This window comes from Marmota flaviventris, chromosome 10 (genome assembly GCF_047511675.1).
Source record: "Marmota flaviventris isolate mMarFla1 chromosome 10, mMarFla1.hap1, whole genome shotgun sequence".
Lineage (NCBI taxonomy): Eukaryota > Metazoa > Chordata > Mammalia > Rodentia > Sciuridae > Marmota > Marmota flaviventris.
In genome coordinates this window covers 89,139,807-89,406,271 of record NC_092507.1, presented here as the reverse complement: position 1 = coordinate 89,406,271, position 266,465 = coordinate 89,139,807, and the positions used below count along the sequence as shown (strand labels likewise).

General features: G+C 34.5%; 1 protein-coding gene across 3 annotated transcripts; it reads left to right on the top strand.

Annotated features, from left to right (window-relative positions):
- Window positions 1-31,697: 31,697 nt before the first annotated feature.
- Window positions 31,698-235,647, top strand: Olfm3 (olfactomedin 3). 3 transcript variants are annotated; one of them, XM_027943143.2, is made up of 7 exons: window positions 189,883-190,011; window positions 192,992-193,038; window positions 202,518-202,653; window positions 208,901-209,056; window positions 213,685-213,904; window positions 232,921-233,027; window positions 234,034-235,647. In XM_027943143.2, exons 1-7 carry the CDS (start codon window positions 189,883-189,885, stop codon window positions 234,709-234,711), a joined length of 1,473 nt encoding a protein of 490 aa, XP_027798944.1. In that variant the 3' UTR covers window positions 234,712-235,647. The 3 variants fall into 3 exon arrangements, with proteins under 3 accessions (XP_027798947.1, XP_071474863.1, XP_027798944.1); XM_027943146.3 differs by lacking the exons at window positions 189,883-190,011; window positions 192,992-193,038 and adding an exon at window positions 31,698-31,862 and having other exon boundaries at window positions 202,507-202,653; XM_071618762.1 differs by lacking the exons at window positions 189,883-190,011; window positions 192,992-193,038; window positions 202,518-202,653 and adding an exon at window positions 31,698-31,862.
- The last annotated feature ends 30,818 nt before the right edge of the window (window positions 235,648-266,465 follow it).

Below are 266,465 nucleotides of genomic sequence, written 5' to 3'. Positions count from 1 at the left end.
TTCCCTGATTTATGAAACTTTGCTGAGTGATTGATCTTCACATTTTATATATTTTGGACTAATTAAAGATAACAAAATATCATTTGGATTAGAGTAACAATTCCCGAGGACCATTGCCTGATTGAAATAACAGTTCTGCCACTTATAAGCTCTGTCTCATTGGGCAAGTTATTTAACTTTCTAATGCCTCAGTTTCTTTACACATAAAATGCAGAAAATTATAGAAAAGCATCTCCTTCCTAACAGGCTTATTTCAAAAATTCAATAACTAGTATTTGTAAAACACTTAGAAAATTTAACACTTATGAAAGTGTTAAAATATTTACATTCTAAAGTTTAAGTTTTGTAATCAATAATCTTTGAACATACATTAATTTGATTTTGTTTAGTTAGTAAATAAAATTTATCATATAATCTAATAATCTGCTTTAAAGTGATGTCTTATCATAGACTGCCAGATGTCAATGAATATAGAGACTAACCTGTTTAATAATACTCTTTTAAATGTTGAAGGGTAAATAAAAGAAAACATTGTTCTTTTTGCTCTTTGGTGACTTTAGTACTAGAGAAGTACATATTGCTAACTAACACTTTTCAAAAGTAACAGAAAAAAACTAAACATTTATTTTTGTTTCAAGACTTGTAGATCACAAAATGAAGTCTTAAACTGTGGGTTCATTTATTTGACATGAAGTTGAGGAGACATCACATAACTTTAAGAATTGTAGAATTTTCAAAATAGCTGAATAGAGGTATCCAGAACTCATCCCCTTCTCTACAACAAAAGAACCAAAACAACCGAGGTATAACTGCATTTTGAGGTGGCCATGGGAGAATACTGGAAGTAAGCAAGAGAGACTGGAAACTTAGGATTCAGAGACCTGGGACAATGACTTAATAAGAAAAACAAAATTTCCTGACAAATGTCACACTTGGTCCTCAGCCAGAGAAGAGGGAGCTGCCCCTTTGCAAGAGGTGGGTTAGTCAGCTTCCTATTACTGTGAAAAAATACCCTAAACAACCAACTAACTCAAAAAGAGAAAAGATTTATATTGTCTCATGATTTTATCTAGGCCCAGTCACATCAGGTCTTTGATGAAACACTGCAACATGGCAGGAATACATGACACAAGAAAGGGTTAGATTAATAATTCTTTCAAGGATAAGCCCCAATGACCTAACTTTCTTTCTCTAAGCCCTACCTCCTAAAGCTTACACCATCCCCAATGGTGCAACAGGTTAGTGACCTAGTTTTTAAATAAATAGGGGAGGAGGTATAGAGGAGAAGGTGAGTTTTGGACACCTTTATTTAGAATCCAAGCCATATCAGGTGTTAAGGGTAGAAGAAAGAATCTGAGCAAACTCTATCAGCATGGATGTTGGAAACCCTGGCTACTATAAAGATTCACAGTCCTCACAGGATTACAGCCCACTTAGATTAGTAGCCCCAAATCCTCATAGTAGTCTTATTATAGAAAAGGATCACACATCATCTCCTAATGAAGCCCCAAGGTACGACAGCCAGAAGACATCTTGAGAAATCAGCTATTGTCTGAATTTGCACTATTCTATGAGTCAGAAACTTCTTTCTATTCCCATCTATGAGAACTCACTGCTCTGGATGACAAAGGAGCTGGTTTGCAAAACTGGCCCAGCAGAGTGACTCTGACACAAACCTGGTTGCTCTGTGCTGCAGTGGGGGAATGGGTGTTCTGACATGAGGAAAGCATAAGACACCATCTTCCAAAACTGTGAGACCAGGGGTGCATCTAGTCACATGTGGATTTGTAGTGGTAAGTGAAAGTTCTGAGAAAGATGCCCACATGGTCCTCACCACCCCTCCCTGTCACTGAGCATAAATGCCTGATACTAGGAAAGTCAGGAAATATTCTGTTTCTGCTCCACCCATGGGGACATATGAGGTGGTCTTGTGCAATGTTGTGGCTCCAACTGTCACCCCATCCCTAGGGTACATGGGCAAGGGTGGCACAGCAGACTCCAACCAGTTCTGGTTATGTCCTGCTCTCACTCACTAATGGGTGCACAATTTACTGATAGAATTGAAGTGAAATAAGTCCCAGCCATTGTCCTGACCTCATGCATGCAAAGGTTAACGGGGGCTAAGGTCCTGTCCTGGGCAGGCACTCCCATAGTAGCAGTAGAGAAGAATACCACAGCTAAGCACTTCCCATTAATGACCATGGCCACAACTTTTTTGAGCACACTGTTTTCAAGACTAAGTGTGAGTGCCAAAGAAGGGGTGCTATGTTTCTTGCCATCACCTTTATTTGTAAAGCATTTGTACCTGTACCACTGACTGAAGGAAAATTATTTCATACCCCTCAAAACTACCGGGGTTGCCAGAGTCAGAGACCCTTGCAAGTAAAAGCAAAACATTCATAGTACCTGAGGAAACCCCCATCACCTGACAGAGTCACCACTTCCATTGCAGAAGTAGTCACACAATGAGCACCCACCATACACCTAGCTGTCTACATCACACCTATCTGGAATACTAGTGTCCCCATCCTTGCACAGCCCTCAGAGTCAGGGGGTCATCTTGGACTCTGAAATGGTGTTTGATGCAACCCAATTCAATATGCACAGCCAGAGACAGTACAGGGAGATGATAATATGATACACAGCTATAATAAACCCACACTACAGGACACATTTTCAAGAGAAAGTCACTTAATAAAGAGTCCACTCTACATTGATGATATATCTGATCTATCAAATGTGCAAATCTTAACAGAAACACAAGAAACTTTTTTAAAGGTGGGGGAAACAAGATGATAATATGATCCCTGTAAAAGATGATAACACTCTACCAACAGGTTTCGAAAAATGAAAACAGGTAAAATGCCTGATGCTATAGTGTGGATATGAGGTGTCCCCCCAAAATTCATGCTTTGGAAACATAGTCACTAATACAGCAAAGTTCAAGGGTGGAGTTTTAGGCAATGATGAGAGCTGGAACCTCATCAGTGGAATAATCCTTTTGAAAGATTAATCATTTTAATGGAGTTCTGAGTGGTAACTGTGGGTAGCTGAAAGAAGTAGGCCACTGGAAGTGTGTCCTTGGTAATTGTACCTCATTTGTCACTCATTTACTCACTCTCTTTCCTTGCAGATTTTAAAATTCTGCCACAAAATAAGTAGCTTTTCTCTGCCAGGCCCTTCCATAATGATATTCTGCATCTTTGCAGGCCCAGGGCAATGGAATCAGCTGATCATGGACTGAGACCTATGAAACTGTGAGCTTAAAATAAACTTTTGGGGTGTTTTGTTCTCAGAGACTGAAAGTTGAATAATACACCTGATGAAACATTTAAAGAGCTGAGAGCAATGTTGTACACCTGTAATCTTAGTAACTTGGGAGGCTGAGGCAGGAGTATCACAAGTTCGAAGCCAGCCTCAACAACTTAGCAAGTCCTTAAGCAACTTAGTGAGATGCTGTCTTAAAATAAAGATAAAATGAGCTGGTTATGTAGCTTAGAGGTTAAGCATCCCTGGGTTCAATCCCTGGTACCATAAATAAATAAATAAACAAATAAATAAATACATAAATGAAATAACTAGGAAAAAAGTTTAATAACATCCAAGAGAATTCAGATAAATAATTAAATGAAATTAAGAAGACACACAGGTGTGAATGAGAAATTTAGTAAAGATAAAAACAGTCTAAAAAAGAATTAGAAGCCTTAGATATAAAGACCTTAATTAATCAAAGGATTCAATTTAATGTCTCAACAGCAGATTAGATAAAGTGGAAGAACTTCACAAATTTTTTGAAGTATTTCATTCAGAAAAAGAAAGGAGGAAGGAAGAATGAGAATATTCAAGATCTGTGGGATACATTCAATGAATAAGTATCAACATCTTTGGAATATCTAAAGAGATAAACATAAAGTGTATATAAAAAACCTATTTGATGAAATAATAGCAGAAAATTTCCTTAATTTTAGGAAAAACAACAACATCCACATACAGAAGACTTACAGAATGCAAAATAGACATGACAAGGAAAGATCCGCACTATAACACATTATAGTCACACTGTCAAAAGTATAGGAAAATAAATCTGCAAGAGAAAAGTACCAAGCTATATAGGGTAGACCCATTAGATTAACAGCAGATTTCTTTGCAGAAATAGTATGGGCCATGAGAGAAAAGAATGATGTATTCCAACTCTGAAAGAAAGTAACTGCCAACACAGAAGGCTGTCTTTTATAAGCAAAGGAAAAATAAAAATTTTTAATATAAGCAAAATATGAGGGAATTCATGAATAGCAGACCAGTCTTACAAAAGATGTTGAAGAAAGACTTATATCTGGAAATGAAAGAAAGATGACTATCATTTTGATAGCACATAAAAGTAAAAATCAGAATAATACACTAGACACACAAGAGAAATATAAAAGAATCAAATATCAATACAATAAACCATCAAACCACAAAAATGAATATAAGAGGAAGAGCAAATAATATTCAAAACAGCTTGATGAAAATCAACAAAATGACAGAAATAAGCTCTTACCTTTCAATAATATTCTTGAATGCAAATGGACTATATTTGCCAATTAAATATATTAACCGACGAACTGAATAAGAAGAAAAAAAAGTCCCAACAATAATCTGTCTATAAGAAACTCAATCCACAATTAAAGACACACAGCGCCTGAAAATGAAAGAATGGAAAATTATATTCTAAGCAAATGAAAATCTGAAGGGAGCAGGAATAGCTGTACTTATATCTAACAGAATAGACTTAAGACAAAAACTGAAAGGTTACCATACAATGATCAAGGCATTGAGTCAATAAGAGGATATAATGATATAAATCAAGATGCACTTAATGTCTCAGTACCAAGGTTTATAAGACTAACACTCTTAGACTAAACATGATAGTTTTCAAAACAATGTAAGGGCAGGACTTCAACACCTCACTCTCATTAATGAATAGCTCATCTAGACAAAAAAAATCAAGCAAACATCAGAGTTTAACTATACTATAGAACAAGTGCACTTAACAGACCAGAACAAATCATTCCATCTAACAGCCTCAGATTATACATTCTGCTCATCAGTGCGTGTAACTTTATCTAGGATAGACCATACTCAGGCCGCAAAACAAGTCTTAACAAATTCATGAAAACTGACATCATAACCTGAATCTTTTCTGATGACAGTGGAATAAAAATAAAAGTCAACTGCAAAATAAACATCAAAACTATACAAATACATGGAGACTAACTAACACACTTTTGGACATAGACGAGGTTATAAAGGAAGTCAGAAGGGAAATTTTTAAAATTTCTAAAATCTAATGAAAATGGAAATATCACACATCAAAAAATGTAAGAAGAACTAAAAGGAAAACTAAGAAGGAATTTATAGCACTTTTTCCATATATCAAAAAAATAGAAAATTTTCAAATAAATGGCATAACATTGCCTCTCAAGGAAACAAAAAAAAGCAACAAACCAAACTCAAAAGTAGTAGAAGGAAACACTAAAGACCTTTCCTGTGGGGACAGGTGTATGGAGTACTGCATACGTGGCATACGTTAAAGGTATCTGAGTGGCAGACCATTCCCTACTTCCCGCCTCCGTGCTAGGCGTGAGTGGCAAACCGCTTATCCCATAGGCACAGCCTTGGGCATGAGGCAATGTGTTGCAGTCCCTGTGCTTACTCCACGGCCCACTCCTTGATTGGTGGCTGCAAGGACAGTTAGCAGAAATTTCATTGGTGGCTGTCTGTAATCAGCTTAGCTACTGCCCAAGTATATACACATGGTAACTGCTCAATAAAATCAGACCTGCTTCCTGCCTGGTCTCCAGAGGTCTTGATTAGCAACTCCGCAGTTACACTCTCCTCTACCCTGTTCTGTGGACCTCCTTGCTGGATGAGAGAGAGCCCACACATTTATCAAAAGTAAACAAAATAGAAACTAATCTAACAATACAAAAGATCAATAAAACAGAGTTAGTTCTTGGAAAAGATAAACAAAATCAGCACACATTTAGCTAGACCTATTTCTGCCTACACGCTTCCTCTGACTGTCCCATTCTGTCAGAAAGCTTTTATATATGCTTTATAATGTTTAGAGCTTTTTATCACCTGTAAGATAACTCCCAGATTTCTTAATGTGCAATATGTAGTCTTTCATACATTGATCTTGTCCTATTTCAGACTCCACTCTTTTCACCCCTCTCTGCTGGCATAACATTTTGTGAAAAAAAAAATCAGGTTTACTTTTCATTTCAAAAACACTGTTAGCATGTCTGGTATTTTTTTTTTTTTTTTTTTTACTTTTTCATTACTTACTTCTCACCATGATTTGTGCTCCCTCTATTTTTTCTACTGATTTGGTTTCAGGAAGGTTCTACTTATTTCAAAAACACAGGTTTTATAATCTTTCAGTTTGTATCTGTCACTCATTTGACATATGTATATTATGTTTCTTCCATTTGGATGTGGCTTTCAACAATTTTTGCAGCTTTTTGATATTCACTGCAATATCATATGTTACAATAAAATTGTGTTAGCTTGTATATTGAACACGACCATTATAATTTAATTTAAATTCAAAATCACAACTGCATTGAATTTGATCATATCTTCAAATTAAATTAAATTATAATAGGACATTGGTGGTTCTCTATTGTTTCTGAAATTTTACAGAAGCACCAGTTTACTTTTTAATTATGGCAAAGAAATACTAAGGTAATGACACTGAATTATTTATTTAATTTGAGAAATATGAATACATGATGTATTCTGGATTTTGTTAATATAAAGAAAATACAATGAAATTTTAAAAATAACCCTTAAGGTAATAACAACAAAAAATGTGATTAGGTGTACGTGTGTTTGTGTGTTTCTCAACATTGAATCCAGGGGTGCACAGAGTTATATCCCAATCCTTTTTAAATTTTCTTTTAAGAAACAGGGTCTTGCTAAATTGCCCATGGTGGCCCTTGATTTTGTCATCTTCCTGCCTCAGCTTCCTAAATTAGTAGGATTACCTGCATATGCCACTGCACCTGGGAACAAAAACTCAGTCTTAAAGAAAAAAAAAACAGCATAACATTTTATTGTGATAAATTTGTATACACTGAAAAATTATGTGTGTAGTCTGTTGATAAAGGATAATAAATCTGAATATAAAATCTGTAAGATGCTGACTGTACTATTTGAAGTTAATTAAAAGTTTCATTTTAATGTCCCTGAAGTTATGGAAAATAATTTAAAAGTTATATAGCTTTAGATAGCAAATTATATTAATTTATGTAGGAAAACAAAATCATCCATAACATTTCAATTCTTCTTGATCTTCTAATAGTAATAGTCCATACAACTTTTTTATTTTGTTTTCTCTCTTTAATTTAGGGATGGGTGCTTTTTGTTTTTTAAGTAGCCTCGTGGATAATTTGATTTTTTATTTATTCAACATTTTTATTCAATTACTGTATATTTAAATTTCTCTAAGTGTTCTAAGTTTGCCCAGGGACAGCCTATTTGTAGTCTCCCTATATCATTTGGACATGATTCAATTAATCTTTAAAAAGTTTCTTCCTACTACATGGGACATTCTTGTCTCCCTCCTTTTGTTCTTTGCTGATGTCCTATAACCCAAGATTACTTCAAGAAACCCAAATTAAGTGGATATATATATATATATATATATATATATATATATATATATATCCTATTTTGAAAATAATGTTAAAAGAAAAAAAAACTGTGTGAGAGACTTGAATTTTCATTGCTCTGTTAAGTTTTCAGGTGGATAAATGAGAAGATTCAATGCTAATCCATCATTAGGTTTCTGAAAGAAACCTGGAATAGGTATGAAATCATGAAGCCACTGAGAATCCAAAGTCTAGAGTGTTTAGACGTAAGGGTCAAGATAAAAGAATATTCCAAGAGCCATCTGTAGTAGTCAGCTTTTTATTGATTTGACAAAATAGCTGATAAATCAAGTTAGAGGAGGAAAGATTTATATTATTATTATTATTATTATTATTATTATTATTATTATTATTATTATTATTTTCAGAGGTTTCAGTCCATGGCCACTTGGCTGTGTGGATTATGAGGGCTGTGGTGAGGCAGCACATCATGTCAGGAAGGATGTAATAGAACAGAGCTTCTCACCTCATGGAAGTTGGGAAGGAGGGAGAGGGAAGGGAGTGAGTTGAAGTAATGGGGAGAGGGAAGGAGAAAAGAAAGAGAGAGAATGCAAGAGTCCAGGAGTCCAGGAACAAAATTTACCTTTCAAAGTCACGCTCCCAGTCGTCCCCCTCTTCTAACCAGGCCCCATCTCTTACATTTCCACCACCTCCTTAAAAGACACAGCTGATTCACAAGTAAATCAATTAATTGCTTTAACAAAACATAACATGCTTTACAGGAACACCGTAAAATCCAGACACTCAACAATATTACATTCAAAATGTCCCTCATCTAATAAAAACTACAAGCCATGTGAAGAAGCAGGAAAATGTGACTCATTAACTAGGGAAAAATTATTCAATATAAACAGAGTGAAAATGGCAAAGAAGATGGAATAAGTAGTCAAGGACTTAAAAGAGATGCATTTTCACATATCCAAATACTTAAAAGCATAAGCAATTAAGAGGGCCATACAGACATAAAAAGGGAATATCCAGAGCCAAAAAAAAAATAGTATGTTTGAAATAATCACTAGGTAAGCTTATGAACACAGCACCACAGTGTCCTGCAGAATGATGTCAAGAAGTCTGATGTGCACGGTTGGAGGCAAAAAAACAAAGAGGAAAGAGACAGGAGAGGGCAACACAGATAAGAAAGAACACAAATTTCGTATCAGAATGAAATTTAGAGAAAGTAAAAATATTTTTAAGTGCTGACAGGAAGAAAAAAGAATTGTCAATGTATACGCTATGTCCAGCAAAACATGAAATGTGAAGGTAAATATTCACTTTTAGAAAAGCAGAAGTCTAGAGAATTTTGAGCCAGCAAGCTAGACCACATAGAATGCTAAAGGACATTGAGCAGACTGAATGAAATTTGAGATAATGGTACATATAAGGATGGAAAGTTCTCAATTTCAGATTTCTTAACATGATAAGTTTGGTTCAAGCAAGAATTAATAATAATAGAATTTTTCTAGGAAACACAAACTTGCACAGCTCCTTCATGTCCTTTCTTAATAGTGCTCACCATTATGGTGTGGTAAAGTATCTGCTTAAATATCCATAAGTAACTTTAGGGCATGTTTTTACATGTTCTATAAATAACCTAAGCATCTTAAAATTTATAAACTTTCTGAGAGGTCACCCATTCTTTATTACGGTTCTGAATTGCATTGACTGGGTGGTGATAGTGGTGGTGGTGGTGTTCATCGAAAACCACTCTGGCATTACAGAAATAAATTCCTCTTGTTCACTATGTACTATGCGTTCTATATATTGTTGGATTTTATAATGATTTAGGAGTTTTCTCCTCTACATTGTAAGGAAGACTGTGTAAGATGGGTGCTCTTCTTTACTTAACTGGTGCTGTTCCTATTCTTAAGGTAAGAAATCACTGGAGAAGGCACTTCAGTGTGAAATTTCTTTTGTGTTAATGTTATTAAGACTTTCTATTGTTTTAATAGATAAGAGGTTAATCATGTTTTTTCTTTCTTGTCTCCATACTGGAAAACTTTTGTTTTTGATGACATTGTCTATTTCATTTATTTTTTTAAAGTTTTTCATTCTATCTTCAAAGCAGCATTTTTTACCACTGAAGACACTGTTGTTCTAGTTTTTCTCTTTCCAATATTTAAATTTTGTGCTTTTTTTTTTTTACTTTTGCATGATTGGTCTTACAAGAATTTATAAACGTATTAACTGTTTGAAAGAATATATGGAGCTTCTGGATGTTCTCTCTTAAGATATCCATACTCCATGACATTTCTGCTCATGTTTTATTTTACTTTCCCTGCATTTGACTTGCCATTTTTTTTCTAGCTTCTGAGGATAGAAATTGAGACCACTGGGGGTTTTATAAACATTTTATTTATTTATTTTGTTTTATTAGTTGTTGGTAGACCTTTATTTTTATTTATTTATATGTGATACTGAGAATCAAACCCAGAGTTTGATTCAAACACATGCCAGGCAAGTGTGCTACTGCTGAGCCACTTATTTTTCCAATATGTTCATTTCATTCGTGAAAATGTTTTGCTTGTGTGCCTAAATTTGATATACAGCTCCATTATTATTAAGTTCCAAGTATTCTCTAATCTCCATTGTTATACTCTTTTGATTCATGGGTTATTTAGAAGTAAACTGGAAGTAAATTTCCAAGAAGTGAGGAATCTACGTATTAATTTATAGCTCATTTCTCTAAGGTCAGAAAATAAACTCTGAATTTTTAAGTTCTTTATGATTCAGAATATAATCAATTTTGGTAAAATTACACATAGATTTGAAAATAATATGGCTTTCATTGTTGAAAACAGTTTCTAAATGTGTCATATCAGTTTTTAAATGATGCTCTTTAGATTCTCAGAAAACTATTTTTGTCATTTTCTTTTGTCATCAACTTATAAAGTCACAATAAATGTTCTCAGTCTGATCATGATTTCATCTATGATTTTTCTTTGTCATCTGTTGCTTTATATGTTTAAAGCTATTTCATTGGATAATATGTAGTGAAATTGATTTATTTCCCTTTTAAATAGACTAATGAATGAGTAAAAAAAATCCTGTGGATTTTTACTGGTGTGTCTTAAATTCAGCTATGTCTCATACCAGTGTAGCTACATGAGTCTTCTTATAGCTAGTGTTATAAGGAGCCTTTTATATAGATTTACCAGGGTAATTTGACTTGAATAGTCTCTTAGCATTTTAAAGATGTCATTTAACTTTCATGTGGCTTCTAACTTTAGTGTTTAGAAATCCTGTTTCTCCTCTGAGATTAATTTATCCTCTTTGGCCAACTTTAAGATCCTTCTTCTTATCCTTGGCAGTCTGTAATTTTACTGTCATTTAGATTCACTAAAGTTCTTGAGTCTATTGTCTTTTAGGTATATATATTCTTTGTTATTATTGTTTGAATAATGGCATTATTATTGGTCACATTTGTTTATTTTCTACTCCTCAATGTTATAATGTTCTAGTAATATATATGTTAGAGCCTCCAAATACATGAATTGTTTACAGAGTCACAGATAACTTATGATCTCATTGGTTTTTCTAATCTTTTTATTCTTGTTTTCTACCAAAGAATGTATATTTCCCATTGAACTACATTTAAATTTACTAGCCTAATTTCTGCTGCTTTCAGTCTGTTCTTAATCTCTATAATGATATCCTAATTTTAGGCATCATAACTTTGATTTTTGAGAATGCCCATTTGATTTTTTATAGATTTTATTTTATTGTTGAAATTTTGTATCATTTATTTTGTCCATCTTCTTTCTGTTTTCTATTTTGTTTAGTTTATTTGTAATAAAAGTTATTTAAAGTTATCTACTTTTTCTAATATTAATCAGATACATCTGTTTATTATCTACTTTTTTGTTGTTGTTGTTGTTTTTCCTTTGGGCATGCCTAATCATTTTGACCAAATGCTGGGCATTATATATATGAACTAGAGGTCCCTAATAGATTTGTCTTCCATCAGATAGTCACACTCCTGCTAAGCTTATGAATTGATGAGTTGGTTGCATCTTAGTCAAAATAGAGACAGAGTTGAGTTAAATCCAGATTGCAGCTTTGTTAGACTTTGGAACAGCCCTACTTCTTCCATTTTTAGATGTTCTTAGAAAGTCCTTCATTCTTTCAACTGGAATTTTCACTAGGTCCCTGAATACCAATATATCAGGATATCTTTCCTTCTTGAAACCCATTAGACTGCAAGAAATTCCAGTTTGTTTTTCATAAGTCTTTAGTTTATCTGATTATCTGACCACCTTGCAGAGCTTTGGAATTGGGCAAATGTCTAGCAGGGGAAATTAGGTATTTGTTGATTCTACTGAAATCTACTTTGTCCCTCAAACTTCCTCTGACTGCCAAAAGCTCTTCTGATTTTTCTGGTAGAAATATATCAGTCCCATCTCAGATTCTTAGCTCTCACAATTGACAAATGTATCCAAGGAGAAAGAGCTGTAGGTCATCAATTAGCCTTAAAAACAACTCTCAGGTAAGTTCATCAAAACTTTCTAAATTGTGTCAGTGGGTATGTTTGTGTGCTATGAATAATTTCATCCTACAAAAAATCTGTTTAACATGAAGAGAAAATCACTAACCCCACTACACCCAAGCAAAATTTTAATGCATTGAGTACTCTTCCCAATATATCTATAAATCACTAGGTGTAAGTTACAAGTGGAATCAGGTGAAGGGTGTTTTTCACTCTTCTTCTAGCACTTCTTTAAACCCTTGCTCTCTTGGCTCAATTTTTATCTTCTATTATTAGATGCCCATGATCATGCTTGCTGTTTCCTCTAGTCAACTTTTCCCAAAAAACATTAAAAATACAATATACAAAAACTGAATTCTCACTACCAATGTCTCATTAATAAAGTGCTTTATTGCTGTACTTCTGTACAGTGTAATAGATATTTTACCAATGATTCAGGTATCATAGAGTAAAATTATAACACTTAATTTCTTCTTCATGAACTTATATATTTATATGCTTGTTTTAAAATGTTCTGTAACACAGTATTTAATATTAAATTATTTGAGTCTATTCACCTTCATCCCATAAATATTCCTCTATGTCCATAGTTTCCTAGATCTTGTCCTTATGGCATGTTTCTGAACTCCTCTTTATTCTACCTGAAGAAAATTATTTTTTCATCATCCTTTATCCTAAATTTTTCTTTCCCTATCCCTATCTCTGACCACTGCACTCATTCTGAGTCACTAGGTAAAAAACCATAAAATTCCTCCTACTGTTTTATATATAACCTGGACCCTATGTTTCTTAATCAAAATGACTAATAATAACCCAAACAAAAGAATAATTTGTTCTTCTGATATTTTCTTGAATAATTGTTCACATGGAAGCCGATGTTTGAAACAGCATTTATTGAGAAAACAAATAATATACAATTAGAGAAAATAATTAATATATAATTGTGAAGCTCTGCTTGAGATCTAATCGATGTTGGTGATATTTATAAGGGAAAAACAATTTTTTCCAATAATGGTTTTACTCATCAAATACAGTGATATTATTTTTTAATAGTCAATGCTCCTTGAATGGCAAAAGCTGAATAATGAGAAGTTTGCATATACTTCTTTTATTTGAGCACTTGGAATGGTGGTACTATTTAAATTTAGAATGCTGTGCTATGTTCTGATTCTGTCACTCATTGGCTATGTCATGAGTAGGAAAAAATACTACTTTTTGAATTTATCATTCTTCAAATGTAACATAAGGATTAAATCCACCTACCCTGAAGGGTTGTTATGAAGTATAAATGTAAAATGATTTAATCATTCATCTTTCACTTAGTGTGTACTTTGAGTACAAGTCTGAATGTAGGGAAAATAAATGTAAAGAAAGCTATAGTTCCATGTCTGCAAGTGTTCAGTGCCTAATGAGGAAAACAGAGGTGTAGACACATGATCACAATTTAATGTGATAAATGCCATGGCAGGAACAAGCTTAATATGTAATAGAAATACAGAAAAAAGCCTGCCAGAATGCCTAGAGGGGAAAAGAGAGAAGGGAATTGAGATGTGAAACTAAACAGAAGTCAGAAAAGAAATGTAAGGTAGAAGGTGCTATTTGTAGCAATGCCTGGTGTGCATAGAACATGGCATTTTGGAAGTGAATTAATACAACTAGAGTATTTTCATTCAACAATTAGGAGAGTGGATTCTAGAAAGTGTGGGTCCAAATGTTCAAACCTTTATGTGCCATGCTAAGGGATTTATATTTTTGTCATCAAGTGAATGGGGAAGCTCTAAAGGATTTTTGGAAGGATCAGATTTGCATTTTGAAAGGATCTTCAGATTCTTATTAAATACTCAGTCATGATTATATAAGTGATAATCTCTTTGCTGAACCTGAATTCATGGATTTGTAAAAGATTAAAGGTAATTAGTAAAAGGACTGATGGCACAGCCTCATTAGCCTAAAAATTTACAAGTCAGAGTTCTGTCATGTCTGACTAAATACTAACGGACTAGACATTAAGCTCTATGAACCATTAAAAGTCAATGAATTTTCATGCTTTTCCTATGGCAACCTACATGATCTACGCCAGACTTCAGAGCATTTTATCTTCTTTTAGTATTTCCAAAATACCAAGCTGTGAGTGTCTTCATGAAAATCTTTATCAAGAGGCTAACACAGGTTGGTAGAGGTCCTAAATGTTGGATAGATTAAAGTGAATACATAAAAAGTTTTGAAGTGGGCTCATGTATTTATTTTTCTGCAATCTGCCTAAATTTGTTTATCTGTTTTAAGTTGATGACTTGGTTTCCAAAGCCCAAATCAAAGTCCTTACTAAATCTAGACTTTTCTTTTCCTTAGATAAAATTGTATTGACCTTACAAGTTTGCTTTGCACACAACAATGATGATCATTATCTGGTCTCTGGGATCTACAAGATTTTATCAAAGTTCATCAGTGGTTTGTTCCTGTATTTTTTAAACATTAAGTTAAAAATGAAATTCTGAGTGATACTGGCCAAGTTACATTGTTATAGTATGTGTGTGTGTGTGTGTGTGTGTGTGTGTGTGTGAATATGTAACAACAAATCCTACCATTATGTACAACTATAGTGAAATTTTTTTAAAGTACAATAAAAGAAATACCCAAATAATTTTAATTCTATAACCTCAAAAGTTTTAAAAAGTCTACCTCTAGAAAGAAAAAAAAACGTGTTTTTTTTTGTCTTTTTTAATTTAGTGATAAAAAAAAGTATTGTAATAATCTTCAATTAATACTTAAAGGTAATAGCAAAAGAATTTAAGGATCTTGAAATGCCTAACATTAAGATTCCTATAACTGAGAGCATTTAGATTATTTTGGAGGAGTAATTTCTCTATTAAGAAAGAATGTCTCTAATCACAGATCTGATTGCCTGGTTCCAGATGAATTTTACTTGCTAAAATTAACATTTACAAATGAAATAGTAACAGCTCAACAGCTCCCCCTCCTTCCCAGGGGTGCTTTACCACTGACATATATTCCCAGGACTTTTTTAAAAAATTTATTCATTTATCTTATTTTTATTGCTTGTTATTTATTTATTTATTTAGAGATAAGTTTTGAGTTGCTTAGGGCCTTGCTAATTTGCTAAGGCTGGACCTGGATTTGGGATTGTTCTGCCTCAGCCTCCTGAGTTATTGGGATTACAGGTACATGCCACTGTGCCCAGCAAATTTTTGAATACTTTTGACATATGTCAAATGTGAGAATACCAACCATTACCGTCCACTTCAAATTACCCTTTTATTTATTTATTGAAAGGACACATTTTTAACATTCATGAATATATGTTTGTTTTTCTTGTTTCTTTTGCCATTTGCTTTTGGTTAATCAATTCAGATTTCCAGAATTCCTTGTTGTAATTGTTATTGCAGTTTTATGAACTTCTGGTTCACAGTGTATGACAATCAAAGATGGAAAATAATTTCAAAGCAAATGGCAAAGGATATTAGAAAATATTAAAGAAATTATGGGTATTGCCTTAAAAATGCATTTCAAGATATTCTGCCATTATATAACAGTATTTGGTGAAAGTACAGAAACTTCTTTTTTAAAAAAAAAATGTGTTTCAATGTTATTTATTTTTAGTAAAAGTAATGCATTAAGTTATTGTTCCAAGTGACCAAAGTTTGTTCCATTTCCTAACTCAAAACTCAACTGAGATTATAAACCCTAAGGTCTGAATACAATTTACAGATACTACTAAATTAGTAAATTGAGTACATAAAAGGAAAAGATAAGTTTAAACCTCTCTATAGAAATATTTGTTTTATTATTAACAGAATGTATCACCTTGCCCTTGTCTGGGGACCCCAAATATAAATTTGTGGCTCTGAATACGAAAATCTAATCTCAAAATCTAAAAGCAGCACTTTTAGATAACATGGAGAACACTGAAAACAAAAACTTTTGTAATTTTCCAGTATAAGTGATACCAAAAAGAAAAATTCTTTAGGTTGTTTTTGCCTTTAGAATATCAATATGCCCTCTCTTGAGAAAATATTTCAAATTACTAAAATGTGAACATTCACAAATGTTATGTTCAAATGTAAGAAAGTTCAGCAAACTGTTAAGTTTTCCTCAAAATGTCTGGGAATGTATATTCTAAAACTCATTTCAGTGTCTAATTTTTTAAAATTAAAAATTAGTTCATAAACTGCAAGTCACTCACTATTTAGATCAAGCCTTATAAATTTAAAAGGCAACATCTTAATTATCTTGTTAAATAATATTAATGCAGATCTCTCAGCAACCTTATAAAATTATCTTCGCCTTTTATTGTTTTAGCTAACCTATTTTACAATTCTGAAGAGAGATATTAACTTTTAGAAAATTGATAGCTAGGCAAATAATAGAAAGGGAAAGTCTGTCCAGTAAAGTTTCGATTGATTTGATTTCCCCAATGACAGAGCCTAGTTTGGGATTGCAGGGCAGCTCAGTGGTAGAGTGCTTGCATAGCTTGCACAAAGCCCTGGGAAAAGGAAAGAAAGGGAAAGGGAAGAGAAGGGAGTAGGAGGTAGGAGAGGAGGAAGGAAGAAGGAAGGGAGAGAAAGAGAGAGAAGTAGATAGGTAGGTAGATGAGAAGAAGGAAGACAGAGAAAGGAAGGAAGGAAAGGAGGAAGATGTAGTTTTGTATCTATAAATTAATGTGAGGACTTCTAATGGCCTAGAAATATGTCCACTTTGTGAATTTTTCTCCAAATCAATAATAATACCTCCTTGGTGTCCTTGTTAGTTAATGAATCAAATAAAATCTTGGACAAATATTATTTTGTATTTCTATATGACATGATTTTGAAAATTTTAAAAAAATCTTTGAACAGCCTATATTCCATGAAAATAGATTTTAAAAATAAGGTGATTTTTTTTTTTAGATAAGTAGCATAATTTGGGGGTAGGGGATTGAACTGGGAATTTGATCCAAGGGCACTTTACCACCAAGTCATATCCCCAGCACTGCTTATTTACTTATTTATTTATTTTAAATTTTGAGATACGGTCTTGCTAAGTAGCTGAGGCTGATCTAGAACTTTCGATCCTCCCTGTCCTTAGCCTGTGGAGGCAGTGGGATTACAGGTGTATGCCACCATCCCGGGCAAGAAGAAAATCAAATGTTTTTAAGAATTGAGTCATTTTAACATTTTCTCAATAGCACTTAAAACTTCTTATTCATATCCTATTTATCTTTTAAAGGCAAAATCAAATCTTTTCAAAATCAATTTGAAAAAAAATATATTATTCTGAATTCAGGCCCCTTATAATTCAACAATTTTTTGAATAATTGTTCTTGAACAGCTGTAGACATATTTTTCTTTGTATATTATTTAATTTTTTTATATATTAATGCTTGTTTTCATACCACTTATGAACCACTGGGGGCTTTGTATTATCTACAACATATGGTTTTCCTACTGAGTAGAAATTAAAATAAGTAAGAATCTGATTCACAAATTTAATTAGAGCCTGTGATATCTCAAAAAGCATCCAGGTATTTTCATATAAAAAAAAAATTAAATCAGGATTTCTAATAACTAATCAAAGAAGTACTCAGAACTTAAATAATTGTACAATACTTTTTTCCTCTTCCCAACAAGTTTATGTGGAGTGGAGCTAAAGAGGTGCCCAGAGGCACCTTCCTGTCCTGCTTTCCTTTAGGTCAGTTTAGACTTTCTAAAATTCACTTTGGCCTTGTTCCCATTCTGGTCCTCAAAATCTTGCAAGATCCCTTTGGCTTCTGAGTTTGACTGTGAGCTTTATATCTCAAATTCTTCAGTTTTCTTCTCCCTAGGAGAATTTAAATTTTCCTTAAAGAATTCAAGTACTAAGTAATAAGATTTTGTTATATAAGATTGAACTTCAGAGGGTCACAAAATATTGTAATACCTGCAATTTTCTCTCCCATCCAAAGCCCAGTTTCATCTTCTTGAGGGCAAGAGCACCTGTATTAAAAATGTGGGCATTAAGGTTGTTGGTAATGCCAGTTTCAGGAGATAAGCATTTAACATTTTTACAAGTGGAGTGTATATGAGGATAATGAGATTTTTATCATATGTTTAAATTGGATAATTATAATAAAACCCTCTCCTTGTATTTATTAAAAACATTTTTCAGGGCTGAGGTTGTGGCTCAGTGGTAGAACACTTGCCTAGCATGCATGAGGCACTGTGTTGGATCCTTAGTACCACATAAAAACAATAAACAAAGATTTTTTTAAAAAGAGGGTGATTCTTAAAAAAAAACAAAAAAGAAAAAAAAAACTATTCTGTTAGAAGTCAGAGTAGGGGATAGAGAGGATAAAAAGAAAGAATGTGGGCTGGGGGGATATAGCTCAGTTGGTAGAGTGCTTCCCTTGCATGCACAAGGTCCTGGGTTCAATCTCCAGCAACACAAAACCAACAAATAAATAAATAAAAGAGGAAAAGTGCTGTCTTTCAATGTTGTCATGTCTTTATTCTCTCACTATACTTTTTAAAAAATCATATGTTTAAACATTTAAAAAGTTGAATGTTTATTTACAGATTTTTTATTATCAAGGAATTAGCTCAATACAGTTAGTTCTACGTGCACAAATTTTCTAATAATATGGTTCATTTAAATAACATCAGTCCCCTAATCATATTGCTCAAATTTCAGCTTCCATGTTGTAATAGGTCTAAGAAATTGTGTAAATCACTTTTAAAAAATATTTTTTAGTTGTAGACAGACACAATAACTTTATTTTACTTATTTATTTTTATGCAGTGCTGAGGATCAAACCCAGTGCCTCACACATCCTAGGCAAGTGCTCTACCAACTGAGCTACCACCCTAGCCCTAAAGCACATTTTTATCTGAATCTTCAATCTACAAATCACTGTGTAGATAATAGATGTGTGCTCTGATCTCTGACCCATGACATTCCTTCTTTCAAAATCTTTCAATGGTCAATTATGGAGCAACTGTTGTGTTGCCTGCTTTTCTTCCAGTGAGAAACTTAACAAAATGGCTACTCAAATGGGGGAGCTCACCAACAAAGAAGAGAGTGAAACAAAGAAATGAAAGTGATAATTGTTAGGATAGCTGGCACAAATATCCAGAAGAGAGGACGCTCTGAGTTTAAGCAAAGGATTATTGACAGAGAAAATCTGTCAGGTTGCCCTTCTGCCAGGTGCAGCAGCTTGCTGGAGAAACTTCTTAAGTCTATAGTCAAGTGCCATGGAGTAGTTAAAAAAGAACCTGTCTGGTTCTGTGATTGTTACTTGACATCTTTGCTGTGGTTTGGGTCCTTAGGTACTCTTTCAGGGTGGGCCTGAGGAGAAGGTCATGCCTGGGTGGGCAGGTTCTGATTTTCAAAATGGAGTTATTTTGGCCTAGGGACCTAACAATAATGCTGGAAGTGAAATTTAAATCCAGAGTATAGGAAGTGAGGGAAGAGACAGCTCGACCCGAAATGTGGACACTGCCTCTGCTCAAGAGACTCCAAGAGAGCAGCCAGAGGAACTTAATGAAGGTGAACTTGTAGACATAAACTAAGGAAGTCCTTGTGATGGCAGGGAAAGAGGTTGCTGAGAATTGACAGGATTACGAAAGGGGCAAAGTATATAAGAAAAAGAAAACTGGCACATTAAAAATATTCTGAAAGATATTTCAGGATACTGAAAGTTGTAAAGTCTAAGAGAAATTTTGGTCAGTGTTTGAAAGATAGAATGGAGTATAATAGTCCTCTTAGGCATAAAAGAGATGCTCATTTTCTATTATATTTTAACACACAAAAAAAAAAGTCAAGCAAGGCTCCAAATAACTCCGTGGGAGTGTGCTGGGGATCAGACCTAGGGTACACATACTAGGCAAGCACTCTGGCTCTGAGGTGCACCCCCAGACCTCAAGTTCTTTTGATGAGTTCTTTACAAACATAAATCAGTCAAATTCTCATCACTTATATTTTTAATTACAGGGAACTGGAAACATTAGATTCATTATTCTATTTCTCTATTCATATATAGACAGAAGTAAGATAGTTTTCATGTTTTGACAAAAGTGTTTAAGGTGACAGAATAATTATAATTTTCCCTACTGATTATTAGGTTGCTTTGAACAGGTGAAGCTTGGCTATCATTTTTTACCCTTATTTGTTTCTCTGTAAAGTAAGAATTGCCTATTCTCATCCCCTATTCAATGCAAACAACTTTGCACTATTTGTTCACCAACTTCCAATGTCTGATTCCATATTATTTAATTTAAAGGACTTTCATTGTTGTAGCATGTTTAAAATCCTCAATTAGTTTTCACCATGTGCTTCCTGAAAGAGCCAGGAAAGTAACAACAGATGTTTTTCTTAATTCTCATTCTCATTTGCTTTCTTTGTTAAAATATATGTTACCCACCTACGGTGGGAGAGAATTTTTTTTCTTCCTGTCCCTTTTCTTAATCTTCTTCGTGATGAGGATTGCCATAGCTCCCCACACTCAAGTTATCTCTTTCCCATTGTTGTCTAAGGCTAATCAGAGTGATAGAACTTTTAAAGCAGAACCAGCAGTGATAGGAAAAGAAACAGAAAAGAAAAAAATACTCTGGTGAGATCGTAGAAAGATTTTCAAAAGAGAGAGAGAGTCAGGTACTGTTAAAGAAAACATTATTCAATGATACTTAGTAAACTAAGGCAAGAAAAATTTTATTCAGCACTATCATGATTGCTATAGGGACCACTGAAATGGAATTTTACACTGGGAGAGAGAGATTGGGCTCAACTCCAAATATATTATGAACAAGTGAGAATTTACAGCTCGAAGGAGAGGAACAGTCATTGTCTGGAAAATTATTGAGAGGAAACATTAGAGGCAAGAAAATATTCTGAAATATTCTTGCTAAGACAGGTGAGAGATGGGACATTGTCTGAGGAATGGTGGAGGAGGAACAACCTGATCAGATACCAAGACTGATCAGATATCAAGGGCCTTGCTAAAGTGATTTTTCATAGGGCTCTTTGCTAAAATCACATTTTTCAAGGAAGTGAACAGATGGGTCTAGGAAGAGGTTCAAAAGTCTGACTGATTTTGGTCAAGAAGAGAACTTCAGTACCTAATAAAGACTGAATTTCAAAACATTTTCTATTCTGTTAATCCCTTCCCATGCAGAGCTTCCAAATATTCCTCACCTCAACATGTGTGATGAAGTATTTGGCACTGTTTCTTTTTTCTAAAATATAGAGCTTTTTTACATATTACTTTTTTTGTGAAAAGACAATTCATTATTACCTGTGTAATATTTTCTTTCCCTATAGAATTTCAAAGGACAAGTCTCTCAAGGGGAATAGAACAAATTTTTTCTCAGTCTTTGTATCCTTAGAAAATGTATAGTAAAATAAGACTTCAAAGGAGCTTTGTGTGTGTGTGTGTGTGCACACGTTTGAGTTTAAAATGTAATAAAGTCAGCAGAAGTCTTATTCTGATATGCTAAAAATATTTTATTTTCTTAAACCTTCCATTTCAAGTCCCCAATATTTCTGTAGTTATCCCGTGAATCCCAAATATTTATGTATAATATGTATAGTTCTCTATCCTGAGCCCTTTGAAAACAAACTAAGATTACATGAAAGTCTCTGAGCTCAATTTCATGATAACACAATTCTGTTTGGTACACTTAAGCATAATTAGTCCTTAAAATATTTATAATATGCATTAGAAATCTAACATGAGCTTTAACTGGATACATTGAATTCTTTAACCAGAATTCACTTACATTTTTTCAGTTGTTGGTGTACATGATCAACAAATGGTTAGCTCATCAGAAAGAGGGATTCCAAGTCAGAGGACTTAGGTGCAGCTAAGGAATCTGCTCTTTTAAAAACCATGTTTTGTATAATTCTGTTGATGGTACAGTCAAGACTAAACTTTAAGAGATATTGAAAGAAAGAAAGCTGTCATCATTTCATTTAAATGAGAATCAAACACAATCTAATGAGAATGGAAAAGTATACTTAATGGGGTCAGATTGGTTGACTTCAATATTGACTCCTTCATTTACTAAATGTGTGACTTTGAAAAAGTCAAAACTTTTTCTAGTGCCTCAGATACTTCATTCACCAAATGGAAAATAAAATAGAATCTCTTGCCATGGGTTTTTGTGAGGATCATACAAGATAATCCTTCTAAAGATTTTAGCACTGTGCCTGATATATACAAGATATGCTTAAAAGTTTATTTGAATGGGGTTTCCTATTCTTTTTTCTCTGTATATCATCCTTGTTGCATTTCCCGAGGCTCTAATCTCATGTGAACATGCATTTAAAACATCCTTAAAGATGGGTGCTGTGGAGCTCACTTGTACTCCCAGCTACCTTTGAAGTTGAGTCAGGACAATCACTAGAACCCAGGTGTGGGGATCTCCCTGGGCAACCTAGAAGGAATCCAAGACTCTGTCTCAACAAACAAACAAGCAAAGAATTCCAGGGACTCGGGGAAGCTAAGGCAGGAGGATAGCAAGTCAGCAGCTAGCCGTGGCAATTTAGCAAGACTCTGTTTCAAAATAAAAAACAAAAAGTGCTGGGGCTGTGGCTCAGTGGTAGAACATCCTGGCTTCAACCCCAGTTCCTCAAATAGAAAAAAAACAGCACATTTAAAGAAGCTGTCCTTGTATCATTTCAAATTATTCTCAGAGTTCATTTCAAATTATTCTCCATTTTTTAGATTTATTCTGTTTGAATTTTATAAGGCAAAATGTTTGCTTATTGCTTTCTTCCAACATAATCTTTTAAATAAACAGCTCTGGTTTGCTATGATATAGGAAAATTGCTCTTACCATTGCAGATCCCCGAATATCCTAGCCACTGTCATCTCTCCCTCTGTTCTGTCACAGTTGTGTTATGACATCAGAAGATTATCTTCTCACTATACTCAGGGCTAAAAGTATGTGTGTATGTGTGTGTGTGTGTGTGTGTGTGTGTGTTTCCTTGAGCTGAGCTATGTAACTCTATTAAATATTTCCATTATTACAAAAACCCATAAATGTACCAGCACACCCTACAGACAGATGTATAGACTGCATATTGCTTCTCAGTTGACCCTTTGTGCTTACATCTTTAAAACATCTGAGTATAAACCAAATAAGAGAAATAGGCATGAGGCAGATCTTAAAAGGAAGAGGGAGGTTTAAAATACTCATGATGAATCATATCTCCTAATCACAAAAATCAGATAATTCATTCATCTTCTCATGGAGGTAAGTGGGTAAGGGGAGGGTAAGAGAAAGGATAAACATGGTTTGTAGAGGAGTCTTTACAGACAGAAATGCAAAGAGATGGGAGTGAGGGGGATGATTAATGTTCACTAGTAAATGAGCAACAAGTATACTGGTAGAGCTCATCAGTTGATGAAATATGGACATGAAATGCAAATGTGGATATAATGTAACTCCCAGACAAAGAAGGCCTTGCCTGTATTGCAGGTTCAGTGACTGGGCTGAGAGGATGCCTGGTCTTCCCACTGCAGCCTGAAAACAGGTCTTCAGAGAGCAGAGAGAAGGAAGGATGCACTTTGCCTCAGGTACTTATTTATATCTGGTGGCTTATCACTGTGCTATTAGCATAATACCCTCCTTCAGCAATCTTGGATGATCTGAGATTCACAATTAAAATATTTTTCTAAAATGGAAAACTGACAAATACAATGTTTGAAAATTTTAAGTACTTGTAAGTTAGAAAATTGCTATATAATTGCCTTGATGGTAGTTGCAAATATTTTATACAGTTTTTAAGATCTACCCTAAGGCCTAAGTCATTAGCCTTTATTTGGTTTATACAACTTTTAATGTTTATTTCTCCACACATTTATTTTTAATTTTATTTTTATTTATTAATTTATTTATTCTGGTACTGTAGATTGAACCCAAGGGCAATTTACTACTGGCCTAGATGCCCAGCCCTTTTTATTTTTTCAGATAGTGTCTTGCTAAGTTGCTAAGGGTTTGCTAAATTGCTGAGGTTGGCTTCAGATGTGATCCTCCTGCCTCAGCCTCTTCAGTCTCTCAGATTACAGACTTGTGCCACCCGAGTTTTAAATGCTATACATATTTTGTTTTTGTGTGTGCATTAATTTAAACATACACACACAATCATACACACACACACACACACAGCAGTAGACAGAATAATATACCCAGTGCTAGCTTTCTAATATATTACAATTGAGGAGTATATAGATGTCTAATATATATAAAAGAAATAAAAAGTTATTAATCATGATAAAATCCCCATCCCCCCACCCCATTCCTTGGGGCACCTACAATCATGAATAGTTTTTTTAATAAAATACTTAATTATATTTTTATATTTATTAGTATTTAAATATTGGTAGTGTTTTTGCATGTTTTATTTTCATAAATTACATCATACTTGACATGTTTTTCAATGATATTTTTATCCTCTCTATTGTCAATATATTTTATTCAATTTCATTTATTTTAGAAATGAATTCCCACCCCCACCCCCACACACATACACACTTATTGTGATTCTGAGAATTAAATCCAGGACTTTGCATGTGGTATGCTAGTGCTCTGCCACTGAGCTGCACCCTCAACTCTGTTATTTTATTTCTTCCTTTTCTATTGAGAAGCATTTAGATAGTTTCCTGATTTTCCTATTTTATGCATAGGGTAACTGAGTGGTTCTTCTTACATACATGTGTGACAGATGCTGTATACTACCTAAAGAAAAAAAGATCTAAATCACAGGCTATGTATACTACTTTTAACTTTAGTTATATTTCCAATTTATTTATGGATTTTCCCATTTATGATACACAAGCACCACATTTTTGCAGATCTCAGTCAATATTTTCAAAACTTTGAATTTTTTCTTAAATTAGAGATATAAAATTCTTTCTCTTTCTTTCTTTGGTATTGAACCCAGTGATGCATTACCACTGAGCTGTATCCTCAGTCCTTTTAATATATATTTTTTTTAACTGAGACAGGGTCTCAATAAATTGATGATGCTGGCCTCAAATGTGGGACCTTTCTTCCACTTACCACCTACAGAATCACTGAGATTGCAGGAATGTGTCACCTTGCAAGCACATTTTCTTTTCTTTTCTTTTTTCTCTTTTTTTTTTTTTTTTTTTTGATGCGGAATCAAACCCAGAGCCTCCTGCTTGGTAGGCAAGTGCTCCACTGCTGAACCATACTCTCAGCCCTGAATTTCATCTTTGTTTTAATTTTCATTTATCTGTTATTAGTGAGGTTGAATATCTTTTTTAAATCAAAGTATGTAGTAAAATGAACTGCTTCTACTACTTCAATTTAATAAAAACTATCTAGATTTTAAATAATGTAAGTGGAAAATTATAATCAGAAGGTAGGATGCTTTTGGCTGTATAAATTGACTGTGCCAAGTCATACACTACAGAATTTGTCTGTATGTATATGTACTCCACATGCTTTTCCACAGATTTTTACATTTCAAATTCAAACCTAGATATTGCTGACTCTATGTCCTTCAATTAATTCAAATTCAACCTAATTAAAACCAACAAATATTTTGCCTGCTTTCTCAAAAGAAAAAATAAATAAATAAAACCACACAACAGATTTGCTTTATGATTTTACTATTTTTATTACAGATCCATCCCTTTGTTTCCAAGACTTACATCTCAGTTATGCTATAATAAGCCACTAACTAATCAGGTACAAACTTCAGCCAAGTTATTCTTAAAATAGATATAGAAAGAAATATCTATGTTGAAAATGAAAATTTAAAAAAATATATAATTACTTCTGCGAGAGGTCTAGGTATACAAGTAATTTCATACCATCTTTCAGTAATGTCAAGAATGGAGATAATCAGGATCTGGTCATAAAAGTTCCCATGAAGACTGTTCTATCCCAACATCAACACAAACTAGGATAGGGACAGGGTATTAGGGATCCTACATTGGCAGCAAAACCTTGAATCCCAATTTGTGCTTCTCTAGCCCTGTGAGGCTGTCAGGAACTCATGTTCTTTACTCTCTGAGTAGTTTCTTCTGAAGATAGCAAATGCTCTAAGTGGAAAAGTGGCCTTAAATGTTAGGGATTTACTTCCCATATCTTTTTATTTCTTTTCCATATGTTATTATGATGTCAATAGGATAAATAGTAGATCAGTGGTGTTCCAGTGTATTAAAGAAGTTGTATTTATATTTATTCTGATTTTTCCAGTCATTGTCAGTGAGAGGCCAGGTCCAAATGATCTAGTCTTGCATACTAGAGGCATAAGTCCTGTGTTTTATTATTTTTAAATATAAAATTATTTCTTATGTAAAGTATTCCCCTTATGCCTTTGAAATCGTATGTAATGTAAAGCCCACCTTCAAAACGCAAGCCCAATAGATTAGTAATTGTAGGGATACCATATGGATTTTTAAATGAGTATTTAAAATAATCCCTTTGTTATATAATTTCAATATGGCTGCCATCGATCTCTTCCCTCCTTGTTTTCACATGCCATGCTTTACATTGAGAAATGAAGCCTAAATATCTAACCCCTAAATCTGAGCTGGTTTTAGTTCCTTGCTTCAACAAAAGTGCAGTACCTATGAATCCTGGGATTTCTCCGTAGAAGTTATTAGCCCCTGGGATATTGTGTAGAACCTTCTCAATTGATTCTGAGAACTGGCATCAACTGCAGCCATGGAAGTGAACCACCTTGGATATGCAGTCAAGTTTAATGACATCTGACACCAATTGTAATTCTTAAAAAAGAATTGTCACAGAACTATGACAGTTAATAATTTTTTTTAGCTACTAAATTTTGGTAAAGGTCAGTTTAGCAACAACTGATAATCAATATGTCCTCAAAGGCTTTATCATCAAGTGAAGAAGACACAAAACTATAGTCTAATGACCAAGTGTTGTGAAATTATACACAAGGAATTATAAAACATACTAAGAGACAACTTGAGAGAAGATACTAGGGACCTAGTAAAGGCTTTCTACATGAGTTGGTATTTAAAGTAAAACTTACAGGCAGAGTAAAAATTATCCAGGTAAAAGAAAACCAGAATAGCATTAAGGAAACTAAAAGTATTAAAGTTATGATGTATTCAAATTATTGGGAAACAATGGCTAAAAATGACACTGCATTGGCAGTTAGGGGCTGTATCATGAAAAGTTCTTCATAAGCCAGCTTAAGGGGTCCACAGTTGACAGTGTAAATGATAGGGAGCTACTCTAATCTGAGAGGCAGCATTGCCCAAATGGTCTTTAAATAAATCATCTATAAACTGCAATTGAAGAGAGAAGAAAAGAAAAATCGGGGTTAAGGCAAGGGAAGGAAACCATTGTAATAATTCAGAGGATAAAGAAGGAGACCCTCACTTAATTATAGATGGAGAAATGAGATGGATTTAGTGATATTTTAGAGAAAATTAAAATTAGATTTGTGATGTATTGAATTTAAGGTCAAAGAAGAAGAAGAAATCAGGTGTGACTTCCATGCTTTTTACTTCATAATAGGGAAAAAAAAAATCATGTCCAAACTCATATAACATGGGAAAGATATTGATTTGAAATATTGAATTTGAAATATCTATACAAAATTAAGTAGTGACATCTAGCAAAATCTTGAATATGTAAATATCCTGCATGAATTAATTAAACTTGGAAAAGTCACTCAGTTGTTCACTTTTTCATTAAACGGTTATGAAGTGACTGTCTGTTGTCAGGCCCTATTCTAAATTCTTAAATTAGAATAGGACACCAAGCAGACAAAGACTGTTGGTAGAATATATTCCAATAAGGGAGAAAATAGAAAATTAATAGCATATAAACTGATAGTAAACAGATAAAAATGGCCTGTGAATTTAGACAAAGTAGGTAGGAGAGGTAGGGGATCTAGATGGAAATGTTTTAAAAGCTATCAGGGAAGAGAAGTTATTCTCAAGAAACGGTAAAAGAGCCAAAGGCAAAAAATAAAAGTGTGGCAGTACTCTGACAGGTCACGGACATTAGGAAATAAATTAATGGCAATTTTCATTTATATAATGAATGGTGAAAAATGCCTAAGGGATTATATTACCTGATGGATAATTCTTAATTTTATTTTAAAATAACAAAGTCTTTTAATGTTTGGTAAAAGATGAAACCAAAATAGTAACAGCATGCATTTTTTAACATAATGCAACATCTCTGAAATGCTGAGGCTCTGCAAAATATATGAAAGAAGTATATCATAAAATCTTTTACCAAAAGAAGATGAAAACATATAAAACAGTCAACTAACACTAGAATCCACTACATAATTGAAAACTTACATTTGTAATATTGGACATTTTTAATGCATTTTTTGTTGTAAGTGTCATGTATACACACAATTTCACAAATGTTTGTTTTTACACAATTTTGTGTATTAGCTAAAGTTTTTGTAATGCTACGTAAGTTTCAGAGCAAAGGGAAATTTTGTGCCCATTGTAGCCACAAAAGGCTTACTAAACACAGAAATATCAATTTTCTTGTATGTGCATTGAAAAATTCAAGATTTCTAAACCTATGTCATATGCCACATTTTATAATTTGTTTTAAATTAGCTACAGTCATCAACCTGAAATGACAGGGAAAACAAAAGTAGATATACTATAAGTGCATCTTTCCCATAAAATGGAAACTCCTGACTAGCTAATGTAAGATAGGAGATACAAAGAGCTTCATGGATTTTCTTCCTTGCAAGGAGAAATGCTTTCTAGATTGCTGTGCACAGATACATTGTATAATATGACCTGCACTGTCATCAAATTGACTATAAGAAAACATAAGAGGGCTTGAATCCAAAACAAATGACTAAAAGGAATAGTTAGAATTATATTTAAGAAAAAACAAAGCAATTTTATGACTTTGTTTTCAAAGGCAAAGGGAGTAGCAGGGTATTGCTGAATTTGTGTTGTTTAGTTTACAGCTTTTATTTTTCAGAGCCATGTTTAATACAGCTTTGATTTATTACTGAGCTTGATTGTTCTCTACAAATGACTCAGCTTTTCTTATGGCAAGTATGTTGTAAGTAAGCTAAGATCATCTGTTTTCATTTGTATCATAATTACAATACATTACTTACTTTAGATCTCTAAATATTATTGTCCTCTTCTATCACATGTTTCCTGGCAAAGTTTCATAAAATTTGTCTTCTTATTATCTCCTGTTACAAATGATATTCCAGTGCCATAAATGTAGAAAAATAGAGTTAAAGGGAAAAATGTGTGCCCACATAGAAGTCTTGTTGCAAATACCATGTATGAATGACATCAGAATATTTTATTTCCAGAAAAAGACATTATTACTATGGCAAGAATAAATACCTGTTGAATTTGAAGTGATAAAATTGATATGATTATGTTTTTGTATTACTATTTTGTATGTCTGTTAAATATAACTTTTTATACTCAAGTTTGTTGTACTGCTTAATAACTGAGAGGTATAAATGTAAGAAAACATGGTAGAAGATACTTTGGAAATAGAAAAAAAAATCATGTGTAAATGCAAAGAAAATAAAAAAGTCATATTTAAAGAACAGGCAATAAAAATGCACATTTATATTATTCAGCTGCCACAATACTGTAAATTCATTTTCTAACTGTGCAGTCATGTGGAAGATTTTAAAGTGGTGCAAAATAAAACTTCCAAGAATTTTTTCAGTATGAATAACTGAAAAAATAGGGTGTTTTTTTGTACATAGATAAATTAAAAAAGATATAAAAAGATATATAAAGAAGAGATGTAAAAAGAGTAAATAAAACAGAGCTTCAAATATGCCCCAAGAAGTTATCCCAAAGATTGTCAGGCATAACTCTGCAATTTTACGTAAAACCTTCCATGAAAACTTTTTTTCTATTTCTGCTAGAAAATAATGGGAAATTCTAAATATGGTTATGGTTGCTAGGGTTATCATTAAATGAATGGCACCATAAGTAATTCCACCTTCTTTCTATTGTTCTGCAATTTACTTATTATGCATAATCCACCTTTTCAAAAGGAATTTTCAGATTTAATGTACTTCATGTCTTCTATGGTTTGTAGAAAAAAAAAAACAACTCAAGTAATCATTCACATATGAATAAATATTTGTAGTTTGGGGATAAACATAGATGTAATATGAGGTAAATCTTTGGGGATTCTAACTTCAAAAGTATTTCAATCCTAACTGTGTTTCTTGCTTTTTTAAAAATGGATTATTTTCTGTGAAAGGTTGGTGGAAATTTTGTATACTGTGTGAGCAATTTCTCTTCATTTTTATGTGAAAGTAAAGGGAAGCTCTGTCTATCTATAGTTCTGGTTTGCATATCTTAATTCTCAGGGAGCATCATTTCTAGAAAAATCAACAAAAGCTAAGAGAACTAAAGTTACATTGCATGCCAGTGGTGTTTCAGGGTGGTGGCCAATCCACACCACCTTTTGATCTTAGAACACCTTGGGGCTTCAAAGAAATGATGTTTGAATATAGTTAAATGATGCAAAGTGAGTGAGAGAGTTAGTTTGCCAATTGACATTTCTTACCTCTTGTGAGGCAGCTATTCTTTTTTTTTTTTTTTAAGCTCTAAAAAAAAAGAAAGAAAAACACTTTCAATCAATCGGTCATCACTGTTTTTTTTTTTTTTTTTTTTTTCCACATAAAATCATGTCAAGAGGGAATTTTTATTTCTAGGTCTGGATGTGTATGGGGGGGGGCATACTTCAGTTTGGGAAGACACTAATGGAATATGCCACTTCCATTAAAAGAAAAATAACCCCTTTTCATTTATTTCTGCATATGTTTTCAGATTTAAAAAGAAAGCCCTAATTCGATAAATACACAATATCTAACTAAAACTATTTCAACAAGGTATTCATAAATGGGATCATACACATCTATAAATGATGTAAACCACTACACACATCTATAATAGTTTTTAAAACGTGGGCTTTGACTAGAAAATATACATTGGCAGTCTGCACCGCAAACTTTTGTTTAAAGCACTAGATAGAATATCAAGTCCTCTGTCAATGACAACAGAAGGTTCCAGTGAACTATTTGTTTCATAACCCTGTCTCTAGCTGACTCTACTTCTCTGCAGCTCAAGTTGCCAGCAAATGCTGAACTGGAGCATGAGAGTCAATCTTTGTTTGGTTAACAAATTCCCCGAAAAATATCCCCCCCAAACCCCCAGGAGCAGTAGTGATGTCATATCCGTTGTCCAGGTCTCCACACCTCCCTCAGCAGTTACTCCCTTTATCTTTTTCTTGGGTCAAAACTTTTGAGGTGGGCTGGCTCTCTAGCAGCAGCGGGGGAGAGGATAGACTGGGACGCGCCAGTTGGAGGAGCTTCAGCACCTCGGCCAGCGCCCACTGCAGCCCAACCCACCCACTTGAGCTCCCCGACTCCCTGCTCTGAGAATGCCTGCGGAATGATCGCCCCCCAGGGCGGCTGCCGCTGCTGCCGCTACTGCTACCGCTGCTGCTGTTCCTGCTACTGCTGCTGCCACCGCCTCTGCCTCCACTCCGCTCTGACTGGCAGGCAGAAAGTGCAACTGACGGGGGAAAGGTCTCTGCAGTGAGTGGAGTGGCTACATAAAAGAGAGTAAAGAGGGGGCAAAAACCCAGATCAGAATGCAGGCGACGTCCAACCTTCTCAACCTCCTGCTGCTGTATTTGCTTGCTGGATTAGATCCTTCCAAGGTATGGACAATATTTTGACTCTTGTTTGAAATAAATGTGCAATATGTAATAAACCGACCAAAATGCAAATAAATATGCCAAAACCAGCACAGGAGACAGCTTTCAGCTACCTTGTGGTGTCTGGCGCATCCCCACTGCTTGGAAGATAACAAGGTGAACTACCGGAGGAATAGCTCCTCAAGGTAGAGTCCTGGTGTGAGTGGGGGGAGGGACCAGGAGCGAATATAATGTGTATGGGCAGCGGGCAATGCGGCTCTCGGGGGAATTTAGCTTATTCCGTGTCCAACTGCTTGATGTTCTCTCCTGAAGTCGGACGGGTAATGCAAAGGAGTTTGCAATTGAAACAATGCCATTTATAAACATTAGGAGATGGTGAACCGTTTCTTTGTTGAAAGCAGGGAAACGTTTTCCAGCTGATGCTGGTCAATAATACTCCCATCGCAGACGTGCTGCGGTTTGTGTCCAAAACATTTGGGATGCTGCTTGTAACACACACGGCAAAACGGCAGAGATATACTCTCTGCCATGGCTAAGAGGCGTCAGTGAAAGGGGCTTGTGTTTGCTTCTTTCTTTTCATTAAGGAAATTAGGAAACACTGAGGAAGTTCTGATTTATCAGTGAAACAGGAAGTGAGAACCTTATCAAACTAAGGAGGGCAATAAGAAGGATGAGTCCTCTCCTAGCTGTTGAACTCTGAAAATAATCCAGTACTGGCAATTAAAGTGATCACTAAGCTCCTTTGCTAGAAAGTCAGGAAAATATGGAAAAATATTTTCAGATATATGTGAGAAAAGTCAAGTGTGGTAATTTCAAGGCTTTCAGCATTCTAAGAAAATCATAATTATCTGGAATAAGTTGGAAGCATCTGGGGAAAAGAATGAGAGAGCCAATTATTTTTATTATTTTACTTATTTAACGGTGTAAAAGCAATTTGACAATCTTGGGGAAAGGATGCTATTTATAAAAACTATCTAAAGCTGTATTTTGGAATATTGTAAAGTTGTTTTTGAAGCTTTACATCATCTGTGTAGTGTTAGAGAAATTCTTTCCTTTCATAACCGAATAGAACTAAGATTTTGCCAACCAAAATATAATACTGTGGTCATTCTATTTCTAGGCCTAACATAGTATATAGTGAAAACTTAGTATCATGTCATATGTACTCACAATTATTTCTGTGCAGTTTCATATTTAGAGATATCTGATGAAAATAAAATCATTTTATTTCAAAGCTAAGGTTGTACTACACTTTCATTGTGAAAGCTTCACATGGAGCGTGATTTCTATCTTAATAATCTTAATGGCATGTTTTGTATACTAAGATGTGGTTCTAAGGCATTCTACTCGGATGTTATAGTGTTGATTCTGTTTTCATACTTTTAAATCATTTCTTTTTGCCTCTGCATGTGTAGTGGCATATTTCACTGCCAATCTTGAATGATTTTTGGTTAAAACTTTTGAACACATTCCATAATATAGCTTGCTTGAAACATTATTGATAATTTTTTAAAAAATCAAAATTAATTACTGAGTTCACACAGAAAAATCACTTAAAATAAATATTGTCATTCTTTGAAAATTCAAATCTGTGGAAGACTAACAGAGCAATGGAAGTGCATCAGAGGGAAAGAGGAAGGGAGGGGAGAGATTAGTAGTGGACACTGAAATCTGCATTTGTAAATGTGTCAATATTAATCCCACTATATTACTACAATGCACTAAAAATGTACCTATGTAGAACTTCATTAACAATTGAATGTATGATCTTATTTTTCTGATATCTTGAGTGCATACATATCTTCATTGCTTGCCTTCAATGCTTCCAAGATTATGTGTATGTATGTGTGTATATATATATATATATATATATATATATATACACACACACACACACATATAATCTTTTGTAAATATGGAGAATTTCCCAAATAGACAACCCATTCTTCATAAATATGATCTTTTTGAGTTTTGATGAGTTTATTTCTGCATATTAAGTGATATAAAACTTTCTAATTTGGTCAGACTGAGTGTGAATGTTTGGCACAACTGACCTAAGAAATCCAGGGAAGGAAAGTAATACATTAACTTTTCAAACTGTCCTTCTAAGCTTCTAGATACTTCAACATAGTATACAAAGAACAAAAGATGATATATTGTTGAATACCACATATCACATTATTGGGAATATTAAAATGTAAATAACAATATTTAATTTTATTGGTATCAAAATTTTGAGGGTTTGTAGATAAAATATTCCTTTTCAAAGGATGAAAATGCTATTTTTGTATTTTATCAAACCATATTTGGTTACCAAACTATATTGTCCTCCTCAAAAATGAATTACAAATTGCATCATTGTGTTCCCAAACTAATTTTCACTTTGGTTATTAACTACATATTTTCTCAGATTTTATTTACTATTGCTCCTAAGGGCTTGGAATTTTAAAAATTCAAATTTATTTATTTAACAAGTTGGAATTCATACAAAAATTATGTCAGGTTAAATTTAAAAACCCAACAACATAGTACCACGGAAAACCACATTTGTGATGCAAATAAGCAATAGTTTAAGCAATAACACTTAAAAAAGCAGAAATTCTAACAGCTGCTTTTTTACATACTCATATGTTAAGACTATTATTTATTATCACAGAATTTCAAAAATATATTCATTTTTCTTTAAATATAATTCTTATTTTTATGATTGTTATAAATATATGTATAATCACTCATGGGTAATCACAAACTGATAAAATAGGACAGCTCTTAAAATTGAGCAGTTTGTTTTTTTAAAGTATAGGATTCCATACATATCAAATATTCAAAATCTTACTAAGTACCTTTTGTATTTAATATACTGAAAAAATAGTTTGCTAAGAACAATACCAACTTTATCTATGGAAGACCACATAATATTTGCATTTATAATGATTTTTTTTTCCTGTGGTTGAAGTTTATAGATCTTATATGACAGTTTTGTTAAGTGCTTAAGTATCGCCATCTTATGGTTAGCTTGAAAGTCAATTTTATTTTTAAATTCCAAAGAAATGACAAAGCATCTATATTCACGATGAACTTACTTTCAGTGTGTACATACTTCCTTTTATGTCATTTAGTACATCAGAAAATTAGCAAGATTAATATTTTCTTCCAGCAAAGGAAAGCAATTCACTGCTAATTAATTATTTGTATTTTTGTGTAGACATATTATTGATTTTTCTCTTAGGAAAATTATTTCAATTATGTTTTCTTAATTAAAGTCTGATTAACAAGTTTCCAGTTCCTTGTAGAAAAACTCATGGGTATATCACTTTGCCTATTTTAAGAGCTGTCAATTTCCTTTGTAATGAGTGTTTGAGTTATAGGCAATATGCCAAATCACCATTCAATAAGTAAAATTTTATAAACTGAAAACTTGCAGGAATTTGTTTATTGTTCGGTTTCATAGGGAAAAGGCTATTGCAGGGCAGGAAATTCCTGATGGTGGCTGCTAGATGGCATCTCTGTGCTTTTAAACTGAAGGCATTGAGTTCAGTAATGACCTTGATAGTAGGAGAGTGGACTCCTTTTTTCTTTTACAAGATTTTTAGCAGGCTGTTATTTGAACATTGTAACTAAACAGTAATTCCTGAGAATCAGCCATGAATTTCTCTGCTTTGCAGAGCTGAACTATGAAAAAAGGAGGATGTAAACAGGGCTGTACAGCTTTCAATTAGAACACATACTCTGGAGTCAGACACATGGGGAACAGTTAAAAAAAGGTGGTGACATGGGTATATCCACATATCATAGTGACTGTGGGACTTTAAAATAGTCGTAATCGTGTGCTAAAAATATTGCAAAATGCCTTACCAGGGGAATTATGCTATACTGAGGAAGCATTCACTATCTTCTCACCTAGAAATATATTAAACTTCTCACCATGATACTCACACACTAAAGGCATAAAATATAACAATGATTCAGCAATAATGTCCAATACCAAGCTGCTTTTTCTATCCAAAACAACCTAGGCAATTATAACTCTTGCCTTAAATAAGAAAGTTGCTAAAAAATCATATAAATATGATGGGGACTAGGATAACATTAATAATTGTGTTGTTAAATGTTTTGTAATGCAATACACCATAATTGTCTGTATTTTTTGGTATTGCTTAAGACAATAATAAAATATTTAAGTTGCCTAGAGGTTGCTTTCATACATGAATCTTGTTAAAGTTCCTTCTCTCACAATTTTTAAATGAAATTGAAAAAAAAAACACAAAAAAATAGCAAGATACATATTGAGATGACTCTAATTTCTTTTGAAATCCACCTTAAAACTCTATTTTCCCCTGAGTCTTCTGTGTGCTTAAGCCATTCTCTACAGGATAGGATCAAACCAAATTAGAACAGAGAATATGGATCAGTGGCATTTAGCAAGACCTATAATTATGCACTGGTGGACCCTAATATGATAAAAACTGGAGAGATCAAGGTAGTCCTTCTATGTTTTGAAAAAGCAGAAAGCTTCCTACTCTCATTTTATCTCACCCTCATTAATCTAATTAAACTTTTATTTTGGAAAAAGTATATAGTTTTTCTCACTCTTTCTCCAGGCAGGTTGAAAAGGTTAAAATGGTGAAGCTTTCCTTCTTTTATCTTCTTATTCTCTGTATCTATGAAGTTGACTATTGTGTTGATTAGTGCGTTGCTGACACACCAGGTAACATGCAGGGTCTCTCATTTCTAATCCCTACTTTGCAAGTGATGACATATACATTTATATGACTTTGGGGAATCTGTGATCTCAGGGCTCCATCCATAAAATCAGCAGTCTGGATAATCTAAAAACTTCCTTATTAACCCTAGAATGACTCTGTTTAATAATTAATAATATTTGATCCATTAACCAGAAACAATGAGTTCTTTTGTGAGGTTTACTTAGTAAGATCATAGGTAAGAGACTTGTTGATGAACCTCCTAAATATCATGAGGTTTTATTTTTTTATGTTTGGCATTCAGATCCTGAAATTTCCTACTTCCTACCACCCTTCTTGTTTCCTTTATCCACATGCTTGATACCCATTCACCTATCAAACTTTGCTCTCTGAAAAAATTATTTATCAATCTAGTACTGAAAGCCAACATTTTCTACGTCAGTTATAAGTCTGTTACTGAAAAGTTCTCCAGTGAAAAGTAAAGCAAAAAGCTATTTCCCATATTGAAAAATTTGCTGGGTATTATTCTGAAGAGATATGGGAGGTATTAAGAAGGGATACTTATAAAAAGCAGTACATATTCTTTCGTGGACTCTTCCTAAGCAACCACATTCTTTCATATGTATTTTAGAATTAAAATTATTAGAAAATCTTTCATTTTTGTACTTGGTACAAAATGAGACTGGGTAAAGCTGTAGCCTAGAGAGTAACTGAACCCAGGGGTGCTTAACAGCTTAACATTCTCAGCCCTTTTTATATTTTATTTAGAGACAGGGTCTTGCTAAGTTGCTTAGGGCCTCCCTCACTAAGGAGTTGAGGCTGAATTTGAACTTGTGATCCTCCTGCCTTTGCCTCCCAAGCCACAAGAATTACAGGCGTGCACCACTATGCCGTACCTGAATGATTAATTAACCATAATTTTATTTAAAAATAAAACTCAATTGGCTGTAGAGAATTTAATAAAGAAGAAATGAAATCAAAATGTTGTCTCAGTTGGTAAAGTGAGATTAAAAGGAGACACTGGTGTTATCTGTGCAAGTATATACATGTAAATAAAACTGTTTCCTTGTGGCATTAAAGTATTAAGGTAATATTGAAAGTATTTAAACACTCAATGTCCTGGTTTAAATCTAAAGTATGATGTTCCAATAATAGTCCTTAAACATTTTAGTCTAAAATTGGTCCTCAATTTGCTCAATCTGTGCCACTTACCAATTAAAACTGCAAAATATTTTTTTATGAAGTTACACCATCCTGACATTATTTTTTTAAAAAAAATTTTTTAATTACATTCATGAACTAGTAAAAAAGCAGAGGCTTTCAAATTGGCTTTAAGTACAACAGCACAACTTTTCAATAGTCAACCTGTCTGAAGCTCTATTTTCATAACTAAGGAATTGTATAATGGGAATGGAACTATACAATTATTGATGATATTAATATATGTGAAAATTTGTATTTTAAACCATAAAGCTATATTATATATTAAAGATACATGACAGTGAAAGGTGCTTCGTTCTTGCTCTTACCTCTTCTCAACTTTGTTCTTGCTCTTACCTCATCTCAACTTTCAGAAAAGTGAATGCCAAATAAACTTATCAGCACAGCCTCTCAGAACTAGCCTATAATTTATCCAAAGCTCTAGTTTAAATTTTTTACCTTAAAATTTATGCCATACTTATATCGAATAGGGCACTTCTTACAAATCTCTTAAGAAATAATGCAAGACCCAAAGAATGGTTCCATAATATCAAAGTTAAATCACACCAAGAAAAAAGAGTTTTTAGACTAATCATAGACAATCATATTTTTAACAAAATAATCTACCAAGGGATAAAACTGCTTTTCTGCCCAATGTGCAAATTATGGGCTTTTTGTGTCTTTCAAAGTATACCAATTATAAAGTAGTTTAAATTCTTGTGGGGATTCAAATATAATCTTTAAGAAAGAATGTAAGAAAATGGATTTTCTCAAGTAACTCAAAATGTTCAAGGCAAAGAAGCATGGAGAAAGAACACATTGTAGGTTGTAGTTTTTTTTTTTTTTTTTTTTTTTTTTTTTTTTTTTTTACTCTTTATTTCTTGAAATGCTCTCCCTCATCCCTTTGTTTATACCTTTCTTCTCTCAATAGAGACTTCTAAAAGCCCTTGACATGGTCTTGATCCTCATATGTATTACCCACAGTAATACCACTTCTGCTGAAGTTGGTAATCTAATAGCAAATTCACCTGAGTAACTTAAGAGTTGAATATTATCTCAATTCAACCCTTATAGATAATATGAAGGGTAGAAAAACATGCTATGAACTATGTAATATCTCAGGTAGACTCTACTCATGAGCGACTAATATGCTAAAAATGTATAAGTTCAAATATACTTGTACACCAAACCATAATGAAGTTTCATTTATCTCTGTTACTTGCTGTAAGAGGTTAGATAATTTGGGGTATCTGAGAGAAAGAAATAACTTAAGATCAACTCTGCCATGTAACTTTAACTACACTAATAATTATATTCAAAAGGTTTTTGAAGTAATCTTGAAAATTAGTTTCCTAAGAATATTTATCTTTTTATGGCACTAAAAACAATGTATGATAAAACATATACTACATAGCTATGCCTTCTGTCATTTCCATACCAAACCTTCAGAAGAATAAAAATAAGTTCAGAGAGAAGAACACAGATGCTGTTGTATTCATGATTTTACCTCTCCCTGGAAAGCTCTCTCTTTTGCCCATATGTTAAATTTTTTACCTATATTTTAAGATAAAATTCAAGTATCACTTCTTCTATAAAGTTTTCCCTGACACTTCTTTCACTTCAAGAAAAGCTAACCCTGATAAACTAAAACTCTAGTAAGAAAAGAATTGGGTATTACTTATCTTTGAATCTATAGCTATTGATACTTTCCAATCACTCTTTTTTGAAAAGAAAAAAGGAAATTTATTATACACTTACTACTTTCTTTTTTAATTGGTGTTTATTTTGTTTTATCTTCCCTGCTAAATCATAAAATATTTATTGCATTGTCTCTCTCTCATGCTAACTTCTAAGGACAGGCTTTGTGTCTTGGTCATTATCTTGTTCTTTTTTATATAACAACTAGTGCAAGATTTTATTCAGATAAGATATTTAATAAATATTAGATGAAAAACAAATAAAGAAAAAAACAAATAGGTCAATGAACACCTAAAAATCTTTCAATCCTTGGATAAATTGCATATGATGATAATCTCAGTTTTTAATTCAGTCTTACAAACAGACTAGATTTTAAGTACAGAGAAATTAGGATGACTTTAATAACCTGATTTTCAAGGGCTTAAAACTTTTATATCAAGTTATTTATCTTGACTAATGTGAAAAAAAGTCTCTTTTTTAAGTTTTGTATTAATTTCCTGCTCCACATTACCATCCTTAGTGCTAAGTTTGATTTGTGGTAGTGCTCTGACCTTGAACAACCTAAAATACTCAAGTGAACAACTTGATGTTTCATAAGGTTCACTGGCAAGTTAGTCTATTCTTCTATTTCTTAGCTATTATATCCACTTATTACAAAGGTTTGTGTACTTATATAAATTTATAAGTCTAAACAGTGTAAATATGCAAGAATAAATTTTAATACCTTTATTTTATGTAATGCCTTGGCTTCATTGGGTAAGTCAGTATACTATCTGTACCTTTCCATCTCTCTTTAACAACTGAGTTATTTCTTTAAGGATCTAAAGTGTTTTATTGAAAGTCTTCCCTTACTCCATATTCTTATACTAGTGCCACATAAAGACAGACATTATTGCTTCAATATTTCTATGACATTACAATTTGTGCATAACATCACCATATACAAGAATTTGAATGACTAAAAACAAATATAAGTGTAGTGAAGGTACATTTGCCTAAATTATAACTTCTAAACGTTATCAGATTTAAAAGTTTTATAATTCACTTGGTGGGTTAAAGTTCTGAAAAGAAATGTCAGTAATAACATTGTTTAAACAGTACAAGCAAACAGCTATCTAGATAACCCCAAGGAGTGGGCATAAATTGAATAGACAATCCTTTTAAATTTTCCAACTAAGTTGAAGATGATTAAGAAGCATTATCCCATGATGGTTTAAATAGCATTACTAGGGGGACCAATTCCAGATGGCAGGATTTCTTCAAATAGAGAATAAGGATCGGAAATGTTGATTCACTGGCACCAAAATGTCACCAGTGAAATATTGCCTTACAAAAGAAACCATCACTTCTGGGAATGATCTATGTCCATGCCTGTGTAGGGAACTGCTTACACTGGAATTAGTATCAGTAGTGAGTATTTTTCACATAGTATATTTAGTGGGTACTGATTACATCTTTCTACATATCGTTGTAGTTAAAAAAAATATTTTCTGGCACCAGACTCACTGAATAGTTTATTGTATTTGTTATTTACAGTGCTACATGTATATTCTGCTCTTTACAATTTGAATGCTAGACAAAGAATAAAATAACTCTACTTTGCCATGTACCTTAAAGCACTCACTGAAGGGATAAGCAGGAAAACATGTGTAGAGAGTTACAGAGCTCATATTGTAATATAATGGATCAAAACTGGGCAGAAGATATTTGAGAGGAAGGAATCAAGTGAATGGAATGAATTGACACTTTATTGATGGTTCCTTCCATTCGTGTAAGAGCACAGTGACTTCCCTGCCAAAGAAGAAAAGATTCCAAGTCCAAATATTTTTCTTCTAAAACAAAAATAAGACTCTACAAAGTGGAACAATTATAAATTAATTTATGTGTAGCTTGAAGGTTAAAAATCAAATATAGTTAAAAGAAAGAGGAGTTGAAGGGAGGTATTTGTTTATACATTGGGGGTGGTTTGAAACTCTTAAACATGGAATATATGCTTGCTTATATGTAACATTTCAATGACGTTTATTACCCTCTACCAACACCACACACACACACACACACATGCACACACACAATGATTGGATTAATTAATCTGAGACCTGTAAGTAACTATCAGCACTCACTTTTGAAAGAAAGTCTTTATAGTTCAACTATACTTTCTTAGTACAATGTAATAGAGGGAGAAAAAGGCAAGAAAACATTATTAAGCTCCTTTTCCTTTCCTTTTTTTTCATCTTAATTTGCAGAGAGAGAAGCAATAGAAACTTGATTGCATTTTGTATATTTGTACATAATCATATTGGAAAAGACACCGGTTTTTCCTCTCTCAAGAGAGTCAACCTAAATAATATTAATTTAGCATATAAAATGAAGATATTAGAATAAAGAAACCATATCAAGTCAGAGAATATCATACAGTAAGTAGGAAATTGGAAACCTCATGTTATTGCAGAGAGAATATTAAATTAAGAGTTAGGAAGGTTGGAACTTAGTGTCAGATCTGCAGCTATCTAATAGTATGGCTTTGGGTAACTTACTAAAGTTGGTGTTTTTTGTTTTCTCATGTACAAAGTGAGCATTTTAAGCCACCAAATGCTCTTTTATTTTGGTGAATCTTCCTAAAATGGTGTCCATTTATTTCTCAAAACGTAGTTCATCATCCTTTCCCTCCATTTTCTTCTGCTCATGGCTTCCAAATTATTTAAATTGAAGGTAAAAATCTAGGCCTATTTTATTTTGCTGAAAATCAAAGTTAATGTCATGTATAAAATACTTGCAATTTGATTACATATGTATGCTTACACACATATACACCCAAATCTCAAGGATTATACTACATTTAACATTTTTATGTATTCCTTTTTTAGCTTTTGCAAATTTAATTGAAAGATAAGCTAGTAAGTGGAATCATGTTTTTACTGTTTCTATTTTACAAACATTAAAACAAAAGAGATTGATAGAGTTACAAGAGAATAGATCATCTATTTCAATTCTGAAAGAAAAAAACAAGAAATCATCTTAATAACATAACTGATGAATGCTTAACTAGCTTCTTTCTACATGTTTCTGATATTAGGAAGTAGGAATAATCAAAGTATTTAATTTGTTTTTAGTCAGAAATAATTGTTTAAAGTTTTTTTAAATGAAGCTATTTTCTACTACTATAATTATTCTCTTGGCTAAATATAATTCTTAAAAATTATGAATTTAGTTGAAAAAATATTCTCCCAAATTATCTACATTCTAATTCCCAAAACCCATGCATATATTACCTTAGACAGACAAAGATGTGCCTAAATTAAGGATCTTGAGATAAGAAGATCATGATGGATTTTCTTAATGGATTTAAAGTAATCAAAATGGTTCTCATAAGAAGACTGGAGGCTTTGAATCAGAAAATGATGAGGGGATGACAGAGGGAGGGATGGGAGAAATACACTGTCAAAATAAAGAAAAGGGCCACAAAAGCTGATGAATTCAGGCTGCCTTTAAAAACTGGAGAGCCAATAAAATGAATTCTTCCAAAGAACCCTCAGAAAGGAATGTAGCTCTGCAGACACATTGATTTTAAGATCATGAGATTATCTCCTGACTTTTTTAATGCCAGAGCTATAAAATAATAAATTTGTGTTGTTTTAAATGATTAAGTTTGTTGTAGATTTGTGATAAAAGCAATAGAAAATGAATACATAGATCTATATGTATTATCAATAATTAGTAACTATACTAGTGATTGTGTTAGCTTTCTATTACTGTAAAAAGTTACTTGAGATAATAAAGTTATAAAGAGGAAAGGTTTATTTTGACTCATAGTTTGGAAGTTGCAATCCATGATCTTTTGGTCTTGTTGTTCTTGGGCCTATGGAAAGGAAGCACATCATGGCAGGAACACCTGACAAGCACAGCTGCTCACCTCATGGCCAAGATATGAAAAAAAAAGAAGAGACTAGCACCCATGATTGACTTTAAGGACACATTGGCAGTAACCTTTCACTAGAGTCACTCCGAGAGGTTTTCCACCACCCCTCAATCGCATCAAGCAGTGGTTCAAACCTTTAACACATTTGCCTTTGGGAAACAGCCAAGATTCAAACTGTAGAAATAAATGATGTATAAAAGCAAAATGTAATCTTGCAAATAATGCTGATAGTATATACTTATGATAAGATTAAGAAGACCATAGATGTGAAATTACAGTGTAGGCTAAAAAAATTTTTGAAGGCTAGATAATATAGAAATGAAAATTCTGCTTCTTGAATAAAACCTGAAGTAGATCACAAATAAATGCAATTGAACTACAGAACAAGTTTTTGTTTTCCCTAGTTGATATTTATATCATGCAATTTATTTTTTTGCTTTTGTCTGCCCATAGAATCTCATTTATAACCTAAGAATTAACTGATTGAAATTTCATTTTTTTTGCTACTATAGGACTTTTGAAAGCACCTGATTTACATTATTTACATTGGTTTTGAAATCTACCTTCTTTGGCAATGAAAAGACAAATAAATAAATAGTTGGCCTATTATTCAGTACAATGACTAATGCTTATTCTTCTCCTCTTTCTTCATTTCCAGCATTCAAAATTTGATTTACCAAAGGCATTTGACAAGTCTTAAGATGAAAGTAATTTTGTTTAGAGAACTAGTACATGTGTTAGGCACAATTGAGCACCCTATGACTATGCAGTGGTATTCCACAATACTAAAGCAGGTGCCCTTTTTAATACAAAGTTCAAGGGGAAAAAATGTGCTGTTGAGTTTGCTTATTTAACCTCAAATAATACAATTTTGGTTTTTGGCATTAAGAAAACATGTAAAGTGAAGAAAGCAATTAGTTTAGAAATGAATGCTTCTCGATGATTTGAATTATCACATAGGGTAGCATAGAACATTGATATTCATATTGTCATAATTTTTTAAACAAACACTCATGACTGTTACTCGTATAGGAATTAGAAATAAAATAATTTTTGAAAAGCAAAGTTTCTACCCTAAAAAAAGTCCTTCATATTTTCTCCTGGAGGATCCATTTAAGTTTCTTGGTAATTATAGTACTAATATAGCACTACTACTTGCCGCAGTCTGGCTGCAGCAAAATAACCGGCGGGGGAGGGGGGGAGGAGCAACTTGTATAGATTGATACAGCAGGTGTGGGAGCCTTTTATTGTAGGATAGGAGGGGTACATATACATTCCACACAGCTTATCTTAATTAACATAAACTAGATACAGCAGTCAACCAATAAGGAATCTCCACACTTAATGGCTCATACTTCACAAACCACTCCCTCTGGCAAAATACCAGGCGCCATCCTGACTTGTTTACAGACCCTAACAACTACAAATATGTCTTATGGCAGAGATTTGTATCACATATGGTAGAGGATGGAAGGTGGGTATTTATATCAAAATGGGGTACAAGAAAAAATATCCTGGAGGAAGAATAATTAGTTAATCAATGAAGGGAGGAAATTGTATTTTATTAAAATACAGCAGTATGAATGAAGTCACAGAGATGTAAAACAGCACACAAAGTACAAAAGAGTTTCTTATGTGACTTGAGTTGTATCATTTCAAATTATGTAAGGAGCAGAATAAGTTGATGAAGATAGAAAACAAACAGAAGCACTGATGGCATTAAAAATGGGAAAGAAATTATTACCCAAAGAGTACAAGACTTGACCTATTTTATCAGGTTAAAAGTATTTCTTTCTTTTCTTTAGTTATCTTAACAAAAACACCAAAATAATAAATCAAATAAACAAGACATAATTTAGTTGTTATCATTCCAAGTCTATAGAGAAACAAAAACAATATATAAATGTGTGCCTATAAATGAGAGAGACTGAGAGTCAGAGAAAGAGATAGAGACAGAGTCAAAGGGGATTTATTAAAAAGAACTGGTTTGTGTGATTATGGAGGCCAACAAGGTACAAGATCTGCAGCTGGCCACACGTGGACTGGGGAGAGTTAATGGTGCAGTTCTATACAAAGTCCTGCAGGTTTGAAACCCAGGAAAAGATAATGTTTCAGTTCAAGTTTGAAAGTAGGAAAACACATGATCCATTTCAAAAGCAGATAGAAAGTTAAAAATTCTCTCTTCCTTGGCTTTTTTTTTTAAATTCTATTCAGGTTTTTGAAAGATTGGATGAATTCCTTCCACATTAGGAAGGACAAACTGCTCTACTCAGTCACCAATTCAAATATTCATCTCATCTAGAAACACCCTGAGAGACACACTCAGATTAAGGTTTCACCAAATATCTGGGCACTACATATCTCAGTCAAGTGAACACATAAAAATCATTATATACATAATATAAAACACCATAGTAACATAAAATTTATCTATATAGCTATATAAAAAGTGCCTCTTTATTATCTATTTTCTATCTAATTTGTTCATATATACCTGGCAGGCTAAGTTTATAACCATCTATTTATTTTAATCAGCAAAACAAAATTACCTATTCACCTCAAGATCCCTATGATTCCATCATGATTACTTATGTCTGCCTTGTACATGATACTTGTAACTGAAAATTATTTGCATTGTGTTTCACACAAACACTGCCATGTATGAAAATTATTATATGACTTGATTATTAAAAGTATTTTAAATCCTTTTGTACCAAGTCTATTTTCAGGGTGGCTTACCCTAAATAAAGAATCTTCTATTATATTTTATCTGGTTACAAGATGTTTCTGCCTTGGTGAAACTGGCCTTCAACTTTGCATTGCCTAAAATTTTAATCAGGTGATATGTTGGTTTCAGATCCTTTTGACCAATATTTTTCATGATTTCAAGTTTATCTATCTTGGTCTAAGAGAAATTTATTTCTTTTGCCTTTCTTCTATCCTTTCTTCCTTCATTATTTACTTTTTTCTTCTATTCCTTTTAAAATACAACAAAATTCCACTGTCATGTTGAAATTTAACTCAAAAGTTCAAAGCATGTAAAATAAGTTTACATGTTATAGAAATCACAGCAAAATGACTTGGGTAAGCCTTCAGTAAAAGCTTGGAGCCAATGGTCAATACCATAACTGCATTGCAGGGACTTAACAGTCAAAATGTTTCAGTGTATTTTTAGGATATATGCCATGTATCTGGCACTATCTAAGACATAGCAGTAAAGAAGACACAAATTCCTGCCCTGATAAAGATTAAAGAGTAGTTAAAAACAAATGATAAGATAAGTGGAAGATCTTAATACCTTACATGGGAGTAAATAAGACAGAGAAAAATGAGAGACAGTGACCTGTTGTGTGATAGGGACAAATGATCAGAATAGCCCCCCCCCAGTAAATGTGATACTTGAGCAAAGACATGAAGAAGTTGATGGAGTATCATATAACTATATGGGAGAAAAAAATCCAAGAGGGAAATTTTTTATTTCTTAATAAAGCAAGAGCAGGGCTGGGGCTATAGCTCAGTAGCATAGTGCTTGCCTAGCATGTGTGAGGTACTGGGTTTGATCCTGGGCACCAGATACAAATAAAATAAAGGCATTCTGTTCTCTACAACTACAAAAAAAATTCTTTAAAATAAATAAATAAAGCAAGAGCAATGTGGCATCTTTAGGAAGAGACCTGGGAGCTAGTGAACATCAATTAGAATGAACAAGAAGGAGGCTAATAGTGATTTAGAAGAGGCCAAATCAAGTCAATCCTGTAGGTAATTTTAAGGCTTCGAGTGAAATGGGAAGGTACTATGGGATTTTGAGCAGAGCTATAATATGATTTGTGTCTTAAAAGGAGCATCTTTGTTTCTGTGTATAGAGTTTAATTTTGGTGATAAGAGAAGAATTAGAGAGACCAGCTGGTGGTATAAAATAACCAGGTTAATGTTAATGTTAGCTAACAAAATTTGGCTATGAATCAGAAGTTGGAAATGAAAGAGAGTCACTATGGAGCATCCTTAGCTTTCTAGCTTGAATGGACAGGAAGGAAATATGTTTCTTGAGAACAGAAATATTAACATAGGAGATAGGAGTTTGGTTTTGGACATGTAAGTTTGAAATATTTTAGACATCCAAGTGGAATTATAGTGGAGGAACTTGTTATTTATAGTTCAAGGGATAAGTCTGGACTGACTATATCAGTTTGAAAATCATCAACATACGGACAATAGTTAAACCCGTTGGACTAGAAGGACCACCAAGAGAAGGAGCCAAAAACTATGCTACAAATATTTAGAGGTAAAAAGCTAGAGAGAAACATGTCATAGACACCAAGAAATCCATAAGGTAGGAGGAAAACTAGAAGAAGTTATGGTCCTGACAATAATATTAACAAAATGTCTTGAGGAGAATTAGTCATTAAAACTATTAATTTTTCACATGTTCCATAAGGGGTCAAGAAAAATGAAAATTTATCAGTATCTTTAAAAATGGAAATCGGTGGTGACATTATTATGTGGTTTAAATAGTCTAATGGTATAAAATAATAGGTTTTTAAAATAAAGTATGCAAGAGAAGCAATTGGAGAAAATAGCTAAGAACAAAACTTGGGAAGAGTTTTGCTGTGAGGAGAAGTGTTATATATCCAGAGAAAAATAAAGTATGAGACACACTTGTTTTGTGGACATCTTAAGTGGGATAAATAAGGACATGTTATAATGCCAATGGAATGAATGTGAGAGATCCGTTTTAAATAGGAATGTAGAGACTTCCTCTATGAGGACAGGAGAGGAAACAAAATATACTAAAGAAATGATGTTGGCACTTTTGATCAAGTCAGTCCTGTAGAGAAGAATGAGAGACAGTGACCCGTTGTGTGATAGGGACAAATGATCAGAATAGAGTGTGAGCAGGGAGTGTGAGCAATAGGAAGTTATATTTTTCTCCTTTTCTCAGTAAAACAAGCAGCATGTGCAGCAGCTGAGAGTGAGAATGGGCTATCATTAAAGATAATAAAAGAATAACGTGCCAAGCCTTGAAATTAGGAGCAAGAAGATGGACAGCTTCTCCACTGCCTGGCTCACTAACAGAGGAATATGCCAAAGTGCTTCAGCGTCCTTTGGGGCAGCTGTATACTCAGGGGAGAACCAGGTTGCCACAAAAAGTAAAAAGGTAAAAGAAATATTCAGAGAGCTGAGTAGACATGAGAAAATGTCACTAATGATTGATTGTTGAATTTCTTACATGTTGCAGTCTGCATTAAATCAATATCAAAACTTTCATGTATATTGAAAGACAAGCCTTAGATTTCCCCAGGAACTAGTTATTTTTTCACTGATCCTATGAAAAGCTACAGCCAGCCCAATTCTCTCCTGATGTGGAGAATGTACAAAGCCATAAACTAGTTGGAAGGCATCCAACAGAGATTTTCACAGAAGGTGGAAAGATGTCTCACTTTTTCCTTCTTCCTCTGGGTCACATTTATCCTAGAAGGCCACACTCAGGGAAGCCCCATCCACTGAGTCTTTAAGGGTATATTATGTAAGTAGGAAAGAAGGACATAGCTGACAACCTTACTGATTCAACCCCACCTTGAAAGTTCCCACTGAAAAATTTTAAAGCAATTTTAAATTTTAAAGTGCTGTAGATTGATGTGGGGGGTGTTCCAAATATCAATAATCCCACAAGGAGAATTTACTGTCTCCACCCCATCAAATAGATGAGAGAATTGGGCTCACTTTCATTTCTCCCGTAAATCCTGAGACCAAAACTACAATTCAACTTCAATGTATTATATTAACGGAAATAAATTTGAGGTTCATTATATTTAGCAATTTATTTCTGTTCTAGCATATGCCAAAGGAGAGATGGCTCACATATGGCTCTTAATCTATTATACAATGTCTTTCTAATCATCCAACAAACATAAAAGAAGAAAAATGTTAAGTTTAGTTTTCTATAACTAAAGCAAAGGGAAAAAAAAGATCCATGTGGCAATCTCCAGGAAGGTTAAATAACATTTTGAAGTTCTGGTTCCACTGACTAGCATTTAGTAATTCCTAAGTAAATAGTAACTTTATGTTTCAGTAAGTTAGGATTCAAAAGATATTGCTTTTGATATATGTGCTGCCAAATCTGTAACTGGCATTAGTATTTCAGTTCATTTTATATAAGGTTATGTGTCTCAGTACATGTAATGTGAAAAGAACAAAGTAAAGGCATATTTTTTGTTTAAAACCTTTTTCCATTTCTAGCCCCTTCTAATAACGTTTTAATATTTTTAGATTAGCTTTTGAAAAAGTAGTGTCAAAGTGTTTATATTTAAGGATGAAAAGAGAAAAATAACTCCCAAAGACCCTTTTAATCAGAAAAAAATATCTGTGGGAATAAATCAAGAGCATAAAAATAATTAAGAGAAAAAAATAGATAACCAATGATTTCCCAAGAGAGTTGACCATGAGGAGTAAAAGGAGACAGATTTAAATGTTCTTTCTTTACTCACAAATGCTCTCTGATCTCTTAAACATTGTTTCTCATTTGCATAAGGTAGGAGAGAGCTGAACTCACAGATGAACTCTCAGGTCCTTACCAGTTCCAAAATATATTTCAATTTGACAAATCTCTGCTCAGCATATGTCCAATTCAACTCTTCCACAAGCTATAGTTTTAGTTTGTTTCGACTTTCTATGCTTTTTCTGTACTCAGAGCCCATTTGGTATTTATCCAGAATCATAGCAAGTGTTTGAGAAAAACAGACATACAACAGATCTTCATTTCAGTGGACTTTGGTCCAGTTGCTAAGCCAAGTAGAATAACTCAAAGAACTCACAGTAATTAATTAAAAATAGCCAGAATACCATATAATCAGTTTCTAGATTATCTAAGAATTTTCCTTACTGATAACAAGGGAATATGTTAAGAATGAGTAAAGGATTGATTGCAATGGCTAAATTAATATGATGTAATTACAAGTTCTTTTAGACTATTCTTTTTTGGTGAAGAATGTTTACTCTATCTCTTGTTCAATTGTTAAAACTCATAATTTGTATAATTACCATTCAGATGTCCAGAAAGTAATATGTTAGTTTTACAATTACCCATTTTTTTATGGAAAACATTGTTAAGAGCAACTTATCCAGGGAGGGATTTGAGTGTATCAATGTGTCAAATAAGATGTCCATGAGCCAAAGGGATACAAACTACAAGGTCCCCCTGCCTTCCACCCTGTGTTATTCTTTCTAAAGTTTTCTTTACTATCATGCTGAGTAAATTTATCAGTGGCTATATCATTTTCAGAAACTTAATATGAAGGAAAGAATGGAAAAGTTATCTTTCTTGAAGTCTCTGATATGGTAAAGTCTTCATTTGTTTTTAAATATAGGGAATACAGTATGTATAAAGAGTATAACATGGTTCAAACCTTATACTATGAAGTTGAATTTTATTTCATGTCTACTTAAGTGTAGAATCTCGATAAATTATTAACTTCTACAAGCCTTAGTATACTTACATATAAATTATGGGAAACATGAAAACTATCTCATAAGATTTCTATGAAAAGTATATGAGATGATATTTTTTGGCAGAGTCTGGAACACAGCAAGACAGAGACAATTACAAACACTAATACTAATTATAGCCCAATCACTAGCTCTATTACTGGTATTAGCATGTTTCTGTGTGTAATCGTCTTTTTGTAGGTTACCAATTATGTAAGCCCTCTCCAGTTGGTGGAAAAGGCGTGGGTACAACTAAAATGCAGCATATTTGTCTCGTCCTGGGCATCTGTCTAGTGACCAGATGGTCACCACAGTCCACCTGGATACATGTGACACTCCTGCAAATAATGCCAGGTCAGAGTTCCTTAAGTGGCACTTCAACAAAAAATGGAGTAATTTAAAATTATCTAATTATATATTAACTACATTTATGCTAAAAGACTAATAAAAAAGAGAAACACTAAGCACTAATTACAAATTGATTGTGTTGTGTCTTAGCATTTTGGGGATGTCTATGCAATAATGTTATGTTATTTTTCTCTTCTCTCCTTTTTAATTTTTCAAAGAGCTGAAAATGTCTCACTGGAATTTAATGTTTATTTAACTACAGCTATGTTCCTATTAACTTGTAGCAAATCTTTAAAAACTTGCTTTTTCCCCCTTCCTGTACTTTCCTTCTAACTTTGCTTCTTTTTATGTTTTTTCTCATTTTTACAAATTATTTTTTCAACTCCATGTGTATGTATATGTAGGACTCCTTCTCTCTATGTCCCCTAAATATTCTTTCCTGAAGTATCCTCTGTGGGATGAGCTACATTCTGCTGCCCTCCTTTTACTTTGCTGTCTTTTCCTGATAGCTTAGATCTGTATAAAAACAACAATTTCTGATGAAATCATCATATTATTTATCATGTTGTAAGGATTAATAATAGGTCATCACTTAATATTAATTCTATGGCAGTGGTCATTTACATTTGTAAATCGTGTTTTCCTGGCTTGAACAAGATCATTTTTATCTTCAAGAAAATATTGATATTTTAACAAGAGGACTGGCTGTGAGTCCAAAAACCACCAGAAAATACTATTTCACAAATTCTGCAGATTCCTCAACCAACAGCATAAAATTACATATTTCAATAACTGAAAAAATCTTTGTTTTCATGTTTTTACTATTAATATTTTAATATTGACAGGATGTCACTTGTATTTCCACAAAAGTAAAGGTTCAAATGTACAAATAATAACCTTAACTTAATTTGTATAATGAAAAGCATGTGTGTGATTCAGTTAGATAATTACTTTCTATCCTTGGGACTATGTAGGTGTGTTGCTGTGTATCATATTACATGTTAATCTAAATGTTATCCGACAATATCACACCACTGACCCCAAACAGCCACTGTCTGCCTGGGAGAAACCTGGACGTAGAGTTAATTTCAGATAATGAAAATAATTTGTTTCCTGTTCAGCAGAGAGAATTAAATGGTTTAATTACGCCTGGAAAGCACATCCCTCCAAAGAGAATGACTTCATTTTAACTTCCTGTTGGTTGAGTGAAAATCATAATCACCTCATAAGGCAAGTTCATGATAAATGGTGATTGAACAAGAGCTTTTCTGACATGGTCAACAGCAGCATTAACCACACACATAATAGCAAAAACAAGAAGTTCTGTTGAATCTCCTCTGTTGTAAAAGGTAGGATTAAGGACCAAGAATAACAGCAGCAATATTATTTTGCTTTTCCTGTTTAACTTATCCCTTCTTGAAGAGAACATGGTCCAAAAGCATATCAGGAACAGTCTTTCTTCAGGAGGACTTCTACTGTACAAGTCAAACAGTAGATACATGAAGAGTCAAACAGTGCAGTCTTTGCAAATTATCTGTCAAGTGACTGGTCCAGAGCACAAGCGTGAGTAGTGTAAGGTTATGTAGCATGAATCTATCAAGAATCAGATTAAAGCAGGGCCTTGCATCAAGAGCCCTAATAGCAGCAGAATATAATGAATGGCCAGGACATTATAGGCTCTTATTATGGGAATAAGAGGGAATTTATAACATCTCTGCAGAGACACAAAATTATGAAAGGAGAACCATGGTTGCCATGGCCAAAAGTAAAGAAAAGTGAGAGAATGTGGGTACAGTTGAGGAATCTGAACCCTCGAGGCTCTACCTTGGTAACTATATAATTATCAAGCTGAGAGATGATACCAGGCTAGATATTGATCGTCCACTTATGGCTCCAAAAATAGTTAGCCATGACTAAGGTGATTTAAAGAAATGCATTTTGTGTGGAAATACTCAAAGCTCTAGAAAACCCAGTCACCCACTTTGAAATAATTCATTTATGTTTCATTTATTCCATAAACCACGAATGAATAAAATGCTAGTCATTGGCAAAGAAACATAAAATACAGACTAAGAGGTAGGTAGAACTATCTGAATAATAATGGTTAATTTTGTCAAATATTTTTGAGGCCTACCATGTTCCTGTCAATAAGTGTTTTGTTAGTGAAAAAGAACTTCTATAAGATATAGAAGTAATAAGAACTGACTCTGGGAAAGTAAAAAAAAAAAAAAAAAAAAAAAACATTTGCCACGTAAACTAGATCTTGAAACTGAACAGAAAGGAATTAGGCAAGTGGACAAAACCCCTTAGATTTTAGTGATCTTGTACAAGTGGATAGTCCAGCCTATATGATTTCAAAATGCCTGGGGAAAGAATAGAACAAATAAAGTTTATTTTCCATCTGCTCTTCTTATCAAAAACTTCAATATCAGAAGATTTCCTCAGAAATCTGTAGCATTATAGCCAGGCTCCATGGCACACACCTGTAATCCCAGAGGCTCAGGAGGCTGAGGCAGAAGGATCAAGAGTTCAAGGCCAGCTTCAGCAATTTAGTGGGGCCCTATGCAACATAGCAAGACTCTGTCTCTAAATAAAATATAAAAGGGCTGGGGATATGAATCGGTTGTTAAGCACTTTTGGATTCAATCCCCAGTACCCCCCCCAAAAAAAAATAAAAAAGAAAAGAAAGGAAGGAAGATGTGAAGAAATATGTAGCATTTCATATAAAATTCTTCACATTGTGACTGCATCTCTCTTACTAAGCTTCCTGTTTGCACTGAAGCTCTATTAAAAGATACAGCATTTTCAAACATCTATTCTATGCCTTTGGAGTACTATTTTGCCTTCTGCTATTTATTTTGCCGAGAAGGCCAATCTTTTTACTCTTTAATTCTCAAAGCTTCATGATCTTTCATGGTTTCACTCAGCCCTTTCTTCCTTCCCCAAGCATAATTAACTTTTCCTTCCATGGCCCCTTTGTCTGTTACTTAACATGTCAACTTGATTGAACTCAAGAACACTCAGAGCATTGGTATATTGGTATAACATTTTTTCTGGATATGTCTGAAAGGGTGTTTTGGGAAGACATTTTTATTTGTATCAATAGACTGAATAAGAAAGATCTACTCTCACCAGTGTGGGTGGGAATCATCAGATCCATTGAGGGCTTAGGTAGAACAGAGTGCAAGAAGGGCAAATTCACCATCTCTTCTTAAAAAGGACTATCTGTCTTCTCCAGCCCTTATCTATTGGACATTAGAGCTCCTGTCCAATTCAATTTTTTTCATACTTTAGGACTTAAAACAATACCCCTTAGTTTCTAAGGACTTCAGTTTCAGACTGAATTGTATCACTGGCTTTTCTTGTTCTCCAACTTGCAGACCGCACATTGTGGGACTTACTGGTCTCCAAAATTATGTGAGCCAATTCCCACAGTAAATCTTCTCTCATGCATCAATATTTATATATCTCTGTTTCTTCTATCTATCTATCATCTATCTGCCTCCTATTGGCTCTGTTTCTCTGGAGAATCTTAACTAGTAAGTCCCATAGCACTTTGTTTTTATTTCTGCTAAAACAGTTAAACAGCCTAATCTTTTAGAGCTGTTTGCACACATGTCTGATTCCCTCAAGAACTCAAGACCAGAAATTCAATCCTCTTTATTTTGGCAACTTCCCCAAAGGAGACACAAAATAGCTCCTACTCAATAAGTGATTACTGAAGGAATCGAGACCAATGGATGTGTAAACTCACTTTTTGTGGTACATACCTCAATTTTAATACATCATGCAGCTTTCTCTTCAAGTGAGAAGAATCTAAACTTTGAGCATAGAAATGGTTTTACAAAACATGTTAATAAACTTGAATGAATGTATGCCTTAAAAGAATAAATTTTTAAAATCCTTGTTTCATATAGTTGCAAACATTTTCTATTAAGGACCCAACTGGGAAAAAAAAACACTGGAATTCTAGCTGGAAGTCCACAATATTGTTTAGGACAATTATCCTCACTGAGCTCTTTGGACTTTCAGGTCTTCATCAGAAAATTGAAGAGGTTGGACACACTCAATCACTTCCAGTTTGCTTTTCAGGCTAATATCCTAAAGCCTAATCTCAAATTAGTCAGTGAAAGAAAGCAGGCATTTGAGCCAGACAATATAATCCACTGGAAAATACTATTGATCAAGTAGAAAAAGAGATGCATTTTTAATGTTGAGATCAATGCTCTAATTTTTCGTTTTTTGCCACTGAAAGGTATGAAAAATAGCAGAGCCTACAGCATTATCATAAAGACATTAAGTATTCACAAAGGTACAATTTCTAACATAAAGTGAGAATTTTAATATCCTTCTGGAAATATCACAAGGCTGTTCTCTATTGGGATGGACACTCGATCTGCCCGGGAAGCAGTAGGTGCCACAGCATCATTACTTTCTCAAAGAAAGTTGAAAGCAGTAAAGCTAAATGTCAGGAACTTGAAATAACCTGAACAGTAAACTCTTAAAAATACTGGTTAAAAAAATACTGGTTATGCCACAGTTATAGATTAGCAAAGGGAGAAAAATCTAATTAAAAAAAATAATAAACTATTAACTCAAAAATTGATGTTTAAAAGGTTATCTTAAAGTCAAGCTTATACATATATTTATATTTAAGAATATAATAGTTCTATATTGCATGTAAATATATATGATTTATGTATATTATGTATATATAAAACATATACATACATCTTAAGATACTTAAGGCAAAATTAAAGTATGACTCTATTGGCACATAAAATACTTGATGGAAAGATATCCCTTTATTTCTCCTTGGAATATACCCCAAACTTCTACCAACTTAGAACTTCTATCAACATGATGATAATATGTAAAACAAAATAATCTGACCAAATTGAGATTTTTCTGTCAGCTACAGTTCTTGAACTATGGTTAGTGCCGCAGTCTGGCTGGGCACAATCAGGAGCCACTTGTCAAAAGAAACTAACTTTATTTTTAGAACCACACAGGCCAAACAAAACAGCCTCTCAGGAAAAACCCTCAGAGCCCCAACTGCCACCACCAGCTTCCCACAAGCCTCTCTCTCCAACACAAGACTCTCTCCACCTCTCCCAATCCTCCTGCTCTTGAGGCCGATTGCCTGGGTCACGTGGGCGGAGCCAAAATAGTCCCCCAGTGAGCAGCTCTGTGGTCTGAAAGGGCAGGGAAACAGCCCAATGAGCATCACGGCAGAGGAGCCAATCAGCTAGATGTTGCTCGGCAGCTGTGAGCCAATCATCAGCCGGCAGCTGGAAGTTTGCTGGGGCCCCTTCGGCTGTGGCTCTCAACAGTTAGGATATGCTATAGAATGGTCTAGCTGGGATTTAAATCATAGCTTTCATATTGAAAATAATACTTAATGCTCCAATTAAGTCACTTATTCGTTTCAATTGAACATGTTTTCTGAACATTATTTTGGAATTTGTGTGTCACTGTAAGCCATTAAAAATGGATTCTGACCTTCCAAGATCTGTTGACCCATGGGGCTATTCTCCAATTTGCAGAAAGAAAATAATTTTACCAAAAGACTTGAAAATGGAGTTCTAGCATTCTGAAATCTTTACAAATATATTCCGTGTAAATTGCAGTTTCACATTGGATAGAAAATAGTTTCAATGAAAAAGGTATGAAATGTTAAAGTAAGAGTTATTTCAAATCCCTTCTTTTCCCTAAAACCACATCCAAGCAATTACCAAATCCTATATCTGCAACATTAATCTGACTTAAATCTGCACTTCCTCTGCATTTTTTTCTTATTGTTGTTGCTTGCTACTGCTCTGGCATGGAAACTCATTTCTCACCAGGCCAGAATAATTAATGCCTACTTGTCTCCTGTACTATATTTTCAAAGTACGGATAGTCTTCAATTCCAAACAGTTCCTCTTAGGATCTTTTGAGTTCACAATAGTATGAAAGTAATATGCATTCAGTTAAAGCCATGCTTTAAACTTTGAATTGTGGTCCTTTTCTGGGACTAGCAAGATGATACTCCCTAGTGACAGCAGGGAGTGACAGAAAGCCACAGCTCCCAGTCAGATATGCAATAACTGGCCGAGCAATCTCTATGGTGTGCTGTGTTGCTAAGCTATGATGTTTGCTAGGTTCAGGTATATAAGGGTATTTTCAACTTAACAGTGGGTTTTTAGGGATGTAATTCCATCCTAAGCCAAGTAGCATTTGTACAGTGTCACCACTGCTATAAGCATACTCTTTCCAACAATGACTAAAGACGCAATCATTTCAGAATCAGAAGTCTTCAGAACATTTTCATTATCTCAGAACAAAATCTAAACTCCTTTATATGGCTTATAAAACCTTCATAAACTGTCTGTACATTGTTCATCTCTCATCACTCAGCCTCCCCACGCTTTAAAGCCAACAATGTTTTAGAATATAAAACACGAATTCTTCGTCTTGTACCTTATATCACATGCACATTACTCCTAATGATGGGAATATCCTTCTCCCTATTATTTGGCCTTCTCAATTCCCACCCATGCTTCAGCTCAAACTGTTCCTCTTGTGTGAAGTTTATTCCAGCGGAAAACTTGGGGGGAGGGTATTCTTTCTTCTTTTGTATTTGGAAAAATCATTGCAAAAGCTAGTTTTATTATTATATTTCTAATTATACTTGTATTTTTTTCCTGCTAGAATGTAAGAATCCTAAAGATGAGTATTAGAGCTCTGTCTTCATTATTTATGTCCACAGAGCGAAAAAGAATGCCTAACAGGAAGAAAGTGCTTATTAAATATTTGCTCACGAAGAAAGGAAGACAGGGAGAAAAGAAGAGGGAAATGTGAAAACAAAGGAGGGTATGATGGACAGGAGAGAGAAAAAAAGCAAAGCAATTCTTTAGCAGAGAGTAGTGTTTAGACAAACCACTCTGTCTAAAACCACTTCTCTCTAGCCCCATCTCATATATTTTTTCATAGTGATATCTTCAATAAATAGTAATAAAAATCTTAAAATTAAAAATTATATATTATTAACAAAATGGCAATGCAGTCTCCAGAGTGCATGAGGGGACATAAAAGGACCTCATGTGACAATTATTGTTGCCAAATGCCCCACTGACTTGCTGGTGGAGATAAGAAGTTTTCATTTGTATTTATATATTTTTATTTATATATGACAGCAGAATGCATTGTAATTCTTATTACACATATAGAACACAATTTTTCATATCTCTGGTTATATAAAAATGTATGCACACCATTCATGTTGACAACCATGTACTTAGGGTAATAATGTCCATCACATTCCACCATCATTTCTAACCCCATGCCACCTCCCTTCCTTTCTGTCCCCTCTTCCCTATCTAGAGTTCATCTATTCCTCTCATGCTCCCCCTCCCTACCCCACTATTAATCAGCCTCCTTATATAAGAGAAAACATTTGTTTTGGGGGGGGATTGGATAACTTCAATTAGCATTATCTTCTCTAACTCCATCCATTTACCTGCAAATGCCATGATGTTATTCTCATTTATTGCTGAGTAATATTCCATTATGTATATATGCCACATTTTTTTATCCATTCATCTATTGAAGGGCATTTAAGTTGGTTCCACAGTTTAGCTATTGTGAATTGTGCTGCTATAAACATTGATGTAGCAGTGTCCTGATAGTATGCTGTTTTTAAGTCCTTTGGGTATACACCGAGGAGAGGGATAGCTGGATCAAATGGTGGTTCCATTCCCAGTTTTCCAATGAATCTTCATACTGCTTTCCATACTGGCTGCACCAATTTGCAGTCCCACCAGCAGTGTATGAGTATACCTTTTTCCCCACATCCTCACCAATATTTATTGTAGTTTGTCTTCATAATAGCTGCCATTCTGACTGGAGTAAGATGAAATGGTAGAATGGTTTTGATTTGCATTTCTCTAATTGTTAGAGATGATGAACACTTTTTCATATATTTGTTGATTGATCTTATATCATCTTCTGAGAAGTGTCTGTTTAGTTCCTTGGCTCATTTATTGATTGGGTTATTTGGTTTTTTTGTACTTAGCTTTTTGAATTCTTGGAAATGAGGAAAACTACTCCATTTACAATAGCCTCAAAAAAAAAAGAATAAAATACTTGGGAATCAACTTAACAAAAGAAGTGAAAGATTTATATAATGAAAATCACAAAACTCTAAAGAAAGAAATCAAGGAAGACCTTAGAAGATAGAAAGATCTACCTTGCTCTTGGATAGGCAGAATTAATATTATAAAAATGACCATACTACCAAAAGCACTCTAAATATTTAATGCAATTCTGATCAAAATCATAATGACATTTCTCATATAACTAGAAAAAGCAGTCATGAAAATCATCTGGAACAATAAGAGACCCAGAATAGCTAAAGCAATCCTTAGCAGAATGAGTGAAGCAGGTGGCATCACTATACCAGACCTAAAACTATACTACAGAGCAATAGTAACAAAAACAGCCTGGTATTGCCACCATAAAAGACTGGTAGACCTATGGTACAGAATAGAGGACACAGAAAATAACCCACATAACCACATTTATCTTATATTAGACAAGATGCCAAAAACATCCATTGGAGAAAAGATAGCTTCTTCAAAAAATAGTGCTGGGAAAACTGGAAATCCATATGCAACAAAATGAAGTTAAACCCTATCTCCCACCATGCACAAAACTCAACTCAAAATAGATCAAGGACCTAGGAATTAAACCAGAGACCCTGTGTCTAATAGAAGAAAAAGTAGGCCTTAATCTCCATCATGTGGGATTAGGCCCCAAATTCCTTAATAAGACTTTTTTGGAATAGGAATTAAAATCAAGAATCAATAAATGAGATGGATTCAAACTACAAAGCTTCTTCTCAGCAAAAGGAACAATCTGTGTGGTGAATAGAGCGCCTACATCTTGGGAGCAAATCTTTACCCCTCACACATCAGATAGAGCACTAATCTCTAGGGTATATATAGAACTAAAAAACCTTCATTTATATTTAAATCTCCATTCAGAAATACCTCTTCTTTCACTCCAGCTCCAGTACCTTCTCAGCCTTGACTCACTTTCACCATCATTCTGATATTGACTTCCCTTTTGCCAATATCTGTAGAGACATTTCATAGTAATGGAACAAAGAGAAAGCAGTCCAAAAAAGGAAAAATATCAGTAAGAAGGCATATCCAGAAAAGATTTGTATTCAAGGATGGTATCACAGATGCTAACCCTATAAGTAACAAATCCCAACTAGTAAGTCAGAATTGGCTGAATATTATTGAGGTCTAAATTACACAGTAAGGAAATAGATAAATAAATAATCAGTGAAGTGAATAGAGAGCCTACAGTTTGAGAATAAATTTTTACTACACACACATCAGATAGAGCACAATCACTAGGGTATATAAAGAACTCAAAAATCTTAACACCAAAAAATAAAATAAAATAACCCAATCAATAAATGGGCCAAGGAACTGAATAGACACTTCTCAAAAGAAGATATAAAATCAATAAACAAATATATGAAAAATGTTCAACATCTCTAGCAATTAAAGAAAGGCAAATCAAAATTACTCTAAGATTTTATCTCATTCCAGTCAGAATGGGAGCTATCAATAATACAAACAAAAATAAGTGTTGGTGAGGATGTGGGGAAAAAGGTACACTCATACATTGCTGGTGGGATTGCAAATTGGTGCAGCTAATATTGAAAGCAGACAAGATGCCAAAAACATGCACTGGAGACAAGAGAGCTTTCAAGTATGGAGAATTCTTGGAAAGCTGGGTATGGAACCACCATTTGACCCAGCTACCCCACTCTTTAGTCTATACCCAAAGGACTTAAAAATAGCATACTACAAGGACACAGCTACATCAATGTTTATAGCAGCACAATTCAAAATAGCTAAACTGTGGAAGCAATCTAGATATCCTTCAGTAGATGGATGGATAAAGAAAATGTAATATCTATACACAATGGAATATTATTCAGCACTAAAAGAGAATAACATCATGGCATTTGCAGGTAAATGGATGAAGTTGGAGAATATAATGCCAAGTGAAATTAGCCAATCCCCCCAAAAACAAATGCTGAATGTTTTCTCTGATTTAAGGATGCTGATTCATAATGTGGATGGGGGGTCATACCATGGGGAGGATTAGATGAACTCTAGATAGGGCCAAGGGAATGGAGAGGAAGGGAAGGGGCAGGGGAATAGGAAAGACGGTGGAATGAGGTAGACATCATGACCCTAAGTACACGTATGAAGACAAGAATGGTGTGACTCTACTTTGTGTACAACCAGAGATATGAATAATTGCACATATATTACACATATATTCATATGTGTAATATATTCTGAATTGTAATACATTCTGCTATCATGTATAACAAATTAAAATTTTTTTTAAAAAAGGAAATGGATCATTCAAATGAAGTAGGGGGAGCCTATGTACCTGTGCCTAATCATTCTATAAACCTTTATCAAGTTCCTCCTTGTATAAGTCATTATGCATTGGACCTTTATGAGAATAAAAAGAAACATAAATCATGGTTTAGCTAGTTCACAGTCCAGCTAAGCAAATAATCTGGCTGTGCAAAGGCGGGTCCCTCTTGCCTGATAATGCTATTGCCAAGAGAACAATTGAAAGGCTCAGAGAATTTATAAGCTTTGAAGTTGACACAAAAGAAGCAACAAAACTACAAGGAGGGCTCAGAAGAGCCTTGGCAAGCAGGAGGGTTCCCATGCTGAGCTTCTGGTCTGTGTGCTTCCTGATTTCACTTAATGGTCTTATTACCTTTATTAAAATTCTACTAATCAAGAAAGGCTTGATAAATCATTATCCTTCAAAAAGTACAGTCATCTCTGATAATGTTAAGGTTCTCTTGTTTTTTCATCACATATTGGTGGAGTTGACTCAATCATTTGACATTCTTCACTGTAGGCTGAAGTCACTGAGAAATTGAGCCCATTTGATGTAGCGAGAGTAGCTAATTTGTGAAGACTATAAGAACTTAATAGTGGGGTAAGAGTTAGTCTTACTTTTGCCTTTTCCATGTAAGTGGTCTCAAGACAGCAGGAGTTTATAGAATTCCTGTGGGATATATGTGGAGCTGTGGAAGGAATTCTAAAACTGCCCCCCCTTAAAAAATATAAGAGAGGAAATCCTCTTTTATCTCATTAGTTTTCTTCTACCTAATGACACCTACTCCTAAGATCCAGAATTGAAGTTAGTGATACACATTACCTATGCTACAGATTAATATAATTCGCTGGGTAATATTATTTATATGAAAACTGACTTGGACATATCTTAAAACATAATTCTTTATGATGTGGAGTTCTTCTCTGTAAGACTAAAGTAATTGCAAATAGAATACTATACACTTATTCAAACCCGATAAACTGTGAACTCATAGGGATAAGTTTCTATTATATGGAAAATTGCACAAAGCCATAGTCCATCCTTTCCTGTACACAAGCTCATCATGACAAGTAGGATGATGACTCATGTGTTTTCTTTTTTTTAACTTTGTCATTTGATTGAAACGAAGGTCTCTTGGAACTACTAATAAATGAACAAAATAAGGGGTTGAGGTGTAGCTCAGAACTAGATATGCTTAGCATTAGTGAGGCCCAGGGTTCTGTTCCCAGTACTACCACCAACATAAATGAACAAATAAACCAACTACCTAGTGGAGAAGTTAAGGGCTCTCCCAATATGCTCATTTCAAAATCAACTTTAGAGGCAACCAAACTTTAGAGAAAAGAATCTGTGGTCAAAGGTAAGAGAATAAGAATAGAACCTGGGAGCTGAAGAATGGATGCTACAAGCACCCACCCAAGCTCTTTTAAAGGAAAAAGAGTTAGAAATATATCATTCCTGTTACTCAGGATCTGTCAGGATAAAGAAACAGTCTAAGGTAGAGAGGGGCCTTGGACCTCCATCAGTGTACCTGCTACAACATATTCCCAGACCACTCTTCCTGCTGATAAGTTATCCCATTCCTAGGCATGTCCCTAAAGTACCTGGTGTGCACTCTTGTCTTCCCATTTTCCTTTCACCACTGACTAGAATGTAAATGAGAAGACACAATCTTGAGCAGGCATTTCAGATCCCAACAGAAAGTGATGCTGAAGTTGTCAGCAGAGCCCTCTGTCACTAGAACTAGACAACTGATTTTTTTGGCTGCTCTAAAAGGGAGAAATAATCAACATTCTGGCTTATATAATTGTTTTAAAAAATTTCTTTTTTTTTTTTTGTTACAGCCGCTTAAATCATATTCCAGCAAAGGAAAATAGAAAGCAAATAATGCTTTAGCAATAATGGTTTCAGGGTATTTCCTTTTTTGTTTGTTGTTGGGACCAGGGATTGAACCTAGGGGCCTTTAACCACTGAGCCACATCCCCAGTCCTTTTTATTTTCTGTTTTGAGACAGGGCCTTGCTAAGTTGTTTAGGGCTTCCCTATGTTGCTGAGACTGGCTTTGAACTTGCAATCTTCCTGCTTCAGCTTACTGAGTCACTGGAATTACAGGCATACACCACCACACCCATCTATCTCAGGGTATTTGTAAAAATGAAATGAGAAACTGTTAGAATTTTAAATAAAGAAGACATTTGGGAATAGACAGGTAAACAACTCAGAGACATAAAATATTCAAAATAAGAAGGAGTTTGAATGAGGTGATTGTTGAAGTCCGGGGTGTGCATTAGATCCCAAAAGAGGTGGTATGGAGGACAAAAAGATGAAGGAAGTTATACAGGCTGGAGGAATTCCGAATGTGAACAGCAGCTGGTGGAGGTTAATGAGCACACACAGCAAAGAAAACACAGCCAGAGAGCTAGAGAAATAAAAAGCCACCCTATATTTGCCCATATTTCCACAGTACAAATTCAAAACATTTCACTTTGGAAAACTTTTATTTTACTTATTTTTACATGTGAAGTGTCAGGTGTACGAACTGTATTAAACTCAAACAAAGTTAATAAAAAAGAAAGGCATTAGGAGTATCGGTGGATTCCTCAAATTTCATAAACTCACCTTCCACAACTAAGCTCCCCTGTCAGTACATTAACTGGAAATAGGAGAACGCCAAGCCAACATCTTAATAAAGACCTCCAGATGCTTTAAGTACAAAACAGAATGTCAGGCCTACTCTGTTCCCTCGCTCTAATTGGTTTTCTGTCAGCTTGTACATTTCCCCACACTAATCAGCACATCACATGAAAGATATTTCTCCAACAAGCTAAGCCTTTACCTTCTGGAAAGTGTATATCTATCAGTAACAGTACTGAAAGGGTACAAATGACAAATTCAAACAAGGAATTTTAATGAAGAATTCATTTATCAAAGTAGGAGAAGGTAAAGTAAAATCAACAAGGAGGAAGCAGTACAGTAACATGGGACTAGAAGGAGAGAGAGCAGTTATTACCCCCAAGGCTACAGGGAGAACAAGAGTTGACTGCTCCCTTCTCTGAGGCAGCTACCTATGGGAGAGGCTCACCCAAAGCACACCGGGACTTTCAGTAAAGGTTCAGGGAAAAAGTCAAGGGAATAAATACATGAACTTCATTTTCCTCCTGCCTTCGATGTTGTGTTATTTGAACTGATGATAAATTAAATTGAACCTATGAACAATATCTTAGCTTTTCCCCAGAATGAGACATTTATGGTTCTTGGTTTGAAATCCAATGACTCTCAACGCTGTGTAAAGACACAGGACATCTGGGCTTGTATGTGTCTGCCAGATGGTGTGGGATGCTCAAAGATCTGGATAGCTAATTTTACACAATAACTGCTTCTAATAGGAGTTTTATATTGAAACCTCTGACACACTTTTACCAGCAGTGGCATCGCCAAGTCTGACTATAATAAATGTGCATGATTGGATAGCTAATTCTCCAGAAATGTCAATTTCTTCCTTCCTTTGAAATCTTTACCTTTTTTCACCAGTCTGTTTTTTAAATATTTACCCACTTTTGAATTTTTTCTGCCCCATAGAAAGAGGCATCTCCCAATACCCTGGGTGTGTACATACTCTTCTGCATTCATTCAGGGAAACTGTAGATACTTTTGGCCACAAATAACAAAAGCACTGTTTCCTGAGGACTGAGGGAATTCCAACTCTATTTTCCTTGGGTCCTTTAATGATCTTTCAACAGCTGCTGCTCTCTCCTAAGAGTGGCTGTCGGTGCGGTTTTCTCAACCTTTAAACTTCATCCCAATTTAAAGAGGCTTTGAATTATCTTCCCACTTTAAATCAGAACACAGATTGGAGCATCTTGTACTGTCTAATGCGCTGTCTCAGAAATGCCTCTTTATACTTGACTACAGGGCACGCCCCTCACATAAATGAGAAGGAACACTGCAGATTGCCAGTCCCCTCACAGTTTTGCCTTTCATCCTTTTCAGTTTCTACTTTTTTCCTTTGGTTTCTGCCAGCTTCTTTAAAATAAAAATGCATTTCGCCTATCATCAGCATGCTGATGTTCCTATACTAAGCTGCGCTTCCTTTCCACTCGTAAGAGTTAAATCAATGCTTAAAGAAAGAAAACGCTTGCAAGGAATGAAGAGCAGAATTTTCAGGTCCCTTTCTTTATGATTATGAAGTGAAAATACCAACAGCTACCATTGTTTAAGCAATGATTTCATTTTTTTTTTTCTAAAAAGTAAGGCCAGAACATCACTATTGCTTCATATTGGTGAAGGGCCATTCAAAATTTTGCATCAACAGAAATATGAGGATTTTATTGATGAATGTTTCAAAACACATTTAAATTTTAATTAATGAAGTTTCTACTTTAAGTCCTTCATTTATAAATTCATGAAAATACATTCTATTTTTAATTAACATGTTTCCCACTTACAATTCTTCAAAAGTGTTGGTTTTTATTATTATTTATTGAAAATACATGCATCCCAGGATCTATACTAGATACTGGAAACATAAATATGAATTAGAAGAGTTAATGACCTCCAGAACATGGATATCCTTGTTGTAATAAATTCATTTGTAAATTAATATTTACAACATATTTAATAATTGTTAGGCTGACAGTATAGAAGAATACTCATATGAAACCCTTCCTTTCCTCTATTTCAACAGAGAAAAGAGTTAGAGAGATGACAGGGTAGACTTCCAACTGCATATGAGGAATTTATAGAAAGGACAAATTAAAATCCCTCTCATTTTCTGACCCTCTTATCAAAGTCAAGGATACAAGAAAGATAAAAGAATTTCCCGTAGAATAAAAAGAAACTTGTTTACAGATCTGGACCTCTCCCTTAACTCAAGCACATGAAAGCAGTCTGAGAGAGAATATTGAACATAAAAAAGAATTAAAAGGCAAAGCTGGTGTAGAGATTTCTTCTGAGAGAAGTAAGCCAGGCTTTGTGCCTCTGCCTCCTCTCCAGATGCCTGTGATCCTCCCTTCTAATACTATCCCTACTAGAGAGGGCTTCAAGAGGATCACATATAAAACTGAGAGGTGGATTCTCTGCAGTCAGACCCAGAAAACTGGTTGCAAACCTAGTTGAACTCAACCATGGATTGTGGTTGACTTCACCTGACAAAGTTCTAGAGGGCAAGAAACAAGCTAACTGCTTGCTTTGAAAACAGGTCAAGGAGAATAAATATGGAATTTATCTGTTCGGGAGTTCATAAGGAAAAGATACATGAGAATTTTCCATACATTATGTGTCAATAGGGAAGAAATGCATTATAGGTTTTTGAGTCCTGCCAGAAGCAGAGACCAGAAGCACAAAGAGACTTCAATAGAAAGAGCCTGATGGCTTACCAACAGCAGCCCAGGGATGAGAAAGGAGCTCCACTCTGCACACGGTTATCTAATATAGTGTTCAACTGTAAAAAAGGGAGGGAGTACCCCAGGGAACTTAGGAAGATCCCCCAAACGTTTTACAATAGATATTAAGCTTAAATCAAGGGTGAGTCCACTTAGGGTACCCAATATAGCTAGGAGGCCAGTATCATTAAGAAAAGGACTTCTATGGGTGTTTTCCTCTATTTCTAACTTCATTTTACTTGCTGAACTTAAACCTTTAAAAATCATTTCTTTTTCAGAAGATATGTTGTCTAATTTTAAGAGGAAGGATTGCTTATAGCTCCACTCTTTTCACTAACAAAGGAGTTCTGGCATATGGTACACTATTAGGTCCTAGGCATTAAGCATAGTATGCAAACGTAATAGATTGCCAAATGGAGTATCCACTTTAAGTATGTTACTGTAACCTACAAAAGATAGCTCATCTGGTTTCCTGTATTTAAATTTTCAACTTAAAAATCAGATGTAAAATTATATGTAATTATAAAGTAGGTTCTCTTTTAGCTTCCTCATACAAGAATATATTATTAAGTGCTTGAGGAGTCATGAATCTTATGCAACTACAATTCAGAGAAAATTTTATTGCCCTCACCATCTCTCTTAGCCAGTTCTATTGATGAGCTTTCTTATGGTAAGCTGTCATATGCGCGAGGAAGTCTCCTGGAGTCATTGAATGTTCTGTGTGTATTATGCAAATAAACCTTAACCTACTGTCCTAAAAATTTGAATCAGAATTTTCTTTCTATTCAACGTATTCTTAAACTTCTGACTCAAGTTAACATATCGTGTCTTCTCCAAATACTCAAAATATTAGAAATATCATCATGTTTTATATATATATCCTTATAAATACTATATACGTAGCATTTATATATATGATATACATCATTATAAGTGATGATATATATCTTTATAAATGCTATATTTATAAGTAGATAAGAGATAGGCCACCCTAAGAGTCAATATATTCCCCATTTCTATAAGATAAGAATTCAAGCAAACACTGGTTGGACAGGACTATGGCTATTATGCTGAGATTTCTGAAGCTGGACAAGCAGGGACCTACAATTCCAGTAAACTCTAATCTTTTGTATTCGCCTAAGGTGATAATGAAAGATCTTGACTGAAAATATCACGTGGCTTAACAATGTAGAGTGTTGGTCAGACATATATAAATATCAAAGGAAAATCATGGAGGCAATAGGGCAATACTAACCTGGGGAAAGGGTACACTGTTTGGCCAGCCCAGGCAGACTATTTTATTTAACCACATCTTCTGTAATACCAAGTAGCTTATATTATTGATAATTGTTAATAAAACAGAAATATTTTGTTGGTTTTTCAATGAGTTCTTGTAGGTAAATGGATGGAGTAATGTATTTGTTTTTCATTGCTCTGACAAAAAAGACCTGAAAAGAACAACTTAGAGGAGGAAAAACTTATTTGGGGCTCATGATTTTGGAAGTCCAGATTATGGTCAGCTGACTGTTACTCTGGCCTAAGGTGAGTCAGAACAATATGGAAGAAGGATGTTGCAGAGGAAAGCTGTTCAGGCCATGAAACTGGGAAGCAGGGGCAGTGGAAGCCAGGGATAGGATATAATCTCCAAAAGCACATGCCTAATGACTCACTTCCTCTAGCCACGTGTCTGTCCTGCCTACAATTACTACCTAGTAGTCCATTCAAATTATTAATATATCAAATGGATTAATCTACTGATGAGGTTACAGCTCTCATTATCCAATCATTTCACCTCTGAACATTCGTGCATTGCCTAATACATGAGCATTTTGGAGACACCTCATATCCAAACCATTACAAATAGAGTAAAATTGTAAACCTTTGACCCAGATCAGCCTTCCTATAAATTGTGCTTGCAGCCTTGCTTTGGACTCTTGGTACTTGACACTTACTGCCCAGTCCCTCAAAAAAAAAAAAAAAAAAAAAAAAAAAAAAAAACAGACATAATGACTGAATTCTGCTCCTTTCTACATTGTCCCAGGGCCCAAAAGTCAGCATTTCCACCCAATTACTTTCCCCTTTTGCACATTTCATGGCTATCGTGAGCTATCTCTCCAAAGTTATTAAAGTTATATTTCCAAGTACCAATCATTGTTTTTGTTAGCACTCTAGGTTCACAAATATATCAGTTTGGGGTGTTTTTCCCATCCGTATTCCTCCCATAAACAATGTTTATTGTAATTTTAGTACACATTTTTGCAGAATACAGGGTTTTTCAAGAATCCAAGTATCATGTTGCAACAGAAACACTTGTACCCTATGTAGAGAAACTTAAGGAGACAGACACTGTTAAGTAAATTATATAATGACATCTTCTTGAACTGACCCCCTTTTCTAATAATTATGAGTCAGTTCAATGCAAATATCCAATCTATTGGTTCTATTCCTTTGGGAAATTACAAATTTGCATTTTATTATGTATGTCAATCTCTTGTGCATGTGTTTGACATATATCAGAAACCTATAGTTCAATCAAGTCCAGTCACTAACAAACTCTGAAGTTCAAGGAATTAACAGAAAGGAATGTCACTTGTGAGGTGTCGACTTAGCATCTGTTACTCTTATTGAAGACTAAGCCTTCTTTCTATCATGTACTCTTTTAAAATATGTATATACTCTGTATTTAATCTGGTAGAAACAAATCTAGGACATACCCCAACTCTGGATAAATCATTAGCCTCTCTATGATTAACTTTCTGCATTAAGAAATGATGATACTTATGTACCTATTGCATAGGGTTGCTGTGAATATGTCATAAGCTTCACTAAGTACTTGTCATGTAGAAGTTCTTAATGAAGTGTACACATCAGTTGGGCCAGGCATTTCTATGTTTATGTCTCCAAATTCAATAGAGTTTTGCAAAGTACATAAAAATGAGAGGCAGACAGTATTAGTATTCTAGAAATTTGTGTTTTGGGTGGAATCTATTATCTATCTGGTTTAGCCTTATATTTCCCTTAAAGAGAAATTATTCTGAAGAGGAAAGCAGCATAACTGATAGGCCTGCATTTTTATTTCATGTGCCATTCTTAGGGAATCCAGAACACCGCTTGGAGCTGTCTTCTCAGAAGAATGCTTTATAACTATTTTATCTACAATTGTATTCTAATACTAGGACTGGGTCCAGGGTTTGGGGAGCATGGAAAGACACTGGTTAGAAGCTACAAAATTTCAGTTAGGAGGAATAAGTTCTGGAGATTAACTTTCAGCACAGTGACTATAATTAATAATGTCTTATATATTTGAGAATTGCTAATGCAATAGATTTTAAATGTTTTCACTACAAAAAAAGGTAAGTATGTGAAGTGATGGATATGTCAGTTACCTATATTTAATCTCTTCACAATGTATATATACATGAAAAAAATCGTATAGTATACCATATATATCTATATAAGCTTTTATTCCTCAATTAAAAATAAATGTTATTTTTTAAAAGTCATTTAAAGAAAGCTATGACTATTCTATCCAAGAAGGAAAATCACTTTCTTTGAGAATCCACTTTCTTGGTTTCATTTCATTTTAGTTAAGCAATTCTTCTTGTGTTTTCTATGTATCTGTCCCTTGTCACCTACTTGGAAGTAGCAAACACAGCCATATTTTTAAACAATGATGAAGACAAGCTTCTAAGTCCTGAACTAAACCTTAAAGATGTAGCAAACCTTTATTCTCTGCTGGTGTCTAACTCTGCAATGTAGCATTACAGAAAGAATTCCAAGGGGTTGGGGTTGTGGCTCAGTGGTTGAGCGCTTGCCTAGCATGCATGAGGCACTGGGTTTGATCCTCAGCACCACATAAAAATAATAAATAAATAAATAAAGGTATTGTATACATCTACAACTAAAAAAATTTTAAAAAAGAATTCTGAGTTGGTAGAATAATGTGGATTTTAATATTAACAAATTGTATGAATTTGAGAAAACTAGTAGAGATTTCTAAGTCTGTTTTCTGCAAAAAGCACGGTATCACTAGCTTCAATCATACCTACATCTCACAGTATAGAAAAGAACCAGAGAAATGAGAATTGGCTGAAAATTTTATGATGCAGTACAAAAAAAAATTTCTATAACCACTCAAAAATTGTAATGATTTTGAATGAGAAATTTAATAATAATGTCCAAGCTAAACAAACAACTAAAAATTCAGCAGACACAATTAATATGTAGAATGAACGTTTTTTAGTAAGCAAAGCATATAGTTTACTTTTCCAGCCATAATTTTTAAAGTTACAGTGTTTCAGGGGTTGACAATGATAAGCTCAGAAATTAGAGGCAGAATAGGTCATCTGAACCATTCACTTGTCCATGTCATCTCCTAAATGTGGTAGCATTTCCACGATTCATTCATTTAGCTACATAAATCATTGCACAGTCCTGATGTTGCTGTATCCCTTCCTGCTGTGCACTCACATTTTGCTCTGGTTGTCACTTAAATGCAAGCATTATGTTACCATCCTCCCCATCCTCTGGGGTATTTCCTGAATTAAACACACTTAGGAAGAAAGTAACATCTAAAGTTTCTCTAATTTCCATTCTCACTTCCTACCATTCCTTGATATATGATGCTTGGAACTGGTGATTTGTCAATTTTAATAGTCTCTAACCTTTTAAGAACCCACAATGTTATCCTTTCACTTCCTAATTATTCAGCTTCTTCCCAGAGAGAACTAATTTATGTTGCACAGTCTATAATTTTCTTAAATTTCAAGGAAGAAAGAGAAAGCATGTGTAACTTATTAGCTGTTATTTTATTTCTGTAACCATTCCTCAGTGCAATAGCAGATCACACATGTTATGATTTTAGCCATGTTTGGCTGAAATTGGCTAATTGTTAGCCAATTACTAACAATTAGATTTTAGATTATGTCTAAACAACACATTGTGCAGTATTATTTATTTTTAATCTGAATTCCTCTGTGTGACGTGTTATGAAGGTAAGGATACTTTTGATTGTATTCAGATTGCTGAAAAGCTTTTATGAAGTGCATTTGCTGTTTCATAATTTGCATGCCTTTTGTTCTTTTCTTTTTCTCTGGCACTCTGATGGAGTGCATGATATGAACTTTCAGTTTAACTGTTCCTTAAACATCTTTTATTTTTCAGCCATCAAATCACCAAATAAAAAGATATGGCTCACTACATTTTGAGTGGAAACTCAGAGACCATCCCCAAGTCAGAGACAACACTTGAAAATGATCTTGTTTTTATCAGGCAACAATTAATTCTGGAACCACTCTTTTGAATGCATACATGCACATTTTATATTATCTGGAGTACATGGATCCCCGCTGGAAACATGTACTTTGACAACAAGGCTCCCCAAACACAGAATGTGCATTCTATCGGATTTAATCAGGCTGCCTAACACAACTGACTATTTACAAAGACAGTGCACAGACATGAAAGGACATAATTGAGTCTAGAAGCTTATATAACTTTGTTATCATGAAAGACTTTGTTGAATTCCAAAATGTGATGTTATCAGAAAGAGAAGAATTGATGGGGAGTGCTCAAAAATTCCTCTTCCCAGAAGTTAGAGATGCAAGAAAAGTTTCACTTATCTGACAGTATTTTTCTTACAGAGGACTATTTGTTAGTCTGAAGTGCTTTCTGAAGAATACTGCCTCTGAGAATTTACTCATTCTGTTCAATTAGGAACCACATATTTCAATATGTTTTCAAGAGCCAGTGAAAATTTTATAATTTGCTTTATTTTATCTTCCTTAGATTCTAGACTCACCCACTCAAAAGAATTATGTGCTTCCTTCTAAATGATTTTGGGACATTTGGTTTCTATCTCTAGTAGGGCACTTATGGTTTGGATAAGAAATACCTGTGTCTTTTCCATGTTTATGCACCTATGTGTCTCAATAGTGTAAGCTCTTGGAAAGAGCAACTGTTTTTGCCATCTTTGTACCCCCAATACTGGTTAAGTTTCATAAATTTGCAATATTTATAAAAAAATAATCCAAATGTAAAAATTCTATTTAACTAGTTAGCTGGATAGCTACTTAGTTATACTTACTGATCCTACTCTGAGCTATAAGCCAATATTTACAAGAGTTATTTGACATCTCTTTTTGTTTCCAAAACACCTCAAATTTAATATGCACAAATGTAAATTAATGGGTTTCCAGTCCCTAACATGTATTTGGGCTAATTTGTTCTCTACTCATGAATCTTATCATTCATACAGTTGTGCAAACCAGAAACTTCAAAGTCAGTCTTTCAACATTCACCTTTACCATCTCCCTTCCCATTTTATTTCTATCTTTCAATTTTGCTTTCTAAATATGTTGAAGCTTTTCAGTTTCTTTCCATTTCCCTCACTCCACCCTAATCTAAAACACCAGCACCACAAGTGTTTTCAAGCATAGTGAATTAAGGTGATAACTAAAGCCAAGTAAAACATGAATAGACTTTCAGAGTTTTAGGTGATAAAGAAAACTGAAATAGAATGGGAGGTTAAACTATCCCAGAAGCTCCACCCATTAAGAGTAACCTATAAAGATATGAGACTGGTCTCTAAGATCATTTGTTTATTAATATCTCTCCCCCAAAATATCTTTAGACTAATAGTGATGTGACTGGCTTTATATAGCCTATCAATAAACAATGAACACCAAATGTGGTATGGACAATTGTTTATAGTGGGGCAGAGATGCCCTTGAGCATCATGGCAGGAGAGGTTTTGTGATACTAAAAGAAATATCATACTTGAGCATTCCTGAGTTTTTCTCTAAAAAGTTTTTATTGATAGTCATCAAGTTATCTTATTTGTGATCTGATCTGAGCATTTCCTTTATTAGTCAGAGGTCCCAGGATGGATAGTCTGTGTCTTAGAGGAGCTCATTCTCCAGGGAAGACCAGAGAGGAATAAAGTATAGCTATTTCATTCCCTGAAAAGATTATGTGTGAACAAGGAGTTAAGATAGTCGAAGACATGCAAAAAACAAAACAAAACAAAACAAAAAAAGAAAATGTCTTCTCTCTTCCCTCCATTTCTTATAAATGGTATCTGGAGAAATGTACAATTGCAGTCACATATTCTTTTCACTATATGAACAAAGTAGACATTTGAAGAACTACTAAAGGTCATTTAAACTATCAGAGTTTTTCACTAATATTATTTAGTCTAGATGGAATAAATAAAGTACTGCATGCTGAGTCAAAAATTTCAAAGTCGAATTTATATTTTATATTCAATGGATTTATTAACAAAAAAAGGTAAAGGTTTGGCAAAAGTAAGAAAGGGAATAATAATGTTAGAATATTTGAAGGCAAATAGATGTTTCCTAAGAAAAGCAACTGGGAGTAGAGTATTATAATCAAGTAAATAAAATAGAAAAAGGCATGGTGTTTTAAAACAGCTGGTGTTTGAGGATTGAGAGGAAAGTGTAGAATAGTTGGAACTAAAGGCAAATGGTTCTAAGGATCAGAGTGAGTGATGAGGATGAGATTGAACTAACTCAGTAAATCAGGACCAGATTGTGAAGGGCTTTATATGGCATATTAGAGAGTTTTAATTTCATCTTGTAATCAAAGAGCTAAACGAGGATTTTAAGCAGATTTTGTTTTTAGTAAGATTACTATGGTAGCACCGTGATGTTTAGACTAGAATGGAAGAAGACTAGTAACAGAAAAGAAAGGAAATTCTCAGAAAATTCTGAAAAAAATATTTTTAAAAAGAGTGATTTCGTTGAATTGAGACGTGCAGATGGGAGAAAGACTCATGAACCATAATTGACAGAATCTGATGACTGACAAGGTGTGAACTGAAAAATATAAAAGATTAGTAGCTCTGTGAGTTTTTAGTCTGATGATGGCAGGGCTGGAGATGTTGCTCAGTGGGAGACTGCTTGCCTAGTTTGACAGTGGATGGTAATGCCATTAACTTTTGTTAAAGAATAGAAGGATAGGAATAGACTTTTGATGTGCTGACAATAGGAAACCATGAAAATTCAAATTGGTAGCTCAGCATTTGAGTAACCTGAATTGTGCTAAAGAAGCAATTATAGGTAAGTATGCATTGAGCTTAAGACTGAAAATATTGACTTGAGAGGTATCAGCACATTGAAGGAAGCAGAAAGCATAGATAAATGGTATTATCAAATTTGTGAACTTTCAGCAGGTAGAGAGAAGACTTTGGCAAAAGAAACTGAACATTAAGGGTCAAAGAGTGAGAAAAAAACACTCAGATGAGAGTATTTTCTGGGAAACTAAGAGTGAAAAAAATTGTTGGAGTTGAGGATGGACCATAGTAGTCAAAACAATGCATGAAAATCAAATAGTGCTGAAAACTGGTTATCAAATATGACAATCATGAGTTTATTTGAAACTTGAAATTGTTTCCATAATGCAACAGAGCTGAGTTCAATAAAGAATCGATGTACAGTTGGTGTGATAATTCATTAGACTTACATGTACAAGGAATTAAGAGATAGTATTATAGTTTACATAATAAATAACCCATAGTAGTAGGTTTTGGATAAGAGAGATTATATTTTCTAAATAGGTTAACCTCTGTCTCTCAATTCTAGAACAGCTGAGGCGGCATCATAATGATACTTGGCAAACCTAGGGATGACTGAATCCTGCCTTAATCCAACCACTTCTTTCCTCTTTGGGTTCCAAATGGAGATACAGATACCACAGGAGAAAAGCAATTTGACATTTTCATCTTAAACCTCAGAATTTTAGCATGCAAAATGGACCATATGTAGAATTTATATAATAATTTGTCTATGAAACAGTTTCATAATTAAACAGGTGATAAGTTGGTCAGCCTTAGCCACCTCCAGCATTGAAACTGAGCATGATATTCAAAAGAGTTACACATCCCGCAGTACAGTGTATTCTGTCCCAGAGCCATGCTCTGGGAGGAGAGTGACTTCCAGAAAGGAACAATTTTGAAAACAGTCATACATAGCTCCCTGGGGACAAGTGAACAGGTCATGTTATTAACACAGTAGCTAAAAACTGGTTTTTTTTGTTTTTTTTTAAATTTATCTATAAAACAGAACTCTGATTTTATTTCTTACATATTTTACACACTCTGCAAATAGGGGATTTTAGCCATTATATATGGCAAACAGCTGAAATGAAAAGAGCTCAATATACACACCTAGAGGTTCCCCAATGTCTTTGTCTACTTGGGCTGACATAACAAAATGCCATAGACTGGGTGACTTAAACAATAGAAATTAACTTCTCTCAGTCCTGAAGGCTGGAAGTCTGAGATCCTGATATGGTCCTGGTCAAGTTCCAGTGAGGTTTCTTTTCTTGGTTTTCAGACATGCATTCCTGTGTTCTTAAGTAGTGCAGAGTAAGTTCTCTGGTCTCTCTTCTTATGAGAGCAATGACCCATCATGTTGACCTCACCCCAATCTCATGTTAAATGTATCCCAGATGCCTCATTTCCAAATCGAGGGTTAGAGCTTCAGCATGTGATTTGGGGGATGACACAAGATGTTCAAACCGTAACACATTTCACCAGTCACTTATTGCATACAAGTATTACATGAAAATACCAATGTTTATTCATATAAATATAGACAACTTATTTTCAAATACAAATATTATTCTCCCTGCTCTAAAGTTCCTTATTTTGTCAGAACTTCCTGCTTCTGTCATAGCTATGTTAAATTTTCACACCATATTCTCATATCCATGAAGACAGTATGGTGAAGACTTCTACTACACACCATTGTGAGTGCTACCTTTATCCATCTAAAGACTCGGCATCAGGTGAAAGTGCCATCCTATTTTGCCAGGAAGTCCCTTATCTATGATAGTTCTGGTTCAAAGGAACAGATCCAAACTCTAATCAGGCTCAAAGCCTCATCTATAAAAACAGACTTCACAATTCCATTTTGTTATATGTGGCCATTGAAGTATCTTCAAAACTACTCTAGAAGGAAAATATCAAATGAAAAATAGCCTTCATTCAGACTGATCTAATCTCATGAACTTGCCTCAGTTGATTTCAAATCCAGAGGTCAAGAAACACCAGTTGACTTTTGCTCTTTGGCTTTCAAACAGGAACACATTATCAAATGGTCCCTATATAATATAAAAATTTATGTTCTAGACCAATACAGATAGTTATTGATTCACAAAGGTTTAACTGGCTTTACAATGGTGGAATAAATCTGTTTGTAGAAACTGTACTTCAAATCGTGATCTTTTCCTACGCTAGCCATAGGCATCATGATAGCCTCATGGAGCTGGGCAGCAGTGGGCTACAGCTCCCAGTCAGCCATGCAATCACAAGGGTGAGTGACCAATTCTTACATTGTGCTGTGTTGCTAAGCTATGATGTTCTATAGGTTAGGTGTGTTATTTATGATGAGTTTATCAGGACACAACCCCATCCTAATGAACATCTGTACATTTCCTCCATGCTTCTGATTGCTTCTTCGATAACCTTACTCTTAGGTTTTACAGATTTAAAACAACATTAGACCTTTTCTTCTGCATGTGTTCTGCTGTTGAATCAGGGACAAGCTCCTACTATATGCCTTCCCATACTCACTACATACATTGGGTTTCTCTGAAGAATGACTTTTCTGATGTCGAATAAAGTGTGAGCCACTGCTTTCCCACACTCATTACACTCACAGGGTTTCTCTTTGGCAAGACTTCTTTCATGTAGGATAAGGGATGTGCACTGACTAAAGGCCTTTCCACGTGTTTTGTATGTAGATGGCTTCTCTCCAGTGAGAATTCTTTCATGCTGGGCAAGATGTGTACTCTGGCTGAAGGCCTTCCCACACTGATCACATTCATAGGGTCTATCATCAGTATGAATTCTCTGATGTTCAATGAGACATGACTGGCGGCTAAAAACTTTGCTACATTTATTGCACTTGAAAGGGTTCTTTTCAGAATGAATGTTCTGATGTATTTTAAGGTTTACAGTTCCAGAAAACATCTTTCTATATTTCTTACACTCAAAGAGTTTCTTTCTCCTTTTATGAACTTTCTGATGTTGAATAAGGGATGAATGCTGATTACAGACCTTCTCACGTTTATTGCATCTATACAACTGCTCTCCTTTATGAACCCTAAGATGCAGAATAATGTTTCAAAGTCACCGAAAGACCTTTTCACATTATCACATTGTAGGGTTTCCCTTCATTACCAATGAAGCAGAAAGGGTGAAATCCTACTAAAGGATTTCCAACATTGTCTGCATGAAAAAGCATTCTTTAAATGGTGATTTCTCTGTGGCAGACACTGACTTAAGGCTTTCTCACTTTCATGGGTTCTCTATTTAATATGAATTCTTTTATATATAACAAAGGCTTGTTTTTGAAGTCTCTCCCACATTTATTGGATTTATATATTTTCTTTCTACTTTGAATAATTTTTATGAATGAAGAGGAATGGCATCCAACTGAAGGCTTTCCCACATTTTCTGCACCAGTAGACACTCTGGACAATATGAATGCTGTGATGTATACTGAGAGGTGGGCATGAACTCAAGGCCCTCCCCCTGTTAAACATTTCCTTTTCATTATGAATTTTCCAATGTATAAAAAGGGTTATATTTTTTTATTGAAACTTTCCCCAGATTTATCACATTCATGGTTTTTCTTTCCATTGTGAACTCTGACGAAGAAGGACAGATGATATCTGTTGGAAAGCTTTGCTACAATCACTGCATTCATAAGACCTCTCACCAGTATGCGACTTCTGATGAAGTTTGAGAGAGAAGCTTCCACTAACGGTTTAAGAAGTAATTACATTTTAAAGATTTCTGACACCCTGGAGAAGCCAAGTGCCCGCATCCGCGTGCCTAGGCCCTGCCTGATGTGTTTCCCAACCCCCATCCCCTCCGACTTGCTGCCCTGTACACAAGGCTCCAGGGCCATGGCTTCCCTCTGGCCTCACTCACCAACAGACTCCGTCTACAACTCCCAGCAGCATCCACTGGTGAGACTGTTGGGGGGGCCTCGCCCTCAATGTGGAGCTGGTGAGGCTCGGTTGCATGGGTCCCCACCTGCCCTGTGTGGAGCGCACCAGAGAGGTGGGGAGATGTGCTTCCAGCTTATCGAGTACTTTAAATCTGGACTACCTAGATCACCATTCCTCCTCTTCCATTGCATTAAAATAAAAGTATGAGCTTTCTTATTGAGAAAAGGGAATCTATTTTTTTTTCTGGTACCAGGGATTGAACCCAGGGGTACTTAACCACTGAGCCACATCCCCATCCTGTTTTATTTTTTGTTTTGAGACAGGGTCTAAGTTACTTAGGGCCTCGCTTAGTTGCTGAGGCTGGCTTTGACCTTATGATCCTCCAGTCTCAGCCTCCTGAGCTTCTCGAATTATAGTCCTGCACCACCCTACCCGTCAAGAAAAAGAATCTACTAATTAAAATTTTGATGCAGGGTCATTTAACTTTTCATTTAGTTCATCTTTACGTTTAGGAGTCACATCTTGCTTTACATGTCTAGAGTTGCTGCTTTTAAGTAAAGGCATTATTGACACCCAAGATAAGATAAGAGCTCTTCTTAGGGAAACTATAAAATTACCAAGAGATGTTTAAATTAAATTAAAACATTTTTTAGGTTATATACTCATTAAAATAGAAAATAATGTGTCCTATCTCCAGAAATGGAATGAAATTCACTTTGATTCCACAATAATATATTCATATATATCCATCTGTACTATAAAATCTTGAACCTTCACTCTTGTTATTTCTAAAATAAATATTACAGGTAGAAGAAATTATACATTCCTACTTCTAAATTTGAAGTAAATCTTACAATGAAAGTCATCAAGTTAATTTATTTAATTCTGTAGCATAAGATATAAAATCAATTTACCTTTTGGCAATAATTCTATTCAAATGGATGAGCAATTTGGTCAGTTCTTAATTATCGAAGAAATAGCCAGATCAGTAAAATAATTTTAAATGGAGAGTCTAAAGGTCATTTAAAATTTATGTTACACTATATATTTTAATACATATACTCAAATATGAGTGTATTCTAGGAATAAAGTTCATTTTAAATAAAATACTAACATTATAATTCATGAAGATCAAAGTTGGAAAAATCCAGAAAACCAAATCATTTCCCGTACTTTCTTGTCTGTCAACCTCCCCTCAAATCTTTCCCTTAAAGACTCTGCCCTTTAATCCAGACTCTCCCCTTTAATCTGTTATTTGTATCTTTGTTTGTGACTCTTTTATATTTTTTAATTTATTTTTAAGTGATGTATAAAAACATTACATATTAATGGGGTAACTTGTAATATATAAGTACATGACTAAAAACTTAATGTTTAAATCAGGCTAGGCATTTTCTCCTCAAACATTTATGCTTTGATCTAGTGGAAATATTCAAAATCCTCTCTTCTAGCTCTTTGAAATGTGCAGTGCACCATTGCAACCCATAGACACTCTGTTGTGCAATTGCAGACCATACTGTCTAACTACCTTAGTACACATGATCAACTTTTCCTCTTCCTGTCTTCCTTTATTTCTTATCTTTTCTACCAAGAAAGTAGAATAGGGATAAATGTGTTGGACACATGGGTCACAGTACCTGCTGGATCCAGCAATCTGCTCTACTTGCTCATAGAAGTCTGTGCAGTTAAAAAAAAAATTAGAGTTTTTTTCCCCAGTGTTAGTCACATATTGGACTGAATTGAATATTTAATCTATAGAATGAAGTGGGATGGTCAGAAAAAAAAAAAAAAGGTCTGACCATGTAGGATCAATAGTAACTAGATAAGTCAACAAGTCAGTTTTTTTCTACAATTTACAGTGTAAAATGGTTTGTTTATTTCATAGCAAGAAGTGGCAAGACAGGCATACAAAGAGAAGCAGAGATATCATGAGAACATCTGTCTAGAGCCAGGGTCTTCAAACTTTTTCTGTAAAAACTCAGAGAATGAAGATTTTAAGCCTTCTAGGGTATGCATTATTACAACTCCTCACTTCTGCTATTATAGCTAAAACCCAGGCATGAACACGTAAACAGATGAGCGTGGCTGTCTTCCAATAAATATTTTATTTACAAAAACAATCAGTGGGCTGTCCAGGCATGATGGCACATGCCTGTAATCCCAGCTACTCTGGAGGTTGAGGCAGGAAGATAGCAATTTCAAGGCTACATTGGGTAACTTAGAACATGTCTCAAAATAAGATTTTAAAAAGTGCTGGGGATGTAGTCCAGTGGTAGAATGCCACTAGTTTTAATCCCCAAATATGAAAAAAAAGCAGTTTGCCAATTTCTGTCCTAGATTACTATATTCAGTAGAAATGTAACATTAAAGTGAGTCACATAAGTGATTTGCTATTTTCTACTAGCCACATAAAAGTTAAAAATAATTAGTATTCTTTGACTATATTTTATATAATCCAGTATTTCCAATGTACTATCATTTCCAAAGGTCATTAATAACAAATTATTGAGAAGTTTTCACATTCTTTTAAAATACAAAGTCTTGGAAACCTGGTGTTTCCAAGTGTGCATCCTACACTTACAACACCTCTCAATTAAGACATAATGCATTTCAAGAGCTGAATAGCCACCACTGAGTAGGGGTTATCACATTGAATTCTGAAAATCTAGACCATAAACAGTATTATGAAAGTAGCCAGTGTCCTTAGGATTTTTAGTTGTAATGCTTTTCTAAAGATAGGAAGTTCTAATTATTAGAGCTCCAAAAATCTAACCTAAAGTATGAATAAATAAATGCATACATAAACAATGGTATGAATGCTAACTGGTAATAGAGGGATTGTACATAGGTCTATATATCTTATTTGGCTTAGTGTTTTCAGTATTCTCAGACAAAGAGTTTTGGGAAAAGAGGCTTTAATTTCATGTTGTTATAATCCTATGATTTTCCTACACTCTTTTTCTTCTTGTTTCAATAGATGTGCTCAAAAACAATTTATTAAATAATATTGAACATAATAGTCATTATAATCACCATCTAATCCTAAGGAAATTTTAAAATAACTTTAAAATAAGTCACCTGAACATTTTTGTCAATATGTTTATTATCTATTCACTAAAAGCAATTTTTTTATAAAAAAGTCAAAACCTAATATTGAACTAACTGTTGTGAACATTATGGAACTAAAACAAGGAAGGACTTTATAAATTAGTCAAAAAAACCTGATACACATACAAGTGAGTCCATAAAGGAGGAAGAAATCATTTCATCATTGTCTTCTTTGGAGAGGCAATCTTTCTTGAGCCAATTCCTGAAAGTAGGGAAGGTGTTTCTTAGAGATAGATTGTTTATGTTGGTAAACAGCAAACCAGGAAACTATTCAAATAATGACTCATAATGAAGACTACTGGAAAGAAAATAAGAAAAAAAATATCAACAAGCTAAATTTGGTTCATTTGAGTCATTTTTGGTCCTCTGAAGAAATCCAAATATTTGCCAATTTTAGTTTTATTTAAAAGAAATAATCCCAAGTAGTACTTCTCAATTTATAATGTGCCTTCTAAGGAGAGAAAAATGGAAAACCATTGTCCCCACAAAATTTAAGTACCCTTCGCAGCAAAGGCAATCCTTCACTGTTTGGGACACGGAAAAGTTGAGTTTGAATCATTTTTGTTGATTCAATCCCAAAACATGTCCCTATTTTCAGGATTGAAAGAGCTTATAACTTATAATTCTGAATGAAACATTTATGGATGCAGAGTATTTCAAAATCTATCAAGAATAGAGCATGTTTGCTGAAGAAATGATACCTCTGAAATCTTGAATCTGGCTGACCTTTCCTTTTTTGGCTTCTTGAAGATAAATGACTACAGAATAACTAAGTGTTGAGAGGGAGAAGGGACGAAGAAGCAGCTAAGAAACTTCAGAATTCTGAAGCATTTCCAGGCAGTAGATAATTTTCTTTTATTGAAAGAACACTTGGCAATGTATGATCATTCTGATGATTAGTCAAAAAATAAATTAAAAAAAAACTAATCATGAATGATACATTAAGTGAGTCCAGGTTATTATGAAGTCTAAGCTGCATACACCTGGAATATTGGATATAACAGAGACCATTGTGTTTCCTTTAAAATATTTTTCCAAAAGGTAGGTTAATTACCTTGTTTTTCCTTATATCCTGTTGCATGAAAAAACATAAGTGAAAGAAAAGTTATAAATCCTCATAGAATATTCATAATTACAAATTCAAAATTTGTTAACTTATTTGATCTTCCAAAACATATACTTGAATTGATTGTTATTTATGAGGTAAAATTATTTTACAAGCAAATTTTAATTAAAAATTAAGGTGCTAAAAATTGTTCAAATCAAAATAGTTTCTACTTAGACTGTCATAGCAATAGAAATCATTTCTAAAGACTTAATTGTATGCTAAAATGTCCCCATAGCATGTCATATCACTTAACCTTAAGTAGATCCTGCAAGTTAGATTTTCTTTCTTTCTTGTCTGGTCAAATAAAGAAACTGGGACATTGAGGGTATACATAATTTGCCCAAATTTGAAATAAATGGAAGATCTGGATTTATTTGTTTTGTTAAATCAATGAGTATTTTTTAAGTTACTTTTTTTGTGGGGCTAAGGGATTGAACCCAGGGCCTTGTGCATGCAAGCCAAGCACTCTACCATCTGAGCTACAGCCCCAACCCCAGAACTTTTGCACTTTTCTAAGGGTTACAACAGTGAATGAAGGAAAACATGCTCTTGTTCTTATAGAGGATGGTAGTCAATTTTTACAAATTCAAATAAATTTATGCCTAGCATATGTTGGTAAGTGGGGTAATCCATGCATGTGCAGGGATAAAGGAGGAAGGATTCAGTTGGTCTTCTATTTATACTCTGGCCTCTCTTAAAATGACTCATGAGCAGAAATGTGAAGGAAATAAGAAAGTGTGTGTCCCAAGGTGCACAAGAGTGAAAGGGATTGGTGATGAAGCTTGCTGGCATGTTCAGGGAATACTTAAAGATGCTAGCATGCTTGAAGAAGATTAGAGAATGATCAGTGATTATATTAGGACGTTCTCTAGAACAAAATCCATAAATACTAGAAATATATTTGACGTGAAATCAGTAAAATTTGCAACCCTCAGAAGAATGCATCTGTTGCATCCAACAGAAGAGTGACTTGATCAAAACTCTTGTTCTAAAAAGATTACCCTTTCTACTTCATAGGGAATAGAATATGATGGGAATGTAGGGGTCAAAATAGAAATATACATTAATGTAGATTTTTGTAGGTAGATAGCAGTCCAACTGTGGGAAGCATTCTGATTTCAAAAGCACCACCAATCTCATTTTCTGACCTATCACAGGATGAGACAATTTGGGAATACTTCAGCATACAAATATGGTTTGTTTAGGAAAAAAATTATTCCTGTTTCATGAAACTAATACTCCATTCAATTACAAGAGCATAAACTTTTATTTAAAAGGACTTGGGCCAGCTGCAGTGGCACACACCTGTAATACCAGCTCAAGAGGCTGTGGCAAGAGAATCAAAGCCAGCCTCAGCAAAAGTGAGATGCTAAGCAACTCAGTAAGACCATTTCTCTAAATTAAATACAAAATAGGGCTGGGGATATGGCTCAGTGGTCGAGTGCCCCTGAGTTCAATCCCCAGTAACTCCCCCCGCAAAAAAAAACAGTACTTGGTAATGTCAATTGTTAATTTAAGTCTTGCTGTTCTTTCTCCCCTTCTCCTGATATCTCCCTGAGTTCTGCAGTCCTTCTGAACCTTTTACGCACTATGTATTTAAAACCATGGGCAAAGGTAATACAAAAAAATGTGTGTGCAAAAATCTTTTGAATACCCTATATGAGAATTAAGTAGACTCTTCTGGGGAATGAGTATAAGCAACTGAGAAATGTCTGTCTGTCTGCCTTCCTTGGCCTAAGGAATGAGCATGCAACATTTAAATGTCAAGATGAGGAAGAACAAGAAAGAGGCTGAGGAAGCATGGGCAGTGGAGTAGCAAAGGAACAAGAGTAGTGGCTTGGAAACCACACAATGGAAGTATTTTAGGATGGAATTCTGGAAGTTTACCATGAATCTCATGACTCTGATATAATTTTGAAAGTGTTATTACATATTGTAAAATGAAATACAAAGTACGAGAAATAATTCAACTATAAAACATAGAAGTTTTTTAAAATATGAAATATGGGGACAGGAAAGATGGTGGAATGAGATGGACATCATTATGCTAGGTACATGTAAGACTGCACATATGGTGTGACTCTACATCGTGTATAACCATAGAAATGTAAAGTTGTGCCACAATTGTGTACAATGAATCAAACTGCATTCTGCTTTCTTATATACCTAATTAAAATAAATAAATTAATTTTAAAAAAGAATGATTAGAATTCACTTTTCCCCTCTCTTCTTTCCTGCATGATTGGTATTAAAACACTAGGCTTTTTTTTCTTATCTGTTGTGTTTTGTGTGTGTGTGTGTGTGTATGTGTGTATTTTCTCACATGACTGCTGAGATGAAAGACAGATTTTCTGTAAACTAAGGTAACTAGGTGAAATCAGTATTCATACAGAAGTGGGAAAAAAGAAACAACTCTTGTGACAGTTTTCTTTGTAGCCAACTTGATGCAACCAAGAGGGGAAATGTGTGTACACAGATGCATTTCAATGAACTTTATTTAAACAAAGAAGTAGAAAATTCTAAAGTGAATTGGAACAGTGAAAATTAAATAGAACCACAAATAATGTGAAGAATCAACAATTAGCACAGAACTAAGAAATAGTTGACAAAAATAAATCTACCGAAGCAAATTTGACTCAAGCCCTAAGTTGGGTAGCTAAAACAAAACCAAGTAACTCACAAATGTCTTAACACAAGTCTGGTCTACTCCATTAGGCCTTCCCTGATAATTGCTTTAGAAAAAAAAAGGTTGAAGAGAGAATGGGAAGGACTCAGTTTTTAAAAATCTTTGTGTTCGTTACCACTATTTAAGCAGCAAACATAATTTCATAGGTAAGGAAACAATGCCAAAAGGTTGTAAGTGATTTATTATCAGTCTCAGAGACAGCAGAGAGAACTGGCAATGAGATCCATGCAAGTTGTTCAGCAAACTGTGCCAGATAACTACAGTTTGGTAAATTGTTATGTTAACAATTAAATCTGTAATGTTTTATAAAGCAACTAATTTAATAGAATTACTCTTGTGAGGATTTGCACTTTGTGTTACCTCCCAAGAGATATTTTTGGAAAGCACAGAAAGCAACTTATGAGACTGGAGTTCTCCATACACTTACCAAGCTTAATTGATGCTTGAAGTAGTTACTGCTTTAGAACAAGAATGATTAGCTGGGTCTTTAATACTGTAAGTGTAGGGCTTCCTTCCTCTATTTACTTGGGAAGTTATTTTGTTATTTAGATACTAAGCCTAATTAAGTACCTAGAAGAACTTTATTTGGAGTTATAGAGCCTATAATTCAGGATATGGCCATAAGCAAAAATTGGGGAATCTTCTTTATTATATCTTAAGTAATTTAACAACAACAAAAAAAGAAGTCAGTGCTAGTTTATTCCATTCTTACTTTTTTTGCTATCCTGGTATTTCATTGAAATGTTTTAATGTCAAAAAATTGAATACTCCATATTTGAATAACTTTGGTCATACTTTTTACGCTTTAGCTATTGTTTAGTTTTCATATGAATTTTTAGACTTATTGTGATAACTCCAGTGTCTCTACAATATCCCAATGTACACATGGAGACTTTGGCTTTACTGTCTTCTCTTCCCCTAAATCATACTAATTGATAGCATAGAGCCCTTACTTGTACTGAGTACTGTTCTAAGACCTACGAAAAGAAACCTAGTTAATCCTCTAGACAATACTGAGTTAGCAACTATTATTATCTGCATGCTATGGAAAGAAGCACAGAGAGTTAAATAACTCACCCCAAATCATACACTTATGAAGTGACAACACTGAGATTTGAACCAAGGCACTACATCATCTCATTTGGAGCAATTACCACAAAACTGTAAGTGTTTTTATACCTAGACCATTCATTTTAAAAATTAATTCTATATTTTATTTCATCTTTACTTTTACTTTTAAAAACAATTTTAATTCTAAGTTGCTGTTTACTTTTTTGTTTGTCTTTTTCCCTAAAAATCTACAAATGAGAAAACACAATTTAAACTTTGTATATTCTCAGCAATTATGACTATAGTGAATGTTATAGTGATAGTAAAGATGTAACATATATTAGAAAAAGGAAATTGAATTATTTTGACATTCAAGTTAGTTTTTCCTTGGTATAATTTAAATAAAATAATAAAATTTTATCTTTAATAAGCAAAAATTTCTAAGATAATAAAATGAATGACGTAAACATTCTTAAAGTAATTCATAGAAATTATCATTTTCCAACTTTGAGAATATGCTTGAAACTGAGTTTGAAATATTTTGGGATGGTGTACCAGGAAATTAGTAAATTATGTCAAGGATAAATGACGCCAAACAATTGTCTGATTGCTAAATGGACAATGGGCCATGATTATCTCATTAAATCTGTTATTTTACATTAAGAAAAGCACTTAATTTTATCTTTGAAAGGTTATTTTTTGTTTTTCATTTCACTAAGTTCAATGAATCAGATTAATTGCAATTTTTATTTCAGTGTATACAACATACTTCCACATTGTATATGCAAACATTCTAAGTATACCTTTATTTTGTGTACATCATACTACAATATAACACAGCAGAATATTTTGACTTATTTCTCTGCTAAAGTTCCACTTTGCCTACCAAATCAAGTTTGCAGGTTCAGCAGACCCTCACAGAGAATGAGGCCTTTATCTTTTATCTCTGCCATCTCAGTTTTTAATGACAGTGCCTGACACAACTTAACAGTAAATATTTAATATAATATTTGTTGAATGAATACCTAAAATAGCTGAATGAATAAGCATATATAATTAATTGACTAAAGGAGTATCACTTATAAATTTTGTAGCTTTGCCTTTCAAATCATAGTTACCTATAAGTTGAGCGAACCTATCAAGTAATTCCAAAAGAAAAATTTAAATTACCTATTCATTTCTTTGCTTTATTTTTTTAAAGATACGAAATCAAATACAGTCCTAACATTACTGATTTGCTTAACAACTTTGCAAACTGTATTGTTCACATTATAGCCCTTTGGGGTTTTCAAAATATTCGTAAATCTGCCAATCTCCTTTATAGTTACCACATTTGCCAAATCTGCTCTCTACAACACATACATTTATTCCAAGGAGGAATCACATCTTCACATCTCATTTATTTTATTTTGAAAGACAACTGGATGCTCAAAATAACAATACAAAATGAATTAACTTGTAAGTTCCATGAAACAAAATCTTTAGTAATTAAGAAAAATAAATATGGAGGTAGAATGTCTTCAAGCCAGCTTAATAGCTTAGGAACCATGGACAAGTTATCTAATTTTGCTGCCTCACAATCTTCTCAACTGTATAATGGAAATGAAACAGTGCTTCTTTTTTTGAAGGATTTGCAAGAATCAAATAAATCATGCCACACATGTGATTATTATTTGTGCTGTGGTTATCTTTTTATTTGCAGAAAAAATTAATTCCTTGCTTTTCACCTGATAAACACTTGATAATTATTTAGTCAGATTGAATTCCTGCTGCTTAATTGTAAAATATTTCTAAGTAGTCTGCAAAGTTTAAGAAAGGTGCTGGCCAAGGCACCACATTGAGATTGGATGATAATAGCCTCAGGCATTTTCTGAAAGAAGGATAGTATCAGTGTTGTCACTCCCAGAGACAACATGTTAAGCACATTATTCCATTTTTAATAATATTCAGGATCTTGCTGTGTCTCTGGATCCACAGGAAGAACACTAATTCATTATAATCATTTTTAATTTTCCTTTAGACTCTTCATTTTTTATTTTTACTTTTTGTTGCTGCAATATTTATTGCTTTTGTTTTATAAGTAACTTCATCATTAGATAATTGATAAATGATAACATATTTAAATGTATGGCTTTTTTTGTCTTCTTTTTATTGTTGGTTGTTCAAAACATTACATAGTTCTTGATATATCATCTTTCACACTTTGCTTCAAGTGGGTTATGAACTCCCATTTTTAGCCCATATACAAATTGCAGAATCACATCAATTACACATCCATTGATTTACATATTGCAATACTAGTGACTGTCGTGTTCTGCTACCTTTCCTATCTTCTACTATCCCCCCTCCTCTCCCCTCCCCTCCCCTCTTCTCTCTCTACCCCCTCTACTGACCTTCATTTCTCCCCCTTGTATTATTTTTCCCTTTCCCCTCATTTCCTCTTGTATGTTCTTTTGTATAACCCTGAGGGTCTCCTTCCATTTCCATGCAATTTCCCTTTTCTCTCCCTTTCCCTCCCACCTCTCATCTCTGTTTAATGTTAATCTTCTTCTCATGCTCTTCGTCCCTACTCTGTTCTTAGTTACTCTCCTTATATCAAAGAAGACATTTGGCATTTGTTTTTTAGGGATTGGCTAGCTTCACTTAGCATAATCTGCTCTAGTGCCATCCATTTCCCTGCAAATTCTATGATTTTGTCATTTTTTAATGCAGAGTAATACTCCATTGTGTATAAATGCCACATTTTTTTAATCCATTCGTCTATTGAAGGGCATCTGGGTTGGTTCCACAGTCTTGCTATTGTGAATTGTGCTGCTATGAACATCGATGTAGCAGTGTCCCTGTAGCATGCTCTTTTTAGGTCTTTAGGGAATAGACCAAGAAGGGGAATAGCTGGGTCAAATGGTGGCTCCATTCCTAGCTTTCCAAGAAATCTCCATACTGCTTTCCAAATTGGCTGCATAAATGTATGGCTTTATACATTGTATCAGTTTTGACTTGTGTATTATTACAACACTAACATAAGAAGTGTATCTCTCATGCTCCAAAATTTCCTAGAGCCCCTTAATAATCCTTTCATCCCATTCTTCCCTAACCCTCTTCTGCAGAAACCATTGATCAGTTCCCTGAAATTATAGCTGTATTTTCTATAATTTTATATAAATGAAGTAATAAAATGTGTACCCTTTTTGTTTTAAATTTTAATCAGCACATTATTATTTTGATATCATTCAAACTTTATTAGATCCTATAATACAACTGAACTTGTATACTTGTGTGTCTTGTAACTTTTCATATGAACATTGGATCCAAAGTTTCCAATGCCAGCTTTCAGCTGTCAATCTGTCAGCTATGAGATCTTAGTCAAGCCATTTCATTGCTCTGAATCTACATGTTAATTGCAAAATTAAAATAATCATATTTATCATATGGTAATAATGCATTGATAATGCATATAAATATCTTTGCATGATGACCAAAACAGTAACAATTGAGTAGCATGTATTTTAATTTGGGATCAATAGCACATGCTCCAGGTGGAGTTAATGGTAGGTTGAGGTGTCTCAGGATGAGAGAAAACTGAATAGATTCACATGTAGAATCAAAATAAATTTATACCAAATTCTTTTAGGATAATGATATTTTATGCATGGATTTTTATGTACATGTTTCAATCCATGATAGGTTGATCCAAATGTATGATTTTGAGAGATTGTTTTCCTGTATATTAATAACAATTATATCAAATTCACATGCAATAATAAAATATAAAATAGAAGTAGCCATTGACTATTTAAATCCACATCAATAATCTACCTGTTACCTTATAAATAAGAGTAGTGGAATCATAACTTTCAATGAAATATTGAGCTGTGGTTACTTTGCCACAAATAGTAGGCAATACTGAAATAAGCAAACATTTTATTTTAATCAGAAATTTAGAATAGTAATAATAGATAAAGAATTTTATTTATTTTATATATATATGTTTATATTTATATTTACACATTTATATATTTTTTATTAATTTAACCAGACATGGTGTTTTAAAATTGATCAATACACAATAATAGCAGTAATATTAAGAATATAAATAGCATTTATATTCTTGCACAAATGAATATTGAAAGGTTTTAAATATAGACATATGATAGATGAACTAGAAATAGATAGGCAAACACATCCATGCATTTTTTTAGTTAGGAAGATATTGCAGATAAGACCGGTAAATAGTATATTTGTGAGTTAATTTAGAATAATAGGTAATACCATATCTAGAATAGCAACTTTCTGATTCAGACTGATTTAATGTTTTAGAATCATCATTTTGCTCTCCAGCTCAGGGTCACACCTCCTGTTGGGTTTGTAGACTCTTTAAGGAATTTAAAGATACCTGAAGATATAGCTCTGCTTCAACTGATATTTGCTTATGTCAGTAAGTGTTCAAATGAAGAAGCAGAACCAACAGGAGGAACATAAGGATTTATTGCAAAGAATTGTCTTACAAAATTGTGAGGATAGTTAGTCAAGTCTGAAATTTTTCAGGGCAGGCTGAAACTCGCAGCCCAGGCATCATTTCTGTTTTTAAGGTCCTTCAACCAATGGATTCACATTCATTCAGATTAGCTTGGATGGTTTCCTTTACTTGAAGTCAATTGATTATGAACTTTAAAGGTATCTTCAAAATACATTCACAACACAACCTAGATTCATGTTTGATCATGCAACTTGGGGCAGTAACCTAGCCAAGTTGACACATTTAAAAAATCATCCCCATGCCCCAGTGCTTTTTGAGAGGCCATGGGGGCTAGAAAGCTGAGGATTTTTCCAGTTTGCTGCAATTCTAAGTTCAGTCATTCATAGATCATTTCACTTTAAGGTACTATAAAAACAGTGAGAGTTGTGAGTGGTTGCTTGCAGCAGTCACTGTGATTAACCAAAAAGGAAATTGTGATCTAATTGCTGAAAGGCTAAAAGTTCATTCTTGATTATTTCCCACTCTGTTTTTATAAGAACAAAGCAAGAACAGAGTTTTTTTTTTTTTTTTTTTTTTTTTTTTTTTTTTTTTTTTTTTTTTTTTGTAATGCAATGCTATTATTCAAAGATCACTCTCCAGTAATTTATTCATTAACTGTGGAGGGAAAATAATTTAAAAGTCCTTATATTGTACCACATGCATCAAAGAACAGTTCACCCTATGGCTACCAATTATGACAGGCAATTGTCTAGTAGTAATTGAAAATATCATAGCAGGCCCATAAAATAATGGAACTGTAAAAAACTGTTTCATATAGTTAGGATGTGGATTACTGCTACAGGAATAGAAATGTAGATGCATCTTAGGGACATATAAAAACAGTAACAAAAAATATAGAAAAACCATTTTTCTGATGTAAATATATAAATTACATTTGGAGAAGACAGTAATGTCACCTTAGAAGTCAAGATACAAGACTTCAATTACAGAATTAAATATCTTAAGGTTTTTGTTTAGCTTTTTTCATATAAACTCTCCATTAAATAAACCTAATTATGATAGCACCTCAATGTACCACTAATTCTCTGCCCATGTTTTCTGCTCTGGGGTCGGAAGACATGTAGGGTATCACTTATTATGCCTCAGGAGTGATACTGAAAGAATATTCTAATTTTATATATGTGGACAGAGGGATTGACACTTTCTCTAGACTCAAATAATCTATCACTCTCAAATGATTAAGATGAACTTTGGTCTTATAAATGTATAGCTAGGAAGCTGTCATTGGATCTTAATACTTGGGTTCAAAGTCCCTGTGATATACAGTATGTTTGCATCTCTCTGCACCTTGTTTCTGCGTCTATAAAATCAGGATAAAATATTTTCTGAAAAGACTATTGTGAATAACAGATGACACAGCAAATATGGGTATACTTTGTAGATTTCAAAGTGTTTCATGTAGTATTGGTATCATTTAAGGGTAAAGGAGAACACCATTGTTCTTCAACTCTGAGAACTCCGGAAATACAATAGCAAGTGAGGTATCAGTGTGCCACTGTTGAAGCTAATGGTGTGTTCCTTTTCAGCAAATGTTGCTTCTGTTTTAACTTCAATATTTCTTTATTTTTTAGTAGACTATGACTTCAGAAATAAACATTTTTTAAAAGTTTTTGGAATACTCCTATAATTTTAATTTTTCATTGCTTCTGAGTTTTCTGATTTATTATCTCACCATTAGGCCATTACAAATATAAATGTAATAACAGAATAACTTAAAGTCATAGTGGCCTCAACAACTTTATTCATGGGCACAAATGAGTTCACATGAATGAGTTTACATTTATGACTTGTTATCCCCAAAGACTATGACTAGCAACAATCAGCTCTAGTTTTAAAATTCTTTCCCTTCTGAGAGACGAGTAGAATATAAGAGAGGGGCCAGAGGAGGGGTGAGAAAGGGGAAATACTTGGGAGTGATATTGCCAAATGATATTGTTATATATTTATGTATAAACATGCACCAACATTATATATATGTATATTATATATATATAATTATACATAACCAACATTATGTATAATTATAATGCACCAATAAAAAAAACATGGAAAAAATTCTCTCCTTTCTGGCATGTTGCCAGGAATTCCCAATGAGAATCTTAAATTCAGCAATTGCACCTGGAAAACCAACTGCTTCATTACTCTGTACTGGTCACATGCTGGGCCACTCTTCCCCTCTATCTCACTGCTGCTTTTTACTCTCCTTGCGTGATGCTGTGGTTAGGGGTCTGCCTACACATCCACAGCCAATATTCTGCCAATGATTCTGCCATTGGTGTGACTGATTTTAATTTCTTTGCTTGGAAATAGAACCATGTCAAACTCTTAGAGACCAGAGTTCTCAATCTGCTAGTGATTTCATATGGCACAGTTTTCCATGAAGTGGAATGGGAAACATATCACTTCCTTCTATTACAATGTTCACATGGAAAAACTCCTTGAACCTCAAGGAACATAATGAGACAGCAACTCTTTGCATTTACCTATCCCTAGTCGTTACTGGAGTTCAGGGAATGTCAAGGATCTTAATCCTTGTGCCACCTGACTCTACCCACCAAACATATCTACACTTGCCTCCAACTTAACTGGGACTGCTGTTGCATGAAACTCGATAGATGATGGATAAATAGCTAATTGGGGAAATGGTGAGAGACAGAGAGAAAGAGAAAGAGAAGGAGAGAGAGAGAGAGAAATATTTTTAAAAATTAGACCCAGATTTTTTCAATGGTCAAAAACAGAGAGATATGAGAAGAAGCTGAGTGTAGTGTAGTGCCAAAAATATAATGTTCTCCTATAACTTCTTATTCAGAAATATTAGAGAAATGTATGCATTTACCTATCACAAATATACTCACTATCTTTACTATAGTCTTTTGGTCCATATAAATTTCCACACCCATGAGTAGATGTCATCAAGTCTAAAATCAAAATGAAATTAAAATGTGAAGCAGATTATATATTTTTACAGATTTGATTGTTTGATTCTTATTAATTTTGTCATAATCTTATAGATTATAAATTAATTTCTTTTATGATTACGTTAGATGAAAATGATATAACAGTGAAGATAAGCACTGTACAGAGGCTATGACAACATATGATTGTCATAAAATTTTATCATCTAAAATAGCCTAAAAGTAATGTAAGTGCACCCTTTTGCTACAATACATAAACAGCAATACCAAGACTTCCATCTCAGCCTTGCTTGAAAACTTGCTCCAGTGGGGACCTTCTTCTTCTTGAGGAAATCCATCTTTTCTTAATAGTGTACTTGATGTATCTTCTTCTCAATGGTCCTGATTGTGAAAAAGAACACTGTTTCTACTCTTTTTTTTTTCTTCACATGATAGTCTTTCAAATACTTGGAGACTGATAACCTATACCTACTGAGTTTTTTCTTCTTCCTCAGTTGTTCCACAAAGCTTCACCAGTGTCATCATATTTAAGACAAGACACTCACGTTTGCCAATATGCCTTTCAAAATGTGTGATTTAACGTTTATGGCTCCACTATTGTGAGTCCTTGAGGACACAGACTCTGTGTTCAGCTCCTAATCTTAACATGTCTGACTGCTTATGAGCAATGACACATTTGTGGGATAAACACATGAATGAAAAATTCGCTTTCCAAATGTCCTTCTAATATAGACATTTAGCCATTTGTTTCTCCACAAAATATCATTTAGTCATTAATTTTAGTTTCTAAAAAAGTCTCTAAACAGACAAAAAAACAAATGAAGTTAGTTTCTTGGTATTAAAAATTATGAGATTTAGTACATAAGCTGCAATCTTTCTCTTTACCTGTACATAGTACTAGTTGGTATTTGTGTTAGTTGGGAAATTACTTACTTTGTAAAGAAGGTGTGTTTTTTTTTTCCCCTTTAGCACTGTAGGATTATTTAAAAATGAAGCTAATCTTGGTACTGTAATTTATAAAAGAAACTGAAATTAGGACTATGGAACAACAAGAATAGGAAGAACTACCCCCTCTCCAGTCTCTGGACAAAGACTCCGGATGGGTAGAAAATTACTCCTGGATAAAAAATAGAGACAAACCATCTGGAATTTTCCTGCAAACATGTTGATTCTCAGCATGGGAGGATAATTTGAGTGAATACTTGACAGAGACACTCCAATTCCTTCAGCCTCGGGGGAATATGTTATAAATATCATGAAAGAGGCAATTGTAAGAAACCAAGAGAGTGGGCCTTTTAAGAGATTCCCTGTAATATGTGCTAAGCAGAAATACAAAATAGATTGAATGAGAAAACTCAGCAGCAACTCCTGTGACCTTTAGCACAAGTGGGACAAAGCTACCCTCTGTGACAAAATCAGCTTGGGCTAAGATGTACCCACTCTTAAGGAACATTGGTGTTGATGATCTTGATGGGAAGAGGAATAGTTGAGTCACCACCTTGTGGCCAGATAAAGTCTGAGTCACTACACAGGTCATCAGGAGACAAAGTGAAGAGAAGCAAAAATGGATAAAGTGGAGGACATGATAATGGTCACCTATGGACTCATCCACTTTAGGGGGAATAGGAAAACATGGTGGATGCCCAATGATTCACTTGAGTAGAGACTCAGAACCAAAGGACTGTTTTAGTTTATGTGGTTGTTTTTAGTTTATGTTGGTGTTTATGCCAGAACTGCTTAATGGTAAGAATTACATAAGTATCAGTGAACAGAGAGAGAATTCAGTGAAATAAAAAACCTAACAAGAGTCCTACTTGTTTAAAAATCATGTCTGATAAAAGTATGCTATCCAAATAGTGAAAAAATAAAATATGATTTACTAAAGAGTGTTGGAGTAACTTAACAATTTTTTAATGAAACAGAAATTCAATTTCTTGCTACATCTCATGAAAGAAAATAAAACAAAAAAAAATCCTCTATTTTATTCACTCATAACAATAAATATTTAGTTAACAATTGCCATGTGCCAAGTAGTGTTTAAGATGCTCAGGGGACAACAGTAAATAGAACTCATGCAATCCTGTCCTTGAGGAGTTTACAATCTAATGGAGAGAAGCAGCCAATAAATAAATAAACAAGTGAAATCTATAATATGTAAGACATTAGTAAATGCTAGCAGAAACATAATGCAATTAAGTAGGACCAGATATTTCTTGGGTACAGGGAGATCAGAAGAATGTCTGATAAGAAAATATTTGAAACATGATAGAGATATAAAACTGAATCTGGTTTATCTCAATAGAGCATTTATTATGGTTTGGATATGAAGTGTCCCTAAGAGACTTTTGTACCAAATGTAGTTATGTTCAGAGGTGGAACGTTTAGGAAATGAATGGACCATGAGAGCTCTATTTTGTCAATGGACTAATAATTTCAATGGACGATGGGGAGGTGATGGAAACTGTACGTATGGGACTAGTTGAAGGAAGTAGATCACTGAGGCATGCTTTAGAAGGGTATTTCTTGTGCTTTGCTCCTTCTTTCCTGTTTCTCTGTGCTTCCCAGCTGCCATAAGCTGAAATGCATTACTCTACCATGCCCCTCCATCATGATGATCTGCCTTACCTTGGGTGCAAAGCAATGGCGTCAACCATCCATGGACTGAAATCTCTGAAAGTGTGAGCTAAAATAAATTTTCCTCCGCTAAGTTGTTTTCCTCAAATATTTGTAACAGTAATGAAAATCTGAGTAATGCAGCCTTTTAAACACAGAAAAAGAGAAAGAGCAAAAGTCCCAAGATGGGAGTGTTTCTGTATTTTTATGAACAGGAAAGAAGCTATTTTACTTGGAATGGCCAGATTCAGGGTCCAAACAGTAAGTAATCCAGTCAGTATGTATAATGTGTGTGGGGGAAAGTATATAGTTCTTGCAGACCCTTTAAGGACTCTGGGGAATATTCTGAGTGGGATGGCTAAGTACAGAAGTTTGTGCTGAAAAGGAGTGGCCAGTAAGGAAGAAAAAAAAACACAATAGTGGCTTATAAGTGAAATATAAGTCAAACAAATCTAATGAGAGGAGACACTTAAATATACAAATACAGTCAGAGGAAAAATTGGTAAAACAGAAGGACACCTTTATTAATCTTGGGAAAATCATATCTTTCTTGCCTTTGGAATAATATAATCAATCATGACTTAGTTTTTGCAAGAATGGTAAACGTCTCTTCTAGAGAGGCTATTAAGATAAAATGTGCAAAGTGGTTTCATCAAATATAAGAAGAGTCATAAATAATAATATAGAATTTTCTAATTCAAATAAAATATTTTGAGACCCCGTAACAGATGAGTAACACAACAAGAAATAGTGTGACTTGAGTTAAAATGTATTTGTTGGAAATCTACTCATGATTTCTAGGTGATATGGATGAAAAGACAACACAGAAAGCTCTTGTTCCCGTATGAATTTCAGGGATTTTAGTTCAGGAGGGCCTCTCCATGTCCACTCTGTGACATGGAAAACAGAAACATGCAAGCAGAAAAAAAAATCACTAATTATCAATTATATAAGAACAACTAATTTAAAAAAAAAAAGAAAATATGGTAAAGTAATTTAAAACATTATGGTAAGTGGAAATGACTTTTTCTTCTGAAAAATCAACAATTTTAAAAATGATCACAACTATTTCAGACATGAAAATACAAGTGAGAAATAGGTTGTGAATCCATGTATGAAATAGGTATGTGAGATTATAAATATGGTTTCCAGAATCAGATTTGATAAATTTGAATCCTCTACTGCTTGCTACCTGAGTGATACTGAAAAAGAACCTAACCTCTCTGTTCTTCCTTTTCCTATTTGTCCATTGTATTAATAACAGCACCTGTGACATTGTTTTGTGGTATTTATGAAAACATTTAAAGAGTGTGCATTTTATGGACTCTCAATAAATATTACCAATCATTATCTAATATAAAATTGAAACAACACAAATCTTCCATTATGGGACTAAGCTGAATAAAAATGATAAAATACTCTATTAAAATTGTACATAATGAAAAAATAAGGAAATTTCTACCCATTCATTCATTTATCCATCCACCCATCCATCCATCCATTTTTTCACATTTGAATAGATGTTATATGACAATTACTGTTAAAATAAGCTTTACTGAAATAAAAGAAACATGATTTTTTTCCTTTAATTCTCCCACTTTACAGAATGAGACATGATTGTTTACAATAAAACTAAGCAAAGAGAAATAATTCCCAATGCAGAAATCTGATAGAAATTTGGGTTTTGTCACCCAAATCCAAGTGGCATAAGAGAAGGGGGAAAAAATAAGAGGCAGATGAGGGGAACAGGTCAGGAGAGAAGAGTCTAGAAGGTAGCATCAGGTCTATGTTTTATATTGTACCAATGAGATACAAACAAAAAATCAAAGTTAAGGACATTTACCATGTAGTCCCACTACCATATGAAAATTTACAAAAATGTCTACTGGATAGTTGTATAAGTCCCCCTTTCCCCAGTCTTCCAGGCATATGATATGGGAAGAGACTCGGTTTTAATTAACAACTTGGCTCAAGAGGACTCCCTGAGGATTACCAATCCCAATAACTTCTCTGGCATTCTGCAAATTACCTAGCATGTTTAGTATTTAATTTCCCATTGTAGCTCAAATCTGTAGCACTTTATGTTGTATCTCCATTACTGCATTCCCCACTCTGGGCCACACAGAGAACAGATTCCTACTACCTTCAGTTACCCTAGACAACACAAAACAGAACTGTGTTGATTCCCCGCAGGGGTAGGTAAAAGTAACAGAGTAGGTACTTTGTATCACACAAAACAAAAAATACAACATTAGACAATTAGCTATTATCATCTAAATTCTTATTCTCCTCCAAATCCTCATCTGGGGGAGATTTATCGTTTTTCATGTTCTTCCTTTGGATCTGAGGTAGACCCCTGCCCCCCCCCACCATGTTCTTAACTTGAAGGAGAGAGGATGAGTCTCTGAGCATATATTCAAGAATGTAATCGCATTTGAATTATTTGGGGAGATAAATAGAGATTACTTTGAAGAAAAATAATGTGGTTATGCTATGGAGTAAAGATCCAGAAACAAATGAAAACATAGATGATTTTGTAGGCCATACTTGATCCAAACAGCTTACTAAAACATGATTCCTATTTCTTTTATGGAAAAAAATAGAATGTAAGTATATTCAGAATTTTTAAATATAGGTTCTATATAGAAAAAGACTTAGAAAACAAAGCACCTTAAAGCACTGGATTATTTTATTTCTATATTATTTCCACACTGAATTGAAATGTTTGGGAATTTCTCTTATACCATACTTCATTGTAGCCCTCAAGATGTAAGTAGATTTAAGAGCTGAAATCATCTGTTGTGGAGTTGGTTTTACAAGCAAATTTTTACATGTTTTGTGCTACACGGGTTGTAAAGCAGTAGTCTGCCACTGATCAATGTATTTTGCATGTAAAAGAGAAATTTTATGAGGAAAACATCTTCTGGTAATCTGTAGTTATTATTTGTGGAAAAAGAACAAGAAACCTAATTTAAGAGCAAAGTGAAGGGTGGAAAAAAAAACTTTGTTAGCCATTTTCAGCATTCTAAGCATTTTAACACACTGAGTACTCATCACAGTGTGTGTTGATTATTATTTCCATTTTACTTAAGGAAAAAAAACACTTACATTTCAAAAATCTTGAGTAATTTTCTTAAGAAACCTCAAAAGCAGATTGTCCCAAGGTGACCTAATTGAAAGCACAAATCTTTTTTCTGCTTAATTTTTGTTTCATTTGTTCTGCAAATATTTGTTGAATGCCATTATATCTTCATGCACAGTGTGAAGCAGTATGATATCACAGTGAAGAAAACAGATCTAGCAAAGGCTCATCAAACTTACTTGCTGGGTGCGGTGGCACACGCCTGTAATCCCAGCAGCTCAGGAGACTGAGGCAGGAGAATCTCGAGTTCAAAGCCAGCCTTAGCAACAGTGAGGCACTGAGAAACTTGGTGAGACCTTGTCTCTAAAATACAAAATATGGCTTGGGATGTGTCTCGGTGGTTGAATGTCACTGAGTTCAGTCCTTGGTTAAAAAAAAAAAAAAAAAAAAAACTTACCATCTACACTTTCTACTGAAGAACTCTCATGACATTCTGCCTCACCTACATGATTTATTCGTCTGTCAAAATCAGACAAAATTGGTCTTCAGTTAGAAATTAGTATTTTGGTTATCCTTGTGTTGTGGGGGATATGAAAATAAAGTGAAGATGTCTTGAGGGAGACTTTGTGAGTTCTGGCAGTGTTCTTTTTGGCCAGAGTACTGGTAGCAAGCATACTCAGTTGGGAAGATATATCAGAGGCATATATTTGCAAACTGTACAGTCTTCTCTACATGTATTTAGCTTCATCTAAAGTATTTCCAGAAAGTCTCAAAGTGATTGGTGGTCGTTTTCGCCCCACATTTATAACCACAAAAATGTTATAGTTATGTTTTTAAGTTATAGGGTAACAGTCTAAAATATATCTGTCAGTTTTCATTATATAACCAAAATATCTGATAAGATCAACTTCCAGAAGAAAATATTTATTTTGGCTCATGGTTTCAAAAGTTTAGTTCATGGTCAGCCAACCTCATTATTCTGGGCCATAACCAAGGCAGATCATCATGACAGAAGGGTGTTATGGGTTTAGATACGTGGTGTCCACTAAAATCTCATGTGTGAGAGAACACAAGAAAGTATAGAAGTGAAGTGATTGGGTCACCAGAGTGTTCACCTCATCAGTGCATTAATCCACTTATATGGATTAAGTGGGTGGTAACTGTAGGCAAGTAGGGTATAGGAATTAGGTCGTCGCTAGAGGTGTGCTTTTGGAGTTTATGTTTTGTCCCTCATGAGCAGAACTCTCTGTTTCCTCACTGTCAGGTCCTAAGCAGCTTCCCTCTGCCACACCCTTCCTTCATGACATTCTGCCTCACCTCAAGCATAGAACAATAGAATTGGCCATCTGTGGACTGAGACCACTGAAACTATGAGCACCAAATAAACTTTTCTTTCTCTAAATAGTTCTTGTTAGGTCTTTTGGTACTGTAATGTAAAATCTGCCTAAAACAGGTGTGGTATAGCTAAACTTCTCTGTGCATGGCAGTTACAAAGCAGAGAGAAAAAGGGGATGGGCACTGGGAAGATGAACCCTTCCAGGGCATGCCCCAGTGACCCAACTCCCTTTAATCACAACCCACCTTCCTGCAGTTACCACTCAGTCAGTCCATTCAAACTAGGATGAGCTGATTATTTTACACCTCTTTAAATCCAATTATTTCACCTCTGAGCATTGCCTTCCTTAACATAATAGCTTTTGGAGGACACCTCACATCCATATCATAACATTTCATTTCATACCTGGCCCCCAAACCTCCTGTCCATCTTGCACTGCAAAATGAACTCCAAGAATCTCCATTGTCTTAACAGTCCCAGCATTGCCCAAAACTCCAAGTCTAATGTCTCATCTGAGATTCAAGGCAAACTCTTGGCTATGATCTCCCATAAGGATCAAAATCAAGTTACGTAGTAAATACTCCCCTTCCAAAATGGAGGAATAGGGGTATAGAAATAAGGAATGGGACCCAAACAAGGCAATTGTACACCCCAATTGTACAAAGAGGTCACATAACTTTGTGTACAGCATCCAGAACACCTGGCTAAAGGGCAAAGGCATTCCCTCTTCTTTGTTCTTGCTAGTTGAAGTGCACATGGCCTCCCTTTTAGCCTGGCTCTCTATGAAGCTCTTAGCTTTTCTCAGCAGAAAGTTTATGTTACTGGCATCTCTTAATTCCTTCTGTCTACATTCTAGCTTTGGCTCTTCTAAGTGTAGCACATATCACCCTCTTAGGTGTAGCACACAGGGACCGGCCTCCCAAGCCTAATTTTGAAAATTTGATGGAAACTTCCATGATCCCCTCTCTAACATCCCGCATTCCTACAATACCACATGGATGATGCCAAGGTCTGCCATCAGCCCACCCAATAGCTGGGATCCCTAAGAACATTGTTGTAAGTGGCTTCTGAAGGCCTGGGCAGCTGATCATGTAAAGGCAACTTCTTAGGTCTTCCTATGAAATCAGAGTGCCCCCAAAATCTCAAAGGAATTGTTTCTTTAATGCCCTTGAACCTGTAATGGGTATGGTCTTGCAAATTCCTGAAATGCCCTCAAGCCATCTTTTCCATTGTGTTTGTGCAAAGTACTTAGTATCTCCTTTTGTAACCGAACTTTGTATTTTTAAAATCCTTCAATTGTTTGCTCCTGATTCCTACAGTAAACTTGCATAAAAATCACCATCAAAATTTATGTCAAAGCTTGAATGCTATGCTGTCTTGAAATTTCTTCCTCCAGACTAATTAGTTCATCACCTTCAAGTTCAGTTTCACACAAAGTCTTCAAACCCAGGCAAAATGTAGACAAGTTTTTTGCAAGAATGTAATATCAATGGCCTCTATTTCAATTTCTAATAGAGACTCCCATTCCCCTCTGAAACCTCAGAAGCATAGTCTTTAATGTCTGAATTCCTCTAGGAATTCCAGTTTCTGAGTTCCCACCAGGTTTTCATTGCTGTGACTAAAATACCTGAGAAGAATAACTTATCAGAGAAAAGTTTATTTTGGCTCATGGCTGAGGCAGGAAGATTGCAAGTTCAAAGCCAGCCTCAGCAAAAGCAAGGATCACTAAGCAACTCAGTGAGACTCTGTCTCTAAATAAAATACAAAATAGGGCTGGGGATGTGGCTCAGTGGTCAAGTACCCTAACCACCTGTCTGCTTTCTACACTAGAAAGTTCATTTCTATGTTTTTTAGAAGTAAATGCTTTAAAATTTTTATGGTTTCATTATGAGGTGTCTCCTGAAAGATCTTATGTTATTGAAGTAATGTTTGGAGGTGAAATGATTAGATTTGAGAGTTAATATTAGATTATCAATCCCTGATTTAAAGGAAAAAAAAAAACAAGAACTCTCTACTTTTTGCTTCTGGATATATGGTTGTAGCCAAAATGTGAGGTGAGAAGGAGGCAATTTCATAAAAAGAGTTCTGGCTTTGTTTCAAGGAGTCTCATTTTAAAGAAATAGGTCATGAAAAGAAGAAGATATCTCTATATAATTTTATCCATTAGCATGCAAAATTGTTGAAATTTATGAATACCATGACTGCCTTAGGGTTGTATGGGATATTCTCATTTTGCCTTGTTTTCTACCCAAACAAAGCAAACCAATTTTAATTTTCTTTAAAAAAATTAATCTACCTATATTGAATATGTTTGTAACAGAGTATAATTTCCAGAAATGGTCAAGCCCAATATCTCTCCTATCCTATGTATTTCTCTTATAAAGGAACATTAATATTCCTCCACCAAGAGGTGGGGTCTATGCTTCCTTCTTGGAATGTGGGTGGAAATTTTAACTGCCTTGACTAACAGAATGTAGTAAAAAGAATATTTTCTTACTCTAAGGCTAAATTATAAAAAGCAATAGAGCATCTATCTGTTTCTCTTTTTCCTCAAAGACACCTGCCTTTGGAATGAATATATCACTATACTATAAGAAAGCATAAAGCACATGAAAAGAACACCTAAGTTTGTTCTAACAAATAGTTCCAGCTAGGCTCCCAGTAAAAAAATCCAAATCAACCTCCACATGAATGCAGAAGTCATCAGACAATGACATCACCTACTTTTTGAGTCTTCTAGCTGAGATACACAACATCTTTGGAGAGGATGGAAAATCTCTCCTCCCTGTATATTGTCACAATTTCTGCCTTCTGGGCAACAGAAGTCACTAAATTCTAGGAAAATCTATTATACAACCAAAGTAACTGAATCAATGTATTTAAATATTTGCTATTAGGTCTAATCAACAAATACACATGTACTCACTATATCTGCAAACTATACATAATTTATTATATTTGTATAGGGCTTGCAATAGTCACATTCATTTTGTCATTTAAATCAATATCAAACAGTAAATAAAAACTCTAGCTCTGGAGTCTGATTACCAAACTTTGGATTCCAATTTTCCATGACATTGTTATGTGACATTAGAAGAATTAATAAACCTCTATGTGTTTGTTTCCTCACCTATCTAATAGAATTGCAAGATTACCAACATCAGATAATCATAAGGGAGCTACACATGTAAAGTTCTCACAATCTGTCTGGAACATGGTGTTTATTTTCTAAGTCACTACATGTTAGCTGCAATGGTAATGCTTGCAGTCAAACTGGTTCCTCTGTTTCCAGATTATTTTTTTTTAAATTCATACTCCTGAGTCTCACAGCAGTCTTACTAAATCAGAATGTCTGAAGCTGGGCCCAGCAATCTCCAATTTAACCACAATTTCAGGTGGTTTTCATCAACAGCAAAGTTTGAAAACCACAGTAACTTGTCAACAAAGGAAATATCAAATTTCCATAGGATAAAATTAAAAATTGTGTTTTTTTTTCTTTTTTTAAAGATTTACAGGAGAAAAATATCACTTTCTCTTTTTTCATATTCATCATAAGAAAAATAATCTAGAGCCAGTCAGGTTGTGCTTTAAGATTCCCCAAAGTGCTTTAATACGTTCATGACCTATGAAAAACAACTATTCCCTTATTATGGGTCACTCTTAGTTGACTATGTGAGGACAAGAGGATGAGCTTGTTCCTAGGTGATGGGCTGCCTTGTTGCTTTGTGGAAGGGATGAATTGCCACAAGTTTTTTTTATTCTGTTTATCTTGATGCCTCAAAAGCTACAGAAAGATTCCTGTGTTTGCTTCCGTGAGACAATCCCAGTGGACTGTCAGGAGAGGCTACTGATGAGCTTCTGCACAAGTTATATTCGGGGCACAAGTCAAAACACCTGTGGATTCTGAAGAGCATAAGCAGCCTCCAATCTTTTTCCACTTCTCATTAAAAACTGGGTATCTGCTCAATATGTGCATGGACACCTTTATCTCACTTCTCTGTAGTCTAACTTTGACTCTACTGTGTATTCTATTTCTTCTTGCTAGTGTAGCAATACCATTACCACGTGGACAACAGAGGCAAAGGGAGGGAGACAGGACAGGGGCACCCTCTGAGGAATGCTTAATGTAAGATCAATCCTAGCAGTTCCTCAGCGGCTCTGCCATCCACCAGCAGATGCCCCAAATGACAGGGCAAAGTATCATTAGCAGTTTCTGAACTGTAAGGACAATGAGAAAGGAGAAAGAGAACATATAGGAGGGTAGATTTCTCTCCACTGGGAGGACTGATTTGTATGAATATCCTAAGCAATGGAGAAAAAATAAAGAATATTTTTGGCCTTGTGCATTTTTATAAGAGCATAATGTCTTTATATAGGATAAAAATGTGAGTTTGGTGTAGGTCATGAGAGCTTCTTATTGAAATACAGATTTTTTTTATCAACATTATCTCAATAATGTTTGGAAACAGAAACTTTTTGAAAACAATCTGAAATTGCATGACCTCTACATGTTTCCACATTCTATTTAAAATCCTGTTTTGCATGGCAGTTATTGGAATTAATATATATCATCATCAATTACAAAAAGTAATTGCAAAACAAAATATCAACGTGTCTAAAACCTTCTGAGCTATTACAATGTGCTCATTCTCATTGATATAATAAATGATTCCTTTAGGTCCTATTATTTTGATAATTCCTTTCAAAGCTAAAACAGAATTGATTGTCTCATATAAAAATGCAGGAACTTTGGCTCCTGGCTCAGCCACTTACTAATTGTACCCCACTGGGACAATTACTCAAAGTTTCTTAGCTTTCATTTTTTCATCGGTAAAGTAAGGCTTGAGCTGGCAGTCTCCTTTTAAGAGGCTCTGAATCTCTGTTGAATTGTATTGACCGCACTCTTCTTTAAAGCCCAGCTGCAATCTGCACATCCTTGTTAATGTAGCATCTACCCTACGTTCTGCTTCTCGTCTACATTACACACTGTACAGATGGACGACCAGGCAAACAGGAGACACTGGTGTATGAAATAATGAACTGATAAATGAGAAAATCATGTGCAAAACACCTATAAAAATATATTCTATTATTACTTTTTATAGAAAAGAAAGTGAAAATTCCCAAAGGTTAAATAACTTGTCTAGGACCCAAAACTAGAGGATGGAAAGGCCAGGATTTAAACCTCAGTTGTACATCTTCTTACTCTGCCATGCAGACTTCAGTATGATGTAGTTTCCCTTCAGAACACTCACAGAGCATTCTGTGCTTTGCCTGTGGCCAGGGTTATAATTCTTTCTTGCACTGTGAGACACCAGTACTTACCTTATCCATTAACTAAATTGTAGATTCCTTGAGGACAGGCTCCCACATTACTGACCTTTGTATTTGAATTCATAATGCCTCATTTAATAAATATTTGTAGAATTGAGAAATTTAGCTTTCTAAAGAGATGCCAACAGTGCCCCCGGGGTAGTTTAACTGCATCTCTCTCTGTGACAAGAAAAAAATTAAGTGGCTTTCAGTAGCAAGTTGGTCTCTTCTACAGCAAATTCAAAGTTCCTTCATTTTCTTATATCCAACAAAGAATTTTATTTGGCTCCTGAGCAAATACCAGCTTTTCTTCTTCATAGTCTATTTTATACTGTGTCATGATTTTCATCAAAGTGTTAGAAATAATGAAATAATTTTTTACAAATGTATCACATGGTGAAGATCTTTTCTGTATTTATATACATTTTTAAAACACTCTTCAAATAAGATCTTACAAGATTTAGAACCAGCCAAGGAAGAGAATATTATTGGGATTACTTGCCTTGCAAAAAACTTGGGAAAATGTTCTATTCTTGATGACTTTCAATTTTTGGATATTTAAAATAAATTTTATTTATTTCGTGTGGTAGAATGTTTGATCTGAACTATTATGACCTCTGCACATAGTATTTTAAATTTGATTTGATGGAACCCTAAATGGCTTCCTAAGTTATTTTTAATTCATGTGAATTACCTGAATCGGAGGTCCATTAACTTTTATTACACTGTCTCAAGAGCTGACTGGGTGGCAAAGTGCCAAGTTCTTGGAGCCTGAGGGGTAGAAATAAATGAGGGATAGCCAAAGTGGAGAGAAAAGAAATAAAGGTATTCTTCTACCAAGAGCTGAGCCCATTTACCCTTCTGCTTTCAAATGAATAAAAACATAATTCGGCTAGTTTTTTTGACACTAAATAACCAGGATCCAAGAAAGTTTAGTGTAATACAACACACACACACACACACACACACACACACACACACGGGTTTCCCAAAATGCCTCTGTCTTTAGCCTATGGTTTTGTTAGAACTTGGCATCATTCTAGAGGGTCCTGATTTTATCCATCCAAATGTAGCAAATAAATGAAAAGATGGTTATACTGGGAGCACTTATGACATTTTACGGTGCCAGAATGATTGAATATCTGCTTAGTTAAGAAGTTTTACCTGTGCAGTTGCTGCTGCTTAGGAATCCATCACTAATGAGTTCAAGCCCATATATCATAGCTAGAAAGCATGTGACAGTTTGAGTACAATCCAAGTCCTGGCATTTCAGGGTTGTACTCTAATTTCCATCAGAATTTCCCAGGGTGTGCACACTCTTTATATAGACGATGAAGCTCGCAAGTGAAGCCATTAGAACAATAGGATGTAGTAAATTTGCAAAGCTGTACAGCAACAACAGCAAAGGTCCATACCAACCAGGATTTAATCTTAGGTCGGTCATTTCCTAACCTTGTTTTAGCAAATTTAATGTTTCTTAGCCTGAGTTTCATCATCTAAATACTGTGTAGTTCTAGCTCAGTGAAAGAGTACTTGGCTACCTTGAGTTCAATTCTAAGCACCATGGGGAAAAAAGTGTAAAAAATACTTACCTTATTGGGTTTTTAGAAGAATTAAATTAGAATTTGTTGTATATAATGCCAAGCACATAATATTCTTTTTAAAACAGAATAGTAGCTACTATCTCTATAGTTGTTGTAGATCAATCCAAGCCAAGAACTAATTAATCTCTTATCATACCCTTAGAGTCCCTGTGCCAGAAGGGAAAACTATAAAATACTACAACTCAATATATTTTCTCGGTTGTCTGTATTGTAAAGGGACAAAATGTTAATGAATTTAAGTAAAAGAAAACATAGATCTTGGGCAAGTGTTACTGGTAAGATTTTCCAATAAAACATTCTCCAAGAAGAGAGAAGACACCAGGAGATAGTAAGAGTCAGGATATGTTCCTCTCCACAGATTTACCAAGTTCAATCTGTGCTAAGTCATGCACAATGAACCTCTAAAATCACACAAAAGAAGCCATTATAGCAAACATAATGAACCTGACTTTTGTTTGTTTGTTTTTCCCCACCTCATGATTACATTTCAGAAGGCATGCACCTGTAAGTATTTTGAAAGCATTTATTTCCCATGACAATGGCCAAAGATATATTATCCTGGTCTAACAATACAAATGTTCCCATATGAACTAAAGATTTCATGTGATCTCCAAAGTCAGCCTCTAATTTGGTGTGGCATTTTCTTTAGTTTTCATTCATTCATTCAAAAAATATTTATTAAATGTGTTCTGTGAAGCAGGCACTGTGAAACACAAGAGTGAGATAGAGGCTCCCTTTATGGGGTTTATACACTCACATCTTATTCTCTTTTAATGTTGGCTTACTACTAATTTTTATTAACATATTTTTCTAATTACTAAGGACATGTAAAATTCCATATAAAATTCAAAAGGTAAAGCATAGAGGAAGACTTCTTCTATCATCTTTTTTCTCTTGGAAACTACCAAAATCAATTATCTGATGTGTTTTTCCACTATACACATAGCATTTTCTACATATAGATATAGATAGAGTTATATATATATATATATATATATATATATATATATATATACACACACACATATATACACATAATTATATAAGTACTATATAATTATATACAATTTATTTTGCAAATGTTTTGTAATAAATTTATCAATATTTAGCTTAATGGATCATAGTACTTATTCAATTTATTTCCTTTTTAAGATGTTTTCAGCCACTGGGCATGGTAGCATACACCTATAATCCCAGCAGCTCAGGAGGCTGAGGCAAGAAGATCACAGATTCAAAGATAGCCTCAGCAACTTATCAAGGTCCTGAGAAAATTAACAAGATCCTATCTCAATATAAGAAATAAAAAAGGGCTGGGGATATAGCTCAGTGATTAAGGTCCCCTGGGTTCAAACCACAGCACCAAGAGACAACAACAACAAAAAATAGTTTTTAGGCTTTGAATTAAATTTGAATTGAATGTTCATCTACTGATATTAAGTTATAGTCACATTAGATAAATAAGTTCTGGTGTGCTATTGCACAGCAGGGTGATTACACATAATGATAATATACTCCATATGTCAAGAGTTCTAGAAGAATTTCAAATATATTCACCACACACCACAAATGATAAATATTTGAGAAGATTAATATGATTATCCTCATTTAAACATATATAACATATACATGTATGCAAACATCACATCATAACTATTAAATATGTATAGTTTTTATGTGTTGGTTGATAAAATAAATTTTAAAAGGATAAAATAAAGAAAATGGGATTAGGAAAAGATCTTAGGCTTTAGAAAAGCCAAATAGCTCTTATAAACTCATGAAAGAAAAATTTCCACAGAGATGCTGCTAGCTTTAACCTGATTATTCTTTTACTGGACACTCATTATTCTCCAAATCTTAAAAGAGGGACTGACTTCATCAGACAGGCTTCTTAAAGAAAAATTTGAGTGACATGAAAAGTCTTCCCCCATATTGCCAAAAAAAAAAAAATGTTTGAATGGATTATTTTTCAAAGAAGCATAAAAAAATCATTCTAGATTAATAGGAAGTTGGTTCTTTTCTGTTTCATTCAAAAACTTTGAAAGACAAGCCAGAATCATTTTAGAAAAAAAAAATCCCATTTTATATCAAGCCATTTCAGGCCGTTTTTGCTTCTTTTTTCACAATTCCCCTGTAGTCCTTTATAACATAGGGTTATAGAAGACAGTCATTTTCAGTCCCTTTTCTCTATTTTTATAAAAAGTGAAAGTTGTTATATGGAAAAAATAAAAGTACTCTTCCTTAGAAATAAGCCTAAAATTTTTTTAAAAAAGCTTTTCAGCTAAGTTTGGCTCTCAGATGCTCTTCAGTCTCAGGATATACTGAGCCATTCATTTACCAAATAAACAAAAGTGATTCATTATTTTCGCAACTCTCTTATTACTACTGTTGTTTTTCATCAGGCAATGCTACTATTAAAGTACTTTCTTTTAAAGATGCATCAAGAGTAAACTATTCAATCCAAAGTAAGAATACTTGGTACAGTTTCTATTTTATATGGAATGTAGACAACTGGTTTCATAGTCTATCCTTTTAGAATTATACACTCATAAAGACATCAGAAAAAATCACTATTAATTCTTACACATCAGGAAGTGAAGAAACTCAGGGAAGTAACCAGAGAGGTGTCGCCTCCAATGTGCCAGTTATTTTCCTAGGTGCTTTGTATTCTTTAATCCATTTATATATGATAACCAACTTGACATCAGAGACATTTGCTCCAGATTGCTTGCCCAAAGTCATGAGGCAGGTTAATCACAGGCTGTGACTTTTGCTGAAAGATTGTATCTCAGCACATGGTTTTTCCTGCTATACCAGGCTGCCCTGTACCATGGGCGTATCAAAGCCTTACATGAATACTGAGGCAGCCTAAATGCAGAAAATCTGTTTGGGGTATTCAATCATATTGTCAAAGCTAAGGGATTCAAGGTACGAAAAACATGATTTTTGTCTTTGATTAAACTACCCTACTTGATATAGTATTAGATATCATCCTTAATTTAGTACCACCTCTATTGCCGTAGGAAGAAGATTGATGACCACATGGTTCAATATGGTTGAATGTGGCTTACTTGGTTTAAGCCTATATTAATAGTCCAGTCTAATTAAGATAACCTAAGGCTCTAAATGTTAAACTCTTCATTACGAGCAAGAACACAGCAGAGTTAGGACAGCTCACTTTAAAAAATCCCAGGATTAAATCCAGTCTCAGTCACATTCTTTGGCCACTTTTCCCCCTTACTTCTCTAAATTCTAATGCAGAAATATTATCCTAAAATTTTATTAATATATTCATCAAGCATGTACTAACCTAGATACTGAAAGGATAACAGAGAAAGGAGTACTTTAAAATCTGTCAGGAGATCACTGTACTGAACCTTATGTAATATGGGAATATATGAGAATGAACCTGATTTTGAGGTGGAAGATATGATAAGACTTCCAAAGCTGGTGATATGTAACTTTAAAGACTCCAATTTAATATAGATCAATATCTGTTCATATCTTACCAGGTAAATATTAATATTTAAGTAAAAATGAAAATAAATATTGAGGCCCTTCACATCATGACTACATTCCATCTATCTAATATTATCTGCCACCATCTCCTCTCTTGCATGCTATAGCCATATACTACCATTTTACATTCCTTTCCAAGCAAGTCCAGGATTTATGTTGTCCCATAACCTAGTCTTATTCCCTGTTTCCTCTCTCTTCCTTATCAGAAATGCATCTACTCATCCATTGAAGCACAAATTGCATGTGTCATATCCATTTCGTATCTCCTAACTTCATTCTATCCCAAGATGTTTATTCCTTCTCCTGTGATCAGCAGCACTCTGTATACATCCATGGTACAGTGCCTCTCATGTTGCAGTAGAGAAATTGACTTCCAATTGCTTGAGTTTCTTATTCAACTTTGAATTTCCTATTCCTTGCCTCATTATTTGACCTATACCAGGAACTAGATTAGATTTATTAAATTTAGAATAACTGACTCCTATCTTGAGGAGCTTTGATCTGATTGAAGATACTACATTTACAGGGCTTTAATGCTGAAACAAATAAAGAGTTTAAAATATACCATCATAGGAAGATTATTTAGATGCTTGAGAAGTATCGCATTGGGTGTGGCTTGGAAGGTGCAAGAGAATATATTTTCCTGGACTTACTGTGAAGGACAGTGTTACATAGAATGTAAAAGAAGACACATAAGAATTAATAATGAAAGTAAGTATATTTTGTAAAGATATGCAATATTGCATCATGCAAATTAAATCTGATAAAATACAGTTAATTTTCCAGAACACAAACTTCACTAATGATATATTAAACATGAATAACACAGCTTAGATTCAAAGTAAGCTTCATATCATTCTTGCTTCAATATTTCCTTGTTAGTACTGATTTAATGTTAAAAAAAAGTAATCTACTTGATTCCACAGAATCAATAATAGAAATGAAAGCTATAGAAATTGTGAATTCTTCTCTGGTATTGAGAGCAGACTTTTTACTTTTGTCTAAATCTACTGAAAAGGCTACAAAGGCACTCTGTATCAAACATTTTGCAAAACTTCTGTATAAAAATTTTTGTAAAAAGTGCAAAATTAATAGGGTCATATCCTTTTATGTTTTTCTTCAACAAATTTGGTTGATTTTCTAAACCAAATATTCATAATAAAAATTTTAGCCAAATTTGTGGACCCAAGACTTATGATTTATCTCTAACAGCATTTTTTACAAATAGAAGTAATTTTCAGTTCTGAACAAGTCTTTACTGCACCTGGGGCTATATTCAGGCCTAACAGGTATTGTTAACATTCTAGAGATTATATGGGAAGATTTGATTCTCAATAAATTAAACACAACTATTATTTTTCAAAATTTCTGTTATTGCAGTTTTATTTTGAGATAAAGAAAAGAAAGAACAAATTTGAGTATTTTTTAAAATATGCATGAAAAGTCTAATAAATAAAATATTTCAGAATAAAACCACAAAGTAACACAATCCCAAATTACATTAAAGGGAAACTACTGTAACTGTAGCTGCATAAGTGCTATTCTTATCTATAGAAACCAAATTAGGAAATCAAAGAAACTGTCAAGAGGATTCTGAGTAGGGAGGATCCGGAAAATTAAATAAAAAGTTTATCTTTCTGATAATTTAATCAACATTTCTTTTCACTTTTTATCCTTAGTAATACACACACACACACACACACACACACACACTTCATTATTTCATTTGTTAGATTTACATAGGATTTTCCCCCCAAGCTTTGCTAATTACATGAAACTTTAAACAGATTTTATCCAAGCTTTAATTACTTCACTGACAAGATGAGGCTAAGAATATATTTGAGACAACACTATTTCCTGGCTTTTCAGAATTCAGAAAATATGGGTGTGTTTTCAAATTCCCCCGCAGAATTTGATGCAAAAATGCAAAGTACAAATAAGTAATTGAGTTCAGATTATAAATATACAAATTTTAAAGGACATGGCCACAGGAGAATTGTAAAATATTTATACATTCTACCAAACTTCCAAAGGAATATTCATACAGGAAGGAGCATTTCCTTGTGTAAATTTTAAAATTAGCATTCATTCGGGCAATCAGGTTAAAGTCAGTCAGTCTACAGAAATATGTCTAAGAAATAAAGGGCATTGCCTGATACTTAAGACCACCTGGTACCAGAAAATGCGTGTATAGAATCCTCTGAGGTTCCTGCTTAAGCCAAAGGGCCCTGTAGTCAGATTGCCTGGATGATATTCAGGGTTCACAACTTCATTAATATGGGGCTGGTTACCTTCTGAGCTGCAGTTTTATTGTCTCTAAGAAATTATATCTGTAGTGTTCACAGACTTCATAGGATTTCTGTGAGGACTAAAAGAATTATATTGAATATCAGCTACTTAGGACAGTGCTTCCCTCATCATAAGATAAAATAAGTTAGCTATTATTATTTAATTGTATTTTATTATTTAATTTTACAAGTTACTCTTCTCATTTACAAGTATTGGTTTTAAAAACTTGTTTATATATCCATAGAACAGTTGACATCGCTGAGGAGCGACTATTCCAGTTAGGCAGGGTGAGGGCTTTCATTTCATTAAAGGAATTTTCATAAATCTTCCTCTATAGAAGAAAAATATAAGAATTCATTGAAGTTATTTCTAAACGTTTTCTTCCATAGAAGGATGATGAAAAAAGAAGGTAAAGGCAAAGAGAGAAAAATCCTTACAAAAGGAAAGGCTGCCCTGTCAGTTCTGCCTCACCAGCCCTGCTTAGCGCTACCCTTGAAGGTCAATCCTGTTGCATTCTTCTTCAATCCTTACATTAAGAAGATCAACGGGGAACTGTATGCACAGTGTTCACAGACTGGAGTCAAATAAGCCTCAGCATGAATCCTAACTCTGCTGCAAAATAACATTTGAGTCAACATTTATTAAGTACACCTAAGACTCAAATACTTTACATATGTAAACTCATTTAATTCTTTAAAAAAGAATCCTTCTCAAACAGATATGATTGCTGGCATCAGAGATGAAAAAACAAGGCAGAGAGGCACTAAGTAACTTTCCCAGGTGCAGTACCGATGGGAAATGCAGTCTGGATTTCCCCCCAAGTGGTCTGAATGTGAAGACCATGTCCCTTCTTGAAGTACAATTTTAGGAAGGTTTCTTTAAGTCTCTGAATCTGTCTCCTCATCAGTTCATACAGAGTTCTCATAGAGATGAAATCCAGTAATGTCTTTAAAACATTTATCACGCCCAACAGTTTGTGCTATCTGACAACACTCCTTATGAAGGATTCACCTGACTTGGTTTGATGATAGAACATGAAGTGTTTTTGACTCACAGATCCCAGATGTAAAGGAGCCCAGGTGCCCTCTGCTCCCCAGGCTTCTCCAGGGATTTTGGCATAACTTCTCCTCATGTGGGGCATAAGGCAAGCCTCTTCTCAAAGACGCCAGTTTTAACTATACTTCTTGACTGTGGCTCCTGTCTCTCCATCCCAGTAAAGCTTACTTTCAGAAGAGGTGAAAATTTTAAGAGGCTCTGCTCTTCCAAATCTGTCTCCTCTCTATCCAGGTCTTGGATTTTCTTTACCTTTATCTGCTGTAAGAAGCTTGTTCTTGGCCAAAGGATCATGGTGACCACCTCCCTCAGGAGGGGCTGATGAAACAAAAGGAACATTGCTATATACATAATTTAACTTACTAATGATAGATTGCTGTCAATAATTTATGATATAATTTAATTATCAGATATCTAACTTAAGAGATTTTTTCAGACATCTTAGTATATTTTACTATCAATTATTATCTTATAGTTTCCACTCAACATGAAGCATCTTTAGAATTCTAAGAGTCAAGGTGAGAATAAGAAAAGCACTCAAGCTTTTTTATTTGCACATATGGAGAATTCTCAATGGGCACAGGAGAAAAAAAAATGGTACAAACAAATAAAAGAATGCTGTGTATTTGATAGTGGAAATAATAGAGACATAAAGAAAATACAAGCTTTTGAAAATAATTGACAAATAAATTGCTATGTTTGGGATGTTTAAAAATTAAAAGCACACAGAAAAAAAAAAGGAAAAAAGAAAAGACTACACACACAAAAAAAAAAAACAGGACCCACCTAGTTGCTGTTAGCAGTAGCCCAACTGACTGTTGAGGGCTCTGTTGTTTACTAAGGCACCACAGACAGGAACAGAAACACACTTAATCTCACACCTCTTGTACCTCTCAAGTGAACCCAAATTGTCAAGTCACCAGCAACTCACCATTATCCAGCCTGCAAATTCCTTTCATATTTGATATTAAATGCAAGCAAGAAAAATAAACCCCCTGCATTTCACATTAAATCTAGGAGTAGATATGTTCTCCCACTTAACAAATACCTTTGCTTTGCTAGAGTCTGTTCCTGAAATGGAGCCATAAAACAAATACCCACTTCCATCATGGGGTTTACCTTCTAGAGAGAAGAAGGGTACAGTAAATAATAAATAAATAAATGCAGTAGATGTAGAATGCCATATTGTATTAGTTGCTCTGAAAAAGACAATAAAGCCTAGAATAGGACATTCTAGATTAATGAAGGGAAAGGTAACTATTATAAGGGTAGATCTAATAATTGAGATTGGCATTTGAGAAAGGGATTAAAAATGTTAGGGAACAAGCCATAGAAACCTCTAAAAAAAGAATATTCCAGAAGGAGAAAGAACATGTGAAAAGCTGTATGATAAACTCAGGTAGGTAATGGAGAGCTAGAAAACATAGGAGTTTATAGGCCACTATCAACTTTGGACTTTACTCTGAATGAGTCAAGTACATTTGAAAGGTTGTGCACAGATTAAATAAATTATTTAACTCAAATTTTTACTTGATTTGTATGCCTGGTGGGTTGGAAAATACGTGACACAGAGGTAATAGAAGTAGAGAGATCATTTAGGGAGCTATGGAAATAATCCAAGTGAAAGAGAGGTGGTGGTGATGGATGCACTGAGCAGTGTCTCTACTCTTGAACTGTGATTAAAGCAGAGTCAGCAGGATTTGCTCATGGGTTGAACCTGAAGAGTAAGAGAAAGGAAGGAGTCAAGTGGCTTATACTGACATTGACCTGCGCATATGAAAGAACAGAGTTGCCATTTACTGAGTGCTTTAGTCAGCTTTTTCCGTCCCTGTGACTCAAAGACCTGACAAGAATAATTTTAGAGGAAGAAGAGTTTATTTGGTGCCCAGGGTTTCAGAAGTCTCAGTCCATAGATAGCCAACTCCATTGCTCCCGTGGAGGAGGAAGGTAGCTCAGGGAAAGACAAATCAAGAAGCAGAGAGAGCTGCTTTCCTCACCAAGGACTAAATATATACCCCAAAGTCGCCCGCCACCACCACCCAATGACCCAACTCCTCCAGCTACACCTTACCTGCCTACAGTTATTACCCAGTTAATTCATTCAAGTAGACTAATGCACTGACTAGGTTAAGGCCCTCAAAACCCAATCATTTCTCCTCTGAACTTTCTTGAATTGTCTCACACATGAACTTTTTGGGAGATACCTCATATCTAAACCTTAACACTGATGATATAGGGAAGATTCCTGGTGCCATTTTTGGGGGTGTTGGGAGGTCAGGGGATAAAAAATGTAGTTTCAGAGGTGCTGAATGCATGATGCCTGTGGAGATCCACCTGTAGATATTAAATAGGGATTTTAGGTACACAGATTGGGAGCTCAGAAAGAGTTCTGTTTTGGAAATAAATGTTAGGAGCTGGGTTAGCTTTCTTTCACTGTGACAAAGTACCTGACAAAATCAACTTAAAGGAGTAAAGATTTATTTTGGCTGGTAGTTTCAGAAGGTTCAGTTCAAGCTCAGCTGGCTCTGTTGCTTTGGGCCTGAAGTGAGGCAGAATATCATGGTGGTAGAAGCACATGGCAGTAGAGGCTGCTCACATAATGGTAGCAGGGAAACAAAGAGAGAGAGCAAAAGGGCCTAGGACAAGATACACCCTTCTAAGGTGTCCTCCCCTCAGCCAATCAGGGCCTACTTCCTCCAATTCATTTCTACTACCTCCTGATAGTGCTCCCAGCTGGATACCAAGCCTTCAGCACAAGAAGCTTCTGAGGACAGGCCAGATCTAAACTACAGAAGGGGCAGGTGGCATGTGGATGATATTACAATCTGAGAATGGATAATCTCACTTTGATATGAGGAGAGAAGAAAAAATATCCAAAAACTGATCTTGTGTAATCCACCATCACAGGTCAGGGGGTTAAGAAGGAGAAGCAAATGGTTGGTGAGATAGTAGGAAAATCAAGAAAGTCCAAGTTATTGAATGTCACACTAAGAACATGTTTCAAAGAGAAGAGAATGATCACTGGCATCAGATATTGCTGAGATCAAGTAGATGAGGGCAGAGGTTCACCATTAAAGTGGTTGGCATGACAGTGAATGGGAAACAGTATATGTAAATCTATTAACTAAGACTTACTCCATACATTGACAAAATATTTGCTTCCTTCTTTTGAAACCTGAGATAGGATGGGAAATTTTCCTTGCTTATTTCACTGACTATGTTAAATTTGGGCCTTATAATCTGCCTACTTATTATTTAAATGATTGTAATGTGAATAGATTAAGACAAACTGGTGAATTTTGAGGTGTGTCAATGTGTACATCTAACATCACAAGTACGAATCCCTTCACTATACTTAGCCAAGTATGGTAGGCAGAATAATGTGCTCATTCACACACACACACACACACACACACACAAAAGTCCACAACCTAATCCCCATAACCTGTGAATGTGTTTCCTTACATGGAAAAAGAGGAAGAATTTGCAGAGGTGATTAAATTAAGGATTTTTAAGATGGGATGATTATCTTGAATAATCTTGGTATGCCTACCGCAATAACAGGTTCTTTATGAGTGAAAAGGCCAGGAGACACAGTGGTACATACATATAATCTCAGAAACTCAGGAAGCTGATGCAGGAGGATTGCAAGTACAGGGCCCACTTCAGGAAATTATTGAGGCCCTAAGTAACTTATATAGAGATTCTGTCTCAAAATAAATACAAGAGGGTTGGGGGATACAGGTCAGCAGTAAATTGCCCCAGGGATTCAAGTCTCAGTACCAAGAAAATAAAAAAAAAGAATTAAAAAATAAGAAAAGAGTCAGGAGTGTCAGTGTGAGATGTATATCACTGTTATTATCATATTTGTGCTATATTTTTCTAGATTCCTCAGTAAATTGTACACTCCTTGAAGACAGTCTCTGCTTTTGATCATCTCTCTATTTTAGAAATCCCAAAATACCTATTGTAGTTGCTCAATAAATGATTATTGACTTTCTTTGGGCAAATTGATTAATATTTATATAGTATATTAAAACTAGAGTGGTAATTATAAAACTGAATGTACAGAAGTAATTTCTAAAGGGAAGAAGGGTGTAATGTGGTATTTATCAATTCTTTCCAGACTAAATTAATTTATCAACATAAATGAAAGATACCTTGAGTAATTTTAAATTATATGATCCTACTGCTGAAGAAAATGCTACTTATGATGCCTGAACACAAGAAGAAATACATTATTTGATTAACACAAGTCTGATATATTTTTAATCATGAGGAAAGTAATAAAGTAATTTATCATTTCTTTTGCAATAATAATGAATTGTGATTTGTAAAGTATGGTGTTTACTGCTGTTTTTATTTCTAAAATTTTTAGTGTAGTGTCAAATAAAGAAGAGTAAAAACAATTAAATAAAAAATAGTGTTTGTTGAAAATAACTTCCCTATCACATGCCACAAAATCTGCAGCTAATTTCTTTTAGTTACTTTTTACATAGATAAACCATGATGTATTCCACTTCAGCTCTTTGGTGCAATCTTGTCACCATAACATATGACCTTTCAATTTGGAAGTAGTATTAAAATTCAATGCACTATTAACCCTTGATTTAGCTCTAAAATGCATTAACTTCTACTCTTGCAACACAATATTGTAATCTCAAATAAATTATTAACATAAATAAATAATGCATCATAAAATTATCCAAATGACTGTTTTATATGTATTAAAGAATGTTCATCTACTGAATTGGTTTCCTATTTTTGGTTCCTTTACACATATGATCTAATTCTTCTTAGCTCAGTGAAACATGTTTACTCATATAAACTTAACATGTATTAAAGATCTAATTTGATCTTTTGATAATGTTGTGGTACTCCAAGTATTGTGAAATCTAACATACATATTTCATTTGCTAATGTACTTTTCTCTTTGCCAAATGTATACTCAGTATGTAGCATAACATCTGGCTTATAGTAGATGCATAATAATAAACCAATTACCCAGATCTCTCAAATAACCTTAAAAGCTCTTTGACATTAATTACACTAAATTTTTGTGGTACCAGGGATTAAACTCAGGGATCTTAACCACTAGGCCAATCTCCAACCCTTTTTTAATTTTTTATTTTGAGACAAGGTCTCGCTAAGTTGTTGAGGCTAGCTTTGAACTTGGCTGTGAACATTCTGCCTCAGCCTTCAGAGCCGCTGGGATTATAGGTGTGTACCACCTCACCAGCTAATGACTTATTTTTAAAGATAACATTCACTAAGTATAAATTCCAATCAATCTTCTTTCTTTACTATCTATATAAACAGTATGCCAAGTAAGAATAAAAATAATAGTACTGTGGTATTGAAAGAAAACCATTTTCAATAAAGAACTCCAAAATACTCTTTTTAGTGTGATAGGAAATTTAACCACATATTTCAGAATTATTGTCTATAATCATGACAATTGGAAAATCCAGAGTGTCATTCTCCAATCCATCTTTCCTTGTGATATATTATCTTCAGAATTATAAGAAAGGGGAGACACTGTATCTGCTTTAGAGAGTGTGAGGATTACCTTGAACTCAGAAGTCAGACCTGAGTTTAAAATTCATCATTTCACCTCTCTACTTTTGAAATTTGGTTTGGACTTTCAAATACAGGGTAGTTAAACTACCTGACACAAATTAAACACATAGAAAACAATAACTGTTTTTAGACTGAAAGTGACAAATGTTTATCAATATTAAGTAACTGTTTAATAAATATTTCATTGTTTTTTCAGTTGACAAGATTTCTGACATGTGGATCCCAGTGTCCAGTCATGTAACTGGCTGGGTCAATTCCATTTTTAAGACTCAGTTTCTACATGTACAATGAGAACAATCACACATCTTTAAACATCTCCCAGTTGCTGAAAGAATTAAATGAGGCTCTTTGAAAACTACAAAGAGCTGTTATTAATAGCTGTGCTAACACTCATAATAATTTTAAAAGCACAGATAAATCTGGCATTAATTCAACAATGGGCCTTTTTACTGAGGACATTACAATGATCTATTTTCAGGATAGAAAGTTCCCAGTGAATTGGCGAGTATATAGAAATAGACATCTGAAAAGATGCCAAAGCTGGAATATCCTCAACTTTGTGTGGTTTCCAGCTATAGGATGGGAAACCATTCCACCTTGCAAAGATGATTATTATTTTATTTTAACATTCATCAGTTGCTCCCTGTTTGGGGCACTTGCCAACTTATTTTATAGAAGGGAATTTGAACTAGTTCTAGTCAAAAGAGAAGAACTATTTATTGTACTTTTAGCTCTAGCAAATCATTATCCCTAAGCCTTTAGAAAACAGTTTTTTTAAATAAGCATAAATTTTAGGATAAAGTGCTTCCTTATTTCAATAGCATGCTTCCTTATTTACTTCTAAATAATAGAACCCTCTTTGTGTCTTTGTTTGAAAAATGTTTTCTTTAAACAGATAAAATCGTAAGAGAATAACTGCATAAATATTATTTACAGTCAATTTTCAAAAAGCCAAATCAAACATTGTTTCACAAATAATAATTCAAGATGGTTAAATGAAAAACACCAAAAAATTCTAGTATTTTCTGATAGCATGATGCCCCAATTACCACAAAACATTGATATTTGCCTATATAACTTGTCACTTAAAAATCAAATTGACCAGCCAGGTGAGGTGATACATGCCTATAATTCCACAACTCAGGAGGCTGAGGAAGGAGGATTTCGAGTTCAAAGTCAGCCTCAGCATCTTAGTGAGATCCTATGCAACCTAGTGAGATCCTGTCTCGAAATAAAACAAAAAGGGTTGGGGATGTAGCTCAGTGGTAAAGCATGCCTGAATTAAATCTCCAGTACCAAAAAAAAAAAAAAATCAAACTGATCTTTTTATACAACTTTGTATTCCTAACATATACTATGAAGTCCTGGGCAACAAGCATGGTGAACACCCAATGTACTCAGTGTACTGTGTAGTGTGAACTTAGTTCACATAATGTTGGAATGTGCCTAGTTTGGGGGAGTTCTGGAATGATTAGCATTTTCTGACTTTATCTGCAATATACATACTCTAATCAACCAGATGAGTAGTGAAATCAAACTTTTAAAAAAGTATCCTCTTCAAACACCAAGTGATGAATAATATAAACATTAGCCAAACTGTCAACATTTAAATTACTGTTCTACAAAAAGATTTCCCAACTTCTTTCTGTCAAATATGCTTTCATAACTGTACATCGGGAGTATATGTATATATAAATTTCCACGACTTTGCTTCAGACTATCAAAAATTCTTTTATTATTTTGACCACGACAATAGATGAAAGGCTGGAGAAGCCCCATCCAGTCTCTTCACCCTTTATCTGTGCCTGTAGAGTTTAAATGCCTGCCACTTGATTCCCATTTCATCATGTTCTTTCCTGAGCAATTTCTAGCATCACAGTGTTATTGGAAATGATACCCATGGTGGCAAAGGGCACTGCAACCTCACCCCAAAGCAGTGAGCTAATACAATTTTTTAGAATAGTGTTCTAAAAGCTGAATGGTCAGGGGTGGAGAATCTGTCAGGTTAAGTTCTGAATTTGTGACTCAGTCCAGTCCAGGCACTGCCACCCAACAAATAACTCTGGGACAGCCTTGAGTTACCAGTTGTACAAGACACCAGCCTTATCCGTAGTAATGTACCCAATCTACTGGGTATTTAAATTTTAAAAAATATCCAAAATGTGATAAATCCTCAGAAATCAAGTAGGGGCACTGTGCTTGGGGGCAAAGAGATGGGAGCCTGATTTAGATGATGGCTACATAACAATGTGTCTGCAAGGCAAAGTGGGAGGATGACCAAGAACCACCAGACATTGGTGCCCTGTCATGTGACACTGGCAGCTCAAAGTTTATTTAACTAATTACATGTGTTCCAATTCTTTCTGAAAAAGGATTAATATAGGGAACATGTAGCCTACTTGGAAATATTGCCAAAAATAGATTTTTTATCAGCATCACTGTAAATATTTCGTTTTACATGATTGATGTTCAGTTTTGTGCTTCCAGTGGAAAATTAGTTAACTCAATATGCAGGGATTATAATTTGGAGTTTCAAAATGGGTTCTGTGAACAAGCCATATTGTATCTTTTCTAGTCCCTTTTATTTCACATTTTTTTATCAAATTCTTTTTTTCCCTTGAAGCATTTAAATCATTTATGCTGGTGACAACATTTTTAGATTATTTCCAATCCTAATGGTGATGAGAGGTATTACTTTCTTTGCTACTTAACGGTCTTGGGGATATCAGTGATTTTGACAGTTGAATAGTGGGTATTGATCTTTTGTTCAGGAAGACTTTTAGGACTAAGGGCTGAACTTTTAACCTCTGGATGCCAATATCTACTGATGATTATCTTGACATTACTTTCAAGTGCATATCCCAAATGTCAATGCCAATTAAAATAATGTCAACTATAAAGTGGCAGTGGGGTCTTGTGCTGTCTGTTACACAAGCAATCTTCAAAAACAAATAATGATAAATAATGACAAAATAGTCCTACTCATAAGCTAAGGTTATATAAAGTTGATGTCATTTCAGTACAGATTTTAAATATCTTCTCTTGACTGGTAGTAGTAATATTCCTCTTCTTAGAAGTGAAAACTTTCTTATAAAATTCTTGGTGTCTTATCTGTTAAGGGACTTTAAGTATCAAATTATTTAATGCAGAATTAGTAACCTCAAACTTTGCTGATCCAGCTTCCTCTTAACCTTTCAATTAAAATGTCTGATGTGGAAAATCAATAGCTGCAGTTACATAATCTGTAGCCTTTCATGAGAGAGAAGATGGTGCAATTATGACTAAGCCAGATATATAATTATTTCTTTATATCCTAACTAAAGTTAGAAAGCTAAACTTGGAGCACTGCTTTAGAAATTGCTTTGCTCCTTAAACACTTAGAAGACTATTCAAACAAGAAGGTTTTCCTACTAATTAGTCTTCTTTGCTTTGAAATTTCATACTCCTTAGAGTTACTATTAGGACAAACCTTAAGAAAATAAATGAAAGTGAAATTTTGACTTTGTAGCTCCTTTACCTCTTTTAGTTCCATTTCTTCCCTGTGTTTTTAGTATCGTGGTACTTGATTTTATACTTTGAAAACTATTGCTTTCAGACAGCTGAAACATAGCACTTTTTACAGTTTAATTTATAATGATTTTCCAAAAGGTATTTATATTTGAACAGATCCTGAAGATCTAATAAACATCTAATGCAGAAAAATATGTTAGCATGTAAGGTGGATGATGAGAGATTGTGGGTAGAGGCATCATCTGGTAGAGGCAAATCATATCAACTTGAAAGACACTGGATTTGAGGTACCTCAGGTATACCCATCTCTCTGTTGGCATCCCTATAGTCTTCTCAATCCCTGCCCTGCATGTCTCTTTAGCCAACACATTCAGCCCTGCTGCATTTCTTACATTGCATAAAACTGTAGTTCAAGCTGCTGGTTGTCCATTAAAAAACTGCAACTTTGAGCATTTTGCTGTATATTCCTAAATTTCAGTTTTCTCATCTTTAAAATTTACCTCATAGGACTGCTGTAAAGGTTCAGTAATGACAAATGGGGCTCAGTCCTGACAGTCCTCTGAGAAGTCATGTTCTGTCTCAAGTTTCTCCTTGGTTAAGATTTGTGAGTTAAGCCATAGATTTAACTCCCTGGTTTACATGTACATGAGTGCATATGTCCTTGTGGGTTCCCAGAGGCATTACAAAAGATAGCAGCAGGGAATTCCTGAAGCAGAGAAACCCTAAAAGTCATGTGATACAGCCAAGAAAAGAGGCTTTCAGATTATGACTGCATAGCTCATTGCCAGAGCAATTACTGTAAACATGTGGGCCAAGAGAATGTCAGCCAGAGCTGGGAGGTGTCTGGTAAACCCCTTCTCCTGGCAGAGGGTCTACATGACTCATTGCCAAACATCACTGCTTATGGCATTTGCAGTATTAATAACTTATTACTCAGGATGAAAAATAGCAACACAAGTCACATTTTTAAACAAAACACCTTTGAAATCTAATTAAGGTTAGAAATTAAAGGTGTCAGAGTTCAATGAAGTAATTTGAAATCTTACAAGTTTAGGTGAATGTGAACACTCCAATAAATGTCTAGACTCAAAAGTCTTTCTGCAACTCACAGACTGATGGTTTCATGCTAGCTTTTAAATCTGACTTAGCCTGGATTTCCTTCTCTCAAGGGTTCAACAAGAGATAGGGTGTAGTGGCATGTACCTGTAATCCTAGCTACTGGGGAATCTTGACTTCAAAGCCAGCTTAGGCAATGTAGTAAGACTGCTCCGATGTGATTCTGCAATCTGTATTTGGGGTAAAAATGGGAGTTCATAACCCACTTGAATCTAATGTATGAAATATGATATGTCAAGAGCTTTGTAATGTTTTGAACAACCAATAAAAAAAGACTGCTTAAAAGAAAAAAAAATAAATTGTTGGGCAGTTACCTCTGTGTGTATGTGAATTCCTTAAAACAGTAACCATGTGTGTATAGCTTATTCTTTTTTTTTTAAATCATTAGTGCTCCAAGGTATTTGCTAACCTGCTGACAATCTCAGAAGACTGTTGCATGGTTGAAATTGGGTAATATGAAACTGGAAATCCAAAACATGTTAATTTCACTTCATTTTTTCCCCTTGGTATCATTATTAAATAGCCACATCATCAGAGTCTTTAATGTAAATACCATTTCTTCCTGCCAACAGCAAATAAGGGTCCATAAAGCTCCAAACATTTCTATCTTTTACCACAGACTCTAACTTTATAGTGAAACTCAAAGCATAGTCAAGACTTGAGTGCTGCTTTTCTGGATCTGATTATTATTTTTTTAAAATATATTATTACGTTCTATCTTTAAATTAAAAATTTCATTCTAATACTCTACTCTTCTTTCCTCCTATCTTCTGTTATCATTTTTCAAATATAACCACATTTATTTTAATTTGCAGGAGATGATGCCTTTGTCCTATCAGATATTTACTTCACTTTGTTCAAAGGATACCCACTGAGTCCCCAGTAAATCATTGACTTGATTTATAATGCCTGCACTCACAGGGCAGCTATGCATGAAAAAATAATGAGATTCATAAAATATCACCATGAGTCACTATGACATTGTCCCGTTTTCCTTTCAAATAGTTTTAACACTACAATGTCAATACTTTGTGGAGTGACCATCTTTTCTGGATTGTAATAAAAAAAATGTTCACTAGAATTCTGAATTCCCCAAAGGCATCACTGAATCTTACTAATTGCTCCATTTCAGAAGCTTTAAATATAGCCTTTATGTAATTTGGAAATAGTGGTGATTTCTATCAGAGATTTAGGCATACATAACTTCACTCACTCATCAAAAAGAATTTTCAAGTACTAATTCTGCATTGTGCTATTTTAAGATCTGTAGAAAGAGAATTATTTAAATATGATCCCAATCCCTCAGGACTACACAATCTAAGAAAACATGGACAAGAAAAAAAAGATAAAAAAGACATGCAAAAAAGACTAACCAAAGGAGAAAGTCAGGAAATTGACACAATTAACTATGATGTTAAGTCTGTTTGTTATGTTGTGCATTTCATGTTTCTGCTAAAGTTTTGAGAACAAAATGTTGAACTTATATCTTTTTAGTTCATTCAGAATGTACCTTTTACAGATAGATACTCAATAAACGTCTACTGATGGTGAACAGGATTATTTAGCAGTGGAGATGAAGCATCTTCAAGACAGGAAGAAGAGAAGAGGAAGAGGAGAGAATAAGATGAGAAAGTACTGTAAAAGAAAGGCAGAAGGGAGGAAGAAGAAAATCTTATGCATAATAATCAGATAGGGCCTGCTTATGCTCCTATAGTACAATGAACATTATTGGATGATACTGTAGTTTACCTGGACATCAAATGTATCTTCACATCATCTGTCTAACTCAGGAGGTTTTTCAATCAATGTCCACTCTTTTTATTACATGTTTTCTTAATATTCCAAGCAATCATTTGAAAAAAAAATAATCAAACTACAAACCAAATACCATAACCTGCCAGCATCAACATTTCAAAATCCTATATAACTATCTAATTGTAATATAATTAAGATCTATAAGATAATTATAATGAAATCAAGTGTGTTTCAGTATTAAAAAGGTATAATTAAGTAATCAGGTACTCGCACTTACATCAGGATGACTATACATATGAGAGTTAACAAAGGAAGATTAATCCTATGTGTATGGGTAATTCACATATCGTTGCCAAAAAAACACACTTGATTAGTCACTGGGCAATATTAAAAATAGTGAACTGGTGTTGGTAAAGTTACAAAACAAATAAAATATAATCTTGTCTTCATTTATATGTGAGAATATTCCTGGAAAACTCAATGGATACTGAAAGATTATCATGTATATAAAAATAGCATTATTCCTAAAACCAATTAAGAACAGTGTGTTTGCTTACCTATCTATGAAACATTAAAAAGTCTTGAGGGACCCAGAAGATTTAAAAATTATTACTGTGTAGAACTGTCCTTATACCTGTAAGACCTGTGGCCTTGCTTCTGGTAAGCCTCCCAAAGCAATCAGATGACAGAGTGAGGTCCACAGGTGTCTCACAGTGGCAGCAGAGAAGCCCAAGACAGAGTTTGATGCCACATAAAGCAAAATTGAAGAAGCAAATCCATAACAAGATCCAAAGAGGGAAAGGAAACAGTGGAAATAGGACACCAAAATGATCTAATAAACCTCTCATGGACATGTCTTTTTGGAGACCACTGCTCAATCTAAACAACCCATTTTTACGCCTGGCTCTGGTTCTTTAATAGCTCATTGTGCTATTCATAAATACCCCATAACTATTAAAAGTACAGGTATATGTGCAGTGTCACATCATTGACAACCACCTGGCCTAGATGATTTCTATCCACTTTCTCTCCTTCCAACAAAAGGTCCAAAGTTACTCAAGAGTTCCTATTACATATCATTTACTCTCTCTGCTACTCATTAATTTAGACTAGACTATTCTGAGTAACCCTTTCTCTTTATTTTTTTTAATTATAGCTGTTTATCTGGTGTTAATTAATATAGCATAATCAAGAACAATAAAGATATTGAGAAAGGATTTAATTCTGTTGGTGTGTTTTATCATATCAGTTACACTCTAATTCATCTGTCACATCTATAAACAAAGATCAAAATTTATTCCTCACAGACATGGACTATGATTGAATAAAATTAAGGAGGAAAATCCATTTATAATGAGTAGAACACCATGTAAAAAATTAAACTGTATCAGAGTATTAGATTTTGAATTGTATTCACATATTTCATGAAGAAAAAATTCTAAGTAGATTGATTTTATAAATACTGAATATTATACATCTAATGTTTCTCATAATATATTCGTGGGTTGCATATAAAGAAAACAATAGTATATGAGTAGAAACTGATAGATAGATAAGTACAAAGTTTAATTTGACATGGAAAATATTACAAATATTTTAGTTTCATTTCCAAATGTTTCTTTTAAGAGAAATAGAACTTCCTAAAGATCCTAAGTACTTTCTTTCTTTTGCAAAAAGAATCTTCTCAACTTAAAATAGGTATCCATGCAACATTCCAGATGGATCAGGCACTTTTGCCTCTATTAGTTAGAAGTTAGCCTGACAGCAGATAGTGTCCAAAAGAACTTTGGTGTTGTGTTAATTTCAATTATATATAATGTAAAAAGAAACTCTGAAAATGCATAAATGTTTAGAAATGGGTGATTTGGAACTGACTGTGAGATACCCCCACTTTTGATATCCCTGATTAGTGACCTTGTTCCTGCTACAATTCTGCTAATTAAAACCACACAAATAAATATCAAAGTCAGAGAGAACCGAGTTATTTTCCTCTATGCTTTGCACAGATGAGATTAAGTGTGGTCAAGCAGAAATAGAGAGATTTTAAAGCCAGTATCCCATTCTGTGCAGGTGATAGCACCTAGGCAGGTGATGGCACTGTCATTAAATGACTTTGTATTTAGGAGATATCTCAATCAATTTCTGATTTTATCATAATCCTATACCAAAGGTTTTGATTGTTTGTTTCTTCTTGCAGTACTGGGCGTTGAGCCTAGGATCTTGTGTATGCTAGGCAAGTACTCTATCACTGAGGTACATTCCCAACCCCAAAGGCAATTTTTTTTAAAGACATGTTAGAAGTTTCAATTGCTATTATAAATGGGAACCTAGTCTAAGCTCACACATCAGAAAGTTAAACTTATCTTTAATTTTAATCCTTTTTAAAAATTTGCCACAGAAAACTGAACATTTTTCTTTCAAAATTAAGATCTTAAATATGAAAAGTATTAAAGTAGATATGAAAAATAATGGATAAGTATCCTAATGGAAAACTTCTGCTAATTTGGTTTGAAAACAACATAAATATGTATATCTATGCACGTTTGTATATGTGTGCATGTGTTTGTATATATCTTATTCTAAATTGATATGCATAAACCATACATATTGATATGTCACTTAAGGATCAAAATACAAACTGAGAAGTACATTGTTTGACAATTTCATCCTTATGCCACGATGGAGGAATGCAGTTACACAAATCTAAATGGTATAGTAGAGTACTCACCTAGTTTATATAGTTGATATAAAACACACATATGTGTACACATGTGTACGTGCATGTTTATATGGATCATAGATTATAGCTCCTGGAACAATGATGAAAGAAACAATGTATGATCAAAGCAAGCACAAGAGAAAATGAAGTTGTCAAGAGATGCATGAGGCTGCTGCCAACATTGCATAGCATACTGTTTAATAGTAAACATCTTTTGAATAAGTAGAACATTCTAAAATAATGATAAAATTATAGTATAATAGATAAATAAGCCAGAAATATAATTAACTATCATAATCGAGTATCATGTACTGCATATAATTATGCATGCTATACTTTTATATGATGTAGCGCAGGTTAACTCCAGCACCACTAAAATCAACATTACAACAATGATGATGCCACTAGGCAATAAGAATTTTTCAGCTCCAATATACCCTTATAGGACCATCCCAGTATATCCTGTTCATCATTGACTCTTAACATATGGAGCATGACTACATATGTAGGTCATATTCAAATCTGGTCACTGAAGGTAATGCAAATCATTAGAAGTCAAGTGAATGTGTCTAGCTGTCAAATGTACCAAGCTGACAGGTACATTTCCATTTCGTCTGTCAAAAACTTCACTTTTGTCAAGAAATTGTGTAATTTCTATCTGTGAGTTGCCATTGCTTAGGTTAAGAGATTCATTCTTGTTCTAGCTTTGTGGGTCCTGGAAGATCTCAAATTTGTTCATGATTTCATTGTCTGGATTTAAAATATGGTAGGACTCACTTTTGATTTTAAAAACATTAATCAAAGGATTCTAATTATAGACCCAGTTTTTCATTTATTATCTTTATAACCATGTAAATGTGTTTGAGTTCATTGTACTTCAGTTTTCTTACATGCATAATGGTAATATAAAAACATGAGATTAAATATAAAAAATTACAGTTGGAAATATGGGGACACCATTTGAATTCAGACATTTCCCACTTTTGTTAAAATTTGAATTAAACTGAGATCTATGTCATTTGTATATGTATGTTATTTCAATTCAATAATTTAGCAATGATATAAAAATTGCATGTATTTTATAAGTACATTCAACAGCAAAGAATTAAAAGGACGTGATGATAAAAGTCATGTCCTCAAGAGAATCTCAACACTGGTTTCTACAGAGCTGAATTACCAATCCAGTTGATTTAGATCCAGTTCATGGAGGAGAGTTAATTATTTCTCCCCTGACTCTTCAAGAAAGAGTTCTAAATTCAGACCTTTTTCTGCTCTACTTAGAAAATAGAAGAGATGTGGGAGAATGAGTTTTTCTTGGTCCTCACTGGCTACTGATGATTTAACCAGACAGTAAAGGGAAAGGAAACCCATACAAAGTTAATATGATGAGTGTAGATCATTCCCTGGTTGCTCTGCTGAGAATTGTGGTCCTCTGCTTCAAGTTACAGGCAGATTACTCCTGGTTCTGAATTATGCATCAAAGCTTAAAGGTTGGTTTGGACCAGTTGTTGAGGGTTTTCACAGATCTTTCTGCTGCCAGTAACTCTGTCTTGAGAATACAGGCCATCGCTGTGGTTTCACGCATTAGGGGCCAGTCACAATTCTGAAAGCCAGGGATCACAATTTCCACAGCACTTTCTCCTTTCAATATAGTCATATCAGTTTCACAGGTTTTATTTATTCCCAGGAAACCAACTGTTAGCTCAATGATCACTACCTGCTGAGAAATTTACCCTATAACTTTCTTAAATCTACAGGGGAACCCTTACAGAGCAAATTGCAGGCTTCCTTCAAAAAGTAAAGTAAAATAACTCTTTTGGCAATAGAACACAGGCATGAGTTAACAGTTTTCCATACCCAGTCTTGATATAGAGTATTAAATTACATTTGGCCTGAATCCATCATTGAGTGTATCTTAAGTGATATTTTTATTTAATGGCTGTTTTTAATGAGATTTTGATGTTCCAGGAAGTTTAGTCGAGTCAATTGCAATCCAATGAATGCTTCCTGTCTTCACATCCACTCTCATTGTTTCAAAACTGGGGGAGGTGTTTTCTTCCATGGTTGAATTAGAGTTTTGCAATGCAGAAAGGGCATGGAATGGAAGCTCAAGAAGATGCACAGGAATAAGAAAAACTGTTTAAAGGTTCACCAGTGATAACCCAGAAATATGCAAAATAGATGTTCTGACAATGCACATCCATCAAATCCCTAGCTGCCACAACCTCAGTACCAAAACCTATTTTGGAAATATTTAGAAAGGTTCCTTTTATTTTACCTTAGAGCAAGAAGTTTTGACAAATACCTCTGCAGGACTTTCTACTTTCTAACTCCTATTCTATTCAAAGACTACAAGTTTTATCTGCATCCACTGCATGATAAAGGGAGGGATTGGACCCAATAGCTGGGTCCTGGTGCTGTTGCTCTGAGTATGGAAAGTACAGGTAAAAAGGTGGGGGAAAATTGATGTCAGCAGCTTTATTTATTTATTTTTTCTGGGTAGCTGCTTTCTATAATTTTAGGAGATATTTTCTGTGACAGGGAGAAAGTTGCTTGCCTTCATTTTTTTTGCCATTAATTTTCACCTTCCAAGAAGGAAATATCTTTGGGAAACAACCATTTGTCATCATTGAATTGTAGTTCTGGTCACCAGCTTTTTGCAATTCGGTTCACAGTTTGGTGCATTGCAGTTTTCATGTATTTATCAACCATTTTTTCAAGTGTTGAAGGAGATTCAGCTTTCCTCCACATATGAAAGAATAAATAATATATTCCAGGTTACTGAAAAGTTAGGAATTGACATACTCATCTTCATCTGTTCTTTCTGTAGAACTGTGGGCCATGTGTCAGGCTAGGACTTGCAGATAGCAGCTGCATCTTCAGAAATGAAAAATGGAACTTCCCTCTCTTTCCCCTCCCTGCTAAATGTTACAAATAACTTCTGACTAGTTTCTAAAATAAAGTCGACTTTTTTTCCTCCTCCTGCCTGACATGGTTAGTTTTAAAGTTCTATTCCAATTTACCCCAGCCATATCTTTTCCCATCTTCAATCACTCAAAAGCATTGCCTTTTGGCTTCTTCTATTTATTTTTTGATGATCCTAAATAGTTTTCTCAAGTAAGTGTGTGATGGTGGACTATACAATAGGAAGAACTATAACTTGGCAAACTATAATGATGACTGAGTCAGCAGAAAAATAATTCCACAATTATCTACCCTTCCTAGAAAATTATGGTTGAAAGGGGAATGTTTGAAAATTTGGCTGTTTTTAAATAAGGAAATAACTTTATTCTATATCCAAAGCCTTCTGAATAACAAAAGAACTCTAAATGTGGAAAAAATGGAACAAAGTGGAGAGATGTCCAGTATCATAACAAATAAAGTAATCAGGTATCTTTATTATAATTAGGTCTTTATTTCTTTATTATAATCGTACTTCCTATCATATTTCAAAGTAGCTAAAATTTATAATAATTTATAAGCATTATAATAGTGGAATTTTTTTTTAATTACAAAGTTTTGTTTCAAAAGGTTTTTTTCAGATTCAAATTCTGTTAAGAAGAGTATATAATGAAATTATAAAACTATATGTTTGCAAAATCTTTTCAAAGCTAAATTTTCCTTGACAGGGCAGGCAAGAAATCAGAAACTTTCACAGAAGTCATCAGCAAGCAGTCTTTGGGCACCACTAATCACAAGCAAGGCATAAAATAAAACAAAAATACATAACACATAATCATTCTAAAGTCAATTTTATCTGCCTTTCCAACTCAAGAGTTAATATTATACACTGACTGAAATCCCTGTCTATCTTTGGCCTCATGTTCCTTAGCTCCATGACTACAATGACCCCCATTTCCATTCTATTTCAATCATATTAAACCTTTTCTCTCAAGCAGAACTATGTCTAATTAACCTTTGCGTATGCAGGGCTTATCACAGTGCCAACTATTTGGCACACAAGTATTTTTAGAAAGAATAAAACTTGTCTCTTAACACAGTTTTTCATTCTCTCATACCCAATATTCTGCCTTTGTTGTTCTTGTGAAGCTCAGAGTGTTGCTTATTTCCTGTGCTTCCATTAGTTGCTTTCTGTAAACTTCCCTTCTTTTCCACTCCAGATTGGACACTAATATCAATCATTTCAAACAGATGTCAACTCTTACCTTAGAATTTTCTTCTCACTGTTCTTCTGCAATATTTGCCTAATAACTCCTGAAATTCTTTACTATCTTCTCTATAAAATTCTGCTGCAAATCACAAAAACATACTAAACACAACATATCACAAAGCCATGCTGTTGGTTGGATTGCCCCTGCTTCTGGTAAATCCTTTTAACTGCCGTTCAGTGGGGAGTTCATATTTCCATCCTTCATATATTCTAATCCCACTCATTCACCATAGTGGCCAAGAGTCTAAGCTTTGGAGCCAGAGTCAGGTTCGATTCAGAGGACTGCTTCTCACTGAGAGGCTTGAACAAGTTACATTCCCTAACGGTTCATTTTTCTACATTTAAAATGGGGATGTTATGGTACATATTCCAAATCTGCTGAAATGATTGAATGAGTTAATACATGTAAACCGTTAAGCATGGTTCCTGGCAAATACTAATCCTTAAACAAATAGTAGCTATTTTTTTTTAATTTATTACTGTAACTAGAACCAACCAACTGATGTTTCCTAAAACATCAATTATTTCTGGAACTCCCATTTCTCTTTCTGTATATTGAATAACAGGTACCTTCTTTCTTGCAAATATTTCTCTTTTAATCTGTGCTGATAGCCTTTCCTATATTAAATTTCCTATTTCCTCTTGGTTACAGATCTATTTTCAATCTTTCCCTCTCTACTACATAGTTCCTTCCCTTTTGGATGACAAACATGCTCATTTTTTTTTCATTTCTTCCTTCTACTGCTACTATTTCAAGCTCTCACACCATCTGTCCTCTTGCCTTGCTGCCAAACTTATAGAAATAGATCATATCTTGTTGCCTCCACTTTCTCAGAATTACTTACTCCTCAAATTTAACCCTCATAGTCAGGACTTGGTGTGGGTTTATTCTATTAACAAGGTCTATTGAATATTGTATTAAAGCTATTTCTAACATTATATTGAAATGATTCTCTCCAAACTACCACAGACCTCCCAATCACCAATCCCACCTCCTTCTTGCACTCTCTCCCCACCCCACAATTCCATTATCATTTCCCTTTTTTCCTTCTTAGCTTTACTTCTGTTTCTAGCACCAGCTCCTCTTCCTTCTTCAATCTTCCAATAGCAATGTCTCTTGTCTCAGATGTGCTCCGTTTTTAGCTCTCTGCTCTCTACTAATTGATAATTTTATTCATCCTGAAGGTTTTGACTGTTGTCTCTATGCAGATGATTCCTGAATCTGAAACCGTAATTATGACCTCACTCCTGAGTTCCTAGCTTAAAATTTAAATTGAATATTGTAACTCCTTATGTTGATTTAGCTTTAGCATTCCAATTCCAGAAAGCATAAATGCTTATGACTTTCCCCCTGACCTTCCTATTTCTGTTAAAGTACCACTATTTTACAGATTCAAATGAGACTAATTTTTAACATCCTTCTCTCCGAATGCCCCATAGCCACATATTTATCAGATCTACAAATCACCACTTTTCTCCATCCACAACCTCTGCTACTCATACTTCCATTATTCTAGTTGGGGCTCTTATTAGTCCTTTCTGGAACTGTTGCAATAGACTACTGGTTAGTGTTGCTGTTTCTATTCTGCTTAATTATCGTTTTACATTTTGCTAATCATGTCATTGACTATCTTTAGAGTGTTCGGTAACTAAGCCCAACCTTTATTGCTAGCCTGCCTGATTATCTACCTATCTTACTTTTCCTGAGCCACATCTCTACATCTTATAAATATGTAGATGATTCAGTCGTTCCAAAATACCTTCCACGATAGATTGTCCACATTGGTTTTTCACAAGTTTTTGCATCCTTCTAAAATTTCACTTTCATCTTATGTGATTGATAAAATTTTATGTATACTTCAAGAGCCAAATCAAATATAATTCTACTCAAGTCTTCTTGATCTTTTCATCTGGTGTGGCAACTGGCTGTTTTGCAAACAGTGTAAACTTCTTATAATGTTATGTGCTTATCGTATCCAGTATTAGCCTTAATCAGTTTATTAAATGAAGAAATAGCCTCAGGTTTGTGTTTGTATTCTTTCATGCCACATAACAGGATCTAAGAAATAATATGAGTTCAAATTTTGTAAATGAACTTCTGTGCAAGAATATAATCAAAGATAAATAGAAGTAGAGGGAATAGAAAAGCCAGAACTGCCATTACCAACTATTACATTTCAACTAATTTTTGAAGTAAGTTTAGTAATTTGTTTAAGTATTGACAACCATCTCTAAAAATATTTTCTAAAATTTCACTAAATCTATACAGTCAATACTTTAGAATGTTCTCAAAATAGATTCCATTAACCTTCATCCCCAACCCACTTTAGCCATCTACATCAATGAAAAAATATATTTTGTCAGCACAAATGTGATCCTCATCTCAATCATAATCTCCAAATTCTGACTCTCTTATCTATTCTTTGATATCATTGAGTTTTCCAAGCCACTAACTCTAATATTTTCTTTATTGTTATCAGTCTTTCCTGGCTTTACTTCTTCCTTTATCTATCTCTGCCCCCATGATTTGCCCATGTTGAGCACTTGACTGCCTTTGTATTCAATCATCTTGACTCCTCATCTTTTATCTCCCAAAATCAAATTGAAACCCACTGAGTACCTTCTTCCTAGTACTCAGATCTCAAGCTGCTATGCAAGATCGAACATACATATAGACATATATCTCTGACAATCCAGAGGCCTGGCCTTTCTCTAACTACAGCTTGTCCTAGCTCAAGCATTTGCATTCTCTGGAAAAACGTTCTTTGGTCAAATATGCCAAACACTTGCAGGCTGGTTAGGTATGTTCCCAAAGAAACTTGTGCACACATCTTATCCATTTCTTCAGTCAATATTTCTGAAGTCTATATCTATGATTGGTACCCAGAAATAAACAAAACAAACAAACTTCCTGCCATGCTGACACTAGCATTTTAGTTAGGGAGACATCAAACACATAAGTAAATTCATGGGTAATATAATGTGAAGCTATAAAAATAACAGGAAAAAGTTAAGCAGATGAAGGTAATATTCTATTTCAAATGAGCCTTATAAAATTTCTTGCCAAGTGTGAACTTCTACTATCTAACTGTAAATTCTAAGGTCGTGTTATAAGAAACTCTTCTCTAATGAGCCAATATTAAATACCAAAACAAAGTTAGTAAATAAAATATTCAATCTTAAATATTAAATAAAATACAATTTCCAAGTATAAGTTACTTATTTACATACTAAACCTACAATTTATTTAATTCATTTTTATTGAAATTTCAGATTCATATGTCTTGTGATTTATTCCTCAATAAGTGTGTTCAGAAAAAAAAGATCTTTCATCTATTTGCTTTGGGGCGATTCCTATAGATTAAATCCATGAGATAAAATACATGCTAATTTGTAAGATTCTTAATTTTATGCAAAATACTTACCAGGAACTATCTGCTGTGATAGGCAGCTTCTCCATTGTCCCCATAAAGATTTCTGCCTCCTGGTAAGAATGCCTGCCTTTGAATGATTCAACCTGCTTTAATATGGAAGTTCATCCAATGTCTTCTTTTTATGAACTCTCAGATGCAGATGTGGTAGCATTGCAAAAAGACTTGGTAGCATTCTTTTCCCTCTTTATTCTTTTTCACCTGCTCTTATTCTATCATTTGCTTTCCAGGGGGAAACAAGCTTTAGTGTTTTAAGCTTGCTAGGGATCCTATACAGCAAGGATATGAGGTCAACCTCTGGCCAATAGATAGCGAAGAAACATTGTCTTCAATCCAAAAACCTGCTAGGACCTGATCCTGCAAACAATCGCATGAATGACCTTAGAAGAAGGTCTTTTCCTCCACTCTGCCTTCAGATAGGGTCACACTTTCAGCCTTAATTATAGCCTTGCAAGAGACCTTTACCTCCTGAGCTGTGCCTAGGCTCCTGTCACAGAAAGTGTGGGATAATAAATGTCTGTTGTTTAAGCAATTAAGTTTGGAAATTCATATTTTATTTTATTATGCTTCACCTGATTATGCTTCTTAGATTCTCTGGATACTCTGGTTTTATTGTGGCACTCCTTTATAGAGCATGTCAACCAGTGCTCATGTTTTTCCAACAACATATGCTTAGTACATGGCTTTGTTACACATGTTGGTCATTCTTAATATATTTCAAAGTCTTTAATGATTGCTGTATCTGCCATGATAATATAAGATCAGTTATATTTGATATTATTATTGCAATTGTTTTGGAACCATGCCCATATAAAACATGAAATTATAAACTGTTATGCGGCTCTGACTGCTCCATTGACCAACTCTTCACCTATCTCCCTTTTCTTGGGCTCTCTTATTCCTAATACACTAAAACACTAAATTTAGAACAATTTAAAACCCTGAAATGGCTTCAAAGTTCCAGCAAAAGGAAGAATTGAATGTTCCCTTCTGAAAAAAATCAAAAGTTAAAAGTGATTAAGCTGAGTAAGGAAGAAAGCTGAGAGACTAAAGTCTAGGCTTCCTGTGCCAAGCAGTGAGCATAGCTGTGAATGCAAAGGAAAAGTCCTTAAAGGAAATTAAAAATGCAGCTCAGTGAACCATGAGAGATAACAAAGGGAGAAAAAAAAACTTGTTACTGATATACAGAAATTTTTTTGTAGTATGGATAGAAAATCAAACCAGCTACTATGTTTCCTTAAGCCAAAGCATAATCCAGAATAAATCTCTAGCTCTCTGTAATTCTATGAAGGTTAAGAGAGGTAATGAAGCTGCAAAATAAATGTTTGAAGCTAGCAGAATTTAGTTTATGAGTTTTAAAGAAAGAAACCAGTGACATAACACAAAAGTGAAAGTGAAGAAGCAAGTATTATTGAAGAAGCAGAAGCAAGGTATGCAGAAGATCTGGCTTAGAAGAATAATAAATTGCGTCTATAGGTATAAGAAGGCTTTTAATGTAAACAAAACAGCCTTATATTGTATGAAGATGCCAAGTAGGACTTTCATGGCTAGAGAGGAGGAATCAATGCCTGGTTTCAAAGCCTCAAAGGTCAGGGTGTCTCTCTTGTTAGGGGCTAATGCAGCTGTCAATATCAATGCTCATTTATCCTTCTAGAAGTCCTAGTGCCATTAAAAATTATAGTAAACTTATTCTACTAGTGCACTACAAAAGAGAAAAGAAACCCTGGATGATAGAGCATCTGCTTACAACATAGTTTACCAAGTATTTTAAGCCAACTGTTGGAAACTATAACTCAGAGAAGGTTCCTTTCAAAATATTGGTCCTGATTCACAATGCACCTGATCATCCAAGAGCTCTGATGGAGATGTAAAATGAGATTAATGTTGTTTTCATGCTTGTGAACACAACATCTACTCTGTAGCCCAGAAATCAAGAAGTAACTTTTGCTATCAAGCCTAAATATTTAAGAAATACATTTGTAAGTATATAGATACCAAAGATAGTGATTCTTCTGGTATATCTGAAAAGTTAATTAAAAACCTTCTGGAAAGGATTCTGGATAACATCCAGAACATTCGTAATTCATGAAAGGACATCAAACTTCCAAAATTAACAGAAATTTGGAAGAAGTTGACTCCAACACTCATGCATGACTTTGAGAAATTTAAGACTTCATTGGAGGAACTAACCGCAGACATGATGGAAAGAACAAGAAAACCATAATTAAAAAGGAGCTTGAAGATGTGACATGATAAAACTTTAAGGGATAAGGAGTTACTTCTTATGGATGAGCAAAAAGGGTTTTATTAACAAGAATCTGCTTCTGCTGAAGATATTACGCACAAATAATAACAGGGGATTTAGAGCATTATATATATTTAGTTGATAAAGCATGGACAGGGCTTAAAAGGATTGATTCCAATTTTGAAAGAAGTTCTAATGTAGATAAAATGCTATCAAATAGCATTGAATGCTACCGAGAAATCTTTCTGGAGAACATCAATCAGTGTTGTAAATCTCATTGTCATGTTATTTTAAGAAAGTGCCACAGCCACCACTCCCTTTAGCAACCATCACCGTGCTCCATCAACCTCAGGACAAGATGCTTCTACAACAAAGATTACAACTCACTGAAGACTCAGATGATCATTAGCATTTTTAGCAATAAAGTATTTTTAATTAAGGTATTCATTACTATCTTAAAATAAAGACTACAATAACAGCAGGGCGCAGTGACACATGCCTGTAATCCCAGCAGCTCGGGAGGCTGAGGCAGGAGGACTATGAGTTCAAAGCCAGCCTCAGCAACTTAGCAATGCCCTAAGCAACTCTGTGAGACCCTGTCTCTAAATAAATACTAAATGGGCCAGGGATGTTACTCTGTAGTTAACTGCCCCTGGGTTCAATCTCTGGTACCAAAAAAAGAAAAAAAATGCAATAACACACTTAATATTCTACAGTACAGTGAAATCATGAGTTTTATGTACCCTGGAAAACCAAGAAAAGCAATACAAGTCACTTTATTGTGTTATATTTACTTTATTGCAGTGGTCTAGAAAGGAACCTACTGTATATCAGGAGTATAATTGCTTTGTCACAGCAATAGATAACCTAATATAATCTCCTTTCCCTTTGTCTATTTATAATACCTATATAAGTGTTTGTTGAATGGATGAATTAAATACAGGTTTAGGATTTTCTACTGGTACTATTCCTTTTTTTATTATAAATATGTACTTGTTGGTGTAAAATTCCTCAAATTACTCAGTATAATCACCTAAACACAGAAAAGTCAAGTTTGAACACCATTTAGAATTACATTGAATTACTCTCTGTAATTGAAAAACTTTTAATAGTTTCACAAATAAAACTGCTGTTGTTGCATATGTTCATATCAGTCAAATATCAAATCCTGGACCTGCAGTTTACTAGGAATATGACCTTAGGTGAGTTGCTTAAACTTATTACATCTCCTGTTTTCTCATCTATCAAAAGGAGATTGCATTACCCAACTTCAAAGGTTTTTTGAAGATTAACTTCAACAATATTTTAAAGCAACTGGCCCAAGATTTGACCAATGGTGAACAAAAATATAGCTATTATAATTAGGCCTCAATTAGACATTTTGAAAAAAAAAATCTCCTTTTCAAACCCTAAGAACTAGACTGCACTATCAAATCAATCTGCACTCTGAGGTGTATCTGGCACAGGTCATACTAACTCCATTTGGGAAAAAAAAATTACCTATGAATCTATCTATACCTTAGATAAGAACACAGATGTTGACTTGCCATGAAAGAATTTAAAATCACTCATTTTTAAATATCTTATTTATGTTTCTTTATGGTCTTTAAAGCTTTAAGATGGAGAAATTTTTTTTTTCATTTTCTTGTCTGGCATGTAGAAATGCCAAAGCACATAGAATTGCCATCAATTTTCTCAACTTAAATGTCCTTATCCATCAAATGCTTGCTTTGGGGGGTCATTTGAAATTGTGATGCAGTTTGAAAAGGCCAAGCAACTACTTTTTAACTTCTCCTATATCCTAGTATGGTTAAGAAACATTGTATAATTAATAAATATTGGGCTGGGGATGTGGCTCAAGCGGTAGCGCACTTGCCTGGCATGTGTGCGGCCCGGGTTGGATCCTCAGCACCACATACAAACAAAGATGTTGTATCTGCCAAAAACTAAAAAATAAACATTAAAAATTCTCTCTCTCTCTAAAAAAAAAAGAAATATTTTTATCTTGTGCCAGGAGCGGTGGCACACGCCTGTAATTTCAGGGGCTTGGGAGGCTAAGGCAGGAGGATTGCGAGTTCAATGCCAGCCTCAGCAAAAGTTGAGATGCTAAGAGACTCAGTGAGACCCTGTCTCGAAATAAAATACAAAATAGGGTGGGGATATGGCTCAATGGTGCCCCTGAGTTCAATCCCTGGTATCACCCCCCCCCAAAAAAAAAAAAAATAGAAATATTTTTTCTTGACATAAGATCCTTATTTATAAATTATAACCTTATTGAGAAAAATTCTACTTGTGAAATAAACTTGCTCTTTTCCAAGTAGAATTACACTAATGCTGTGATGCAGTAAAGCACAGTATTAAAAATTCTGCAGAAGGAAACAGGATGTTTCATGGGATACTGTTTCCATAAAACATGTTCAAAATATTAAATATTTAAAAGTCATCCTCTAAAACCAAAAATATGAGATAGCTCCTCAACTTCTCTAAAACTGAGGGGAGGGTGTATTTATTTATTTAATAAACTAAAGATATTTCTAGTCTAGATAAATATTAGTAGAAGGTGAATTGTTTCTTTGGAAATTTTTCTTACATAAAAATCTAACAAATAAATGCCTAGAATAAAAAAAGAAAAGAAATATTGTTCTCAGATCCATTTCAGTTTCTCAAGCTAGCCATCAATGCTCAATTGAAATACATTAATTGATAATATAATTTATAAGAAATCTCAGAAACTTGTATTAGAAACAGGAGGGTTTTTCCTTCTTATGATCTTACAAAACATATTTCTAATCATAATCTTAACAACTGTATTTACTCTAGAAATAACTATTTTTCTACTTGTATCAGATGGGTTGCTTGAATTACATTAATCTGTATCTTTAGCTATATATTCCAGAACAAAACAATTACTGATTAAATTTAATGTTTTAATAGAGAAGATTTTCTTTGGTTTTCTAAAGGTTGATGAATATGTAACTATGTCCAATATTATACCATTTAAAGCTTCAGCACAATATTACTTGATCTACTGACTACCTCTGTGGAATTCTACAGTTGCAAACTGATTATTAAAAATACACATTTTAAAAAACGGTGGGGGGATTCTATCAAAATAAAAGGAAGATCAGTGGAGTAGAATGGGTTTGATGGGGAGACAGGAGGAACATAATAAGAGAAGAACAGTGGAATGAATCTGACCTAACTTGCCCATGTACATATATGAATATACTACAATGAATTTTACCTTTATGTTTATCCACTAGGCACTAATTTAAAAAAAACTAAGTAAATAGAAGAAATATCAGTAAAATAGAGAGAAGGGAACAGGGGGAGGTAGGAGGGAGGTAAAGTGAAAGTACTGGGGACTAAATTAGAGTAAATTATATTCCACACAATTATAATTGTATCAAAATGAATTTTAATGTTATGTATCAATAAAAAGAACCAATAAAAAATACACACTTTAATTCCATGAACTTTCAGCTGGTTTTAATGTTCATGTTCACTTGAGGACTATTCTAGAAACTAGTTAAAAGAGTTAATGAGGATATTATAATTTGGCATTTGCAACTGAAATTGGGAAATAGAGTTTACTTTTAGCATTGTAATTCAGTATTCTAACATTGAGTGATGTTTAGCCATTTAACAAAGTTCATGTGAACATACAAAAATACAAATTACTGAAACTTTAATAGAAGGAACATTTTGTTATGAATACATCCTAATTGCTGCTGTCTTGTGTTGGTAATGGTATGTATTTTTTAAAACTTTTATAAAGTCAATATATTTTAGGACAACATGCACTATTTTAGTAAGCTTATTCACTATTGTGACCAAAAGGCCTGACAAGAACAGTTTTAAGGAGGAAAGTTAATTGGAGGCTCACGGTTTTAGAGATCTCAGTTCATAGTCAGCCAATTCCATTTCTTGGGGCTTAAGTTGAAGCTAAACATCATGGTAGAGGAGTATGTGGAGGGAAACAGTTCACATGATGATCAGAAAGCAGAGAGAACTAAATTCAGCTCAATATATATATATATATATATATATATATATATATATATATATATATATATATCCCACATGCAAACTCCTAATGACCCACCTCTTCCAACCATACCCTACCCACCTTCAATTACCATTCAGTTGATCCCTATCAGGGAATTAATTCACTGACTGGGTTGAGGCTCTTATAACCCAATCATTTCACCTCTGAATGGTCTTGCATTGTTTGACACATGAGTTTTTATAGGATACCTCACAACTAAACCATAACATGCACACACAGAAAATTTTACAATTCTTATATTTATAATGAATTTTGAAATTTAATCTGATCTATTGTATTTTATTCTATTCCATTTCAATGTCAAAAACTATTCAAGATTCATTAAATTAATTTAACAACCTAATAATAGTGAAATCACATAATTGATAAACCGTGGCCCCAGGGACTTGCCAAAATACTTAGCAGCCTTCAAAAAGTGTCTTGACATGGGTCAAAGATCTAAATTGGACTCCATAGGAGAAAGTCCTCTTATAACAGAAAGACATAATACATTAAAAACTCTTGTGAGTGTATGAGATTAATAAAAACTCTTAGAAAATGTGAAATGAAACATTTCACATGTTTCATTTAGAAAGAACATTTTGTTATGAGCACATTGTATTTGCTGTCTTGTGTTGGTAATAGTATGTGTTTTTTTAAAACTTATAGTCAAAAGCCAATCAATTCCCAACAAGTAAACAAAAAGGAATTTAGTTCAGAGCCATGGTAAAACTGATCAAGAAGTAAATCTCATTAACTGAGTTAGAAATAAAAGTTATGCAGCATGTGCAAGGACATAATGACACTCATGAGAGGATTTAAAATAATGAGGTTAAGAACCTGAGCCCATTGATCATATTTAGTCTCTCCACCCTGAGCTGAGTTGAAGGTAAGCCTGGTGTGTTTACATCTATTGGTATTCATATTTACTCTCTCTGGGAAAGGTGAATAGCTCAATACTGTGGTACTTTCTTCTATATTCTTATAGAACAACCAAAGAAATCTCTCAGGTATTTCTAGACCATGTATATATTTTCAGTTCCTTTTGCATAACATGTTTCCAAGTGTGTGGATAGCAAGCTTAACCAAACTAGATGTCCTTCAGTAGATGAATAGATACAGAAAATGTGGCATATATACACAATGGAATATTATTCAGCATTAAAAGAGAATAAAATCATGGCATTTGCAGGTAGATAGATGAAGCTGGAGAATATAATGATAAGTGAAATTAGCCAATCCCCAAAAAACAAATGCCGAATGCTTTCTCTGATTTAAGGATGCTGATCCATAATATGCTGTGGGGAGGGAGGATGGGAGGATTAAATGAACTCTAGATAGGATAAGGGGGGAAAGGGGAGGGAGGGAAACAGAGAGGCATAGGGATAGAAAGATGGTGGAATGTGATGGTCATCACTATCCTAAGTACATGTAAGAAGACACGAAGGATGTGACTCTGCTTTGTGTACAACCAAAGATATGAAAAATTGTGCTCTATATGTGTAATATGAATTGTAATGCATTCTGTTATCATATATAACAAATCAAAATTTAAAAAAAGAAGGATACTGTCATTTTATACACCTGATCTGTGTTAAAGACACTTGAAGTTACATGGTTGTGAACAAATAGCTCAAGTTGTTGAAATACTGTTATAGTTTTTATTATGGTTACAGCTACTGGACTGTGAAACATATTTAAAATAAATATTAAGAGGAAAATTTGCATATGCTATAAAAACAAATACTAAAATTTACATTCATTATTCTATAAACTCTATTTCTCCTTAAAATTGGAAATATTAAACAACACAGTCTGAGAAATCACAGTTCTCTTAGAGTTTATATAGGATAAAGTGAATTAAAGTTAATCTACCATAAAAATTATTCTGAGAGTTTAAATTATCTGGACTAACTATCATAACAGATTTAATAAACCACATGATTTATATGCCAAGCATTTTATTTGTCTCAGCATTAATTGTAAATATCTCAAAATAATTTTTTTAAGTACTAAATAACAATTGGAAATAGTCATCTCCCTTCTACTTAGTTTATATTTTTGGCTGACTGTGATATATCTCTATAAACATGCCCTGAAAACCACATTTAAAATCATTCAATATCAAAATGAAGAGAGCATTCTTGGCCATGTTCAACTTGGTCAGTTTGACAGCTTTCTTAGAAACACAAAATTGGTTTATATAGATCTTTAAGGATGATTTCACCTACACAAGGGATCAAAGATTGAGATTCATCAACAGAATGAACAAATAAAAATTAATGTAAATTCTACCATATTACCCACCTACTTGGAAAAACTCTAATCCTAACTAATGCTAACATTAACCAAAAATATTGATGAAAGGATAGCAAGTTCTGAATACAATTACCTTTGATTATTAAATAATTAAAGGTTGTAGGGAAGACAAATATTTTCTTCTAAGCAGATTCTGCCCTTTGTAAAGAACTATTATCACCTTTGGTAATGCTCAGAACAACTCATAGGTATTAGGAAGGTTTGAATGCCAGTCAAAATAGAGGTTATATTTTGCATGCAATATATAATTTTTACCATTTTTAAAGTATGAGTAAGGAAAATTTGTTTCTTTCAATAGTCTTAGTCATTGAAATGAAGAGAAAGGAGAGAAGAGAAAAATTTTCCAACTCTAGAGTAAAAAGGATAATTATTTTCTATAAAGGTTGGAAAAAACACCAGAAAAACATGAAATTGTTCTATAAACGTGAAACTTTCAGTTTGCAGACTTCTGGTTAGTACTTGAAGCTTCTACGTTTCTATAGATTACTTCTGAATAGATCCATAAATGTGATCAGTTTTATCTGCTACTATTTGTATATTCACCATCCCATTAGTAGGATTTGTAGGGAATACAAAAGTTTTAGCATATTTTCAAGCTGCTATAGGCATCCTAGTGCAGAACTGGGGCCAGACCCTTACCTCTCTGGCTCACCACACCTATATAGTTTGGGTAAGAAAAATAAATTGCAGAATTGTTTATTTTCAGAATTAATAGGGTCTCATTGAGTGTACAACATCATTCTTGTTCAGTAGAGCCATGGAAAATATGAATAATTTGAGCTAATATGGAACAAAAATCTTGCTTTACATGATTAAAATTAATTATTTACTAAAAAAATAAAAATCATGTGTCTGATTCTACCATTTGTACTGCATGAAAGTGCAAAATTGAGATGTGGGAGAAATAAGTACTAGGTCAAACCATTCAAATTGATCACATTCTACCTTAATCTTTATATGATTAAAAAGTAGAAATTTCATTTTGTTCTAATACATAGAAAAATGTAACTGCATTTCATGATTTTTGTAGAAAATGAGGTGCATGCCAAACCTGAAATTCTAAACAGTAGTAATGAATATTAAATTTAAGTAGCTTTGCATATACTCATCAGAAATTTAGCCACTGCCACCTATTTTCTTTAATATATAAGCACCATGCTTGGCTTTACAAAAATGAAATCGGCATTAATGTAGATGAGCTAATGCATATAAATACTGGTATTTATTATTTATCACATCATGAAATCATTGAGTGTGGGCTTATGAACCTAACTTAAAAAGACATCCACTTAAAATGGAAATCCTATATGAGAAACTAACAAATTAGAAAAAAAAATAAATGACTGTGATAAGTATAAGTGGTCAACAACTCATGAATATTTTTGTTATTTTGTTCTGTTGCAAGCTTTTTATTTTTATTACCTTTATTGTAATATTCATCTAGTAACAACTGGCATGTTACTCATATAATGTCTATCTTTTTATAAGGAATACTTGATAAAATTATATTATTTCTTCCAAAACTAATGACCTTTTTAAAATTTTCCCTTTACATTTCTCCAAAGGATGTAAATTGCTATGCCTTACCCAACCAGAAAAGCACCGTACATTTTACATGCTAAATTAATGATTCATGGGGTGGATTAACTAGTACAAATTTAAAATCTCTGGATAAATCCTTCTAAACTTTGAGGGCTGGATAGGAGTAATACTCTCCCACCAAGAATTATCTGCAGGGTGCTGACATTAGTTCAACCAGACTAATTATGAACATAAATTTGTTAAATTACTCTGAAAACTAAAGTATTACTCATAGCTTATTGGAAAAGACTGTTTTATTAAATCAAGTTCTCAGATTGTTCAAATATTTGGTTAGGCTGAAATTATGCTGTATTACACAAGGCTTGAAAGATCCATGGAAGTATTTACTGATTGAAGATTGATTTGTTTTAACAGTGTTAATCTGTTCTGTTGTCTTGAATTTATTTAATCATAATGTCTTTTCATTAGTATAGAAATTGAATCTTCCCAAATTATTTCTTGAGTTCTTTTTTTGTTGAGTTTTAGAATTCAGGATTTTCCATGTTGTCTGTATAACTGAAGTCACATTTCATAGAGTTTTGTTGTTGCTGCTGTTTACTTGGTTGGTTGGTTTCATTTTCTGAAGAGGAAGTCTTTTTGGATAAATATGTAATAATTAACTGTTTTATAAAGATATTAGAAACAAAGTTTTATCTTGTTTGTAAGAATAATCAACTAACTCCCATTTAAACAATTCACAAAGTTCCTGAATCATTCTGATATTTTCATGTTGTCTGTGATATATTCTTTTGGATATTTATTAACTCAGTAGATACTTATCATAACATTTTAAGAACTTGCACAAAAGCATTTAAGGTGACTCTTAATACTAACAAGAGTGCATCACAATATTCCCTTCCAAATTGTTTCCCTTTCTATATGTGACTGAGTGTGCTTACCAGTATAACTGTATAAGGTCACATTTATTTTAAGCATTGTTAAGATTATTACTTGTGTGCAATGATTATACTTCTTTTCATACACAACATTGCATCCTAATTATTTTTCATTGAAAGCTCTTCAAAATCAAGGATTAATATCTATTAATATATAAGACTGCAATATGATTCACTTAATCAGTTCCCTGTGATTTACTTATTAGGATGCTTTTTATTTAGTTATTGTATTATATACAGATGATGATATTTATTTTACAATTGTTTGTCCTGGCTTTTCAATTTTTTTCTTAGGATGGCTTCTCAGAAGTGTAATTGTAGATTCAAATAATCTGAAATGATAAGCTACTGGAGCATTTTAAATAATATATTTAAATATTACAGATTATTATAGAAAAAATTTCCTACCTCTAATCTCTTACACTTAATTAAACTAGCAGATTTATGTTTAAGTTCTATGCTATGTAAATTTTCTATGCTAGATCAGTATACAAAATATATAAATTATGGGTATATTTTCATCTCTCTGTAGTTCTCCTTATTTTTAAACCAGTAAAAACGAATCATACCATAATTTCCTTACAATTTGGTTTTCCCGTTTAATATAATATAAATATTTTTCCAAGTCAATAATTATGAAAAAAATCCAACAAATATTAAAAGCTGTAAACCACAACACGGATATGGAAGTGACAATTTATTTAATTATTATTTTGTAATTGGCATTTGTGCTACTTCAAATACTGCAGCAGTAAACATGATAGATACATCCTTATGTACTGACAGTTTTTCCTTTATAATCAACTCAACTGTGGGATTGATAGAATTTTAATAGGCACTGCCAACCAAACTATATAGGACATTGCCTGCTTCTACAATTTAACTACCTCACTCTTGAGGTATCATGTTAATAATCTGAGATTTTTTCAAACTTTTGTTTTTAAATCTTAAGTTTAAAAATATCATCACATTTTCTTCCCATTTTCATTTCTTATTCCATGAATTATATTTCCATATTTCTTATCTATTTTTCTACTGGATTTTGAGATTTTACTATAAAAAACAAAGATGTATTTGAATATTAAAAATTTTAGCATTTTCTGTAATAGATGTATAATTATTTTATTTTCTCCTTTAATGTACAATTTATTGTTTTATTCTGTTTATTGTGCTTTATTCCACAATAAAGTTTTTTTTATAAGGTTGAATCTTTAAATTTCTTGATTTCACCATCTCAATTATTAAAGCCTCACCCAAAAGAGGTTATGCAATATATTTGAAGAGGTTATATGAAATTTGAATCATAACTATATTATTCTAATGAATTATTTTTATTTTTAAATGACCCCCCCAAATTCCATAGATTATTTAAAAAATTACTCTAAATTAATTCATTGTGTGAGAGTAGTTAGCTATGAAAATAACAAATACTAAACTATTCACTAATTTCTATTCTCAGTGTTTCTTAAGACAAGAAATCATATAATTGAGGGTACATTGTATGTAATCCACTGGATAAAAATGTTACAGTGTGGCATTTTATGTACTTCATTTATAATGAGAGCCTGTCACAGTACATGGCATTTAATAAACTCTTGATGAATAAATTGAAAATGATAAAAATGAGAAAAATATGGTCTTAATATTAATCTGATAAAGAAGTGTGCTCCAATTTTCTCTGTGTAACAAACCACTCCAAATTAAGTGGCTTCACACAATGATTTATTTTCTCTCTAGCTCTGTGAGCTGATGGGCCTGAGCTCTGTGATTTCACTTCAGATCTTTCATATAGTTGCAGTCACATGGCTCCTGGGGTCATCCACTATGCTTCTCCACTTGCATGTCTGATGTCCCAGCAGGTATGATTGCCATAGCCAGTGACTGGTTCCCTCAACTCACTGTTCATGCCCTTAAGCCTACTTTCTAACATCTCCAGGTGAATTTCAATATTTTTCTGCTCTGGGACTCAACCAGATGTGAAACTTCAGCTTTTTATTTAGTATATTTACAAAATTTTCCACCCCCAACTTAACTACTGGTTACCCTCTTCTGTCTCCAAGATTTACACATCATTATTTGAGCCCAAAGTTGTGCTTCAGTTCTAGAAAACAAACAAACCCAAGTATTAATTTTCCTTTTTTTTCTGTTATTATGCTGCATTTATTATCTACCTACTTCCTTTTTTTAATTTTTATTGTTGGTTGTTCAAAACATTACATAGTTCTTGATATATCATATTTAACACTTTGATTCAAGTGGGTTATGAACTCCCATTTTTACCCCATATACAGATTGCAGAATCACATCAGTTACACATCCATTGATTTACATATTGCCATACTAGTGTCTGTAGTATTCTGCTGCCTTTCCTATCCTCTACTATTCCCCCTCCCTTCCCCTCCCCTCCCCTCTTCTCTCTCTATCCCCTCTACTGTCATTCATTTCTCCCCCTTGTATTATTTTTCCCTTTCCCCTCACTTCCTCTTGTATGTAATTTTGTATAACCCTGAGGGTCTCCTTCCATTTCCATGCAATTTCCCTTCTCTCTCCCTTTCCCTCCCACCTCTCATCCCTGTTTAATGTTAATCTTCTTCTCATGTTCTTCGTCCCTACTCTGTTCTTAGTTACTCTCCTTATATCAAAGAAGACATTTGGCATTTGTTTTTTAGGGATTGGCTAGCTTCACTCAGCATAATCTGCTCTAATGCCATCCATTTCCCTGCAAATTCTATGATTTTGTCAATTTTTACTGCAGAGTAATACTCCATTGTGTATAAATGCCACTTTTTTTTATCCATTCGTCTATTGAAGGGCATCTCGGTTGGTTCCACAGTCTTGCTATTGTGAATTGTGCTGCTATGAACATCGATGTAGCAGTGTCCCTGCAGCATGCTCATTTTAGGTCTTTAGGGAATAGACCAAGAAGGGGAATAGCTGGGTCAAATGGTGGTTCCATTCTCAGCTTTCCAAGAAATCTCCATACTGCTTTCCAAATTGGCTGCACCAATTTGCAGTCCCACCAGCAATGTACAAGTGTACCCTTTTCCCCACATCCTCGCCAGCACTTGTTGTTGTTTGACTTCATAATGGCTGCCAATCTAACTGGAGTGAGATGGTATCTTATGGTGGTTTTGATTTGCATTTCTCTGACTGCTAGAGATGGTGAGCATTTTTTCATGTACTTGTTGATTGATTGTATGTCCTCCTCTGAGAAGTGTCTGTTCAGGTCCTTGGCCCATTTGTTGATTGGGTTATTTGTTATCTTATTGTCTAATTTTTTGAGTTCTTTGTATACTCTAGATATCAGGGCTCTATCTGAAGTGTGAGGAGTAAAGATTTGTTCCCAGGATGTAGGCTCCCTATTAGTTTAAGTCTTTGCTTTTCTCTTTCTTTCTCATGCCTTAAACGTTTTCTTCTCCCTCACCTTTCTAACACGTTGCAAGTATCAGGTGGCGAGGGAGCCCTTCCCATTTTTGTATGCACAAAGAAAGAAAAATAAAATACCTTCCCAATTTATATGTACCCTCTTGTGCCCATATATCAAATTCATACCACGATGGAGTAAAGAATAGCTTGAATTTTTTAAGGCTACATATTTTATCTGTCAGAAATCTAAAAGAATTTCCATTTCTTTTGAATTACATACATAGATTTTTTTTTTTAATGAAACCAGAAGTACAGCAAAACAACATTCAGGTTTGACCTAACAAGGCTTTTCTGGGGCAAGGTGGAAACATTGGTTAGGTTGGTTAATCTTTTTTATTTGATTGTCTGTTTGTTTGGGGTTGTTGTTGTTATTATTGTACAGGTTACATTCATCCTCTAGTTCACTGGAATGACAATGGCTTCCTGAGACACCATACAAAAATATTGACCACTAGGAATAATGGGTCCTATCTTCATTAATCATGTCTTAGGTCCTTCCTGTCTACACAAGCAGGCTCCTAGTAAAGAAAACACTACCAAGAGTCTTGAACTAAGGAAACATGTCCTGGAGCATTGTGAGCAGACTTATTAAGGGAATTAAACATATAAGACAACATTTCAAAATGGGAGAGAAGTAATAATGGATACTTCATTCTTCCATCTGCAGCCACAATTGGAGATTCTGACACATCAGTAGTGTCACATGTGAAAAAAGACGTATAACAGGAATATGGTTGTGGGCAAGGAAAATTATGTGTTCGTAGCTGTCTGATCCCTATTCTTTTTTAAAAAGAACCATATATGGCTGTGTCCTCAGTCACTTGGTCCCCAAGGAAATGCGTAGGTTTGGTGGATTTCAAGTTCTTTTCTGACTCACACACAATTGGTATACCAAAGAGTAATATCAGGCTCATGATGGTTTCTAGAGAGAGACCCTCCAGATATTTACAACTCCCTTTGGACTTCTGTCTTAGCCTGCAATCAGTACATGTTTCACCTTCCTGATCTGTGAACTATTTACTCATCCTAAAAGGGCAAAACCAGGCAGTAGTGCTATTTAGACACTCACAAAAGGGGAGCTGATCTTCAGCATGATCTATGTCTTAATGATCCTCTCTGCTGTTTCTGCAGAAGAGAGATCAGACTTGTTCCCAGGAGACTGATTCCAAAGAATTGGCAGGTATTTTTCAGCACTTCACCATCCTTGGCAGCTGTCCTTGCTTGATTGAGATTGGTCAGGCCTTCATAGGGTGTTCACTCCTCGTATTTGATCAATGTCATCCAGCATTGTCCAGAGAGTCTAGATTGTTACCTTCTCACCCAAATGAAGCAGATGTTATATTCATAGCCAACATCTCTCACTGCATCTCCTCATGCCTTGCCAGAATTATATCAAAGTTGTCCTAGTAGATAAAGACGTTCTCCAGGTACTAGAGCTCTCATGGTACCAAATCAGGGCTGTCTCATAGACAGCCACAGTTGCAGGATGGAAAGGCTGTGCTGACTGCTGACTGGAGTTTGCAAGAACACGAAGAGGAGTTTACATAGCACTCTTAGAACTGACGGAGCATCTCTAATCTATGTATCTATCTATCTACACCAATATTAATGGTAGAAATAATATAGTGCTGATTACTATAAAATATTATTATAAAATATTATTAGAACTAATATTTTGCTGATTGTAACATATACACAGTTTTAGACATAACATTTCTGAAAATTAGATTATTATAAAATCAATATTTATGTTTAATATAATATTCTCCCATTGGCATTGTTAATGTTACACCTTACACTCCATGATATTTTAAGATCTAATAAATGTGCTAAATATAAATACATAAAATATAACTGTATATGCTACTATAACTAACTTTTCCTGCTCAGTATATAAGCCTAGTAAAACTATATCAACTGGCATCTATTTTCCTGAGGTTTATGACTAAACTTATAATCAATGAGCAAGTAGTTCATAACTTGTACACGTTTTCATCAAAATGCTATATATGACATTAAATATTTAGAAAATTTTTAGGGCTTTTTCTTTTTCTTTTTACAAATTCATAGAGAAGTGACTGCTGACTGAATACTTAAGAAACTCAAAAATTGCATTTACCAAGTAATCTTTGTCTCCACTGTTCTATGAATTTTTTCTGAATATAGAATAGAAGATATTTGAATATTTGCTACTCAGAACTGTATCTATTAAAAAGGCATTCAATCAATCCATAGTTAAATCTAGGCTTTTTTATAAACCTACTTTTATTATGTGTATTAGTAATATTTCAGTCATGTTCAACATAAGGAAAAAATAAAAAGGACTTGGGATCCAGACCCAATATAGTACATCTAAAAGCAAAACAGCTCATCAAATTCAAGTAAGAAATGTAAACTATCTAACAAAATCAGACAATGTCTTTCATAAAGAGAAGCTGAAATGACAGAGCATGGTGCCAAATAATGTACAATACAGGAAAGCAGTTAAAATATTGAAATGAAAGAGGCTTAATTTTGAGAATTTTTTCCTTTATGTGAGATGGAGATATCAAGGATAGGAAGAACTGTGAATAAATTTGGAAATCACTATTCAAACTATGTTGTACACTCAAAAATGCTATAAACCTAACACTGTAAGGAAAGTACAGTGATTATTTGAAAAATTGTAAGCCATATTTTCTGTGTTTTTGACAAAAGTGGAATCTAATTAATCTTTGACAAAAGAATGGTACCATAATCCACAGGGACTTCATGACATTCTCTGAAGAAGTTGTAGTTCTCTTAGCTTTATTATTAGAATCTCAACACTGAACTGATAATTTAGCTTATTCCCTCTTCACAAACATTAGTCGTCCATATTTCGACAAATGTGGTTCACTCTTAGTATATGTTGCAGCTCATACAATTTCTCTGAGGGACAAAAATTATTGATTGATTTAAATTCTGCTTTCTTCTTGTTGAACTACAGCTGATCCTGATGGGCAAAAACAAATTTGTACCAAAGCCAATTCTGAATCAGTTTTTGGTCTTGCCTTCATTCTCTAGTTCTCCAAAGATCTACAGTAAGAGTTTTTGACTACCATCTTGAGCTTGTTTCCTAAAACTCTGCTGCCCTCACTCAAAAGATGAACCCAGAGGATGCATAGCTACCAAAGATGCTGCTAGCTTACAAGTAATGGCTTCTGGCAAGAGTCAAGTTTGATGCTGGAAACTTGACTTTATTTTTTTCACCCCTGCTATTACCTCTAATCACCAATCTCACGTCAGTGTAAGAGCATCAGTGCTACACATAGCACCATCATTCATCTTTGTAGTAGACATAAATTTATCCGTTTTTAGGAGTCAATTTCCCTTTGGTTCAATAGTTCAATGGGCTGATCCAACATATTTGAATGCCTTGTGAGCTCTTTATGGAAAGTTTACATCTGCTTCTTCCAGCACTTACCATTTCCATTCAGAATAGCCTGGAGAAGTTACCTCAGGTATGCCGCACCATCAGCACCTACAACTCAATACCCCAAAGTGAAGCCTAGGACAATTAATATACCCACATGGAATATAAACTTTGCATCTCTTGTTCAATTAAAATTATTACCTAGACTTCCCTGATGGGTGTTTCTTTCTAAAATATAAAATCACACTTTTGGTCTTTCCCAAGACTCATGAACTTCCAGAGTCCTCATGGTTATGCATTGAAATGAAAGCCTTGGTGCCCAGGTGTAGCTTCTCTGGGACAACTGAATGCCACTGTGCTCTGATAGGATGCTTACAAAGTCCTCTCCCTTCCTGTGTCTAACTAAAGCCATGAACCCAGTTATATGTACCCTAACACAGTTTCACAATTATCAAATAGTAAAGAAAGTATCCAGCAAACTCTGAGAATATGTTAATAATACTTTATCACAATGTTATTAAACTTACAACTAAACTTTAATAAAAATGTTTTAATTAAAATATGAAAAATATGTATTTTAATAAAGTTAACTATTTAAATGCCATTTAACCAACACATTTCCTTTAAAATATTTAAACTAAGATCATGTTTTAGTGAGAATATACACACACACAAAAATTTATTGTTGGCATTTAATTTAAAAAATAGGCAAGTGTTAAAAGTAGCATTGAAATCCAAAAGTCCAGGATAGGTTTTGCCTATTTATTCTCCTTCTCATAGTCCGAAATGATTTTTATACATTTTTCCAAAATATGCAAATATCCAAAGGTAACTCCTGCTATGCTCTTTATTTTGCATAGTAATATTTTTTGAAAACAGAGCACTTTAAAAAAAATGGTTTCTACTATGTTTTACTGTTATTGATGGAATTTGAGCATCTGTAATCAGAACAAAATACTTGTTCTCTATTTTGATCTCCTCATCTCCAGTTTATAAAATTGAAGTCAAAGGACAATAATCAGAGTCAAGAAGTCCTACAGGAATGAGAAGGAATCAGATAGAAGGAGAAATCTGGTTTCCCCCATAGAATACTGATGAGGTCATTCTTAGAGGTTTATCTTAAATGAACAGAAACTTTGAAATTTTTAAGGTTTTTGGCTCACCTCTAGGCTCTTCCAAATTAACAACAAATTAAAACTAATCATGACTTATAGCATTGATCAGTACTGAAAAATTGCAACTATATGCATATTTAGTGACTGATGTTTTCATGCTACTATTTTATTCACAAAGAAACTTTCTTTCTTGTTGAAAACAGCTTGATGAAGGATCCATTCACTAATGAGTATATGTTTCAGACAGTGTATAAATTGGCGATGTTTTACTTTTCTAGTTGAAAAACCAAAATTTCAATCTAAGAGTCACAGAGCTAGATAAAGAATCTAGATATGGTAATTTTCACCTTGCATCATCCATTGCTCTGAAGGACACTGCTACCTACTTTCAAGGCACTCTGAACACAATTATGTGACTCAATGATTTCTTGAATCTCATACTGAAACCCTGCGACACACAACATAGCTTTCTGCAATATTTTAACACACAGAATTAAGGAAGGATAATTGTTTTGGAAAAAATGAGTAAGTTAAATATGAAAGCACTTATAAACTATATGAAAACAGGGTTTAACTTGGAGTTTTAATGTTAAAATCATGTCCTTACTTTGGCCAGGCTTAAATTCACTTCCATCCTAAAACCAACAATTACAAACTAAGCACAGAGCTTGAGCTATTTAACTGATCATCCTAAACCTCTGGATGTAACATTTATTATTTCAGCAATTCTTCATCCAGAAATACATAAATGTTCTCTATGTCATCTTGGAGAGCATGTCTTTATGTCGTGGCCCAGAAACTATCACTTCTGTCAGTGTTCCATGCCTAGGTGCTCTGGGACTTGCTATGTGCATCAGGGAGCTCCAGAAGCCATCCAATCTTTGGCACCATGGTCCTCTGGCATTTGCCAATTCCCTCTAATATACTTTGCACTCCAAGGCTCCTCAGAGCAGGTGGCTCCTGCTGTAGGAAAAGAGTCATGGAAAGATATTCATGAAATGAATATTTATGAGCCGTCCCAATCTTCATTTTAAGCATAAGGGAAAATGAATTTTAAACCGAGAGAATCTTAGGAATTGCTGATCTAAGGTACCATCTTTTAAATATTTACAATCCTCTTGTGTTATTTCTGAAATCCTTTAATCTGAAGCATGGTAAATAAATTAAGAGAGCAAAACTGAATCTGCCAGAGAATTCTGATAAATTCTCTTTTAGCATGAGCAAACCAGCCATTTACGTAAATAGTTTTCTCATTTTTGCCCAAATTGTTTTTCAAGAGAAATTAAATCATTTTGTTATTTAATTGAAATCTAGATTGTAGCACTTACTTAAATGATGGTGAGGTCTTTCCCTATAGTTGTTTCAAAATAGGCAAGGTCATTCTGGCTAGATGACTGGAAGTTAGGTATAAGAATAGATGATATCTTCCAATTCATTTCTATAGAAATATTTTTGGGTTCTTGTAATGGTTTCAACATGGGGAAAAATGACCTTGTAATAGACAAAATGATATTACAAATAATATAGTTTTACAAAATTTAGTATGGGGACTATATGCCACAATTTTTATACACAATTCATATTTCATTCTGTCTTAAATTTTGTATTTTGATTTTTAAAATTAGAAGACTATATTTTAGAGTTGTTTTAGGCTTGCAGGAAAATTCTTTAGAAAGTAGTGTTCTCACATATTCCTGCCACCTCACATACATATTAATATTAACTAGCCAATATTGATACATTATTATTAACTCAAATTCATAGTTTACTTTAAAGTCCACTATTTGTGTTGTACAATCTGTGTACTTTTTACAAAAATACAATGACATATATCCACCCTTACAGTATCATATACAATAGTTTCACTATTGAAATAGAAAAAGTATTCTAATTGCTTTTTCAAATTACTCATTATCATCTGAGTACTCTTTCTCCCAGTCTAAATGAAATTATCTTTTTAAAAATTCCATTGTATACAGTTATTCTATTTTTTCTTCATTTAGAGTGAATTTAATTACTTTGTTTCATAAACTTACTTTTTTAAATAGATTTAACCCAGGACTATGAGGTCAGAAATAATTCTACTTAACAAAACTCTTAGTCATGAGCAGATTCAGTCATTGTAAGTCAGAAAGTTTAATCAATAAATAAGAAAAGTTTGAATTTATAGCTCTAGAGTAACCGTCAGTATAATTTCTGCTTTTATTTAACTCAGCATGAAAAAGATTCCAACTCACCATATGGAAACTACTTAAGCAGTTGGGGAAGGTGAGTGTAGATCCTTGTCCTTATTTCTTAAAGGTAGACTTGCAGAAAATCTGTTCTCCTATTCAATAATTCATACAATATCACAAAACAGGACAACATTTACAGCACTGGAAATAAAATATTACTAGTTATAGTCAAGCATAGTGGAGGATGAGGCAATTCAAGGTCAGTCTGGGCAATTTTGCAAGACCCTTTCTTACGGAAAAAAATATACACACACACATATACGTGTGTGTGTGTGTATTTAAAAGGAGCTGGGGGATATATAAAGGCTCGGTGGTAGACCACCTCTGAGTTTAATCTGTAGTATGGGTGGGGGGAGTATTACCAGATATGCTATGTGACCCTGGATAAGGTTTTTAATATTGGTGAACCTCGGCAAAGGTTGTGGCTCAGTGGTAGAGCACTTGTTTTACAAGTATAAGGCACTGGGTTCAATCTTCAGCACCACATAAAAATAAATAAAGATATTGCGTCCATCTAAAGCTAAAAATATATTTAAAAAAAGATTAATGAACCTCAAATTCTTCATCTGAAAATATCAAAATAACACTTGCTTTGTTTAATTTTTGCAGTGATCGATTTACTTGGTATATATCAAAATTATTAACATCATGTCTGACATTTAACAGATGCTCAATGAATATTTGTCACTTTGGTAATCATCATTATTAGTATAGCATTACTAGAATTTTATTACATAGTTCAGATACAAGAAAGAAAGAAATTTTCCGTTTGCAACAGCTGCCTGCAGTTCAGATAAAAATCCAAGAAATATATCAGAACTTCCATCCCAAACATGGAGAGCATTAACTCTACAGCCAACATGATTTAGTGAAATAGTGGTGGATACAACATTCCACTCAACAGAAATTTATTGTAATTTCTCCTGATATTCCTCTGTGTTAGTCTGATGGGCATCTATTTACTTATCTAATAGTGAATATAATTCAAAATATAACTAATCTTGAAAACCACATGGTCAACATGGAGGAGAAAAAACAGTTTTAAAAATCACCATTGATGGAAAACTGTATAAGAAAAAGTTCCAAATCTATTTTTCAAACTCATAGAATTAAAGGACTACGAAAGTATGGCAATTATGCCTGTTTTCAGCCTGCAAAAACAAAATAATAATAATCACTGTAAGTGAAAAGAAGAAAAACCACTAAATATTGGAGAAGGCATATTACATTTTAATAGTCAAGATACTTTCTCTGCTAGAGCATAATGTTAGAGGAAACTCATTTTAATAAACACAATATAAATTATTTGGGAATAATGATAATTTATGAGTGTTTAATTAATCTGGCAACATTGAGATACTACACAGATATTACAAAATGTAGCCCACACCATACCTTAGTACCATTACTTTCTTCATCCAACATCAGAGAAAACTGAGAAAAGTCCACTGATATTGTGACTAAGCTAAACAGTAGAAACACGATTTGAACCCAATCCATCTAGTTATACAGACCCTGTATTTAACTGTTATATCACAATACGGAAGAAACACATCAGGAACTGAAAGAATTGAATTTAAAACAGTTGCAAACCACCTGAGCCACTTGCCTTTTCTTTAGATTAAGACAGTATAGATTTTTCAGGGTTTCTCTGAGGATCAAACGGAAGAACTTTGAAGGCTCTAAGATGAAGTGAAGGCATTAAAATTACTATTTTTCAATCAGGGACCCCATGTGGTGCTGCAGAACTTCTGGTTTCCCTCTGGGCTAGTCTGACACGTGTCTGTGTTTTAAAGTATAACATGCTGGATGGAAAGTATTGTGAACTGCATCTGTGTACATGCCCTTCTGTGGGCATGTGTGGGCAGAGGGTTTTGTGTGTATGAGTGTGTGTGTGTGTGTGTGTGTGTGTGTGTCTGTAATTGACTCAAAATTTAACCCTTTTGAATACATAAATAGATAAAAAGCCTGGAAAGTTTCCAATTTGGCATTCATCATTTAAATATCTTCCTGTGGTGCAGAATAAAATTGCTACAAATGACTTACATGATTATAATTATGTTATATTATATTATGTTATATAACATAATATAATATATATGTTATATTATATTATGTTTTTCTTTTATTTTAATATAAATCTTATATTCTTATTAGCCTATTATTTTACAAGCCTGAACTTTACATATCAAAGACAATTTCCCCATACAAAATGCATTGAAGTGTACCAAACGGTGGGAATACAAAGTTAAGTTACTTTGGGAATTTTCTTGAGACTCTTTCCTCCTTACGCCCCTGTAAATGAATTCACAGCTGCAGAAGAGCAACTGATGGAAGCTTTCAAGAGATATAAAAGGACACGGGGTCCTCATATTTTTATTAGCATGTTCTATGAGACCAATCGCCCTACTTCAGGTTTATTCATACTAAAAGAACTATACTTAATCTAATTTTATCAATTCTCTTTGCTCATGAAAATATAAATTTTATTTTCTAAAATTCTAAGTATCCACTGAAGTGTAACTGTTTATAATAGGCTTTGAGCATCCTACTACCTACCACATAAACCATGTGCTCATTCAGCTACAGGGCCTATGACTTTGTGGCAATTAAAATTAGTTTAATTTTTTAAAAATATTCTGAAAAATCATACTTTCTCCAGAACTTATTTATGTTTTGCCTTGTACTTCTTAAGTTAGAGAATAAGCAACAAAAGCAAAAGCAATAGAACAAGGCTTTGGAAACAACAACGTGTTCATCTTCATTAGTAAAACATAGTAATCAGATACCAGACTTTTACTCGCATTCCATGTTGCCTAGATTGTTGACACCATGTTGAGGTTTCATTACAGAATAATTATCATTAATCATCATTTAAGTTGGAAAGTCAAACTTCTGAAGAAATGAGATTAAACCAGAACAACTGAGGTCTTTCTAGGGAAAACACATAAATAGCTTTTACTACTTTTAAAAGATGAAAAGTTGTAATTTCCCTATCCATAATGGGGAAGGGGAAGGCATGGAGGAAAATGGAGGAACCCTGATTGGACAAAGGGGAGGAAGGGGAGGGAGAGTGCATGTATGACTGCACATATAGTGCTACACTACATTGTGGACAACCATAGAAATGTAAAGTTGTGCTGCAATTGTGTACATGAACCAAAATTCATTCTGCTGTCATAAATACCTAATTAAAATTAATTAATTAATTAAAAAAACAGTTCCCTCTAAGAAAAAGTGTAACACGTAACTTCAGATGGCAGACATATGCTTATAAAAGCTGAATGGTGTCCAGGATAATAAATTTTATTGAAAAACTTCTCCTTTCAGAATCACTCAAAACTCCCATATATACAAAGAAAAACTCCCATATATAATTCAACATCATCTGACTTTTCCCATAAACATCACCAAATATCACTTGATATTGCTGTTTACATTTTAAAGCTCACATCAGCCTCTTTTCGGCATTCTTTTTATGAACAGCTCTTCCAGTCCTCCAAAGAAACCAAACTATGAGTGGATTCGACACTTTTTGATTCAGTAATCGTTTTTCTACAAGGACATGTGACACCACTGATACCTTAATACTCTTTTCTTGCACACAGGACGAACCTCTCCCCTACTTCTCTTCTGACTTTTCCTAGCATTTCTTTTTGCACTTGGTCATCCTGTCTCTCTGCTTTTCTCTGAAGTGATGCTTTCTCTTGGTGTTCTGTGGTTGTGATTTTTGTTTCCTCTCTGTAACTCTTTCTTGGTGGACAGCATCTCCTCTCCTGAGTGATAGTGATCAGATATGAAGCTCCTGCTCCAACAACTTTCCAAATCTCTAGCTCATACTTCTGTTTCGTCACAGTTCCACTGGTATGGCCCACTGCATTCCATCCATTCTCTGCATGCTCAAAGCTGCAGGCATTGCTTTCTGCCAACCCTGGGTTGCATCTTGATTTTCCTATCTTTATATGGGCATCATCCTTGAGGGTTTTCATTAGTTCCTTTTTTTTCCAATCTAGTCAGTCCTAAATATCTTTTTAGTACATCTTTTGTCTCAAGCCTTTTTTTTTCCAGACCTTTAAAAATACTTTTATACATGATCCATATAACTAGTAATCTACCAAATTGGCTCTCTACTCATCCTCTGTGTTTTTCTAAAACTAAGAAGTAAATCCAGTCATGCCACTATCTCAGTAAAATCATTGCATACCACATGTTGCCAATCATGTGAGTTCAGATATCCTTGGATGGCCTACTCTTCAGCTTCTCCCAACTCATCTCTGATTTTCATGTGCCTACACTGAATGACGTTGAATTTTTCACTCCCCTCCAAACACTCTGGGGTCTTTGTTAAGCTTCTGCTTTCATCCCTGCGACCTGTTATTTAAGACTCAGCTTAACTGTCGCATCTCTCATAGGTTTCATAACTCTTCAACTCAAAGTGAGGAGCTCCCTTTGTGATCTCACAGTAATTATTCATCTTCTGTGATGGCATTTGTCCCATTATATTGTGCCTACACAACCTCAGTGCTCTGCTGTTTCAGTTGTGCCTGGGTGACATGTCTAGGGAGATGTTTGCTATTGAATTAAAATACACCAAACTTCTCAGCTGTTTTAAGATTTGTGTCTATTTCAGGGTTTGTGTCTATTGATAGCCTGTCAGGCAATCAATTCTTACTGCTGATAGTGCATCTTTCTGCAGAGGATGTCAACTAATACCACACAGTTTTCTTAATTTATTGTGAGAATACCAGGAAACCAATCTTACTATAATTCTGTATACAAAAAATAAATAAACAAACGATGACCTTGGGGCTTGTTTATGAAACAAAGTATTAGAAATTTAATGCTTAGATTGTTTTCTCCATTTGAGCTTTAAAAAAAAAATGTGTGTTTTGTTATCCTATTTGAGGCTTTTGGTTTAGTGACAATAAAATAAAGAATATGATCCTAGAATATATTCATTCTTATATCAATATGAAAACATACTGAATAAGTTCCTTCAGGTGTTTAGTTTTATACTTTCTTGGGATTTAAGTGGGAGAAAGGTTCCTGTTCTCAAGATATTCAGCATGAGTAAAAATGTAGGAGTAAAAAAGTAAAAAATAAGGTGACTATATAGTAGCCAGGAGTAAATAAGAGTAAACCAAGAATTTGTGCTTCTGTACCAGATCACAGGAAATGGAAATAGTGGATTCTTTAATAAAGGTACCTGAGAAAAATGTTGTATCGTACATTTTTTAATTCAGTCTCACAACATTTGGAAGAAGGAAAAACCCCAGCACACGTGAATTTAAAAAATCTCCTGCGGTAATTCTGACCTTTCTACCTCCACAGGGACCTGCTGTAAGAAAGAGAAGACCCCCGCTCTCTCCTGATTTTGCTTAAGGCTAGGAGTTGTGAAAATCTTCAGATAGGAAATACACTTTGAGTTGAATTTTAATGGGTTAGTATCCTACTAGCATTCTATAAGAAGAAAACATATGTAAGGGCATAAAGACATTAGAAACTTAGTAATTAGGCCAAGACATACATTGAGATGTGTGAGGCAATATAATAAGCAGTTGAAAAGCTAGAGAGATTACTTATGCTTCATAAAAATCTGGGAATCTCATACTAGGGCCATGAGGCACCTGTGGATCTGTAGCTAATTCATGGGTGGATAATTTCTTATTCACTATTCTCAATGTTATTGATGGGAAAAAAATATGACACTAGCCATCAATGTTGTAAATGATAGCTAAGCCCCTGCTTGGGCTCATTGTGAAGGACAAAGGTGAGCATGATGTTGCTGGTGAATTATAGAAAACATTTAAGGTATTTACAACATCCCCTACTTATGTCTCAGAGAACTAAATTTCCAGGTGCAGAGATCATATCCACACTGTGTGAGTTAGGCAAAGTAATTGTTTTGTAATTAACAAGTAAATTTTCACAATTATTCATTAACTGCATGCTATTTATTAGGAATATTTATCAAAAAAATGTGTTAGGAATTTTAGTGTTGGTAATTGCTAATATTTTTTGATATTAGTATATTTCAGACACTAACATAAGCATTTTGGCTTGACAATTATTCCATAACAACCTCCATGATAACTTTAGGTAAGTGAGATATTTATTGATGAAATTATCTTCTAATAGTTTACCTATTATTAGGTAGCACAGCCAGAATTTTCACCCAAATCTCAGAGACTAGATTACAAACTCTGCATCCTTGAGTTACACTGACCTGGTGGGGTAAATAACTATTACCTCACCTGCTTTTGTGACCACATCTACCATATATGAGAACAGCTGGATTAGGGAAAATTACATTCAAGTTTAGATTTGTTTTATAGACATAAAGAGGTTCTGCCAAGGAATGCTCCATAGTAACAACAGTTAAGATATTAAGAACATGACACTCTTGTAATGTCTTAGTGACAGTCAATTTCAGGTTACTAAAGAGGTTCTAACACCAAGATGCTTTAGTCATAGAAGATTACAAATAATAAAATTACCAATAATGATAATCCCTAGCTTTGGTAAATCAAAGAATCAACTATTTCTGTGTGAGTGATCTTGTTTTTAACTTATCTTGGCCTCTATTTACTCATCCCTAACAGTATAACAATATAAATTGATCACAAAAGTCTGTTTAAGATGTAGGCAATACAGCTGCCCATACAGTCTTGTAAATTAGAGTTATGTTATAATGTACTGTTGTAATGCTATCCCATTGATTGCATGAAAGTGAAGACCAGTAACTCATCATTGTCCATGCCTGCCATGAGTTGAATGCTTGAATTTTAAAGAATGGAAATACCCTTTAACTCCATTAAAATGTAATATCTCATGCTTGTTTTCCTCTCAGGCACAACATGTAGTAAAATCAAATAAATATTTTAAATCACACACACACTCAAAATTTGAAATTAGTAAAACTACATCCCGTTACTGAGCCATGCTTATTATTTATAAAACAACTTCAAATATTTGAATAAATAATAAGTGATCATTACATATTGCATTTCAATTATTACCTAACTTGAAAATTTTTTCATGTAGAATGAATATATAAAAACATTAATATGAATAGATGAATACTTATTTGCATAATTTACTAAGTCTACATTAAGTACTATTAAATGTTATTTAATTTTACATGTTCTTTTATAGCTGTTTTTCCAATTAACATTAACCAGATTTTAAACTGCAGATTGCATTCCTAATGTACTCTGACATTTAACAAACTACTCATAATTTTATGAAGGCAAGCATTTAAATTAAGGTACTAATCACTATAAACTAAAAAAGATGTGATATTATGTACTTTTAAATTTTATTATACATTGATTCAACATATAAATTATAGTATTTGGGCAATAATATTTTAAGTACTTTATTTGGGCAAACTAAAAATATGATAAATATATTTAAAGCAGTTTTATTCAATGTAATATCATCATAAAAATAGATTATTGTCCTAAATGAACTTATTGACAAGGATAAAAAGTAGTGATCTTCTAATACAGCAGAGCAATTACATTTTTTAAAAAGTAGAAATAATTATATCATATTTATTCTTATTTACTAATGTTTCTTTAAATACTTTTGGCTGAGGAAACAACTTTCTGAAAATTAGAGATATTTTGTCTCATTTGGCTGTATTTTAAATGCAAAATGAATGGTCATTAGTGCTTTACATATGACAGATTCCTTCAGCTGGTGAAATATGATTGCTGTTTTCTTTTTGTGTGTTTTTGGAGAAGCAAACAGCTTTGTTGTATATAATAGCAAATCACTGGACTAACTTTCTCTTTGAGAAAGATTCTGACCAGATAAAATAAACATTGCACCAAATAGAAATGTTGTGTGAGTTCTTTAACATGTTAATAAAACCTCTCTATTTTCATTTAAAATCAAATCTAGTTCAGTTAAATGTTGTGTAATAATTTTAGGTTAAATAATTTCAACCTAGAAGTCCTTGAACTTTGCCTATTCTGAGTCAACATGGGCATTAACAGCCCTGGACTCGTGGCACCACAGCCAGTATCTCCCAGGATTTGTCCGGACTATGATTTTATAGGGCTCTTGGAAATGCTAGGATGAATACTAATAATTTTACAGTAAAAAGTTGTCATATAGTACATTGGCACAAAATACTCCTGAATGACCTGTCACTGATCTGAAGGAATTAATGGGCCTTGACCTTCTATACTAGCATTCTCCCACTTGCAACATAATATCATCAACTTGGATAACATACCAGAATATAGAATAATATTTAAAAACATTATTCAAGAAGCAAAAGCCTAGAGGGCCTGAGGTTGTAGATTTAATTCTACTCTGTGCTTCTGTTAATACATAGATTGTTTTTTTTTTAATTGGTTGTTCAAAACATTACAAAAAAATGGGAGTTCATAACCATAGATTGTTTTTTTACAAATGTAAAGATTGAAAAAGCATAGATTTATTGGAAAGTAGAATGACTTTGAAAGTGAGCCTGCAGGATCAAAGGTGGCATTATGTTCTCCCATGACAGTCTTTCTAAACCAGCTTTGACTTGAGGATTGGCCAAGATTATTTTAACCAGAGACACTTCTGACAACTGAGCCTGGAAGAGGGCTATAGTCCTCAGAATTGGAGCAAGAAAGACAGAATAAATGAGAAAATACATAAAAAGCCCATGATGCAATTACTTGAGGAGAGCCCAGATGAATTCTACATAAGGAAAGGACATACATACTGAGAACCTTGGGGCTCTAAGTCAAAAATGGGAGCCTAAGAGTTAAGATAAGCAAAATTGTCTTGGATAAAGCTGAGAGAAATAGATTAGAGGTCATTGAGCTGGGGATAGAAATGGGGAAATCATGAAAAATTATTTTTATGGGCCAACCTCTGTATATGATGGTATGAAGCAGCTTATGGGTCCTGGACTAAGAGATAAAGGTCTCATATATTCAGCCATTCATTTTTCTTTCAGTGAGATATATGAGCACTGATATTGAGTTTGACTGCAAATGTTTGAGAGGGAGAAGGTGAAGGCTTCAGAGGGAGTTTCAGAGAACCTCAGCATCACAAAACCCTCTCCACTGCACTGTTTCTGCTGGCTGGGAGAAACCTGGTCAAGTAAAATGCAAAATAATCATTCCTGAAGAAAACCTCATGTGGCCCTTCCTATAAGAAAGGCTATAAGAAAATAGATCACAACTCAAATCCTATATGATTTCCTTAGAGAACTAACAAAAACAATAACTGTGTTCTCATGCCACAATTTTTAAAAACCTTAAATTTCTAACAAATAACAAAATATTTCAGGAAAAGCTGAAGTTCACCTGATGAAAAGGAATGGAAGGGTAGATTGAGACAGCAGAGCTACAGAGTTCAGTGCAAAGATGCAAGCAATCAGGAAGTCTAATTTGTACAAGCAAAACAGACAAAGTACATGTCTAAATCATGAGAGGAAATAATGTTAGCTTAATTATCATCATTTCAAGAATCCTATAACTCTGCAGTTTGCTGCTTTCAGCTGATAGTACACCTTGCCTCTGTTTTTTGGTACAAAATGCTAAATTTGAAAAAATTACATATACACCAATATATATTTGCATCATACTGGCATTTTCCCCCTAATTAACCAATTGCATATGAGTCAATTAAATATGCTTGAGATCATAAGGAGCATAAGGAGAAAGGGGCAAAGGCTAAAATTGAAACTAAATTTCAAAGTCCCAAAACAGAAGAAAAAACACTCGTGGCCTATATACCATCCTCCCTACTGAGTTTCAGCCCACTTCTGAAGCAGTAAGTTGCAGGAGATCAATACTGTAAGACTCTGAAATTCTCTAGATGTCTACAGAAATCCTGGCCTAGCAAATCTTTAATGGGATATAAAAATGTTGTGTACTTTAAATCATTGTATGTAGTAATGAGAAAATTTAGTGATCCATCACTAAAATATATATTATCATAAGTGCAAATTTGCCATATTTTCTCCAACTGGACTGCAAATTAACAAATAACATTTGTGGGATAGAATAGAAGGGTTTCCATGTGTCAGTTATAATTATAATTCCTTGTGGAAAGGATAATATATTTATGTTGTGATCATTTTTATTCGTTTTACAAGAGGAAAAATATATTGCCATTTTTTTTATAAATGAGCGTCTTTACTTCTCTGATTTAGGCTCATCACATCAACCTGGAGTGCATCAAATTATGTCATTCCCTTTTGATCATAGCAGTATCGCCCAACAAGTGTGCCCACATGAGAATGATCAGGGGATGAACATTCTTAAAGCATCTTGCAAGATAAATGATCAGAAGTCTGAAAATATTCTTCCCAGAAGCAGACAAGTTTAGGGAACTTGATATAAGAAGAACCAATAGGTAACAGAATTAGACCTCTAATTTGGTCCATCAGAAAGCAGAATTAGTACTCTGAATAGAGCGTGAATGTAATGAGGGCTTACTAATGAGTAGCAGTACTTAACATGGAAACAGTTAGCTGCATAGGATTGATATTGTTAACACTAAAAGTATGCAAGTTGAAAAATTAATGTATCAAAGATGTGGGAAAGGGCATTCCAATATTGAGTGAAATCTCAGCTAGATAACATTTAAGCCATATTGTCTGATGCTTGAAGCTACTCCTAATCATTTGGGAACAGCATATACACTGGGATGTTTCAGCATGCTCATTCAGTTACATGAGTGTTTCTGAAATTTGGTTGCACATCAAAATCAGGAGCTTGAAAAGTGCAAATGCACACTTTACTCCAAACCTCTTAATCGAATAGCACGTCTGGTGAAATGGGGACAGAAAATCTCTAGTACAAAAGCAATAGGTCATTGTTCTGCATCCAGACCACTGTTTGAAGCATGGTTCTTGAAGTCCATCCCTTTACCAACTGATTAGGTTTTTGAAATTATAGTTTTCAGTGACTAAAGTTGAATACTTCAACTCAGCAGCCAATTTTATTACGGGAGGTTTATTTGTGAAAGGACAGCTAAGCAGCAATAAAAATAATAAGAATAACTCTTGCTTACAAGACAGACACTGTATTAGTACTTCATAATACATTGTCTACTTTCTTTTGCAAGCCTATGGGGTTGGCCTGTTAATAGTGCTTTAGTTACTTTACCAAAAGATGAAGTGCTGAGACATTTTGTTCTCTAAAATCAGACTATTAGAAACTTTGCCTTTTGAAATCAGATCAGTAAAAATGGAATAACCCACTCTTGCCTGGAGGATTTCAGTCACTTTGACACTGAGAAGCAACCTCAATTTTCAACCCAGGTGCAAAGCTTCAGATAAGGGTTTTCAGACACAATACTCAACATTTATCTTAACGTTGTAGTTTCCAAGGAAACAGAATCCAGAGTCCACTTCTCAACTCAGGACTGATGTTAAACTCTTCACATAGAGCATTGCTCATTTTTGGTGCTATCAAGATTGCATTACTTAAACAATGCCTAAACTCCGTCCTTTCACCAGTCCTGTTTTTTTAGCTCTGTTTCTTTCTTTCTTTGATTAGAGGCTCCATGGTGCTTCTGCTGTGCAATATTCCTTAATGTGACAAGGTAAAATATTAACATTGTTGAACTATGGGTATGGCCTTAGCATTCATTATCACATAAACTCCATCAGTAGATAATTCAATCATTAATTTAAAGAAAGGTAAAATGAGGTTCAGAAAAATACTTACTCAGAATCTCACAGGAAGTAACAAAACTGAACTTGCAACCCAGGTCCATATGATGTTAAAGTTCATGACCTTAACATTATGCACAGAAGCTGATGATGTTGGAGATTCAAAGGAAACTAAGGCATGCCATGCTACTAATTTTGAATGGGGAATGGGGAATTAGAACAAGAATACAGGCTTCCTGACCTCTATATACACTGTCACATAGGTACAGTTTTATTCTGTTTAACTGCTAACTGGCATCTTTTCAAGCTTGCCTTTTTTCCTACCCCTTCTGCAGACTCAGTGTTTCCTGGGGTTTTCTGAATACCTAGAGCCTGCACTTAGATACTAAGACTAGTAACCTGTAGGCAGCACCTGACACTCCAGATCTTTCCTAATCATCCTCTCCTGACCAATGGAATAACAGCCAAGTCAAACCACAGCATTTTAAATTTAAATATCTGCTGAAAACACAGTGATTTAGCCCTTCTACTTATAGTCCTAGAACCCTTCCCTAAAATGAGTGGGTTATGGGAAAGCAACATCCTTCTTTTTCTTTTCCATCTCTATCCCTAAATCAGAGTACATCAGTGGTTATCTACCCTGTCTAAACTTCTACCTGCCCTGAGTTACAGTTATTCAAGGATGTGTCACCTGGGTCCTGCCATCATGAAACTACACAAGGCAGAAAAGTCTGTCACAATATTCAGAGTTTAATTATATGTTATTGTATTTAATGAATCACCTCTAAATACCACTAAGATATTACCATCTAGCAGTAGAATCTATCTTGAGCCACTGACTGTTGGATGCTATAACTATCCAAAATGTTAGTCAATGGAAATGTAATAGAAGTAAATTGTTATCATGTAACAGACACTTGATTTAATGAAATTGATGAAAGTATTGTAAGAGAACTTATCTGACCAAATGCAAAGGAATTACTAAAGAGTAGATGGCAATCTATACTCTTCAATAATTGAAGAGAAAAATTATGGGATAGATTCTTCAAAAGAAAGTTATTTGAATATCAAAAGAATAAAAGAGGACCCCCAAAATTAAGAAAGTCCTTGAAGAGCTTTGCAAAAATGAACTTGTTTATGAATTTTACTGTAAAACCAAATGATGAGCTTTTTTTTAAATCACATAAATGCATACATATAAATTAAGACTTCATTTATTCTTTATTCATGCTAAGTTACTATAAAGGTCTGATCCTGTTAACAATTATCATTCCATGGTAAAAATTCCTGAACCCCTTTCTTGGTAAGAAGCATGTGCCTGCTTAGACAATCCTTACCGTCACTTCCCTTGTAGAGCTGACTCCCCCACCATGATTTTTGACAGTGCCTCCTTGATGTTGTACCTGCATATTGATATTGTACTCTGCTTGGAACCACCCCTCTGAGATGGCTTCCAAGACCTTCTACATGAAGCATAATCTGTTGAGCAGCTCCTTCAGCACCACCTTGGAGCATACTGAAATGCACCACTCAGAGGAGGCTTCTTGCTTCTGAAACAAACCCTACAATTTTTACCAGATCCCCAAGATTCATATACTCCTGAATGTTTAAGAAGCACTGTTCTAAACAGTTCCCATAGAACACCCTTGTCTTCTCTCTTTTTGCTTCCACAGAATACTATGTAACATGTCTGTGTTGGCAGCTCTCCATCACCATAGCACATAACTGGGGTACTGAACTTATAAAGAGAAAAGAGTTATTTTGGTCAGTTTTGGATATTTCAGCCAAACATTGATTGACTTTATTATTTTGAGCCTGAGAAGAACATCATAGTGGACGTGTGTGACAGAGCAAAACCATTCACCTCATGGTCAGGAAGCAAAGACAGAAAACAGAAGAGATTGGGCCACAATCTGAATCAAGGGCATGCCCCAATTCTTTGATGCCCTCCCACTGGGATTCCCCTGTGAAGTTTCCACCACCTTCCCATGGTCCAAACTGTGGGCTAAGTCTGTAACATGGGCCTTTGAGAGATACTTACCTAAACCACAGCAGTGCTAGACCATGCTGTATCCTTCATCTTTGTTTCTCTTAATTCTTACCTTAGCACTGAAATAGCTCCCTAACTGTTCTCCTTTCTGTCATTCTCACCTCTTACTCATCCTCTAGAATTTATTGCATTGCTTCTAAACAATATTCCTCTCACAGATTAATTTTGTATCCGTTCCTTGTATTAGCCAGCTTTGTGTTACTAAGAAAAAGTATCTGAAGCAAGTAACTTATAAAGAGAAAAGATGATTTAGCTTTCAGTTCTGGAGTTTCCAGTCTAAGATCCAGTGGGCCCACAGCTATAAGCCTCTGGTGGGTGTATTAAAAGACAATGGTGGGGAGCAGATGGTGAATCAAATCATTGACATCATGATCCAGGAAGAGAAAAAAAAGACAGGTTGGGCCAGGGTCCCACAGTGTCCTTCAGGGCATGCTCGAAATGAGCTAATAATCTCTCACTATGCCCCACTTTCTCCCAGTACTATTACCCTGGGTCCAAGCCTTTCACATATGTACCTTTGGGGGACACTATCTATTTTGAAGCCATAGCATTCCCCTACAATTTTTCAAAGACATAGTTGGAGAAATGACTCATCTTCTCCTTAGACAGCCACAAGTACCTACTCCCTCTCCAAATATCTTCCCTCTTTTTACCTTAGCAGGTACTCTTTCCCTCCCCCCACTCCAAGCTACTCAGATCTCCTAAATAATATCCTTCAGTGGAACATTCTCACAGGCTGTTGAGATCTACCTGGGAAATCTTATGGAGTGTCTCCAATCTGACTGTCTTCTAAAGTCTTTTTCATCTCACCCAAACAGAATTCAATTACTTACATGTTGTAGTGTGCCCATGACCTAATGAGCTCTGTGCACACTACACATCATTACATTGAAATTACTGTCACAGGTACGTGATTCCCTTGTTCCTATATTGCTCCCACAAGAATGTGAGATTTTGAATGAAAGTGAATTTTGTTAGTCTTTGATTTGTAGCATTTACTGTCAAGCATATAGAGAGGATGGATGATCAATAAATGTCTGTTGAATGCATAAATGATTCACCATGAATCAAAACTTGCTCCTCAAATAATTCTAAATATAATTTTGTAGAAAAATATTGACTTGAATGTGTGTCTCACTCTCTTTCTTCTCTCTCTCTTTTTTTATTTTATTTTATTTTTGTAGTGCTGGGAATTTAAACCAAGGCTTAGGTTTAGATTCTAAAGCTTAGGTTTAGATTCATGCTAGACAAGGTCTGTGCCACTGAGCTAAGTCCCAGCCTACAAATGTATATTTTAATATATATTAATAGATATACTATTGACAGAGAATACATATAAGAGGAAACATTTTTATCATTGACATATTTATTAATCACTTTTGGAAGAAAAAAACATTAACGATGTTCACATGAATGGCGAACTAACATTATCAAATACCATTTATAAGTAGTCTCCAGTTTTAAATTCAATAACCCTGTATAAAAATCCTACAGATTGCACTTAAGGTCAATTATAGTCTAACTATGCATGTTTGATCTTTTGTATGTTTTTTTTAATGGTGCTGAATGAGTGGAGAAGTAAAACAAAACTTCCAAATATGAAGTGCAAATGTAGAATTACCTAGGTGTAAATTGTATCTATACATTCTAGGATATGCTTAAAAGTAGGGAGCACCGGCTAACGATGTTGCTTAGTGGCTGAACAATTCACTAGCTTGCTGGAGGCCTTGAGTTCAATTTCCAGCCCCATACAAACAAAACAAAAACATAGGGAGCACACCAAATTCACCTCAAACTCTTCAATTCTACTCCAATATAAGGCACCTGGAAAATGGGGAAAAAAAGAGGAGAGGGAGAAAGGGAGGAAGAAAATAAGGATAAAAGAAGATGGGGCTTAAGGAAGGAAGGAGAGAATAGGGGGAAAGAGGGAAGGGAGGACATGTGTGTGAGAAAAAGAGAGAACTTAGCAAAGCAGTCTACTCTCAACACTGTCAGGCCTCTCCACCCTCATCGTGATATATGTCTGCTTACTTTTTGTAGAGATTTGACAAGAAGAATTAAAAATTTAGAATTTAATTTATAAGAATTAAAAATTTAGCACTGTATTTTGTGGCTCGTTATATGTAAAATATCAGAATTCCAACTAATTCTTGTTGACATTTCCATGTATTTGTAAAACTATTTTCTTGATAATGCAAGGACTTCCAAGGTCTCTGACATTTCTATTTGTCTGCCTTCCTGCTGAAGTAAAAGACTATTTTCATCATAGTTATCATTTCCATTTCACTTTCTACACTCAGTAGTCCTACATTGTGATCTAGATGAACATCTTGATTTTATTTTACTACTGGAAAGAGAGGTCAAAATGTAAAATACTAGAGTAAAAGATGGTATATTGACAAAGGGTGGGCTGAGGTGTGTGTGTTGTGCTGGGGATTGACCCCACATCCGCACACCTACCAGGCAAGGGCTCTCCCACTGAGCTACATTCTCAACGATGACATATGTAAATAAATGTCTATAATTTGGAGCATAGGACCAAAATCCCTTATGACTAAGTTTTTTTTCTTATTTTAGGGCCCATAATAGATTTCATTGTCAGTTTCCCTGAGTTAGGAATTACCAGCTGAACCTGTAAAACCAGCTCAAACATTATCTTTTCCATTGAAGTCTTCCCAATCATTTCACCACATCTTAGTAAGCCTTCTTTCCACCAAGCATCCCTTCTTTTACTTCTCTCTCTACATACAAGATTGAAACTATTTGGTTCTAACATACATAATCACTTGCTCTCTCAAATATTTCCAGAGTGGAAAATTATACACACACACAAAAAAAAAAGAGATACCAATTTTCAGATGAAGAAATGCACAGGATGAAGTATGTGGGAAGGAACTGGCTTCCACGCCCTTGCAAGGAGGGCCATCCTCCAGGCATCCACATCTTCAACTAAACCCAGTCCTTTTGGCCTTTATTGAAACTTCAAGGGCATGATTGATCAAATCACTGGCCATGATCAACTTAACCTTCATCCTCTTTCCCTCCCAAAAGGTAGGGGGTAGGGCAGGGTGTGGCTGAAGATATCTCACCCCTCTAATCATATCTTGGTCTGTAACCAGTCCCCATCCTAAAGCTACTTAGGGGCTGCCAGCTACCACTCATCTCATTAGCATGCAAAAAAAAAAAAATGCTAGAGATGACAAGGATTTTAAGTCGTCTACTACTAGGGATGAAGATCAAATATCTTTTCAACATTTACATATAAATTTATCAAATATCAACATTTACATATAAACTTATCAAATATCAACATTTACATATAAAATTCGTGTACTCCACAGCAAGCCAGAGTGGGGCTCTGGAGCTGTTTCCCACCATGCACCTACAGGCTGCATCTGACTTTTGTCCTCAATGTTACAAATATAGGGAAAGAGGATAATATCCCTCCAACCCCATATTTCAAAACTTCACACTTCTAAGTTTGATAAGGCAAGAATACAATCTGCAGTTATTTTAAAGTAACTTTTCTTTCCATCCACCACCTATTTTTTCCTTGAATAAAGAAACACAGGTCTAGCAATTATATCATTTGTGTCTTGAGGCTAGCAATTACAGAATAAGTTCATCTAAAGTATCAAACTTGCTTCAGTAATCAAGAATATTTTCTGCTTTGAGACAAGAACACCATCAAGTATGCTTTGGGGGGTTTCTAGTTAGTAGATCCTGGTTTTTGTTTGTTTGTTTGTTCTCTTTTTTCTTGGTACTGGGGATTAAACCCATGGACACTTAACCACTGAATGACATCTTCCGTACTTTTTATTTTGAGACATAGTCTCAAAATAAGTTGCTAGGGCCTCCCTAAGTTGCTCAGGTTGGCTTTGAACTTGAGATTCTCAGACTCTTGAGCTACAGGTATGTGCCACCATGCTGGGCTGAATTCTTAATTGTTGCCTAACTCTCAGGCATGTGCAGCCTGTGTGTTCTCAAAGTTTACCCCAAAATGCTGTGTTCTTTCTATGGCACATGCTTGTGCTGCTGAAAGCTAAATACTCAAAACAGAACTTAAGAAGAAGAAAACTAATGATTCATTAAAGTAAATTGATGGTTTGTAATAATGCTTATCCCATATGTCTGAATGGATTAATAACTTTTCTGAGCAAATGAATAAGACCTAGTAGATACGTTTGGTTTGGTCACAGTTGCCTATGAATATGGGTTTCATAAAGCCTTAACTTAGATTTTCATTGTTTCAGAATCATCACTGCCTTAATGTTCATACATCTATTTAAGTCATCCTGATAAAGAAGAAATGCACGTTTGTTTATGGCTTCTTGTAAATACAGATGCAGTGATCTATGGCTTTACTTCTGTTTGTTAAAATGTTTGTTAATCTAGCCAATAGTTATTTACAAAAAGTGAAGCGTGTAATTGTTCTTCATGTACAAGAACTATTCCCCCCACAAAACCTTAGTTACCTGAATTGTCCTAAGATCATTTGTAAAAACTGACATTCAGTGATTAAAAGGAAGCTAGAAAAAAAAGGGGGGTATCAATCTTGTAATTTTTGGCATATTTTGGTTCTTGCCCCAACAAATGTTAAACAGATCAGTACCTTTAAAGAAAAATGAAAGAGCAATGATATACTTTCGTTTTATGTTTTTTAGGCAACAGAAAATAATGCACAAGTATGCTAGAAATGTGGAGATAATATATACTAAAAATTAGAAAAAGAAACAACAACTATTTAACCCCAATAATAAGAGGCAAACTTTGTCAGTAATTTTTCTTTGTTATTGTTTTCTTTTTTTAGGTAATAGGGATTAAACCCAGGTGCTGTTATCAATGAGCTATATCCTCAGCCCTTTATTTATTTATCTTATTTTATTTTTTTTTTTTTGTTTTGAGGCAGAGTTTTGCCAAATTGCCTAGGTTGGCCTGGAACTTTCAATCCTTCTGCTTCAGCCTCCAGAGTAGCAAATAACTGGGAATGCAGATAAGCACCACTGCACCTGGCTGTCAACACCTTTTCCTTACTTATCCATTCTGTACATCATTGAAGCCCTATTAGATAATTACTCACAAAAGGAGCGGTATCTAAGTCAAGTCAGTTACATCCTTTTAAAACTGGTTTTGCAGGGTTGATATTTGTAATTGCACTGAAATTTTTTTAAAAAAAGGAAATTTAACGGTGAGTTTTTACAGCTTTATCTAGGTGGTGGTTGTTTTAATCATGTGGTCTTAACTGTTTTTGTGAACTTCTTTTGCAAAATTGTATAAATCTCACAAGATTTTCAATGACAAAGTGTGCCTACTTTATTCCAAATCCAGATTTCCAGAGTTTATATTCAACGATGTTTTTCTGCCTAGAGCTTTCAAATCACAAAACAACCTTGACTATACATACTGATGAGGGGACAATAATGAAAAATAGGATAGCTAATGCTACTACATAAAAAGCAGCTCTGCAGGTCGGCTACGTATGTGGATGTGTTGAGCAGGCTACAAATGTAATCTTCTTTTATACTTTGATGTTTGGAGTTGTTTACTACCACCAGATTTGGGGTTCCTGCTAACTATACATTTCAAATTCCATGAGGGAGATAAGCTTTATGAAACAACTTATAACAACTTTTCAGAAAATTGCACATTTGAAGATCCAATTTTGTTCTTTCATGGTACCCCTGAAACACTCTGCTTTCTGATCGCCAGGCAATTTCCCAACCTCTTTGAGATTTCTCTTCCTAAACAATTTCTTCCAGAAAAGCTTTTGGCAATAATTTAACACCTCAGCCTGCCTTGGTGAGTCAGGTGAATTAGGGCAACCTGAAAATAGATTCCAATGAAAAGGAAGCAGGGACGAAAGCGTCACCTGAGCTAGTATCTCCCTGGTGAGAGCTTTGCTCTGTCACAGTCACGACAGACTCAGAGTGAAGACGTGTTCCTTTCAATTTTTTAAAAAATGTTTTTTAGGTGTTAATGAACCTGTATTTTATTCATTTATATATGTGTGGTTTTGAGAATGGAACCCAGTGCTTCACACCTGATATGCCAGTGCTCTACCATGGAGCCACAAACACAGCCCTCTTAATTTTTGCATTCAGCTTTATACATCATCTCCAAAGACCATGCAAATGACTAGGCTATAATGCTTCACCCAAACAATTCCAATTATTTGAAGAACACAAAATTTGAAATCAGTACGGGTTCTGTATTGTGTGTGTAAGACCTGTAGTAAAAAAGACCATACCATCTAGAGTGGGGCTAGTGGTCACATGCTAGTCATTTATTAGTCATGTGACCCCAGCTAATATACTTAACCTCTGAGTGCTCAGTTCCCCATCTGTAAACTTGTTATAATAATATCCTCCTCCTAGAGTTGGGTGAGAATTTAATTAGTGCACTGGTGTAAAATTCTTAGAACAATTCTTGGCTTAAGTAAGAAGTCCCTGGAGTGAGGGCCTGTGGGAGGAACTTTTTTTAGATATTTTCTAGAGTGCAGCTAAGAATCAGTCCCCATGAGCTTTATGCACTTTATTTTTTAATTTTTTTTTAAGATGGGGTCTCCCTATATAGCCTATGCTAGTCTCAAGCTCCTGAGCTTAAGTTAGTCTCCCACTTCAACCTCCTAAATAGCTGGGATCACACCATGACTACACCACGCTCTGTGCTTTTAAAACTCTTGAAAAACCTTTATATTGGTATGTTATCATATATTTGATGACCCTCCTTTCTAAATCCCTAACAACTTCTGCCCTTATTCTTTATTCCATGGAGATGAAGAAAAAAACATGTAAACATGTTTATAAACAATTAAGGCAAACATTCATTGATAGCATATCATGCATCAAGTACATTAAGTGTAGCAATTTATTTTATCCTCACAAAACCCAAAAGAGTTAGCTTCTCTAATTACCCCAGTCTACACATGGAATGACCATGGCTCTGAGAGGTCACAGAGGCAGCAGTCAGGTAGTGCCATGAGATCTAAGTATGACTGCAGGGACAGACTGAGCGCTTCAGCTCTGTGGGTGGAAGGGAAAATACAGGAAATTCAGTTTAATATCTTCATTTCCCAATTGAAAACCGAAACCCAGAACCAGGCAGTGACTAAGCAGATTCTCTCTCTCTCCACCACACACCCTACATCCTCCTTTTTTCTTATTCCTCTAGCTTAATCCTGGATTTATATTTTCCCCACTTGTTCAATTTTGAGTAGAAAGTCAAGGGGAAAAAAAGAAGAAGAGGAAGAAAACATGTTTGCCCTGAATATATTCCTCCCTCCCTCACACATCCATTTTTTTTTTCTCCTTTGAAGTAGCAACAACAGCTGCCAGTCGAGGCTCCCCAGGGCTTCCAGGGCTTCAATCAGCTTCACAGATGAAGGCAAAGATGAGAAGACAGAAATCCCTCCTTTAAAGAACTTTGCTAATGTTTTTTACTCTAAATTCATTCATTCATTAGTGAGCACTTTACAGCCAATGCTGAAAGCTCAAGGCAAAAAGGGCAGAGCCCCGAATTCTAGAAGCATGAGTGGTCCCTAATTGACTGCCAAGGGCAAATTGAAGAAGAGATGGATGACTCAACATTCAGAGCTCTATCTTCTCTAATTCATTTTTATTCTGCTTTTTCTTTCATATAAATTTTATCATACATATTTAAGGTATACAATGTGATATTTTGATAGACATATAGGGAATGAAATGTTTTTTATAAACCCCATCCTTTCCATAGTCTGCAGTCTTTCCTGTGGTGTTCCAGGCAAAAACAACTAGCCAAAGGCAAGAGGAAGATAGATCACTTTCATACTAAAGGTTCCTTGAGGCTTACCAAGAAAAGACAGAACAAGAATTGGGGCCAGGACTTCTTGGTTTACACCAAAAAATGTTTGCTTTCTAAATTTGTAACAGCATAATGTTTCAATACTCTGCACTATCCATAACTCACAAATACATCCAACACATGCACGCAAAAATACATGCAGCATGCAATGATTGAATACATCATACTGACTTGTTTTTGCAAGAAGAGGCTCTATTATTAATTTGCTCTAAAATCAGTCACATTTTTTTAATGTGAGAACATGACAGGAAGAAATGGAAATATATTCATTTAGTCATGTATTTAATAAAAAAAAATTATTGAGAACCTACTATATACTATGCTCTGTCTTAGAAATTAAGAATAGCCCAGTGAACAGAACAGACAACATCCCTGCTCTCATGAGCTTAGTTTCTAGTGGAAAATAAAAGAAAAAAAGATAATAATCAGGGTTAATAAATAAAACATATAGTATGCTAGCTACTTCTAAGGAGAAAGCAAAACAGCAAAAGACAATATGAAACGACTAGATGAAAAGAGCAGAAATTTTAGCTGGTGTGTTCACAAAAATATATGGTAAAGAGACTTCTGAAAGAAATTTTTAAAAAAGGAAGTGAAATGATATTTGGGAGACTGAAATTTCACCAGACAAGAGCCAGTGGAAAGGCCACCCCTCCATCCCCCAAACCCACCCATGCACTGGTAAAATATTAATTTCATCTTTAAGGAGCAGTTAGTATATGAAAAAAGGGGAGATTGGTAGTGGATCACAGATACAGGAGGAAGTCAGATTAATGTTATGGTTTAGAAGTCCCCCAAAAACTCACGTGTGAGAGAATGCAAAGTTTGGAGGATAAATAATAAGGTTATAGCCTTAACCTAATCAGAAAATTAATCCCTGATGGGATTAACTGAGTGGTAAATAGAGGCAGGTGGGGAGTAGCTGCAGGAAGTGGTTCATTGGGGGGCATAACAATGGGGTATATACTACCTGGAGAATTGACTTTTTTACTACTTATTATTATCCTGTGAGCGGCTTCCCTCTGCCACACTCTTCTGCCATGATGTCCTGCCTCACCTTGAGCCCCAAGGAATGGAGCCAGCCTTCTATGGACTATGACTTCTGAAACCATGAGCCTCCAAATAAACTATTCTTTCTCTACAGTTGTTCTGGTTGGGTCCTTCAGTCACAGCAATGAAAAAAAAACTGACTAAAACAGATTGTATACAACTTTAGAGTTTAATCTAAATACTTTTACCAAGAGTAAGATGGAAACCTATTAAAGAGTTTTAAGCAGTCAGAATAATCTGACTTACCTTTTAACAGGAACATTAAGGCTAGGAGGTTACAAATGGGTTGAAGTATCACAAGTTCAAGGTGGCTTTTGTATTAATCTAAGGGAGAGGTGCTGGTGGCTTGAATGAGTATGGTAGCGATGGCAATGTTGTAAAACAGAGGAATTCCAGATATATTTTGATAGTAAAAACTGAAAGACTTACTAATGGAATTGACAAGAGGTTTGTGAGGGGTGAGGGGATAAAGGTTGAAATCTAAATTTCTGCCTAGACAACAATGAAGTTGTCAATTAACTGAAACTGAGAAGATCACAGGGAGTGGCTTGCATGGAGATGTTTTTTGTTTGTTTGTTTATTTGTCTGGGTTTTATTTTATTTTGTTTGCTGGGGGTGGGAAAGCCATATCAGGAGCTCATTTTTTAGCATGTTCAATTTAAGATGCCTATTAAACATCGAAGTGGAGATGTCAAGTAGATAATTGGATATGCAAGTCTGAATTGATAGGAGAGGTCTGTGAGGAAGAAATGAATTTGGGAGTCATTAGCATATAGATGAGGAAGAACCAGCAAAGGAGACATAAAGAGAGGTCAGAAAGTTGGAGGAAAACTAGGTGAGTGTCATATTCTGGAAGCCAAGTGAAAAATTATTTCAAGGAGGAGAAAGTAAAACTCTGATGAAATTGCTATAGGTCAAGGAAGTTGAGGTCTGAGAACTGACTGCTAGATTAAGCAATGTAGGGTTGTTGATATCCTTATAAAAGCAGCATTGTGAAAGAAAGAAGAGAGAGAGGGAAAAAACTGATTAGGAGGAGAGAAATTACATAGTGATTATAGACAACTCTTTTCGTAAGTTTTGTTATAAAGGGAGGCTAAGAAATAGACATTTGGACAGAAAGTAGGGTCACAAAAGTTTTCTTTAAAGGGACTGTGTTATTCAGGTTTTCATCACTGTGACCAAAATATCTGACAAGAAAATTTACAAGAGGAAAAGTTTATTTTTGCTCATGGTTTCAGAGGTTTAATCCATGGTAGACTCCATTGTTCTGGCCCACCTTGAGGCCAAACATCATGGGAGAAAGACATAGTGAAGTGACACTGCTCTATTCATGGCATCCAGAAAGCAGAGAGAGATAGAAGTGGGGAAAGGGGGGCAGCAAGGAAGACAAACCCTTTCAGGGCATGTCCCCCAGTGAATACCCACTTCCTCCAGTCATGACCCACCTGCATACAGTTACAATGCCGTTCATTCAAGCTTGGATGCACTGCTTAGATTACAGACCTCACAATCCAATTATTCACTTCTGAAAATGCCTGCATTAACACAGGAAGTTTGGGGGAATACCTCACAAGCAAACTTGAACAGTGGTTAGAACACTTACTTGGCAGGTGTGAGACCCTTGGTTATAACACTAGCACTTTAAAAAAAGAAAGTAAGAAAACTTTATGTGTACTTAAAATAGGAGCTTGTATGCCTCTGGGGATGAGCCATTAAAGAGAGAAAATTTACTCCTATTGGAAAAAAAGAGGAAAGAATCAAGAAAGTTGTCTTTGAATAAGAGAGAAATATGATCCAGGTGGTCTACTCAAAACATGGACCAGGAATGAAGCATCAGCATCACTTGGGAGCTTGTTAGAAATGCAAATTGTGCTGCCTATTTGCTATTTGCTATGTCATAGTCTCCTGGAGGGAACCCAAGGATATGAATCTTAACAAGCTTCTAGGTAATTCTTATGCACTATAATCTGAAAGTCATTGATTTAGTGCACAGCAGGGAGATCAGGCCTAACCTAGGAATATGCATAATTTATCTTTGGCAACAGAAGAGAAGGTAGAATATGTGGGCACAAGGTGAGGTAGGAAGGTGGCTATGGTAGTCCAACCTGAGGGAAGTTGTCTTTCAGTTGCTGCAACATCTCAGTGAAGGACAAGTCAGGATCATCAATCATCACTTTCCTCTACACGGGTTAGACTATTAGCCCTACAACACCAAAGTGACTTGGGGGTTATGCCCATTATTCTCTTCACCCACAGTGATTTATTTGTAAGACAGTATATACTTTAAACTTGATTCAGCTACCCCTTGCAAAGTTTTAAAACTTCCCACCTTTTAAAGACATAATTGTTCCTACAGCTGCTCTACTCTTTTTTGCCTGCCCCCATTAGGTCATTTGTTACCAAAGACAGAACTGCAATTTATTGAGTATCTGATGTGTTACCAGCACTTTCAAATATGCTTTCTCTCCCAATCTTCCAAATGACGGTTTCACATAGATCTTTCATCCTCACTTTGCAGATGAGGAAAATGGAAACTTAGACTAACTTAGTCAATGTCTCCTCACTAACAAGTGGAAGAATCTAAACCACCTTTAAGTCACAGGAGAGTTGTTTATTTATGGGGTCACTCCCTACAGTAACCCTGCCCAGTGTACATCACATCCCTAAAGGGATTTCAACAGCACTCTGTCTCCCACCTTCTTCTATTTTTATCTACTCTTTCTACTTTTCCCACTTAACTTGCCAAGGAGAGCCCACTGTTTTTTCAAGAGATCACTCTGGTGTAGCTGTTTTCAGTCACTCAATACAGCCATCTTGCAGTGTTCTTCTCACTTACCTCCTTTATTTTTTATTTTTTTGTTTTTCAGCTACCTTTTTTTTATTTACATATGACAGCAGAATGCATCACAATTCTTATTACACATATAGAGCATAGTTTTTCATATCTCTGGTTGTATACAAAGTATATTCATAGCAATTCATGTCTTCATACATGTACTTTGGATAATAGTGATCATCATATTTCACCATCATTGCTAACCCCATGCCCCCTCCCTTCCCCTCCAACCCCTCTGCCCTATCCAGAGTTCATCCATTCCTCCCATGGTCCCGCTCTCTATCCCACTATGAATCAGCCTCCTTATATCAAGGAGAACATTTGGCATTTGTTTTTTGGGGATTGGCTAACATCACTTAGCATTATCTTCTCCAACTCCATCCATTTACCTGCAAATGCCTTGATTTTACTCTTTTATTACTGAGTAATATTCCATTGTGTATTTTTTTTTTACCCATTCATCTATTGAAGGGCATCTAGATTGGTTCCACAGTTTAACTATTGTGAATTGTGCTACTATAAACATTGATGTGGCTGTGTGCCTGTCATATGCTCTTTTGTAAGTCCTTTGGGTAGATAGAGGAGAGGGATATCTGAGTCAAATGATGGTTCCATTTCCAATTTTCCAAGAAATCTCATACTATTATTCTTTTCTCTTTTTACTCTTTTAGCTCCTTCTTCAATAGTTCCTTTAACTCCTGTAGTTGCATCTTGACAACTATATCTAATAAGCCACTAATTTAATAAGCTTTTTATTGCTGTGACTAAAAGAATCTGATCAGCACGATTATAGAGGAGAAAAAGTTTATTTGAGGCCTCAGGGTTTCAGAGGTCTTAGTTCATAAAAGACTGTTTCCATTCCTTGGGACTTGAGGTGAGGCAGAACATCATGGTAGAAGAGTGTGGAGGAGGGAAAATCACCATTAGAAAAATCACAATCCTTTTCAAGTTGTAGACCATCTTAGTCTTAATGTACAACAGTTCTCCCCCCTTTAATTGTCATGTCTCTTTAGTCTCTTTCAATTTGTGATCACATGATGATCAGGAAACAGAGACCACTTGCCAGATATAAATATATATACCCCAAAGCCGTGTCCCAATTCCCACCTCCTCCAGCCACACCCTAACTTCTATTAATACTCAGTTGGGGTATACCTATCAGGGTATTAATTTATTAATTGGGTTAAGAAGTTCACAACACAATTACTTCTCCTCTGAACCTTCTTGCATTGTCTCATACATGAGCTTGTGGGAACATCTCACATCCAAACCATAACAGCCACTTTCCCCTCTGCCTCAAATTATCTGTACATTAAAAAATATATATATTACAAAAATAAAGTACATATAGACTGTTCTTTCTCAAAATTTCTACTGGTTGGCAATTAATCTTAGTCCTTAACTTATTTTGTCAAAAAATCAAACTTTTGGGCCACAATCTTCTCACTAACTCATTATTGTCTACCATATTTTGGGTGAATTTTTTTTTAAATATGTTTAACTTTTCATATATGCCTAAGCTGTGATCCCCAGAAACCCACAAACACCTAATATACAAATAGCCTTCAAAGTAGAAAATATATATTGAGTATGAAAACAACATTAAGCTTTTGTGCTACAAATCAGGGAGAAAAAAATCCAATGACAGAACATGACAATATTACATAAGGTGACCTATAAGTCTTTCCCACTTAATATTTATTTGCTTATTAATTATTTATTATGTGGATCTATCATGAAATACTCTCTGGGTATCAAAAAGACAGGCTACCATAAAAAATCTAATGAACAAATATATTAATCAATATCTATCAGCATTCCATGAGCAATAATGCATGGTTGTAGGTTTTATGGTTATTGATTCACTATGGGATTCTAAAAAGAAAATAATTGAGTGTGTAGTCAGGTCACATTTTCTGTGAAATTACTAGATTTAGAAATATATTCACTCTTGACTAGTGAAAAGTTGTTTTATTTGTTATTTTTTAAAAACACTGTATAAACTGTATAAACCTAGAGATGTCTTGACTTAAAATCTAAAATACAACTAAAATACAACTTTAGGTCCTATAAGACTGTGGTAAGCCAAATATTTTTGTCATTTCTGGTGTTCACATTATCTTCACTAGCCCAGTAATCTTATAGGTAAATTAACTCTTTTCTAGACTTCAGGTGTGGGTATATTTCCCTTTGATAGACCCATTGTACCAAAGGTGACTCATACTGGGTATGTGACTCTATTTTTTCCCTAAAGTCGTGTTCCTTATCCTAATGAATGACACTCATCACCCAAACCCAAACCTGGAAATTAACCCACGTAACTTCTCCCTCACTTCTCATATCTAATTAATCACCAAGGATGCCAATTCTTCTGCAAACCTTTGTGGATTTATTCTTCTAAATTCCACCAATAGTTTCTCATTCCAAGACTTAACTTTCTCTCACCTACACCATGAGAATAAGTGAACTTGCTGTCTCTGACTTGGGTTGCTCTCTCTGAAGCCCATGCCTATCTAACTTGCATCATAAAAATGCCCAAGTAATAATTCACAACATAAAACTAATGACTTTGTTGCTTTGCGTTAAACCCTTGAAGTACATACCAGATTAAGTTTAAATACTTTTGGGTAGCCCTCAAGCCTTGCAGATGGTAACAGCCAATTTCAGTCTCAGTTTTTGCCACTTATTACATTATCATTATTCTACACTCTAGAACTTCTGCAACCACTGGGCTTCTTTCCCTAAACACAGACTGCTACTTTTATAAAGAAATATCCCTTCCTCCACCTGCAAACTATGATTCCACTTTTTTTGTTGTTTGCTTTTGTGGTACTGGGGATTAAACCAGGAGCACTCCACGACTGAGCCACATACCTAGCCCTTTTTAACTTTATTTTGAGATGATAGGTTCTTGCCAAAATGTCAAGGTTGACCTTGAATTTGTGATCATCCTACCTCAGCCTCCTGAGTCACTGGAATAATAGGTGTGAGTCACCATATAAGTCCCACCTAGGACTTAACTTTTACAATGAAAATCACTTTGGTAGATTATGAGAGCACTGAAAATTATTTAGCTTTTTTCAAATTGTAGTTATTTTTATTTCTCACAACTAAAAATCATTATAATTGGAGCTTTACTATTTCCACGTATTCCACTTGAACCTGTTCTGAAAGCAACACATTTTAACTTTTATGTTTTCATAAACATCACCAATTCATAAACTTTAACCATTGTTCACTTTCTATTCTTTAGTATAGTTATTTGCATCTCTGGGAAATTAAAAGAAGCATTCCATTTATATTGTTTTTCTTTTTTTCTTTCTTTTTAATTTGGAAATAACAGCCTTGTTTTCCCCTGACATTCAATCTTATATTCTTCTAAAGATGCTATTATTTTGTTGACTGATAGTTCATTAATAAGTATAATTACCACCTGCCACATTGCTTCTAAAATTATCCAGTAATTGCATGTATATTAATTTGCAATTTTGGAAATTAAGCTTTTAGAAAGATACCCCCTCCTTTTTAGTCAGGGAGAATTCCAGGTATATTTTTCAAACCTTTAGATTTGTAAATCCACTTTGTGTTTCGTCTTTACCACATTGTAACACTAGTGTAGACTTTCACATCCTTTCTATGAATCTTCTATTGCTTGACACATAAGCTATTGTGTTTTAATCCTTATATGTCCTCATAGGACATAATATTTGAAAGATAAAAAAGAAATAGTAATTGGTTTTCTGGGCACCATGTTTAAAAAAAAAACAAGGGCCAAGTGAAATTATTTAGATATATTTTAAAGAAAAATAATAGCCTAGATTCCAAGGTAATAGATGCAAAGACGATTTGAAGAGTCTCTTAGTATCCACCTTAGTTTAAAGCTATTATTGAGAATAAAGTACACACACAAACTATAAATATGTATCTCTCTCAATTTTGTTAAAGACAATTTCTTTATTTTTCCTGCCAACACTGTTGAGAAAAATATATACCTTAGCTAAAAACCCTATATGCAAATAATTCCAAAATTCTCCTAAGAAATCAAGTAATATTTTTCCTTTTCATTTGATTTTCCTTCAGTCATGCTTCCCTTCATGTCTTCTCTCCATATATTTTACTTTAATATATACACATATATATTATATATATACATATCTAAAGATTTCCTATTCTCAGTAACCAATCATCTTGGAAATTACTTGCAAACTTTGTTTTCATGCTCTTCCTGAAAGCATGTTGCCTTGACCCTGAAATATCTGTAGGTATTAATATATATCTAGTGCTTATATATAAGTGCTTATACATATAGTACTTATATATAGTGCTTATGTACATAGGTGTATATATATAGTGCACATATATATGTTTATATATTTATTTATATATATACAGCGCATATGTACACATGTATGTGTGAATATATATATACACACACACACACAAACGTGTACCTATATATGTATATATTTACACATCACATGTAGATAGATAGAAAAAGACAATGGCCTCTGATTTATCCTGTCAACCTCTGATTTATCTCTCACAACCTGAGATTTGAATATGGGCAATTATAGTAATTGTAAAATAATAATAATAATAGTTGTTATAGTTGTTGTTGTTGTTATTATTATTATTATTATTATTATTATTATTATTACATTACTCATGTGCCCTGGATCCAATATACCACATTTGCTAAGAGTTCTAATGAACAAATTATTGATTTCTACAGCTGAAAGGGGCCTTGGAGAGCATGGAGTCAACTGCCTTATATTGCAAGAAAACACTACATATGAGGAAGTTACAGTCACTGGCCAGTCACAACCAACTAGAGGAGGATGAACAGACCCCCAGACTTGCCGAGTCCCAGTTCCAAGTTCCTTTAATAAATCACACATTCTCTCCAGACACAGCCTTTTGGTATCTATTGTCATTCCTCACAAGGTGAAAATAGAGTTAACTGAGCTTGCTGTGTGACTGAGCACCTAGAAGCAAAGCCTACATTCTCAAGGGCAAAAGTGAAACATGCAATTTCTTTAACAAAAGTTGTTCTCCAAGGCTGCCTTTTCTGTCTGTTCAGGTGTAAGGTGCCTAAAAGGAATGTTTGCCACAGGCAACAGCTATCAATCTTCAACTGTACTTTTAAAGCAACGATGCTAATTTTAGGTTACTGTTTGAAAAAATGATTTCCTACTTGCACTATCTGATCATCTTGGAAATTATTTGCAGACTTTGTTTTTATGCTCCTCCTGAAAGCAGGTTGCCCCTGATCCAGAGAAATCTGTAGATATTAAGTTTGGTGTCTGAAATGTGTACTTTGGCAGACCTCCATTTAGACGTGTCTTTTTCTATGAAAGATAAAGAGCAGCTGATTATATTCAAACAAACCCCAGAGGAAATGAACTCTTTTGATGGTGACTGAGTACAGTGGAGATGGAAAAGCTCACGTTTCCCCTGACCTCCCACCTCTGCTCTAATGATTACGAAGCTCTATCAAGAATATTTTGTTTGATGGTCCAGCAAATTGTCCAATAAGGGAGGAAAAGCAAGACAGGGCATTTCCCACGAGGGTGGGGAAGGAGTTCCGTCAGCTTTCCTGGGTGAAAAGGGCCGGGGAAGTCATCTCTATTCATGCTGTAGATGTGGCTGCGGCAGTCACACCTCCCACCAGAGCCAGGCTGAGATCTTACCAGTCACTATGAAAACTCATTAGCTCCACAGCAATGAGCCCTCCACTGCTGAAGCTGGGCGCTGTGCTTAGTACCATGGCAATGATCTCAAACTGGATGTCCCAAACCCTCCCGTCCTTGGTAGGACTGAACACCACGAGGCTGTCGACACCAGATACCTTAGTAAGTCACTCGGGGGTGTTTGGCCATCTTGCGAAGTAAGTGCATTAATTTTGTGAATGGTAAAGGTTGAGATTTTGTTCTCTATTCATAGGTCGACTTCAAAGATATATTATTTATAATTGTAACTTTAGTCTTGGATATTTATTTATGAGCACTTTAAAATTACACCCAGGGGGGGAAAAAAACCCTGAGAAACTAAAAGAAAATACTGACACATTAAATACTTAAGAATTAAAAGCTTTGGTTTAACTATATTGAGATTTGGAAGGATTCTTAAAAAATTATGTCTTGTTCCTTATTATTTTGATTCTTGAAATACTTGTAAAATCTGTATAATTTTTTCTACAGAATGAGATGTTAGAGTATTTTCTACCTAATTTAGATTTTCTACAGCAGGCTTTTCCTTGGAATGCAATGCCTATGAGTGTTTGTAATGAATTCAGCTAGAGAAACCAACAGTTTTTAAGCATAAATGAATAATAAAAAAAAAGCAAAAGAAGAAAAACCTCAATTTAAAGCCTGCCAAAAGAACTTTAAGAGAACCAAGAAACATGAATAGAAAATTTACTGATAAAAACATCTTCATGTTTTGATTAATATTTTATAAAGACTTTTCATATCACAAGTCTATCTAGTATAGTGTACATTCATCTAAAATTAATGGCTTTTTAATCCTGTCCATATTTCAATAAATCTATTCTGATAGTTTGAAGTAAGGTTGGTTAGCAGCACTGTGAGATATTTTAAAGAAGAATAAAAACTATTGTTTTTTTTTTTCAGATAATCATTTAAAAATAGAAATAAAGGAATATTCTGGACAAAAATTTTTCTACTGTCAAATAAAAGGTTCAGAAACAATTAGGATTTGAGTCTTTTTTACCTTTATGGGGATTACTCCAGTGAACCATAAAAAGTCAGACATTTTTAAAAATTGTTTGCAGTTACTACTAATAATTAATCTATCAATTAATGTGTACTTAACTGAGTATAGTTAGAATAACTAGTTACATAGTTTTCTAGCTTCTCCCAGTGCTGAAAGCATCAGAAGAGTAAATGTGAGGCACACTTTGACTTCTTTTTACATTTCTATTTCCCTTGGTCCCTCATGGTACTGCATGACTCCATTATTGAGAATCAATTCCATACCTGCACGACATGATCTGGAAGCAGGAATGTAAAAGACATTTACAGTTACAAATAATGTATGATATGCTCTCAACATGTATTCGTAACACAAAGAAATTTAGATTATTTAATATTTACTGATCCCAGTTTTTCCAAGTACCTGATTGCTTCCAACAGCATAGTTGTTGAATTAACTCTTTCAGAAATATGATTTTAAATTAAGAAACCAATGACTGAGTGGTATTACAAACTTGACACCTTAGTTCTGAGATCTATATCTTTGTTTATAAATGGTAAGTTGTTTATTTTCTATTGCTGTAGAATAAAGAGAATCAAATTTCCAAAATTATACATGATCTTTTTTTAAGAACATCTTTTACCTTGTGAGTTTAAAGTAAATTAGTTTTCTTTAGTTTCTGGTTGAAAATTCATTGGTCGAAAAACATAAAGCACTACAATTAGTGTATGTATATTATAACACATCAATTCTTACTTTGGGTTCCCTTCTTTTGCAAACAAAAAAAAAAATAAACAACAACAATAAAAAAAATATTCAGGAGAGTTCTCACTGTGGTTAGTTATAGTAACTCAGTAAAATGCATTCTTTGTGATGGTGAAACCAGATTGCAAAAGCTTTTTATCCTTTTTTCCCCCTCTTTGGTATGCTTTACAGAAGAATAATCTGTTCCCATTATTCAGAAAATTACTTATACCTTAGAATTTCCATGGTTAAACATGAACAAATCTGTATTAGATTAAGAACATAAAACATTGATGCTGGGGGGCTAGAGCTGGGGCTCAGTGGTAGAGAGCTTGCCTAGCACATGCGAAGCCCTGGGTTCACACCTCAGCACTACATAAGAATAAATAAATAAAATAAAGGTATTGTATCCAACTACAACTAAAAAATAAATATTAAAAAAATATTGATGCTGGAAAAGGGGAAAAGGATCTCAGAAACTATCTGGGCTGCTTATTTTCACACTATCTTTAGAACAGAGGTTTTGTTTTGTTTTGTTTTGTCTTACAAATCTTAGATAATATGAGCAGGATAAATATTTTCTCAATGGAACTCGAAGTGAAACTCTAATATGTAAAACAGGTCATGGGTCAAATAATAAATAGTGGGAGGAAGAATTTACTGGGTCTCTACCATCTGCTTCCTTCCCACACAATCAATCCCTTGAAACCTTAGAGCTCTCCGAAGTTTAATTGGAAACATAATTAATCTAACCCCACCTCATCATTCTGCAAGTGGGGAAACTGACTCAAAATGGGTAAAGTAACCAATCAGATCTCACCCTGCTGGTTAATGGCGAAACAAGTGTAGAATTAGGTCACAAGTCTATAGTCCTGAGCTGGATGCCTTGGCCCTCAACTATAATCCCAGAAACTCAGGAGGCTGAAGCAAGAGGATTGCAAATTTAAACCCTCCTCAGAAATTTATCCAGAATTTAATGAAACCCTGGCTCAAAATAAATGAAAAGGAGTGGGGATAGAGCTCAGTTAAAAAAAAGCATGTCTGGATTTTGTGCTGTTCCGAAGTACAAAATAAATAAACACATAAATAAGTAAGACTACAACCCTGCCCAGCGTAGTTACCTCTCCTACCACCTCCTTTGCTGTCTCTTACCCCTCCTGGCCTCTAGTGACTAACTAGGTACTTCCCGCTGGCTGAATTGTTTTCTGTGTCCCCAGATTTCACTTTCTCCTACACACTAACACTCCCATCCTTTAAAATAGCTTTCCTCATCTCCTTGATCTCACAGAGTCAGGGAAAAGATACAAAATCAACCATGTCCCACACATCCCCAAGGTTTTTGTATTTATAAAGAAGAAAAGGGCTTTGTGGCAGAGTAGTGAAGGTTTTCTGGACAGAGAGTTATTCCCGCTGCCTCTCAAGTAGTTCCGCCAGGCACCTTACTACTGTTTCCATGCAGGGGGCTGGCAAGAGTCTTCCCTTAAAAGGATGAATAGTTTCTTGCCTCTGCAGGTGTAGTTACAAAGGACTGAGCCAGCTCTTCTCAAGTTTCCTGCCCCACCATATAACTTTAAACAGCCTGAAAGAGATGAGTCTGTAATTTTGTATTCACCATGCATAGGTCTTAAAATTTATATTGACAGTCCATGGAATGTATGGATGGCAAAAAGAAAAAGAAAAAGAAAAAAGAAAGAAAAAGAAAAAGAGTGATATAAATATTCACAACATAGTCTTTCTTTAAAATGATAGTTTCAAAACTCAGCATGGGCCCACATACCTGTCTGTATTCCCAGCTACTCAAAATGCTGAGGCAGGAGGATAGTGAATTCACCAACCCTCATCCCCCACCCCACCAGCCCAAAATGGTTGTTTCAAATGACCTGAAAAAGAAGAATAGAGTCTGAATCATTATATGGCACTTAAACTTGTTTATGACAGATGCCTTTGAAATGGACGTGTACATTTGATTGTCTCCAAAGCTGAAATAGGTTTTAAAATTCCAAGATGGTTTTTATCAGTAGGTAGTTACTAGGTGATAACTCTTATTAGGTGATAAACTCCATCTTATTTTTCTCCCAATCCTAAAACCTTCCTTTACCCTTCTTGTTTTCTTGTTTGATACTGTGTTTTTTTTCCCCTTTATTATTTAGGTGGTTGTTGTTTTGTTTTGCTTTTTATGTTTTCCCTCTAAACTGTCCACTGAACTGGTGTCTGAGCTGAGGAAGTTCCTCCTTGGGCTCAGGCTCCCTCTGGTGCTTCTCTCAGATACAGAGTAGCTTCCCCTGGAGGCTGAGCTTCTGAGAAAACCCACCTGCTGTGGACTCCACACCAGGAAGAACCTGGAGAAGGGCAATTAAAGCAGAGAGGACCTGGGCAGACACAGCTGTTCTCAAACAGTCAGCCCTACTGCTGTGGTAGGAAAAGACCTGGAAGGGGCCTGTGGGCAGAAGCAATTTGTTTTGCTACATTTTCAAACATCTAGCTGGCTTGTCCTCATAAATAACTACTTTGTTGAATTAGTCAACTTAAAGTTCTGTAAAATGAATAGAGTTCCCTGAAACAGACTGTCAATACCCTTCAAGTTTTTTATCTTCAACTAACTACTGCTGTTTCAGTCCTAAGTGAAAAAAAATGTCTCACTTTTCTGGGTTTGGTTTTGTTTTTGGTAAAGGGAATGGAATCGGGAGTCTCACACATTCTAAGCAAGTGCTCTAATACTGAGCCACATTCCCTGCTCTTTTTAATATTTTGTTTTGAGATGGGGTCTCCCTAAATTACCCAGGCAGGCCTTGAACTTGTCATCCTGCTGCCCCAGCTTCCCAAGTGGTTTCACTTGGATCACCTGGCCAACTTTCATGTTTTCATGCAACGGTTTTTCCTCTCCAAATCATTAGGAGATGTCTGCTTTGTGATGGGGCAACTTAGCAAAATAAGGAAGGGAGTTAGTTCAGAGAAAGGAAAATATTGAAAGCCACAGAAAATGTGATAAATTGCCTTTTTATACATGAATTATTCAAAGGATGAGAGGAAAGACTTATCATTAATTGCCTGAAGCAGAAGCAGGGCCAAAGAGGGAAATTTAGAGAGAAGTCCGGATCACACTCCTTAGCTCTCCACCTGTGGAAGCGACTACCTATGAACAGTGAAATCCTAATAATGGGTAGGCAAGTGGGAACACGAACACATATAGGGGAAGTTTACTGTGATTTCTGGGGATAAGCAGAGATGAACAACCTAAATTTAATGTCTTTCATTTGTTTTTTCATCCAGAGGTCTTTAGTGAGGAATATTCATTTATTTTAGTCCCCAGTATTCTTATGAGTAATGGCAAGAAAATTGCTGTGCAGTGACATCGTTATTAACACACCCTCCAGAACATAGTGTCCTTTAGTGTGATCTTTCAACCTCTCTCTAATTCCTTTTCTCACTTCTCTCCACAACTGAAGCCATTGGTGAAAGGCTTAAAGATTCAACCAAGAGATTTTATTGGGGGCTGCCCGAAGGGGAAGAAAAGGAGAGAGGAGAGGAGGAGGGCAGAGAGGGAGAGGAAGAGAACAGAGAGAGGAGAGAAAGAAGGGGCAGAGAGGAAGAGAGGAGGAGGGCAGAGAGCTTGAGTTTACAAGCTTTGGCTTAAGAAGAGTTGTGTAAGCGACATGGCGGGTGCTGATTGGCAGGGTAACTCAGGAAAGGTGAGCGGACAGGTCGAGAAAATTTTTGAATTTGGCGCCCTTTGGGGAGGAGAGGGAGGGTTAAGGGATTAAGTGATGTTCTTGGGAGTCAGAAACTTACTTCAGCGGGGAGTCTCCCACATACCCAACAATTGGCATGCTGAGCCACATTTTGCTCTGAGACTAAATGTTCCCTCAGACAGAAAGCTTATAAGGGGTTTTCATTAATTAGGCATCTCCTCTCTAAATCAAGTGTTTTTTTTTTTTTTTTGTATAGGTGATTGAACTCAGGGTACTCAACCTCTGAGCCACATCCCCACCTCTATTTTGTATTTTATTTAGAGACAGGGTCTCACTGAGTTGCTAAGTGCCTAGAAGTTGCTAAGTCTGGCTTTGAACTCACGATTCTCCTGTCTCAAGCCTCCCAAGCCACTGGGATTACAGGCGTGCATCACTGTACCCAGCTCAAGTAGGTTTTAATAATTGCGTTTCTTTTGGATTATTTCTCCCACCTTATACAATACTTTTTTTATTTTTTTTTTTAATTTTTTATTGTTGGCTGTTCAAAACATTACATAGTTCTTGATATATCATATTTCACACTTTGATTCAAGTGGGTTATGAGCTCCCATTTTTACCCCATACAACACTTTTTTTAATATTTTTTTTTTTTAGTCATTGACGGACCTTTATTTATTTATTTATTTATTTATTTATTTATTTATTTATTTATTTTTATGTGGTGCTGAGACTAGAGCCCAGTGCCTCACACATGCTAGGCAAGCACTCTACCACTGAGCCACAATCCCAGCCCTGTACACCACTTTTGATAGTTTGATCCCTTATTCCCTCTTGCTTCAGTTCAAATTTTGTGAAATATCCAAAAACTCAGGATAAAAGATGAAATCTAACAATATTCAACCAGTTGATTTTTTTTTTTTCTTTTCTGTTCAAAGGTTCAGAATTTATCTCTTTGCCTGCCCCTCCATCTAGGACTTGAAAGTTATCACAGAACCTTCTACAGAATATCTAGTTGCCTCTTGCTGAGCAGTTAGAGTAAGGACTCTGTTCCTCTGGGGTGATGAGAGTCACTTGCTTCCACACTGGACAATGTCCTCTCCCTGCCTGGTGAAGCAGGACCACCACCCCAGATTAAAACCCTAAGCTACAGCTTGTGTTTTTGTTTGTTTGTTTCTAACTGCCTGTCTGTAAGGCCTCACTCTGGCTTGGACACCCATACATTGTTGTTTCCTAGGCTTCCTTAACTACTGTAACATTAGTCAACCTCAAAGAGTTGTTTTGGACCCAAGCAATTCTTTTGTCTTAAGGAACAAGTACAGAACAAACTCAGGTTAACAAGCACATTAAATCATCCCATTAGGGGAGTAAGAAATTAAGATTGTACACTTTTAATTGAGTCAGAGAAAGAGAACAATCAAGGGGGCTCTCAATGAAAGATTAGTTCCTCATCAAAACAGTATAATAACTTCTAGACAGAGAACTATCAACAGTACCCTCTTTGGAACTCCTCTCACGCTGTGGGAGTTTTCCTAGCTTCTAATAAATCTGCTATTAAACTCTTACCCTCAGGCATCTGCATACTCCATTCTTTGGGTGAGACAAGAACCCTTCTAGCACTCACTTGACCCTGTATTCCACTGGGGGCTTCACCTCCATCAACTGCAGAGGGATCTGTCTTAACTAAAGCCCTGATTATGGCCATTGGTGAAGTTATCTGCACAGGGTGAGCTTGGTTGCTCTGGACTGAAAGTTGGAGAAACTGATATAAGTCTCACATATGTCAGTAACAGGACAAAAATAAATAAATAAACGAATAAAAATGCTCAAAATATTTGAGTTTCAGTTTCCTTATGAGTGAAACAAGATATTACTTATTTCCAAGAGTAGTTGGTTCAAAAGAAATGAGACTAATATATGAGAAGGAATGTAGGACAAAATTATTGAAATGCAGGATATTTGATTTACTTTTTTTTTTTTAGAGAGAGAGAGAGAGAAATTTTTAATTATTATTATTATTTTTTTTAGTTTCCGGTGGACACAACATCTTTATTTTATTTTTATGTAGTGCATGAGGATCAAACCCAGTGCCCCGCACATGCCAGGGGAGCGCGCACTACCACTTGAGCCACATCCCCAACCCTTGATTTACTTTTTACTTTTACTTCTTAGGCCTTAAGATCCCATGCCCATACAGAGGATTGAACTGGTGGGTGTTTCACACTGAGCCACATCCCTAGCCCTTCTTATTTTTTGAGACAGGTTCTCATTAAATTGTTGAGGCTGGACTTGAACTTGAGATTCTCCCACCTCTGCTTCATAAATTGCTGGGATTATAGGCATGTACCCCAATGCCTGGCAGGACCTTCTTCTCTGATATGAACCCCCTGAAATTTTGGGAGAACTCTCTCATGGTTGTTTTAGATTTATGAAGCAGAGCTTTGTAATTAAATTACAAGCAAAACATATGGACTTGAAATACAATTGTTAAAATTATCATTTTACTTCTCCTATTTAGAACATTCTTAAATATTTCATGAGTTTTGTAATATTAAAAACTGCTAAATAGTTCATTTAGTTCTTCTAATTAACACAAAAGTTTCAAACAGTGCTGCATCAGTAATCACTGTGATCGGTAATGCTGTAGGTAGTAATAAACTATATGCACCCTCCAAGTACTGAGCTTCGCAATAGTATTGAAATTGGTCTAAAGTTCTATGTCATCATAAGTTCAGGTGAATTGAAATTATTGGTGGTTCATTATGGGAGTTAGACTTCATCTTCTAAAGTCAGACTGTATAAAAGCACAAACCCCAGTTTTTCTGACTACCCCCTTTATGACCTTAAGCAAGTTTCTTCCTGTCTCTATGTTACAGTTTCTTCAGCAGTAAAATGGGCAGGATAACATCAACTAGTCCACAGGAGTATTAAGATATTTAAGGCAATAATAAGCATGAATTGCCAAAAATTGATAGATTTACAAAAATGCCAATCTCACTATTACGTGAGTTTTATTTACCCCTGAATAATTGCTCTCATATGTTAAAATTGGAGCAGATCTTTTCTCATAGGTATCCAAAAAACATCTAAGTACATCCTTCCATCTGAGGTCTTGATTTTATTTTGCTTCTTTTTTTAATGTCAGCATGGGTGACCTAAAACAGAGCATTCAAAATGTTCATAAAGCTTCCTCTATTTATTGCTGACCTCAACATAGAGGTCTCTATCAAAATCCACAGGACTGTCAGGAACTTGTCTTTTAAATTAGATTTTTCCTCTTTCAAGTTACCTTTTTCTTGCCAAAAAGGTGACTTTTTATAGTTCAGTTTCAAACTAACTGGCATAGAGAAGGTCATGTCTCTTTTTAGTGATTCTTACAAGAAGACAATTGGAAGTACAAACAAGTCTTAAGACTCCACTTTTATTAAGCTGATCTTCAGGTAGGAAGCTAAATGAACATCAAACATTATTCACCTTTCCCTCTAGCCTCATTCCAGAGAGCAACTGACACCCAACCCTGTTAAGGATAAGCTCCACCAAGTTAGCCAAACACTTGGCAAGTACATGTCAATATTAATGCTGCTGGGCTTAACAGTCAGTGTTTTCACTGCTTTTAAAATATTTTAATATTATAATTGGATGGCCCCTGCCCTTTATCCAAAAGCTAAATTTATTCTAGTGACAAGCCTTAATTTTATGACATATTTGAGGTTTGTATCTAATGCTAGGAGAAACTCACAGGGTCTCTGCCCAGGTACTCAGGTCAAACCTTTAATTGTATCATTGAAACTACTCTGCTAATGTGCTTTTATGTAGATAATCTCTAGACTTCTTCTGTAACACAAAAAGAATAATCCAATGATTTTTAAGATCTTATCTAATTCTGACAATATTTAATTCTAAGAATACCTTTCTATTCTAACCGGAAGTTCAGGCAAAAATGCTAAGGGGAAAAAAACGGTGAGTAGGATATTAAAAAAGAGGTTATGTTAATGAGTCTGACCTCTTGGGAATAAAAGGTAGCATAGGAGACTTCTAGGAATTAAATATAAAGAAGTCAGAAGAGACTAATAAGATAGGTCAGGCAATATTGGCTTTTCATAATAGATCAAGGACAAAGATTATGATATCTTTGTGAGTTTCTTGAGTTTTTAGTTTAGGGCTTCCCCAATATTCATTTATAATTGTTGTTAGAATGTCCAATAGCACCCTGTCATAGTTATTAAAGGCCTTGAAAAGAAAAAGACGTGGGTGTAATTCTACAGTTAGTGCGTCATGAGCTGGGGCCGGGACACAACAGGAGATGAGACAATGAAGTCATCTCCCTCTTTGCCTGAGCGTGTGAGAAATTCCTCCCTATCTGCTCATTTTCAGGAAACAGAAGGAAAGCTAGAAGGCTAAAAAATTCTGATTCTGACTGTATAAGTAAGGTCAGAATTGAGCCAGAAGGTGGACCACTGATTTATCTCATATTTCCATAGGAAAAACAAATTCAGACACAAAATGGGTGGTTTGTCTATATAACATCTGGCAGGTGACTGGCAGGTGGCTTTTTCAATAACCATAAGATTAATCTCTAAAAATAACTATATGCATGTTTAGCACCATATATATATGGACATAGCATAGGAATTAAAAGCAGGACTCTGGAGATATACTGTCCATAAAGGAGGCCACATGTCGCTATCACTATAGAACCCTGAGAAGTGGCCAAGTCAAATTGAGATGTACCATAAGTGTAAGATATTCACTCAATTGAAACGCTTATTACAATATTTTTTAAAAGAGAATATGAATTATCTCATGAACAATTTTTGTAAAATTACATGTTAAAATCATGACATTTTGGATCACTTGAGTTAAAATATGTTACTAAAATTTGATTTCACTTGTTTCTTTTGACTTTTTAAAATGTAGTTACTGGAAAATTTTCAGTGACACATGTGGTTCTCATTATATTTCTCTTGTATAGTGCCTCTCTGGAATGTGCCACCTGGCTTCACATCCTACTGCCACCACATGCAGACTGTGTGTTCTCGGGAAAATTAACTCATTGTATTTTCTGTGAAGTGGGAATAATAATATTTCTTGCTGATTTGACTGCTTCTTGGTCTGAATGGAAATGAGCTGTCCCCAGAAAGCAGCCTGACCTTGGATGATGCAGCATTCTTCAGCCAAGGGAATCCCCAAAGACTGAATAACTGAGAAATGAGTCACACCCAGCAGTTATAGAAATGAGTCCTGCACCAGGGCATCTATAATAACTTATGTTGTACAATGCTAGGAATTTTTTAAAATATGATATTTGCATGAAACCTATGCACATCCTCTTATAGACTTCATTTATTTTTTATAGTGCTGGGAATAGAACCCAGGGACTCACCGATGCTAGGCAAGTGCTTTACCACAGAGCCATATTCCCAGCTTAATGAAGGAAACTATTGGCAGAAAATTAAGAGCCAAAAATGAACCTTCAAATTTGTTAATACAGACACTTTCAGATTACACAATTTCAAATGTACTCATTGTGCCTTTCTTCCAGTGACATAATGAAAATAGGTTCATTGGTGGTCTTTTTTTGGGGAAGGGGTACCAGGGATTAAATGAAGGGAGTTGCAAATGAACTCTACCACTGAGCATTCTACACCTCCAGCCCTTTTTATTTCATTTTGAGATAAGATCTACTAATTTTACTCAGGCCAGCCTTGAACCTGTGATCCTCCTGCCTCAGCCTCCCAAGTAGCTGAGATTAAAGATATAGAACCCTGTCACTAGTAAGTATCCTTTAGTAAGCAGGTATTCCATTTTGTTTTCTTTCTGTGGATGTTTAAAGACTAAAATTTGTTTTTAATTCTGAATGAACCTAAATGTTTCTTTTAAAGCACAACTTCAGTACATTGCTTAAACTACAGGAGTTTTGATTTGGAATTAGGCTTAATTATGTTACGCAAATCTTTAGTTAGAAAAATGATCACCAATATGAACTAATTTATAGTTATTATTGATATTAATGTTTCTGGAGGACTGCATACTTAGTGTCTTAGTCTGGTTTCTGTTGTGGTAACAAAATACTTGAGGTTGGGTAATTGATAACCATGCCTGGATATTTACATTATTTGGATCTTCTGTTATTCTTGATAAATAATTAGACAAAAAGTAAAGACAGCTATTTTTGTACTTGATGGAGTATATATAGGGTCAATAGAAAATATCCACATTTCTAATACCTGCTCATAGGCAGGTGAAAGGCAAATAACAATATGGTAAAATATACATTTAAATGCCCAAGGAATAGCACAGACAATTCTTCAAAATGGGTGGAAACCACAAGGGCTGAATAAATTCATGGTTCATAAGGGAAGATTCCAAACAGGAGGAACAACATAAGCAACGTCACACAAAGACATGAGGGGTCATGGAAGTTTAAACTTCATGCTCAGACTAGTCTGGCCACTGTGGAGTGTCCTGTTGGACTGGGCAGGAGGTTAAATGACAAACATGAGTAGAAGACACACTGCAATAGAATGGGAATGCTACTGCTTTAGGCTAGAAAGGCAAGATGACAACTGCGTAAAGTTATTAGAAGATTAACTTGGAAGACTCTGCCCAGCAAAAGAAACAAAAGGAAAATTAAAAAAGAAAGAAAAAAACCTCTCTAAACCCTCTGAGATCTTTGCAAAATGGTGTTGATTTATTTTACCCTATGTCATCATGTGATATCTTTCCCACTTTATCAATAATCAGGTCTTTAATGTGTGAGAAGTTCCTTAGGACAGGGCTTTGTTTCAGAATGTCATTTATTAATAATAATCAGAAAGAAATGCATTAGGAATTGCCATTTACTGTTGAGAAGGCTGAGCTACCAGATCTAGTGTAGAAAGACAAGTCATACATGAGTAAGTGATTAGAGATGTTTCTAAAGTTTCATTAAAATGTCAAAATATGACAAAAGGCATTAGGAAATGGTGGGAGATCTGTAATAATATGGAAACTGAAGAAGACAGATCTTTTAAAATGGATAAGGAAGATATAACTGAATGAGGCTGCATTGCGTGTGTGTACATTGCTTAATCTCTTGTCTTTAAAGGATGAAAACACAAACTTCTTCAAAACAAACGTTTTGCTTAATATGCTGCAAACCCACTTTCTCTTTATCCTGTAACAGTAGTCTGTGTTTTGTGTGTTTGCTATTGGTTTTCTCAGACTCAGATTAGTCCCAAAGAAGGGTGGCAAGTGTACAGCTCAGCGCAGGATCCCGATGGGCGGTGCATTTGTACAGTGGTTGCTCCAGAGCAAAATCTATGTTCCCGGGATGCCAAAAGCCGGCAACTCCGCCAGCTCCTGGAAAAGGTAGGTGTCCTCTGTCCCCTATGAATATTTTAATTAAAATCTACCATTCTTTGAAAAGGAAAATGGTGAGGAAGATCCTTCTGATTTTTGTCGTTTCAAATCAGCTTTTTCTGCTCTTTGAAAGGGTTATCTCAAGCTTCCTTCTATACTGTTCTATTTCTATAACTTTTTACCATTCCGAACCTCTCAGTCATAAGACAGGCTTTCTACCATGATGTCTTAATATCCTGTAAGTCTCTCTTTAAAGAGGGGTTAAAAAAAAAGCAGCAGGAAGTCTTATCACTGTCAGAAATTCAGCCTTAACTCTCAGGATCACACTAGACTCTTTGAGCTCATACTTTTGGATTCCATTAACAATCTTGCAAGGAAGTTAAAATAATGGAATGCAATATGCAAGCTATCTGGAGAGATAATGAATAATTCCGAGTATTTATCATCATTCTCTAAGTCATTCCTTTGAACATTAAGCTCTTCAATTTCATTCAATACCATTCTCTCCATAATTTACTTAAACCGGATCCATGGATCCATAACAATCAAATGCAGAATGCCCTTGATTTATTCTCTTTTACAGATAAAAGTCAGCTCATGAAAGGTTATTTATGTTTAGTTAGGGAGAGAAAAACCCAATGAATGGTTCTTTCAATTATCTCCATTCAGACTTTCACTGTGCTGGTCTCTGAATATAGTAGGACAGCTGGGGTGGTCAGAATGAGGCAGGGATGACAACATGTTTGAATTTCAAATATCATCAGGGATACTAAGATAGATTAGGTAATATGTGTTTTAGAGGATATCACGCTCACCAATTGACTGCAATATCATTTCCATGGTCTTGCACACATTTATGGCATTGAATAGGAACTGTTTTGACATAAAATTAAGAGAAGCTGGGGGGAAAACACATCTAGCTTGTTAGTGTACAAATAAGGCTTCATTACTGCAAGGCAAGGTACAGTAACTTTCTTCCACCAGCCAAACAGTGATGATGAGCTAGCTCTGTGTACATCATTTCAAACTCTACCAATGTTCTAAGATTTTAAGAAGACTTTTTTCATGTTTTTCACACAAAGCCTGGTTTGTTTCACCTTCCCTTGAATTTGAAGCTAACATCACCTATTGACTCTGTCCTCTCAAGCCTCCTTTATGGACAAGATCCCATTCTCACTGCTCCTTCAGTATCTGTCCCTAGACAAGAACATGTCATTTTTGTTGAAATTAATACCTAGCGAATGTGCCTCTTACTGGTTAGAAGTCATGACAAATAAATTATGATTATTTGGGGATATCGTTTTTCAATCTTGATTTTCTTTTTCCTATGAAAAAAATTGAGTATTATATTTCATTTTGCTTGGGTAGCCAGAAAATAATGTTAGAAAATGATTTCATCTCAAATCTAACTTTGGTTTGTTTTTTTATTAAATTAAACTTCCACTCAAATTACTGACAGTTTATCCCAATCTTTTCTTCTACACAGATTTTTTTTTTTCCTTTCAAGCAAGCCCCCTCTCAATACTGGGGATCAAAACCATGGGTTCTACATGTAGTCACACATCTAGCCCTTTTTATTTTTTGAGACAGGATCTTACCTAACAGGATCTTACCAAACTGGCCTCAGGCTCTCAATCTTCCTATCTCAGCCTTCTGAGTCACTGAGGTTACATACATGCACTGTAGTGTGTGGCAGAAATATCTTCTTTCTACATCAGCTATGCTGAGAAAGTTATGGTCCCTGAGAGAATGTTTCTCAGCATCTTATGTATTACTATCATTCACTACAGCACTGCATGTACATAGTCACACATAGACTCAAACATTTCTTCAAAAATCCATTGAAAACTTTCAAATAAAGTATGAATGTCAGAAAGTGAATAATTCTCTCTACAGGTCCAAAGTGAAATGTATTTCAGAGATATGACAGAATTAGAAATTAGTGAAGGATGAATAAGGCAAGAGAGCAGGAGTGGGAGTTTGGTTGAAAACAGTCATGAAAATTAATGTAAACCACGTCATCTAATAAGTAGTCCATCTGAAAGTTTTAAAGAAATTCTAGAAGATCATTCCTTCACTCATCAATAACTTAATGATACTCATGTCTTCATTTTATCAATACCTTAATGACAGAAATTAAACAAAATTGATTGACAAAAATCAAAGTCACCATAAGCTAGATTGATTGAATTTACCATAAGGTAAGTTTTTTTTTTTTTTTTTTTTTTTGCCAAAAGAGGAGCAGTTAATTACCTGCACTATCCTACAATCGCCTGCAGAAGGGAAAGAGCACTTGTTCGCTGCCATGATCCAAAGATGTCTGAAAAGAATATTATTTTTCAGACTGAGCCAGTCCTTTGCTGAACTCTCTTTTTCATTTATGGCCAAGAGCATGACCTTTAAGGAGCCTGTTCAACCATTAACCAACAAGATGGATTTAGTCAACAAAAGGGAATTTTAGTTAACAGATTAATGTTAATAGTAATAGTTACCATTATTTTTATGTTTTAGACTATACTTTGATCTACTTCATTTACTTCTTACAGAAGAGGTAATTATTTTTCAAGTTTATAAAAAAGGAAACTTGTGCTTTTTGAGGTTAAACACTCAACCAGGAAACCGTGGTTTTTTGTTTGTTTGTTTTTTGATCCGTTTCATTTTCTTAGCAGCACCCAGAATGCTGCTGGTGTTCTACATACTTATTTAAGTGATGCCCTGTCAAGCAACATGTATATTTCTGAATATTAATTTCATGATATTTCAGTTCTTAATATGCCAGGACCAAAATTGTTCACTTAAAAAATATTCGTTAGTGATGAATTTTCTCTGTGAAGTTGAAGATGTCTGTAAAGTTAAGATGTCTTGCTTGTATTTCCAAAAGTGTGAATTTTGGAATAGGATGTTGGCAACATCCTCACCAATAAAATCACTGAATATTACACTTCACCTTGAAGATTTCCAAAACATGATTTAACAATAAAGTTTCTGTGAAGTTCCACAATCAAAAGACTTGTTATTCTTAACTTAAGGCTTTCCAAATATATTGATCCACAGAGTATTTTTTTTTTCAAGTGGCCTCGGTGCTAATTATGAATTAGTGTAAAAATGTTAGTTAATTTGCATTTAAGTTCAGAAAAGCTTCAGATATCTTATTTATACAAAGAATCAAGATAAAGATTTCAAAAGAATTATCTGTGAAAGGCTCAATGGGTTTGCCAAACTTTATATAGAAGGTGTAAGTATAGAGACATGTACAGAAAGTTAATACAAAACAACTTCAGAGACTAGCAAATGAAAAGGAAACCCAGCAAACCAGTCTCCTTTCTACAAGTGGACCAATGGGAATCTAGTGTCCTGTGTCATCAGAAAATTAATGCTCAGTGGGTCTTCATAACCAGTAGGAAACTAATCCTGGATACAGCCCACAGGCAAAGGTAAAGGCAACCAAATATTGTCCAACTAGACAGTTCCATCTCTAACCTCTGTCCCAAATGTAGCTCTTATACATGATTGTGCACTACCAAAAGTTACAATCAAGTTTCAATAAAAACTCTCTCCATGCATTTTCTCACAACACAAATTAAATTGAAAATTAACTTGATAAGGTGAGCTTGAGGTAAAATAAAAGACAGGCTATTTGAACCGTATTCAGGAAACCTTCGCTGTCCATCATTTTCTAATTGCATGTACTCTGCCTAAGTATACAGAATTCTTAGGAGGATGTGAGCTATACTAATGATGGGTATCTTCACAGACAAATGTCGTATTTAAATGGGTAGTCGGTTTCCTTACCACAAATGGCTTTCCTTTATTCATGCTTAACCATAAATGAAGTTAGAAAATTACTTTAAAAGCACTACATTTATCCATGATGGGGTTGCCATGCTTTCACTGTTGTCTCAGTAATTTTGTGCTGCACTAAAAGAAAAAAAAAAATGAAGCTTTCTGAATATAAGAATTATAGTGAATGAAGAGTGATTTTGTAGTTTAAGGTACTGCTGCAGCCTAACCAGTGGTGGGATCCGGGGGACTGGGGGGCTCTCCTTAAAATATGAAGATCCTAATTACCCTTTATTACCATGGAAAACCCAAATTAATTTTGCTCAATAGATATTTATTGAGCACTTTTATTCTGTCTCTGGTTTTGTGAAACATCTTGGAAGTAAAAGATATGGGTAAAACACAGCTTCTAACCTCAGGGGATCATGGAGCAAGAGCCACTTTCTTGGCTGGGTCCCAGACTCACATTACACAGTTTTAATATAAGCCAGACTGTGATATGTCCTGAAGAGACAGGATTCATATAGGGCAAGACCATGAATCAAGACAGCAGAAGAGAGAGAGAAGGTAAATTGACTTGTCTGACATAGAAAAGTGGAAAAAAAACAGACAGGGCAAGGCACAGAGTTCACTGCTTTTCCTGACCATAGTGGTTGTAAGGAAATGGATCAACCAGGGGCTTTTTACAGCAGGCTGGTGCACTGAGTTTTGCAACTATACCTAATGGCAAAAATATGTCTCTGAACAAATCACTCACTTGAAATTCACATATTTTTTTTAAAAAATCACATTTTACTGATTAAATAATGCATATTCATTAAAAAATAAATGAATCCACATACAAATATATGAAACAAAGTAAAAATTGCTTAAAATCCTATCTCTTTTTTTGTGCCCATAATTTCATATGTTCATTTTTGCAAATAAAATCTATAATTCTATGGCAAAGGACTTATATCTGTATTATGTACATATATGTGTAACCCAGAGATCTTTCTCTGTATTTTTTGTCTTTCCTTTCCCCAAATAATTAATATTAATAACCTAACATATATTCTTCTAATCCTTCTATATGTTTCTTCATGTTTTTTTTTTCCTTATATAGCCTATTTTCTTTTATAATTGTATTCGATTTAGAATAAATGGATCAAATTATGTGAAGATCTGTACCTTTGCTTTTCTCATGGAAATGCCTCTGGGATGAGTAATAAGCAGTGCTTCTCAAGCTCTAAGGATGCACTTGGGAATTTTGAGAAAATGCAGATTCTAACTCAGTAGCTCTAGGATAGGCCTCAAGGTTCTGCATATAGGTCGAGCTCCCAGGTGATGCCAAAGTTGTAGTTCTGAAGATGATGCTCGGAGTAAGACGTGTGTGGAGACCTACTGTATTCTTTATGATATAGCTCATCCATTTTCTATTTCTCAACTCACTTTACAGCTCCCTACGATTTGAAGCTTTTCCTTTGTTTTGAGGTTTTTGTTGCTACTAAAATTAGGGCAGCCTTTCTCCCTCCTCACTTCTGCATGCTTTGTGGGTCACCTATTTCTACTTCTCTAGAACCCGGAACTCCTTGAACCTGAGATGGTGCCCTCAGATTATCATGCATTTACTACTTGTCCACCAAGCAATTGATGTCTTTGCTATTTTCCAGGTCCCTTAAGCAGTATGCTAACCAATTTAGAAGGTGTCCAGGACTGCTACCAATTGTCTGGTCAATTCAGTCTCACTCCTGGGAGTACTTCAGATCCATCAGAAGTAACTGTACTGGAATGATTGCATTTTAGGTCTATTAGAAACTTGAGTACCATCCATAATTGCTAAGCATCTCTGATATTTAAGAAGTCAGAATTAATACAGAAACACCTTTTATTTATTTATTTATTTATTTATTTATTTATTTATTTATTTATCTAGGTACTGGGGATTGAACCCAGGGGCACTTAACCACTGAGCCAAATCCTCAGTTCTTTTTATTTTTATTTATTTATTTTTTTATTTTAAGACAGGATCTTAAAGCTAGGTGGCTTAGGGCCTAAGTTGCTGAGGCTGGCTTGTAACTTGTGATCCTCTTGCTTTAGCCTCCCAAGTCACTGGGATTAAAATCATGTGCCACTGCATCTAGCCAGAAACAACTTATTTTCCATATATTAGGTTGGGCTGTTTAAAGCTTATAAAAACCACAATTCAATTTTAAAATTTATTTTCTAATATATTAAATACTTATTTATATTCAGTCATTTCTAATGCAAAAATATGCATTTCTTTTACATACTTTCTAGTTATAATTTTCTCTTACTGGATTCTTTGAATGTTTTTTTCATGGAGGATGGTCTTTCTGAAAATTTGACATGTGGAAACACCATTATGAACTTGACACTTCCAGTTCTTTAGGTTAATGCTGTTTGGGGTAGTTGGGTAGTGACTGCATATACTTACAGACAGACAATAATGTACACCAATATTTTTGTTCAACAGGTTCAGAATATGTCCCAGTCTATTGAAGTCTTAAACTTGAGAACTCAGAGAGATTTCCAATATGTTTTAAAAATGGAAACCCAAATGAAAGGCCTGAAGGCCAAGTTTCGGCAGATTGAAGATGATCGGAAGACACTAATGACCAAGCATTTTCAAGTAGGTTTGACTTCTGCAGTCTTGTCAATCCAAAGGAGACACTGAGTGCCATAGACAGCCAGCATGGCACTCAGCTAGAAATAATTGTGTGTTGGGCCACAGGTGCAAGGTTAAAGATTTACTGGGGACGTCAATCATCTCTTCACTAAAACTGACCATTAGCTGGTATAAATAAAAGCCTCATTCTTCTTGAGCTAGGGGGAGTTTCTGGGTAGATTTACAGGCACTTCAATAGCTAAGGTAAGGGGAAAGTCTAAGGAAAAATCAATAAATTATCAGAATTTTTCTGATGATTTTAATGCCTTGCTAATATGAGGAGAAATATAAAGGAGATAAATTATAAAACCATTCATTCAAACCAGCATATTAAAAGAGAATTGTTTTATACAAAGTCTTTTTATTATTATTATTTTTTTTTTAGATTTTAACTGGCCATTACCTAGGAACACTGAAAAGAGAAAAGGAGTGTTTTAAGCATTAAATTAAAAAACAAAGTGGATCTGATAAAGCCATTTGAGCCTATATTAAAAATAAGTAATCTACCTTATGAAAGCATAGCATAAAAGTTTATACAACACATTGTGGTTGCCCAGGTAACAGCTTTAATTTTTCTTACACATTAGAAAGTGATATTCACTGACAATGCTAGGAGGGTAGAACTGAGTTCCAGCACCTGGTCAAAGAAAGAACAGTGGGGAACTAGCCAGGGACATACAACAGGGTCCCTGCAGAGCACATTTTCATGTGGCAGAAACTCATGATCTGGAATTTCCTCCTGAGATTTTATAAGGAAAGGTGTAGATGACACAAGTTTTACACTGAGCCAATTTTAAGTCACAACAGACAGAAAGGAGGGCAAGCAAATTGAGGTTACTGACAGTTGAAACTAAAGTGAAGAACTGTGGGATTTGCTTTGAAGAAATAAGCAAACTCAGAAGATTAAAAACTTAGAACAAGTTCAAACAAGACCTAGGGGATAAAATAAATTTAAAGATTATAAGAAATAAAAGTGTGAACTGGATGAATAGAGAATTTATGAGAACTGGTCAATAGAAGAATATAAGCCTAAGCAGCAAAAGAATAAAATTTAACCCTAATTTATTGATCACACACACTGTGTAAGGTAGTGCTGGATTCTGTGTTGGATGTGTAATCCATGGTCCCTCTTCAACCAAAGATAGCTGAGAGTCAAGTGAAACTGATGGTTAACAGAGCCATAAGCATCACTTTAGAGCACAAGGGAAAAGTGGATGATTTTGTTTAGAGAAGATCTGGAGAAGAGTTATAAGATTTGGCAGTATTCAAGAAAGCAGTTGCAGAAGTGACACTACCCCTACCCCAAGACAAAAAAAAAATCTTAAATTATAAAGGGAATCAAGAAGATCAAATGATTTACAATTTCAACTTTTGACGCTCAGAGTTAGGATATACATAGTAGAACAATAATGGGAATCCAAAGGTGAGGTCATTAACAAAGTAGGAAATGGTAAGCTGGTGTTTCAGGTGCAGAGGGCACAGTTCCAGAAAGGAGCAGCACACAGAAGAGGAGGAGCTCAGGTTGTCTGGCACAGATGGAGATGCAGTGAGAATTCTGTGAATCCAAGGGACAATTTAAGGTATCTGGGTTGACAAAACTGGGGATGCGTGAGAAAGCATATTATACCTTTGGCGAGAAGACTGGTAACAAAGGAGCAAAGCTGAGGGAAATTCATAGAAATAATTTTCTTAGTATATAATTTACCTAGCAGCAACCAGGCTGCCAATAGAAATACTTAATTTTCAGGAGCATCAAGTGATATAATGACTTGTATTTTTTTGTTTGTATAAACCACACATATGCTGAAATTAAATTTCAAAAACCCAATAGCAGTATTAATAACAGCAATACTTGTTTTTCTGAACAATCATACAATTCAAGACACAGTTGAGAGCATGTTAAATATATTAATTAATTTAGTCCTCACAATAATCCTGAAAAGTAATCACTATTTTTTGTTCCCATCTGGTTATACTGTATAAAGAAGTTGAGTAATTTTTTCAGGGTCATCTATCAGAATAAAGATTTGAACTGACAAAGTCCAGGTTCATGGCTCTTACTGCTAATAGTACAGTACCTCTTCAAGTAAACTTAAGCTGTCTAAATTGAAAATCACAATAATAATTAAGTGTTCAACATGCTTGTTGAATTTATTCAGGAAGTCCCACTGTGAGTCAGATTTTGCCTTAGGTGTTGAGGTACCATATTTAAGAAGAAGAAATGAATGGTCCAAAATCAAGATTAACTTTAAAAAATACCTTTTAAAAAAAAACCCTTCTCTGATGCACCACTTTCATCTTATCAAAACTCCTAGGTTGATTTTTCCTTCTATGGTCTTCTGGATGAAAAGCTTGAGCTGGCCATCAAACATGACATTATCATTCCTATAGGACAAGATTGTTGTTTGGCAAGATATTCTGTTACTGTGAGAGCAACATATTAGAAAGTGAAATTTGAGATAGGATTAGCAAACATAGATCAGGGGTACTATAATTTAATCTTTTACATATTTGATATGTGCATTGGTTGGACACTCTACTGCTTTCTGATAAATTTCCAGAGTTTCAAAGTTGATTGCCAAAACCTAATTATAAAGTTTTGAAAATATAAAAATACTTATTTAATTCAGGGGGGAATAAAAGCTACCAAAATTTTAACATTGAATTGCTCTCTTTTAAATATGCCCATAGTAAGATGTAAAAACTGATTGTAATAGTTTTTATAATATGCAGCAAATAGTACCAACAGAACTCTTATCATTAAAAGCCTAATGAAACAATTGTATCTCCCTTTAGGGTTGCCACAAAATGTTTGAACTAATAAGTTTATTTCAAAATGATCCACTAAAATGAGAAAAGCCATGATTCTGCTTCTTGACTGTAATATTTATGCATTTTTCTCATTACTAAGATTCTCTACCCTCCCACTTAGCACGTACATGTACACAAATCAAAAATTTCTGAATTTATAGAACAAGTAGAAATTTCTACACAAGAAACACAAGCCCATAAATCAGGGAAGCAATGGGAGCTCCTGCTATTTCAATGCACTTATAATAGTGACATTTCTAAATTATTTTAAAATACAATTTTCAGCTTCTTAGTATACAATATGATTTCTGACAGTCCCTATGTATTATTTTCAAACAATCATGAATGGGACCTCTTTTTACAAATTATATCATCTGCAATAAATTCACAATTGAATTAAACTCCTGAAATATTTTTGTTGACTACTACCATCAAGTTAAAGGGAAAAAGTTAAGGTGGCACATCTAGAAATTTCAGGTGAAATTACTGACCTGTGATGCCTAGGCATAAGGGACACTGCTTTGACAATATACTTCTTGTTCTCTTGTTAAAAACCAATGCTTAAAACTGGTTCTGATGGCATCCACTTGTAGTCCCAGCTATTCCAGAGGCTGAAGTGGGGGTGGGAAGGGGAGTGCTGAAGTCCATGAGTTTGAGACCAGCCTGGGCAACACAGTAAGACCCTGCCTCCACAAAGATAAATGAAAAACCTCAACTTAAGTTTTAAACAACTTACTGGGCTTGTTGGCACATGCCTATAATCCCAGCTACCTTGGGAGGCTGATGCAGGAGAACTGCAAATTTGATGACAATCTCAACAACTTAGTAAGTCCCCAAAATAAAAAAATAGGGCTGGGGATATAACTCAGGGGTAGATGCAGATATGGTATGTGTTTGTGAAAGAGAGAAAGATTCTAACAGCTCTGAAACTTCCTTTTCTGTTACATAAATTATGTACCATGGTCCCTTAAAGAGTTAATGACTTCATGGGTAGGCAATTCTACCTTACATGAAGACCTCTAAATTATCTATGCTAAGACAAATGGAGTCAGAGAATAGGCAATAATTCAAAATGGTAAATAGCAACCTACATTTCTTTGAGCTTTGGGAAGCTTTGCATGATTTATTATACTTGCTGAACTTACCTTCCTAATGAAGTCGTACTAAGATGGATATTAAAATGAGCTAGGGATACCTGAGAACAATGAAAGGATGAACAAATAAATAAGTCATGATTAGAAAAAAATCTAAGTGTGAGGAAAAAGTTGATCCTGAATCCAAAATTTCCTGCTGTCTTCCTACATCATGGATACTAAGTAGGTAGATAATTAATCTTAAATAAGTTTAGTATTAAGATATTTGACTGATAATTTCCTTCAAACTTCATGCATAATTAGAGAATGGATCCTGTTCCTATTTGTTAATCAGATGATGCATTGTTACTTTATAAAATGCTACCAGAGAGCGAGATAACACAAAAACCCATAATTGCTACCTTAGGAAGTTATTTTTTTTCTAATTATGATAAGTATCAATTTGTTTTGTAGAAGAGCATGTAGCCATTTAAAGAGCAGTTGTTGTATGAGAAATGCAAGATAAGTGGATTTATTACTAATGATCATGGAGCCAATTAGATTTTCAGAAAATACCTAGTTTCAAGCAGAAATCATTAAGGAATTTTGAAGCTGTTTTAATAATCTCCTTTATGTTTCATAATAAAAAGACTGGAGCTGCTTGATCTGCTTTAAACAATTCTCAGGAACAATTGCTGCTTCCCACAGGAGTTGAAAGAGAAGATGGATGAGCTTTTGCCCTTGATTCCCGTGCTGGAGCAGTACAAAACAGATGCCAAGCTGATCACTCAGTTCAAGGAGGAAATTCGGAATCTGTCTGCCGTCCTCACGGGGATTCAGGAAGAAATCGGTGCCTATGACTATGAGGAACTACATCAGAGGGTGCTCAACTTGGAAACCAGACTTCGTGACTGCATGAAAAAGCTGAGTGAGTGTTATACTTGGATTTTTCTAAGTTTTATTTTTTAAGTAGTTTTAAAACACTTCTTCTTTATGTTTTTCAGATAATCATAGAATTACCTAATTGTAGGAAAACCAGAGACTGCTTTTAGGTGTCCCTTAATGCCTTTAGCATTCCCAAGTACTCAGGTCTTCTGATTTTAGGGCACCGTGTTGCCATTTGTGGCTTGAAATAATTAGTCTGGCAAATGCAGTCAACTCCATTGAATACACTAGTGGAGATAAGTTTTCTTTTATTTTAAAAATATAATGGTCAATCATTACTTGGCTAGAGGGAGGGGAAGAATTTCTGGTAGTGGAGAAATTATAGATTGGCAAGAAGGAAAGTGCTCTGGAAATAAGTATGAAACAGAAAAAAAAAAAAATGAAACAATTCCTCCACTAGGCAGAATTACCCACTACTGCTCTGATCTAATAAAAATAAATAAATAAATAAAAAGGAAGCACCTACTTCCATAGATAGTACCACTCCTCAAGGATCAAGCATGCGGCATGGGTTACGGACTCTCATTCTTGCCTCTTAAAATGTATGGTTCTGTCTGCTCTGGGTTTACAATTTCTCCCTTGCATTCATGAGGTAGTTGTTTAATTGAATTCATCATGGGACAAATCTGGGACTTGAATGCAAAATTAACACGTGGTCATGAATTGCGTGGGAGGGGTTGTGAGTCCATTTAGAATTAGGGTTTAGGTGTTGATTTGATGTGACATGACAGGGAGGGTAACTCAGTAACCAGTGTGCTCTCAATAACCAGTGTTTCTAGACTAGAACTAAGTGGGGAAGAGAAGGAAAACACTTAAAAAAATTACTTTCTGGTAAAAAAGACTTCAGTGAATAAATATTTAAAATAAAAGTTGCATGATTTATAAAAACACTTTGAGGATAATTTTGCAAAGTGCTTTGAATGATGAAAAAAAAGAGGTAAAATACAAAATGTAGCATTCAGTTATCACAGTCTCAAAAAAATGTAGGGAATCTCCACATCGAAGGCCACACATTAGTCATCCCAGGATTTCTAAGAAAATCCAACAAAACTAATCAAAGAAAATAAGGTAAACCTGAAGTACAGCCCATGCACAGGAATCCTCAGCCCTTCGTTTCCCATTGGCCCATGTCCAGTTTTACATCTATTGCTGCCAAAAGCCAACTGCAATGATTTCATGGCTCTGGTTCTTGCTCTCACTAATCCATTGTCCACACTCTTGATAAAAGGATTTTCTGAAGTACAAATGTGAAATTATTTTGCTCTGCTAAAAACCTCCCATGGATTCCTTGTTTCTGGTACACAGTCCATGGCTTTTGAAGCCCCTCCAGTATGGTCCTCCTTCCTTTTCTAGATTTAGGTTTGGCCACTTATCCCCTAGCACACTGTATCCTGGTCACATGGCCCTTATACTCTGTGCGTTCCTGCTCCCAAAGACCTCTTTCCCCTATAAGCCTTTCTCTGTCACTCCCATCTGTGACAAACTCCTATTTATTTCTTCAGGTTTGAATGTATCATGTTGCAGAATCTGTCATTGTCTTCCCATCTGTCCATGCTAGGTACTCCCAGACCCTTATATTTCAAAAAAAATTATGCTCTCCTTAAAAAAAATTAATTTGTTTTTTTTTAGATACATATGACAATAGAGTGTATTTTGACATATTATACATACATCTAATTAGAATGTTAAAGTTGTGTTTTCTAAGTTTTATTATTATCACATGTGTAATTAATGTTCTGGTAGACTTTTGTTCTGTGAGAACACCAACAATGTATATCATATTCACTCTGCATGTATGTTCCAATGCCTAGAAAATTTCCTGGCAAAGAAAAATTAATAAATATCTGCTGAATAAATTAGTTCTTTAAGACATCATAGGAATCATTCCTAAATTTTTATACAGATTTTTAGCTATTTCAAGTGGCAAAGAATAATTTAGTTAACTTGTTAATTTAAGAAAAGTTTCCTTTTAACCATGATAGTTAAATCAAAATAGCATAGGTGTGATTAAGACTAAACCAGAGAAAATTTATCTATTTGATGTAACTCTTAAATCTCTCTTCTATATGCTGTGGTTTTATAATTCAAATTGTAAAGTCTATGGTTAATATGCAATAGGTAAACATTGCTGATTTGATGGAACTATTAAATCTCTCTTCTATATGCTGTGGTTTTATAGTTCAAATTTTAACGTCTATGGTTAATATGCAATAGGCAAACATTGCTGACATAAAGAAACTCTACTGTTATATTCTATTCTTTTTAAATGAAGAAATAACTTGAGTCCAATGCCATAGTAGTTAGCTAGCTTATCAGATGATGTCTCCATCAAGTAAGATAAGAAAATCTCAGCCTGGCTTGGTGGCACAAGCTTGGAATCCCAATGACTCAGGAGGCTGAGGCAGGAGAATTGTAAGTTTGAGGCCAGCCTCAGCAAATTAGGGAGGCCCTAAGCAACTTAGTGAATCCCTGCATCAAAATAAAAAATAAAAAAGGGCTGGGATGTGGCTCAGTGGTTAAGTGCCCCTAGGTTCAGTCCCCAGTACAAAAAAATAAACACCTCAAACCAAGAATAACTTAGTGTCACTTTAAGAGGTTACAAAGAAGAATCCAAATACATATTTTAACAGGTAATAAAGAATCTGATTAAGGAAATTCTGCTAAGTAACAGCATCAGGGCTGGTGTCTGAGCTTTTTCTTGTTTTCAAAGAGGCCTCTTTGTTATTAAAAAAAAAAAAAAAATCAGTCCCTGAGAAGCTATTCACTCTTTTGTCCCTAGCATCTTACAATGAACCCAAGCACAGAGGCATTGCATTCTAGACCAGGCACCTGCCAAGTACAAATAGCTTTTCCTAAAGCCAAGACAGGCAACAAAATTGTGCTAGCTAATAACCCCTTGCATCCTAAATAGGTAAGTTATGTTTTTGAATAAGTAACATGGAAAATTTGGGATCTGCTCAACTTTAGAAATGAACATTACTTTTTTTTTTTGAGAGAGAGAGAGAGAATTTTAATATTTATTTTTTAGTTTTTTTTTTTGGCGGACACAACCTCTTTGTTTGTATGTGGTGCTGAGGATCGAACCCAGGCTGCATGCATGCCAGATGAGTGCGCTCCTGCTTGAGCCACATCCCCAGCTCTGAACATTACTTCTGTATGTATTCTCTCTGAATATACTGAGCTGGAAGACATCTCTATTACAGATAATCCCACACACCCCTCACTCTTTCATAACACACAATTTGTTTGTTTCTTTTTTGTTGTTGTTGGTGGTGGTACTTTATTTTATATTTCCACAATTTTTAAAAATTTAATTTGTTATTTTTAGATAAACATGGCAGTAGAGTATATTTTGATACATTTATACAAACATGGAGTATATCTCATTCTAATTATAACAATTTGTTTCTTTCAATTCACTTATAATTCTAAATGCTTAATATCCTTCAATAGTGAAAATGACATTTAAGACAAAGAAGCTTAATCTAAGTAGAGTAAAAGCCATCTGTTATTCTTACTGAACTATGATAATATTTCTATGGTGTCTCTAAGCCTTAGAATTTGTTCATACACACACACATTATTAGCTATTTATGACATATATTTATTATATATATATGTATCATCATACATCATTTTATTCATTTCCTCCATAGATGACAAGGTTTTAGACAATTGAGTAACTGAATTTATTAATATTTTTATTATTTTACTTTACAGTGCTGCAGATTAAACCCAGGGCCTACAATGATGATTTTAACTTTAAATTCTAGCAGTCAATATAATAATGCAAATATCAAGCAATAATAAAATCAGTATTCAACTTTCTCATTTAATGAGATGATTGCTGTTTGAGTTATAGATACCCTATAAAATATTGAAAATAGAGTAGTTTCTCAGCACCTGTGGGGAATTAGTTCCAGGATCCTCACATATACCCAAATCTGCAGATGCTCGAGTTCCTTATATAAAAGAGCATTGTATTTGCACGTAACCTATGCCCATCATCCCATATACTTTAAATCATCTCTAGACTACTTATAAAAACTAACAGAATGTTAATACTATGCAAACAGCTGTTATACTGAAGTTTAGGGAATAATGACAAAAAAAAAAACTCTGTTCATTTTCAGTGTAGATGGAGTTTTTTTTTTTTTCCAAGTACTTCTGATTTAAAGTTTGTTGAATATAAGGATGCAGAACCTGTAGATACAAAGGCCTGACTGTATTTCTTACATTTCTTGAAATCCTCTTGATTATCCACAGCCCAGCTACCTACTTACTTAACAGAGACACCCATACCACAGACAGAAAACCTATCTCTTTTATGCTTTTTGTCTGAAGAACTGGGTAGTTTTGTCCACCCTTCCATATTGTACCAAATAATCATTTATTGAATATCTCTGAGCAGAGAGGATCCTATCAGTTAATTACAGTGAAGAAAACATTTCCAGAGTTAGAGTCCCATAAAAATGAATAAATTCATATTTCCCATTAAAAGAGGGTATCTAACTTCAGTTAAAAGAGGGTATCTCAAGATATATATATATGTGTGTGTCTGTGTGTGTGTGTGTATATATATATATATATATATATATATATATATATATATACACATATATATATATATGCCTCTCAACACACACAGCCAATTAGCAGAGGGTAGAAATGTATTTTGAGAGAGAGAGAATAAAATTGCAACATTGAAGTATGCATATATATATGATATATATATATATGTATATACATACACATATATGAGAGAAAGATACATATGTGTGTATATATATACATAAATAATTTTTACTGTGGCATTAGATTATAATTTGATTAAAACTCGACCTAATCTTTACATTTCCTGGCAATTGATAATAGGTTGGATCCATTCATCTGTAAGAATCCTTTTAACTCCATGTCCATTATTTTATAAATGTCCAAATATCAAAAAAGGACTTGAGAGAGAGAACAAATACTAACTAACATCAGGACCATTAACAGAAAATATAGGAAAAAGTTTTTTTTTTTTTTTTTTTAAAGATATCAAGGGTTCTAAAAGGATTAAAGTACAGTTGCTATGCAGCTGAGATCTAGAGTGAGACTTTGGATAATTATAGTATCAGCAATGTAGTAACAAGAGCAAGAAGGCTCATTCATCAATGGCATCTTCACTCTTCACAGAAGCCTCTCAACCCACACAGACAATTAGCAGAGGGTAGAAATATATTGCGAGAGAGAATAAAATTGCAACATTGATGCATGCATTTCCCCTCACTTTTTCAGTAGATTTTCTTTCAAGTAAAATGTCATAGGGTCCATCACATGAATTTTAAGAGGCTAAAAAACCACACTAGCTTCCTTGCCTTCAAGGCACTGTGGGAATCACAAGTCATTGAGACCACCAGGGCACCATTTAGTTTATTTCTAACAGAGAATTAAAGGTTGGGAGAAAATAGAAATGAAAAAAAAAAAAAAAAAAAAAAGCTTCAACAGCAATGAACCCTTGTGGCCTGAGTGAGGTGCAGAAATGTTCTTTCCTAAGTGTTTAATTTCCTCCTATGAGAGACTGAATAGAACAAAGTCCCCTGTGCTTAATTAAATCATATCACATTCCTAGACATGAGGAATATAATTACATGCATGTGAGAATTTGACTGAAAAAGCATGGTTAAAGCTCTTACACACCCCCTGAGATCACCAATAGATATTTAATGTAGTTTATAATCAGACTTTTCAGCTTGCCAGTCCTCTGCCCCCCATTCCCTCTTGTTAGTTCTATTTTAGGGCAATGATTTGGTGCCATCTAGTGAAGCACTGATTGTATCTTTCTATTTAAACAACAGTTTGAGACCTCACATTTAACAGACATACCAGTAACATTAGAAACAAGGTCACAGTGAAAAACTTGGGTTACTGTGTTTGCTACACTGATGCCCAAATAGTTTTTAAAATAGGAAAACAAATTTTCTGTGTGCCAATGATCTTCTATGTACATCCAACAAATGCTTTTGGACTTTGCTAGGTGTTTGCAGATCCAAAGATGAACAGAAGACCATCTTCATCTAGTGGGGACGAGAACCTAAATAAACAGCTAGGGCAACACCAGGGGGCTGCTGCTTGACACTGTGCCAGCTGTTTTACATGTGCTTGTTCTAACCTCAGAAAGAACTCTGGTTTAGGCACTAGCATTGACAATTAAGGAAAACACATGCTCAGAAAATTTATGTTAGAAATTAGAATTTATAACTTCCAAAGACACACAGACAAATTCCTTTCCCATCAATGATGTCTTTTATGGGAAATTCTGTAGATACCTTAATAAGTTCAGTTTAATGATGGAGTCACCATCCACCCAATTGTGGCAAAGAAAAAAAAATGCCAAAAGTCATTCTTGATTCTCCCGGGTTCTCTTTCCCCTCTGCAGTCACAACCTCGTTTACGCCCTTCTCACCTGTCTCTGAAAACCATCTTATGTCTGTTTTTACACTTTCACTGCCCTGATGTGAAGCATCACTCCTCTTTTTTTCAATTGGATCACTGCAATGGCCTCCCACTAGGTTTAGCTGAAGGGAATCCCTCTTCACCACACTAAATATTTAGTGTAATCTTTCTCAAATACAAATCTAGTCAAATTACACCTGTGTTTAAAGGATTTGCTTTTAAAATTGAATCCAGATTCCTTTGCATGGTTTGTCTTGATGAAATTTGTCTGCCTGTGTCTCCGGCCCTCTCCAACTTCTCACCAGCCACTCAGCGTGGCTTCAGCCATTCCCGTGTGTCACTTCTTCAATCGTACATATTTTCATTCTCCTGAACATTGGACTTTCTCTCCATTTTCATGGAACATTTTCCCTCCTCCCTTTACCTATCTAAATTCTAATCATTTTTCCTCTTACACACACACACACACACACACACACACACACGACACCAATTCTTCTGAGGAGCTTTCACTGATTGCTCTCTAAGGTTGGTCTTCCCTGGAATGGTCTCCCAGAGACTTGTACCCCACTCTGACAAGGCACTTACCTTCTACAAGAAAAATTTTACAAAAAAATACTTTTTTTTTTTAAAGTTTTACACCCTTGTAAGCACATTGGGCACTGAGCGGTCAGGGTCTATCCTTGCTGAATCCTTGGGGACTCTAACAATCCACCTGAAACACAGTAGGCAGAAATTAATGTCTGCAAAGTGTTTAAGAGCAAATTTAATTTTTAAAATATACAGTTTGAAGTTGCTTTCAAAAAATTAGCACATGTCAACTATAAAACATCATTATACCTTTTACAAAACCAAAAAGCTTTTGGGAAAGATGATAACAAAAGCACAGCATTTTTTCACCTTTGTGTTTGCTGTCCTCTGCTCCATCCCTTATGGCAATGAGGAATTGCTTTCCAAAACTCCAGGTATTTTGCTCTATCTAGCACTTAAAGTAAGGCACACTGAAAGCAGGAATAAAAGCAAAGTCAAACTATTGTGCTTGTGTTGGAGAGGAGTGAGATTTAATTCACATGCAATAGGGGTACTTAATAAGAATATTTCTTCAAGTAAATTGAGGAGGACTTCAAACAAGTCATGTACCAAAGACAGTCCTACTAGGTCCTATTCAACCCCAAATTCTAAACTGTAGCATAGAATAGGACTTTGTCTTGTGTCCATGCACTTGATGATTTTTTTTTTAAATGAAACCCTAGTTATTTTAACCACACTTTGAGTAATTTGTAAATTTCACCATAAACTGATTAATCTTCCTTTTTAAATTTCCTAAATATTTGTAGATTACAAATAAGTTTTAAATGCTTTAAGGATATAATTTTGTATTTCCAGACGCAAACATGAATTTCCAAATTATTTGGGGTTTCATAACACAATTGTCCATTATGTTTTGATATTTAGTAAGCTTTTCCTTAAAGATATACTCTTAAGTTTTATCCCAGAAAAGATAAAAGGAAGAGGTGAGGTTGAGGCAATATTGTGAGAAATAAAGCTTGATTTTAATTTATGATTTTCTTATCCTCAGTTCCTAAAATGGAGAATCACAGATTAAATACTGTGAATGTTTTATTTTATTTTTGAGGCAATATTTTAAATAAGCAAAAGGATAAAATTGTGTTAATTTTGGAAAAAGTGAGTTAGACATATTCATATTATTCTTGATCTCATTTACCAAAAACCCACTGGAAAATCATTCTAATGCTCTGTTTATTCTTATCCTCATGTTTTTCTCAACAGTGTAGCTGGTAAGTCTAGACATACAAATAAAAATATAAATGATATAAATGGATTTTATAGTATGCTAAGATATATGGTGGAGACAAACTTATTTTAAATAGCTTTAATGGACTTTAAAAATCAAATAATACCCTTTCTTGCTGCATGAGTTCTCCAATGGTCATAAGTAGAAATACAGAAACCATTCTGTCCATAAAACATATTTATTACTCTCCTAAATTACTTATATGGGCACAGCCTTAGGATTCAAATCCTGCAGTTGTTAATCTCGGATATTTTATTTACATATTAAAGAAAAAAACAAAGGAGAGGACAGATGGTTTTTACGCTTCATTGGTCTAAACAACTGATCTTCCAGATGAATCCCAAATGATATCTTTTCCTCAGCTGCTGATTGATAAATATGGATTGTAACATCATAAAAAAATGTAATGTATAAATGTCATCAGAGAAATAAAATGGTCACGTTCCTCAGTAACCTATTCAGTACATTTTCTGAATATACAAAATGTACACATGCATGTATTATGAAAGCTAATATTTTCATAACATCTCACTACAGACAGAAAAGCACAGCAAGAGAAAACCAATGAAGCAAGACTCCTAATTTTGTTCTTCACCGTCTACCTTTGCAGAAACCTTTGTCTTCCAGGCTTTGGGGGAAATTATCCTTTTTTGTCTGAGTTCCCTTGTCCACAAGAAAGTGAGAATAAAATGAGAAAAGATAATGATTTATTTGATCAAAAGCTAGTTTGGGGGAGCTGAGAAATAAAAATCGCGGTTATTGCTTATTTTATTTTTACGATTTCAATGGATAGAGTTGAGGCTATATTTTGAGAAATAAAGTTTGATTTTCATTTCTGATTTTCTTATCCTCATTTCCCCAAATGGAGAATCACAGATTAAATACTATGAACATTTTATATCTGTGTTCTTGACACTATGGTCCACAAAATTATAATTGGAAAAGCAGCCAGTTTTATAAATTCCTAAAACTTGAATTTTACAAATTTCATTTGATAAGATGAATTCTGTCTTAATAAATTGATAACCTGTTGTAAAGGGAGCTTCTCCTGGGAAGAAATCAACAATGAGAGCGCTTTCTGTGATTTTGCTTCCTGGGGATAAAGACTTATGGTGATGGTGGTCTCCCTCATGCTGATGATGATTCTTTTGTTTGTCTGATCACAATCACAAATGTAGTACTTTCTCCTCACCAGCATATAAAACTTTATTGATCCACTATCGACTCATTGTTCCTTTAGTTAAAATGACAAAATGTCAGGCTTCCGAAGTTCCATTTTGTAGACAAGGAAACTCCACTCCAGAAAAAAAGCACATTGTCAACATTACATAATGATTGGATGGCGTGGCCTAGATTAGAAATCCAATTTCCCACTTCTTGCCTCAGAGTTATATCGTGGATGAAGTGTACTTCACAAAGAACATTCTTGGAAAATTAATGGAGATAAGTCAGACAGACAGGCAGGCAGACACACACACACACACATACTAAAGAAGACACAGGCATGATTACACATGGTTACTACCATGAGCTACCACCTGCTTATGGCCTTCATTTATTGAATTATGTTCTTTTGCATCATTTGCTGCTCCCCGTCTATTAGATTTTTAGAGACAAAAAAAAAAAAACTTTTAGAAACAACAATGACATCAGTACAGCACTAAAAATTTCCCATGACCTCATGTTCCCCCACCCCTGTTTCCTACTTTTACCTTGAAAAAAAAAATTACTAAAGCTGCTTCTTTAGTTATAATCTTTTCAGTGATGTTCACCACAGGTCAATACTGCACCCTTCTTAAAAACACATTCTTCTTTCTGTGTTTTTTGATCATAGAATTTCTTCTATTTTACCTGTAGCTGCTTCTTGGGCTCCTTTGCTGGGGCCTGTAAATACTGTGACTTGCAAAGCTCTGTTCTACATCTCTGAGGCAACAAATCGTCCTGGCTTTCACTGTCACCATCATGCTGCAGACTGTTAATACTGTGTCTCAAAAGATGGCTATTCCCTAGATTTGTATACAATCCTCACTGGCATGTGAAATAGTCATGAACAATGTAAAATAATCTGCATTGGACTCTTGATCTTACCTTTCCACATTCATTTCTCCCTCACTCATTTCATCTGAGTAAATGGTACTATAATCTGCCCAATGGAACAAGTCAAAACTCTAAATGTTAGCCTAGATTATTTTAAGAGATTTTATATTACCCCCTTTGGCCTCCATCCTTGCATCTAATAAAAAATAACTAATCTTATCAACTATGTCTTTAAAAACAAACCCCAAATTCACATACTTTTCTGTATGTCCATCACTGCTTCTATCTCTCTCACCTAAACCAATATGCTACCCTCTTCTTGGAGCTTTCTCCCATACTCTTTTCCCTCTACAGTTAATTTTCCACACAGCAAATAGAGGGATCTACTTAATGCATCTCACATTCTGTCATTTTCTCTCCCTCCTTTTGTAAAGTCTTTATCATTTTTAATCATACCTGAAATAACACCATATATTCATTCTAATTCTACAAGCCTCATGATGTGGACTATTCATGTCTCCAGTCTTCATCAATTTAGGGCTTTTCCAAGAGCACTGATAATAGCCAATATTTTTTTCCATACTTGACTATGTACCAAACACTCAGCATTTTCTTAATCTTCTCAATAACATTTTGAGATTTATTTTATTACTGTTGTTACACATGAAGCATTGAGAAGTTAAGCAGTTGTTCAAGTTCCTTAGAGTGTTGGAGATAGAATCAGGATCCAAATCCACGCTTTTGGACTCCTTAACTCGTATTTCCCACCATTTTCAGATTCTTCCTTCCTCTAGGTGATCTACTAAATCTACTAAGAGACTTACTAGTTAAATAAACTAAATTCCTAAAGAGTATTCCATTCAATTGGTGAGTCTGTGGCTGACACCTTCTCAATTAGACCTCAGATTAAGGTCTTCCCCCTGCCTTCTCCAATCACTTCATCCAATTGCTCTACTGAAATATCTGCTTTAAATATGTTCCTACCTGATATGTTTAGTCTGTTTACTTATTTTCCCTCTCCTTCAAAATTTAAGCTTCCTCAGGATAGAGGTATCATGTTTTGCTTATCACTATAATGTTAGTGTCTAGAACAGCACTTCCTGTTCAGTAACTTAGCTGGATGAATGAATAAATGAGTGAATAAACACCCTTACTTGAAGGTCACATTCCAAAGTCCTTCTTTTAAGCACCTAAAGATTCACTTTGTAAAGTACAGTTGACTGGAACAAACATTGGTTTCTTTTACCAAACTAGGTACATAGAAAAGAGTCAATTAGCCAAAAGACCACACCTCCAAGGTCATCCAATGTGGAAGAATTATATGAAATGAACTTTGTTCACTATGTAGTGAAAAGCAAAGGACATTTGCACACATAGCTATTTGGGGTTTTAAGCAACTTTATTGCTGTGGAGTCCAAAATTTTTAATATACTATTTTAGATAAAGAAACTGAAGGACACTTTTAAAATACAGATATTATTTTTAAATTGTGAACATTCTGCATCATTAGCTCTTCACTTCAAGTGTGCTTCTTAGATTAATATTATTCAAAGGATATGATCCCAGGGTGAAAATTTGTGATGGACTGAGGTCAAATACAGGGTGATACTAGGAAGACAAATCATGGCATTGCATTTTGTGAGCTGCTGGGAAGGTGGGAGAGAGCTAATTGATCCCAGACATAGATGAAAACAATGGAGAGAGGATTAAACATAGAAGAATGGAAGAATGCAAAACATAAACTTCACAAATGTTCATAGAATCTTCTCTGGCCACAGACTAGGTATAAAATATCTGTATTTGGAGCCTTGAAAATTGATTTTTTATCTAACTTATATGTCCACTCACTAAAAGCTCACAGAGTTAAAGTTTGCAATATTAGATTGATTTACTAGATTATAGGGATAAATTTCCTTTATACAGAAAAGATAACCACCAATAACTCACATGCAGGACCAAATCAATAAGACCTAATGAGAAATACAACTCAATTCAACTTGTCCTTTCTAAGACTTCACATGTATTTTTCACAGAAAGTTTAGCATCTACATGAAGTTAACTGATAATTGTCATAATTCATACGTTTTTGTTTTTAAATTTAAGACTGAAAGATTTTAAAAAGAGATTTTCATGTCAATTTTAAAACAGAACTGGAAGTTTAAAAAACACAATTTCAGTCTAATCCTTATAGGATGGAAACGAAATTAAAACGAAGGCTATTTGTAGCTTCCATTTCTGCAGACTGTTTACATCCCATTTCTACCTTCTTCCTATCCCTGTGAGGAAGCATGGCACATAAAAATGGAAAGTATTTTTCAACAGGCAATATGTCAATGTGATTATTTTACTTTTAAAATTTAAATAGCTTTATTTAACTATGAAATTTTGGTATTTATTTCAGCCTTTTAAATTATAATTTAAATATTGTACACACGGCTAGAAAATTGTATGCTTACAATAAAAAAGGCTTGGAATGAAAAGTAGTAGTCTCCTTCAGCTCTGCTCCCCAAAGGTAGTCACATTTAACAGGTTAATTTTAATGGTCCAAGTTTTTAAATCTATATTTCTAATAATATGTTGATTTTTCTACTTTTTTAATCATTTTTAGACATTGTTACCAACTTTGTATTCTGCAAAATGAAGATTTTGATAACTTAGGCAATCCCACTTTCTTTCTTTCATGTCTTTTTAAAATATGTGTTATTAACTATTCATAGTCTGACCCATATCAGTTTTGTAATTTCAAGATTCATATTTATAACTTCATTATTTTCAGCAAATAAAAATAGGAAAAATGACTTAAAACCATGTGTTTTAAATACGAAGGCTCTTGCCTTCCCATCTCTTCTCACAATCTACAGTTTCCTAACAATATGAACTTAATCTTTTTTCTTTCATATTATTGAAACATTGTCTTTTATATAATCACAGAGTGTGTGAACAGTCTCTCAGTTATTCTGCAGTGAGTTAATGGATTATGACTCTATAAGTTGAACATGCGTGTTTACATTATGATGATGATGTTTATGCCTACGTCCAATAACATAATATCTGTGCCATTCAAAGTAACCAATACTAGAGTTAGGTTCAGATGACATCTTTTTATATGCATCAATTTTGTGTGTGTGTGTGTGTGCTGGGGATTAAACTCAGGGACACTCAACCACTGAGCCACATCCCCAGGCCTATATTGTATTTTATTTAAAGGCAGGGTCTCACTGAGTTGCTTAGCTCCTCACTGTTACTGGGGCTGGCTTTGAATTTTTGATCTTCCTGCCTCAGTCCCCCAAGCTGCTGGAATTATAGGCCTGTGCCACTGCACCTGGCATCAATTTGCTGGTATCATATCCAGTTTTTCCTACAGTCTATCTGTAGATGAATTCCACTTATATCACATTTATTTAAAGTTGATTTATTTCTCAACTGGTATATAAACCATAAAATATAAAAGTTATATATGTTATGGGAGTAACATGATGTTTTGACACATTTACATATTGCATATGTTTAAATTAGGTTAAATATATCAAACTTCTCAAACACTTATCATTTCTTTATAGGGAAAGCTTTCAAAACCCTTCTATATTTTTGAAGTGCACAGTACATTACTGTTACCTATTGTCACCCTACTGTGCAATAGTACACCAGAATTTCTTACTCTTATGTAACTATAACTTAGGAATTACCTATCAACTGCCAACCTCTGATAAACACCAATGCACTTTCAACTTCCATGCAGTTAGCTTTTATGGATGCCACACGAGTGAAACAAGGCTTATTGTGCTTGGCTTACTCACTTAAAGATCTACAGTCTAGCTGCAATGTGCAAATAATAGGATTTCATTCTTCTTATGGCTGATGGTATTTCATGGTATATCCATGCCTCGTTTTCTCTATCCATTCATCAGTTGATGGACATTAGGTTGTTTTCATCTCTTGGCTATTGTGAATAGTGGTGCAATGAACATGGGAGTACAAAGGTTTATTTGTCATACAGATTTCATTTCCTTTGGTTGGATAGCCATTAGTGGGACTATTGGATCATATGTTAGTTTTATTTTTAATTTTTTTAGTAGCATTCATACTGTTTTCCATAATGGTCATAGTGATTTATATCTCCATAACCATTGCTGAAACCTCCCCCTCAGATCTGATTCCATTCTGGATCAAATGTTCTCAAGGCCCACTACACAGCTGCCATTTTGGATAGGAAATCACTATTTCCCTGATCTTATCTTCCTCTGTTTTGATTTATTCACTTGTTTTGCTGTGGTAGCTCCTAAAGTAACTTTGTGTTTTCCTCTTTTTTTGCCCCTCCCCCCTTTTTGTGGTGCTGAGGATTGAACCCAAGGCCTCAAGCATACTGAGACAAGGCCTTGACCACTGAGCTACACCTGCAACCCTTTCATTAAGTAGTGTCTAAAAAAATAAAAAAAATGAGTGAAGTGTAGATGAACTTTTGGAAAGTTTGCATGACAGAAATGCCTGCCTGTATTCTCAGCAATTGAAAACACTGATGCAGGAGGATCTCAAGTTTGAGGTCAGACAAGGTAAAAAGGATTGGGGAAGTAATTCAGTGATTAAATGCCCCTAGGTTCAATACCCAGTTCCAAAAATAAATAAATAAATAGATGAATAACCCTTATTTTATCTTTATCTGTTTTTTCTTCCTAAATATAAGGGCTCTGATCCGTATCTCTTGGCATTCAATATGGGTGATAAGAAACAATTTCAGTCTAATTCTTGTTGGCTTAGAATTTATTCTGAATCTTCTATCATTTCACAGAAATTCTGTTAAGAATAGATCTTTTTAAATTTATATGATAAGCCCTTTTAACTTGAATATCTAGATTTCATAACTAAATAAATTCCCTGTAGAATTTCTTTAACGATTTTTTGTTTTCCTCTCCCTTTTTATTCTTTAATACTTATTCTTCAGATGTTGGAGCTTATAAATTCCACCTATATGCCTCCAAGTTTTTTTTTTCTTATTTTCATTATTTTCTCTTTAATTTTAATGATTTTGGATACCTCATTTTATCTTCTACAAACCATTTTTTTTTAATTTAGCTATATTTTTAGTTTGCAGTACCTGTTTTGTGCTTTTTTATCCCAGTCCACAGTACACAAGGTACAGATGTCTCTGAAGATACCAGGGTCTCTTCTGCTCTGTTAGGCTCTTTCATTGGGACCCTGTTTTTGTTTTTTTTTTTTTTTTTTTTTGCACATTTATCTTGATCAGTCTCATTTTAACTTTTTGAACCTACCTAGGCACCTATGTTAACCATTACATTTTTAAAATCTGAATGATAATCTCCATGGAAATTCCATGTATTTAGGTAGCGTTGACATTTCTCCCCATAATTGCTAGGTAGGAAGATTACCATTGTCATGACACAGGAGCCTGTGTTCTGGACCTCTCATACTTATTTAGTTACTCAAAGTCTTCGCAAGTAATTGACACAATTTTCTAGTTTCTTTTTTAACCTGCCTTCTGCAATTTGGTATGTAGGGATGAAGATGGAATCAGTAGATCTTTTTATTTATTCATTCATTTATTTTTGGTACCAAGAAGGGGGCTTAACCATTGAGCCACAGACCTAGCCCATTTTATATTTTTTTCTAAGACAGGGACTTGCTGAATTGCTGAGGCTGGCCTTGAACTTACCCTCCTCCTATCTCAGCTTCCTGAGTGGCTGAAATTGCAGGTGTAGGTCACCACACCCAGTAAAATCAATAGATTTTAAGAGCAGCTTTCAGTGCTGTCCTTGTTTCTAGGGCTCTATCTCACTCCCAGCACTTTTTACCTATTTTTTGAGTCTCTTACTGTAACCTGTCTTCAAGGCAGGGCCTCTCCCTCCTCAGCTGTCCTCTCCTTTGCATAGACACTGATGCTTGTTATTACATCTTACACTCCAATGACCCCTGCATCACCTCTACCTTCTAGAAATTTGGTAAAACTTTTTCTCCACTTATGGCTCTCATACTATTTTCTTAGTTTTTTTTTTTTCATGTTTTATTATTATTATTATTTTTTAATTTTTTATTGTTGGTTGTTCAAAACATTACAAATTTCTTGATATATCATATTTCACACTTTGATTCAAGTGGGTTATGAACTCCCATTTTTACCCCATATACAGATTGCAGAATTACATCAGTTACACATCCATTGATTTACATATTTATTATTATTTTAATGATCACAAAAGATAAAGGAGATAAAGGCACATCTTAGTCCATCATTTTAAGTCAGAATTACTTTCTCATGTGTAAGAAAAAAATTAAGTTGTGTGGTATTTGGAGGAAAGGAGGCATATGCCTTTCAATTTATCTCAACCTACTTACACTTGAAATTTTCATGCTCTAATCATGTTTACTTAGAAATATTTAGGTAGGACCACATTAATTATCATATTACTTTCACTTCTTATATATTATGATCATATGCTCAACTAGTTCCATTAACTTTTTTCTAGTTCAAATTGATGGTGATTTACTTATATATTTTTAATGTGTTTATAGCAAATTGAACTGATGTATTCCAAATAGGTTTAACCCTGGAGGGCCTTAATACTTAATATAGATAATGTCACAAATTCTTCTGAATAATTAGCCTGGTTTATCAGGTCTGAGGAAATTATAAAGCCATTCACTATATAACAATGCCATCACATTTAATTTTCTTTTCACAAAGGGGGAAAATACTTTCCATTCAGATTTCTTGAAATGCTAGAAATGACTAAATTTGTAGTATTACTAAAGTAATGGTGCAAAATATGTTATCATGCATCATCTTCTTAACTGCACAGCTCTGTATCCTGCCAGTTACAAATCATTCTTAGGAGGAAAATATATAGAAAAATGGGCCAAAATAAGTTTTAGCTAGAATTACTTTTGTCCTTGATTTGGCTTAGAATATTTGTTCTTCCCTAATCAGGACAGGAGGAGCCAACAGAAACTAGAAATTTATCAATTCTATTAATTGACAAAGGAGATAGAATAAACAGAACAAACAACCCCAAAACAGTGAAAAAAAGAATGAAAGGGGGGAAAAAAAGAAACATGGGATAAACTGAGACCAATCGTCAACATTTATCGGCAGTAAGATTTCCTTTCAAAATGTGCACTTTAAAACTTTGCTGTTTAACAGAGCCACGTTGGCTGGGTCTGAGATCTCTCTCTGCCTAAGTCAAAGCTAATTTGAATCACACAACTATGGCTACACACTCCATGGAAACCAAGTGCGTGTTACCATACTCCCAGAAATGTACCAGCAACCCCAGGAGCCCTTGTTGATTCAGTTTGAATCATATCCTCCATTCAAATAAAGTGTTAAAGCTAATCTTACTGGAGTTTTCTTTGTTCAGATGATAGCTCTGGCTAGCATTTACTGGAAGTCTCAGGATCTGTGTTTTTAAAAATGGTGGTTTTATGATGGACTAGGAATAGAACATATTTCTGCACAGGGTACTGGGTTTCAAGTTTTGTTATTTTGGTATAAATGGGTATTAGAACCTGTTTCTGAATGTAAACTATTTAGTTTATCATTTCTATAAACCCTGGCTTTCTGGATACTATAAAGCTATTGAATATGGAAATCATTGTATACATTTCAGAATGCTTTATTTTGAGGTGAGAGTCTTGTTATGGTTTATAAGAGACATTTTCCTATTTAGATCTCAGGGATATATTGGTACCTACAGATAAATGTGACCTTGATTCCAGGAGCTTCAATTCTTAATATTCAAAACATTCATAATTTTTAAGTTAAATGTGATATTATTCAGCAGAAAGAATGTTTTTTCCCTTTTAACTTAAGACAAATTCTATTCAATGTCTTAAAAGTCTAGAAAACAGATATGGTAATGTAAAAACATGAGGAAATTATGGTGAAAGAATTAAAAAACACTTGCAAAATAAACAAAGTCTCATGGTAAAAAATTAAAAATCTCACAAAAATTTCTGGGTTTCTGTTTGGTGGGGTTTTGATATTTTGGAAGTTATCATTGCTAAGATGTTAAAAATATTATAATTTTTTTTCAATGAAATAATATTTTTCATTATTTATTTCATTTCTACATCTTTTATTATATGTGACTTTGGGGTTTAGGGCTTGAGATTTTGAAGTTTCATTCTTTGGATGTTTATCAGGTCCTATAACCAATACATTTGTTCTTCAAAACTCTACTTCTTTCTGGAAGACTGGTGGAATTTTTTTATTGTTATACTGCATTAGAATTTCTTCATGGGATCTGCATGAACACAAATTAAAAATCAGCTTATAAAGTTTGTTCTGACTTCTATAAGTTATCAGCGGTCACAAGGTGTTGGAAGGAGAGACTGGGGATATTGGTGATCAGGTGCACAGTTCCGAGGGCAATTCATTTGATTTTTCTGACTTCTTAAAAGAAACAGCTTTCATACTGATAAAATGATAATGGTTTCCCAAATTATTCAAATCTTTGCCCACTTAAAATTCCGTACTTTGATTTAGAGCATTGAAAAAGCAACCACTCATGGTTCAACTTATTGTTGTATTCATACCCAACCAATACCAATGATCATTGATTTGGGAAATGGGATATTAATCCCACGAATTTGTCTTGTTTTATGATCACTTCCTTTGCTTTTGGTAAGAGTGTGTGTGTGTGTGTTGGAATCATTTACTGGGTTTTCCCAACATATTTATGTTTTTCTAATTTCAGCATGTGGCAAGTTGATGAAAATCACAGGCCCTGTGACAGTCAAGACATCTGGAACTCGATTTGGCGCTTGGATGACAGATCCTTTAGCATCTGAAAAAAATAATAGAGTATGTTGCCTCCACAAGTTTCTTTGCTTAGAGTTATATTTTATTTCTACTGTTCTCTTCTGGGTTATTTGTTTTCTTCAGGGATATTAATTTCAACTTGAAAAGTGTTAACATCACTTGCAAATATTTTCCATTTGTTACTACTATCTAAAAATACATACCAAGTTTATTTTAGTAAAATGTTCTATCTCATAATCCACCAGTACAAAAAGTCCAATTTTTATTGATTTTAGTCTTGTTTTATGGCTGAAATGTGCTGATTGCTAGTGTGCAATGTTTTCTGTGTATTGTTTATAAAACATGCTCTTTAGTTTGAAAACAACATTACTAAGTAAAAAAGACTCAAGAGCTGACCATTTTCTAAATAAACTAATATGCCCCTGGAATCTAGAGATAATTTTAAAAGAAATAACACTGAAACTTTTGGGGGGCATTTCATAAGTTGGCAAAGTCTGCACTATGTATATGTACATTAATAGGTTTGTCAAAAGGTAGTTGTAACTTTAAGCTGATCCAGTGAACAAAAGTTACCAGAAATTTCTGTGGTACTCATGAAGTAGAAATGAGTAGAAATTAGAAATATGAAATTATACCATTTTTTCAAAGCAAGGGATGGAATAAAAATAATTTGCTGAAGATTGTATTTTGGTCAGTTATCAATGATCACATTGATCCACCAGGTGATTTGATTTACATTAGCCTATGCTTTGGTCCACTGAGTGATATGGTTTAAATAGCCAAAAAATAAAGCAAAGAAGACCCCCCCCCCCAAAAAAAAAGCAGATCAACTCCAAGACAATAAACTCAGTTGCTTCTTTTCCACATAGAGAAATTCAATATTTTTACAAAACCTTGTAATACTATCACATTGCTGCAGGTCATTCGTAAATGATTTACTTCCAATTCTAAGAATCATGATATTAATATGTGCTGACTGTCTTTATTTTGGAATTATCTTAAAAGTAGAAAATTGAGTCACTCCTTTTGTTTTTTTCCTTCTTCTCAGGTCTGGTATATGGACAGTTATACTAACAATAAAATTGTCCGTGAGTACAAGTCAATTGCAGACTTTGTCAGTGGGGCTGAATCAAGGACATACAACCTCCCTTTCAAGTGGGCAGGAACTAACCATGTTGTCTACAATGGCTCACTCTATTTTAACAAATACCAGAGTAATATTATCATCAAGTATAGCTTCGATTTGGGGAGAGTGCTTGCTCAACGAAGCCTGGAATATGCTGGTTTTCACAACGTTTACCCCTACACCTGGGGTGGATTCTCTGACATCGACCTAATGGCTGATGAAATTGGGCTGTGGGCTGTATATGCAACTAACCAGAATGCAGGCAATATTGTCATCAGCCAACTTAACCAAGATACCTTGGAAGTGATGAAGAGCTGGAGCACTGGCTACCCCAAGAGAAGTGCAGGGGAATCTTTCATGATCTGTGGGACACTGTATGTCACCAACTCCCACTTAACTGGAGCTAAGGTGTATTATTCATATTCCACCAAAACCTCCACATATGAATACACAGACATTCCCTTTCATAACCAATACTTTCACATATCCATGCTTGACTACAATGCAAGAGATAGAGCTCTTTATGCCTGGAACAATGGCCACCAGGTCTTGTTCAATGTCACCCTTTTCCACATCATTAAGACTGAGGATGACACATAGGCACATGTGATTTATTTTCATTGATCTAAACACTGTCATTTGTGATAAACTCAATAGGAGCCCTTCTGTTTTTTTATTATAATTTTCCATCATTTCTCCAAAACAGAACATTTTTTATTATAAATTTGGTGTTTCAAAAGTCTGCTGAGTCTGTCTAAATTAATGTGTTCAAAACACATCTTAACCCCTGAATTTACAAGGCCTATCATGTCATTGTCATCAAAAGCACTAAAAAGAGCTTTAAGTGGCTAAAGTCATAGTTTTGCAAAAGATTAATGATCTGCCTTATATTAGAGTCAGAGACTAATGTTGGCTTACATGCATGAATGTCATTTTCTTTTTATTAAAACTGTCATTTTTTTTTACTGTCTGTTGCTCCACATCAGGAAATATTTTTGGTAGGAATTAGGGTTAAGGAAAAAAAAAAGCTTTTTCCCCATTTATTACTAAAAACGATTTCATTTGTATAGAAAAATAGTATTAATCATTTTGCTGTTAACAGAATTCTCTGATGCGGTGCTGTACAGTCATTTTTAAATCTCTTGCTAACATTTTATTGGCAATATGTATTTCTATCATTGTAACCACCATTGTGCAATTGTATTTCTTCACTTCTGTGAAAGTACATAATATTTTTTATAAAATAGATTGAAATTTAATCTCAGTAATTATTTGAGTCAATTTTCAAGCATAGTCAAGAAGAGTCTTCTTGACTTACGCCCTTACACAATCATTATAAACTAAAAAGAAAATCAAAGCAGCTATCTTACATAAGAGCTTTTATTTTACCCCAAGTTCAATGGACCACTGACGTTGAAGGCAAAAACTGATTCAATGCAGCCAAGTTACTTTGTTCAAAGGAAGCAGCCCATATGGTTGCTTGCAAAAGATGCAGATGAGTCACAAATTTTGAATATGGGTTGAATTACTTATATATTATACACCAAACACATTTTTTGTTTTTATTAATGAAATATATTATTTATTAAATATATTTTATTTTACACACAACTTGCAATAATGTAATTCCTTGTATCTAAAAGTACATGAAGCACATAAATACTCTTAAAAAAAGAAAATTTCTACAATGTCCTGTAGATTTAGATTTTGAGTTCTGAAGAGTTATTGTCAGGGCTTATGCAAAAGAAAATGATGAAGAGACTTGGGATTTGTCTGTTTGGTTTCAAATGTATAAATAACCAACTCAGAAAGTGAGTGAGAAGGTAACCCCTTGTTATCTGATTCATTGTACATGCAGAAATAATGTATCCAAAAAAAGAAAAACTTTAGTGATATTTTGTTCATTATTCTACAAAACATATATCTATATAGCAAACATGTCATTGAGTTTAGATTAACTTTCCATACATTATATTAAAAAGATTTCCTTAAGGCAGCTTTATAGAAATTAACATGGATTGATTTTGCAATTTTAAAAATATATTCTATATTAAATATTATATATCTTAAATAGTCATAAATATTTAGTTTAACACATGTCATTCCACATTTTCTTTAAAAATAGGACATAATACTGCAAATAAAGCACTGTATAAAGAAATGATAATATTTAAATGTTATTTATTTTAAATGTCACAAGTAAAACACCTTCTCAAATATCTCCCTTTCAAAATTGTAGGATTTAAAAATCCAATCTTGAAACTGATAAGGTTTAATAAGAATTTCTTTTTGTTTTCTTTTTGCCTACAATAACGTTAGCATGATTTAATGACCACTTTGGGTCCTTTGCAGTGTTGTCTTCTCTTTTAAAAAGAGTGTTGGAAAATTTAGGAGTTTCACTTGTCATAGTACACATACCACAAAAATACTAACTCAGTACTTTGTATATCGGGTTTGTATAAGGAAAGAACATCACATCGATTTCAGAAATGAATTAATTTTTAAGTAGATGGCCGCTAATAGAATATCTTCATTATTTGTTTTTAAAATAATTATATGGTATCGTGTACATGCAAAATATGGATAATCACAGCTTATTTGTGCCATGTGAAGCTTGTAAAGCAACTTATTGTTTCCTATGTAAGATTTTATCACCCCATAGATAATTTATAGTGTATGTGCTGCTGGAGCAAGCACAAACGTTATTGTCACTAGAAGCGGGTAACAAGTTTAAAAATGGGACTTGCATCAAACATTTATAGTTTAAAAACATTTTTCTTAAAGTATCATCCGTTTTGTGCCTGAAATAGATAAGAACTTAATCTAGATACTGTTTTTTCTTAATCTCCAACATATAAAATAAATTTTATGAGGGAAATAATAAGTATTTTTAAATCATCCATATTATCCAAGATGTAAAGAAATCCAAACTCAGAAACTCTTAACCGTAAGTGAACTGTGTAACTGGTATTTTTCTGAATTAACCAAATCATTGACAAACTTCCATGTCATTCAAATAATAATATGTTCATGGTTTGATTGTGTTTGTGTGTTATTTGTATTTGTGGCACTTGAATCACAATGCTTATTACTTGTACCTAAACTTATATCTACAAGTTCAGAAAATGATAGTATTTCAAAGCATCACTAAATATGTAGAAATAAAAGAGAAAATAACAGCAGATGCATTATACACATAGAATAATGAGTGATTAGTTATGATTCATCACAAATTCAAAAGTTCTGATTCCTATCTCTCTACTCAGAGTCATCTTGCCTTTATAATTAACAGTGTTATCTCTGATGAAATCTTTTCTTCACAAATTATGTTAACTTCTTTTTTATTCTTACTCCTAAGAAGAAACAGGTATTATTTGAGAATTATTAACAAGGTCAGAACTACAAATTTTCAACCACAAGAATCATTTTTTAAAATGTAACTACATAAAATTATGCAATGTTCATTTCCTAATAAAACTAGCTATTCTCCTATTAAGGTAAGTTTTACATATAATAATTCTTGAGCATTATTTTCCTTAAAGAATAGATTTAAAAAAAAAAAAAACTTATCGGCTCTTCTTAGCACTTAGGTTTACCAAATTTTCTGTAAAATGTTAAATTGAATGAAACTGACAGCAAATATAACGCATTCATTCAAGTAAAAGCAATTCTGAAAAATAAAGCCATTTTAGAGTTTCTAAAAGCCAAGCCTTTTAGAAATAGAATATATTTGAAAACAGAATCAAGACTGGCATGTTGCTGACTTGATAAGGTAAGTATTACTATTATATCTTTTGCCACATACACAATTTAAATTCCTGTGATACTATCAAACATTTTGAGATAAAGTCTACTTCACCTTTTCCATCATCACAAGTGAACCACAAGAACAACTGCTATAAACTGGCCAGCCCAGTAATAGAGTCACAGAGCATGGATTCAAATTTGAGTGCCACAGGATGATATAAAGTCTAAATCACTGACTGCTTATAGCTTAGAAAGAAAGAGTTATCCCTAAAAAGATCCAGGGTCAGTCACTAAATAGCCTTCAGTCTCAGTTAACACTGAACTCAAGCTTATGGAATGGTTTGGGTTTCTAAAATTTAACTTATTCAGCATAAAACTATTAACTAATAATTTGTCATGATCAATGGCTTCAGAGAAGGCTTAGGGCTTAATAAAGTTTCTTTGTTGAAAAATTGTACTAGAAAATACACAATGAAAAATTGTAGTATATGGAAGAAAAAAAACAATGTCACTAAACCATTTTCATTATTTTTCTAAGAAATAATGAACTTGGTTAATGAAAATCTCTTAAGTAAATAATAGAAAACTATTCACTCTACTATTTAGTTGAATAGAAAGAAAATCCTCCTTTGAACTGGACTGACCAAATTGATTTATGTGATTCACATCTTGAAATTATTCTATGCAGTTTATCCCTTTTAGTTGATCTGCTTCATCAGGCTTAGAATTTTAATCTTGTTTGGTCTTGTCTCCAAAATGTCAAACTAGTTGTCATAAAGTGTATCCCCTTGGAAGCCCAGTTTTTAAGTGCCAAATGAGCTTCATGAATATTAATTACGGTTAAACATGACTTGAAATGATATAAAAGAAGACAAAGAATTGTACCTTGTCAAGAGTACACACTGTCATGACTGTGACAAACTTGAAACATTATTCCTGGAGATCTGAAGCAACAGAATGAATGAGGAAGAGTTCTTAGGAATATCTCAGAGCTGCAAGAAGTTTGCTGATAAAATCAGACATACACATGCAGTTCAAAACCAAGTTGCATTACCACCCAAGTCACACTATACCCAAAAGAGCTTGCATCAATTTTTGTGACTAAAATATTGCTACAATATGCCATTTCCTACGACAATTCAGACTTGGAAATATTGCATATCAGCAGACATTTCCAAAAATATATGACAAAAGTCTGAAAAAGGAGCAAGAAATTAGCTAAATGAAGCATTAGTCATTTGAAGCTTAAGCATGCTGTAGAAGTTTATCATATTGCAGTAATATATATCCAGCCAGCCATTTGTCTAGACCATCCTGACTTCACATGAATTTTTATATATTGCCAATGGGTAGTTTACAATTTTTAAGACTACTTAATGGTGAAATATTTATTCAAAAAATAATTACAAGGCAGAACTATACACTATCTAATGCTCTTGATACTAGGAATCTAGCTGTCATCAGATAAAAGGTCTTTATTGGTTTACATTCTGGTAGGAACAGACTGCAGAAAAAATAATGAATTCTTTTTGTATCACCACTGTAAAGGAAATAAAAGAAATCTATATGATAAAGAGTGATTGGGTGTTTTCCAGGCGCAAAGTGGGCTAGCAGATGATGTTGAAAGAGAATAGTTAAGAGAGCTCTCCCAAAGAAGCTGCATGTCATGGTCAATTCATTCAAAGAATGAAATGTCACCACTTGATTCATGTAGAAAAGTTATCTTCTTCCTTTTTGTTCCTAGAAATAGTCCTAATATTTCTTATCCATGGCAGAAGTTTCATATATATATATATATATATATATATATATATATATATATATATTTTTTTTTTTTTTTTTTTTCTTTAACTTCAAGTTCAAGAAAGAATTCATGGGGATAGCTGAATCCCTGGAAATATATGCCAAATTTAATGTGTGTCTGTAGTGGTATACACTTTTTGGTAGAAAATTTACAATTTTCATCAGATTCTCAAACAAAGTCATGACCCCAAAGAATATCACTCTGTTAATTCAAAATCTCAAATTTATTAAATATCCTTATAATAAGCACTGTATTTCCATGATCTTTCTTGCCATTCTCAAGAATTTCAACTCACTTTTTTATTAAAAGAAATCAACATCCTTGTAATCCCATTAACTTTTTTTTCTTCAAACGAATTTAAGATTAAGTTGTTTTCTTTAAAAACTCTGGAGATATTTTGTTATATTTGGACCCAAATCCAGTTATTTTTCTGTGATACAGTCTTTCAGGCACATTCTTGCCAGATTTGGTGACCCAAGAGTTTCTATTATGGAGCCTGTCCTACATCTATTTGAGTCTAGAGAACATTCTCTTATAATTCCAATGCAGCCTTTTGGCAACACCATTGGACTCTGACGGAAATTGAGCAGATGTAGTGTGCTCCAACAAATTTAACTGCAAACTCCTTTTCTGAAATTAGTCACTGATGCAACATATAAACAGAAGAAAGGTTTTAGTTGATCTGTATATGATCTATAGGGCTTCTTCAAAAATTTTTTCAAGAATCTTTTTTAAAAAAGAAAAACAAAACAAAAACCTCCAGCCACACTTACACAGATAAAGTCATGCTGAAGAGAAAATTGGGGCTGCTTCTATCAGTGGTGTTTACTTTGATTCCAACCTCCCATCTAAGGACTTGAGAAGGTGTATCCATTAGCTTCCACTTCAATATAAACCAAAAAAAATAAAAATATGTATTTTAATTTTCTCTCTAGTGTCTTTATTAATCTTTAGAAACTACTCTTGGATTATGAAGTCTGCATTGAAAAAGGACTTAAACAATTTCTTAATTATTGGATTTTATGAAAAGATAAAATCTAATAATGTAAATTAATACCTGTTCTAGATATTTGTTTTCAATAGTTTTCTTCCAACTTGTTTGGTTCACCCTCTGTTTTTAACTCTCATTTAATCAGCCCCTTTGATCTCCATCTCTACACCCAGAATCTAATGCCCTATTTATATATGCATCCTTTACTTACTCACCTCTGAGTCTTCTCCTGTTTGATCAATTTAATTTTTTGTTTGGCCAATGACCACTTCCACCAACTATGGCTTTATGGCATGCACCCTGGCCAAGTTAGCTCTTATTCTCCATGACAGATAGAAGAGTCCCTCATAATTCATATTCAAGATTGACCTTTTACCCTCTGATTAAATTCCTATTCATCTTTCAAAATTCACCTAAAATATTGTCTTATTTCTGAAGGATATACAAAGGTCATTCTTTTGTGTTCCCACAGTATCGATTTTATATTGCCAAAATGATCACATCATATTGTAATCATTTGTTTCCCTCCAGTTATTGTGAACTCCCCAAAGGTTGGGTCAATGAGTTATCTTCCTTAGACACCAGTCCCAGGCTCAGAGATTGATACAGAATATCTCCACAGTAAATGCGAATAACCAAAAAAGTATGAAATTGAGTGGCCGAATCGTATACACTGAATCTATGTCACATTCTGAGAAGTGAGAATTTAACATAATTCATGAGAAATTAGCATTTTCAAATTTATTTTATTGGTTGCAAATTCATTTTATTGACAATAAATTTCTATTTCTTACTAAGATAAGATTCTAAATATAGAAAGTGTCAAGAAGATTGGTTAGGTTTTAATTTACTCTTGTAGATGATTTGACCTCTCCCTGGCACAGTAAATTTTATTACAGGTCAAAGTGGCTTAAAGAGGTTCCCATAGTTATTTGCCTCATTAAGATCCATTTTTAAAAAGGAAAAGTAATTTTAACTTTTCACCCACTCAGCTTTTCCTTTCCTATTTTACATTTTTTTCTCTATAAGTAAGGACATTTTTTAGAAATATGCTTTGTCTTTGGCAGAACAGACAGGATTCTACCACAGGGACATGGAATGCCAGGCCAGGGAAAGATTAGGGAGCCTACCTACCTCTGGATTATATCCTTGCTTCCTTAGCCTGTTTCCAAGGGTGCACCAACAAGCAGTCTGATGCTCATCTGTCAATCATTCCAAGTAGATGCTTCTGGTAATGTCTTTCAAGAAATATCAGTGCAGAACAGCACTTTATATGGTGTAAGCACTCCTCCAGAGGACAGAGTATTTGTTCTAAAATTAGGTGTAACACTATGTCTTTGAGAAAATTTGTGTTCTGCAATAAAAATTTCCAGCCCTTTTTATTTTTATTTTGAGACAGGATCTTGCTAAGTTTCACAGACTGGCTCAAACTTGTGATACTCTTCTCTCAGTTTCCTGAATAGTTGGGATAACAAGTGTGAGCCACAGTGTCCCACAGATAGTTTTCAAAACTGTTCTTTAGAGCTGAAGTTTCTATCTGGATCCCTCAGAGTACACCATGATAGGATACTGAATTTACCTTGTTTAAGATAATAAATAACACACTTTCTCACCAATAAAAGAAACATTATTTTGATCTACTTTTAAAAATGCTTCTATGTTGAGGTTTATAGTCACAAGACACTTAGTTGTTGTTGTTGTTGTTTTTAAAGAGCTAGTTAACTAGTTGTCCCCTAGTTTTCTCAGCTCTAATCTTCTACTTGATTTTTGTTTCTTAAAGTTTGATAAAGTCTGCATGAACTGGGACACAGACACTTGCATAGCTCAGACTGAAGTGGAAAATACCAGAGGAAAGGAAGAGATAGAAATGAGTGTTTGATAACTCAGTTTCCAAATGTTTTTTAAGTAGTTTCAATGGAGTTGCCTATATCATATTTAAACTAAGACAAACATTTCATATCACTCTCTATTATTTATTTATTTAGGGCACCAGGGATTAAACCCAGGGGTGCTTAATCACTGAGCCACATCCCCAGACCTTTTTATTTTTTGAGGGGGGGGGGGTCTCACTAAGTTGCTGAGGCTGGTTTGAACTTTTGATCTTCCTGCCTCAGCCTCCAGAGCTGCTGGGATTGTAGGCATGTAGTATCATGGCCAGCTGCTCCCTATTATTTGACTAAACCCCCTACCTATGGATAGTCTCACTTATTCAAAGTTCAAGGTTGTTTCCTCTTTACACTACTTTTATGAAGTCAGTCTCTCCTGGCTTAAGCTATTACTAAATGACTTACAAATCCCTTTCACAACTCCAACTCCAGAACTACAGGCTATCTAAATGATACCTATGTACAAATGCCCTATCAATAGAAAGGCAGCACATCCGTAAATGAACTAGCTTCTCTAATGCCAAATTCCCTAGAGGATAAAGTCTCCTCTTAACAGTATACACAACCCTTCATCATCCTCAGTAAACATTTGAACTGAATGGACTATACATTGGGCCAAGAAGCATAAGTAAAATTTTTAGGTCATTCATAATATGGACAATAGATAAACTTACAGGAAAGAAGGCTTATATTGCCTACTTCTTATCATTATTCCCCTATATCTTTGACCTCTAGTGTGCCCATCATGTCTTTCTTATATGGTTACTTGTTGCATGCATTTTAACGATTAGCTTTAACTTTGCTTCTCCCAGGAAACATTTCTAACTATTCCCTTAACCTTGCTGTTTGCCCCTTTTCTTGTGCCATCTTATTTCCTTATACTCACCTCTATCACAGCTACCATAGCATTTAATTTAAATAAGTTTCCCTTCACTTGTCTCCCTCCACTGAAAACTATGTGCCTCATGGAGTCAATAATGAAGATATTATTGCAGTTTTCCCAGTAACTTGTAGATGCTATATATGGCTGACTTGACCAACCAAACCATTGTATTTTATCTATAAAATTGCTATCTTCTGCACATATTTAACTTTTTCTTATCTTCTTTCCCTATGACCAAACTGTCACAAAATCCAAAGATCCATTATTTCTTCTTCTAAAAGCTCTTTTTCCTCCATCTATGGTCTCACCCTAAAGCCACAAGTGATATAAGCTCTTACCATTTTCCATATTTAAAATGTACTGCAAGTTACACCAGGTAGATTATTCTCCCTCCAGTCTCTCCACACAAAGTGTAACCTTCATCTTTCCATCAGGTTCACTTGGATAAAGCATTATGGCACACCCCTGCTCAGTAACAAATCCATCTCCTGTTTCCCATTACATTCATTTCTAGCTGTTCTGACTGAATCCTTGACATTTACAGATTTATTTCCCATATTTCCAACATATTTCCTCTAGTCCAAGAATATATTTTTCATAAATATGTAACATAAGCCTTCTTTCCTCTAATTTTATCTAATGTCCACATTCTCAATGACCTAAAAACTTTACTTCTGCTTTTTTGGCTCGATGCACAGCCCATTCAGTCCAAAATTTCCATATGGAGCACCGACATTAAAGAGTAAGAGAACAAGAGTCAGATAAACTTACAAGGAAGTAATGGTCTTTCGTTTCTACAGAAGTACATGGTGATTTTAATGAAATGATTTTCAGGAAATGTTTAGAAAACAGACTTAAAAACCTTGCTTTTGACCTTTTATACTCCAATTAATTACATTCCCCAGTAAGTGTGAGCTGTTTTGTTAGACCTCCTCTGTCAGAAGCTGACTAATGATGCTATAAAATCCTGATAAATCTGGTATTGGAACCAACATTGCACCACACCAACTCACCCTGGGTATGTTACTCTGGAGGAATGATAAAATCACCACTTTTTTCTAAAATAGAGAGGAAATCCTCTTCTAATGAATCTGCAAGAGAAATTAGAATATTTATAAACAAGTTTGAACTGCTGAAATCGCTTTGTGGAAACTTCCACCTCTCTAGAGCCTTCTAGAGTCTCATTTTGAAGCTTCTTATGTCTAGTGAAAGTTTCTTGAAACCATGATATCTCAGTGTCACCAATACAAGAGAGACCCCAGATGAGTTGAGATCAGAATGAATAATACATAAAGGAAAAACCTAGGCCATGCCAGAAATGCACAGGTTGATTCTGAACTGAGACCTCCATGCCTTCATTCAGCAAATATTTATGGTAGACTCATGAAATACCAATGTATCTATTAATTAATATAGGTGCTCGTTACTGTGGTCACAGAAACTAGCTGAGGGCAAACTTAGGGGCTTCTTTTCTAAGTTTTGCAACCCATAGTAATGGACCAAGTATTCCTTGGATTTTATAGGAGCAGTATGTAGCCACTGACAACCAATGAGCACTCCTCTCCTTCCCACTATGTGCTCTGTGGGCTTATTTTGTCTACTGGTCACTCTGCTAGGTGTCAGTCAGACACCTACAAGATTCAACTTCAAATCATTCACTCTGATTTTTTTCTCTAATTTTCAAACATTGTAGAGACTGAGTAACTTTCCTACTCATTATTTGGTTGTACTGCCAAAATTAGTGCCTAGTATATAGTATTTTTTTCAAATAAATAGTTGTTGAATGAATAAATGCACAAATAAAGGAATAAAGAAATAGATTGTTACAAAATAATTATCTCAAAGTCAGAACTCCCAGTTGAATACCTCAATGTTCAGGGTTTTGTTGTTTATTTTCCTCAGTAAATTGGGGATTGCCTTGGATATTGTAGTTTTATGTTCATATTATGTTTAAATATTTGTTTGTTTAGACACAGTGATTAAGTAGCATGTTAAAAGAATTCCAATCTCAAGTCTGTAATGGCTCAGATATTATTTTACCAGTCAAGTTATAACAGTGGGACAATATGCTTATCATAGTATTTTCTGTAAGTACTTCTACTGTTATAAATAATAGCAATACTAAACTAACAATAGTAGGGAAGATTAATAGTGTCTGTTTTCATTTTTGTGGTCAGCTTATTTTTTTTAAGTCAGAGAACAGAGATTAGTATTTTGGAATATAGGGTTAATTCCCCACCTTCCCTTAATTGTATGTATATAACCATAACCAAAGAATACACCACTGAGAGAAAAAATTGCTTCCTCTCTTATAAGAACTGAGATGAGTCTTCTCCATAATTTCTTTTCTTTTCTTTTTTTCTTTCTTTTCAGAATTTTTGTGTTCTACTTTTATAGCTAGGCTGTTTAGCCCTTCTGTTCTTATAGCTAGCAGGCAATTGGAAATTCCTTATTTTTTCCTAAGAGAGAGAGAGAGAGAGAGAGAGAGAGAGAGAGAGATTGATTCACAAATAAAGTCAGCATTTCCCTAAAAATCATCAACATCTGTTGCAGTAATAAGTAACTTGCCTTTAGAGTCTCCCCAGAACATCCTGCAGAGCTTTGCCTACACCCACTGCTTCAGCCAGAAAAATAAAACAAATGCCTTTCAAGAGTGATGTAATTGTCTAAGGAAACAGAATTCAGTGAAGTAGAGAAGGCATAAAGTTTGCAGCACTATATATGACATACGCATTGAGTGTGATTAAATTAGAAGTATTGGGCCATGTGCCCACAGTTCTATTCTGCATAATTTTTGTTTTCCTGATGCCACAGTTTTAAAAGACAATGAGAAAAGTGAGATCCAATAGGTTTTCTCCTATACTTAAATGCTGTGTTCATTTATTGACTGTCCAAATTCTTAAATCAAACCATATCAAAACTGCAGTACTTGTTGACAGGTTTTTCTCTTCTATAACTTGACTTTCAGAACCATAGGAGTTGTAAAGACTTATTTACCAGAAACTTACAGAGAGTCAAGTGGCCAGACTGCAGAATTTGATCCTCAGAAGAATCATGCTGAATTTTAGTCCCCAGCAGGGAGAATCGTTTTTCCCTTTTCTTGTTACTAGCAGGCAGGCTGTGTTCAGTTTATTTCACTTTTATTGAATGTCATCTATAAACTGCCTGGTACTGAATTCCTCATTTATCAAAGTTTAGGTGCTCACCTGCATGAGATATATGTTTTCTAAGAATGAGAAATGACCATGAAGCCAGAATTCACAATTCTTTATTAGGTATATTAATCAGATCTATTTTTAAAGACAGAGATCCATAATAAAGCTGATATTTTTAATATCTATAAAAAAAGGAGAAAGGAAAATATAAAATGTAATTTGGATTGTGGTTAAGATTCATCACTAGTCTCTAATGGCAAGGGTCAAAAGGGGGAGTCTTTCTTGCTACAAACAAAGTCCCATCACCCACCCTCTCATGGTAAGGGGCAAAAAGAAAGCAAGAGAACTTTTGTTGTCATGGAAAGAATCCCCAGTCTCCTCACACCCCCAGTCCAGCATTCACAGGCTGAGGTCATCGGGTTTAACTTTTTTATGGTCCAAAAAGCCTAGGATCAAACAAAGGTCACTCTAATTCTCTACAGCATTATCCCTCCACTTTCAGACCTTTAATGCCCACCTGGAGTGTCCTCTAGAATGTAAAATTGGGTTATAAACAATATCACCTATCTTTGGTGAAGTGTCAAAGAAAGTCTTTGCCTACTTTATAATTGGGTTGTTTGCATTCTAATTGTTGAGTTTTAAAGGTTCGTTGTATATTTGGGGTAACTTTTCTTTATCTGATATATCTTTTGCAAATATTCTATCCCAATCTGTGCCTTGCCTTTCATTGTTTTGACAATGTCTTTCACAGAGCAGGGATTTTTAATCTTAATGAAGTCCATCTCAAATTCTTTCCTTCATGGATTGTATCTTTAGTGTTACAACTAAAAAGTCATTTCTAAACACATCTACATTTTCTACTTCTAGTTTATCTTCTAAGAGTTTTATGTAGTTTGGCACTTTGGGGTCTATGATACATTTAGAGCTTAAATTGGTGAAGGGTGTAAAGTCTGTTTCTAGACTAATTTTTTTGCATGTGAATGTCCAGCTGAAGACTCTCTACTCTGTGGCAATGCCTTTCGCCTTTGTCAAACACCAGCTGATTATATTTACATGTTTTGCTTGCTTTTTATTCTGTTGTCTGGAACCTACCCTCATATATTCTTATTTAATTGATCGGGAATGGAGCCCTGAAGCAGTATTGCTTTTACATTTTATGAGGAGATTCTAGTAAGCAATCAGTGCTGAGAACTTCTGCTGAATCTAATGGAAACCCGGCTCTCCCCAGAGGATATAACTTCCCTTTCAAAACATAACTAATTTCTCTCCAAATGCCTCTTATACATGTGCCTCTGGAGGTGAATTCTGGTCCTCTCTGCTCTTTGTGACTACATATTGTTTACTGGTCCTCACAGCATCACTGCTCAGTTTTGAAACTCTTGGCATTTGGCTTTACCATCCATTTTATGTCTTTGCAGACTTGCTTGTAAAGACACTTAAATCCCATTTATTTTTGTTCAAAATTTTGCATCCTGGCGTATCATCATTCACAATATTACTACCACACATAATATATTGGGGCTTCCCAAAAGTTTGACACCCTGTCTACTGGTAGTCTTTTCATAATTCACTTGATCACATGGGCACACCCCAGACAATTATTTGTATAAATACACAAATAATTTTTTCTGGTGGAAATTTTCTCTTTTCAGAGAGTTTACATTCTCTTTATTCATGTAGCACTGCTTTGTTACCAAACAGTAAGAGTAATCAATTCACCAGAAAAAAATAAGAGTCAGGGAATTGATTCAACCCTATAGGTAGTGGTTTCAGATCCAGACTATGAGCCAAATTTGATTACTTTTACCTCTAGGTATGAGAACTTTTTCTATATTGAGCAATTATTGAAGTAACTAAGTCTTTTGCCACAGATCAGGTTTTTTATCATTAAATAATTAATTATGAACCAATTCATTATTAAGAGCCTTGACCTATTGTCCCATGTATCATCTGCCATGATGAAGGGTTTCTCTAGGCAATTAGTCACATTTCCAATTAAAATAAATGTGTTTCAATCATCATGTTCCATACAGGAAAAGGAAAAATGACTTCAATAATTGCACTTTGCATTACTATAGCAACTTTCATTTAAGAAGCTCAAAGCACTAATTTAATTAAACCTCCAAATACTCTCCCATGAAGTAGGTGTTATTATTTCCATTTGACAAAGACATAAATGAAGTTACAGAAAGATTAATTCACTTGCCTATGGTTACACAGTGAGTTAGGAGAGGTCAGAAAAATGCTGAAACCTCAAATAGATAGTCCTCCATAGGCTGGGTCAACAATCTCTCATTATCTGCACTTTTCTCCAGGGTCTCATCAACTTGGCTCTGGCCTGTGATGGAAGCAGTGGGAATTTTAATTCTTCATGACTTAAGACTGAAGCATAGACTATTCAAGAATGTTTTGACTTACACACTTGTGTCTCACTTTCTGGGATGTTATACATTTGGAACAAATTCTGGTAGTGTTTTCTTCCCTTTTTTCTCAAATACTTTTTATCAACATATTCTCTCCTTTTTGGTGTGTAATTAAGTAGCCTAATCCCTGAAAGCAAGGCTGTTTGCTTTTAATTAAGGAGTGAATTGTGCATCAAAGTTTCTTGGGAAATTTTCAGAATCTCTACCTAATCTTTTCTTAATGAAATGGATCTGATGGTTGCTCTGTTTGCATTAGTCACAGTACATGCTGTACATGAATTTAAGAAGTGTATTGAACAAACAAAGTTAAAATATACCAGGAAGTGCTCACTGTCAAGGATATGAATATTTGGACTTTTTCAAGGGTAAAAAGTTCATCATTATATTAAATTACTATATAGAATCATAGCATCTTCACAGTAAGGCAGTTTCATACCATTACTTTTTAACTGTTCGACTAGGGGATCTATTAGCAAAACATAGTATTTTTAGAAAAATCCATCTAGTCACAGCTAGTCTTGTAATATTCTATACATGTTGAAGTCAGTGCAGTCAGATGGATAAAAATCTAGATACACTGCTTCTTATCATTAAGTAATATATTAGAAAGCTCGGGGTGCCATAACAATACCACACTGTGTCTTAAAGAATAGAAATCTAATTTTTTCATAGTTCTGGAGCCTGGAAGTCCAAGATCAAGGTGCTAGCAGGTTCATTTCTGGAGATGCCTCTCTTCCTAGTTTGCAGATGGCCACGTTCTTGCTCTTTCCTCATATGGCATTTCCCTATGCTTGTGAAGAGAGAGATACCTGGTGTCCCTTTCTCATTGTATAAGTATATTCTCCCATTGGATTAGAGCCCTACCCTTATGACTTTATTTAATCCTACTGGAAAAGACTCTACCTTATGACCTCCTTTCGAAAATCCTTATATCCAAGTACAGCCAGGGGAGATGGGGCTACACCACACAAATTAGGGGTGGGGGTGGGGGATCCAATTCACTTCATCACAAGTAATTAGTATCTTAGTGAGGCAGAACAAAAAATGTTCATTCCTATGTCCAGGAACCTATATATATAAGAATGACCCTGCTAAGAAAGAACATAACTGAATATTTCTAAAGCACACACTTTTTTTTTTTTTTTTTTTTTTTGATACCAGGGATTGAACCCAGGGGCACATCCCAGCCCTTTTGATTTCTTTTTTTTCTTTTTCTTTCTTTTTTTTTTTTTTTTTGAGGCAATCCTCACTAAATTGCTTAGGGCCTTGTTAAATCACTGATGCTGGCCTCAAACTTGTGATCCTCCTATCTCAAGCTTCCGAATCACTAGGATTACAGGAATGTGTCACCGTACCTAGCTATGTATTTATTTTTTTAAGTATTTTCTTGAAAGGAAACACATTCTACTTGAGTTCCACTTTTTCTATCTACTCTACACTCACCTCATTTACCAATAGAACTGCTACTTCAGGCCTGGAAAACTTTTTTCTTATATGAAGCCTACTCCATTTTGAGCATTTTCCAAACACAGCTCTACTACAACTTTCAAAAAGATGTAATATAGTGTCACATTGATATTAGAACTCAAAGCTCTAAAGTTTAGTTCTAGTTCATACATTCAAGATGCTACATAATCTCCAGAACTACATTAACTTCTTTTCCTTCTGCCTTTAAATTTTATTATTCCTTCCAGACTCAAGAATATTTAAAATTAAAAGATTATGAGCATTTCAAGATCTGCAGAATAGTAGGAAGTTATACTGGTAAGTTATGGTCAGCATCAGGCTAGCCCTCCTCCTCATCAGCAAATGGTCATGTGTTTCAAATACAATGAACTGTGTAGAATCACATAGGGTGGAAATAGGGATAGAAAGAGACGTACTAAGCAAGTAGATGTACTCTTATTTATGCCCAAGTAATATGAAAAACAAGAATCCCCTAGAAATTACTGAGACATTCTTATTTTGGTAGGTTAGCCACACCAAAGCTACTTGTCTTTATAATTTTGAACAGCCTAAATAACTTTAAAGGATTATATCACCATTCATGAAGTATTTAATTCTAGAAATTGTTTCCCATTTATAGTATAATTTCTATTCTCTTTAATCTGTTTTATTCTAATTCACCTTATTGCAGAAAATTTCATATTACATCTAATTACTTACTTGTAAGATATATTTTGTTATGTACTGCCAGCTTCTTAAAAATTATGATCAATAATTCATTTAATTGTGTTTTTCCATCAGGTGGCATAATGCCTAGCACATAACATGACTCAAAACGTTTGTTTAGATTTGGTTAAGATGGCCAAATGTGGTGGCATATGTCTGTAATCTCAGCAACTAGGGAGGGTGAGGCAGAAGAATCTCAAGTTCAAGAACACCCTTGGAAACTTAGCAATATCCTATCCCAAAATAAAAAATAAAAAGGACTGGGGATATGTTTAGAGGCAAACAACCCTGATTTCATCCCCAGTACGAAAACAAATCTGAATAAGATCATCTCAAATTTGCAAATAATTTTATTTTTCTGGATGCCTAAAGTGTCTCTTCTTATTTATGGAGACATAAAAAAATTACATGAGTTATCAAGTATTTAAATTATCACTACATTTTTAAGAACATTTTTGTCATTTAGAACTCCATATAATTCAAGTTTGTCACTCTCTAAATTAGAGGTCTCTATTGGTCAGTTGCAAAGTATTTAGATTTATGAGTATATGAGTATAAAAGGTCATGCTATGCTTAATTGTTAATGGGCTGGAATTCTGAGAAGTTATGAAATGTATTATCAATAATCTAAAGAAGTATTATTTTATTAATTTTTCTGTTATAAAAATGTTTTGCATTTTGTTTTAAAAATATATATGCATATATACTTATGTCATATATTATATGTGTGTGTGTGTGTGTGTGTGTGTGTATATATATATACACACACACACACACACACACATACAAAAAAAAGCAAGAGGAAAACATAGCCAGAGGTGGGCCATACTAAAAGGCATAAAAGCTAATATTTTGCCACACATACACACAAAATTCTATCAATATATATATTTTTGTGGAGAGGTACCAAGGATTGAAATCAGGAGCACTCAACCACTGAGCCACATCCCCAGCCATATTTTGTATTTTATTTAGAGACAGGATCTCACTGAGTTGCATAGTGTCTCACTTTTGCTGAGGCTGGCTTTGAACTTGCTATCCTCTTGCGTCAGCCACCAGAGCTTCTGGGATTATAGGTGTGCACCTCCACAACTGGCTTTAATTTTTCAATAATACAAAATGTCCAGAAGCAACTAGAAGGTGTCCTGACAATCTTCTTGTACTGTAATAATCTATTTATGTTCCCAAGAAAGTTCAGACAAAAGAAATAGTCCTAGGTTACAGCTTAAGGAACTTTTCAGTATAAATATAAATGTGTACACACACACACACACACACATACACACACAACTTCTCACACATAAATATTTTGGTGGTAAGTAGTCTTCAGTCATATTCTACAGTTGAGAAAATGGGTCTCACATAAATCCCAATAATGGACCAGTGGCTCACAAGTGTGGCTCCTATCTAGCAGCTTTCACATCACAAAGGAACTTGTGATAAAGTCAAATACTTGCGTTCTTACCTTAAACCTTCCAAATCAGAAACTCTGGGGTGAATTCCTATAAGCTGTACTTTAAAGTCCTCCAAATCATTCAATTAAGTCTACAGTCTGCCAACTACCAGTCTAAACTTACAGCTGATGGTAAAGCCTGGTTTCAATGCTACAGATCCCATTTTTGCTTTAAGTCCTTTGATTATGGTCTTGGCCAAATAAATGAATACTTTGGTGATGACATTAGTAGTAGTTCAGTAAATAATGATAAACCTTCTGCCAAACTCTTTTCTATCGATGTCCACTTTCTTAGCCAAAATATGTTTGAGTACCCTTACTAAGCTCACTGTGATGCATACAAATAAATCTTAATTTAAAATCAGGAGTTCTCACCACTTTCTTTCTTACTGAATTCTTCCTTTGCATGGTATGTCCATTTTCATGGTGTTCTCTCACTCTCTCCAGCTTCCTCATTCCTTTTCTTCTGCTTCCATTTTATCTCTCTCTGGCTTCTTTCTGTTAATTGTGATCACTGTGTACACCTGCTCTAGTCCAGCTTATCTTATTGAGTGGATTTTAATGCCATGTTGTTTAGATAGAATTTGAAATTGCAAAGGAGATTTATAGTTCAGGGAGTATCATCTGGAGAAGGCCCTAATTTATTTTCACAGTTATGTAAAATTTAGATCTCTCGTGTCTGTCAAACCTGGAAGCAGTAGCAATTGTATTTCACAGGCCAGTCTGCACAAAAGATTTAAACCAGACTCTAGACATTAGGGACTCTTTCCCTTACCTCTTCCCTCCAAGAGAGGCCAGAATATTTTGTTCTCTAAGAGAAAGGAAAGAAATTGAATTATATTATCACAAATATAAGCAAAATCAGAATATTCTTCCACATCAAGAATCCTTGTCCACGGGCAGAAAAACCAGACCAAGCTACTCTTTCTCTCTCTCTGTCTCTAACTAAGATAGACACTGTGTTTCCCTATAAGTAAATACGGCTGGAGATATGACTCAGTGATAGAGAACTTGCCTGGCCTATGTGAGACCCCGAGTTTGATCCTCAGCACAAGAAAAAATAAAAATAGAAAAGAAAAAGTAAGTAGGATGTTCCCCTTGGAAGTATCATTGATTCCCAGAAACTATCCCTGTGGCCATTTCATATGTTTTCCAAAGAGGCCTAGAGAACAATTGTGTAGTGGAAGACCTGCTGTATGGTTACTAGCATAGCTCAGGTGAATCAGCCAGGATGCCCCAACACTTTATGGAACCATAAAAACTCTTCCTGTTATGGTTGTGTTGACCTTGACATCACTTAGGTCCTGTCACTCAGAGACAGATATAGGAATCAGAGTTTGAAGAACCACTGCATTCAAGTGTTGGCTCTAGTAGCCACTAGCCAGAAGAGACTCCCTAACCGATTTAAGTGTTCAGAAGTTTTTGCAGCCATTAACTGGAAGCCTGATACCATTATCCCCCACACAAGAAACTTTGAGAGTAAGCTGAGAATCAGTGGTTTTCAAAAGGAGGTCACGCTGATGCTCATGACAATTAATAATGTCTGGAGACGTTTTTGATGATCATAGGAGGAAAGGGGTAGGATTTAGTGAACAGAAACCAGGGATGCTGATAATATCCTATATGCATAGGATAGTACTACACATCAAAGAATCATCTGGCCCAAAGAAGTCGGCAGTGCTGAACGTGAGAAACCCTGTACATAAAGGTGCTTTGTAAACTGAATGGAAAGTTATTGAACAAACATGGACTGTACATTGGGCATTGTCTTTAAGAATCAGAGGCTGTTTTTGCTTTAAACCTTATTGCACACAAATGGGACACTAAAGTTCCACAAGCTTCAGTCAACACCAAAGGGCTACAGTATGTTTACCCAGTGTCTTCAACTTGGCAACTTGGCCTCAAGCTTTTTAATGTTTTACTTGCTTCCTCAACTAATTCTGTCAAAACAAATTTCAAAAGATACCTTCCAACTACCAATTTTTATTGTGATATTCCAAAGTATGCCACAGGCTGGGGATGGAACTGTGTCAGAGTGCTTGCCTAGTATGTGTGAGTTCCTGGGTTTGATCCCCAGTATTACAAAATAAAATAAAAGTAGAACAGAATCTATATGTCATACATCATAGTTATTCAAGAGCAAATAATCTGGTTTTATACCTTCAACAGTTCTTGTAATAGTAATATGAACATGGTATTTATAGTCAATAAATGTTCCAAAATCAGTTATGTGGCAGTATCATTAATTTTTCTGGATCAGAAAAGAAAAGAAGTGGAATATTAACATTGTTATTAAGTAATAACAACTTACATTAAAGAAATATTTAAAATATGTGAAACTCTTTCACTTATGTTAGTTTATTTAATCTCCACAACCCTCTTTTGAGGTAGTTACCCTTATTTGGGAAAGGACACAGACACAGATAAATCAGATAAAATTTCCAAAATCATGAAGCTAATTAGTGACAGAGCTGGGATTTCAGGCTCAAGTGATTTACTCTGGATCTGCAATATCCTCCAAAGGCTTAGGCTTCAGCTTGGTGTTATTAGGAGGTAGTAGAAACTTTTCAAGCATGGGGCCTAATGAGAAGTTTTAGGTGGTTGGGGCATACTTTCAAAAGGAATTGTGGGATTCCAGTCTCTTCCTGTTTTCATTTTCACCTTGGCCAAAAGGTAACCAGCTTTACTTCTTCAAACTCTTCCCCACCAGGATGTGCTGCCTTGCCCCCAAACAATGAGACAAATGGTCCTGGAGTGAAACCTCAGAAAATGTTAGAAAAAATAAACCATTCTTTTTAAGTTTATTATCTCAAGTATTTTGTTATAGTAACAGAAATTTAATTAACATATCAAGGTAGTCTGTTTCCGAAATTCATATGCTTTATCTACTACACTATTTCTCTTTAAACCTAAATCTAGTTAGATCCATTTCTTCTAGCAAGGCCACAGCTATGGAAGACATAGAGCACTGATAGGATAAATAGATCAGCTCAATTCAAGAAGTTATTAAAATGGAATGTTACCTACCTGATTGAGAGTTACCTTGTTACAAAAGGTGCTGACATATTCAGGGCAAATCATAAAGCCCTCGGAGAAGTTGTGGCACTTCAAAACACTCCTTTAGTTTTGATCAAACTGTTTAAATGGCCAAGTACATGACCTTGCTGTTGCCAAACATATGCTCACTGCAGGTGACATTTCGGTAGTTTTCTGAAGGATAAATTGCTTCTTTCACTTTGCTTCTATAAGCTGTGCAAAATGGCCCATTACCTCTCATCCCTGAAATACTTGAAAGGCAAACTGAGAGCAGGAGAAGTACTCATCTGAATGGCAAGGGACAATGAGGAGACAATCTAAAGCCACATACTACACAGGATTAAGGAAGAACAGTGCTTCTTACCCTCAAGAGCAGTAAGCAATTGCTTTATCTGCACTATCATTTTTCCTCTTCTGCCAAATGCAATTGGATGTGATGCAAATCCTGAACTAGGAAGCATTTTCCTTTTTCACAAAATCATCCATACTTCTCTCCTTTGGCCCCTATTCCACAGAAGCTCAGCTTAGTGTCTAGTAGTAACAAAACCATAGAATGTTTTTTTTGTTGTTGTTTTTAATATGAAAGCACTGAACCCACTAAATCAGAATTTTTTTGCCAGTTAAATTGATTTAAAGTCAGTTGTTTCATTCTGGCTATAAAATACATTTAAAAATCAAGTCTATCTTTTAAAAAGGAAAATCTGCTGAGAGTACAGGAAAAAAGGCCCAGATTTATTCATCCACAAGAATTCCATTTTAACAGTGTTTATGATATGGCTCATTGACCAATCCTTCAAAACATAGTATGAACAACAACAACAAAAATATTGCTACACATCCTGTAATTAGCCCATAAAACAGATGTTCATTTCTTCACACAATGTGAACATTTTTGAAAGATATAACTTTATTTCATTTAACATACTCAATGTATGTGCATTTTATAACACTGAAATAAAATTGCACCCAAAATGTTAGCAAAAAACTTTGACACCCTATATTGTGGTGACCTCTACAAATATTTTAAGCTATGAACTATTACACATGAATGCAAAGAAACAGCTTAGTTTGCCAAAGCCACTCAGAGAATAAATTAAAATTCCTCCAGCCCTCAAATCATAATCATAAGAAAGATATTAATAAATGTGCATTATGATGACTTGAAAGTTTTAACAATTTTAATATAAACCAGCCTATATTTTTCTCCTCATAACTCACATATGAGATGCAAGGGTCATTTGTTCCAATTAAAAACATAGGGACCACGGATGTACAGAATTTAAATAGCTCTCTAATAATATAAAACACTTACTCGTAGGTATGACTTAAACTCTTGTCTCCTGAGTCTCAGTTCTGTAACTGTGCTTTTACAACTGTCATTCCTCAGTGCCCTGATAAGGTTTTCCCCTTGTTTGCTAAGAAATGAGAACATTAAATGCAACAATTTTAAGAAGTTAAATTATTTCTATTTTAAAAGATTTTCTGTTATTCTTCCTAACATTTTTATGAAAATGTTTTTTGAAAATTAAATAATAATGATAAAAATATAATAGCTATTTAGATCTCTAAATGGTCTCTGAATTCCCTTACTCATAAATACATAAAACCTAACTCATATTGCTTGAAGCTAAAAAAAGAATTTATTGGCTTATATAATGAAAAAAAAATCCATTGTTGTAGTTGCAAATGTCACTGCGTCCAGAACTCAAATGATGTGTTCAGAACTTGGTCTCTCTCCATCTCTTGGCTCTGCTTAATTTTTTAAAAGACTTTAATTTTAGATTTGACACATTGGCCTGAGAAGATTCAGACTTATATTATTCTTATTTTAAGTTTACTGATGGAAAAAAAATTTTTTTTTCTTCCTAGAAGTTCTACAGTCTTACTGGGTATGATTAGGTCATATAACTAACCTTGAACTAGTCATTATAGCCAGAGGGTACAATGGTCTAATTGTCCATCCCTAAACCTAGAGGTACAGTCAAGTAAAAAGAAAATTAAGGTTACTAAAGAGAAAGTGAATAATTTTGAGTTAAGCAAAAACATTAGTTGTCCATCAGTCTTGTTAAAATAATACTTGGACAAAGTAATATTTTGAAATTCCTAAAAAAGTTATAACTCCTTCAAATCCCAAAGGCTAAAAATTGCTGTGTTTACACAGCATGTTCTAATATTGAATGAACTTACTGGGTGCCTATTAAGAACTAATATTTTTGAAAGTCTAAGCATCTAATAGCACAATAAACCAAGATTGTGGCTTTGTTCTCTGCTATTTAGACATCTCAAAGTCAAACTTTTCTTTACTAATTGTCAATTTCCTTACTAATAGTTAATTAAGCTTCTTCTCCCCAAATCTGAAATACAGAGTCAATCCAAGTACTAAACACATTGTTGTCTATGAGCTAAATTTTAATTTACTTTAATCAAACTTGAAAGAATAAAGGAGGGAGAAATAGCCATCATATCTCAATCCCTCCTAAGACAGGTTGTTCTTAAATAAAGAGGCTACAATTAGATTCATGGAATCTAATCCTGTTTGAAACCTGCACATTCTGTTTGATAAGTTAAAATGTGTTTTTTATTATGCCCTTTAATAATGGTTCAAGAACAGCCTTTTTATTTATTTATTTTTTAAATATATGACAATCGTGGAATGCATTACAATCCTTATTACACATATACAGCACAATTTTTCGTAACTCTGTATATAAAGTATGTTCACGCCAAATTATGCCATTATACATGTACTCTTTTTTTGCATTACAATTCTTTATATATATATATCTCACAATTTTTCATATCTCTGTATATAAGGTATGTTGACACCAAATTCAAATCTTCATACATGTACTTTGTATAATGATGACCATCACATTCCACCATCTATGCTAATCCCCTCCCACCTCCCTTTCCCTCCCACCCCTCTTCCCTATCTAGAAATAATCTTCCTCCCATGCTCTCCCTCCCTACCCCACTTTGAGTCACCCCCCTTATATCAGAGAAAACATTCGGCATTTGTTTCTTGGGGATTGGCTGACTTCACTTAGCATTACCTTCTCTAACGCCATCCATTTACTCAAGAACAGCCTTTTTAAAATAAAGATGCTCATAACTAAAATTTGTTCCAAAGAATTATTGATATGGTAGCCCTAAAAAAGGAATCAGAGTCATCTTTCAAATTGATCCCATCACTTCTTTTGTGCTTTTATTGCTTTAAGACTTTGTATATCCCTAAAGATAGAGCTGGTTTGGGGTTGTCAACCAAAGTTTCAAAGTGATTTGAAAAAGTGGATTATGATTCACATCCCTTAAAAATATACTTTTTCTGTTGACAACAGTGTGTCCACAATATCAAAATAAGAAATTCTAAAACTTCAAATGGGTCACAGAGAAACAGTAACCTAAACATAGCATGTTGATTTGTGTTTTAAATTTGTTTGTTCTTTTTAGGTATACATGATAGTATAGTGTATTATGACATACTATACATAGATAGAATAAGTATAACTTGTTCCAGGTAGGGTTTCATTATTGTGGCTGTACATGTTGTGGAGTTATATTGGCTGTGTATTCATATGTAAGGATAGGAAAGTTATGTCTGACTCATTCTACTGTCTTTTCTATTGCCATCTCTTCTCCCTTCCCTTCATCTCCTTTGTCTAATCCATTGAACTTCTAATCTTGTCCTCCCTTGTTGTGGGTTAGCATCTACATATCAGAGCAAACATTCTGCCTTTGTTTGGGGGGACTGGCTTATTTTGCTCAGCGTGATATTCTCCAGTTCCATCCAGGTACCAGTAAATGCCATCATTTCATTCTTCTTTATGGTTGACTAATATTCCATCGTGTATATATACACCACATTTTCTTTATCCATTCATCTAGGTTATTTCCATAGCTTAGCTATTGTGAATTGAGCTGTTATAAACATTGATGTGGCTGCGTCACTATAGTATGCTGATTTTAAGTCCTTTGGGTATAAACAAAGAAGAGGAATAGCTGGTCAAATGGTGGTTTCATTCCAAGTTTTCTGAGGAATCTCCATACTGTTTTCCATAGTGGTTGTACCAATTTGCAGTCCCACCAGCAACATATGAGTGTACCTTTTTCCCTACATCCTCGCCAACATTTATTGTTGCTTGTATTCTTGATAATTGTCATTCAGACTGGAGTGAGATGACATCTTGGAGTAGCTTTGATTTATATTTCTCTAATTGCTAGAGATGTTGAACATTTTTCATTTGTTGGTCAGTTTTATTTTTTCTTCTGTGAAGTGTCTGTTCAGTACCATGGCCCATTTATTGACTGAGTTATTTGGTTTTGGGTGTTGCATTTTTTGAGTTCTTTATATATCCTGGATATTAATACTCTGAGATGTATGTGGTAAAGAGTTTCCTCCCATTCTGTAGGCTCTCTCTTCACATTATTGTTTCCTTTGCTGAGAAGGTTTTTAGTTTGAATCCATCCCATTTATTGCTTCTTGATTTTACTTCTTGCCCTTTAAGAGTCTTGTTAAGGAAGTCAATTCCTAAGCCAAAATGGTGAAGATTTTATCCTACTTTTTCCTTTTTTTTTTCTTTTTCCATACTGGGGATTAAACCCAGGGCTTCACCCAAGCAGTGCTTGCTTTACTGCTGAGCCACACCCAGCCCATTTTCTCCATTCTTTATATAAATAATCTGCCACGTTTCTCTTATATTTAGAAGAGTTTCCCCAAAGGTGTTTATTTCTACTTTTCCCTAAAGATAGATAAATATCAACTTTTTAACCTTCTCTAACATTTACCTTTCTGTTCAATAATACCTTGGTAAGTGATCTTATAAATGAAATTGGATATTTTCATGGGAGGATCAAAATGTTCAATGAATAAATGTAGTTTTTCTGGTTAGTCAGATAGGCAACTGGAGTTCAATATAGGCCTTATTAATCTATATTCCTTTCAGGTACACTTAAGGGTCTAAAACTAGCTGAAAGTTTGTCCCCAGATGAACAGTCAGTGCCTCAAAAGTAAAAAGGAAATTGTGTTTTTTATATTCCCAGCACCTAAGCAGTGTCTGAACCAGAGAAGATAATAAAAAGCTTAAAAAAAAAAAAGTAACACCAAATGTCTAGGGCATATGCAAAAGAATAACGACAGTACTAAAAATATACGTGGGGGAATGTTGATCTACATGCTAAGGATTTGGGAGCTTTGGAGTTATTCTGCATATAAATCCAAAAAAATTTATGTGAAGATTTTTAATTTTTATTTTATTATATTTTGCACAAAATGTAATGTAAATTACTTAATAGTTGCAAAATCATCTAGAACTCTATCTGGCCTAGAAGTCAGCCCTCTGTAATTTTCTGCTATTATTATTATCACTATCAACCTTATCACAGCAGTATCTATTGTTCCTTTTATAAGAGCCTCCACTTACTGTTGTACAGGTTCATTCTTATTTATGTTTATATTCAAATGTCCAAAAACCTCGTCTTTCCCTTTAGTATTTCCAAAGCATCTTCTTTGCTAAAACAGATTACAGAAAGGTTGTTTCCACTTTTAGTTTCCCTACTCTGAAAGAGTCTATTTCCAAGTTAACTGCCTGCTTTAATCTCCAGAACTCCAAGTTACAAATGGCTCCTCTCCTGTCTACCACTAAACATGAAAGGTTTCAGCTTGAAAAGACCTCCAGCATCTGTCCTGTACCAGGAGCCACAATGCCTGGGTGCGCCTTGATGGCCACGTGCTCAAATGAAAAGGACAGATCTGAGCATATTGGCTGTGTTCTCTGTGATCTTCGCTAAAATGAAGGCATAGCCACAGAAGAGACCAAGCTCGGGGAATTGGATAAATGAGCAGGCAGCTCTATGCAGGCCACAAAAAAAAATTAATAGGCTTTAGAACAATTTCATTCTAGTTGGTATTCTTTGGGGATAACTTCCTTAGCAGCAACTAAATGGGGATCCCTAAGGCCTGCCAAATATCCCATTTAAATTAGCATATATTTGCATATATTGACATAACAGAAAGATGTGCTGCTAAGACTACCAAAAGGGTGTTCTTCCACAATATGATGTAGGCAAGTTTTGTTGTTGTTTTTGTTTGTTTTGTTTCATTTTGTTTTTTCCTGTGTGTGCAGCCAAAGCAATGATAGCATAGAACAGGGAGACCAAGATTGTCTTTCTTTTCTGTGAACTATACTGCTCTAGACAATTCACTTCTTTATCACAAGCCTTAGTTTTCTCACTTAAAATGGATGGGAAATACCAGAAAACCTGCAAAATTCCTTATGTTTCTAGAATCCTGATTTCTACTTTCTATATCTTTCAAGAAAGTAGACTGCTAATCTGAGTTAGAGATTTTTCCAATTATGGCATGAGTCCATACCCTCCTGCTATCTGTTTCTACAAACATAGTTGCACTGAGAAACAAAGAAATACTCATCATCAAGTCCTGTCTGTGGCAGCTTCCCTGACATAGGAAAATCAAGTGACGGCAACAGAGACCAACCTTAGTCCCAATATTTACTATTTGACCTGTAAGAAGAAAAGCTTTCCTGTTCCCTTACCTAAATGAAAGACATCAGAAATGCTCATTTCTCATCTATTTGTTATGCTACTAGTGTATTCTACCTGTGGGTATATTGAGAGGCCACGAAAAACATCATGACTGAGGCAAGGTGCACAGTCCTTCATTCTGTTCTTACACAGGCATATTTGAGAAACAAATGACAAGTTGTGGCAAATTGCTGACATATTTAAACCTTCAGAAAGTGCTATGTGAAAAGCTGTTGTCACACCCAAACTAGTAGCACTAGTCTTAAACAGAAAACCCAAACATTATATTCTAAATAATTTTCTTCCAAAACACATTCAAAAATAAGCCACTGTTTACTTTATGGGTCATTTTGATGATGGAGGGAAGTGGCTCACATGATGATCAGGAAGCAGAGAGACTCCACTCACCAAATATAAAATGTACACAAAATAAATATACACAATGAAAAATGATTCAGCATCAAAATCTCCCATCCTAACTTGGGTAAATTCTCAATCAATTGCTAAAGGTGATAGTTGTATGAGTTCCATAGTGAATCCTATTTCAATTATATAAAAACAGTGATATTAAATCATGCAAAGAATAGGAAAGAACTTGAAAGTTAATGAATTGACATATATAAAATAATTATAGGCTTGTTCATGTGTGAATTGACACTTGTGTCTCTTCTTAGAACATTAAGAAGACTAAAGCAGCTCTTAAGATTAGAACTCTTAAGAACATAGCTGAAAATTTTAAAATGTAGGCCTTAAGTTCTGTATAAAATAGCCTCCCCCAGTTTGAGCCTCAAACCATTTAAAATGGCAGTATTTCTATTTTTCTTCTTTGTGGAAATTGTTCTTTTTTGTTTTCCCTTTAATTCCTATGCTTCTTGTTCATCAAGTTATAAGCCCCATCTTTATTACCTGCTAAAATTTACCATCTTGTTTTCCCAAAGAATTGTGAATTTAGAATCAGTCTGAACCACAAAAGACCTACGTTTGATTTCTAGCTCTGTGACTTTAAGGAAAGTATTTAATTTCACTAAGCAAGCCAAGCGTCCCACTCAATTTTGTGTTGTTATAACAGTGAGTGTTTTAGACAGCTTTTTTGCTGTTGTGACTAAAAGACCTGACCAGAATAATTTTAGAGGAGGAAAATTTTATTTGGGGGCTCACGGTTTCAGAGGTCTCAATCCATAGACAGCAGGCTCCATTCCTCGGGGCTCAAGGTAAGGCAGAACATCATGAAGGAAGAGTGTGGTGGAGGGAGGTGGCTCACATGATGATCAGAGAACAGAGAGATTTCCCTCACCAGATACAAAATACATACCTTAAAGTCATGTTCCCAATGACCCACCTCCTCCAGCCACCTCTACCCACCCTTACCACTCAGTTAATTGCATCATGGGATTAACCCACTGATTAGGTCAATGTCTCGTAATCCAATAATCCAGTCATTTCTCCTATAAATGTTTTTGCATTGTCTCACACATGAAGTTTTGGGGGACACATCACATTAAACCATATCAAACAGAATACCGAGACTGGATTATTTACAAAGAGTAGACATTTGTGTTTTACAGTTCTAGAAATTGGAAATCTAGAAGTCCAGAGACCTGCATCTGTGAGGGCCTTCTTATTGACTCGAAAAATCGAATGGCAGGAAAACAGATGAGAGGAAGAGGGAATCAAGGACAGAGGGGAGAAAGGGAGCAGAATCCACCCTTCTGTCAGGAACCCATTCTTATAATAAATAACTTACTCTCACATTAATAGCATCAATCTGTTCAAGAGGGAGCCCTCATGACATAATCACCTCTTAAAGGTCCCATCACTCCACATGGTAGTATAGGGGTTTAGATTTCCAAGGCATAAGGGACTGTGGGTTTAGCTCACTGATAGAGCACTTGCCAGGCATTCATGAGGCCCAGATTCAATTCCTAGCACTGAAAAAAAATAAAAGTAAAACAATAAAGTTTCTAATATATGAACTTTGCATGATACATTCAAACCACAGAATTCCACTACAGCCTCTCAAATTTATGGCCTTTTCTCATGCATTCTTTCAATTCCTATAGTTTCAAAGTCCTGGTTCAATCTCCAACTCAAAAGTCCCGAGTCTCGTCTGAATCAGGTATTGATGAGACTCAAGCCATATTCATCTAGCACAAATACTTCTCCAACTATGAATCATGAAATTTGTGAGTTATGTGCTTCCAAAATATAATGGTGGGACAGGGATAGGACAGACATTTCCATTCCAAAGGGGGAAAACAGGCAAGAAGGAAAAGATGTAAGTGATCCAAGTAAGTCTAAAATCCAATAGGGTGAACAACATTAAATCTTAAGGCTCCAGAGTAATAATCTTCCTTGAGTCCATGGCCCATCTTCTGGGCACAGTGGATAGGAGCTTGGCTCCCGAGGTTTCAGGCAGTCCCACCCCTAAATCTTTGCTGGGCTCAGTCCACCTAGCAGCTCTCACTTGTTGGTGTCATACATGGAGCTTGCTCAGGCTCATGTATGCTGGCGATTCTTCAGTTTTGGGGTTAGGGAGGCAGCCCTGCTCCTATGCTCCATAAAACATCCCAGTGGGACTCCCTGCACTGTCCTCCTTCCATATTTTCCCCATTTCTCCATCAGGAACTGCCTCAGTGGGGATCTGCAGTGGCTCTGCCTCATGACAAGTCCCTGCCTGGGCCCCCAGGCTAACTCTGACATTCTTTCAAATATACATAAGGACTGCCATAGCCCCATAGCTTTTGCATTTTATATTCCTGCATAATAGGCCCCCTGAGGGACTGAGGATGCATCTCAGTAGTGGCACACCTGCCTAGCATGAGTAAAGCCCTGGATTCAACCTCCACCACTGCACAAACAGAAACAAACAACAAATAAAGAATTAACACTATTTTACTCTATTTATGGTTTACCGTTTGTACCTTCTAGAGCAGGTCAGGATACACTTGAGCTATGGTTAACCCCACCTTGAGCTATGGCTGGGATGGCTAAGGAGCACTGTGCCAAAATACAAAGAATAGAGTCCCAAAGGCACTGCAGAGCAGCAAATGCGGTGTTCTCACAGATTAGGTCTGATGACCTTGCCTCAAGTCCTGGCTTGCATGGAAGATCTCTGAAGTGCTTTCGGGGGACACTGTTCCATTGCATTGATGAAGAGAACCTGGCTTCTTCTATTACCTTAATCTCCTCAGCAACAGTTTCTTGGCCATATACTTAGTTTTTTTTTTTTTTTTTTTTCTGGAATACATTTGTTTTTTAAAATTCCTTACATGACCAGGATGAGAATTTTCCAAAGCTTTTCATTCTGCTTCCCTTATAATTATGTATTCTGTCTTATTACTTCCCTCCTTTTGATATAAGCATCCCAAAGAAACCACACAGCACCTCAAATATGTGCTGCTTAGGTATTTCTTTTGTCAGAAGTCTTTGTTCATCACTTTTACATTCTGCCTTCCACAAAGTTCCAGGACCCAATATTTCACCAAGTTCTTTGCAACAGTCTAGAAGGATGGCCTATCCTCCAGTTCCTAAATACTTTATTCTTCATTTCCATCTTAGACCTCATCAAAAAGACCTTTAGTGTTCATATTTCTACAAGCGATCTGATAACACTCATTTAAGTAATTCTTAATAAGATCCAGGTTCTCCTTACAGCTCATTTTCTGAGGTCTTACCGTAATTATTCCTGACTCTTCTTCCATAGCAATCTAGTCTTTCTCAGTCTGCTCCATCAAGTTCTTCCAGCTGCTAGACATTGCTCAGTTCCAAAAAGGCATGTACGTTTTCAGATATTTATTATAACAATAGCCCTGATTTTTAGACCAATTTTCTGTCTTACTGGTGTGTGCTGCTAAAAATACAATACCCAAGACTGGGTCATATAAAGAAAAGAGATTTATTTCTTGTAGTTCTGAATGTTGGGAAGTCCAAGGTTAAGGACACACATTTGGAAGGGGCTTTCTTATTATAAAATCTCTTAGAATAAATCAGAAAGGCAAAATCTATGAGAGAGAGAGACGGAGGAGGGCAGAGAAGGAGACCAAACTCATCCTTTTATCTGGATAAAATTAATGGCATTAACCCATTCATGAAAGCAACACCCTCATCACTTATTCACCACCAAAAGTCCCATATCTCAACTCTGAATTTTAAAGATTAAGGTTCCAACATATGGGTTTTGGGGGGACACATTCAAACCATCACACCAAGGATTTGTATGTCAGATTTTAATAACAGATGCTACTTTGTAAGGATTTTGTGAGAA

Bases quoted from the DNA above. Each gene is read 5' to 3' on its own strand.
- Olfm3 (XM_027943143.2), top strand. From the start codon at position 189,883: ATGAGCCCTCCACTGCTGAAGCTGGGCGCTGTGCTTAGTACCATGGCA. The intron at 190,012-192,991 runs GTAAGTCACTCG...GCTTTGTGGCAG, and splicing joins TGTCGACACCAGATACCTTA to AGTAGTGAAGGTTTTCTGGA. The intron at 213,905-232,920 runs GTGAGTGTTATA...TTCTAATTTCAG, and splicing joins TGACTGCATGAAAAAGCTGA to CATGTGGCAAGTTGATGAAA.